At 45.9% G+C, this 241,391-nt stretch overlaps 3 protein-coding genes across 3 annotated transcripts; all 3 read right to left on the bottom strand.

Annotated features, from left to right (window-relative positions):
• Positions 1-11,056: 11,056 nt before the first annotated feature.
• On the bottom strand, positions 11,057-11,811 carry LOC139268049 (transmembrane protein 125-like). Its single transcript, XM_070886038.1, has one exon. The coding sequence runs from the start codon at positions 11,809-11,811 to the stop codon at positions 11,149-11,151; it is 663 nt and encodes a 220-aa protein (XP_070742139.1). The 3' UTR covers positions 11,057-11,148.
• Positions 11,812-51,069: 39,258 nt separating this feature from the next.
• LOC139268047 (transmembrane protein 125-like) lies at positions 51,070-51,811 on the bottom strand. Its single transcript, XM_070886036.1, has one exon. It carries the CDS (start codon positions 51,724-51,726, stop codon positions 51,070-51,072), a length of 657 nt encoding a protein of 218 aa, XP_070742137.1. The 5' UTR covers positions 51,727-51,811.
• A 13,703-nt stretch (positions 51,812-65,514) lies between these two features.
• On the bottom strand, positions 65,515-238,067 carry cfap57 (cilia and flagella associated protein 57). The gene is made up of 22 exons (XM_070886035.1): positions 237,237-238,067; positions 201,879-202,192; positions 195,017-195,258; positions 193,093-193,261; positions 187,898-188,050; positions 187,423-187,562; positions 177,004-177,169; positions 166,197-166,310; positions 160,905-161,117; positions 158,573-158,746; positions 155,292-155,453; positions 140,451-140,606; positions 139,880-139,973; positions 134,960-135,150; positions 134,613-134,786; positions 134,055-134,213; positions 114,493-114,636; positions 112,526-112,642; positions 110,389-110,523; positions 89,859-90,002; positions 86,514-86,649; positions 65,515-66,157 (listed from the first exon to the last, which is right to left on the bottom strand). Exons 1-22 carry the CDS (start codon positions 237,391-237,393, stop codon positions 65,988-65,990), a joined length of 3,624 nt encoding a protein of 1,207 aa, XP_070742136.1. The 5' UTR covers positions 237,394-238,067; the 3' UTR covers positions 65,515-65,987.
• Positions 238,068-241,391: the final 3,324 nt, after the last annotated feature.

Below are 241,391 nucleotides of genomic sequence, written 5' to 3'. Positions count from 1 at the left end.
TGGGCCATCTGATTTTGTGCTTCATTCATCATCTTGTGGGCTGATGAATTTAAGTGAGGCCATCATGACATTATGACATCCTGTATGCCGTTTCCCAGCAATTCCACCAATTTAACGCTGTATTTATTACTTATCTGGACATCCACGGTCGCTTGTCCCTGAGTTTTATATTAAAAAGTAAGCTTAAGGAGCCCAGTGAGAAGATTATCAGGTCACTTGCTCCCGGCCCATTCAGCGTGGGAGCTGGCTGATTTCCCACCCTTCCATAACCAGTAGGATGCCTGCTTGGCACCTAGAAATTACAGGAATATTGTGATGGCTTGGAAGCCCTTATCCATGCTTTCCTTAACACTTAGAAAACTGGAGGATGTTAGAACCCAGAGCCTGAATGACAGCAATCTGAGTTTCCATGAAGGCTGTCAAAGCAGTCACCAAAGGCTCCATAATCCAAAACATAATCGGGCTGGCTTTGTTCAGGAAAACTAAGTCTCCATGTGGCCTAATCAGCAATTCTTGAAGGGACAGCTGCAGGCCACCAACCAGTAAAGTTAAGTTTGTTAAAATGTACTTACTTGAATGTGCGTCCAGGAGGTGCAGGAATGCTCCTCCCGACCCCACGTTACAATCACCGCCCCCTGCTGGCCATTCTCTTGTTACGTGCCAGCTTACCCTGCAAGGAGAAATGGTGTGTGTTGGTGTATGGCTTACTGAAAGGCTATGAGGGTGTGCGTATGAGGGTAGAATAGTGTGGACAGTGCATGAAAGGTGTGGGAAGCATCAGGCTCAGAGTTTGCAAGTAGCAGCAGAAGGAGGTTGGGTGAAGTGTGCTGCTGTGATTGGAGGCGAGTGATGGGAAGCGGGGGAGGGAAGGCTTGTGAGGTATCAAGTGGTTTTGGGCTAAACGGAGAGGTCAAGAGATGCGAATAGGATTCTGATTAGCTCTGGTTAGACGATTGAATTTTTTCCCTACATTTCAGCCAGGTCCTGGGCGTTCTGCTCCTTGCATTCACCTGCTCAGCCACCTCAGACTATTGTTGCTGAGCTATTTGCCTTGGCAACCTTCTCCCATCATCCTTGGTTCACTCGGTTGATTCCTGAGATGAGGGGGTTGACTGATGAAGAAAGGTTGAGCACGTTGGGCCTATACTCATTGGAGTTTAGAAGACTGAGTGGTGATCTTATTGAAACGTATAAGATAATGGGCCCAAGTTTCCACACGATAAAAAACAGGCGCCCCTCCGAGCTGGGCGCCCGTTTTTCACGCCTAAAACGGCGCCTAAAAAAAAACTCGTGATTCTGGAGCGTTCTGCAGCTCCTTGTCTGCCTGGCGCGGCGCCCAGGGGGGCGGAGCCTACACTCGCACCGATTTTGTAAGTGGGAGGGGGCGGGTACTATTTAAATTAGTTTTTTTCCTGCCGGCAATGCTGCGCGTGCGCGTTGGAGCGTTCGCGCATGCTCAGTGTGAAGGAAACATTGGCACTCGGCCATTTTTGTAGTTCTTTGTAGCTGTTTCATTTTTGAACATTTTTTAATAAAAGCACATTGCCCTTCCATGATCAGCACTGAGGCTTCTTGCAGCACTGAGAAGGTGCAGGAAGCCACAGAAAGTTGAGGCAGCCGTTTCCCTCCCCACCCCCCGCGGGAACGAACGGAACGGCTCCCCCCCCTCCCCCCCCCCGCGGGAACGAACGGAACGGCTCCCCCCCCTCCCCCCCCCCGCGGGAACGAACGATGGCTGAAGCACTTTCACACAGGTAGGAAGATGGTTTATTTAATCTTTTCTTTGCTTATAAATGTTTATTCAGATTGGATTTATTTGTATAATATTTGTAGAAGTATAAATAAGGATTTATTGTAGAATTTAATTACTTCCCTTCCCCCCCCCCCCCCACACCCCGTTCTGGACGCCTAATTTGTAACCTGCGCCTGATTTTTTTAATGTGTAGAACAGGTTTTTTCAGTTCTACAAAAATCTTCACTTGCTCCATTCTAAGTTAGTTTGGAGTACGTTTTCACTGTGGAAACTTTCAAATCAGGCGTCAGTGGCCGGACACGCCCCCTTTTGAAGAAAAAATTCTGTTCCAAAGTGGAATTGTTCTACCTGCCTAGAACTGCAGAAAAAAAAATGTGGAGAATTGCGATTTCTAAGATAGTCCGTTCTCCACCAGTTGCTCCTAAAAATCAGGCGCAAATCATGTGGAAACTTGGGCCCAATGAGAGGGCTTGCCAGGATCGATGCAGAGAGGATGTTTCCCCTCGTGGGGGAATCTAGAACTAGGGGGCATAGTTTCAGAATAAGGGGTTGTCCCATTTAAAACGGAGATGAGGAGGAATTTCTTCTCTCAGAGGGTTGTAAATCTTTGGAATTCTCTACCTCAGAGAGCTATGGAGGCCGGGTCATTGAATGTACTTAAGGTGAAGATAGACAGATTTTTGAACGATAAGGGAGTCAAGGGGAGCGGACAGGGAAGTGGAACTGAGCCCATGATCAGATCGGTCATGATCTTATTAAATGGCTGAGCAGGCTTGAGCGGCCAAATGTCCTATTCTTGCTCCTATTTTTTTAATGTTCTGATGTATCCTCCAGCTGACGTCCTCCACGAGAACCGCCGCAGGGCTGTCTGAAGATCTTGGGCCTCTTGCAATCCTCTTTCTGACTGTATTCTCCAGTTTCAAGTACAGAAGCATGCAGTACAGGCAAAGTACACCTCCAAAAGTGCAAGCTGCCTTTAAATGGCATCACTGCCACCCAATTTCCTACCAGCCCCAGTGGGCAAGCTGCCACTAACCAGTGGGAGTAACGCCCACAACTCAACTCGCCCATTATAATGAAATGAGGCATGAATCCAAATTGTGCCTCTTGCCCACATCATTGGGTGGTTGCCCTGCCCACTTCACACCCGACAATTCCTTTGCCAGTAATACTTGTTTATTTTGTTATTTAATCTAGTCATTCTTCTCGTCCTTACCTCACCACCCCCTTGTGTACATTTTTTTGTGTTTTTTATTTCTGCATGCATACTTCTTTTGGGGAAAAATTAAAGCAATGGGCTGGATTTTGCTCTCGGCAGTGAACGAACGGGGCCCGCTGTTCATTACACTTGCACTTGCCCACAGACTTTCTATGGGATTGTGCACTGGAACCTGCTGTAAATTAGAAAGCCAATTTGGCACAGCGCCCTCTACAGGCGATCTGAGACCTGTGTGAACAGGACAAGTGTCTGTGTGTCTCCTTAAATAATCAGATTGACGGATCGGTAATGAGCAGCGCAGAGTTTGAACCGAAGTGTAAGTTAGAAGATTGAATTCAATGTCAAATCAGGTACAGAAAGCGAAATAAAGAGAGGGAAAGAAAGAAGGGTTTAAAAGAGAGAAAGAGAAATAAGAGTCAGAAAGAACTTTTTTAAAAAATAATTTATTTTTAATTTAGAAAACAATCTGAAGGAATGAGACTCCACACTTATAAAAGTTGACTTTTATTGCCAGGAAGTTTGATTGGCAATAATTAAGATTTATCACCAATGTTCCCATCATGTCACATTTGGAAAGAGGTGACATGATAGGTCCAAGTCAGCATGGATTTGTGAAAGGGAAATTATGCTTGACAAATCTTCTGGAATTTTTTGAGGATGTTTCCAGTAGAGTGGACAAGGGAGAACCAGTTGATGTGGTGTATTTGGACTTTCAGAAGGCTTTCGACAAGGTCCCACACAAGAGATTAATGTGCAAAGTTAAAGCACGTGGGATTGGGGGTAGTGTGCTGACGTGGATTGAGAACTGGTTGGCAGACAGGAAGCAAAGAGTCGGAGTAAATGGGTACTTTTCAGAATGGCGCAGTGACTAGTGGGGTACCGCAAGGTTCTGTGCTGGGGCCCCAGCTGTTTACATTGTACATTAATGATTTAGACGAGGGGATTAAATGTAGTATCTCCAAATTTGCGGATGACACTAAGTTGGGTGGCAGTGTGAGCTGCGAGGAGGATGCTATGAGGCTGTAGAGTGACTTGGATAGGTTAGGTGAGTGGGCAAATGCATGGCAGATGAAGTATAATGTGGATAAATGTGACGTTATCCACTTTGGTGGTAAAAACAGAGAGACAGACTATTATCTGAATGGTGACAGATTAGGAAAAGGGGAGGTGCAACGAGACCTGGGTGTCATGGTACATCAGTCATTGAAGGTTGGCATGCAGGTACAGCAGGCGGTTAAGAAAGCAAATGGCATGTTGGCCTTCATAGCGAGGGGATTTGAGTACAGGGGCAGGTAGGTGTTACTACAGTTGTACAGGGCCTTGGTGAGGCCACACCTGGAGTATTGTGTACAGTTTTGGTCTCCTAACTTGAGAAAGGACATTCTTGCTATTGAGGGAGTGCAGCAAGGTTCATCAGACTGATTCCCGGGATGGCAGGACTGACATATCAAGAAAGACTGGATCAACTGGGCTTGTATTCATTGGAGTTCAGAAGAATGAGAGGGGATCTCATAGAAACGTTTAAAATTCTGACGGGTTTTGACAGATTAGATGCAGGAAGAATGTTCCCAATGTTGGGGAAGTCCAGAACCAGGGGTCACAGTCCAAGGATAAGGGGTAAGCCATTTAGGACTGAGATTAGGAGAAACTTCTTCACCCAGAGAGTGGTGAACCTGTGGAATTCTCTACCACAGAAAGTTGTTGAGGCCAATTCACTAAATATATTCAAAAAGGAGTTAGATGTAGTCCTTACTACTAGGGGGATCAAGGAGTATGGCGAGAAAGCAGGAATGGGGTACTGAAGTTGCATGTTCAGCCATGAACTCATTGAATGGTGGTGCAGGCTCGAAGGCCGAATGGCCTACGCCTGCACCTATTTTCTATGTTTCTATGTTTCCCGCTAATTTCTTTTGGGTGCGCGATCCCCTTAATGAACTGTGTGGGCCAATAACATTTCCGCGCATGTGTGGTTTTTCCATTTAAAAGCCACTAAGCGGCTTGAGTTGGACCTCCAGACCGCTGCTCGAACGTGTGGCCACGCAGCTTACCGGGAACATTGCTTATTATGCCGTTAAAAATAAAAAATATTTTTCCTCTGAGTTTAGTGGGTATCTATCATGCACAGACAGCAATTTCACGCCTTCCATCTGTTTCAATACTGAGTCTCCCGTATAGCGAAGCTTCTGGAGGAGCGGGGCAACTAGGACAGCAACTTCCTGATTTTTATGTTTAACTGTGTATGTGCGGTCGCCAAAAGTTGCTGTCCAATTTACTCTTTGGTAACTGTGAGCGCTGTTAACCTCACTATTATTTCTGCAGCAAAATCCGTCCCCTATACATTCGGAATCTCCCCGCACAATGACGCTGATGCCATGAGTAATACCAAACCCCAGCATCTTGCTAAGGAGCCTGCAATAACCTGACCAATCAAGAGGGGGGAGGGGGTAGGTTGGCGGGCAAAGTGGGTTCTGCCGAATGTCAGCGGAAGATCAGCGAACATCCTGGGGAAATCCAGTTCATCAGAGCCATGTCATTATGGGAAGGAGACAGCGTAGTAATAGATGGGTACAGTATTGGCTAGGCTGCTACAGTGTTAAGAGTGTGATTCAAATAAGAATCCTTCCTGCATGTTTGATTCATTATGCGAAAAATCCAAGAGCAAGCTGTGAAGGTGATTTGTGGCAAAAAGGGGAAACACTTGTGGGGCAGGCTTACAGGAAGCTGTCACAACACTCTGGAGGGGGGTGCCAATGTCAATCGTGCTACAGTTGTACTTTGGAGTGATTTTCAATTGCTGCTTTCCCCCCCCACCACCACCCCCCACCCCCCATCCCCCTACTCCCTGTTTCCAAGGCGACCGGCAGGACATGGTGGGGAACCAAAGCTGCCCTTTGGACGCCAATGTTTGCCTGATGTGATTTCAAACCAGCCCTGTGAATGGCTGTCCAGCACTCCCACCCGAAACAGACGGGAGGCTGCTGGCAAATGCAAATCGGGTCATCTGCCAGCTGTAGGGCCCCATTTGTAGTTTTCTGCTGGGCGGCGAGCGGCCTAGCCAGTGGTCCTTAAAGTGTCCTCTTGAGAATGCTCAAAAAAAAACCTAGAACACTTTTGGGGGGGGATTCTTTATGGGGCCAGGAGGAGCAGGAATATTCCTCCTGCCCCCTGCAAAAACATTGCGGCACACTCCCAGCTGCTGAGTATGCCTCCCCCCTTTCAGGTACCAACTTCAGGCTCGGCTCGCTCGGGGAATGCCGGATTATTAGTTTGGTGAGCTGCCCTCCAGCAATCATTGAGCACTGGGGCAGCTCACAAACTGTATAGTAATGAGTCTGAACCCAAACATTGTGCGGGCATCCCGCTGAAGGGTTTGGGCAGGTGTGTGGATGCACTGTTGAGTTTCGGGCACACATTTAAAATGTCCCTCTTTGTGTCTATTTAACCAAGTCAGGAAAGGATTTGACTATGATTGCTACCTATTCGCTGAGAGCATCCAGTCAATGTGAGTCTTTTAGCAACAAAGCTAACGGATCTGATAACATAGTGGCTATGTTACTGGACTGGTAATCTAGAAGCCTGTAGAAATAATCCGGAGACGTGAGTTCAAATCCCACCATGGCAGCTGGGGAATTGAAATTCAGTTAATTAAAAAAAAAACTGGAATAAAAAAGCTCGTATCAGTAATGGTGACATTGAAACTATCGGATTGTCGTAAAAACCCTTCAGGTTCACTAATGTCCTTTAGGGAAGGAAATCTGCCATCCTTACCTGGTCTGGCCTATATGTGACTCCAGACCCACAGCAATGTGGTTGACTCTTAATCTGACCTCAGAAATGGCCTAGCAAGCTACTCAGTTGTAAAAAAAAACACCGCAACAAAGCCAGCACTGTGGGAGTACCTTCACCACACGGACTGCAGCGGTTCAAGAAGGCGGCTCACCACCAGCATCTCAAAGGCAATTAGGGATAGGCAATAAATGCTGGCCTTGCTAGAGATGCTCAAAACCAATTTTAAAAAAGTCAAGTATTAAGTCAGAACAAGTTGCTGTAATGCTACGTAACCCATGGCTAATCAGATAGTTAGAATAGTGTGCAGTTTTGATGACACCATCTTTAAAAGGATACTGAGGCACTAGAAGGGCTTCACAGAAGACTGACAATAATAATTCAGGGACTTGGGGGGTTTTAGGGTGTAAATAGAGATTGGCAGAATTTAATTTATTTCTATTGGGGAAAGGATTATGAGGGGGCTTGATCCTTGAGTTTGAGAGTCATGGATAATGTACATGCAAGCAGATTATTTAACTTGCAGATTTGTAAACGGAGGCTTTTGGTAAGAAATCAGAGATGGGAAAATTGTTTCGTAAAAGTGTCTTTGCCTAAATCCAGTCACTGGAGGCCATTTGTCTTAATAAGGTAATGGAGGCCTGAAAGGTGGAGTGCAGTCAGGGTTGTCAACCCTGGGTTGTCAGGATTGAGCTGTAGTCACCAGGATTTAAAGAGGAATCTCCTGCTGCGAACAACCCGGGAGAAAATTCACAGGGCCACATTACAAAAAAATGTTTAAAAAAAAAAACATTCTTTGAACACTTTTGTTTATTAGGTATAAAAAATATTGGAGATGGGGATAAAAGTCTGTTTGACTGGGCGGGGTGGATGAAGGCAGGCGGTCCTGTGATAAAGCTGCCAGGAACACGGCCAATGAGAGTTGGCGACCCTATGTCCAGTCTTCTACCGAGCTCTATGACCACTTTTCCAAAAAAGAGCCCTGACTATATTAGACAAATCACTGAAACTGACTATACCCTCAACCTGTAAAAGGGCTAAGAACACACAGAGATCATTCCAAAGACAAGGGTTGTAATTCCTCCTGAGGCCGAAAGCTGTGTTATTTGTGAACACTGCCCATGGCCCAAAAAGGAGCTGCAGTATTCACTAAACACAGCAGCCCAGCCATACTCTGGAAATATTCCCTTAACACTGTACACAGAACAAATTGCACCGGCAGCCAGTGGAAACTTTAAAATCTTTGAATGGAATCTTTTCAACCTTGGGAGGAAGCGTAGGTTCTTGCTGTGCTCTTATAACATTAGAAAAAACCCGAGGCCCCCTGGAGAGGGGAACTGTAGACATGCCTGAGCAGAGCTCAGTTATTGCTACACCTAGGTGTCGGTCAGGCTCAGGTCAGTGTGTACTACAAAAGCCTGGAGCTGTCAGATACTGATCTCAGGTCATTTGCTGAAGTATTACTGCAGTAGAGGATGTGGGATTCGCACAGGCCGCCTCGCACCTTAGCAGGAACATTGCCCTCACCCCTTATCATCAAACCCTATCGCATAACCTTCTATTCCTTTCCACCCTCATGTGTTCATCTTGCTTCCTCTTGGAATGGAATTCGACTCGACGAATCCTTGTGGTAACGAGTTCCACATTCTAACCACTCTCTGGGTAAAGACGTTTCTCCTGAATTCCCAATTGGATTTATTGGTGACTATCTTATATTTATGGCCCCTAGTTTTGGTCTCCTCCACAAGTGGAACCATATTCTCTACATCAATGCTGTCATACCCAATCTTAAAGACCTCTATCAGGTCACCTCTCAGTCTTCTTTTCCAGGGAAAGACGACCCAGCCTGTTCAGTCTTTCCTGATAGGTAGGTATAACTTCAACTTCACTATCTATCTGGTGTGGAATATAAAAAGAGTAAAATTTGTGAGTGTAAAAATCCACTGTTACTGACTTATTCTTATAAATATAAATCTTACAGATTCTATGTATGGAAGCAAATAAAATGTTTACTATTTTTCGGCTTGTGTGCGTTTGATTCAATCTTTCTACAAAATGAGGTACAAAGTATTTGATATGATGATGGAGGCCTCTTTGGGGCGGTCTCTGATCACATGGGGTGGGCTAGGTAGGGACCCTGGATCCTGGAGGTTAGTATAAAGGTACTAAGGCACTTACCTCCTGATTACAGCAGTCCTCGCCTTACTTTTCCTGGCGGCTTTCACGAGGCCTGCAAAACCCGACCAGCCACATGCCTACATTTAAAATGGAGGCTAAATCAGAGGCTTCCAGCCCATTATAATATTTAAATGGACTGCCTGCAACGCCCCCCCCCCCCCCCCATACCACCTCCATTAAAACTGGAAGTGGGCAGGTTGGAGGCAAGTTCTTGTTGGGATTCAGACTTTTAACACTTTAACTTCCCTCCTGACCCCAACTCACCCATTTCTTTTGGTTAAAATTCCCCCCAATGCATCAAATGGCTTACTTCTGTGTTGTAAACTTCCACGGTCAATGCATTATTCCACAAATCTATTAACAATTTGATCAATGAATCAAACGGGTGCAACGAGATCCAGTTTCACCCCACTGTTCTTCTGGGTGAAGGGAATTGGGTCCTTAATTGAATTTCGTCCTCCCTTTCAGATATACCTTGGAGGAGTACATTTTGAAAATAAATATTTTTATGTGATAATACAAGGCTTCCAGCAGCATTAACAAAAACATTCCCAGAATGTTAAGAAAAAAGTGAGCATTATAAAACTCTCAGCCACATAGCAATAAAATAGTGATATAACACCCACAGCATCACATCAGCAAACAGACTGAATACTATTAATAGAACACCTTCACACCACTAACAAAAACAGTCAGCAAGATAACACTTCACCAACACATTAATGAAAATACTGAAGGTGCAAGACCCTCAGCAAAGCATTAACTAAAAAAGTAAAGCAATATTACTCCCCAAGTAATATGTTAACAAAAAATTAGTATTATAACACCAAAGTAGCGCATAAGAACATAAGAACATAAGAATTAGGAACAGGAGTAGGCCATCTAGCCCCTCCAGCCTGCTCCGCCATTCAACAAGATCATGGCTGATCTGGCCATGGACTCAGCTCCACTTACCCGCCCGCTCCTTAATTCCCTTATTGGTTAAAAATCTATCTATCTGTGATTTGAATACATTCAATGAGCTAGCCTCAACTGCTTCCTTGGGCAGAGAATTCCACAGATTCACAACCCTCTGGGAGAAGAAATTCCTTCTCAACTCGGTTTTAAATTGGCTCCCCTGTATTTTGAGGCTGTGCCCCCTAGTTCTAGTCTCCTCGACCAGTGGAAACAACCTCTCTGCCTCTATCTTGTCTATCCCTTTCATTATTTTAAATGTTTCTATAAGATCACCCCTCATCCTTCTGAACTCCAACGAGTAAAGACCCAGTCTACTCAATCTATCATCATAAGGTAACCCCCTCATCTTTGGAATCAGCCTAGTGAATCGCCTCTGTACCCCCTCCAAAGCTAGTATATCCTTCCTTAAGTAAGGTGACCAAAACTGCACGCAGTACTCCAGGTGCGGCCTCACCAATACCCTGTACAGTTGCAGCAGAACCTCCCTGCTTTTCTACTTCATCCCTCTCGCACGTTAACAAAAATACTGAGCAATGTAACACTCCAGCAATCCACTTACCAGGTAAGCAAATAATAAGAAAGCAAAAACGCCCTCCTGCATCAAACCAGTGAATAGTATAACAGTTACAGAACCATTAATTGAGTGTGGTTACACCAGATCAGGCAGATTAGAAAACAGAGGTGCATAAGTTACTGGAAGAAGAGATAGACTGATTCCACTCTTAAATATTTAACAATTGCATTTATTATAAGCAGCTAAACAGTGGCTGATGTTACTGACTTAGTCATAGGAAAGTGCGCTTGTGTTTGCCATTATTTTGGTTTGGCCCTGTAAAGTCCTGGAACAAAAGTACTTTTTGAAATGTGAGAGTGCCAGTGGTGACAGCTACAATAGTGAGGTAACAGTAATTTGCAATCAGTTATTCATACTTCGATGGGTTAATATTTACATCAGCAGATATCAAAAGCTTTCACGTTTCTGCTCTCATTTAATGCAGAAACTTCTAATTTAATTTGTCCACCTAACGGTCATTGTTAACAGTTAAGATTTACAAAACTCAAAGTTACTAATGATCACAATTGATATCGACCTGCATTAATTGGTATTGTTAGGGACTATTTTGTGCAATTAACCTGTTTATTTCTCTGTCTCATTTTCCACATTTTAATGGTGAAAACAAACAAGCCCAGTCTGTGCAGTCATCTCAACTTCAGAGCAATTCGTGGCTCCTGGTGGAGTGACTCGGTGCTCGTTTTATACCAGGTTGGCTGTACTGGAGGAGATTTCCCTTTGCTCCCCCTCTGTATTGCCTCCTGATATGATATAAACACTTGGGACCCCTCTGCTCGGGGAGCTGGCTGCTATATGGGGACAGAACTTGAAGATTAAACTATAGACCACGAATGAGAGGAGAATAATGGAGCCAGCTAATGTAATAGCAACACCGGCAATTAATATGTCACTCCAGGATCTACCTGAGAGATGGGGGGAAGAATTTGCCAGGATTATTAGTACATAACCACAGGTTAGTATTATGAATCCAGCGACTGAAATAATCAGATAATCAATTAACCCTCCACTCCTTAACTTATCAATCTGGGCCCGGTTCCTCACACAGTTCATATCCTGGATAGCAGAGCTTAGCAGTTGTTTTAAGAGGATAACTAAAGCTAAAAGACACAGGACAGTCCCTACTCCCAGCCTCCATTCGCTCGATTTACTGGTAGCTGTAGATAATAAAACAATTCCCCCCAATCCACTTCCTAGGATGAGGATCACAGCCACGGAGTAACAGAGGATGGATCTTTTAAGATCTTGGAACCACCACAATTCCACCTGATCCTCCAGGATACTCTGCTGGATCCTGGAACGATTTGCTGGGAAACGGCCAGACATGATCTCGGAAAGCTCAGGCATCTGGAGAAATTGTCCACAAAGATCCAAAAGGGAAAATATTGGGCCAAGCCTCCACAATATAAAATATTAAATAAGCAATAAAATATTAAATCTCCAAGGGTCCTGGAAAATGATTCATTCTATGACAGAAATGTTCAATGCTGTCCAGATTCACAGAGCAACCGATCAGGAGACTTTTCAAACTACAGGTATGTATGTTTGGGATCCGGGTGAGCAGAGATTTCAGGAATTAGTAGGATCACTTCACGCTAAAGTAAGCTCTTCACTTCAATTTGCACTGGATATTGTAAATCCCAGTCATAACAATTTATGCTTTCAGTATAATCTTCTTCATTCAGCTTCTCCAGGAGTTGCTCAATATGGCAGGATAAAGCAGTCCTGGACACATGCCCAAATATCTCTTTTTTGTTTTGAGAGCCGAGGATGCTCCTCAGAAAATCTGCATGTTGAAAAGCAGCGGGAGTTCACTGTAGAGTCACATAAGACATGATTCCAGTGGTTCACAAGTCTGACACTATCCTGTAAGATCAGCTGGTGTCTTGGAGCACACGTCCTTATTTCTTTATCTCTGTCTTGCTTCTTTCAATAATGATGTTGTTTATTTCCCCATCTCTGAGACTGCAGTTCAGGAAATCTGTACGTTCTGTGATTTACTGATCCTGTACGTTTCCCAGAGAAACACTGGATAAAATAAAACTCACAGACTGTTGATTGTGGCTGCTCTTCTTAGTGCCTGCTGCAGTTCAGTGCTGCCCCTACGGGTTAAATCTCTTTTTCTCGCTCTCCCGAATATTTTGTCGCTCACAAATAACTTGCTCGAGGTGGCGTTTCACATGGAGTGCATTTCTTAGGAGAGGGTTAATATCTAATGTAGAATTAGCTATTAAACAGCTATTTTAGGTACACACGTGTTGTGAAGCGAGGGAACTCTCCAGCACAGGTATGTAATTGGCACAGATACAGCACAGGTAGATTTTAATGTACTCACTACAGATCCAAAGGGCATTTGTGGCTTACCAGTAAACAGTGCAAAGTCTCCAAGCTTTGTTCTTGTGGTTGAGATCCTTGTTCTGCTCCAATCATGTACAGTCTGGATTGGATGTACTTCCTATTATATTCCCCATATCTTTTCCAGCCTCTTACAGGTGAAGGTGTTCAATTTCCAGGTCTCTCAGATCAATTACACCTGTCTCGAAACCGGGAACTAATCCGTCTCGCCTTTATTGTGATGAACAGCTGCTTCCGACGAGCAAGATATCACCATCTAGGAGGGTCGAATAAAGCCATCGTCAATTCTCAGCTCGGAGTTTGGGGGATTTTCCAGAATCTTGTGGACAGTGCCTGTTCGTGCTGTTTTCTTGGTTCAGGTAAATCTCCTGTGATCGGGTTCTGACTCCGCCTACCTCTGCTCCCAAGAAGGTTTGGTTTCTGTTATTTTTAGACCGTGCCTCTGTCGGGCTCTGCTTTATGTTCCGATGATCCAGCTCGGCCTTTCAGACAGCTCTTTGGAAACAGAGCTTCTTGTACAGGTGATCACCACGGGACTACTTCGCCGAGCTGAAGCTTGCTTTGCGAGTTGTCGAGTTTCACTTCTCATAACTTATCCGACCTTTCACCTGTAATAGCCTGTCATTTCCACTTAAGGTGGAACTTCAAGAAGCACGTCGAAAGTTACAAAATATTTTTTTACAACACAGAACTACAGGAATATAAAATCAGATAGGCTGTTATTTTAAATATGAATATGTTGGATTCCATCAATAATTATTTATGTAAAATTGTTATTTAATCTCAGGTGGCGTGTTCCAGATTTCCTTAAGGAGTAAAAGAATATAACTGTTTAACATTAAAACAGATACAGAGTGCACAATGTACCACATAACAGTCTAATGTTTCTTCCTAAATCGAATAAAACATAAACAGTATTGGCCAGGCCCTCGAACAGATCACACACACACTTTCTTTGTTTCCTTACTGCCAGTAGCTTCACTTGGTTTACACATTATACTTTACTTCTGATCACTGGCGTGTGAATGTGATCTTTGTGCAGCGAACAGACCCTTTCTGTAGTAATTGTGCAGCTGGAGATGGTGGAAATGTTTCAACAAAAGGCTGTTCTATGGAATTGGATTGTCAGCTAGTACCAGCTCTCCACAGGTAACATGTTCTCTTGTATTATAAATAATGGAGTGCTTTGGGTATTACAGTTGTGCTAAACTGAATCACGTGTTGTGATGACTGGGCGATGTGATGTATGTAATGTAATATTGCTGCTATGTCAGTGATATTGTTGGAGATTTCCTGACCTGAGCATGGAAGACCAATAACTTATCCATTCACTGTTCCTAAAAGTCACCAAATTGCTGTTGGCAATATTAGTGGATTGAATCATAGAATCATACAGCATACAGCATACATCATACAGACCATTGGTCCCATCGTATCTGTGCTGGCTCTTTGAAAGAGCTATCCAATTTGTCCCACATCCCTGCTCGTTCCCCATTGATCTGCAAAATGTTTCTCCTTCAAGTATTTATCCAATTCCCTTTTGAAAGTTACTATTGACTCTGTTTCCGTCACCCTTTCAGGCAGTGCATTCTGGATTATAACAACTCGCTGCGTAACAAATTTCTCCTCATATCCCCTCTGGTACTTTTGCCAATTATCTTAAATATGTGTCATCTGGATACCGACTTTCCTGCCAGTGTAATCAGTTTCACCATATTTACTCGATCAAAACCCATCATGGTTTTGAACACCTCTATCATAACTCCTCTCTGCCTTCACTGCTGTAAGAAGAGTAATACTGTGTTCCAAGTTAGATTAGTAATTAAATGTGACTATATTACATTAATAATTGAGGGAGGCCGTGTTAGATTGATAATTAAATGCTAAGTGGAGTTTGAAGTAATAAATACAGGCAGTTGTATTTGCATACAACAAACATTGACTAAGCAGACAGCAGTGCCACAATTAGCAAAGCGAGACTACAATCCTACTCGCAGACTAAACAGTACAGCAACAGTGATGGACTTTTAACATGCCCTTGTCTCTCTACCTCTCTTTCCTCCTTTAAGACGCTCCTTCAAATCTACCTCATTAACCAAGCCTATAGTCACTGGTCCTAATATCTCCTTATGTGGCTTGGTGTCATATTTTGTTTGATACCGCTCTTGTGAAGCACCTTGGGATGTTTTACTATGTTACTTATAATTACCACAGCATGTACAGCACAGAAACAGGCCATGCGGCCCAACAATCAGTATTTATGCACCACACAAGCCTTTTCCCCAGCCCTCTTCACCCAATCCTATCAGCACAGCCTTCTATTCATCTCTTCCTCTGCCAGAAACCTACTCCTGTGATGGTGGTAGCTGGTTTTATTATCAGCATCACTGGACGAGCCCCAGACTGGGAGGGAGTCAGAGGTCAAACTGCAAACTTCTTGTCTAAGTATGAAGAAACACTCGATGTGGGGTCAGTTGTGGAAGGCTGGTCAGAGAGGTGACAGATCCTCCATATTTAAGATACAGCGAGTCAGATTCAGTGAAAACACTGACCAGAAAAAGTTGTGAATCGCTAACAGGGATAGTGCGACTAGCTTTGTTATTTTAAATGTTATGTGAAGTGTTATGTATTTAACCCCTTGTAATCTGTATAACACCTAACCACCAGTGGGCCCACCTGTGAGAGTCCCAAGGGATCCCAGCATCCCTTGGGAGCACAGTATATAAGCAGGCCACCCACGAGGTACCTGCACTCTGGAGTTTTATTAAAGGAGCTAAGGTCACAATTGCTCATTGTACACAGTACTCAGTTTCATCCTTGATTATGAGTGTACCAATTGGCGACGAGGTAACAAACAACTGCGCAAAAATGCAAAGAACAGTCGGTATCCTGGAGAAGTTCTCAGAAGGGGATGATTGGGAGGCCTTTTCGTGGAGAGACTCAACCAATACTTCGTGGTCAACAAGCTGGAAGGGGACGAGAACACTACCAAATGAAGGGCGATCCTCCTAACCATCTGTGGGGCAACAACCTATGGCCTCATGAAGAATCTCCTAGCTCCGGCAAAACCAACAGAGAAATCCTATGAGGAATACTGTACACTGGTCCGGGAGCACCTAAATCCTAAGGAAAGCATTTTCATGGCGAGATATCGATTCTACACGTGTCAACGATCGGAGGGCCAGGAAGTGGCGAGCTATGTCGCCGAACTACGGCGCCTCGCAGGACATTGTGAGTTTGAGGGATTTCTAGAACAAATGCTTAGAGACTTTTTGTTACTGGGCATTGGCCATGAGACAATCCTTCGCAAACTGTTGACTGTAGAAACTCCGAATCTAAGTAAACATAGAAACATAGAAAATAGTTGCAGGAGTAGGCCATTTGGCCCTTCGAGCCTGCACCACCATTCAATAAGATCATGGCTGATCATTCACCTCAGTACCCCTTTCCTGTTTTCTCTCCATACCCTTTGATCCCTTTAGCCGTAAGGGCCATATCTAACTCCCTCTTGAATATATCCAATGAACTGGCATCAACAACTTTCTGCGTTAGGGAATTCCACAGGTTAACAACTCTCTGAGTGAAGAAGTTTCCCCTCATCTCAGTCCTAAATGGCTTACCCCTTATCCTTAGACTGTGTCCCCTAGTTCTGGGCTTCCCCAACATCGGGAACATTCTTCCTGCATCTAACCTGTCTAGTCCCGTCAGAATTTTATGTTTCTATGAGATTCCCTAAAGCCATAACGATGGGCATTTATGTCCACCAGCGACAACACCAAACAGATTTTGCAGAGTAAAGAAGTTTCGGCCAGTACTGTGCATAAAGTAACGTCGGTTTCGAGCAAAATGTACATGGCAGAACGTATACGCCGGCTGCTGCTGCCCGACCTCAGATGACCCAGAGTCCGCCATCAATCGTTAATGCGAGGCAGTTAAGACCTTGTTGGCGTTGTGGAGGTGATCATCGGCCCCATCAATGCCGCTTCAAGCACTATGCATGCAACGGTTGCAGAACAATGGGACACCTCCAGCGAATGTGCAGACGAGCTGCAAACCCTGCAAACCACCACGTTGCAGAGGAAGATCGATCCACTGTGGATCAGGCTGAATTGGAGACTCGTACCGAGGAGGCAGGACTGTACAGTGTTGTATATGTGGACTTGTATTTACTCTGTACAGCTACCAGAGGGCTCATTCCCCGGAGTCCCAAGGGATCTCATAATCCCTTGGGAGCACAAGTATTTAAGAAGGCTTCACAGGTTGGAGGGGCACTCTGGAGACCTGCAATAAAAGACTAAGGTCACACTTCACTTTGAGCTCACAGTGTTCAGTCTGACTCTTTCTCCATTCACAACATACTGGGTACATACATTCACTACGAAATGTCCATCAATAATGTTGAAAGTTGAACTGAACGGTATTCTAGTATCTATGGAACTGGACACGGGTGCAGATCAGTCCATAATGAGTAAAAAGGTCTTTGACAGGCTGTGGGGCAAAAAGGCACACAGGCCCAAGCTCAGCCCCATTCACACCAAACTAAGGACTTACACCAAGGAACTAATCCCTGTAATTGGCATTGCAGAAGTCAAAGTCTCCTATGACGGAGCAGTACATGAACTCCCGCTATGGATTGTGCCAGGAGATGGCCCCACGTTGTTTTCCAGAAGCTGGCTGGGAAAAATCTGCAGGAACTGGGATGACATCCAAGCACTTTCATCCATCGACGACGCCTCATGTGCCCAGGTTCTGAGCAAGTTCCCATCATTGTTCGAGCCTGGCATTGGAAGCTTCTTGGGGACGAAAGTGCAGATCCATTTGGCTCCCGGTACGCGACCCATCCACCACAAGGCACGGGCGGTACCGTACATGATGTGTGAAAAAGTGGAAATTGAGCTGGACAGGCTGCAGCGAGAAGGCATCATCGCGCCGGTGGAATTCAATGAATGGGCTAGTCCGATTGTCCCGGTACTTAAAGAGGACGGCACGGTTAGAACTTGTGGGGACTATAAAGTAACGATTCACCGTTTTTCGCTGCAGGCCCAGTACCCGCTACCCAAGACAGATGACCTATTTGAGACCCTGGCTGGAGGGAAGACATTCACCAAGCTGGACATGACCTTGGCCTACATGACGCAGGAGCTGGAGGAGTCTTCAAAGGGCATCACCTGCATCAATACGCACAAAGGTCTGTTCATCTATAACCGGTGCCCGTTCGGGATTCGGTCGGCCGTGGCTATCTTCCAGCAGACCATGGAGAGTCTGCTAAAGTTGGTTCTTCTCAACGTGGTTTTCCAGGACGACATACTGGTTACAGGTCGGAACACCATTGAGCACTTGAAGAATCTGGAAGAAGTTCTTAGTCGGTTGGATCACGTGGGGCTCAGGTTGAAACGCTCGAAGTGTGTTTTCCTGGCGCAGGAGGTCGAGTTCTTGGGAAGAAGAATCGCGGCAGATGGCATCAGACCCACCGATGCCAAGACAGAGGCCATCAAGAACACGCCACCACCGCAGAACGTGATGGAGATGCGGTTGTTCCTGGGACTCCTTAACTATTTCGGTAACTTCCTACCTGGGTTAAGCACCCTGCTAGAACCCCTACATGCGCTACTGCGCAAGGGAATCGACTGGGTATGGGGGAATTCACAAGAGACTGCCTTTAAGAAAGCCAGAAATCTGTTGTGTTCAAACAAACTGCTTGTCCTGTATAACCCTTGTAAAAGATTAGTGCTAGCTTGCGATGCGTCGTCATACAGGGTCGGGTGTGTGTTACAACAGGCTAACGAATCGGGGATTTTGCAACCGGTCGCTTATGCATCCAGGATTGTGTCCAAGGCCGAAAGGGCCTACAGCATGATTGAAAAAGAGGCTCTGGCGTGCGTTTACGGGTGAAAAAAATCCATCAGTACTTATTTGGCCTCAAGTTTGAGCTTGAAGCTGACCACAAGCCGCTCATATCGCTGTTCTCTGAGAGCAAAGGGATTAATACCAATGCCTCTGCCTGCATCCAAAGATGGGCGCTCACGCTGTTGACATACAACTATGTAATCCGTCACAGACCGGGAACAAAGAACTGCACAAATGCTCTCAGTCGGCTGCCATAGCCCACCACCGGGGTGGAAATGGCACAACCAGCGGACTTGCTCATGGGTCATGGAGGCATTTGAGAACGAAAAGTCCCCCGTTACGGCCCGCCAGATCAGGACTTGGACCAGCCTGCATCCTTTACTGTCCTTGGTAAAAAAACTATGTCCTCCATGGGAGCTGGTCCGGTGTCCCAGCAGAGATGCAGAAGGCGATTAAGCTGTTCCACAGATGCAAAGGCGAGTTGTCCCTGCAGGCGGACTGTCTGTTGTGGGGCAATCGTGTGGTCTTGCCCAAGAAAGGCAGAAATATGTTCATATGTGAACTGCACAGCACCCACCCAGGCATTGTGATGATGAAAGCCATAGCTAGATCCCATGTGTGGTGGCCTGGCATCTACTCAGATTTAGAGTCATGCGTGCGCCAGTGCAACACTTGCTCTCAGCTGAGCAATGCACCCAGAGAGGCACCGCTAAGTTTGTGGTCGTGGCCCTCCAAACCAATTTTGAGGATCCATGTGGACTATGCGGGCCCATTTCTAGGCAAAATGTTTTTGGTTGTCGTGGACGCTTACTCAAAATGGATTGAATGTGCAATAATGTCTGTAAGCACGTCCACGGCCACTATTGAAAGCCTACGAGCCATGTTTGCCACGCACAGCTTGCCTGATGCCCGAGTCAGCAACAATGGGCCGTGTTTCACCCGTGCTGAATTCAAGGAATTCATGACCCGCAACGGAATCAAACACGTCACATCTGCCCCGTTCAAGCCTGCATCCAACGGCCAGGCAGAACGGGCAGTTCAGACCATCAAGCAAAGCTTGAAACGAGTGTCGGAAGTCTCCCTGCAGACCCGGCTGTCCCGAGTACTGCTCAGCTACCGCACCAGACCCCACTCACTCACCGGGGTTCCCTCAGCCGAGCTGCTCATGAAAAGGGCGCTAAAAACAAGGCTCTCTCTTGTTCACCCTGATCGCCATGATCACGTAGAGGGCAAGCAGCATCAACAAAGTGTGTACCATGACCGCGCAAATTTGTCAAGCGCTATTGAGATCAATGATCCTGTGTTTGTGCTCAATTATGGACATGGTCCCAAATAGCTCGCTGGCACGGTCACAGCCAAAGAGGGGAGTAGGGTGTTTCAGGTCAAATCGGCCAATGGACAAATGCACAGAAAACATTTGGACCAAATCAAATTGCAGTTCACCAGCAGCTATGGACAACTCAAAGAAGACACCACCAACTTTTACCCTCCAACACACACACACAAGTAGCAACTGGCATCATGGTTAACCATGAAGCCGAACTCACCATCCTCAGCAGTCCGGCAAGGCCGGCTGCTCAACAGCCCAGTGAAGAACTAACCAACCCACCCACACCTGCATTTGTACCGAGACGATTGACAAGGGAGCGAAAAGCCCCAGATCGTCTCACCTTGTAAATAAGTGTACTGTTGACTTCATGGGGGAGTGATGTTATGTATTTAACCCCTTGTAATCTGTATTGCACTACCATCAAAGGGCCACCTGTTGGAGTTCAAAGGGATCCCAGCATTCCTTGGGAGCACAGTATATAAGCAGGCCACCCACGAAGTACCTACACTCTGGAGTCTTATTAAAGAAGCTAAGGTCACACTTGCTCATTGTACACAGTACTCAGTTTCATCCTTTATTATGAGTGTACCAGGAAGCATTACAGAATAAGTTAAAATTCAAGATTTATTACTCTCTATGTGTGTGTAATCTTAAAAATAAATAAGTTTATTGATTTTTTTTTTCACGTCTCTAGAATTTTCATCAGTTCTGCCTCTCAGAAGATTGAAGGAATACACATAATTACATGGTACTTGTTTACGCTATCATATGACTAGATATTGAGCAGTCCAGGTAAACTCCAGATCGTAGGGGATGTGGAATCTAGTTCTGGGAGAGACCGGTGACACTGAACCCAGGAGAACATTTAGCAAGGACCTGAAATTTGCAATAATGGGAATAATGGCTCTGAGTGACACATGATCCCGTTCAGGTACAAGAACCACTCTAACTTTTATATAGGACGGCCCCGAGAGGCTAATATTTAATTAGAGTTAATTGGAATTGAGATGTAAGTAATTCATTGACAGTCACAATTATGGAGTGTATGTGCCATTCAACTATGCTCTCTATAGCAATCCTCCTACTTCTATTTTGCTTATTTTTTTCTCAACTATAGCTTGGCTATTCCCCAAACTTCATGGCCATTTGTTGCTGCCTGTGACTCTTGCTGTCTTTACTTCATTCTACGTTGCTTGTGGCCACTCCATGCTGTCTCTGCAGTCTAATTTCCACTTGGCTAAACCACTTGTGTATATCTTCTCTCAGTTCCCGCTTACCCATTCAAAATGGCCAACTTCTTGCTACTTTGATTATTCCTTCCCTCCCATAGTTTCATGCTTTTATCATCACACATGTCTATCATCCATGTTTTATATTAACAGTCGGTGTTTCAGATATGGGGCTGGAAATTCGGGGTTGCCCAATTTGATGTCCATTATTCCTGGCGTAAATATAGCTGCCCTCCAAAGGTTTGTACCTCCAACTGAAAAATGTTGTTGAATCGCACCAAGAGGGAAAGGGCATATTAAATCAGGCGTTCCACAACTCTCCTCGGGCGCTCCAACCAAAAATCTCTACACTAAAATGGAAGACGAAAAGCGCATGTTCAGAATGCCGCTATAGATCCCGGGCCCAACCGATTCTTAAAGGCGTGGCATGATAATTATGCGCATGCACAATTGCAACTTTGCACTCTGAGCAGAGTGGGAAAATGGAGGAGCAGGAAGGTCACCAATGTGCACACTGCTTCTCAGCCATGGCCGTTGACACCTTAATAGAGGCAATTGAAAGGAGGTGGAATGTGCTGCAGCCTCCAAGAGGAAGAAGGCCCATCACAAGAAGTTAAACAATCTCACTAGGGTTGTCAGGGTGAGTAGCCTTTCTCTTAACGTTGCAATGCCATAATGTGAACCTCACTGTCTCACACAATGTAAAGTCTTTGCAGTAACTGCCCCTTCTCTATGTGTTACAGCCCATGGTGTTGGTTGGTGAAGCTACCTGAAAAGTGGAGGTTCAGTTCACCAACCATGCCCTGCGCATGCAAGTGTCACGGACGCTTGTTCCCTAATCAGTCTCACCCCTCATCGCACTACCCTTTCACTCTTGATATGCGTTTGCAAAACGTCAGCCTGATCCCTAATCCCAGGTGGCTCTCACTTCATCCCACCATTCCCACATGCACTATACACAGCCACATAGATTCTAATGGATATCTGCACACTTCCAGACAGTAGGAGTTACTCTACTATGGAAGGCAAATGTGCCACACGATGAGCTCACACCTTCTTGTGTTTCTTATTGCAGACGAAAGTGGCTCACAATCGTAGAGTGCAGTAGTGCACCAGAGGTGGGGAGCCTGATATACTGGACCTCACTGAGGTCGAGGAGCGAGTGTCCACCCTCCTGGGCACCTCAGTTGGTCTACACCCGAGCCATCCGAGACTGCTGTCGCCAATGCTGAGGCGGTGGAGTCCGCAGCTAGGCCTTCTAGGTCCAGAGCTGGGACAGCGCATCCTGCTAGGCTATCTGTTCTGTCTCCCCACACACACAGCAGCCCTCAAGCAGCCTTGCTGCAGGCACTGAGGCAACATTAAGGAGGAGCACTAGGCATGGGAGAGGGATCAAGGTAAGAAACATAGGGCTAGAACCTCCACGTTTTTTGCATGCTTAACGTCCACTTAACGCCCATTTTACTGCTGAAATGACGTCTAACGCCAATAGATCGCCCATTTTGGCACAAAATGGAAACTGATGGGTATTTTTAGGAAACTTATCGCCAAGTGTTACTTTCCCCATGTGCTTAACGCCGGGCAAGAATATTACCGCCCGCCCATTTTTTGGGGGCAGAATCATCAGAATGGGCGAAATCAATGCCCATAATATCGCCCAGCATTATTTTCCACACGGAATTAACGCCGAGATTCAATAATACAATCCACCCACTTTTTTTTGTCGTGAAGAGCACATTTGGCGAAACTAACGCCCAGGGGATCGGCCACCATCACTGTTATCTATGCAACACCATGTAACTAGCATTCTACCACCACCAGAGGGTGCATCTTTTGGAGTCCCAAGAGATCCCAGCATCCCTTGGGAGCACTGTATATAAGCAAGCCTCCCATGCTGTGCTGGCACTCTGGAGTCAGAATAAAGAGACTAAGGTCACACTTACTCAAGTCTACAGTACTGTCATGTTGCTTTATTTGAGACATAACAACTGGCGACGAGTAATAGATAATGAACTATCACGCGAAAATGCAGAGAACAGTTGGTATCCTGCAGAAATTCTCAGAAGGTGATGATTGGAAAGCCTTCATGGAGCGACTTGACCAATACTTCATGGCCAATGAGCTGGAAGGGAATGAGAACGCTGCCAAACGAAGGGCGATCCTCCTCACCGTCTGCGGGGCAACAACCTATAGCCTCATGAAGAATCTTCTTGCTCCGGTAAAACCAACAACCAAATCATATGAAGAACTGTGTACGCTGCTCCAGGAGCACCTAAATCCAAAGGAGAGCATTCTGATGGCAAGGTATCGATTTTATACATGTCAACGGTCTGAAGGCCAGGAAGTGGTGAGCTACGTCGCCGAACTAAGGTACCTTGCAGGACATTGCGAATTCGATGGATTCCTGGAGCAAATGCGAAGAGACTTTTTTATGCTTGGCACTGGCCATGAAGTTATCCTTCGCAAACTTTTGACTGTTGAAACACCGAACATGAGCAAAGCCATAACGATAGCCCAAGTATTCATGACCACCAGCGATAACACCAAACAAATTTTGCAGCATAAAGATGCATCGGCAAGTACTGTACACAAAGTAACGTCGTTTTCAGGCACGAATGCATATGGCAGAATATACACTCCTGTAGTTGCACAACCTCAGATGACCCAGAGCCCGCCATCAAGTGTGAATGCGAGACAATTAATACCTTGTTGGCGCTGCGGAGGTGATCATCGAGCCCATCAATGCTGCTTCAAACACTATGCGTGCAAAGGCTGTGGAACAATGGGACACCTCCAGTAAATGTGCAGACGAGCTGCAAACCCTGCAAACCACCACATTGCAGAGGAAGACCGGTCCATGGTGGATCAAACTAAACTAGAGACTCAAACCAAGGAGGCAGAAGTGTACGGGGTACACACCTTCACCACAAAATGTCCACCGATCACGTTAAAAGTTGAAATGAACAGAATTTCAGTATCCATGGAATTGGTCACGGGTGCGAGTCAGTTCATCACGAGCAAAAAGGCTTTCGACAGGCTGTGGTGCAACAAGGCACAAAGGCCCAAGCTGAGCCCTATTCTTACCAAACTGAGAATTTACACTAAAGGGCTGATCCCTATAATTGGCACTGCAACAGTAAAAGTCTCCTATGATGGAGCAGCACACGAACTCCCACTATGGATTGTACAAGGAGATGGCCCCACACTGTTCGGCAGAAGCTGGCTGGGAAAAATCCGCTGGAACTAGGATGACATCCGAGCGCTTTTGTCCATCGACAACGTCTCATGTGCCCAAGTTCCCATCGTTATTTAAGCCAGGCATCGGACATTTCTCTGGGGTGAAGGTACAGATCCACTTGGTTCCCGGTACACGACCCATCCACCACAAGGCACGGGTGGTGCCATACATGATGCGAGAGAAAGCAGGCTGCAACGAGAGGGCATCATCACGCCGGTTAAGTTCAACGAGTGGGCCAGTCCGATTGTTCTGATTCTCAAGGGCGATGGCACGGTCAGAATTTGTGGGGACTATAAAGTAATGATTAACCGCTTTTCGCTGCAGGACCAGTACCCGCTACCCAAGGCAGATGACCTATTTGCGACGCTGGTAGGAGAGAAGACGTTCACCAAGTTGGACTTGACCTTGGCCTACATGACGCAGGAACTGGCGGACTCTTCAAAAGGCCTCACCTGCATCAACACGAGCAAATGTCTTTTCATCCACAATAGATGCCTGTTTGGGATTCGATTGGCCGCAGCTATTTTTCAAAGGAACATGGAGAGTCTGCTAAAGTCGGTTCTGCGCACCGTGGTTTTCCAGGACGACATATTGATCACAGATCAGGACACCATCGAACACTTGCAGAACCTGGAAGAGGTTCTAAGTGGCTAGATCGTGTGGGACTCAGGTTGAAACGCTCGAAGTGTGTTTTGCTGGCCAGAGGTCGAGTTCTTAGGGAGAAGAATCACGGCAGATGGCATCAGAACCACCAACTGAGAACATGATGGAGCTGTGGTCGTTCGTAGGACTCCTCAATTATTTTGGTAATTTCCTACCCGGGTTAAGCACCTTGCTAGAACCCCTACACATGTTGCTACGCAAGGGAAATGACTGGGTATGGGGGAAATCACAAGAGACTGCTTTTGAGAAAGCCACAAATCTGTTATGTTCCAACAAACTGCTTGTTCTGTATGACCCATGTAAACGTTTAGTGCTAGCTTGCGATGCGTCTTCGTACGGGGTCGGTTGTGTGTTACAACAAGCAAACGAATCGGGAACATTGCAACCGGTCGCTTATGCGTCCAGGAGCGTGTCCAAGGCCGAAAGGGCCTACAGCATGATTGAAAAAGAAGCTCTAGCATGCTTTTATGGGGTAATAAAAAATGCACCAGTATCTGGGCTAAGTTCGAGTTAGAAACTGACCATAAGCCGCTCATATCGCTATTCTCAGAGAGCAAAGGTGTCAATACCAATGCCTCTGCTCACATCCAAAGATGGGCGCTCATGCTGTCTGCATATAACTATGTAATTCGCCACAGGCCAGGCACAGAGAACTGCGCTGATGCTCTCAGTCGGCTACCATTGCCCACCACCGGGATGGAAATGGCACAGCCTGCAGACTTGCTCTTGGTGATGGATGCATTTGAAAACGAATGCCCGCCAGATCAGAACCTGGACCAGCCAGGATCCTTTACTTTCCCTTGTAAAAAAACTGTGTCCTCCATGGGAGCTGGTCCAGCGTCCCAGCAGAGATGCATGAAGAGATCAAAGATGAAATGTCCAAAAAGGCAGACTGTCTTTTGTGGGGTAATCGCGTGGTTTTACCTAAGAAAGGCAGGGAAATGTTCATATGCGACCTACACAGTACCCACATTGTAATGATGAAAGCTATAGCCAGATCCCATGTGTGGTGGCCCGGCATTGACTCAGATTTGGAATCTTGCATGCGCCAATGCAACACTTGCTCTCAACTGAGCAATGCACCCAGGGAGGCACTGCTAAGTTTGTGGTTATGGCCCTCCAAACTGTGGTCTAGGATCCACATAGACTTCGTTGGCCTGTTTCTAGGCAAAATGTTTCTGGTTGTTGTGGATGCTTATTCAAAATGGATTGAGTGTGTAATAATGTCTGTAAGCACGTCCACTACCATCATCGAAAGCCTACGAGCCATGTTTGCCACGCACGGCCTTCCTGATGTCCTTGTCAGTGACAATAGGCCGTGCTTCACCAGTGCTGAATTCAAGGAATTCATGACCCACAATGGGATCAAGCACATCACATCTGCCCCATTCAAGCCTGCATCTAACGGCCAGGCAGAACGGACACTCCAAACCATCAAGCAAAGCTTGAAATGCATGTCGGAAGGCTCCCTGCAGACCCACCTGTTCCGAGTCCTGCTTAGCTACCGCACAAGATCCCACTCACTCACCAGGGTTCCCCGTGCCAAACTACTCATGAAAAGGGCACTCAAAACAAGGCTCCCTCTCGTCCACCCTGATCTCCATGATCATGTCGAGGGCAGGTGGCATCAACAAAGCATGTACCATGATTGTGCAAATTTGTCACGCGATATTGAAGTCAATGACCCTGTATTTGTACTCAACTATGGACATTGTCCCAAATGGCTTGCTGGCACTGTCATAGCCAAAGAAGGGAGTAGGGTGGTTGAGGTCAAACTTGCAAATGGACTAACTTGCAGAAAGCATTTGGACCAAATCAAACTGCGAATCACAGACAGCCACGAGCAACCTGAAGAGGACACCACCAACTTCGACCCTTCGATACACACACAAGTGGCAACCGACATCACAGTTGACCATGAAGCTGAATTCATCATCCCCAGCAGTCCAGCAAGGCCAGCTATGCAGCAGCCCAGCGAAGGCCCAACCAACTCACCTACACCTGTGTTTGTACCGAGACGATCGACTAGGGAGTGGAAAGCCCCACATCGTCTCACCCTGTAAATAAGTGTACTAGTGATTTGGGGGGGGGGAGGGAGTGATGTTATGTATGCAACACCCTGTAACCAGCATTCTACCGCCACCAGAGGGCACATCTGTTGGAGTCCCAAGGGATCCCAGCATCCCTTGGGAGCACTGTATATAAGCAGGCCTCCCATGTTGTGCTAAGAGACTAAGGTCACACTTACTCAAGTCTACAGTACTCAGTCACATTGCTTTATTTGAGACATAACAGTCACTTTCACCACCTCACACACATATCGCCCACAATATTGCCGACGAGACCACCTCTGCTATCTCGGTCCATATCATCTGGTAGGCCTTTCGTGTGGGCTTCCCATGCCCTCCCTGTGTCAAATCACTCCAGCGAGACTTGACCTCCTGCAAGAGAGAGGCATTTGCCTCGTCCAAGAACCTCCTGGCTTTTTTGCGCCCTCCAATGTGCTCTTCTCCCACCTCACTGCTCTCTCCAGCGTCAGTCTTCACAGCATGCTGTGATGTCATCTCCTCTCTCTCCATTATAGGCCAAATTCTGGCAAATATGTGGCTGGTAACAGCTAATTTTTGTTTCCCTATTTGCTGTGAAGCTCTAAAATCTCCCTCCTTCCTCCCAAAGCAGCCACACCACACCCACACACACCTTCAGTCCCTCTGAGCTCCCTCTCTTCTTCTGCACATGTCATGATGACCCTTGACCTCCTGAATCGTGGAAATTCAGCGTTGCCATGCCGTTGCTAAGGATGGCCACACTTTATGGCAGAAGGTCAAAAATATTTAACGCTACCGCCCATTTGATATCGCTCACGGTAACGCTCATTTTCAACAATGGATACTACATAATTTGAGAATGGGCGAGAAGTCGGCGATCTGAAAACCCATTTTTACCGCCCATGCTGAAAATAATGCCCATTTTTGGGCGATAAGCGCAAAAGTGTAAAATCTAGCCTTTGGAAACATAGAAATTTACAGCACAGAAGGAGGCCATTTCGGCCCATCGTGTCCAAGCCAGCCGACAAAGAGTCACACGGCCCTTGGTCAGCAGCCTAAAGGTTACATATAAACCTATGAACAATGACAGAAAGGCCAAGAGCGCCCAGCCCAACCAGTCCGCCTCACACAACTGCGACACCCCTTATACTGAAACATTCTATGCTCCACCCCAACCGAAGCCATGTGATCTTGGGAGAGGCAAATAGCCATTTTAGGGAGAAATATTCTGGGAAAATTCCTCTCCGACCCATCCAAGCGATCAAAACCAGTTCAGGAGATCATACTGGCCTTATTCGATTCCCTACAATACTTATCTGCGTCGTCCAACAAAAAGTCATCCAGTCTAATCCCAATTACCAACACTAGGTCCGTAACCCTGCAGGTTACGGCACTTTAAGTGCCCAACCAACCATCTCCTAAAAGTGGTGAGGGTTTCTGCATCCACCACTCTTCCAGGCAGCGAGTTCCAGAATTACAGGGGAATCTCCCTGCTTTCAGCCACTGGGAAAGTTGTCGCTTGAGTTCTCCTCAATCGTCTTCTCCCTGTGGCCGAAAAGCTCCTCCCAGAATCACAATGCGGATTTCGTCTCCAACGGGGCACAACAGACATGATCTTTGCAGCGCGACAGTTGCAGGAAAAATGTAGGGAGTAGCGCCAGCCTTTATAAATGGCCTTTTTTGATCTTACAAAGGCCTTTGACACTGTCAACCGTGAGGGTCTATGGAGCGTCCTCCTCCATTTCGGATGCCCCGAAAAGTTTGTCAACATCCTTTGCCTGCTTCATGATGACATGCAGGCCGTGATCCTTACCAACAGATCCATTACAGACCCAATCCACGGCTGGACCGGGGTCACACAGGGCTGCATCATCGCCCCAACCCTCTTCTCAATCTTCCTCGCCGCCATGCTCCACCTCACAATCAACAAGCTCCCCACTGGAGTGGAACTAAACTACAGAACCAGTGGGAAGCTGTTTAACCTACGCCACCTCCAGGCCAGGTCCAAGATCACCCCAACCTCTGTCATTGAGCTGCATTATGCGGACAATGCCTGCGTCGTCCGCATACTCCAGGATGTAGTCAATATATTCACTGAGGCATATGAAAGCATGGGCCTTACGCTTAACATCCATAAGACAAAAGTCCTTCACTAGCCTGTCATCGCCGCACAGCACTGCCCTCCAATGATCAAGATCCACAGCGCAGCCCTGGACAACGTGGACCATTTCCCATATCTTGGGAGCCTCTTATCAACAAAGGCAGATATTGATGCGGAGATTCAGCATTGCCTCCAGTGCACCAGTGCAGCCTTCGGCCGTTTGCGGAAAAGAGTGTTTGAAGACCAGGCCCTCAAACCTACCACCAAACTCATGATCTACAGGGCTGTAGTAATACCCACCCTCCTGTATGTGTCTGAGGCATGGACGATGTACAGAAGGCACCTCAAGTCGCTGGAGATGTATCACCAACAATGTCTCCACAAGATCCTGCAAATCTCCTGGGAGGACAGGTGCACCAACATCAGTATCCTCGACCAGGCTAACATCCCCAGTATTGAAGCACTGACCACACTCGATCAGCTTCGCTGGGCAGGCCACATAGTACGCATGCCAGATACGAGACTCCCTAAGCAAATGCTTTATGCGGAGCTCCTTCATGGTAAATGAGCCAAAGGGGGACAGCGGAAATGTTATAAGGACACCCTCAAAGCCTCCATTGTAAAGTGCGACATCATCACTGACACCTGGGAGACCCTGGCCACAGACCACCCGAGGTGGAGAAAGTCCATCCGGGAGGGCGTTGAGCTCTTTGAGTCTCGACGCAAGGAGTATGAAGAGGCCAGGCGCAGGCAGCTGAAGGAGCACGTGGCAAACCAGTCCCACTGATCCCTCCCCCGACGAATGTCTGTCCCACCTGTGACAGGGTCTGTAGCTCCGGTATCGGACTGTTCAGCCATCAAAGAACTCACTTAGTGAGTGGAAGCAACTCCTCCTCGATTCCGAGGGATTGCCTATGATGATGATGAACCATCTCTTAAAAGTGGTGAGGGTTTCTGCATCCACCACTCTTCCAGGCAGTGAGTTCCAGATCCCCACAACCGTCTGTATAAAAAAGCCCCCCCCTCCCCTCAAATTCCCTCTAAACCTTCCTCCAACCAACTTAAAACTATGCCCCTCATAATAGACCCCTCCACTAATGGAAATAGGTCCTTATCATCCACTATGTCCAGACCCCTCAATATTTTGTACACCTCAATGAGGTCTCCTCTCAACCTCCTCTGTTCCAATAAGAACAAACCCAGCCTATCCAATCTGTCCGCATAACTAAGATTCTCCATTCCAGGCAGCATCCTAGTAAATCTCCTTTGCACCCTCTCTAGTGCAATCACGTCCTTCCTATGATACGGCGACCAGAACTGCACGCAGTACTCCAGCTGTGGCCTAACCAAATTATTATACAATTTAAGCATAATCTCCCTGCTCTTATATTCTATGCCTCGGCCAATAAAGGCAAGCATTCTGTATGCCTTCTTAACCACTTTATCCACCTGGTCTGCTACTTTCTGGGATTTGTGGACAAGCACTCCAAGGTCCCTTTGTTCATCTACATTATTAAGTGGCCTACCGCTTAATGTGTATACTCTTTCCTTATTAGCCCTCCCAAAGTGCATCACCTCACACTTCTCTGAATTAAATTCCATTTGCCACTGCTCTGCCCACCTGACCAGTAAATTGATATCCTCCTGCAGCCCATGACTTTCCTCTTCATTTTCAACCACACAGCCAATGTTAATGTCATCTGCAAACTTCTTAATCATACTCCCTATATTCAAATCTAAATCGTTGATATATACCACAAAAAGCAAGGGACCCAGTACTGAGTCTTGCAGAACCCCGCTGGAAACATCTTTCCAGTCACAAAAACATCCATCAATCATTACCCTTTGCTTCCTACCTCCAAGCCAATTTTGGATCCAACTTGCCACTTTGCCCTGGATCCCATGGGCTTTAACATTCATGATCAATCTACCATGTGGGACCTTATCAAAAGCTTTGCTAAAGTCCCTATATACTACATTGTATGCACTACCCTCATCGACCCTCTTGGTTACCTCCTCAAAAATTTATTCTGGTTAGTCAAACACATTCTTCCCTTAACAAATCTGTGCTGACTGTCCCTAATTAATCCTTGCCTTTCCAAATGTAGATTTATCCTGTCTTTCAGTAATTTTTCCAATAATTTTCCCACCACTGAGGTTAGGCTGAAATGCCTGTAATTACTCGGCCTATCCCTTTCTCCCTTCTTAAATATTAGCAGTCCTCCAATCCTCCGGCACCATGCCCAGATGTCCTCATTATGCAAATAATGGTTGTAAATATGTTGTTGCATTGCTTGATGCATCCTATTGTTGTAAGTGTGTGTGCCTAATATGTCACCTGGATGCTGCTGTGGGATGACTAATGGAAGGGGCCTTTGTCCAGACATTGTTTAAGTTGATTGTGTGTGATGGTGTTTCAACAGGACATTGTGAATAGTTTTGTTACTTGTTGGTGAGGTGTTTTATTGTGTTGTTGAGCCAACTATTTTGGTGTCATTAATAAAATGCTGCTTTGACCAGGAGGAGGAGCAACAGTTGTGGTGGAGGCAGCGTGGCAATGCTGCCGGTGCAGGAGCATTGGCGTCTTGTGTATGATTGTAGACTTTCACGGAGATGTGGCATTATCGTGGCACATTGCCTGGTCAGTATTAGCTGCATCCTTCAGCTTCCTCCATTCAAGAGAACTGATGCATTATGAGCTGCTACGTGTGGCTCTTGCACCGGTAGCATTGCCGGCTATCTCCACCATGGCTGCTCCTCCTCCTGGTGTGGCTAGCCATTCGGGGCCTCGCCAGGATCCTGTTCCTCTTCCTCCTCCTCTTGAGGTGGGCCTGCGATCCCCACTGGCAATGCCTGCCCCCTCATGATGGCCAAGTTGTGCAGCATGTAGCACACCACAATGAATTGCGAGACCTGTTGAGGGAATTATTAAAGACTCCAGATCGGTCCATGCATCGGAAACGCTGCTTGAGCACCCCCATTGTCTGTTCAATGATGTTACGGGTGGCCGCATGGTTCTCATTGTAGTGCTGCTCCGCATCTGTGGTGGAATTGTGGAGGTGTGTCATTAGCCAGGTGGATAGGCTGTATCTTTTGTCCCCGAGCAGCCAGCCGTTCCCGTGGTGGCTGAAACATTCGTGGCACTGTGCTCTCACTCTCTGAATACCTTGGCCTTCTCGAATGGTGCTCACAAGGCCAAGTGTGTGCAATCAATGGCTCCTTGAATCCTCTGGAAGCCTGCAATCCTGCCAACCCCACATGCCCACTCAGTCTGCTCTCGCTGCTCGTTGGAAACATTATAAAATATGTTCTACGGGCGTAGAGAGCCTTTGTGACGTGGGGAATGCAGCGATATGCAGCGTATTGAGAAATGCTGCAAATATCCCCTGATGCAGCCTGGAAGGAGCTGGAGGCATCGAAGGCCAGTGCCAGAGTGACCTTCACTGCGACGGGCAGCACAGTCCTGGTGCCAATGTGAGGTGCAGGTCTGCCTGTAGGAGATGGCATATCTCGGTCAGCATTTCCTTTCAGAAGCACTGCCTTCTCACACACTGCTCCTCAGAAAGCTGGAGGTACGAGCGTTGCTGCCTGTAAACCCGTGTGAGGTAAGGCCTCCTAACCAGACGTCTATGGCCACTCCGCATTTGTGGCCCGACATGCCGCCTAACAAGAGCATGCAGTAGGCAACGCTGGCGAACTAGTAATGCATCCATTAAATTATTTCACTCACGTTGTAAGGACCCTGTAATGGCAGATAAATCTGCTGCTTTAAAGTCAGAGGTTCACGTAACGTGCTCTGCATAAACGGTGCACTCAATGTGACCACCGATTAATGCTCCTCCTCCCTCCCTTTAGAGAGCACCAATGGAAGGTGGTACCTCCTGGTTTCTCTGATGTGATTAGGGGCGGATGCTAAATGCGGATGCATCTAATTTGGCGACCGGGGCACTGGCGGGTTATTGCATGACGACTGACGTCACGATCTGACTGAAAGTACACAATGAGGCGGTAGAATTTTGCGCCACCACAAACCCGCCACCAAATTTCCCGGTGGGGCGCTGCAAACTGCGCAGCCGGACAGTGAGCAATTCCAGATGCATTACCGCTCCTCCAGGGCATTAACAGAGGCACTACACAACCGAATTTCCAGCCCTTTGAGTCCACTTGAAAAGAACTATTTAAATGTAAGTTGTTGCTGTTGTGATTGGATGTCAGTATTACGCTTATGTGCTGTCTGGCAGCCTTCTTATGTTCAATGTAAGCAGATTAGTAATGGAGCCAGGTGCAGGTTTTAAATTCGGAAGTGTTAATTCCCAGAAACCTCAGATACCTACATCCTTGTTCTTTGCTTGTTTGTCTTTGGGAGGCTATTTCTTCATTCCAACTTCAGTGCAATTCTATAGTGCTTGGTGCAGCTGGAGTCAGGACTACCTGGCAGAAGGACACAAAGTTAACAGAATTGTCTTTGTGGCTTGTTTTTAGGCCAGCCAAATAGGTTATTTCCTGTTCTTTAATGGGAGGGGCCTGTCCCCAGCTACATTAGTGAAGTGGGGTGGAGGGTGAACAGGAGATTGTGCAGATACACTAGCTAATTGGTTACGGTTTCATTCATAGAGCTCTGCATTCCCCTCTCCTTGGACAGGCCTCATGATAGTTTTATTTTTAGGATAGAGAACGATGCCTTACATGCAAAAGCTCCCAAATCTGTCTCTCCCCCCCCCCATTGCCCCCCCAGCTATTTTGATGATTTTTATTTAGAGGTCAGCTTGTTGTACGTGGTCTCCTGCTGCTCCAAGGAATGTTATGTGAGGAACTTGCAAGCTGTGGAACTGGCCTAACACAGCTTAGAGGACTTCAAAATAGCAACCATCGTGAAGACGGATCATTTCAACCTTTCTTTTCAGCTGTTGTCTGCCAACGGGAGTGGATCTTCATTAGAAGGTATGTGTGCCACATTTTGGGATTCCCGGCTATTTGACCTAGGAAGGATTTTTGATTTAAACTATGTTTTTGATAAGAATTTGGCGGTAAATACACAAAGTGCCCGCACTTTTTTTGTACAGAGGGAGAGTTTGGAGCCCAGCGACCAACAGAGAGCCCGTTGTCTCAATGGCTTCTCTTGAATAGCATGGGCCAGCTATTGAACTTGTTACCTTCATCAGATTGATTCCACCATCCATTCACACCCAATATGTTGAAATAAACGCCCTGCCTCTGAGCTCAGTGGGGGTTACATAGAATGACATAGAATGTGTAGCACAAAACAGGCCAACAGGTCTATCTCAGTGTTGATGCTCCACATGAGCCTTCTCCAACCTCTCATCTAACCCTATCAGCATAAGCTTCTATTCCTTTCTCCTTCTGCCAGATACCGACTCCTGCGATGGTGGTGGCTGGTTTTATAATTAACATCGCCGGACGACCCCCAGACAGGAAGGGGGGTCAGAGGTCAAACTGCAAACCTCTTGTCCAGGTAAAGAGAGAACACATGTTGTGGGGTCAGTTGTGAAAAGCTGGTCAGAGAGGCGATGGGTTCCCCCATAATTAAGATACAGCGAGTCGGATTCAGTGAAAACACTGATCAGTAAATGTTGTGAATTGCTAACAGGGATAGTGCGACTTGCTTTGTTATTTTAAATGTTATGGGAAGCATTACAAAAGAAGTTAAAATTCAAGATTTATTACTCTCTGGGTGCCTCTAATCTGTAAAATAAATACGTTTATTGATTTTTTTTTCGAATTTGTTTCATGTCACCAGAATTTTCATCAGTTCTGCCTCTCAGAAGATTGGAGAAATGCACATAATTACACGAGCCTTTACTCTTACAGTATTTGTTTATACGATCATATGACTAGATATTGGGCAGTCCAGGTAAACTCCAGGTCATAGGGGATGTGGAATCTAGTTCTGGGAGAGGCCGGTGACACTGAACCCAGCAGAACATTCAGCAAAGACCAAAAATTTGCAATAAATGAATAATGGCTCTGAGAGACACATGGTCCCGGTCAGGTACAAGAACCACTCTAACTTTTATATAGGACGGCTCCAAGAGGCTTATTATATTTAATTAGAGTTAATTGAAATTGAGATGTAAACAATTCATTGACGGTCACAATTATGGAGTGTAATCATAGGCAGTCCCTCAAAATTGAGGAAGACTTGCTTCCACTCTAAAAGTGAGTTCTTAGGTGACTGAACAGTCCAATATGGGAATTACAGTCTCTGTCACAGGTGAGACAGACAGTCGTTGAAGGAAAGGGTGGGTGGGACTGGTTTGCCGCACGCTCCTTCCGCTGCCTGCGCTTGTTTTCTGCATGCTCTCTGCGACGAGACTCGAGGCACTCAGCGCCCTTCCGAATGCTCTTCCTCCACTTAGGGTGGTCTTTGGCCAGGGACTCCCAGGCGTCAGTGGGGATGTTGCATTTTATCAAGAAGGCTTTGAGGGTGTCCTTGAAATGTTTCCTCTGCCCATCTGGGGCTCGATTGCCATGTAGGAGTTCCGAGTAGAGCGCTTGCTTTGGGAGTATTGTGTCTGGCATGCGAACATTGTGGTCCACCCAATGGAGCTGGTTGAGTGTGGTCAGTGCTTCAATGCTGGGGATGTTGGCCTGATCAAGGACAATAACTGTAGTGTATGGAGAAAGAGTCAGACTGAAAACTGTGAGTTCAAAGTAAAGTGTGACCGTAGTCTTTTATTGCAGGTCTCCAGAGTGCCTCTCGAACATGTGAAGCCTCCTTAAATACCTGTGCGCCTAAGGGATTATGGGATCCCTTGGGACTCCAGGGGATGAGCCCGCTGGTGGCTGTACAGAGTAAATACAAATTTACATATAACAACACTCCACACCCCCCACCCCCCAAAGTCAATAGTGTAACTATTTACAATGTGAGTCGATCTGGGGCCCTTCTTGCCCTGGTTGATCGTCTCGGTGTGAAAGCTAGTGTTGTTGAATCATTTGTTGGGCCTTCGCTGGGATGCTGTGCAGCTGACCTTGCTGGGCTGCCTGGTGTGCAGGGCTGCTGTGGATGATGGGTTCTGCTTCGTGGTCAACCGTGGTACCGGTTGTCACTGGTGTGTATGTTGGGGGATCAAAAAAGGTAGGGTCCAAGGTGGGTTGCTCAGGATAGTCCGTGAATCTGAGTTTGATTTGGTCCAAGTGTTTCCAGTGAAAGAGTCCATTTGAAAGTTTGACCCGAAACACCCTGCTCCCCTCTTTGGCCACAACAGTGCTGGGAAGCCACTTGGGACCTTGTCCATAATTTAATACAAATACAGGATCATTGATTTCAATCTCGCGTGACACATTTGCGCTATCATGGTATGCACTTTGTTGAAGCCGCCTGCTCTCTATCTATTCATGTAGATCAGGGTGAACGAACGAGAGCCTTGTCTTAAGTGCTCTTTTCATGAGCAGTTCAGCAGATGGGATCCCAGTGAGTGAGTGGGGTCTCGTGCGGTAGCTAAGCAGGACTCGGGATAGGCGAGTCTGCAGTGAGCCTTTAGTTACCCTCTTCAAGCCTTGCTTGATGGTTTGCACTGCTCTCTCTGCCTGACCATTGGACGCTGGTTTAAACAGGGCAGATGTGACATGTTTGATCTCGTTACGGGTCATGAATTCTTTGAACTCAGCACTGGTAAAACATGGCCCGTTGTTGCTCACCAGGACATCGCGTAGGCCATTTTTACTCCACAGTAAAAAAAAATTAATAAACACACAACGAAATATTCAATCAGTAAGTATAATTTGATGAGAGAGAGCTTATTTACCTCATCAGAAATGATTATAAAGGACATAGTATGACTTTTACTTCGATTACAGAATAGACTACGCAATATAATACTGGCCCTTCCTCAGGCAACTTGTTTTATTGGCTCGGGCACTATTTTCAGTTTTGCTTTTTGTAAATGACTGATCAGCATTAGGACAATGAAATTTGGGTCAGTTTGTGAAACTTTACCTAATATTTCTGTATTAAATGGATACTGCTTCACTCTTTTCCCTGAAGCTACCGAAAAAGGCAACATGGTCCGCAGGCTTTCAGTAGTGGCAGCGGACGTGCTAGCCGACATTATCTCACATTCAATCCACTTGGAGTACGCGTCTACAACCACAAGGAACATTTTACCCAAGAACGGGCCTGCACAGTCGATGTGGACCACGGTTTGGAGGGCCAAGACCATAAACTTAGCAGCGCCTCCCTGGGTGCATTGCTTAACTGCGAACATGTATTACATTTGTGAACGCAGGACTCCAAGTCCACATCAATGCCAGGCCACCACACGTGGGATCTGGCTATAGCTTTCATCATTACAATGCCTGTGGAGGTCATTGATGAATGTGTCTCTGCCCTTCTTGGGGACCACTACTCGATTGCCCCACAGAAGGCAGTCTGCCTGTATAGACATTTCATCTTTGTGCCGCTGGAATGACTTTATCTCTTCCTGCATTTCCATTGGGATACTGGACCAGCTCCCGTGAAGTACACAGCTTTTGACTAGAGATAATCAGGGGTCCTGGCTTGTCCAGGTTTTGATCTGCCGGGCAGTGACGGGTGATTGCTCACTCTCAAATGCTTCCATAACCATGGCTAGATCTGCGGGCTGCACCATTTCCACCCCCATGGTGGGCAATGGTAGCCTACTGAGAGCATCAGTGCAGTTTTCTGTGCCTGGCCTGTGGCAGATGGCGTAGTTGTATGCGGACAACGTGAGCGCCCATCTCTGGATACGGGCCGATGCGTTCGTATTTATCCCTTTACTCTCGGAGAACAGGGATATAAGTGGCTTATGTTCAGTTTGCAATTCGAATTTTAGCCCAAACAAGTATTGATGCATTTTCTTTACCCCATAGACACACGCTAATACTTCTTTCTCAATCATGCTGTAGGCTCTCTCAGCCTTAGACAGACTCCTGGATGCATAAGCAACCGGTTGCAGTTTCCCGAAATCATTAGCTTGTTGCAATACACACCCGACGCCATATGATGACACATCACATGCTTGTACCAAACGCTTACATGGATCATACAATACAAGCAATTTGTTTGAGCATAACAATTTTCTCGCTTTTACAAAGGCATTTTCTTGTCTTTTGCCCCAAACCCATTCGCCCCCCTTTTCGTAGTAAGACATGCAGTGGTTCTAGCAGTGTGCTGAGACCCGGTAAGCAGTTACCAAAGTAGTTCAGGAGTCCCAGAAACGACCGCAGCTCCATCACGTTATGTGGCCTCGGTGTGTTCTCGATTGCCTCCGTCTTCGTGTTGGTGGACCTGATGCCGTCCGCCGCAATCCTCCTTCCCAGGAACTCCATTTCAGGTGGTAGGAAAACGCACTTCGAGCGTTTTTACCTGGGCCGCACGCGGTTGAGTCGACTAAGAACCTCCTCGAGGTTCTGCAGATGCTCGACTGTGTTCCGGCCTGTGACCAAGATGTCGTCCTGGACGACCATGGTGTGCAGGATCGACTTCAGTAAACTTTCCATGTTTCTCTGGAATATTGCCACCGCCGATCGGATTCCAAACGGGCATCTGTTATAAACAAAAAGACCTTTGTGCATGTTGATGCAGGTGAGGGCCTTTGATGATTCTTCCAGTTCCTGTGTCATGTAGGCTGAAGTCAGATCCAGCTTCGTGAACGTCTTTCCTCCCGCCAGCATTGCAAAGAGGTCATCTGCCTTTGGTAGTGGGTATTGGTCCTGCAGGGAGAAACAATTGATAGTTACTTTGTAATCGCCATAGATTCTGACAGTGCCATCTCCCTTGAGGACTGGGACGATAGGACTGGCCCAATCGTTGAACTTGATCGGGTTAATGATGCCCTCTCGTTGCAGCTGGTCTAGCTCTATCTCTATCCTTTTTCTCATCACGTACGGCACTGCTCTCGCCTTGTGATGGATGGGTCACGACCCCGGAATTAGGGGGATCTGTACTTTTGCTCCTTGGAATTTTCCAATGCCTGGTTCGAACAGTGAAGGAAATTTGTTTAAGACCTGGGCACACGAAGTGTCGTCAGCGGGCGATAACGCTTGGACGTTGTCCAGTTCCAGCGTATCTTTCCCAGCCAGCTCCTGCCAAGCAGCGTGCGACCATCGCCCGGTACCACCCAGAGTGGTAGCTAGTGCACCGCTCCATCGTAGGAGCCCAATACGGTAGCACTGCAAATCACAGGAATCAGTTCTTTTGTGTAAGTTCTTAGTTTTGTGCGAACTGGAGTTAAGACTTGCCTTGAGGCCTTATTGCACCACAACCATTTGAAAGTCTTTTTGCCCATGATGGACTGGCTCACGCCAGTGTCCAGCTCCATTGACACCGGAAGTCCATTTAGTTCAACATTCAGCGTTATCGGGGGACAATTCTGGTGAATTTGTGCACCCCATGTACCTCTGCCTCCTCGATCTGAGCTTCTGGTTCGTCGTGATCCTCCGTGGATCTTCCTCCTCTGCAACATGGTGGTTTGCAGGTTTAACAGGCTTTGCAGCTCGCCTGCACACTCATTGGAGGTGTCCCATTGTTCCACAGCCCTTGCAAACGTACTCTTTGAATCGGCATGAATGGAAACAATGATCACCCCCGCAGCGCCAATAAGGTGTTAATGGCCTTGCATTCATCACCCTTGATGGTGGACTCTGAGACATCTGTGGATGTGTAGCTGCAAGTATGTGTGACCTGCCCTGTACATTACGATTCGAAAACAACATCACTTTGTTCACAGTACTTGTAGCAGCACTTGTGTGCTGAGAGATTTGCTTCGTATTGTCACTGGTGGCAATGAATGCCTGGGCTGTCATTATGGCCTTACTTAAGGTTGGGGTCTCTACAGTCAAAAGTTTGTGAAGTATGGTTTTGTGGCCAATGCCAAGTACGAAAAAGATTCTGAGCATGTGCTCCAAATGTCCTTCAAATTCACAATGTGCTGCAAGGCGACATAACTCGCCACTTCCTGGCCTTCAGACCTTTTGTACGTGTAGAACCGGTACCTCGCCATCAGAACGCTTTCCTTCGGGTTCAAATGCTCTCAGACCAGTGTGCACAAATCGTTGTATGATTTCTCCATGGGTTTCGCTGGAGTGAGCAGATTCTTCATGAGGCCATATGTTGATGCCCCACAGATGGTGAGGAGGATCGGCCTTCATTTAGCAGCGCTCTCTTCCCCATCTAGCTCGTTGGCCACGAAGTATTGGTCGAGTCACTCCACAAAAGTTTCCTAATCAGCTCCCTCCGAGAATTTCTCCAGGATGCCCACTGTTCTCTGCATCTTTGGGTTCACTATCTGTATCTCCTCGCCAGTTGTAATATATGGAGAAAGAGTCAGACTGAACACTGTAAGCTCAAAATAAAGTGTGACCTTAGTCTTTTATTGCAGGTCTCCAGAGTGCCTCTCCAACCTGTGAAGCCTCCTTAAATACCTGTGCTCCCAAGGGATTATGGGATCCCTTGGGACTCCAGGGGATGAGCCCTCTGGTGGCTGTACAGAGTAAATACAAGTTTACATATATAACACTAACGTTGGTGCGTCTGTCCTCCCAGGGAATTTGCAGCATCTTGGAGACATAGTTGGTGGTATTTCTCCAGCAATTTGAGGTGTCTCCTATATATGGTTTCATTGAATTCATTGACGGTCACAATTATGGAGTGTATGTGCCATTCAACTACCAGTCCACTTTATGCTCTCTATAACAAAGCTCCTGCCTCCATTTTGCTTATAGATTGGCTATTCCCCAAATTTCATGGTTGTTTTTTGCTGCCAGTCACACTCTCTCTCATTCTACATTTCTTGTCGACACACTATGCTGTTTATATGGTCGAGGGACTGAAATTGCCCCTTCCCTTAAGGCCTCTTCGGTCACGCTGCGGCGTGGAATGGCCGCCGACTTTTCGTGGAATGGCCGCCATTTTGAAAATTCTGCTCCTGCGGTATCTCGGCAGTGACCCGCCCCCCCCCCACTACCGCTCCGCTGCTGCCGATCCGACCTAAGTGCGTCATCAAAGCGCGCACCGCCGATTGCCAAATTCTGCCGAGAAAATCTTGCTCCCGCCACTCGGTGCTACCGATAGCTTTTTCTGCCAGTGCACTGTGCTTGGAGTGTGCTTAAAATGGCGGTGTGGCTGCCATTAAAGGGGAGGACCTACTGCTGCAGCCGCCATTTTTTTATGCCCCCGGGTTCGGCCGGGCTGCCAACAGGCATAATGGCAGCGGCTCTCCCCTTTAAGCGAAGGGGTGAGACATGGTGCTGCGCCAGCGCGATGACGTCAACACTGCTACGCTGATGAGTGACAGCGGAGGACACTCCGCCTGCCCCCAACTTCCGCCCCTCTAGTGTGTGAACTTCCGCTCACCGCCGTGCTTCCGTCCCCATTATGGCTGACTTCCAGGCCGCTATAATAAAAAAGCCATAGAACAGAATTTTGCCCAAGAGGCCACTACATCAGCTGCGCTGGTAAAAACATCTGAAACAGGGAAGGTGCACCGCGGTTCCGGTGGTGGGCAATTTCGACCCCTAATTCTCTGACACACTGTGGGTGAGAATTCCTGATCTATGAACTAGAAGAAGTGAAAATCACCTTTGCACCTTAATGGTCACCATTACTGATACTAGCCTTTATTGCAGATTTATTCAATTAACTGAATTGAAATTCCCCAGTTGCCGTGGTGGGATTTGAATTCACGTCACTAATTGGATTATTAGTACAGGCCTCTGGATTACTAGTACAGTAACATAACCACTATGCTACCATTCCCTTAGATAAGGCAGGGTTTCAAACCAATAAACTAGGTTATTTTACATTAAATACATGAACAAAATAGTTTTCGAGTGAGATCAGTCAATTTCTTATTTTATGAATAACACAGATGCAGTCTTACCGAATTGCTAGGCAAAGGCCCATCTTTAAACTATTCCAAAGCGAGCTGGGGAAGACATTTAAGATGTGAGCAACATTTAATTGCTATCTGTTAACTTCTCTGTCACCTACCTTCAGTCTCTATGGTTAGAGGTTTGGCCTATTGAGCTGTTAGTCAGAGGCATCACATTGATTGAAATGTCTCTCCTTTGATGTGGGAACAAGAGGCACCTAAATGTCTGTCTTAACTGAGCCCCACTAAATGAATGGCAAAAGGTGGTACCCGCCCCTGTAAGTGTTGCAATTGTACAATTTCATCACAGTGTTGTAAAATGCTTGATATTGTGCATGATTTCCCTTTGTTTACTAATTAACATCCCAAATTACTATGATAATCATGCTGGTCTGATTTTTTGTTGTAACAAAATGCTAAGTTTAATGTTGCAAAATGATTATAAGTTCTTTTTAAAATTCCAGTTCAGGCGATACACATAAAGGCCAAATTTTTTCAGCCACATAGAGGAAGTCCTCTTAATTACGCACGTTGCTATAGTCATTTTGAAAGCAAAAGGCAAATCAGCTCTCTTAAAAACAGAATAAAAAGTCTGTTTGTTCCAACTGTAAACTCTGTAACCCAATGTCTCAGCTTATCCATGGTTGTGGAGATAGACAAAGGCAGTTTTAATAAAAGTCATAGGGCTAGACTTTCGCCTTCATTGTCAGCGATTTTTTTGGCGGTACAGCTGTTTTTCCGCCCAGCGAAAGTTTCCATTTAAGTTTTTCAATGTTATCGCCCACATCTGAAGACACCCGCCGGGACCAAATCGCCCACGTGTAACGCCAAAAATAACCGCCAGGGCGTAAGTTTGGCCTCAACCGCCGAGGTCCAGATCGCCGAGAGAACCGCCCTGAAAAAGCTGCTTAAACAGGGCGGTAAGGGGGTATATCCTGCAAAGAAAGGTAAGTTAAAGGTTCCTTATTTTTTTAAATTTTGAAATGGCGATTAGGTTTAAAACTGTCTTGGGAATGCTTTGTACTTTTTTTAATTGAAATTTAAAAAAAAAGTTTTCCCCCCTCCCTAGGCCCAACTGCAGCCTCGGACTAAATTTTAGTACTTACTGTTCATTCCGGTAATGACCTCCGATGTTACTAACTTTCCACTTAACCGCCGAGAAAACTGCCGACAATGAGTGTGCAACGCCCATTTTTCCGCTGGGTGATTAGTTTTAATTACTTTAAACATAAAAATGGAAATTCTCGCCAGCGTTATTCACCGAACGTTAGCAGTTCTTCTCAGGGGTTTGAACAAAAGTCTAGCCCATAAGATCCCGAGAGGCAGGAGTGCGTGGTGTTGGGAGGCCTATAAAGGCCCAGCATCGAGGAGAGGCGGCGGCAGTCCGAGAGGTGGGAGTGCGTGGTGTCAGGAGGCCTATAAAGGCCCAGCATCGAGGAGAGGCGGCGGCAGTCCGAGAGGCGGGAGTGCGTGGTGTCGGGAGGCGTGGTGTACAGCTTCAGCAGGGAGAGAAAGCAAAAAAGTAGAAAGAAATCAAAAGATGAAGACACAGCCAAGTGGGTAAGTGATTGGCTGGTGATTGGTAAGTAGTTTTTCTTTTTCTTTTTTATATCAGTAAGTGACCTTTATCATTGTTGTTGCCAAATTAAGTATATCGAAGTGTTAAGCCATGGCAGGAGAGCTCGGACACGTGATATGCTCCTCCTGTACTATGTGGGAACTCAGGGACACTTCCGGTGTCCCTGACGACTACGTGTGCGGGAAGTGTGTCTGCCTCCAGCTCCTGACGGACCGCGTTGCGGAATTGGAGCTGAGGGTGGATTCACTCTGGAGCATCCACGATGCTGAGAATGACGTGAATAGCACGTGTAGCAAGTTGGTCTTACCACAGGTAAAGGGTCCACAGCCAGATAGGGAATGGAAGACCAACAGGAAGAGCAGTGCAAGGAAGATAGTGCAGGGGTCCCCTGCGGGCATCCCCCTGCAAAACAGATACACCGCTTTGAGTACTGTTGAGGGGGATGACTCATCAGGGGAGAGCAGCAGCAGCCAAGTTCATGGCACCGTGGCTGGCTCTGCTGCACAGGAGGGCAGGAAAAAGAGTGGGAGAGCAATAGTGATAGGGGATTCAATTGTAAAGGGAAGAGATAGATGTTTCTGCGGCCGCAACCGAGACTCCAGGATGGTATGTTATCTCCCTGGTGCAAGGGTCAAGGATGTCTTGGAGCGGGTGCAGGACATTCTGAAAAGGGAGGGAGAACAGCCAGTTGTCGTGGTGCACATTGGTACCAACGATATAGGTAAAAAACGGGATGAGGTCCGACGAGACGAATTTAAGGAGCTAGGAGCTAAATTAAAAAGTAGGACCTCAAAAGTAGTAATCTCGTGATTGCTACCAGTGCCACGTGCTAGTCAGAATAGGAATCACAGGATAGCTCAGATGAATACGTGGCTTGAGCAGTGGTGCAGTAGGGAGGGATTCAAATTCCTGAGGCATTGGAACCGGTTCTGGGGAGGTGGGACCAGTACAAACCGGACGGTCTGCACCTGGGCAGAACTGGAACCAATGTCCAAGGGGGAGTGTTTGCTAGTGCCGTGGGAGAGGAGTTAAACTAATATGGCAGGGGGATGGGAACCTATGCAGGGGGACAGAGGGAAACAAAAGGGAGACAGAGGCAAAAGAGAGAAAGGAGAATAGTAAAAGTGGAGGACAGAGAATCCCAAGGCAAGAAACAAAAAGGGCCACATTACTGCAAAATTCTGAAGGGGCAAGGTATGTTAAAAAGACAAGCCTGAAGGCTCTGTGCCTCAATGCGAGGAGTATCCGTAATAAGGTGGATGAATTAACTGTGCAAATAGATGTTAACAGATATGATGTAATTGGGATTACAGATGTGGCTCCAGGATGATCAGGGCTGGGAACTCAACACCCAAGGTTATTCAACATTCAGGAAGGATAGAATAAAAGGAAAAGGAGGTCGGGTAGCATTGCTGGTTAAAGAGGAGATTGATGCAATAGTTAGGAAGGACATTAGCTTGGATGATGTGGAATCTATATGGGTAGAGCTGCAGAACACCAAAGGGCAAAAAACGTTAGTGGGAGTTGTGTACAGACCTCCAAACAGTAGTAGTGATGTTGGGGAGGGCATCAAACAGGAAATTAGGGGTGCATGCAATAAAGGTGCAGTAGTTATCATGAGTGACTTTAATATGCATATAGATTGGGCTAACCAAACTGGAAGCAATACGGTGGGGGAGGATTTCCTGGAGTGCATAAGGGATGGTTTTCTAGACTAATATGTTGAGGAACCAACTAGGGGAGAGGTCATCTTAGACTGGGTGTTGTGCAATGAGAGAGGATTAATTAGCAATCTCATTGTGCGAGGTCCCTTGGGGCAGAGTGATCATAATATGGTGGAATTCTACATTAGGATGGAAATTGAGACAGTTAATTCAGAGACCATGGTCCAGAACTTAAAGAAGGGTAACTTTGAAGGTATGAGGCGTGAATTAGCTAGGATAGATTGGCGAATGATACTTAAGGGGTTGACAGTGGATGGGCAATGGCAGACATTTAGAGACCGCATGGATGAACTACAACAATTGTACATCCCTGTCTGGCGTAAAAATAAAAAAGGGAAGGTGGCTCAACCGTGGCTATCAAGGGAAATCAGGGATAGTATTAAAGTCAAGGAAGTGGCATACAAATTGGCCAGAAATAGCAACGACCCCGGGGACTGGGAGAAATTTAGAACTCAGCAGAGGAGGACAAAGGGTTTGATTAGGGCAAGGAAAATAGAGTACGAGAAGAAACTTGCAGGGAACATTAAAACGGACTGCAAAAGCTTCGATAGATATGTAAAGAGAAAAAGGTTAGTAAAGACAAACGTAGGTCCCCTGCAGTCAGAATCAGGGGAAGTCATAACGGGGAACAAAGAAATGGCAGACCAATTGAACAAGTACTTTGGTTCGGTATTCACTAAGGAGGACACAAACAACCTTCCGGATATAAAAGGGGTCAGAAGGTCTAGTAAGAAGGAGGAACTGAGGGAAATCCTTATTAGTTGGGAAATTGTGTTGGGGAAATTGATAGAGTTGAAGGCCGATAAATCTCCAGGGCCTGATGGTCTGCATCCCAGAGTACTTAAGGAGGTGGCTTTGGAAATAGCGGTTGCATTGGCAGTCATTTTCCAACATTCCATAGACTTTGGATCAGTTCCTATGGAGTGGAGGGTAGCCAATGTAACCCCACTTTTTGAAAAAGGAGGGAGAGAGAAAACAGGGAATTATAGACCGGTCAGCCTGACATCGGTAGTGGGTAAAATGATGGAATTAATTATTAAGGATGTCATAGTAGCGCATTTTGAAAGAGGTGACATGATAGGTCCAAGTCAGCATGGATTTGTGAAAGGGAAATCATGCTTGACAAATCTTCTGGAATTTTTTGAGGATGTTTCCAGTAGAGTGGACAAGGGAGAACCAGTTGATGTGGTATATTTGGACTTCCAGAAGGCTTTCGACAAGGTCCCACACAAGAGATTAATGTGCAAAGTTAAAGCACATGGGATTGGGGGTAGTGTGCTGACGTGGATTGAGAACTGGTTGGCAGACAGGAAGCAAAGAGTAGGAGTAAATGGATACTTTTCAGAATGGCAGGCAGTGACTAGTAGGGTGCCGCAAGGTTCTATGCTGGGGCCCCAGCTGTTTACATTGCACATTAATGATTTAGACGAGGGGATTAAATGTAGTATCTCCAAATTTGCGGATGACACTAAGTTGGGTGGCAGTGTGAGCTGCGAGGAGAATGCTATGAGGCTGAAGAGTGAGTTGGATAGGTTAGGTGAGTGGGCAAATGCATAGCAGATGAAGTATAATGTGGATAAATGTGAGGTTATCCACTTTGGTGGTAAAAACAGAGAGACAGACTATTATCTGAATGGTGACAGATTTGGAAAAGGGGAGGTGCAACGAGACCTGGGTGTCATGGTACATCAGTCATTGAAGGTTGGCATGCAGGTACAGCAGGCGGTTAAGAAAGCAAATGGCATGTTGGCCTTCATAGCGAGGGGATTTGAGTACGGGGCAGGGAGGTGTTACTACAGTTGTACAGGGCCTTGGTGAGGCCACACCTGGAGAATTGTGTACAGTTTTGGTCTCCTAACTTGAGGAAGGACATTCTTGCTATTGAGGGAGTGCAGCGAAGGTTCACCAGACTGATTCCTGGGATGGCGGGACTGACATATCAAGAAAGACTGGATCAACTGGGCTTGTATTCACTGGAGTTCAGAAGAATGAGAGGGGATCTCATTGAAACATTTAAAATTCTGAGGTGTTTAGACAAGTTAGATGCAGGAAGAATGTTCCCAATGTTGGGGAAGTCCAGAACCAGGGGTTACAGTCTAAGGATAAGGGGTAAGCCATTTAGGACCGAGATGAGGAGAAACTTCTTCACCCAGAGAATGGTGAACCTGTAGAATTCTCTACCACAGAAAGTTGTTGATGCCAATTTACTAAATATATTCAAAAAGGATCTAGATGTAGTCCTTACTACTAGGGGGGTCAAGGTGTATGGCGAGAAAGCATGAATGGGGTACTGGAGTTGCATGTTCAGCCATGAACTCATTGAATGGCGGTGCAGGCTCAAAGGGCCGAATGGCCAACTCCTGCACCTATTTTCTATGCTTCTATGTTTCTATAACAGGAAGACTGAGAGTAGGGGACCCGAGCCTGTCAGTGACAGGACAATATGATGACCATTATTCACAGTCATCAGTACCTGCTTCAAGGCCCAGAGCTTAAAAAAAAATCAAAATATCCGGAATATTTAAATAACAATTATTGTATTGGGATTTTTCAACATATTTCAGTTTACAATCAAAATTATAATATCACAGCTGACATCTACTGCAATGAATTTATATTTGAGAGACTGCACACTGATGTTTGTACATGTATCTGACACCTCTTCCCTCCCTTCCACTGCCTCTGCACTATCAGACAGCTTGTCCAACATCAGTGTTTTTATGTTAAACACAGAAACATGACATATGTGAGTTGTGTTTGAAACACCTGGCATACTGCATAGATAGAAGACAAATAGTTATTAAAGATTAAAATAAATCATAACTTTGTGTAGTTGTGCAAAACTGCCACACACTGTAATCTTTAATATTATACAGATTGTCCATCAACATTTCCCAAATGCCAGTAAACTTACAAAATATGTTAACAAACCCACCAATATGCATAATATGGACCAAACACATGCTACATAAGGTTGCATTTACATTTTGGTGGGATTACTCATTTAAGAGAAATTACATAGGATTACATAGGAGAAACAGGCCATTCAGCCCAACCGGGGTCCATGCCGGTGTTTATGCTCCACTCGAGCCTCCTCCTGTCTTTCCTCGTCTAAATCTATCAGCATAAACCTCTATTCCCTTCTTCCTCATATGCTTGTCTAGCCTCCCCTTAAATACATCTATACTATTAGCTTCAACCTCTCCCTGTGGTAACAAGTTCCACATTCTCACCACTCTTTGGGTAAAGAAGTTTCTTCTGAATTCCCTATTGGATTTCTTGGTGACTATCGTATATTGATGGCCTCTAGTTATGCTCTTCCCCACATTTTCTCTGTATCCACTCTATTAATATTTTTCAAATTTTTAAAGACCTCTATTAGATCACCCCTCAGCCTTCTTTTTTCAAGAGAAAAGAGACCTAGCCTGATCATCCTTTGCTGATATGTATACCCTCATATCCTTGTAAATCTTCTCTGCAACCTCTCCAGTGCCTCAATATCCTTTTTATAATATGGTGACCAGAACTGTATGCAGTACTTGAAGTGTGGTCTAACCAAAGATTGATACAGGTTTAACATAACTTCCCTACTTTTCAATTCTATACCTCTAGAAATAAACCCTAGTGCTTAGTTTCCTTTTTTTTTGGCCTTGCTAACCTGTGTCACAACTTTTAGTGATTTGTAAATTTATCCATATGAAGTACATTTATCTGTATCGTGTAAGTGTATGCAAGGTGTTTTTTTTTACTGAAATTAGTGCATGTGGCTAAAATGGTGTCACCGTAATCATATGTGTAGCTAGTCAGCAAAGCGCTACATGTAATGTGATTCGTGATCGGTATTGAAATGTATCCTGGAATGTAATGTAAACCTGTTCTTATCTGCTCCATGTAATTCCCTTATTTCCACAGTACTACATGTAACATGATATACGGATTGTACTAAACTGTACCTTGAAATGAAATGCACGCTAGTGCATTGTATGGAACTGCTGTCAGCATCCAAACGAATTGTATGGAATTGCTGACTGCAAGGTACTGAACTATTTTCCAATGTATTGTGAAAATTTTATATGAATAAAGTATATTTTTGAAAAAAAGTCAGCAAATTCTACTTATCACTGCCTTATCAATAAACTACTCCCTATACAGCAGAACATTTGTCCAGTGACATTTTACTTCTTTGCAACAGCAAATTGCAAAATTAGAAAAGCACTGCATCTCTTGCAAGTATCGCATTAAACATCAAAACATTAGCTAGAAGGACACGTGCTCCTCCAAAACCCTTTGGATTTTTCACTGACTAAACCCCTGTTTCATAACTATGCAGCGTTTCACAAATAATGAAATACATCCAAATCTTGGAGTAGAGTTTCCGCTAGGTTGTTCAGCGCAATTTGCGGGCAATCAGCCAAACCACCATAAAAGATTGTGGAATTTCAAGTTCAAGTTATGCCCAAACTCTACAGGAGATTAAGCTGAAGTCCACAACTGTTCTGCATTACAATATAAAGTATTAAAAAGTTTATTTAGAAAAATGCACTCAATCCAGTGATGGAAGTACTCCTTTTGGAATCATTTAGTGCCCAAGAATTTTTAAAAGAACATATTAGTAAATGGAAAATGGAACTTATTGAAGACACTTGTATATCAACAGTTACTAAAAATTTGGAGGTCCACACTTTGATTCAGGTACATCATTGGTACACCCCTGGGAAAAATGATCTCTAAACACGGCATGATAACCTTGGACATCATGTACTACTGTAAGCAGGCTTCCGTAACCAAGCAATAGAGGTCAATCTATGCATAGTTTGGATTACTGTAAATACAAGGGAGTTAGCTCACTCTAAACACTTTATTGTGTTGATCTATCCACCCATGCAAAACAACCCAGCATGCATTTATCCATACACACATGGTCTGCTTGCATAAGTGCATACACACATCTCTTGTGTACACACGTCTTTAAATATTCAAATGTATATAAAGTAAAGCACTCGATTAAGTCTTGTTAAACTCAAAAGTACTATTTTTGTTTTAAACTTTCAGTATCGAAGATCTAACAGAGGTGCAAGCTCTTTACATTTCCCATTTGACTAGTTAGTCAAAGAGCTAAGAAAAGTTCAGAAAACTGATCTGCTTATGCACAGACCAAATCTCACTGGTGTTTAAAGATTTATTTTACTTTGTCTTCATAGAATTTTCTGTACACTTTTATTTTAAAATCAACGAAGTCACAAAAATGACAGCTACAGTAGTGAGTTAACAAGAATCTGCAATTAGCCATTTATGCTTCAATAGGTTGGTTTAGTATGAATGATAGAAAAACCTTCAGAGCTTTACTTTGTTCACAGTTTACTCACAAACTTATGTGTCCCCAATAGAAGGACATTGTTCAAAATTATTTCTAAAGTTCAGAGCTTATAGTTACCAACTAGACTCTAATTATTATAATTGATATATCCCGGCATTTGCTTGCAGTGTTAAAAACTATTTTCACATTTTTAATCAGATTTTTCTTTACATTTATTTCACCATTAAAATTAGGAAAATGAGACAAACAAGCCCAGTCTGTGCAGTCAACTCAACTTCAGAGCAATTCATGGTTCCTGGTGGAGTGACTCGGTGCTCATTTTATAACAGGTTGGCTGTACTGGAGGAGATTTCCCTTTGCCTCCCCTCTGTATTGCCTCCCGATATGGTATAAACACTTGGGACCCCTCTGTTCCTGGACCTGGCTGCTATATAGGGAATTAGTTTGAAGATTAAAACATAAATAAGGAGTGAGAAGAGAATAATGGAGCCAACCACTGTCAGAATCACTCCAGTGATTAACTTGTCATTCCAGGTTCTACCTGAAGGATAAGGATCAGAATTTACCAGGATTATCAGTACATAACCATAGGTTAGTATTGTGAATCCAGTGAATACAATAAGCAGATAATCAATTAACCCTCCACTCCTTAACTTGTCAATCTGGGCCCGGTTCCTTACACAGTTCATATCCTGGAGAGCAGAGGTCAGCAGTTGTTTAAAGAGGATAACCAAAGTTAATAGACACAGGAAAATCCCTACTCCCAGCCTCCATTCACCCGATTCACCTGTCGATATTAAAACAATTCCCCCCACTTCTGTTCCTAAAACCAGAACCAAAGCCACGGAGTAAAATAGGATGGATCTTTTAAGATCTTGGAACCACCACAATTCCACCTGATCCTCCAGGATACCCTGCTGGATCCTGAAACGATTTGCTGGGAAACGGCCAGACGTGATCTCGGAAAGCTCAGGCATCTGGAGAAATTGTCCACAAAGATCCAAAAGGGAAAAGATTGGGCCAAGCCTCCACAGTATAAAATGGTAAACAAGCAAACAATAAATCTCAAAGGGTCCTGGAAAGTGATAAACTATTGTGCAAATCTTCAACGCTGTCCAGATTCACAACGCAAAGACGTGTAAGTAACCGATCAGGAGACTTATAAAGCTACTGGTATGTCTGTTGGGATCTGGGAAAGCAGAGATTTCATGAATGAGATAGTAGGATCACTTCACGCTAAAGTAAGCTCTTCAATTTGCTGTAGATATTGTAAATCATAGTCTTAACATGACACAAACTTGTGTGCTTTCCCTAAAATCTGTTTAACTCAGTGTCACCAGGAATTCGTCAATATCACAGAATCACAGTTCCACACATTCCCAAATATTTTAGTTGGGATTCGAGGATGCTCCTCAGAAAATCTGCATCGCCAATAGCTGCAGGAGTTCATTGTAAATGATTCCAAAGTTTCACAAGCCTGAGACTATCCTGTATCTAGGAGCACACTTCCGTATTTCTTTAGCCTCGTCTTGCTACTTTCAATGATGGCATTTATTTCCCAGTTTAGGAAATCTGCAAATCCTCAGATTGTCCTTTTCATGCAGAGACCGAGAACCAGATGGCATGAATCTGTAAGTTGCCCACGGAGAGTCACCACGATATGGATTCGAACTACGAACACCGAAGCTACACTTTACTGTGTTTAGTCTTGCTGTAGTTTAGCGTTTCCCTCAGGGGTCACACAACATTTAATCACTTACTCATTGCATGTTTGAGGTCTTGTTGAAATGTTGAATATCTTCAGATGGATTTCGTGGGTCAGGATTAGTACCTAATTTTACATTCAAATCTTAAACAGTTCTGGTATGTACAAACTGGCTGTAGAAAAGAGTTACAGCTCCCCAGCTCAGCTTCATTTCCAACAGGTAGAACCAGTTATACAGGTGCGAGTTTTGTACATCTCGCTCAGAGTTTGACGTACCTCCAGAAGCTTTTGCCTCTTTCCATCAGTATCAGTAGAAAATACAAAATCTTCAAGCTTTGTTTTTCTGATTGAAATCACTCGGTTACAGCCTTCTCTGCATTGAGTCTATTTTCTGTTTTATTTCCTCGATCTGCTCCAATCTCTTGTATGTGGAGTTTTCATTTCCTGGTCCCACGCAAGTGAATTCTTTCAGTCTCAAATTATTTACTCAAGTGACTCTAATTTATTTAAGCAATAGCTGCTTCCAGTCAGTCTCAATCTCACCACGCAGGTGTATATGATCTTGATCCTCAGCCTGTGCTTTGGGATGTTTCCCAGTCCACTCCAGTCTCTTTGTGGCAGGCTTTCCGTTGCGGTAAATATCTTCGGATTACATTCTGACTCCACCTACTTCTGCTCCCGAGCAGGTTTACGGTGGATTGTACAAACAGGTGTTCAAAGGGAAGGGCTTCTTGCACAGGAGATCCGGAATTTCATTACAAATATGTGTGTTGCTTACTTGGGTATTCAGATTAAAGCGTTTTATCCTCTGCTGCGTTTTATTTTGTTCTGTACTCAGGTTTGCATTGTAGTCTTTTATATTACTATGAATACAGTGTAGATGGACTCAGGCTTAATGTTACAATTAGGTTGCTGATTTGTTACTATTTAAAGACCGTGAAGCCCATTGATATATATCAAATATAGTAAGTACTTTGAAATAAATGTTTTCAAAACAAGTTTCAGATGCAGAGATGGGGAGGAAAGGATGCTGGCGAGCTGTTCTAATATCAAAACATGCAGAGCCATATTGCAATAGCTCAGAAATAAAGTGGCTGCAACTGAGTCCATCAGACCAGGGAGATCTCAGCTTTGATCCTAGTCCTGAGCTAGCTCAGTTAATACAATAATTGAGCTACAATTGCTGAGGGCTACGGAGAGAAAAATCAACCAGGGTTCCTAGTTCAGATTGATATAAAGTGATCCATTTTGGAAGTGCGTATGTGTGGATGCTGGATGAACGAATGAATGGGCGTAGCTGTGATGTTTGCGTCAGATAAGCCCCCTGGCACACCCTGTTAAACCACATACACCAACAGTGTCCATTTGATCAAGCTACACAGCATCTAGCAATGGGGAGATTTTAACCCCAACCATCTAACAACAACACAACTTGTATTTATATAGCGCCTTTAACGTAGTGAAACGTCCCAAGGTGCTCCACAGGAGCATTATGAGATTAAAAAACTTGACACCTAGCTGCATAAGTAGAAATTAGCGCAGGTGACCAAAAGCTCGGACAAAGAGATATAGTTAATGTACATTCCCATGGGAGGGAAAGGTAGGGCAAACAAAGCCAGTGCTCGTTGACGAAAGAGATAGAGATTAAGATGAAGCAGAAAAAGGGAGCATATGACAGATGTCAGGTTGAGAATACAAGTAAGAATCAGGCTGAATATAGAAAGTTCAGAGTGTAAGAGAGAGTATGAGAATAGATTGGCAGCTAACCAAAAGGGAATCCAAAAGTCTTCTATAGGTATATAAATAGTAAACAGTAGTAAGGGGGGGGGGGGGTAATTAAGGACCACAATGGAGGTCTATGCATGGAGGCAAAGGGCATGGCTGAGTTATGAAATGAGTACTTTGCATCTGTCTTTACCAAGGAAGAAGACGCTGCCAAAGTCATAGTGAAAGAGGAGGTAGTTGAGATACTGGATGGGATAAAAATTGATAAAGGTGAAGTACTAGAAAGGCTGTCTGTACTTAAAGTATATGTCACCAGGATTGGATGGAATTCATCCTAGGATGCTAAGGTAAGTAAAGGCAGAAATTGCAGAGGTACTGACCATAATCTTCCAATCCTTCTTGGATACGGGGGCGGGGGGGGGGGGGAGTGGTGCCAGAGGACTGGAGAATTGCAAATTGTTCAAAAAAGGGTGTAAGGATAAACCCAACAACTACAGACCAGTCAGCTTAACCTCGGTAGTGGGGAAGCTTTTAGAAACGATATTCCGGGACAAAATTAATAGTCATTTGGACAAGTGTGGATTAATTGTGAAGGCAAATCGTGTTTAACTAACTGGATTGAGTTTTTTGATGAGGTAACAGAGAGGGTTGATGAGAGCAATGTGGTTGATGTTGTGTACATGGACTTCCAAAAGGCGTTCGACAAAGTGCCACATAATAGGCTTGCCAGCAAAGTTGAAGACCATGGCATAAAAGGAACAGTGACAGCATGGATCCGAAATTGGCTAAGTGATAGGAAACAGAGACTAGTGATGAACAGTTGTTTATCGGATTGGAGGATGGTACACAGTGGGGTTCCCCAGAGGTTGGTACTAGAGGTCAGTGTTTACTTTCTTGATATATATTAATGACTTAGACTTGGGTGTACAGAGCACAATTTAAACATTTTCAGATGACACAAAACTTGGAAGTATAGTGAACAGTGAGGATGATAACGATAGACTTCAAGAGGACATAAACAGGGTGATAGAATGGGTGGACACATGGCAGATGATATTTAACAGAGAAAAGTGCAAAGTGATACATTTTGGTCGGAAGAATGAAGAAAGGCAATATAAAGGGGGTGTATGAACAGAGAGACCTAGGGGTATATGTGCACAGATCATTGAAGGTGGCAGGGCAGGTTGAGAAAGTAGTTAAAAATGCAAACGGGATCCTGGGCTTTATAAATAGAGGCAGAGAGTACAAAAGCAAGGACGCTATGACGAACCTTTATAAAACACTGGTTCGGCCTCAACTGGAGTATTTTGTCCAATTCTGGGCATTGCCTTTCGGAAAGATGTGAAGACCTTAGAGAGGATGCAGAGAAGATTTACAAGAATGGTTCCAGGGATGAGGGACTTCAGATACCTAGAGAAGCTGGGGTTGTTCCTCTTAGAGCAGATAAGGTTGAGAAGAGATTTGATAGAGGTGTTCAAAAGCACAATGGGTCTAGACAGAGTTGATAGAGAAAAACCGTTCCCAAAGAACCAAAGGCAACATGAGGAGAACCTTTTAATGCAGCGAGTGGTTAGGATCTGGAATGCACAGCCTGAAAGGGTGGTGGAGGCAGACTCAATCATGGCTTTCAAAAGGGACTTGGATAAGTACCTGAAGGAAAAAAATTGCAGCGCTACGGGGAATGGGCGGGAGAGTGGGACTAGCTGAAGTGCTCTTGCAGAGAGCCGGCACAGGCTCGATGGGCCGAATGGCCTCCTACTGTGCTGTAACCATTCTCTGATTCTATAATAAAAATCTTGTGTGGGGCATTTACTTACTGTCCCCAAACTATACTTCCAGCTGTCGAGATTTTCTGTCAAGGTTTCCCAATTAATTCTTCTGTCAATTGTCACAATGTCATTGCAGGTCCTGGCCATTGGTGGATTGGTAAAATGTGTTTCTGAAAGCTTTTTCTAACTCTGTCATCAAAAAAACTAAGAAATATCAACCAAACCTGAGCAATGCCACAGGCACTTTACAAGAAAATAAAGGTTTACGATTGGAACTAAATTAGATTATGGCAAAATATTATATATAATTTCTTAATTCAATTTTTAAATGAATTCTATGATGTGCAGGCTTCAGGAATCAGTATATCCAAATAAACAGTGACCTCCTTGAAAATAGTGTTGAAAGATCCAATGTTCAAATCGATCATTAATCACATAGATATCCCCGTTATCCAGCTCTTGCATCTACTTCACACTTTAGGTGCAAACTGTTCCACAAGGACATACTTTGGTAATGATTCCACGAGGCAGGGTATGGTACTTAAACTGTGTAGACTGTAGTCCTTTATTTGCAGCTCCTCAAATGAGGACACCAAGCTGTGAGCTCCCTCTTATACTAGGTTACCCGCAGTGTGCAGGTAACCCCTAGGCCTCCAGTAGCAGCACCCTCTGGAGTAGAGTAAGGTGTATACAGTGTAAGGTACATTCAGTGTTACAGACATCATATAACAATACAAGCATGCATACATAACAGGGACAGTATAGTCAGAGGGATAGATACTGTTCTCTCCAGCCGTGACTGAAGGTGGTGTTGTCTGCCCGTTGCCAGGGTTAAAGAAATCTCTTCGCCGCTGGAGAAGAACTTGGAGTTGGAAGGGGAGGATCCAGTTGTCGTGGTTCACATAGGTAGAACTAGAAATGAAGTTCTGTTGAGAGTGTTTGAGGAGTTGGTGTCCAAATTAAAAAGCAGAACCTCAAAGGTAATGATCTCTGGATTGTTACCTGAGCCACGCGCTAATTGGCATAGGGATAAGGAGTTTAGAAGGTTAAATGTGTGGCTCAAAGAGTGGTGTGAGAGTCATCAAGATCCACATCACAGCCCTGGACAACGTGGACCACTTTCCATACCTCGGGAGCCTATTATCAGCAAGGGCAGACATTGACGACAAGGTTCAACACCGCCTCCAGTGCGCCAGCGCAGCCTTCGGCCGCCTGAGGAAGAGAGTGTTCGAAGATCAGACACTCAAATTTGCCACCAAGCTCATGGTCTACAGGGCTGTAGTGATACCCGCCCTCCTGGCTCAGAGACGTGGACCATATACAGTAGACACCTCAAATCATTGGAAAAATAGCACCAACGATGTCTCCGCAAGATCCTGCAAATCCCCTGGGAGGACAGATGCACCGACGTTAGTGTCTTCGATCAGGCCAACATCCCCAGCATAGAAGCACTGACCGCACTTGATCAGCTCCGCTGGGCAGGCCACATTGTTCGCATGCCTGACACAAGCCTCCTAAAGCAAACCCTCTACTCGGAACTCCTACATGGCAAGTGAGTCCCAAGTGGGCAGAAGGAATATTTCTAGGACACCCTCAAAGCCTCCTTGATAAAATGAAACATCCCCACCGACATCTGGGAGTCCTTGGCCAAAGACCACCCTAAGTGGAGGAAGAGCATCCGGGAGGGCACTGGGTACCTCGACTCTCGTCGCTGAGAGCATGCAGAAAGCAAGCGCAGGTAGCGGAAGGAATGTGCGGCAAACAGTGTGCGGCAAACCAGGCTCCCCACCCATCCCTTCCTTCACCGACTGTCTGTCGCACCTGTGACAGAGACTGTAATTCCTGTATTGGACTGTTCAGCCACCTAAGAACTCACTTCAGGAGTGGAAGCAAGTCTTCCTCGATTTCGAGGGACTGCCTATGATGATGATGATGTGAGAGGCAGGGGTTTTGCTTCATGGGGCACTGGCACCAGCACTGGGAAAAGAGGAAGCTGTTCCATTGGGACGGGCTCCACTTAAACCGGGCTGGAACCAGTGTCCTAGTGAATCAAATAACTAGGGCAGTAGACAGGACTTTAAACTAATGAAGCGGGGGGCAGGGTGGGGCGGGGGGGGAGGGGGAGGATTCAGGATAGAGTACATTTAAAAGTAGCAAGAGAAATGCCAAGGCACTAGAGCAGAGCAGAGTTTTGGGTTCAAATAAGCAGAGTGGGTTTGGAAAGGAGAGAGAGAGAGTAACAAAGGTAATAGGGCATCACTGACTAAGGTAACATCAGGGAAAAATAGAAAAAGTACTACTAGAGAAATCAATGGGACTGTAAGCTGATAAATCCCCTAGACCTGATGGCCTACAGCCTAGGATTTTGGAAGAGGGAGCAATAAAGATAGTGGATGCATTGTTTGTCATCTTCCAAAATTCCATAGATTCTAAAACAGTTCCCACAGATTGGAAGGTAGCAAATGTAATCCCACTATTTAAGAATTGAGTGAGAGAGAAAACGGGGAACTACAGACCAGTTAGCCTGTCATCAATAGTAGGGGAAATGCTAGAATTAAGGATGTGGTAACAGGGCATTTAGAAAATAATAATAGTATTGTGCAGAGTCAACACGGATTTATGAAAGGGAAATTATGTTTGACAAATCTGTTAGAGTGTTTTGAGGTTGTAACTAGCAGAATAGATAAGGGGGAACCAATGGATGTGGTGTATTTGGATTTTTAGAAGGCATTCGATAAGGTGCCACACAAGAGGTTACAAAACAAAATTAGGGCTCATGGGATAGAGGATCGGTTAACGGACAGCAAAAAGAGAGTAGGATAAATGGGTAATTTCCAGGTTGGCAGACTGTAACTAGTTGGGTACTGCAAGGATCAGAGCTTGGGCTTCAGCTATTCACAATCTATATCAATAATTTGGATGAGGGGACCAAATGTAATATATCCAAGTTTGCTGATGATACAAAGCTAGTTGGGAATGCAAGTTGTGAGGAGGATGCAAAGAGACTTCAAGGGGATATAGACAGGCTAAGTGAGTGGGCAGGAGCATGGTAAATGGAATATAATGTGGAGAAATGTAAAGTTATCCATTTTGGTAGGAAAATTGAAAAGCAGAGAATTTTTTTAAATGGTGAGAGATTGGGAAATGTTGGTGTTGGTGTTCAGTGGGTGTCCTTGTACACGAGACACTGAAAGTTAACACGCAGGTACAACAACCAATTAAGAAAGCAAATGGTATGATGCAGAGAGGATGATTCCCCTCGTGGGGGAATCTAGAACTAGGGGCCATAGTTTCAGAATAAGGGGTCACCCATTTAAAATGGAAATGAGGAGGAATTTCTTTTCTCAGAGGGTTGTGAATCTTCGGAATTCTCTACTCCAAAGAGCGGTGGAGGCTGGGTCATTGAATATATTTAAGGTAGAGATAGACAGATTTTTGAATGATAACAAAATGAAGGGTTATGGGGACCGGGCAGGGAAGTGGAGTTAAGGCCAAGATCAGATCTGCCATGAACTTATTGAATGGCGGAGCAGGCTCGAAGGGCCAATTGGCCTACTCCTGCTCCTATTTCTTATGTTATGTATGTTGCCTTTATTACAAGAGGATTTGAGTATAAGAGTAAAGACATGTTACTGCAATTATATAGGGCCCTGATGAGACCAGACCTAGAGTATTGTGTACAGTTTTGGTCTCCTTACCTAAGGAAAAAAACATGCCACAGAGGGAGTGCAACAAAGGTCCACCAGACTGATTCTTGTCCTATGAGGAGAGATTGAGTAGACTCGGCCTATATTCTCGAGAGTTTAGAATAATGAGAGGTGATCTCATTGAAACATACAACATTCTGACAGGTCTTGACAGGGTAGATGCAGGGAGAATATTTCCCCTGGCTCGGGAGTCTGGAACCACAAGTCACAGTCTCAGAATAAGGGGTCGCCCATTTAGGACTGGGATGAGGAGAAATTTCTTCACTCAGAGGGTGGTGAGTCATTGGAATTTTGTACACCAGACAGCTGTGGAGGCTGAGTTTTTGAGCATATTCAAGACAGGGCCGTACAGCGCTGCTGCATTCATAGGCATGTTCCCTCCCTCCAAATATACTACATCCACTAGTTCACCTTTATCTACCCTGATGGTTACATCCTGCTACAGATCCCTGGAAGGAGCCTGAGGCGAAGAAGTTGAGGGCAATAGTGACTTTTACAGCTACAGGTAAGGGGTATCCACCCATCCCCCTGGGCTGGAGGTCTTGCTCCAGCAATCTGCAAATGTCTGTAACGACCTGGAATAATAGCCTGCGCCTTCTTTTGCACTGGTGCTCAGTCATGCTGAGGAAGCTCATCCTCTGCCTGTATACCATGTTGGAGGTATGGGCTCCAGCACGGTCCAGCCCTGTGCAGCATCAGGTGATTGAGGTGAAGGTTGGTGGTCTTGTTGTTGGTGCTGCTGGTGTTGCGGCTGATCGTGGCCAGATTCTGAGGATCAAGGTGAGACAGCATGAACCGTACCCATGCTCCATGGAATAGATAATAGGTAAACTAGAGATGGCAGAAGCAATCTGGCAATGGTGAGAGAGCTTGTTCCAATGAGCTGACACTGGATGGAGAGTTTGCTCCAAACATTTGCAACCTGCATAAAGCTCAATCTGTCTTCCAAATGCCGTAAACAACAGCTTCTGAGCTTGGAAAGTGAACAGCTGTGAGATGGGAGCTTTTGTAGCACATTTAAGCTGTCAAGTATTGAGATGATTCCATGGTCATTCAACTCCCACCCTGCTTACCAGACATGATGCCCGAGCAGCGTGGACCCCTTGGGAGAGCTAGTAAATTTGAGCTTGCCTTTAAAATTTGTTCTTGATCTTCTGTTTACAAGGTCATAATAACCTGAATTGCCTCCCTGGCCGCTGCGTGTCGGGTCTGCTCAGTGCTGACAAACCTGACATTTGGTAAATTAAGTTTATCTAAGGGTTAAATCATGGCAGGCGAGCTCAGACACATGTTATGCTCCTCCTGTACTATGTGGGAAGTCAGAGATGCTTCCGGTGTCCCTGGCGACTACGTGTGCGGGAAGTGCATCCGTCTGCAGCTCCTGATGGACCGCATTGCGGCACTGGAGCTGTGGGTGGATTCACTCTGGAACATCCACGATGCTGAGAATGACGTGAATAGCACGTTTAGGTCCCCTGTGGTCATCCCCCTGCAAAACAGATACACCGCTTTGGGTACTATTGGGGTGGGATGACTCATCAGGAGAGGGCAGCAGCAGCCAAGTTCATGGCACCGTGGGTGGTTCTGCTGCACAGGAGGGCAGGAAAAAGAGTGGGAGAGTGATAGTGATAGGGGATTCAATTGTAAGGGGAATAGATAGATGTTTCTGCGGCCGCAATCGAGACTCCAGGATGGTATGTTGCCTCCCTGATGTCTCGGAGCGGGTGCAGGGCATTCTGAAAAAGGAGGGTGAACAGCCAGTTGTCGTGGTGCATATAGGTATCAACGATACAGGTAAAAAACGGGATGAGGTTCTACAAGGCGAATTTAGGGAGCTAGGAGCTCAATTAAAAAGTAGGACCTCAAAAATAATAATTTCAGGATTGCTACCAATGCCACGTGCTAGTCAGAGTAGGAAATCGCAGGATAGCTCAAATGAATACGTGGCTTGAGGAATGGTGCAGAAGGGAGGGATTCAAATTCCTGGGACATTGGAACCGGTTCTGGGGGAGGTGGGACCAGTACAAACCGGACAGTCTGCACGTGGGCAGGACCGGAACCAATGTCCTAGGGGGACTGTTTGCTAGTGCTGTTGGGGAGGAGTTAAACTGGCAGGGGGATGGGGGAACCTATGCAGGGAGACAGAGGGAAGTAGAATGGGGGCAGAAGCAAAAGATAGAAAGTAAAAGTGGAGGGCAGAGAAACCTAAGGCAAAAAGCAAAAAGGGCCACATTATAGCAAAATTCTAAAGGGGCAAAGTGTGTTAGAAAGACAAGCCTGAAGGCTCTGTGCCTCAATGCGAGGAATATTCGGAATAAGCAGTTAATAGCTATGATGTAATTGGCATCACGGAGAAATGGCTCCAGGGTGACCAAGGCTGGGAACTCAACATCCAGGGGTATTCAACATTTAGGAAGGATAGACAGAAAGGAAAAGGAGGCGGGTGGCATTGCTGGTTAAAGAGGAAATTAAGGCAATAGTAAGAAAGGACATGAGCTTGGATGATACAGAATCGGTATGGGTGGAGCTACGGAATACCAAGGGGCAGAAAACGCTAGTGGGAGTTGTGTACAGACCACCAAATGGTAGTAGTGAGGTTGGGGACAGCATCAAACAAGAAATTAGAGATGCATACAATAAAGATACAGCAGTTATCATGGGTGACTTTAATCCACATATTGATTGGGCTAACCAAACTGGTAGCAAAGGAGGATTTCCTGGAGTGTATTAGGGATGGTTTTCTAGACCAATATGTCGAGGAACCAACTAGGGAGCTGGCCATCCTAGACTGGGTGATGTGTAATGAGAAAGAACTAATTAGCAATCTTGTTGTGCAAGGCCCCTTGGGGCAGAGCGACCATAACATGGTAGAATTCTTTATTAAGATGGAGAGTGACACAGTTAATTCAGAAACTAGGGTCCTGAACTTAAGGAAAGGTAACTTCGATGGTTTGAGGCGTGAAGTGGCTAGAATAGACTGGGAAATGATACTTAAAGGTTTGACGGCGGATAGGCAATCCCTGTCTGGAGTAAAAATAAAACGGGGAAGGTGGCTCAACTGTGGCTAACAAGGGAAATTAAGGATAGTGTTAAATCCAAGGTGGAGGCGTATAAATTGGCCAGAAAAAGCAACAAACCTGAGGACTGGGAGTGTTGTTTTCCTAACACAGGTGAGACTGAACACAGGGAGGTTAAAGTAACAGTGACCTCAGTCTTTATTAAGACACTCCAGAGTGAGGAACAGGCCTTAGGGGCCGGCTTATATACAGTGCTCCCAAGATATGCTGGGATCCCTTGGGACTTCAGGGGATGCACTCCCTAGTGGCGTGCATGCTTTACAGATACACACAGAGGGAAATTTAGAATTCAGCAGAGGAGGACAAAGGGTTTAATTAAGAGGGGGGAAATAGAGTATGAGAGGAAGCTTGCCGGGAACATAAAAACTGACTGCAAAAGCTTCTATAGATATGTGAAGAGAAAAAGATTAGTGAAGACAAACGTAGGTTCCTTGCAGTCGGATTCAGGTGAATTTATAATGGGGAACAAAGAAATGGCAGACCAATTGAACAAATACTTTGGTTCTGTCTTCACGAAGGAAGATACAAATAACCTTCCGGAAGTACGAAGGGACCGAGGGTCTAGTAGAAGGAGGAATTGAAGGATATCCTTATTAGGCGGGAAATTGTGTTAGGGAAATTAATGGGATTGAAGGCTGATAAATCCCTGGGGCTTGATAGTCTGCATCCCAGAGTACTTAAGGAAGTGGCCCGAGAAATAGTGGATGCATTGGTGATCATTTTCCAACAGTCTATCGACTCTGGATCCGTTCCTATGGACTGGAGGGTAGCTAATGTAACACCATTGTTTAAAAAGGGAGGGAGAGAGAAAGCGGGTAATTATAGACCGATTAGCCTGACATCAGTAGTGGGGAAAATGTTGGAATCAGTTATTAAGGATGAAGTAGCAGCGCATTTGGAAAGCAGTGACAGGATCGGTCCAAGTCAGCATGGATTTATGAAGAGGAAATCATGCTTGACAAATCTTCTAGAATTTTTGAGGATGTAACTAGTAGAGTGTACAAGGGAGAACCAGTGGATGTGGTGTATTTGGACTTTCAAAGGACTTTTGACAAGGTCCCACACAGGAGATTGGTGTGCAAAATCAAAGCACATGGTGTTGGAGGTAATATACCGACGTGGATAGAAAACTGGTTGGCAGACAGGAAGCAGAGAGTCGGGATAAATGGGTCCTTTTCAGAATGGCAGGCAGTGACTAGTGGAGTGCCGCAGGGCTCAGTGCTGGGACCCCAGCTCTTTACAATATACATCAATGATTTAGATGAAGGAATTGTGTGTAATATCTCCAAATTTGCAGATGACACGAAATTGGGTGGAGGTATGAGCTGTGAGAGGGACGCTAAGAGGCTGCAGGGTGACTTGGACAGGTTAGGTGAGTGGGAAAATGCATGGCAGATGCAGTATGTGGATAAATGTGAGGTTATCCACTTTGGGGGCAAAAACACAAAGACAGAATATTATCTGAATGGTGGCAGATTAGGAAAAGGGGAGATGCAACGAGACCTGTGTGTCATGGTTCATCAGTCATTGAAAGTTGGTCTACAGGTACAGCAGGCGGTGAAGAAGACAAATGGTATGTTGGCCTTCATAGCTAGGGGATTTGAGTATAGGAGCAGGGAGGTCTTACTGCAGTTGTTGAGGCCTCACCTGGAATATTGTGTCCAGTTTTGGTCTCCTAATCTGAGGAAGGACGTTCTTGCTATTGATGGAGTGCAGCGAAGGTTCACCAGACTGATTCCAGGATGGCTGGACTGACATATGAGGAGATACTGGATCAACTGGGCCTTTATACATTGGAGTTTAGAAGGATGAGAGGGGATCTCAGAAATATATAAGATTCTGACGGGACGGGACAGGTTTGATGCGGGTAGAATGTTCCTGATGTTGGGGAAGTCCAGAACCAGGGGACACAGTCTTAGGATAAGGGGTAGGCCATTTAGGACTGAGATGAGGAGAAACTTCTTCACTCAGAGAATTGTTAACCTGTGGAATTCCCTGCCGCAGAGAGTTGTTGATGCCAGTTCATTGGATATATTCAAGAGGGAGTTAGATATGGCCCTTACGGCTAAGGGGATCAAGGGGTATGTGTCATGTATCTCACACTACTGTACATAACTGTATCTTACCATGCTATACATGACTGTAACCAGAGATGACCTGTAACCACAAGCTTACCTTACCACCAGGGGTGCACTTGCAGGAGACATTGGATACCTGTCCCAGACAGGTATATAAGGACAGGTCTCAGGCAATTGCGGCATTCGAGAGCCGTGTAATAAAGGTGCAGGTCCTAAGTGACCTTGACTTCACTATGTGCCTTGTGTGAATCTGTACTGAAGGGACAGACTTTACAGTATGGAGAGAAAGCAGGAAAGGGGTACTGAGGGAATGATCAGCCATGATCTTATTGAATGGTGCTGCAGGCTCGAGGCGTCCTAATTATTATGTTCTAAATCCAGGAGCAGGAAGTATATACAGCCATAATCCCAACAACAAGAACCAATTGCTGCAGATGTCAGTAGCAAGGTGTACCATTCTTCAAGCTGTGGGGCGCAGAAGGTTGCCAGCAACTAATACAAAAATATGGTTTCCTCGCAGTTAAAATTTAAAAAAATCATGAAGTACTTTCTCGCTTTTAGACAAAAAACAGTAAATGTGTATAGTTCCAACAGAAACACAATAACTTAATACATTAAAAACTAGAAAGAACGAATTAATGTATACAGATTCCACCAGAGGGAACTGGTGAACAGGTACAGACACCAACAGGCAGAACCAGTAATGCATGCAATCTCCAGTTGCTTTAATTTGTTGATAAATATTGACCCGAACTTTCACAGGTGTTTACTGTGCTGCATCTGGCTGTTGCTGCGATTGTTCCAAGTACATAGATCACATCAGATTTTTCTCCCTTCTAATCAAAAATAACATTCTCTTAATATAGGTCTAACTTGCTTAAAAGAACAGATTTCATTTGCTTAAAAGAACTATCTGATCTGAACGAATAAGTGAAGTATCCTACTGTTGGGGAAACAATTTTGCTGAATGAAACACATATAATAAAAAAGTTAAAGCACTGACTACTTCATTATTGTTGGGAAACAGATTGGAATTATTCAGCAGGCAAGCAGCAACTTTTGAAAGTGGGAATAAACCGACTGACTTGATATTAAGCACAATGGATCAGAAATTGTGCTGACAGTTTATCATGTGCACATGAGGAAAGAACTCCATGTTCTTGCATATTTGAAATGTTCATTGGATACCAATTGCAGGAAACGATCCAACAGGTTGGTGCTGGAACTCCTCCCGTGTCTGAATTTGTTCCCGAAGTTGTTTAATTTCCAGTCTCTGAATTTCAACGATCCGTTCTGTTTCGTGCTCAAAATTAAGACGCGAGACTGCACCACTCCGTGAGCAATTATCTGAGAAAAGAAAACAAAATTGATACATCTGTTTCTTTATCCAATATGCAAATATTAAACTGTTCCTCTTTACAGAGAAACAAATATATGTATTTGAACATAAGAAATAGGAGCAGGAGTAGACCATTTGGCCCTTCGAGCCTGCTCTGCCATTTAATAAGATCATGGCTGATTTGATCATGGACTCAGTTCCACTTCCCTGCCCGCTCTCTATAACCCTTCATTTCGTTATCATTCAAAAATCTGTTTATCTCCGCCTTAAATATATTCAATGACTCAGTCTCTGAGGCAGAGAATTTCACAGATTTACAACCCTGAGAGAAGAAATTCCTCCTCATCTCAGTTTCAAGTGGGTGGCCCCTTATTCTGAGACTATGTCCCCTAGTTTTAGTTTCCCACATGAGTAGAAATATCTTCTCTGCATCCACCTTGTCGAGCCCCCTCATTATCTTATAAATATTTCGATAAGATCACTTCTAATTCTTCTGAACTCCAATGAGTATAGGCCCAACCTACCTTCATAAGTGAGCCCCCTCATCTCTGGAATCAATCTAGTGAACCTTCTCTGAACAGCCTCCAATGCAAGTATATCCTTCCTTAAATACAGAGACCAAAACTGTGCGCAGTACTCTAGGTGTGGCCTCACCAATATCCTGTACAGTTGTAGCAGGACTTCTGCTTTTATACTCCATCCCCCTTGCAATAAAGGCCAACATTCCATTTGCCTTCCTGATTACTTGCTGTACCTGCATACTAACTTTGTGTTTCATGCACAAGGACCCCCAAGTCCCTCTGTACTGCAGCACTTTGCAATTTTTCTCCATTTAAATTATAATTTGCTTTTCTATTTTATCTGCCAAAGTCGATAACCTCACATTTGCCCACATTATACCCCATCTGCCAAATTTTTGCCAGTGGGCCTGTATCCCTTTGCAGATTTCTTGTGAACTCCTCACAATTCGCTCTCCCACCCATCTTTGTCTCATCAGCAAACTTGGCTACATTACACTCAGTCCCGTCATCCAAGTCATTAATATAGATTGTAAATAATTGAGGCCCCAGCACCGGTCCCTGCGGTTACTGTTTGCCAACCGGAAAATTACTCATTTATCCCGACTCTCAGTTTTCTGTTAGTTAGCCAATCCTCTATCAATGCTAATATGTTACCCCCAACCCCATGAACTTTTATCTTGTGCAGTAACCTTTTATGTAGCATCTTATTGAATGCCTTCTGGAAATCTAAATACACCAGAACCACTGGTTCCCCCTTATCCATCCTGCTCGTTACCTCCTCAAAGAACTCCAGAAAATTTATCAAATGTGATTTCCCTTTCAGAAAACCATGTTGACTCTGCTTGATTTGGAAAAGCAGGATTCAATGTCCTGCTACTGCTTTCTTAATAATCAACTCCAGCACTTTTCCAATGACAGATGTTAGACTAACTGGTCTATAGCTTCCTGCTTTTTGTCTGCCTCCTTTTTTAAATAGGGACGTTACATTTGCAGTTTTCCAATCCACTGGGACCTCACCAGAACCCAGGGAATTTTGGTAGATTACAATCAATGCATCCTCTGTCTCTGCAGCCACTTCTTTTAAGACCTGAGGATGGAAGCCATCAGGTCCAGGGGGTTTGTTTGCCTTTAGTCCCATTATTTTACCGAGTACTACTACTTTAGTGATAGTGATTGTATTAAGTTCCTCCCTCCCCTTGATTATCTACTATTGGGATGTTTTTAGTGTACTAGAAACATAGAAAATAGGTGCAGGAGCAGGCCATTCGGCTCTTCAAGCCTGCACCATCATTCAATATGATCATGGCTGATCATGCAACTTCAGTACCCCACTCCTGTCTTCTCTCCATACCCGCTGATCCGTTTAGCCGTAAGGGCCACATCTAACTCCCTTTTGGGCAGACAAAAGGCAGGTAACTATAAGCCGGTTAGTTTAACATCTGTAGTGGGGAAAATGCTTGAAACTATCATTAAGGAAGAAATAGCGGGACATCTAGATAGGAATAGTGCAATCAAGCAGACGCAACATGGATTCATGAAGGGGAAATCATGTTTAACTAATTTACTGGAATTCTTTGAGGATATAACAAGCATGGTGGATAGAGGTGTACCGATGGATGTGGTGTATTTGGATTTCCAAAAGGCATTCGATAAAGTGCCACACAAAAGGTTACTGCAGAAGATAAAGGTACGCGGAGTCAGAGGAAATGTATTAGCATGGATGAGAATTGGCTGGCAAACAGAAAGCAGAGAGTCGGGATAAATGGGTCCTTTTCGGGTTGGAAATCGGTGGTTAGTGGTATGCCACAGGGATCGGTGCTGGGACCACAACTGTTTACAATATACATAGATACATAGAAGAGGGGACAGAGTGTAGTGTAACAAAATTTGCAGATGACACAAAGATTAGTGGGAAAGCGGGTTGTGTAGAGGACACTGAAAGGCTGCAAAGAGATTTAGATAGGTTAAGCGAATGGGCTAAAGTTTGGCAGATGGAATACAATGTCGGAAAATGTGAGGTCATCCACCTTGGAAAAAAAAAACAGTAAAAGGGAATATTATTTGAATGGGGAGAAATTACAACATGCTGCGGTGCAGAGGGACCTGGGGGTTCTTGTGCATGAATCCCAAAAAGTTAGTTTGCAGGTGCAGCAGGTAATCAGGAAGGCGAATGGAATGTTGGCTTTCATTGTGAGAGGGAAGTAGTACAAAAGCAGGGAGGCCCTGCTGCAACTGTACAGGGTATTGGTGAGGCCACACCTGGAGTACTGCATGCAGTTTTGGTCACCTTACTTAAGGAAGGATATACTAGCTTTGGAGGGGGTACAGAGACGATTCACTAGGCTGATTCCGGAGATGAGAGGGTTACCTTATGATGATAGATTGAGTAGACTGGGTCTTTACTCGTTGGAGTTCAGAAGGATGAGGGGTGATCTTATAGAAACATTTAAAATAATGAAAGGGATAGACAAGATAGAGGCAGAGAGGTTGTTTCCACTGGTCGGGGAGACTAGAACTAGGGGGCACAGCCTCAAAATACGGGGGAGCCAATTTAAAACCGAGTTGAGAAGGAATTTCTTCTCCCAGAAGGTTGTGAATTTGTGAAATTCTCTGCCCAAGGAAGCAGTTGAGGCTATTCAAATCACAGATAGATAGATTTTTAACCAATAAGGGAATTAAGGGTTATGGGGAGCAGGCGGGTAAGTGGAGCTGAGTCCATGGCCAGATCAGCCATGATCTTGTTGAATGGTGGAGCAGGCTCGAGGGGCTAGATGGCCTACTCCGGTGTCTAATTCTTATGTTCTTATGTTCTTTTGAATATATCCAACAAATTGGCCTCAACAACTTTCTGTGGTAGAGAATTCCATAGGTTCACAATTCTCAGGGTGAAAAAGTTTCTCCTCATCTTGGTCCTATATGGCTTACCCCTTATCTTGAGAATGTGACCCCTGGTTCTGGACTTCCCCAACATCGGGAACATTCTTCCTGCATCTAACCTGTCCAATCCCATCAGAATTTTATATGCTTCTATGAGATCCCCTCTCATTCTTCTAAATTCCAGTGACTATAAGCCTAGTCAATCCAGTCTTTCTTCACACGTCCGTCCTGCGATCCCAGGCATCAGTCTGATGAAGCTTTGCTGCACTCCCTCAATAGCAAGAATGTCCTTCCTCAGATTAGGAGACCAAACCTGCACACAATACTCAAGGCGTGCTCTCACCAAGACCCTGTACAACTGCAGCAAGACTTCCCTGCTCCTATACTCAAATCCTCTCACTATGAAGGCCAACATGCCATTTGCTTTTTTTACTGCCTGCTGTACCTGCATTCCTACTTTCAATGACTGATGCACCATGACACCCAGGTCTCGTTGCACCTCCCCTTTTACTAATCTGTCACCGTTCAGATAATATTCTGCCTTTCTGTTTTTGCCACCAAAGTGGATAACCTCACACTTATCCACATTATACTGCATTTGCCATGCATTTTCCCACTCACCTCACCTTGCAGCCTCTTAACATTCTCCTCACAGCTCACACTACAACCCAGCTTAGTGTCATCTGCAAACTTGGAGATATTACATCCAATTCCTTCGTCTAAATCATTAATATATATTGTAAATAGCTGGGGTCCCAGTACTGAACCTTGCCTGCCATTCTGAAAAGGACCCATTTATTCCCACTCTTTGCTTTCTGTCTGCCAACTAGTTCTCTATCCACGTCAATACATTACCCCCAATCCCAAGTGCCTTAATTTTGCACACTAATCTCTTCTGTGGAACCTTGTCTACCGTGAAGACCCATACAAAATATTTGTTCATTCTCCATTATTAATTCTCCAGTCTCATCCTCTAAGAGACCAATATTTACTTTAGCCACTCTTTTCCTTTTTATATACCTGTAGAAACTCTTACTATCTGTTTTTATACTTTGTGCTGGTTTGCTTTCGTAATTTAGCTTCCATCTCTATCATTGTTTTTAGTCGTTCTTTGCTGGCTTTTAAAAGTTTCCCAATCCTCTAGCCTTCCACTAGTCTTGGCCACTTTATATACGCTTGTTTTCAATTTGATACCATCCTTTATTTCCTTAGTTAGCCACGGATGGTTATCCCTTCTCTCACAGTCTTTCCTTCTCATTGGAATATATTTTTATTGAGAGTTATGAAATATCTCCTTAAATGTCTGCCACTGCTCATCAACCATCCCACACTTTAATCTATTTTCCCAATCCACTTTAGCCAACTCTGCCCTCATACCTTTGCAGTCTCCTTTGTTTAAGCTTAGGACACTGTTTTGAGATCCAACTTTCTCACCCTCCAACTGAATTTGAAATTCAATTCTTAGAGGATCCTTTACAAGGAGATTGTTTATTTATCCTGTCTCATTACACAGTACCAGATCTAAGATAGCTTGTTCCCTGGCTGGTTCTGCAACGTACTGTTCAAGGAAACTATCCCGGATACACTATGAACTCTTCCTCAAGGCTACCCTGGCCAATTTGCTTTGGCTAATCAATATGAAGGTTAAAATCGCCCATGATTATTGCCGTTCCTTTTTTACAAGCCTCCATTATTTCTTGATTTATAGTCCGTCCCACAGTGTAGCTACTGTTAGGGGGCCTATAGACTACTCCCACCAGCAACTTTCCCCCCTTATTATTCCTTATCTCCACCCAAACTGATTCAACATCTTGATCTTCTGAGCCAATATCGTTTCTCACTATCGCACTGATCGCATCCTTTATTAACGGTGCTACCCCACCTCCTTTTCCTTTCTGTCTGTCCTTCCGAAATGTCAAATACCTCTGAATATTTAGTTCCCAGCCTTGATCACCTTACAACCACGTCTCTGTAATGGCTATCAGATCATACCCATTTGTATCTATTTGTGACATCAACTCATCTATTGTGTTTCGAATGCTGCGTGCATTCAGATAAAGAGCTTTTAAATTTGGATTTTTTTTTAACCATTTTTTTCTTGCTTTGACCCCATTTTCTGATACACTTTTATGTTTATACATTCTGTCCCTTCCTGTCACACTCTGGTTTTCAATTCCCCCAGTGCTACCCTGCTCTATTGCCTTCTCCTTATTCTTTGACTGTTTAAAATTCTGCTCACTTGAACCCTCCCCCCCCACTAATTAGTTTAAAGCCCTTTCTACAACCCTAGTTATTTGATTCGCCAGGACCCTAGTCCCAGCACGCTCTAAGTGCAGCCCTTTCCAATAGAACAGCTCCCTCTTACCCCAGTACTGGTGCCAGTGTCCCACAAACCAAAACCCATTTCTCCCACACCAGTCTTGAACCACATGTTTAATTCTCTGATCTTATTTACCCTATGCAAATCTGCTCGTGGCTCAGGTAGTAATCCAGAGATTATTACCTTTGTGGTTGTGCTTTTTAATTTGGCCCCTAGCTGCTCATAATCCCTCAGCAGAAACTCATTGTTTGTCCTACCTATATCGTTGGTACCCACGTGGACCACGACAATTGGATCTTCCCCTCCGCCCCCCGCCACCAATCACACACACACCACTCCAAGATCCTCTCCAGCCCAGAGGAGATGTCCTTAACCCTGACACTGAGTAGGCAACACAGCCTTTGGGACTCAAACTCTCGGCTGCAGAGAACAGTATCTATCCCACTAATGATACTGTTCCCTACCACTACGTTTCTTTTTACTCCCCCCCACTTGAATGGCACCCTGTACCACGGTGTTGTAGTCAGTTTGCTCATCCTCCCTGTAGTCCCTGCTCTTGTCCACACAGGTAGTAAGAGCCTCAAACCTGTTGGACAAGAGCAAGGGCTGAGGCTCCTCCATCACTCCATCCTGAGTACCCATACCTTCCTCACTCATAGTCACACCCTCCTGTCCCTGACCACAGATTGAATTTGAATTAATTAATCTAATTGGTGTGACTAGCTCCTGGATAGCAGTGTGCAGGTAACTCTCCCCCCTCCCTGATGTGTCGTAGTGTCTGCAGCTCGGATTCCAGCTCATCAACATGGAGCCGGGACTTCCTCAAGCTGCAGTCACCGTGGACCTCAATGGTGTCCCACATGCAACAGCAGAAACACATCACCTGCCCTGCCATCTGTAATGTATTCAATTAGTTAAGATTTGAAGTTTTGAACATTTAGTTAATAATCCTAACTCTTAATTTAAACCAATGACCAAGAAAAGAGAGAAAAACTAACCAAACTGACCAACCCAGCAGCTCGTGAAATATCACTTACCTATTTTTACTTAAAATAAAATTGATTTTAATATTCCACAAATTCCCACTCTTTCCAAATTCCCACTCTTTCCAAATTCCCAAATAAAGCATTCCGTTTAAGACCTCTATGTGCACTGAACAACAGTTGACTTTTTTACCCTTTGGAGCTACCCAATTTACAATTGTTGACTCAGCACAACTTTTGTCTGTCATTAACACCTATTCAAGACAAACAATTTCAGCTGACTGACAGTTAACTGCCACTGGCAGGCAACTTATGATACCTACAGTTTTAAAGTTCTAGGTTTAAATCAAAATGTTAAACTAGATTTCACGATATACAGCTTGTATTGAGCGACTGAATGATAAGACTTGCATTTATATAACGCATATGTCCCAAAGTACTTTACAGCCAATGAAATACTTTTTGAAGTGTCGTCACTGTTGTAATACAGGGCACGTAGAAGCCAATTTGCCCACAGCAGGCTCCAACAAACAGCAACGTGATAATGACCAGGTAATCTGTTCTTAGTGAAGTTAATTTAGGGATAAATATTGGCCAGGACACCAGGGATAACAGGGTATGATAGCAGGGTTATAACAGGGTTATGTTACTGAACTAGTAATGCAGAAATAGGAATTCAAATCCCACCACGGCAGCTGAGGAATTTAAATTCAATTCATTAAAGAAATCTGGAATAAAACGCTAATATCATTAATGTGACTGTGATACTACCAGATTGTTGTAAAAAAAAAAACATCTGGTTCACTAATGTCCTTTAGGGAAGGAAATCTGCCTTCCTTACCCTGTCCCAGCCAATGTCCCAGACTCCTCCATTATAGACCCACCAGAGCTGGAGACACAGTGGTATACAGTCGAGTGCCTTTGAGAGCAAGGTTCCCTCTAATTTTTTTTCATGTGTGCAGTCCCTTTAAATTTGGCATGTGTAATATCTTCCAATGGCCTGCCCGATTGAAGCGCAGCCGCAAGCCTGTGCACCCTTGCCTGGGAGACCTCAACATTGACTCCGGACCCCATGAAGTCTCATGGCATCAGGTCAAACATGGGCAAGGAAACCACATACTGCCTCCCTCAGCTGATAAATCAGTACTCCTTCATGTTGAACACAACATGGAAGAAGCAGAGTAACAAGGGCACAAAATGTACTCTGAGTGGGGGAATTCAATGTCCATCACTAAGAGTGGCTCGGTAGCACCAATATCGGCCAAGCTGGTCGAGTCTTGAAGGACATTGCTGCCAGACTGGGCCTACAGCACATGAGAGAACCAACACGAGCAAGAAAGCTACTTGACCTCGCCCTTATCAATCTACCTGTTGCAGATGCATCTGTCCATGACAGTACTGGTAGGAGTGGCCACGAGCATCCTCGAGGGGACGAAGTCCCATCTTCATAATGAGGAGACTCTCCATCGTGCTAAATGGGATAGATTCAGAATCAATCTAGCTGCTAAAAACTGGGCATCCATGAGACACTGTGGGCACCAGGCATACCTAAAAATGAGGTGCCAACCCAGTGAAGCTACAACACAGGACTACATGCATGCTTAACAGCTGAAGTAGTATGCTGTAGACAGAACTAAGCAATCCCATAACCAATGGATCAGATCAAAGCTCTGTAGTCTTACCACATCCAGCTGTGAATGGTGGTAGACAATTAAACAACTAATGGAAGAAGGAGGCTCCATGAACATCCTATCCTCAATGATGGCAAGTGAGTGCAACAGACAAGGCTGATGTGCTTGCAACTTTGTCAGAATTGCCGAGTGGATGATCCATCTTGACCTTCGACTGAGGTCCCCACCATCACAGAAGCCAGTTTTCAGCCAATTCAATTCACTTCACATGATATCAAGAAATGGTTGAGCGCACTGGATACAGCAAAGGCTATGGGCCCTGACAACATCCCGGCTGTAGTGCTGAAGTCTTGTGCTCCAGAACTAGCCGTGCCTCTAGGCAAACTGTTCCAGTACAGCTGCAACCTGGCATCAACCCGACAAAGTGTAAAATTGTCTAGGTATGTCCTGTCCACAAAAAGCAGGACAAATCGAATCTGGCCAATTACCAGCATCAGCAAAGTGATGGAAGATGCCGTCAATAATGCTATCAAGCGACATTTACTCACCAATAACCTGCTCATCGATGCTCAACTTGTGTTCCGTCAGGACCACTCAGCTCTGGATCTATTGCAACCTTGGTCCAAGGCAGCATTTGACCGTGTGTGGAATCAAAGAGCCCTAGTGAAATGGAGTCAATAGGAAACAGGGGGAAACCTCTCCACTGGCTAGTCATACCTAGCACAATGGAAGATGATTGTGGTTGTTGGAGGCCAATCATTTCAGCCCCAGGACATCACTGCAGGAGTTCCTTAGGGCAGTGTCCTAGGCCCAACCAACTTCAGCTGCTTCATCAATAACCTTCCCTCCATCATAAGGTCAGGAGTGGGGATGCTCGCTGATGATTTAGTTCCATTCGCAACTCCTCAGATAATGAAGCAGTCTATGTCCGCATGCAACAAGACCCGGACAAAATTCAGGCTTGGGCTGATAAGTGGCAAGTAACATTCACACCACACAAGTGCCAGCCAATGACTATCTCCAACAAGAGAAAGTCCAACCACTTCCCTTTGATATTCAATGCCATTACTATTACTGCATCCACCACCATCAACATTCTGAGGGTCACCATTGACCAGAAACTTAATTGGACCAGTCACATACTATGACTGCAAGAGCAGGTCAGAGGCTGGGTATTCTGCAGCAAGTGACCCATCTCTGGACTCCCTAAAGCCTTTCCACCATTTACAAAGCACACGTCAGGAGTGTGATGTAATACTCTGCACTTGCCTGGATGAGTGCAGCTCCAACAACACTCAATACGCTTGACACCATCCAGGACAAAGCAGTCCACTTGAATGGCACCCCTTCTATCACCTTAAACATTCACTCCCTCCGCCAGCAGCGTACCGTGTCTGCAGAGAGACAAAGATAGAGAGCAGTACAGGGAGCAGGACAGGGAGAAAGGCAGCAAAATGTGGCCAGTGGGAGAAGGTGCCACAGGGCTGGCAACAGGTGGCCTTACTCTCCCAGGGTATTCTGGCAGCAGTTCTCCTACATCAATTTCACTGAGGAACAGTGTGTACAAAGGCTGGGCTTCAGCAATGACGTGGTTACAGAACTCTGCCATCTGCTGCAACCAGGGTGAGGACATCTCTCTCAGTGGCAGTCAAGGTCACCATCTCGCTCAATTTCTACACCAATGGATCCTTCCAGGGAGCGACAGGACACATCTCCAACATCTCCCAGTTTGGCGTCCATTGCTTCATCCACGAGGTCACAGATGCTCTGTACAGAATGAGGAGGGACTATTTCTCCTTCTCCATGAGTAGAGAGAACCAGTACAAGCAGTACAGTGCATGTGGCTTTGCCAGAATAGTAGGCTTCCCCATGGTGCAGGGTGCCATTGACTGCATCCACGTTGCTTTGCGGGCACCGCATCACAAAGGCTTCTACTCACTGAATGTGCAGTTGGTGTGCGACCGCACATGCAGAATCCTCACTGTCAATGCCTGCTATTCTGGCAGCAGCCATGATGCCTTCATCCTGCGTGGGACCGGTGTGCCAGCTCTGTTCCAGCCACCAAATCAAGCTCGCGGCTGGCTGGTCGGAGACAAGGGCTATCCGCTATCCATCTAGTTTATGACTTCCCTCCGCAACCCCACCACTCCTGCCCAGAACTCATACAATGAGAGCTATGCCGCCACCAGGAACATCATTGAGCAGACCGTCTGAGTGTTGAAGTAACAGTTCCACTGCCTTGACTGCTCTGGAGGAGTCCTCCAGTACCCGCCTGAGTGCGTGTCCCCATTTATCGTTGTCTCGCCATCATGAGGGCACAGCCATTGTTATTAGGCATAGCCGCACCGCCTGAGGAGGAGGAGGAGGACGAGGAGCAGCAACAACATCAGCGACGGAGGAAGCAGCAAGGTAATCTCGATTGTGCAAGGGACGAGCGTGACCGTCTCATCAGAGTTCGGTTCCAGTGAATTACATCCCACTTCCCGGTTCCTCTGGATGTCCCCATGACCACATCCATTGGCCCTTCCATTCCAAAGCCCCAAAACTGAAATGAGAGACAACAGCAAAAATTAAACATTCAATCAAAATTTATATCAAGGCTTACATAATGTATTCACCCTTGTGCATTTCCTTATACTCCCTCTTTGGTCTTGTTGTAGAGAGTCGAAAGATATATATAGACTTAGGCATTAGGCACCTGCTGGATATTTAGAACTCACATAAGCTTAAATGGACACACACATAAAATGGCTGCCCAGGCATTATGGGAAATCAGGTAGTCAAACTGTGAACTGTTGAACGTTCACTGACCGAGCAATAACCCTGTGAGGCCCACTGTAGGAATGCCTGGGAAGGCAGAGATAAGAAGGAAGCCATCTCCTGTGAACAAGGCCATAAACCAATTAATTCCCCAGGAAGAAAGATAAGAGGGAAACCATTTGCTGTAAACAAGGCTACAAACCAATTATTTCTCCCAGATGAAAGAACTAGGGAGAGAACATATAAAGTCATCGATCAACCCAAATTGACAATGGTTCCCTGGTTACTAGGAGAATTCTATTGGATTAAAAAACCTATATGTAATCTATAATCGTTATGATTGGCTTGTGTCCAGCCGTGATGAGCTGTGTAACTGCAGTAAGCTGTTTTGTAACTGTTGTAAAACATATAAAGGTACATGTAACTCTTTGTTCTGTGAAGAGAAACCTGGATACGGTCCTGAGTTTTTCCTTCCCGCTGAGCGTAATAAAGCTGCTTCAGCATTGGAACCGACCCTGAGTGTTGAGTGATTCTTCAGAGAAAACACTAACGCTAACAATGGCGTAGTCGGCAGGATTTCCCGGAGTCGCTGGACGCCCTTGGAAAAAACCCGGGTGAGTATAAAAAACAATTTTTAAGTATAAAGGGTGCGGAAGGTGGAAGCTGGTTGATCGACATGAGGAGACGGTCTAATATCTCAAACGCCTAGCCTGAGCCTGAATTAAGAGGACTTTTGTCCCACGTGACGGCCAGGAACCAAGTAGGCGTAGGGAACACACTTAGACCGTGGGATCGTGATACCGAGAGACATCTTCCGGACCCAGTAGTGTAATTTGAAATACCCCGGGATAGAACCAAGCGGTGTACAGCGGCTAACGGAATCCAAACCTGTGAACAGGGTCGGACCAACGGGCTGAGCGGTGGTAGGTAGTCGTTAAGGATACGTAGAGCACTGCGGGAATTGCTTAAACGCGTTTTTAAGAATTGTATAAGTTTGTGTAACAGCAGAACTTGTGACCTGACAGTAGCCAAGAGACAGTTTACTACAAGTCGCGCTAGAAAGAAAGCGGACCGCTGAGAGTAGATTCCTAACGATACCAGTCCTACCCAGGAATGGCCATGAAAACAAGTAAACTCGAGTGGGGACCAGAAGGGTCGCTTACCCGCCACCTGGCGGAAAAACAAAAGAAGCTAATTGAAAAAATGATTAAAGCAGGGTGGAATCCTCAGGAATTAGTTATGTGAGGAATTATTTAGATAAAACTACGAATTCCCTGAAAGGTCATGGATCCAAAAATAGAGCCGGCCAAAACAAGAAGAGAGACTGTTGTAAATGTCTGATCGTTGAGTGAGAAGTGTCTGTGTGATTTTTGACTGCAGAATGAATTTTTGTTTTATGTTTTCATGTTCCGAAAGCCTGGTTGGAAGAGGAATGCAAGTGTCTGTTTATTTTAGAAACAGAGTGAAAGTCTTTTTTTTTTAAACCCTTTGTAATGTTGTCCTGTATGTGGGAAGTTTTAAGACATTTAAGTTAGAAACGCAGGTGTGGATTTATTCGGATGATAAGTTACGGAGCTAGGAGAATAAACAAATAAAGAATAGGTTTGTTGAGCAAAATATTTATTTGACATGCTCACTTACTTGCCGAAAGAAAACATGCAATGATTGATTGGGTTGAAAGACATAAATTTAGTCTCGGAATGAGATAAAGAATGCTTTAAAAAAAAAGAGCTTCTAAAAAAAAAAGTTTCAAATAAAGATTGAAATTACAAAGTTTGAATTGGGATTTTGAGATATTCAGAGAAGGCACAGGAAATACTGAGGTGGATTTAAAAAAAAAAGATTAAATTAAATCTGATCAGGTCAAACTCCTGGGCAAGTGGCGAGCTATCTGCGAAGGTGTAAAAGGAACTTTTGGAAAATGTTAAAAAACAGCAAGCTTTAGTAACGGCTTTGAAACTGGAGCATTTTGAGATAACGAAAGGCAGCACTCAAACTCTCAAAGCTGGTCTCCATTCCAGTTATGGAGAAAAAGAAAAAGATAAAGACGCCACTTTGAAAGTAAACAAATTAACAACTTTATGGAGTTACGAACCCTCCGTGTAAAATACAAAACCTAATTTGAAGAAAGAAAAAAAAAAAGATGTAACGGACTAAATGGAAAAAGACATAACTTACTAAATACTAGTTGATGTTTGCTGTGAAAAAGATATTGGTTTAATTAGAAGAGGAAAAAAAAAAATTGGAATAAGTAAAAAACACTCTACATGGATTCGAATTTTCAATTATGAAAAAGTTTCAATGCAGTTTGAAAAGATTTCCAAAATGTCCCGAACAGTCTAAACAAGCAGGAGGGTTTTGAAGATAACGAGGAGAAAGAGAGAAATAAAAAAAAAACAGAATTGAATTTCAGTAAACAAAATTGCTATTGTATGTGTGGTCTTGTTTTAAAACAATTTAAAAAAAAAAATTCTTTGGCAAGTACTTGAATTAGAAGTTAAGAAAACATTGGAGTTTACTCTAATGATTTATGCTGTTTAACGGATTCCTAATTTCGAAGCCAGTTTTGAAGGCACAAAGACTTTTTTTTCAGATGATTACGTGAAGTCACGTAATGACATCAGGTCTTCTTACAAACCTGGAAAGGAGTTAACCCTTTCCATTGACAGCCGTTTTATACTGAACATTATTAATTTGGATTTCTTAATAGGGAAAAAAAAAGACTCACCTAACAGAGGAAACAAAAATAAAAACAGAACTAGCTTATGTAATAATACTTGCCTGATACAATAAAGAAATAGATATTCAATAAAACAAATTGAAGAGTTAAAAGCTAAGATAAACAGGCTGGAAGAGATAACGGGACTAGACGGATAGTGCAGTGCGCAGCCATAGCACCATCACCTCTGGCAATAGAGCCAATGTACCCCACGGTGGGTAGGTGTAGTCCACAAACCCAACCTAACGGTAAAGCAGACAGCGATGTTTGGAGGAATAGCTTTGGCCTTGGTCATAATAGGAGTTTGGGTAATATTTAAGTGGGTAAAGACACGGGCGCACGCCCTACAGATTCAGCTCGAAATGGTTCGATTATAACCTTGTCCTTCTGATTTTGCAGGGTGACAGGGACACTCGTAGAGCAAAAAAACTTAACCCCTGGTGACGACCAGGCCGTCTGTTTAAAATTACAGATAATACTTACCGGAATGGGAATACGAAAGGCGCTACTCGTAATATGGATAGCCCTGCGACATGCACGTACCCTGGGCAACACCGACGGACAGCAGAGCACGCTGGAAATAAACAACTATATGAACTATGGAGTCTTGTTTAATTTAACGGACGGAATGTGCATCCCAGCAACCAAGGACTGGAGCAAGGACAGGACTTATTTTAATGCATGGTTACAAGTGAATCCTAATAAGAATCCTAATAAGAATAAGAGTATGTGTACAGTGCTCCACGGGTATAAGGAGCAGATGCATTAAACGGAGGGATGTCAAAGGGCCTGATGAATGTACTTTCGGCATAATTTGCGCGCCTCCGGGACAATCCCAGCAATCAGTCATCCGCAAGAAGGGAATGGGGCTGTGTGGGTATTACGAGGAGGCGGGGGCGGCTGCAATATAATTGTATGTATGTTTCTCACCCCCTCCGACACCGCGCCCCATAAGAATCACTACATTGCCCGAAGAACTGCCTTGTCCCATAACTACTAAGGGACCAGAAAATGGGATTGCAATGTACAACGAAGGGGAATTATTGTATGATAATGTTAAACATGAAATTGTGCCTGTTCTGATCAATATTTCAGGCATCCAGATGCCGGAATATTGTACCGAACAGTCAAGGAAGATGTACAATGTATTAAGTAAAGTCGTAATGCAGCAGGCTGCCGATGCCATGGGTGCCAGTAAGTTCCGGGGACAGGGGTTAGCACCCAGGGTGAAGAGGGAAATAGTAAATGATGTTGCTACCGTTTTCAATACAGGAACCTCCGTAGTGAACTCGATAGACATACAAGGGCTAAATGAGAGGGTAGAACAGCTTAAAGGGGTGATGAAGGGGTTATTGGAGAGGGTGGAGCAAAACCAGGAAGACCAGGCCAACCTAGGAAAGGAGGGGGCCGAAATCCAGTTGGATGGCATCTCAGTCCTGGAAGCTCACGCTAAAACCATCAATCACCTCATTGATAGAGAACAAGAAGATACAATAAAGCAAAGGCAGGGGCAACTCTGTCATGCTTATGGTCTGTGGATGGTGGGACAGATCCGCCACAACCTCAACCAGATCCAACGCGGGGAGGTACCCGATTGGATAGACAGTTCACATTTAGCTCAGTTGGCGAACCAAAGGGGGACACTGGATAATTGTACTCTGAAGGGACTGACCCGAGTATACCCCGCAATTCCAGATTGCCAGATGGGTAGGACTACCGGGATAGGGATAGTCCTGTTGATCCCCATAGCAACGCCGGACTCAGGGCCGTTCCCCTTATACCAACTAGAGAATATCGGAGTAATACGGGAAAATGTCTCCATACGCTACTACCTGACCACCACCTCTGCCGTTCGTCGAAACAACATACTTACCGGGATTTCCCTAGCAGATTGCAAGCAAAGAGGGGAAATCACAGTATGCCCTCACCCGGTGGGCCGAGGCGAACTAGACGAGTGCGGGTTTAACCGAACCAATGGGTGTGTACTAGAAATAGTGCCCGCACACATGCACTTCGCGAGGGCAGGCTACGGAGGGAGGAGAAGATACTGCGTCTCTACTACTGAGCGTTCATACCAGTATAATGACCTGCAGTGCCCTATACCGCAGCCAAACTTTTGCTTTACACCACTACGACCTGTCGCGATCGGGCAAGCGCATATCACCCAGGTTAGGCGCCGGAAGCCTGAAGTTATTGAAGTAACTGATCAGCTCCATGATCATTTGCAGGATTATGACGAGCCAGAGCAGGTCCCTATCCCACATCTAACCGAAGTATTACGGGAGTTGAGGCTCAGAGTGGGTCAATCTGTAAAACTCTATCACCAGCTACAAACTAAAATCAAAGAAGATACCGAGGTAGACTTACAAAGTCAGAGTTGGTGGAGAAAGGTCTGGGACTGGGGAATAAATGTGAACATCCACCCATGGATTCGAATTATTTCACACACACTGGTCGGAATACAATTAATCTTAGCAATAACATGGGGCGTGATGGCCTGCCAGGTATGCAGGCGCCACAAACGGCAGAAACGGACCAATCACCGTTCCCTGGATATTAAACAAGTCTGTTTGATAAGGGGACGGGAGGAGCTAGCCTTTGTTAATTTGATTTGAGCAACCGGAACTCCTGAAACCGCGTGACTGGCCAGCACGTTGAGGCAAGGAATACCGGGCCGTGCACAAATATCAGATAAAGGCAGTATTTCGGTTAAAAGGGGACTAGGGCTAGTCCCTTTACCGAAAGGGGGAATTGTTGTAGAGAGTCGAAAGATATATATAGACTTAGGCATTAGGCACCTGCTGGATATTTAGAACTCACATAAGCTTAAATGGACACACACATAAAATGGCTGCCCAGGCATTATGGGAAATCAGGTAGTCAAACTGTGAACTGTTGAACGTTCACTGACCGAGCAATAACCCTGTGAGGCCCACTGTAGGAATGCCTGGGAAGGCAGAGATAAGAAGGAAGCCATCTCCTGTGAACAAGGCCATAAACCAATTAATTCCCCAGGAAGAAAGATAAGAGGGAAACCATTTGCTGTAAACAAGGCTACAAACCAATTATTTCTCCCAGATGAAAGAACTAGGGAGAGAACATATAAAGTCATCGATCAACCCAAATTGACAATGGTTCCCTGGTTACTAGGAGAATTCTATTGGATTAAAAAACCTATATGTAATCTATAATCGTTATGATTGGCTTGTGTCCAGCCGTGATGAGCTGTGTAACTGCAGTAAGCTGTTTTGTAACTGTTGTAAAACATATAAAGGTACATGTAACTCTTTGTTCTGTGAAGAGAAACCTGGATACGGTCCTGAGTTTTTCCTTCCCGCTGAGCGTAATAAAGCTGCTTCAGCATTGGAACCGACCCTGAGTGTTGAGTGATTCTTCAGAGAAAACACTAACGCTAACAGTCTAACTAACCTAGTGCTCCTTCACAGTGTGTCCCCTGTGGCTGCAGCATGCCTGGTGGAAGGCCGCTTTGTGTCAGGGTCAGATACTAGAGATGGCCTTGCAGGATGCCCTCAACCAGCTCTGGACCTGGAAGGCCAGGCTGTAGGCTGCATCACTTCAGACTGGGCGGCGGCAGTCTGGGCTGGCTGAGTGACGGCCAGCATCAAGTGCAATGGCGGAGTGGCAGTGGTGGGCTCAGGAACCTGCTGTCATCCTGAGAGAGGACAGCAGGTTCCTGCTCCACTGACACAATGCCACTCCCCCGGGGCAGCACCTCAGCATCCCCACTGCTGGAGCACAGTTTGATGGGCTACTGTGACACCGTGAGATCCCCGGTGGACTGTGGTGGAGCAGTCTGAGACTGGATGCCGGCAGGCATTGACTGCATGACACCAGTCAGAGCACGCGTGGCTTCAAACTGAGACAGTGTGAGAGCAGTCGGAGACTCTATGCCAGCACTCACTGATTGCATGACAGCACCAAGGCATTACGTGGCATCAACCTGAGACTGCACGAGAGCAGCCTGAGCTTCAATACCATGAACCATTGTCTGCATTACAGCACTAAGACGTTGAGTTGCTTCCGCCTGTGCGTCATGAGGTCTGGATCTGCACAGTCTCTCTGGGAGTTCACCATCATCTGCAGACTGGCAATGATGGCCTCCAGGGTGTTCGCAGAGCTCTCTGCAATGCTGGAGGTGGACTCCTCCATGCTCCTTACCACTGCCAAGAGCCTCTCGGGCACCCTTGCCATTGGACCTATGATGTCAAGAGTGCACGGCCATTACCCTTTGTGTGAATGCCTCCCCATTGAAGTCCTCATTGGAGTCCTGTGGAGCAGAACTCGCACGCGAACTCACCCTCTGGGGAGATGGCTCCGCTAGGTCCCGGTGCATCACCCAATGCAGACTCCTCTACTAAGCTAACCTCTAACGAACGTGTAGTGCCAGTTTCTGAGCTGATGCCTGTGGGTGAGAGATGCAATGACGTAGTGCTTGTCTCCTCCTCCTCTTCATCTCCCTCCACAATGTGTTGGAGGACTCGGGTGCAGGATGGACAGCTTCTGCCTGCTTCTATGAAAGCATAAATGGCACAAATCTCGCATTAAGGTGAGGGCAGTAGGGCAGGAATGGAGCAAGGAATACAGACAGTATCAGGAGCTGGAAAGTGATAAAGCTGGTGTGGGGAAGGAAATGGCATGGGAGAAGGAGAGGGGATTGGAAAGTGCTGAAGCATGCTGGTGGGGTGGGGGGGGGGGGAGGGGAGGGGAGGTGCTATGAGAGAAGGAGATGTTATAAAGATACCATTGTTGCCCCCAGCAGGGTCGATGTCTCCGCCGGCCACGATGCCCACCACCTGTGGAACCATGAGCCGCAGCACTTGCTCCTCAGTGGGGTCATAGGTCAGGTTCCCCTCCTCCAGTCCTCTGCTGCCCCTGTCTGTTATGTGCCATCTTGGCCTGCAAAAGGAAGGAGCTTGTGTGAGTAAGAATCCAGCAATGCATGCGGAAGATATGCCTTCCGTGGTTGAATAGCTATGTATGTAGGCAAGGCGTGAGATGAGGCTGTGAGAGTGACTATCTGCAGATGCTTGGTGGTTGAATGGTGTGGAAGTGGTGGTTTGCACAGTGTGCGCGGACAGAGGTTGAGAGGCTGGTATGGCGGAGGTGTGGAAGCTTGTACTCACCTTCACCACCCGACGTAGGTCGCTGAATTTCTTGCGACCCTGTGTGAGGCTTCTCTGCACCTCAGTGCTAGCCAACACCTCCCGGGCCAGCTCTTGCCACGTGGCACGGAAAACCTGCGGTGCTGGCCGCCTTCCCGAGGCAGGGAACAGGGAAGGACTCTCGTGCTACCATCAATGCCTCCAGAGCCACACCGCTGAATCTCGTGGCCTTCTCCCTTGAAGTGGGATTTGCAGCAGCTACTTCAGTTCCTTCCTGAACTCCAGAGATGAATGAATGACTTCAGAAATGCTGAAAATGAGCATTAGCAGGTTCAAATGACCACCCAAGAGCCAGATGGAGCTGGAGTTAAGGATTGAAGGCTGATTGCTGAATGGAACCCAGCTGAAATTGAGTAAGTGGCTGTGAAACTCTTTTGGAGTTTACCTGAAAAAACATAAACATTAAACCGTGCCACCCGCCCTGGATGACACACCAGACATTTACAAGGCTTTTTTTTTGGTGTTTTTTTTTTGTGTTTTTCTTTTTTTTTTGGGTTTTTTTTGGGCACTAAAATCACAATTTTTCTTCCAGTGCCCCCTATAAAAGGGGAGGGGGACACTAAAAGTACCGGCAATTAAAACAAATTAAACTTTAAAACATAAAATCAAATTAAAATTTGGTTGCCGGGCGTGACGATGCACTCCAGTTCCTCCGGTGCCCACCTCTCGAGTGGCTGTGAAACTCTTTTGAGTTTACCTGCAAAACATAAAAACATTAAACGCTGCCACCCGACCTGGGTGACACTCCAGACATTTACAAGGCCCTTTTTTTTTTCCCCCCCTTTTTTTTGTTTTTTTTTGTGTTTTTCTTTTTTGTGTTTTTTTTTGGGCACTAAAATCACAATTTTCCCCAGTGCCCCCTATAAAAGGGAAGGGGGACACTAAAAGCACCGGCAATTAAAACAAATTAAACTTAAAAAACGTAAAATCAAATTAAAATTTGGTTGCCGGGCGTGACGATGCACTCCAGTTCCTCCGGTGCCCACCTCTCGAGTGGCTGTGAATAGCACCACTGCACAGCCCAGCTGAGGCTATTAACGCCACGTTTACTGCCTCTCCCCCTTCAATCCTGGGGTGAAAATGCTCAATTTGCCATCATTTGGCAACCCATCTCACCGGGTGCTAAAGTTTCCAGAGTAAAAAATTACCGCCCCAAACAGGGCGCTACTGAATTTCACCCCCAATGGGTTTGGTTTTGAAGTAAAATTTGTTCATTTGAAGCCACTTTTGTCAAAATGAGGGCTGGTCTGAATACTGGCATACATGCTTCTAATCCAAGCATAGAAATCTTACACATGGGATAAACTGCATATCCCAGTCTTACCTTTTCTGCTTCTCTGTGAATTACAGGTGAGATTAATTTATTTTACCTTTAAATTCAATGGCACATGGTTTCTTGTTCTTCCCAGAGTTTCCAAGAGCTACTTCCAGATCATGTACCTTGATTCGAGTAACTTTCAGCTCATGCCGCAGGTCATTAATCTCCTTAATTAGAGCAACATTTTCCTGAGAAAGGAAAAAAACTTGGTTTAGAAATTGGTTTAATGGGTTATTAACAAAAAGAAAACAGCAGAGTGTAGAGCACAAATGATTACAATATCCTGTGTCTCAAAAGAGAAGGAAGAATTAGAAAATTCACTGATGAAGGAACCCAATGGTGCAACAACAACCGCTTTGAAGGTTAAGACGTGAGCTTAACTTTCCAGTGATTCCTTATTCTTGGTCAAGTCATAAGGGGCCATATTAATGAGCAATAATGATAAACAGTCATGTCACTTAAAATGATCTTTCACCGTTTTAAAATTCTATGGTTTGCATTGAAATAAATTGATAATCTAATCTACTTTCAGACCCTCCTGTCAGCATCTCTTTTTAGTAGCCACCTTACACAACTTGCATTTACAGAGCACATTAAACATGCCAAGGTGCTTCTCAGAGGCATAATCAGACAAAAGGATGCAGAGATTCAGAGACGGAGTGATCAAAAGCTTGGTCAAAGAGGTGGGTTTTAAGAAGGGCCATAAAGGAGGAGTGAGACGTGGAGATGTAGATGGGTTTAGGAAAAGAATTCAGAGTGTGGAGCCAAGGTGGTTCATGGCATGTCCACCAATGACGGGGATTACACAAAAGGCTGTGTTAGAGGAAAAGAGTATTTGGAGGGGTTGTTGACCTGGAGGAATTTACATAGATAGGGATGGATAAGGAAATGAGAAGGTTTTAACACAAGGATGAGAATTTAAAATTTGAGACATTGGAAAGCCAATATAAGTCAGCAAGGACAGGGGTGATGAGTGAATGGGACGGTGCAGGATAGGATACAGACAGCAGAGTTTTAGATGAGCTGAACTTTATGGAGCGCAGAAAATTGAATGCCGGTCAGGAGAGCATAGGAATAGTTAAGTCTGGAGCGCAAAGGTATGGATGAGGGTTTCATCAGCAGATGGGCTGAGACAGAATGGGCGATATTACAGAGGTGGAAGTAGGCAGTTGCTGTGATGTAAATTATATGGGGTCAGAAGATGAGCTTGGGGTCAAACTGGATGGTGAGGTTGAAAGCAGGCTGGCTCAGCCTGAGACAATGGTTGAAGACCGAGTTTGTAGTGGGGGGGTTTGCTGAAGATGATGGCTTTGGTCTTTAACTGGATGAAATTGCCAAAGTTTAACTGGATGAAATTTCAGCTCATCGAGGACTGGATATTGGACAAGCAGTTTGACAACATAGAGGCAGTTCAGAGGAGGGGGTTCCGGGGGTTGGGGGGGCATTTTATGGCAGTCGTTTATGGATTTTAAAGGCTTCCAAATTTAATATGCTCGCTGCTGCAGAACATGTTCTACAAAATATTGTCTACTGCTCTGACATTTTCTCCACTCGCAATGCTTCAACCCCTCCCCTCTAAAAGGGTTTGCTGCAGGTCTTTCACATTCAGCCACCACACCCAATTTTCCGCCTCCTGATCGTCGAGGTGTCTATAGGGGAGCATGATTTACATTGGCAGCTCGCTGACCGCATTGTGATAAGGACCTCAAACCAAAATGGATAAGGACCGTCATAGACTCCTTCAACTAGTTGCTGCCCATCGCTCGCCTGATTTACGCACAACACTTAATTCACCGCTCATGGTCTTGGAGCCAGGTCTAGATTATTTTGCATCACCCTCTGCAGAGGGACTTCAACTGGGTGTATTCCAGTTAGAAGTGGCAGATTTTCTTCTTGTGTTCGAGTGTAAATAATCTCCTGGGCAGAGTACATTAAAAGAAAACTGTATGGGGAGGATCACAAGCCCATAATGGATCCTGCCCAATTTTTCATCTGTTAGTTTTAATGGCTGGTACATTGGATAGGCTCTTTAACGACTGTGCAATTCTCCCCATTACATTTTCCTTTGTATTTATCCAGGTAATTATTAAAGAGGAAAATCTGCCCATTGGTACATGCAATTCATGTATGGATTAAGGGTTAGATCTTGGGCTGCTGATTCAGTTGTGTTAATATCATATTGGATTATATAATGGGTACAGGTTGTACCTCTCCAGTCCGGGACTCTTTAGCCTGGAAACATCCCTGGTTTGGCATCAGTCCTGACGTGGACTGTCCCTTTAAGCGGTGTTGCAGTGCATAGGCTGGGCTGGGCTGGGGGGCTGTCAGTCAGTGAGTGTGTGCGGTGATTGGCTAGAGCGGCTGTCAGTCAGTGCAGGTGCTGTTGGTGCATGTTGTACAATGGTGCTTCCTGCAGCTCACTGTCTCTTTCTGTCTTTCTCAGAGGGTGTCTGTCCCTGTGCATTGTGCAAAGCGCTCCGACCTGCCTGGGGGTGGGCTGGGGGAGGGGGGGGGGGGTCGGTGAGGGAGGTAGGCTCTGATTCTCCATTTCAGGATCCATCGCACACTCCATGCTGCAAGAACCGCTGTGTGTTTATGTGTATTTATGTGTGTGGGTCGTTGCAGTCTCGGGGGGTTGTTGTGTGTGTGTGTGTGTGTGTGTGTGTGTCTCAGTGCGAGGAGGCTGTCGCTTCCACCAGTCAGGCTCTGCTCACGGCTTACACATGGACTGGCGCCGGGAATAGGATCATGGGTAAGGGCCGAAGTCTCTTCTTGACTTTATCCTCCACTTTATCTCCAATCTCTAGTTTTTTTTGTGTGTATGTTTGTCGTTTTTTGAGGTGTTGGTATTGATTGAGGTAAGCAGGCTGGACAAGGAAAGGGAAGGGAAGGGATGGGAAGGGCAGGCGGCTGACTGAGGCGCTGAAGCTGGGCCTGAGGATTTTAAAAACGGAATGATTCTGGACGACCAAATGCTGCGCAGTAGGCTTCTGTGTCCGGGTTGTTGTCAGCAGCATTGTCACTAGTTGACCTCCCGTGCTTCGGAAAATTCTCTGGTCCAGCACCGGTCAGGTCCCAAGGGTGCCGGACCAGAGAGGTCCAACCTGTACTTCAACATAATGATGTTGATGCTGAATTTTCCATTGGAAAATTGAGGAGAGAGTGAATTTGACTTTTACCTCACATGCTTTATATAGAAAAATGTAAAGCTTCAGGTATTCTGAACCCGAAGACCATTGCTGGAGTTCATGTGATGTAAAATGTATGACCTGACGAAAGCTACAGAGGAACCAGACATATCCAAAAGACATCTTTATATTATGCGATTGTAAAGTAAAAATAATAGCCAGTTCTACAAAGGTCCAATATTCAGATGCTGACAGTTCAAATCTCCTACCTGCATGATACGGACATTGTCAATACGGTGAATCTCCGTGTCCTTCAGAAGTTTTTTCTGTAGTGTTGCAATGCTTTTCTCCAGGTGGTTTCTTTGTCGTCCGAACTCTCGCTGAATGTCTGAATCAATAGTTGCAATTTCAAACTGGCAAAAAGAGAATAGTTAAATATAGATGAACAACTAATTCATTTGAACTGCTAAATAAATTGAATTTACCTCCTTGAATTCAAAATCAGATTTTCTCAGGTAATGAGCCAGAGTTAAAATCCTGGCAGGCAAGGACTGCAAACAGTAAACACATAATTGGGAACAGTGAGAATAGGAATAGTTACAAAATAATTCATCTTTCCTAAACTATTCTTACAATTTATGTGGGTGTATGTGATTATATTGGTTTACATAGGAGTTAATATAGAAATATTTTTCAGCCTATGTTAAGTTTTTAATAATGACTGACAAAACTTTAAAGATAGATTATGTACCCTCTAAGGTCATCTTCATTCTTTGAATGCAAGTATTTTCCGTGCACTTTATGGATTAGCCTGGTTGCCAAAGCGGAGAATCATACAGGCAACGTCCCTTTTAAATCATTCCTTAAATGTCCATGCTGTCATGATGCCACTGATGGGACTCTCCCCTCCCATACCACTTAAAGTGTATATTCTCCAGGTGTACTCATGTATTTATCTTTAACTGGTCCTCTGCTGCTTTCACGTCAATCAAGACTTTGCTTGCCCATTCGAAAAGTTTACAATTTTTTTGGTTTGAAGATGTATTGGGGGAGAAATTGGGTGCATTTGCGACTTCCCGGTAGTACCCCTAATGGGGCACAAATGACTTTGTGACTGGGAGCGGCACCGCTACCGACCCTGCTAAATTAGGCGGGAGTTTAGCGGCGGCACTACAGCGCTGTGCCCAATCTCCTGCGCCCGAAGATCGTGACGTCATCGCCCTGCGCGTTGGCCCATTAGCGCCCTGGCACCTAAATTGTGTATCGCCCCCTGAAGCTGTGCCGGGCGATGATAGTGACAGCTTCAGGGGGCACGTACCTGGTGGCCGGCTGCTACTGGGGCAAAATTTAAAGGGGAGGTGGCTGGCTGCTGGTGGAAAAAAACTCCCGTTTTGCTTCCCGTTCCAGTGGTGCTCTGGTCGCGGGGTCGGTGCTGCAATTGCTTAGCCCAGCACTCTGCTTGAGTGCTGGGCTGATCGCGTAGCACCACCACTCCCCGGTGGTCCAAGTAGGAGGGTTCCTTGTATGCAGAGTATGCAGCTTAGGCCCTTCCCTTTAATTCAGGGAAGAGCTCCTCGTACGCGGCAGTGCTACGCGGCACAGGGGTAACCCCAATTTATCGCGAGGGGCGATACTTCTGCGCCTGGCGAGATTGTTACCACCCCAACCCAATTTCTAGGCCATTATATTTTTAACGTTCAGATTTGGATTTAAACGCTGTTAATGTTAGTGAACATTTTCAGCATCAGTAAGGCAGTGATACTGGGGCTATTTCCACTGGAGGAGAGAAGACTGCGGCGATTTAATTGAGGTTTTTTAAATTATATGGGTGAATCGGGAAACATTTTTTTCCTTTGGTTGTGAATTCAGTGCCAAGGAGTCATCAATTGAAACGTTTCACTGGGAAAGAGGTAATGATATCAAGAGAGAGGAGAGACTAAATTTATTTACAGAGTGGAATGATTTGCCAGAGGGAGCAGCTGAAGCAGAGTTAAAGGAGGAATGGATAAAACGTTTGGGACTAAAAATTCGGTTAGACCCAAACGTTTTATCCATTCCTCCTTTAACTCTGCACGGGGATCACGATGCTCGATCGGCCTGCGCCTGTTGAAAGTAATATAGGCTGCACGTGGCATTCATGCTGCCTGCTAATTAACATGATTGTTACGTCAGCCCAGCACTGAAAGCGCTGCTGAGTGTCATGTATTCAACCAGCATTGTATCACGTTAGCCGCCTATGACCAAATAATTCGGCGCAGACCGGGCACCGAAAACTGCGCCGATGCACTCAGCAGGCTTCCACTAGCCACCACTGAAGGGGCTACCGAGCATGCTGGGATGGTCATGGCTGTTGAAGCTTTCGGAAGCGAAGGCTCACCCGTGACAGCCCGTCAGATTAAAGTCTGGACAAATAGAGACCTGCTATTGTCTCTAGTCAAGAATGGGGACTGGGCAGCCACGTACAGGGCATGCCCTGAGGAATTTAAACCATTTCACGGGTGCAGGGATGAACTCTCAATTCAGGCCGATTGCGTACTGTGGGGAAACCGCGTAGTCATGCCCCAGATGGGCAGAGAGGTGTTCATCAAAGAACTCCACAATGAGCACCCGGGCATTGTCATGATGAAGGCAATTGCCAGGTCATATGTTTGGTGGCCAGGGATAGACGCAGATCTGGAACTTTGTGTTCGTAGGTGCAACACGTGTGCCCAGCTGGGCAATGCACCCAGGGAAGCCCCCCTTAGCCCCTGGCCATGGCCCGCCAAGCCTTGGTCACGCATCCATGTGGACTACGCAGGTCCTTTCATGGGAAAAATGTTTTTGGTTGTAGTAGACGCCTACTCCAAATGGATCGAGTGTGACATTTTAAATTCAAGCACATCCTCTGCCACGGTTGAAAGTCTACGGACAATGCTCGCCACCCACGGTCTACCGGACGTCTTGGTCAGTGACAATGGCCCGTGCTTCACAAGCACTGAATTCCAGGACTTCATGGCAGGCAATGCAATTAACCATGTCAGAATGGCACCGTTCAAGCCGGCCTCAAACAGCCAGGCAGAACGAGCAGTGCAGATAATCAAACAGGGGATGCTCAGAATCCAAGGGGATTCCCAGAATCCAAGGGGATTCCCTACAAAGACGCTTATCACGCCTCCTGTTGGCCTATAGATCCCGACCACACTCGCTCACAGGGGTTCCACCCGCAGAGCTGCTAATGAAAAGGACGCTCAAAACCCGGTTATCCCTTATACACCCCACCATGAAAGAAATTGTCGAGAGCAGGCGCCAGCCACAATATGACTACCATGACAGGAATGCGAGGGCGCGATATATTGATGTAAATGATCCTGTTTTTGTCCTCAACTATGCTGCAGGGCCCAAATGGCTCGCAGGCACTGTGATTGCCAAAGAGGGAAATAGGATTCTGGTGGTTAAACTTACCAATGGACAAATCTGCCGCAAACATGTGGATCAAACAAAAAGGAGTTTCAGCAACCCCATAGAAGAAGCAGAGGAAGAACACGATATAGAGTTCACTCCACCACAGGTGACCGAACACCGGAACCAAAGGGAGGAGAGCCCAGTCACTGTGGGCAGTCTGGATAGGCCTGAGGCACCGCAAACAGCAGACACTCAGGCCAGCGCCCAACAACCGGAGCCCCAACTCTGGCGCTCTACAAGAGAGCGTAAACCACCAGAGAGACTCAACCTGTGATCCCAATAAGACATTGAGGGGGAGGTGATGTCATGTATTCATTGTAACCCATGTATAATCTGACCTAAGTTGTACACTGTGAGAACAATGACCACTAGGTGGGAGACACTCTTAACCTGGGCCTTCAGGTACTAAAGGGGAAGCTCCACCCACCTTGGAGTGCTAAGGAATAAAGGACAGGTCACAGACTGACCTTCTCTCAAGCATGGGCCACATGTGCATTTATACTGTATAGTAAGGACATATCACTGAGTGGCTGAGTGCTCAGCAGGGGGCCGAGTTTGTGTGAGCCTCCACTTTTAAAGGCAGTTTGCACCTCTCAAAGTTGAGGAGCATTCTGCAGCTGCTGGAAGTGCTCGCCAAGGCAACTGTCACTCAGTAATGGCTCAACAGGGTAGAGAAAGGGCAACAAGGTTCTCCAACACAGTACTAGAGGCCTTAGCGCAGGGGGTAGAATGGAGGAGGCAGGTCCTCTTCCCACAAGGGCCATGAGGCTCTCCAGATTCACAGTCAGAAGGCAGTGGGAGCAGATAGCCGAAGTGCTCACTGCCAGCAGTCTTATTCCGAGGACCTGGATCTAGTGTCGAAAGAAGTTGAATGACCTCATATGAGTGAAGATCGGTGAATGCATCTTCAAAAGCATTCTGCAACCAACTGCACCACCAGCCTCACACACTCCTCAATGCATCACACCCTCATCACTCACCTACCAATAATTTTAATCAATCACGACTCATGCCTCACATTCTTAACTTCACCTCACCCACTTACCATTGCTGCAAGCCTCACACTCACATCTCACACCTTGCCCACACTGCCAGCTAATCAACCATGACAGGCACATCGCCCAAACATATTGCACCACACTCACTGTCACACTTTCCTTTCTCTTGCAGGGCAAGGTGGCTCATAATTGCACGCAGTAGCAACTGACCGGCGGGGTACGGGCAAGCCTGGAGAAGATCATGCTCGACATAGAAACATAGAAAATAGGAGCAGTAGTAGGTCATTCGGCCCTTCAAGCCTGCACCGCCATTCGATATGATCATGACTGATCCTCTATCTCAATACCATATTCCCGCTTTTTCCCCATACCCCTTGATGCCTTTTGTTTCTAGAAATCTATCTATCTTCCTCTTAAATATATTCAGTGACTTGGCCTCCACAACCTTCTGTGGTAGAGAATTCCACAGGTTCACCACCCTCTGAGTGAAAAAATTTCTCATCTCGGACCTAAATTTCCTACCCCGTAACCTGAAACTGTGACCCCTTGTTCCAGACTTCCCAGCCAGGGGAAACATCCTCCCCGCATCCAGTCTATCCAACCCAGTCAGAATTTTATATGTTTCAATGAGATTCCCCTCTCATTCTTCTAAACTCTAGTGAATACAGGCCTAGTCGACCCAATCTCTCCTCATACGACAGTCCTGCCATCCTAGGAATCAGTCTGGTGAACCTTCGCTGCACTCCGGTGAACCTTCGCTGCACTCCCTCTATGGCAAGTATATCCTTTCTTCGATAAGGAGACCAAAACTGCACACAATACTTCAGGTGCGGTCTCACCAAGGCCCTGTATAACTGTAGTAAGACATTCTTGCTCCTGTACTCATATCCTCTTGCACTGAAGGCCAAAGGTTTAATTAGGAGGGGGAAAATAGAGTATGAGAGGCAGCTTGCTGGGATCATAAAAACTGACTGCAAAAGCTTCTATAACTATGTGAAGAGAAACAGATTAGTGAAGACAAACATAGGCAGTCAGATTCAGGAGAATTTATAATGGGGAACAAAGAAATTGCGGACCAGTTAAACAAATACTTTGGTTCTGTCTTCACGAAGGATGACACAAATAACCTTCCAGATATACTAGGGGACCGAGGGTCTAGTGAGAAGGGGGAACTGAAGGAAATCCTTATTAGGCAGGAAATTACAGAGTACTTAAGGAAGTAGCCCTAGAAATAGTGGATGCATTGGTGATCATTTTCCAACAGTCTGTGACTCTGGATCAGTTCCTATGGACTGGAGGGTAGCTAACGTAATACCACTTTTTAAGAAAGGAGGGAGAGAGAAAACAGGTAATTATAGACCGGTTAGCCTGAAATAGCAACGCATTTGGAAAGCAGTGACAGGATCGGTCCAAGTTAGCATGAATTTATGAAAGGGAAATCATGCTTGACAAATCTTCTAGAATTTTTTGAGGATGTAACTGGTAGAGTGGACAAGGGAGAACCAGTGGGTGTGGTGTATTTGGACTTTCAAAAGGCTTTTGACAAGGTCCCACACAAGAGATTGGTGTGCAAATTAAAGCACATGGTAACGTACTGACGTGGATAGAGAACTCGTTGGCAGACAGGAAGCAGAGAGTCAGGATAAACGGGTCCTTTTCAGAATGGTAGGCAGTGACTAGTGAGGTGCCGCAGGGCTCAGTGCTTGGACCCTAGCTATTTACAATGTACATTAATGATTTAGATGAAGGAATTGAATGTAATATCTCCAAGTTTGCAGATGACACTAAGCTGGGTGGCGGTGTGAGCGGTGAGGGGGACGCTAAGAGGCTGCAGGGTGAGTTGGACAGGTTAGGTGAGTGGGCAAACGCATGGCAGATGCAGTATAATGTAGATAAATGTGAGGTTATCCACTTTGGTGCCAAAAACACGAAGGCAGATTATCTGAATGGCGGCAGATTAGGAAAAGGGGAGGTGCAACGAGACCTGGGTGTCATGGTACATCAGTCATTGAAAGTTGGTATGCAGGTACAGCAGGCGGTGAAGAAGGCAAATGGTATGTTGGCCTTCATAGTTAGGGGATTTGAGTATAGGAGCAGGGAGGTCTTACTGCAGTTGTACAGCGTCTTAATGAGGCCTCACCTGGAATATTATGTTCAGTTTTGGTCTCCTAATCTGAGGAAGGACGTTCTTGCTATTGAGGGAGTGCAGTGAAGGTTCACCAGACTGATTCCCGGGATGGCAGGACTGACATATAAGGAGAGACTGGACTGACTGGGCCTATATTCACTGGACTTTAGAAGGATGAGAGGGGATTGCATAGAAACATATAAAATTCTGACGGGACTGGACAGGTTAGATGTGTGAATGTATGTGGAAGAATCATGAAAGGGTTAATAAAATGGTTCTAGGAATCAATAAGAAAATAAGAAAAGACAGACCTAGTTTCCCGTGAGAAAGTAGTGGGCAAAGTAGCTTGTGAGACCATCACTGATAAACAAGGATTTATGGCCATGGCCATGACCATGACATCTGCTTCGCGTGATTAAGCTAAGCTATCCTAGCACGTAGGAGGTTTTGGTGTCCCTGAGCAATTCTGCTTGTTACAATTCCGCTCGTAAAAGCATAAAATGTTCTAAAGATAAACAGGCTGTCAATTCATGAAGCCCTAGTAACACACTGTGATTGATGAAGCGGGCCATACTTCCTGCGGTTTGTAAGAATAAAAAGGATGCGTCTGTGAGGATAGGCAGACCTTTTGTCTGCTTGCCCCGGAATCTGTAGACTCTGTGCTGGCAGTTTGGTAACAGGTCCGAAGCTGCTTCAATAAGGGCGTAAAGATTGAAGGCGTCTGACTCGATTATTGTCGAATGCAGCTGACCACCCGAACTACGACTTAACAGATGCAGGAAGAATGTTCCTGATGTTGGGGAAGTCCAGAACCAGGGGACACAGTCTAAGGATAAGGGGTAAGACACTTAGGACTGAGATGAGGAGAAACTTCTTCACTCAGAGAGTTATTAACCTGTGGAATTCCCTATCGCAGAGAGTTGTTGATGCCAGTTCATTGGATATATTCAAGAGGGAGTTAGATATGGCCCTTACGGCTAAAGGGATGAAGGGGTATGGAGAGAAAGCAGGAAAGGGGTACTGAGGTGAATGATCAGCCATGATCTTATTGAATGGTGGTGCAGGCTCGAAGGACCGAATTGCCTAATCCTGCACCTATTTTCTATGTTTCTATGTAACATACCATTTGCCTTCCTAACTGCTTGCTGCACCTGCATGTTTGCTTTGAATGACTGGTGTACAAGGACACCTAGGTCCCTCTGTACATCGATACTTCTCAAGCCATCAACGTTTAAGTAATACTTTGTCCATATGTTTTTCTTACCAAAGTGGATAACTTCATATTTATCCACGTTATAGTGCATCTGCTATGTGTTTGCCCACTCACTCAACCTATCTAAATTGCTATGCAGTGTCTTTGCATCCTCCTCACAACTCACAATCCCACCTAGTTTTGTGTCATTACCAAACTTGGAAATATTACATTTGGTTCCCTCATCCAAATGATTTATATATGTTATGAATAGCTGGGGCCCAAGCATTGATCCCTGTGGTACCCCACTAGTCACTGCCCGCCACCCCGAAAAAGACCTGTTTATTCCTACACTCTGTTTCCTGTCAGTTAACCAATTTTCAGTCCATGCCAATACATTACCCCTGTCCTATGTTCTTTAATTTTGCACACTAACCTCTTATGTGGGACTTTATCAAAGGCCTTCTGAAAATCCAAATACACTATATCCACTGGACATTATTGGAGGGGACATCACTGAGGCCGTGGTGATCGGCGAGGCTGAAACCATTGAAAATGACCGTTTGCTCATATTTAATCCTCCTTCTCACATCCCAATTCCCCTTCATCCCACAATTTCTTCTCACTTACAAGCTGCTGATGGTGAAAGCATGTGCATCTTGACTTCCCCACCTCCCCATCAGCACAACCCTAACCTTCTGACTTTCTCCTTTCAGATACCAAAGATCTCTAACCTGGCTAGCCAGTGCAGAATGAGCAACAGGCTCGATCTCTCACTCGCAGGCACTAGCTCAGATACTGGCACTGCACATACTTTAGAGGGTAGTATAGAGGCAGGATCTGTACGTGGTGAATCACTGGGTATGTATGGCCTGCGGATATCGTAGGTGTCAGCTCCCCGGAGGGCGAGGTTGAACACGGGTTCTGCTGCAGAGGATACAGATGAGGACTTTGATGGGGCAGCCTACTGAAGAAGGGTGATAGGCATGCACACAAAAATGCTCGGTGCATTGGCAGGCCTCAGAGAGCGTGTTGTCTCTGTCAAGGAGCACGGAGGAGTCCGTCACCAACCTAGCACAGGGTTTTACGCAGAGCTTGGAGCCCATGATTTCCAGGAAGTGAATTAGGACACCCGATCTAGCGAGTACTGAAGGGCTCCTTCCAAGCAGTCAAGGCAGCAGAACCATTGCTTCAGCATCCCGATGGTCTGCTTGATAATGTTCCTCATGGCAGCATGGTCACACGAGTGCTGGTCACAAGTGATGGGGCTTAGGAGGGAGTCATGTAGAACGGATAGCCCTTGTCACCGAGCAACCACTCTCGGGTTCGACGATATGTCTGGAAGATTGCGTGCACAGCAGACTGGTGCAGGATGAAAGCGTCATGACTGCTGCCAGGATAGCGCGAATTCACTAGCATGATGTGCTGGGCGTAGTCACACACCAACTGCACATTAAGTGAATGGAACCCTTTGCGGTTACGGTACACCTCAGCATTGATTTGCAGCATTGACACGTGTGTGTGTGCAGTCGATGGCACCCTGCATGCCTGATATCCTGGCAAAGCCACGTGTGCGCTCCTCCTGCTTCTCTCTGTTCAGAGAGAAGACAATGAATGCCCCTCTCCTAGTGTACAGACCCACAGTGACCTCCCGGATGCAGTGATGGATGGCGAACTGCGAGATGTTTGATGTGTCATCTGTTCCAGCCTGGACGGATCCGCTGGCGAAAACATTGGGGGCCACAGTCACCTCGAGGGCCACTGCCAGTGCAATCATTGCCCTCCTTGGAGGGTGCAGGTGTGGTACCAAGAGGTTCTGTGACCACCTCCTTGATGAAGCTGAGCTGCGAACTGCTTGCTCCAGGCTTAGGTGCAGGTAGGAGAAATGCTCACTGAAGACCCGAAGTGAGTAAAGTCTCCTGCTGAGAGCCCTCTCCCCACTGCTCCCTCCAAGAGTAGCTTGTCTTCTTTGCTGCCTCTGCTCTATCTCCCTGTCGTGCTGCAGCGTGAGGGGGACTGCAAATCCTTGACTGGAAGGAAGTGGTGTACTCAGAAGCCTTCCAGTAGCAGCTAGCGTTTTCCCAACATTCAGCAGCATTCCCTTCACACTTTAAGAACTTTTAAAATTTCTTCCAGAAACCCAGCACTGTCGCAGCTCGTGGGTGAATAAGAGGTAGGTTTTCAAGAGCCTACCGTGCCATAGAGGGAGCAGCACGTGCTGCGATAGCAGCGAAGGGAAACGTCATCAAGATCCAGATCGGTGATTGGAGCATGGGCAGTTACAGCAGGAATGGCGAGGTCGGGGCGAAGGAGCGGAGATAGATTGTAGAGGGATGTGATCGGGGCCCAGGAGAGGCGTGAGTTCGGGGCCAGGTGCCCAGGGGCAGCACGGGCCAGCCCACACTGCGATATGTGTGCGCACTAGGTCAGTGCAGCAAAGCAGGTCTCCAGTCGTCTTGGGTAATCCTTGTCACTGGACCAAGACCTAGCTCTGTCAAGCCCGTGTGGTGGCTAGTGTGCAACGGCCATCACACGTTAAAAAAATCCACGCACTGGCATCTTCCACCCTTCAGGATGTAGTTCAGGACCTGGAATTTTAGGTCCTTAATTGAAACACCTGTGAACTTATCCTTTTTTGGTGTGGAAGCAAGTCATCCTCGTTTTGAGGGACCGCCTATGATGATGATGATGACTCCTACAAACTCTGTGAGCGTCAGTACAAAAGTAAAAGTATCTGCAGGTTGAATGTATCATTTTAAGTAATGCTGTTGGGAGGTCCCTCGTGCAACTGAATGTGTTTAGATTCAGTTGCGTGTATTGAGGAGAGGGCGTTGAATGCAGCGGCGACGTCTAAATTGGCAGGTCATGCGGCAAATACGCGTTATACGCAGACTGACGGCACGATCTGCCTACTCTATATACTGCCGGTGCACGCACATACTGCCCACGCGTATTGCCCTCATCAAGATGGCGGCGCCGGAAGTGAGCTGGGTGCCATGTTTAAAAAAAAGACAGCCAGAACTAACAGCACTACGGGGTTGAATTTCACGGCCTTGAAGTTGTTATAGAGCTATGGGGAGAGAGCAATAAAATTAGATTTGTTTTGGATTACTCTAGCAAAGAGCCAGCATAGACACAGTCCCACATAAGAGACTGTTAACTTAATTTGAAGTCCATGGAATTGAGGGTAAATTATTAACCTGACTAGGAAATTGGCTGAGCGGCAGGAGACAGAGTGTAGGGATAATGGACAGGATGTGACTACCAGTGTCCCGTAGGGATCTGTGTTGGGGACTCAACTATTCACTGTATTTATTAACAACTTAAATGATGGCACAGAAAGTCATATATCCAAATTTTTCAATGACACAAAGATAGGTGGCATTGTAGGCAGTGTAGATGAAAGCATAAAATACAAAGGGATATCGATAGATTAAGTGAATGGGCAAAACTGTGACAAATGGATTTCAATGTAAGCAAATGTGAGGTCATCCACTTTGGACCTAAAAAGGATAGAACAGGGTACTTTGTAAATGGTGAAAAGCTAAAAGCAGAGGATATCCAAAGAGACTGAGGGGTCATTAAAATGTTATGAAAGGTACATAAAATAATCAAAAGGGCTATTGGAATGCTGGCGTTTATATCTAGAGTTCTAGAATACAAGAGGGCAGAAGTTATGCTGCAGCTATATAAAACCCTGGTTAGACCACACCTGCAGTATTGTGAGCAGTTCTGGGCACCACACCTTAGGAAAGATAGACTGGCCTTGGAGGGACTGCAGCATAGGTTTACCAGATAGAGATAAAACAATTTCCACTGGTTGGGGAATCTAGGATTAGGGTCATAGTCTAAAAATTAGAGCCAGACCTTTCAGGAGTGAAATTAGGGAACACTTCTATACACAAAGGGGCCGAAATTGCCCACCGCTCGAAACGAGGTGCGCCTACTGCTTTTTTGCCATTCATTACCGCTGCAATGGATGCGGCGGCCATAAGATGGAAATTCAGCATTTTTGCTTGAAAAAAGGAGCGGAGTGGTATTGGTGGCGGGAATGGGCTGTTTGCAGCGGTTTGGGTGCAGAGTGGCCGATTGGGCTGCGAAATTCAGCTGGTGCCGATCTGCTAACCAGCCAGTTGCTCCTGGCCTTCTTAAAGGGCAGGGTTTGCAGTTAGGCCCTGAGCATGGAATCAGCTTCTTGGGAAGACATGGCGAATCCAGGAGGAGCCAGGTGGGCCAGCGAATTTCCTGATGCGGAAATTGAGACCCTGATCAAAGGTGTGGCGGGAAGGAGGTGCGTCCTTTACCCCGAAACAGGCAAACCGACTCGCGCTGTGTTTGTTAATGCCTGGAGAGAGAGAGAGATCGCTGTGGAAGTCTCGGGGACCTCCATTCATGACCACATTGCGACCCAGTGCCGCAAAATGCTCAACGATATAATTCGCCTAATGAAAGTAAGTACATGTTCCTCCAACTCCTCACCTTTCATCTGCGAGCCTCTCCTTCACCTTCCCTTATTTTCCAGCTTCACTATATAGTCACTGAAGCAGCATTTGATTGCTGTGGTCTGATATGCATTATCGCAATGGAGGCTCCCTTTCATGTCAGATTTACACCTGCATGTAATGGACCCACACTGCACTCATTGCTGAGGCCTCATGACACTGCTACTCAATAAGCCATATTTGATTTGCAGGCGAAGGGTTCTCACAACCGTTTAGAGCAACAAAGGACTGGTGGTGACAAGCCAGATATCCAGCAGCTCACTCATCTGGAAGAGAGGGTGTAGAGGCTAGTAGGCCCACATGTTGCCTTCCCTGTAGCCGCCAGTCATGTGGATCCCGCTGGGGGCAGCATTGTTAAGTGAAGGTCTTCCTTTAATGCCATCTCTCCCTGAAAGTGCCAGCGCCTACCACGCATTTGCTTATGATTGTGAGCAAGTTGCAGGCTGCATGGTGCAATGCCCTAGATCACCCTCATGGGAGTCCTTGTGCCATTTATGATTGCAGATGAGAGCCAGAGTGTGAGCCAAAGCCAGGACGACAACCTTGAGACTACTGCGAGCCAAAGCCAGAGCGCCTACCCTGAGGCCACTGGTAGCCAAAGCCAGGACAACACCCTAGAGGCCATTCCATCTATTGGCGGCATGTCCGATGAGGCCGAGGATGAGGGGGACACTGCTGGCAGCACCGCGTCACTGCTTCCTACACTCGCACATGTCAGCTCAGATACTGGGAGTATGCGGTCGGAAATGTTAGATTTAGCAGAGGGGTCTGCACTGAGTGAAGCACCGGGGCCTAATGGGCTGCAGCATGGCCAAGAGCAAAGGCAACCTTGGGTGCCATCTCTCCGGGGGATGGGGCGAGTTCGCACGCGAGTTCTGCTGAAGAGGACTCAGACGAGCCCATTGATGTTGGGGCCTATGAAAGGATGGAAGCCATGCATTCCCAGATGTTGAGGGCAATGACAAGGGTGTCCGAGAGCCTGTCGCAAGTGGTCAGGAGTGTGAAGGAGTCTGCCTCCCGCATTGTGGACAGCTCTGTGCACACCATAAAGCCCATCATTGCCAATGTGCAGACGATGGTGGACTGCCAGAGTGACCGTGCGGATCCAGCTGTGATGCCGCATCTCATTGGCGATGTGGCAGCTGCCATTACAGCACAGGCGCAAGTGAGTTTCCAGGGCAGCGGCCATCCTATCTAAAGCAGCACTCAGAATGAAAGTCTGAGTGCTGCTTTAGAAAGGATGTCCGCTGCCCTGGAAACTCAGAATGCTCTCAAGCACTTTGTGCAACAGGCCATGGAGCGTCTTACTGCTGTCATCTCTGGTGGCATCAAGAGTGTCTCTGCTTTCATGCAGTCTCAGCTGGATGCTACGCGAGATCTGAGTGTTGCCATCGCAGCTGGGTCCACAGAGGACCTTCCGGTGTCGTGCCACACCACCGACCTGTGCTCCAGCAGATTGATGGGGATGGTGAGGTGCTGCCCCGGGAGAGTGGCGCAGGCTCCTCGAACAAGGATCCTGATGTGCTCTCAGGATCACCGCAGCCCTGAGCCCAGACCTGTCACTCCGCCATTGCCGCCAAGCATGGAATCGCCCCAGCCAATCCTGACTGAACGCACCGAGCAGGGTGCTGGCCAGTCTGCAGCCAGCCCTTCCAGGGCCAGAGCTGGTTGAGGGTGGACACCTGTAGCTTCTACACCTGAAACACAACAGCCTTCCCAGACCCAAGATGCAGCGACAGGGGAAACACTGCGACGTAGTTCGAGAATAGGATTGCGTAAGAGGGGCTGTAAGGAAATGCACAAGGGTGATAAATGATTGTGTTTGTTTTTTTGCACCTTTCTTTCTTGTGTAATAAATCCTTATTTTGTGTTTCAATATCTGTGCAGTCTCTCATTTCACTGTGGCCAATGATGTGTGAAAGGACTCATTGGGTTGGCCACGGAGATGCAAAGATGAAGGGTGAAGTGGGCATGAATTTATCGGAAATGAACAGCAATGAGACGGTTCTGCACTTCCCGTGCAGGGTTTGGATGGCGACGCCACCTCCTGCATTGCCGGCGACCTGCATCCTGCTCCTCCTCCTGCGCCTCCTCCTCCTCGTGTACGTCCTGCTCCTGCGCCTCCTTCTCCTGGTCCTCCACCTCAGGTGGTACTGCTGGCTTGTCCTTCAATGGTTGTGCCCTCATGATTGCCACGTTCTGAGGCATGCAGCAGACAACCAGGGATAGTGAGACCCGCTCAGGCGAGTATTGCAACACTCCTCCCAAGCGATCCAGGCAACGGAACCTCTGCACAGTGGGTAGCCCTTGTCTCCAAGGAGCCAGCCGCAATCTTGGTTTGGGCCAGCAAACACGCCGGACACACCGGTCTGGTGCAGGATGAAAGCATCATGGCTGCTGCCAGGATACTGAACAGCAACTGCCATTATTTTGCGGTGGTGGTCGCACACCAGCTGAACCTTGAGGAAGTGGAATCCCTTGCAGTTTCTGAACATCTCGGGATTGTTCTGTGGTGCCCTCAATGTGATGTGAGTGCAGTCTATGGCACCCTGAACCCTGGCAAAGCCCACAATGCGCATAAATCTGATCTACCACTCCAACTGCTTCTCCCTACTCATCGGGAAGGATATGTAGTCCTTCCTTCTCTTATAGAGAGCTTCTGTCACTTGCTGTATGGAGCTATATACTGCAAAACTGTGAAATGTTGGATATGTCTGCTGTAGCAGCTTGGAAAGATCCATTACAAATTGAGTGCTATGGTCACTTTGAATGCGATGGTCAGAGCTCTGCTCAACCTTGTTTAGAGGCTGGAGGTCCGGCTGCAGGAGATTGCACAGTTCCCTCACGAAGTCTCCGGAGACATTGGTCATCCAATGACCATGTATGAAAACTGTTGTCTGTAGACCCTTGCACGATAGGGCCTTCTCCCCCTATGTCTATGCTCATGTCTTCCTATGGCAACTGCCTCATTTCCTCCTCCCTCATGCTCTTGCTGCTCCTCACCCTTTGCAGCTTGTTGCTGGCAAGCATCTTCCTCCTGTGCATCCTGCCTGCTCTGAATTTTGCCCACCATCTGGTGCGGGGGTCAGCATACCTGATCCTCCTCCTGACGGCAGGTCCTTCCTGGGCCACCTCTCTGGGGTGAGATCTGTCGTCATTTCCATGGCCTTCTGCATGTTCGGCAGGCACGTCTGCTGCGTCCCTTGCCCGCTGCCTCTGGAGCCACTGGAGACCGCTCCACCATCTCCTGCGGCCTTCCTGCCGCGCAAAATGTGCAGAAGGCGTCCCGCTGCCAGCATTGACCCCATTTACTTGGCCTCCACAAGCAGAGCCTCCAAAATGACGGTTCTTTGTTGTCGAGATTGAATACCCTAGCCCACTAACACTCAATTCTGCTTTGAACAAGGCAACTGGCAAAGTCTGAAAAAATCTCGGGAAACATAATGCTGCTACACGCAACACGCCTTTAAAGGCTGCTGGCGCTCTTGAGTTAGCACTGTGTACTGACCCAAGAAACTGTCGTTGGCACTGACAGGTGGCCAGAAGACTTTTTGAAGTGAATTTACCTTCCGTGGCGGAGCCGCTGCAGTGCGCGCTCTCATGATATCGTTAACGATGCATCTGCAGGAACGTGTCGGAAGTGGGGGGAGTAGGGTGGATCTTCAGACCGCAGCAAAAACTCCTGAAGGCAATGCCATGAACATAGGTTAGTCTACCGCGAGTCGGCGGCCATTCCATGCCACTCCATGGCCATCGCTTTCAGGCAGCTAGAGGCCTTATTGGAAGGGACAATTTTGGTCCCAAAGGGTGGTATAAGTTTGGAACTCTCTTCTGCAAATGGCCATTGGTGCTAGTTCAATTGTTAATTTAAATCTGGGATTGATAGCTTTTTGTTAACCAAAGTTATTAAAGGATATAGGCCAAAGGTGGGTATATGGAGTTAGGTCGTAGATCAGCCATGGGATCAGTCTCGGGAGGCTGAATCGCCTACTCCTGTTTGTGACCCAGGGTATTTTACCTAAATCTGTGGGCCAGGGCATTTTAACTCATGTACATACAAAAACGGGTGGAAAGTGGCAGCTGGCTGGAGGGCACAAGAGGAAGTTCAGTCATCTGAAGGCCACCAGCTAGCAGTAAGGGAAGGTTCTTCGGCAGACAGGGTAAATCGCAGGGAAGAGCTATTAGCAGGGTCTTTTGGGAGGGAAAGGTGGGAAGCTGGGGGGGAGGAGGGTGGAATCCAGAGCAGGCGATGCTGTGACTTTCTTTTTGGGGCTTGGAGCAGCAATCCTGCTCCACTTGAACCCACAAAGGAAAGTTTTACACTTATCTTGGAGAGCCTCTTCTGTCTGCAGACCAGTTTCAGACCTGCTTTAGTCTGGCTGTTTCCCAGCTCAGGCTCCAGTTAAAATGCAATTGGAGTCCTCTTGATACAATTGGACCTGGATTTGCATAAATTCATGAGGATTATGTCTGCTTTAGGCCGGCGCCTCATCCGCCTACAAATTAAAATGGGAAGTGGTGTGAAAGAGTCAAGTTTCGAGTGGGAAGTAACCTGCTCGCTTTTCACCAGGTGGGTAGGGCTAAAATTAATTCAAGGTGAAAAAATTGGAGGGATATAGGGAAAGAGCAGACTCAATGGCCGAATGGCCTCCTTCTGTGCTGTACTATTCTATGATTCTATGTCTGCCAGATGACCTCCATCTGCACTGTAAACCTCAATAATAACTAAATCCCGGGACTGCAAAAGGCAATTAGTAGAGTAGCCACTTGTCCACACAACATGTTGGACTCTGGAACAACCAGTTAACCAGTTATAGTCCTGTCAAGCCTAGTAGGCCCAGTTCTTGGATGATTGTGTCCCTTAGTTCTGGGATACATGAATATCTGCACAGCTCTGCATCGCAAGGCACTGGTCATCAATTTATTTTGGCATCAAAAACCTTAAAAGAGCTCGTGTTACTTGATGTTAAAAAATTATCTGAATGGTCATCCTTTGTGCTGCTGGCATGCACTAAGCAACCATTGTCATGCATGAGGAGTATATTATCAGTATCAACTAATGCTGATGGATTTCCATTGCCATCAATAAACCATCAAAACCGGCCCTCTTTACTGTTTTCCTGCTGAGGGGCATTGACTATCAGGGCTTGAACTGATATGACAATACATTATTAAGTGCACCCTGGGATTTTAATCACTGTACCACTGGCGGCTGTGACTTCAGCTGCCTCGGCACCAAGCTCTGGAATTCTGCCCCTCCTTTAAGACATTCCTTGAAACCTACCTCTTTACCCAAGCTTTTAATCATCTGTCCTAATATCTCATGTGGCTCAGTGTTAAATTTTGTTTCATAACGCTCATGTGAAGCGCCTTGGGATGTTTCACTACGTTAAAGGCGCTATATAAATACAAGTTGTTGCTATTGTCTTTGAATCATCTGGATCCCAGGAGCAGAGTCATTCAAAGTGTGATTGGAGTAGACACCAGTGGTGGTAGGCACCAGTGAAAGGCCGGTCACAAGACTGGGACCAGGTCACAAGCTTGAAACAAGGCACTATGCTCGTTTGAGATGGGAGGTGGATTGGCTCTTGGTGATCATGGTTTGATTATGGATTCTCTGTTTGCTAAGGGAGCTGGTGCTCGTACACAGAGAGTAGTCTTGATGTTCTCCAGAGTAGGGTAGAACCCTATCACCAAGGCCGCCTACTCCAACCTCTATAACATTGTCTGACTACGTCCCTGCCTCAGCTCATTTACTGCTGACATCCTCATCCATGCCTGTGTTACCTCTAGACTTGGCTATTCCAATGCTCTCCTGGCTGGCTTCCCATCTTCCACCCTACAAAAATTTGAGTTCATCCAAAACTCTGCTGCCCATATCCTAACTCGCACCAAGTCCCGTTCACCCATCACCTCTGTGCTCACTGACATACATTGACTCCCAATCCTGCAACGCCTTGATTTTAAAATTCTAATCCCTGTTTACAAATTCCTCCATGACCTCACCCCTCCATATCTCTGTAACCTCCTCCAGCCTTACAACCCTCCAATGCTGCCCCTTGCACATCCCGATTTTAATCACTCTACCACTGGCGGCTGTGACTTCAGCTGCCTCAGCCCCAAGCTCTGGAATTCTGCCCCTCCTTTAAGATGTTCCTTGAAACCTACCTCTTTGACCAAGCTTTTAATCATCTATTCTAATATTTCCTTATGTGGCTCAGTGTTAAATTTTGTTTCATAACGCTCATGTGAAGCACCTTGGGATGTTTCACTATGTTAAAGGCGCTATATAAATACAAGTTGTTGCTATTGTCATTGAATCATCTGGATCCCAGGAGCAGAGTCATTCAAGGTGTGATTGGAGTAGACACCAATGGTGGTCAACAGACATTCCATTGGTGAGCAAATTAGCAGCTCTGTTTGGAGCAATGTTGTGAAAGCTGTTGTCATGATTGTGGGAGGTACGTAGCATTATTAGTGCCACCTTGTTTGTGGGTGATGGTGGCGGGGGAAGAGGCTCTATTCAGAATCAATATGGGTATCCTTTGTGCCGTATCCAGTCAGCAACCTTAGTCTCCAGAGATGTAACTACTGACTTTTGGCACCTTGTGTCAAGTATTAAGGATGTCAAAATCAAATGCAGCACATGCAATATAAAGAAAGAGCTTGCACTTGTATAACGTCTTTCACAACCTCAGGACGTTCCAAAGCGCTTCACAGCTAATGCAGTACTTTTGAAGTGTAATCACTGACATAATAAGAACATAAGAAATAGGAACAGGAGTAGGCCATACGGCCCCTCGAGCCTGCTCCACCATTCAGTAAAACCAAGGCTTATTCAATAGGACACACGGCAGCCAATTTGTACACAGCAAGGTCCCACAAACAGCAATGCGATAATAACCAGATAATCTGTTTTACTGATGTTGGATAAATCTCTGGAGTGGAACTTGAATCCACAGCTTTCTGAATCAGAGGCGAGAGCCACAGCTGACTTCTATGCAGAGTAAAATTCTATCTACTGCTCTACCCTAGTTGTGTTGCTTAATTCTGATCTCAAATGAGCACTCTCTACTGCAGCAGTATGAAATTTATTAATTCACACATTAGCCACCCTTATAAGATCGCTGAATGAAATTGTGAATCTGTGCCAATTTGTAAGTAGTTTTACTTCCATGTACTAATACCCACTATGAACTGGGGTGAAACTGCCTGAACTAACTTTGCACATGATTCTTACAACTAGCAGAATGAGGAGTATTATATTCCATTGGTCTGAACTAGACTCAAACCCAAGGTGAAAAAGCAGTGTAATAATCTATAGAGATTGGGGGGAAAGAGAGATTTGGGAGGTGGGGGGGGGAAGAAAGGTTGGGGAGGGGAAGGAAAGAGAGAGAGAGAGAGAGAGAGAGGGAGAGAGAGTGGGGGAGAGAGAGAGAATGGTTGGGAGAGTAGCAGAGAGAGACTGGGAGGAGGCAGAGAGAGATAGGAAAATCAGAGAGGAGGTCAGGAATTCGGTTTGGGGGCAGTGGGGGTAAAGATCATGGACAGCACAGTGGGTACGGGGGAAGAACGTGATCCAGATCTAAAGGGGGAGGGGGGGTGGAGAGTGCTAAGTATTCCAGATGGTAAGACAGTCCACGTTCTGCCAAGCCAACCCCCTTTACACCCGCACCACATTCGCCCTCTCCTCCCCCTCCACCTGATTGGGCATGAAGTGAAATCAATAAATCTGTTAACAATCCATGACCCACATACAATGCCCCATCTATGGTGGTGGTGGTGGTGGGGGGGAGGGGGGTTGGATAAGGTCAGGAACCTTTTGGGGAGATGGTCATGAATCCGTGAGGATGGGGAACTTGGGCAGGGGGAGGTCAGAAACTTGGGCCGGAGGGGGAGGGGGCGGGCATGGGGGAAAGCTCAAGCATGGGCGGGGGGGGAGAACGTCAGCCCCCATCCCACATTTCTGACCTCCCCCCCCGCCCCCCGCACCGGGGTGGGGGAGTGGACAGGTCAGAAACGTGGGCTGGGGGCAGAAAGGTCAGGCACTTGGGCAGTGGAGGATGGGGGCAGGAACTTGTTTGAGGTGGGTGGGGGGTGGGAGAGGGTCTTAACCCGCGAGAGTGAGCACCGTCTGTTCCAAGTGAGCTCTGTTCTGTCTAGAGTCAGCAGTCAGAATGGCTCGAATTATACTTTGCGGACTGACTGATTACGTAGGCTGGGCGGTTCTAATTACACATTCTAGAGAAACTACTTGGTGTGTCTTATCCCGCAAGGGGCCAATCAGCAATCAGTCATGTGATCAAGGGGACCCAATCAAAGCTTTCGGTGTTAGAAATAAATGCATCCTTTTTGTAGCAGAAGAAATAGGTTTCACCACATTCGTCTACTGGACACATTTCTCGGTGATAAAGTGGTGCCTGTTTTCTACAGTTGCATTATTCAACTGCACAGTGGCGAGATGGTACAAATTTCTCTGTGACACACCAAATGGTTTTACAGTCAGGTAACTGTTACAATTATAGAAACAGGCCTGACCACATCCGACTGCGGCACGTATTTCTCATATAATTGCCGTATGCTTTCTTTCAGTTTCTTTGGCTCCTGAATAAATGCCACACAGTTGTACACATCAGTCTTAAACCGTTTGATGACAGATTCCACAGTTCGCACCTGAAAATGAGAGAATGGGGAACTATTAAAAATTAACAGGAGACACAAAAATAGAAAAGAGAGAGGAATTTTAAAAAATTCAAATCAAATCTATTTGGAACATTTAATTTTCTCGAGAATAATTGCAATTTTTGAGTGTGATGCCAGTCCCCATTCTCATTCTGTTTTATGTTTACATGTATCTTTGCTGTGTAGACATGTATCGAGTAGGACAGATCTTGGTCTGTGGCGTGGAATGACAGAGAGCAGTAGACTTATATCTATTAACCTCCCTCTCTGTACATATCTTCTCTTATTACTTGATATACCTTTACAAACCATTACACTCCTTGAAAAATAAGTGTATCAAAATATATATCCAAGCACTAGAAGGTTTAGTAGTCTAGTTTGTAAAGAATTTTGAAAACTGTTGAGGTTCTAATGATATTCTATAGAGCAAAAGTAACAAGTGGAAGGATATTTGGCAAAATAGAGCATAGGATACTTGCAACAGTTGTCTTTATTGAGTCTGAAATACCTGAATTTCTGAATCAATTATTTACTTTTAGGAAATCCTAAATTGCTTTACAGTCGATCAAGTAATTTTTGAAGTGCAGTTACTGTTATAATGTAGAAACACAGCAGCCAATTTGTGCACAGCAATTTTTTAGATGTTGGTTTAGGGGCTGAATGGCCTTTGCCTGTTCCTATGATGGTGATGCCATTAGTACTGAGTCTCCTTAGGTTATTTTTCCTTAGACCTATCGCTTGCTCAACCTCGAAGTAAATCAATGATTCAGACACTCAGGGGCCGAAATTAACTTCTGCAAGAAAGCTGGCGCACCTACCCGTTTTTGGAAGTATTTTCCCGCCGGGATTGTTAAGGTGGCCTCTCCGTTGATTTTCAGCACTTAGGTTTTTTTTGACGTTGGACCGGAAGTCGGTCATAGTGGGGGCGGCAGATCGACTGAAAGGCAGGCTGAGGGACTGAATTTGGGTCGGGATCGGGACTCCGCTGTTGTCAATCAGCAGTGGGGTAGTGGTGACATCACAGCGCGTGTGCATCACCATGCTCTCCCCCTCCGTTAAAGGGGAGAGATTCATTCAGTCATTTTAAATCTTCGGCCACTGGGCCACCAGGGAGAGTTTCAGTCGGGCCAGCAGCCTGGCACCCAAGAGCGGGCGCCAGGCTATCCGTTGGCGGCCCGGCCGAACCTGTGGGCACTATCTTGCCAGCTGATCAGGAAGTCGCCTGGCAAAAATAAATACATGCCAGCCACGGCAGTGGGCCCTATCCTTGAAAGGCCGCCGTGCTGCTGGGCCGCCAACACTCCAGATAAGGTGCACCGACAGAAAAAGCTGTCGGGGGCACCGCGCGGCGGGGCATCGATTTTTTGAGCTAAATTTCGCTCTGTGTTTTTTTTCAGGTGAGGGAAAGTGGCCGTGCGCATTCTGATATCGCACTTGTGGCGGACATCAGCATCGGGGCCGAATCGCGGGTCCAGTCTGAAAAATTCACGACCTGAATTTGAGTCGGGTCGGCCAGTTGACCACAAAGCGGCGGTCACGGGATTCCGACACAAGGCGGCCGCAAACGGACAGTAACAGGTCTTTCTGAGACCCTGAATTTCGGCCCCTCATACTTCAGGCTCAATAAAGATAGCTGGTACAAGCAATTAATGCTCCACTTTATCAAATATCCTTTTATTTGATATTCTGTAAAGTAAAAACCAGTCATAAAATCAGCAGCTTATTTTTCCTAATTTGAAACTATTGCAATGCCATTTGTAGCCTATGTAAATCTTGCATGCAATTGGAGAACAGAGTACCAAAATGCATTGTAATGCCTGTGGAAAATTCATTTTGATGTTATATTTAACAACAAAAATATGCAATGTTGATGCAATAAAAGCTTTTAGAATTTATTCCAGTTGACCTACAAAGAAGGAAGCAGAGAGTGCATGTGTCTTTTTGTGTCAGCATGGATATGAATACATGGTTAAATATATGCACATGTTCTAACCTTCTCCATCTCTTTACGCATCTCTGCTTCTGTTGACTTTAGTTTTTGTTTGAGCTCTCCAATATTAAGTTCCAACTGAGCATTATGTTTATGAAACAGTTCCAACTCATTTTCCATCTGTTGAGAGATTAGAGAGAAAAATATGTTTAGAAACCCTATACAACTATAAGTTTCAGTGGTCAATTTGATTCCGTAAATGTGCTATTTCTCACATTCCTGACAACAGAAGCCATTTTGTGATTTTTATCTACCTTGTATCCTTTCGTCTTAACAATTTTTATTATGTTCCACATGGTGGACTGATGATCACAGAGGTGTGATTTTTATTTATTTAGGAGGTGTTTGGAGTGTGGTACTTGGATTCTGTTGTATTCCCCTATGGAGCTACTTCTGGCTACTTTGGGAGTTGGGGATGTTTGTAAGTTTATCCTTATTAGGAATTTTTACAAATCAGACAAATCCTAATTGAGTGTACAGGATCAGAGCTTGCCTCTGAGACATGTTTCTGCTGAGGATGCTTTTGAAGCAGGAGTTCACAAAAGCAGCTTGGAGCGATTCAGAGTTTGATTTTCGCTCTATGGAGAGAATGGAGACACAATAGAGAGTGTCTGGACTCACAGAGAGTTGTCAACCTATGGAACAAGTGGTCTGCTTGTGCAGTGAATGCTGAAAAGGTTCAAAGCGAGTTGGACAAGTTCCTAACTGGCCAACATCACGGAGTATCAAAGGTAGGAGCTGTATTGGAGTGAATGTGTTTCCCATTCACTGTGATCTCCTGGAACTTGTTTGATTACCTATGGAGGTTGGAGAGGCATTTCCTTAAATTGGCTAAGGCTATGCCTTTGGGCAGTTGATAAGTTGCACAAACTTGGCTTTTTTCCTTTGAGTTTAGAAGGTTGAGGGGTGATATAATTGAGGTGTTTAAAAGGATAACAAGATTCAATCGGGTAGATACAGAGAAGCTATTTCTTTTGGCAAGGGGAGTCTAGAACAAGGGGGCACAATCTTAAAATGTTTAAAACTGAGATCGATAGATCTTTTATTAACAGTATCAAGGGATATGGACCAATGGCAGGTAAATGAAGATGAAATACACATCAGCCATGATCTAATTGAATAGCAGAATGGCCTACTCATGTTCCTATGTCTAGACTCCTTCAGAGGCAGCAGGTCTACCTTATCAAACTTACAGCAGCAGCCTTCATGTTTAATGAATTAAACAAGCCAACCTGATAAATAAACCTTGATGTCAAGTGTGCATACCATAATTAAATGCAGCAAAAACTATTTCTCCTCTGCAATGGACTGTGAAAGCATGCTTGCACAAGTTAGAATATACATATTAATACACAATGAGGTGCACTTTTATTGATGAACAATGGCGAAGTAAGAATGAGCTTATCAGGCATGGTCATTAAGCACATGGTTCATGCTTTTTTCCCCAGAATTAACTTTGTTAATCATATTCCAATGTTGGAAAGAAGCCACAAGAATAATTATAATTTGTTTACAGGCATCAACTTACCTCAATAGTACCATTCTTGCCTCTAGATCAGACGATTGTGGATTCAAGCCCCACTCCTAAACCTGAGCACATAACCTAAGCTGATACTTTAGTGCAATGCTGAAAGAGTGCTGCATCGTCCAAACTGCTGCCCGTTCGATGAAATAGTAAACTGAGATGCTGTCAGGTGAATGTTAAAAAAATCCTATGGTAGGATTAGAAGAGCAGGGAGTTCTCTCATTCCTCCCTCAATCAACACCACCAAAAACAGATTAGTTAATCATTATCTCTTGCCATTTTGGGACCTATACTTGTACAAGTTGGCTGCTGTCTTATGGCTACATCACACCAACAGTAATTAATTGACTGTGAAGTGCTTTGGAACATACTAAGGGCATGATAAGGAATAATATAAATGCAAGTTATTTCAATCCTTTTCCCCATTTGTTCCCTGAAGACTTACTTGCTGTATCTGCTCTTTCATTTCTTTTATATCATTTTCTCGTGGTTCAATCTGTTTTTTCAGTTCTTTAATTTTGTAATCCAGAACAAATTTAAACTTCTCTAGTTCTTGGTTCTTCTTCTTGAGATCATAGATGCGCTTTTCCTGTACATGATCAGAACGTTGGATTAATTTTACAATTGTAACAGATTATAGTGGTCATATCTTTATAACGTAGACGAGGATAACTACTTTCAAGTGTTTTCAAATAACTTCTGTCCTCTTATTAGTTTTGTCTTTCTATACTTCAATTATGCAGACAGTAACATACTTGAATAAAATTTGCATTAGACATGTGGTATGTACTATGTTTAGGATTATGCTGGTTTACTATAATTTGTGTGTCAGCTGTGTCTCAGTGGGTAGCACACTCGCCTCTGTGCCAGAAGGTTGTGGGTTCGAGTCCCACTGCAGGGACTTAAGTACATAAATCTAGGCTGACACTCCATTGCAGTGATGAGTGAGTGCTGCACTGTTGGAGATGCCATTTTTGGGAAGAGACATTAAACCGAGGCCCCGTTTGCTCTCTCAGGTGGATGTAAAATATCCTATGGCACTATTTTGAAGAAATGCAGGGGAGATATCCTCGGTGTCCTGACCAATATTCATCCCTCAATCAACATAACAAAAACAGTTTATATGGTCATTATCACATTGCTGTTTATGGGAGCTTGCTTTGCGTAAATTGGCTGCTGCGTTTCCCACATTACAACAGTGACTACACTCCAAAAGTACTTCACTGGCTGTAAAGCGATTTGAGACGTCCGGTCGTCGTGAAAGGCGCTATGTAAATGTAGATCTTTCTTTATTTTAATAGTCTGTTTGCTGTTTGCAGTGATATATGCTAATTATATCATAGAATCATAGAGATTTATGGTACAGAAGGAGGCCATTCGGCCCATCGTGTCTATGCCGGTCGAAAAAGGGCTATCTAGCCTAATCCCACTTTCCAGCTCTTAGTCCGTAGCCTTGTAGATTACGGCATTTCAACTACATATCCAAGCACTTTTTAAATGCGATCAGGGTTTCTGCCTCTACCACTCTTTCAAGCAGTGATTTCCAGATCCCCACCACCATTTGGGTGAAAATAGTTCTCCTCAACTCCCCTCTAATTCTTCTACCAATTACTTTAAAATTTTGTCCCCTGGTTATTCACCTTTTTGCTAAAGGAAATAGGTCCTCCTTATCTACTCTATCTTGGCCCCTCATAATTTTATAAAATTCAATTAAGTCTTCCCTCAGCCTTCTCTGTAAAGAAAACAACCCCAGCCTATCCAATCTTTCCTCAAAGCTAAAATTTTCCAGTCCTGGCAACTTCCTTGTAAATCTCGTACATCTTTCCTGTAATGTGGTGACCAGAACTGTACACAGTACTTTAGCTGTGGCCTAACTAGTGTTTTATACAGTTCAAGCATAATCTCCCTGCTATTATAGTCTATGCCTCGGCTAACAAAGGAAAGTATCCCGTATGCCTTCTTAACCACCTTATCTATCTGTCCTGCTGCCTTCAGGGATCTGTGTACGTGCACTACAAGGTCCCTCTGTTCCTCTAAACTTCTCAGTCTCCTACCATTTATTCTGTATTCCCTTGCCTTGTTAGCCCTCCCTCAGGCATGTCAGGCTAGCTGTGAGGCGCTGGCTGTATAGGGCTCTCTTAGCTGGGTCCTTAAGTGCTCTAGCATTGACTTTTTTGCGGCACTGCTTCTGCTGTCCCCTCCGCTTTGGGGCTATGTTGATGTCGATGATGGATCGGATTTCCTCAATCAAAGATCTCCTGATCAGAGACTCTGCCTTTGACTTGAGTGTTCTCGATTCCATCTCGCAGCATGCTACCCATCACCACCTCAGTAAGACCCCAACACTGCATGAGGTAGAAAAAGCCATGACAACTTAAAAACAACAAGGCTATGGGTGCGGATAGAATCCCTACTGAGGCATTGAGAGGCACTGCAGGCGCGAATATACGACCTCATCTCTCTCATCTGGAGGGAGGAGAGCATGCTGGGGGATCCCAGAGATGCAGTAATCGTGACCATCTTTAAAAAAGGGGACAAGTCCGACTGCGGCAACTACAGAGGAATCTCCCTGCTATCAGCCACTGGCTCCCTGCTATCAGCCACTGGGAAAGTTGTCGCTAGAGGCCTCCTCAACCGTCTTCTTCCCATGGCCGAGGAACTCCTCCAGGAGTCACAGTGCGGATTTCGTACCCTACGGGGCACAACGGACATGATTTTTGCAGCGCGACAGCTACAGGAAAAATGCAGGGAACAGCGCCAGCCCTTATACATGGCCTTCTTCGACCTTACAAAGGCCTTTAACACTGTCAACCGCGAGGGTTTATGGAGTGTCCTCCTCCGTTTCGGATGCCCCCAAAAGTTTGTCACCATCCTCCGCCTGCTCCACGATGACATGCAGGCCGTGATCCTTACCAATGGATCCATCACTGACCCAATCTACATCTGGACCGGGGTCAAACAGGGCTGCATCATCACCCCAACCCTCTTCACAATCTTTCTCGCTGCCATGCTCCCCCTCACAGTCAACAAATTCCCCGCTGGAGTGGAACTAAATTACAGAACCAGTTCAACCTGCGTCGTCGTCAGGCCAGGTGCAAGACCACCCCAACCTCTGTCATCGAGCTACAGTACGCGGATGACACCTGCATCTGCGCACATTCAGAGGCTGAACTCCAGGACATAGTCGACGTATTTACTGAGGCGTATGAAAGCATGGGCCTTACACTAAACATCCATAAGACAAAGATCCTCCACCTACCTGTCCTCGATGCACAGCACTGCCCCCCAGTCAACAAGATCCATGGCGCGGCCCTCAGCAATGTGAACCACTTCCTTATATATATCAGTAATTAACTTTTAGCATTGTTGTTGCCAATTTAAGTGTATCTAAGGGTTAAGTCATGGTAGGAGAGCTCGGACACGTGTTATGCTCCTCCTGTACTATGTGAGAAGTCAGGAACACTTCCGGTGTCCCTGGCGACTACGTGTGCAGGAAGTGAGTCCGCCTCCAGCTCCTGACGGACCGCGTTGTGGAGCTGGAGCTGCGGGTGGATTCACTCTGGAGCATTCACGATGCTGAGAATGACGCGAATAGCACGTTTAGTGAGTTGGTCTTACCACAGGTAAAGGGTCCACAGCCAGATAGGGAATGGAAGACCAACAGGAAGAGCAGAGCAGAGAATGTAGTGCAGGGGTCCCCTGCGATCATCCCCCTGCAAAACAGATACACCGCTTTAGGTACTGTTGAGGGGGATGATTCATCAGGGGAGAGCAGCAGCAGCCAAGCTCATGGCACCATGGCTGGCTCTGCTGCACAGGAGGGCAGGAACAAGAGTGGGAGAGCGATAATGATAGGGGATTCAATTGTAAGGGAAATAGATAGGCGTTTCTGCGGCCGCAACCGAGACTCCAGGAAGGTATGTTGCCTCCCTGGTGCAAGGGTCAAGGATGTCTTGGAGCGGGTGCAGGACATTCTGAAAAGGGAGGGTGAACAGCCAGTTGTCGTGATGCATATAGGTAAAAAATGGGATGAGGTCTTACGAGATGAATTTAAGGAGCTAGGAGTTAAATTAAAAAGTAGGACCTCAAAAGTAGTAATCTCAGGATTGCTACCAGTGCCACGTGCTAGTGAGAGTAGGAATCGCAGGATAGCTCAGATGAATACATGGCTTGAGAAATGGTGCAGAAGGGAGGGATTCAAATTCCTGAGACATTGGAACCGGTTCTGGGGGAGGTGGGACCAGTACAAACCGGACGGTCTGCACTTGGGCAGGATCGGAACCAATGTCCGAGGGGGAGTGTTTGCTAGTGCTGTTGGGGAGGAGTTAAACTAATATGGCAGGGGGATGGGAACCTATGCAGGGAGACAGCGGGAAATAGAAGGGGGGGCAGAAGCAAAAGATAGAAAGGAGAATAGTAAAAGTGGAGGGCAGAGAAACCCAAGGCAAAAAGCAAAAAGGGTTACATTACAGCAAGATTCAAAAGGGGCAAAGTGTGTTAAAAAGACAAGCCTTAAAGCTCTGTGCCTCAATGCGAGGAATATTCGGAATAAGGTGGATGAATTAACTGCGCAGGTAGCAGTTAACGGATACAATGTGATTGGCATCACGGAGACATGGCTCTAGGGTGACCAAGGCTTGGAACTCAACATCCAAGGGTATTCAGCATTTAGGAAGGATAGACAGAAAGGAAAAGGAGGCGGCATGGCGTTGCTGGTTCAAGAGGAAATCAATGCAATTTTAAGAAAGGACATCAGCCTGGATGATGTGGAATTGGTATGGGTGGAGCTGCGGAATTCCAAAGGGCAGAAAACGCTAGTGGGAGTTGTGTATAGACCACCAAATAGTAGTAGTGAGGTTGGGGACTGCATCAAACAAGAAATAAGGGATGTGTGCAATAAAGGTACAGCAGTAATCATGGGCGATTTTAATCTACAAATAGATTGGGCTAACCGAACTGGTTGCAATGTGGCGGAGGATGATTTCCTGGAGTGTATTAGGGATGGTTTTCTATGATTTCCTGGAGTGTATTAGGGATGGTTTTCTAGACCAATACGTCGAGGAACCAACCAGGGAGCTGGCCATCCTAGACTGGGTGATGTGTAATGAGAAGGGACTAATTAGCAATCTTGTTGTGCGAGGCCCTTTGGGGAAAAGAGTCCGTAATATGGGAGAATTCCTTATTAAGACGGAGAGTGACAAAGTTAATTCGGAAACTAGGGTCCTGAACTTAAGGAAAGGTAACTTGGACGGTATGAGGTGTGAATTGGCTAGAATAGACTGGCAAAGGATACATAAAGGGTTGACGGTTGATAAGCAACCAGCAGGAAGAGCAGTGCAAGGAAGGTAGTGCAGGGGTCCCCTGCGGTCATCCCCCTGCAAAACAGATACACCGCTTTGAGTACTGTTGAGGGGGATGACTCATCAGGGGAGGGCAGCAGCAGCCAAGTTCATGGCACCATGGCTGGCTCGGCTGCACAGGAGGGCAGGAAAAAGAGTGGGAGAGCGATAGTGATAGGGGATTCGATTATAAGGGGAATAGATAGGCGTTTCTGCGGCCGCAACCGAGACTCCAGGATGGTATGTTGCTTCCCTGGTGCAAGGGTCAAGGATGTCTCGGAGCGGGTGCAGGACATTCTGAAAAGGGAGGGTGAACAGCCAGTTGTCGTGGTGCACATTGATACCAACGATATAGGTAAAAAATGGGATGAGGTCTACGAGACGAATTTAAGGAGCTAGGATCTAAATTAAAACGTAGGACCTCAAAAGTAGTAATCTCAAGATTGCTACCAGTGCCACGTGCTAGTCAGAGTAGGAATCGCAGGATAGCTCAGATGAATACGTGGCTTGAGCAGTGGTGCAGCAGGGAGGGATTCAAATTCCTGGGGAATTGGAACCGGTTCTGGGGGAGGTGGGACCAGTACAAACCGGACGGTCTGCACCTGGGCAGGACCGGAACCAATGTCCGAGGGGGAGTGTTTGCTAGTGCTGTTGGGGAGGAGTTAACTAATATGGCAGGGGGATGGGAACCAATGCAGAGAGACAGAGGGAAACAAAAAGGAGACAAAAGCAAAAGACAGAAAGGAGATGAGTAAAAGTGGAGGGCAGAGAAACCCAAGGGAAAAAACAAAAAGGGCCACTGAATGTAAAGGGGCTGCAGGAAGGGTCAAAACTAAAAATCATGGTTTAAAAACTAGTATTAAAACACTCTACCGAAACGCACGCAGCATTCGAAATAAAGTAAATGAGTTGACGGCACAAATCATTAAAAATGGGTATGATTTGGTAGCCATTACAGAAACGTGGTTGCAGGGTGGCCAAGACTGGGAATTAAACATACAGGGATATCTGACGATTCGAAAAGATAGACAAGAAGGGAAAGGAGATGGGGTAGCTCTATTAATAAAGGATGATATCAGGGCAGTTGTGAGAGACGATATTGGCTCTAATGAACAAAATGTTGAATCATTGTGGGTGGAGATTAGAGATAGTAAGGGGAAAAAGTCACTAGTGGGCATAATTTATAGGCCCCCAAATAATAACTTCACGGTGGGGCGGGCAATAATCAAGGGAATAATGGAGGCATGTGAAAAAGGAACGGCTGTACTCATGGGGGATTCTAACCTACATATCGATTGGTCAAATCAAATCGCACGGGGTAGCCTGGAGGAGGAATTCATAGAATGCATACGGGATTGTTTCTTAGAACAGTATGTTACAGAACCTACAAGGGAGCAAGCTAGCTGAGATCTGGTCCTGTGTAATGAGACAGGAAAAATAAACGATCTCCTAGTAAAAGATCCTCTAGGAATGAGTGATCACAGTATTGTTGAATTTGTAATACAGATTGAGGGTGAGGAAGTAGTATCTCAAATGAGCGTACTATGCTTAAACAAAGGGGACTACAGTGGGATGAGGGCAGAGTTGGCTAAAGTAGACTGGAAACACAGACTAAACGGTGGCACAATTGAGGAACAGTGGAGGACTTTTAAGGAGCTCTTTCATAGTGCTCAACAAAAATATATTCCAATGAAAAAGAAGGGCGGTAAGAGACGGGATAACCAGCTGTGGATTACCAAGGAAATAAAGGAGAGTATCAAATTAAAAACCAATGCGCATTAGGTGGCCAAGGTTAATGGGAAAATAGAAGATTGGGAAAATTTTAAACGACAGCAAAGAATGACTAAAAAAGCAATAAAGAAAGGAAAGATAGATTACGAAGGTAAACTTGCGCAAAACATAAAAACGGATAGTAAAAGCTTTTATAGAAATATAAAATGGAAAAGAGTGACTAAAGTAAATGTTGGTCCCTTAGAAGATGAGAAGGGGGATTTAATAATGGGAAATGTGGAAATGGCTGAGACCTTAAACAATTATTTTGCTTCGGTCTTCACAGTGGAAGACACAGAAACCATGCCAAAAATTGCTGGTCACAGGAATGTGGGAAGGGAGGACCTTGAGACAATCACTATCACTAGGGGGGTAGTGCTGGACAGGCTAATGGGACTCAAGGTAGACAAGTCCCCTGGTCCTGATGAAATGCATCCCAGGGTATTAAAAGAGATGGTGGAAGTTATAGCAGATGCATTCGTTATAATCTACCAAAATTCTCTGGACTCTGGGGAGGTACCAGCGGATTGGAAAGCAGCTAATGTAACGCCTCTGTTTAAAAAAGGGGGCAGACAAAAGGCAGGTAACTATAGGCCAGTTAGTTTAACATCTGTAGTGGGGAAAATGATTGAAGTTATCATTAAGGAAGAAATAGCGGGACATCTAGATAGGAATAGTGCAATCAAGCAGACGCAGCATGGATTCATGAAGGGGAAATCATGTTTAACTAATTTACTGGAATTCTTTGAGGATATAACGAGCATGGTGGATAGAGGTGTACCGATGGATGTGGTGTATTTAGATTTTCAAAAGGCATTCAATAAGGTGCCACACAAAAGGTTACTGCAAAAGATAAAGGTACGCGGGGTCAGTGGAAATGTATTAGCATGGATAGAGAATTGGCTGGCTAACAGAAAGCAGAGAGTCAGGATAAATGGGTCCTTTTCGGGTTGGAAATCGGTGGTTAGTGGTGTGCCACAGAGATCGGTGCTGGGACCACAACTGTTTACAATGTACATAGATGACCTGGAAGAGGGGACAGAGTGTAGTGTAACAAAATTTTCAGATGACACAAAGATTAGTGGGAAAGCGGGTTGTTTAGAGGACACAGAGAGGCTGCAAAGAGATTTAGATAGGTTAAGCGAATGGGCTAAGGTTTGGCAGATGGAATACAATGTCGGAAAGTGTGAGGTCATCCACCTTGGGAAAAAAAACAGTAAAAGGGAATATTATTTGAATGGGGAGAAAGTACAACATGCTGCAGTGCAGAGGGACCTGGGGGTCCTTGTGCATGAATCTCAAAAAGTTAGTTTGCAGGTGCAGCAGGTAATCAGGAAGGCAAATGGAATGTTGGCCTGCATTGCGAGAGGGATGGAGTACAAAAGCAGGGAGGTCCTGCTGCAACTGTATTGGGTTTTGGTGAGGCCGCACCTGGAATACTGTGTGCAGTTTTGGTCACCTTACTTAAGGAAGGATATACTAGCTTTGGAGGGGGTACAGAGACGATTCACTAGGCTGATTCTGGAGATGAGGGGGTTACCTTATGATGATAGATTGAGTAGACTGGGTCTTTCCTCGTTGGAGTTCAGAAGGATGAGGGGTGATCTTATAGAAACATTTAAAATAATGAAAGGGATAGACAAGATAGAGGCAGAGAGGTTGTTTCCACTGGTCGGGGAGACTAGAACTAGGGGGCACAGCCTCAAAATATGGGGGAGCCAATTTAAAACCGAGTTGAGAAGGAATTTCTTCTCCCAGAGGGTTGTGAATCTGTGGAATTCTCTGCCCAAGGAAGCAGTTGAGGCTAGCTCATTGAATGTATTCAAGTCACAGATAGATAGATTTTTAACCAATAAGGGAATTAAGGGTTATGGGGAGTGAGCGGGTAAGTGGAGCTGAGTCCACGGCCAGATCAGCCATGATCTTGTTGAATGGCGGAGCAGGCTTGAGGGGCTAGATGGCCTACTCCTGTTCCTAATTCTTATATTCTTATGTTAACATTTAAAGATCACATGGATGAGCTTCAGCAATTGTACATCCCTGTCTGCAGTAAAAATAAAACTGGTAAAGTTGCCTCAACCATGGCTAACAAGGGAAATTAAGGATAGTGTTAAAACCAAGGAAGAGGTATATAAATTGGCTAGAAAAAGCAACAAACCTGAGGACTGGGGGAAATTTAGAATTCAACAGAGGAGGACTATGCGTTTAATTAAGAAGGGGAAAATAGAGTACGAAAGGAAGCTTGCAGGGAACATAAAAACTGACTGCAAAAGCTCCTATAAATATGTGAAGAGAAAAAGATTAGTAAAGACAAACGTAGGTCCCTTGCAGTCGGATTCAGGTGAATTTATACAAAGAAATGGTAGACCAATTGAACCAATACTTTGGTTCTGTCTTCACAAAGGAAGATATAAATAACCTTCCGAATGTACTAGGGGACAGTGGGTCTAGTGAGAATGAGGAACTGAAAGATATCCTTATTAGGCGGGAAATTGTGTTCGGGAAATTGATGGGATTAAAGGCCGATAAATCCCCGGGTCCTGATGGTCTGCATCCCAGAGTACTTAAGGAAGTAGCCCTAGAAATAGTGGATGCATTGGTGATCATTTTCCAACAATCTATCGACTCTGGATCAGTTCCTATGGACTGGAGGGTAGCTAATGTAATGCCACTTTTTAAAAAAGGAGGGAGAGAGAAAGCGGGTAATTATAGACCGGTTAGCCTGACATCATTAGTGGGGAAAATGTTGGAATCAATCATTAAGGATGAAATAGCAGCCCATTTGGAAAGCAGTGACAGGATTGGACCAAGTCAGCATGGATTTATGAAAGGGAAATCATGCTTGACGAATCTTCTGGAATTTTTTGAGGATGTAACTTGCAGAGTGGACAAGGGAGAACTAGTGGATGTGGTGTATTTGGACTTTGCACAAGAGAATGGTGTACAGAATCAAAGCGCATGGTATTGGGGGTAATGTACTGACATGGATAGAGAACTGGTTGGCAGACAGGAACAGAGAGTCGGGATAAACGGATCCTTTTCAGAATGGCAGGCAGTTACTAGTGGGGTGCCACAGGGCTCAGTGCTGGGACCCCAGCTCTTTACAATATACATTTACGATTTGGATGAAGGAATAGAGTGTACTAGCTCCAATTTAGCGGATGACACTAAACTGGGTGGCGGTGTGAGCTGTGAGGAGGAGGCTAAGAGGCTGCAGGGTGACTTGGGCAGATTAGGTGAGTGGGCAAATACATGGTAGATGCAGTATAATGTGGATAAATGTGAGGTTATCCATTTCTGGGGTAAAAACACGAAGGCAGAATATTATCTGAATGGCGGCAGACTAGAAAAAGGGGAGGTGCAACGGGACCTGGGTGTCATGGTTCATCAGTCACTGAAAGTGGGCACGCAGGTACAGCAGGCGGTAAAGAAGGCAAATGGTATGTTGGCCTTCATAGCTAGGGGATTTGAATATAGGAGCAGGGAGGTCTTGCTGCAGTTGTACAGGGCCTTCGTGAGGCCTCACCTGGAATATTGTGTTCAGTTTTGGTCTCCCAATCTGAGGAAGGACGTTCTTGCTATTGCGGGAGTGCAGCGAAGGTTCACCAGACTGATTCCAGGGATGGCTGGGCTGTCATATGAGGAGAGACTGGATCAACTGGGCCTTTATTCACTGGCGTTTAGATGGATGAGAGGGGATCTCATAGAAGCATATAAGAATCTGACAGGACTGGACAGGTTAGATGCGGGAAGAATGTTTCCGATGTTGGGGAAGTACAGAACCAGGGGACATAGTCTTAGGATAAGGGGTAGGCCATTTATGACTGAGATGAGGAGAAACTTCTTCACTCAGAGAGTTGTTGACCTGTGGAATTCCCTACCGTAGAGAGTTGTTGATGCCAGTTCATTGGATATATTCAAGAGGGAGTTAGATATGGCTCTTACGGTTAAGGGGATCAAGGGTATGGAGAGAAAGCAGGAAAGGGGTACTGAAGGAATAATCAGCCATAATCTTATTGAATGGCGGTGCAGGCACATCAGTGTCCTCATCTAGGCTAACATCCCCAGTATTGAAGCACTGGCCGCACTCGATCAGCTCCGCTGAGCAGGCCACATAGTTCGCATGCCAGACACGAGACTCCCAAAGCAAGTGCTCTACGCGGAGCTCCTTCACGGCAAATGAGTCAAAGGTGGGCAGTTGAAACTTTACAAGGACACCCTCAAAGCATCCTTGATAAAGTGCGACATCCCCACTTACACCTGCGAATCCCTGGCCAAAGACCGCCCTAAGTGGAGAAAGTGCATCCAGGAGAGCGCTGAGCACCTCGAGTCTCAACGCCGAGAGCATGCAGAAATCAAGCGCAGGCAGCAGAAAGAGCATGCAGAAAACCAGTCCCACCCACCCTTTCCCTCAACGACAATCTGTCCCACCTGTGACAGAGTTTGTGGCTCTTGTATTGGACTGTTCAGCCACCAAAGAACTCACTTCAGGAGTGGAAGCAAGTCTTCCTCGATTCCGAGGGACTGCCTATGATGATGATGAGCCCTCCATTAATATGGCTGCAGTGCTATTCAGTAAGGGTTTATAGCATTATTCAGTGATTTTGGCTTAAATTGGGGTACTGTCTAATTTGGAGTTCCTCAAATCCAGCACAATATACCATTTTATTTTCCTCTCTGTGCAATATTGTTATAACATTTACTGGTATATGAGTTTCGGATGAGCTGAAATTTATGGAAGGTGGAGGATGGGAGGATGGCTACAAGAATATTGGAATAGTTGAGTCTGGAAGTGACAACGGCATGGATGATGATTCCAGCAGCATCTAAGGTGAGACAGGGGCAGCGACAGATGATGTTACGGAGGTGGGAGTGAGTGGTCTTTGTGATGGAGGGGATATGGGATCGAAAGCTCAGCATTGGGTCAAGCAGGATTTGAGGTTGCAAAGAATCTGGTTGAACCCGAGACAATGGCGGGGGAGGGGATGGAATTAATGGCAAAGCTACGGTGTATATAGTCTGGGTGAAGACAATGGGCTAGAATCTCCACTTTTGTGTTTATCGACCAAAAATGGGCGTTAAAAAAGGGTTTTCAGATCGCCGGCTTCTCGGCCATTCTCAAAATACCTAGTTTCCATTTTTGAAAATAGGCGTTACTGCAAGTGATATCAAATGGGCGGTAGCATTACATTTTTTTGACCGTAAAGAATGGCCGTCCTTAGCAATGGCATGGCAACGCTCACTTCCCGCGATTCAGGAGGTCAAGGGTCAACATGACATGCGCAGAAGAGGAGACAGAGAGAGAGGGAGCTCAGAGGCACTGAAAGCGTGTGTGGCTGTGGTGTGTGCTTGTCTGGCTGTTGTGGGAGGAACGACGGAGATTCACCAGTAGTAAAAATCCTACTAAGCACCAAGAACATAGTATGCACCGAGTTTTTGTCCAATAAATAAGATATAATATGGAAGGGATGGAGGAGACCCTGGAGCTGGTAGCCAGGAACACTGGTGGCAGAGGGCTCCCAGTGGTCCCGGAGCACCGCACTGCACCCCAAGGTGCCGCACCCCCATTGCCAACCACACATCAGAGCCAGCAGCAACATCTTGCTTCTGGCTCGGAGCACGTTCCCACCTCGGGACCGTTCTCTCCTGTATCCGTCCAAGCAGCACTTCGGCCGTCAGCCCCCCCCCCCCCCCCCCCGCCGCCAATGAAGCATTGCCTGAGGATTTCCTCGGCCAGACGGCTTGGAGTCAGATGGGGAAGGGGAAGGGGTAGAGGTGGGGAGGAGAAGCGGGGAGGGGTGGGGGGAGGGGGGGCAGGGGGGGAAGGGTCGGTATGTACATAAATACTGATGATTTCAAACTAATGTTTGGTTTAAATGTTTTTTCTTTAACCAAACCTTGCAGCACATTGGCTCAGATAGCTGCACCATTACACGCTGGTGATTCCTTTATATCAAAGGGTATAATCACACTTAACTTCAAACAACTTAGACTTTAACTGTCACCAAGGTGATGCCCACCATTGATGTATAACCTACACACCCAGAAGTGTGTCAGCCTTGTAAATAACACCAACATTCTTTCAGGCAAAATGATCATTGATGAGTTCCGATGTAAGGCTCTTGCAGCTATCATGCCACCATGGGCCCATGGAGGCATGGCTTCAGCGTCAGCTTGATTATCTGAGCCGATGTCAGCGCCCGCTTCCTCGTCCTCCTCTTCCTCTCTCTGGTGAGGTGGACTGTCAGACTCATCAGGCAATTCTTGTCCCCTCCTGATAGCCAAGTTGTGCAGCATGGGGCACACCACCATAAATTTAGCTACCTGCTCAGGGTGGTATTGGAGCTCGCCTCCTGAATGGTCCAGGCATCTAAAGCGCTGCTTCAGCACTCCAATGGTTTTCTCCAACGATATTGCAAGTTGCTCTGTGGCTCTCGTTGCATCACTTCTCAGCTTCGGTGTGGGTGTCACGCAGGAGGGTCATCAGGCAGGTGGCGAGGCCATATCCTTTGTCACCAAGCATCCAGCATTGACCTTGTGGCTCATTGTTAAACAAGTCAGATACAGTGCTCTCACGCAGGATGTGAGCATCATGGATGCTGCCCGGAAATTTAACATTCACTGCCATTATAATTTGCTGGTGGTCGACAACCAGTTGGACATTCAGGGAGTGGAATCCCTTGCGGTTCCTGAAAACCTCAGTACCCTGAAAAGGTGCCCGTATCGCGATGTGCGTACAATCTATTGCTCCCTGCACTTTGGGAAAGTTTTCAATTCTGGAGAATCCTAGAACCCTCACACCCTGTGCCTCCCTGGTCATAGGGAAGCTGATCAAGTCCCTCCTGCATGCGTACAGGGTTTCAGTGACCTATCTAATGCAGTGATGTGTGGCATGCTCAGAAAGTCCGCAAATGTCTCCAGCTGTGGCTTGAAAAGAACCCGAGGCGTAGAACGACAGTGCCGCGGTGATTTTGACCTCGTTGGACAGTGCAATACTGGTAGTGCTAGCAGGCTGCAGTTCTGCCCTTATCAGCTGGCATACCTCAGTGATAACCTCTTTGTGGAAGTGCAGTCTCCGAAGGCAGGTGGTGTCGGGCAAGTCGAGTTAAGAATTCTTCTCCTTGTACTTGCGGGGAGGTCTAACGTCTGGTCCTCCTCATCTGTCTGTCACGTCTTACATTGGGCACATAATGCAGTGGAGTGTTCCTTCGGCGATGTCGAGTCTGCTGCATGTAATTGGTCACCAAGACAGGGTGAGAAACAACAGGCCCCATTGCAGTAGCTCTGTTTTCCACCGATTGGTCACAAACAAGGAATGTCCTGACGAAGACACCTCTTCAATTCCAATTGGTCACAGTATGGTCAAGATGTTTTTACAGATGTTCACATCAACTCCAACGACTTGCAGAGTGCATCCGAACTCCGCCGAGGTTGAAGTACAGCAGCCTTTTAAAGGACGCGACATGTGATCAAGAACATGGCGTCCATAACACTTGATTAGTTCCGGTTAGTTCCACTTTTTCTGGGCGGTTTTTTGGGCGAGTGATATTGTGGACGATATGTGTGCGAGGTGGTGAAATTGACGCAGGGCGATCTCATGGCTGCTAGTTTCGGTAAATATGCTCTTTATGACAAAAAAAAGAAAGTAACGGGCGACATTATGGGTGTTGAATTCGCCCATTCTGCTGATTCCGCCAAAAAAAAGTGCAGGCGGTAATATTTTTTCCTGGCGTTAAGCACATAGGGAAAGTAACGCTCGGCGATAAGTTTCTGAAAAATGCTTGCCAGTTTCCATTTTGTGCCAAAATGGACAATATATGGACGTTATACGTCATTTGAGCGGTAAAATGGGCGTTAAGTGGGCGTTAAGCATGCAAAAAAAGTGGAGGTTCTAGCCCAATGACTTTATTTAACTGAAGGAAATTGCGGCTCATCCAGGACTGGATGACACAAAGGCAGTGGAGCGATCGAGATAGATGTTGGGGAGATAGAGCTGGGTCTTTTCATCATACATGTAGAATCTGCCGCATGTCTTCGGATGTTGAAACCAAGGGGAACAAGATAACAAGTTGTTTTATGCTAGGTAACATAGAATATATTATCAGGGTCAATTATTCAGCGATTGAATTGTGTTTTTAAATACACAGCAGTGTAGGAGTGTTAATCATATTTACCTCTTGTGTTCTATTTTATGGCTCAGTTATGTGCATAGTTTTTTTTAAGTTGGAAAATTAATCACCAGTCTAATTTCTCCATTTTCTTTTGCATTAACATGATAATACATGATAATAACATGAGATTTAACTCCACAGCGTGCATCTTTCATCATTGACAGGTTCCCTCCCCAGAAGTCAGCTTGATTGACAGGCTTGGCTTCCAGTCGATTGGGAAACACTCTGGAGGAGGCCGCAGGACCAGGTAGGCCTGATGGTGGGTGAACTTGGGGGGGTCTGATCCCGAAGAGGGGGGAAGCATCTGATGTTGGGGGATCTTGGGGGGGTGGAACTCCTGTTCCTCCTGGCCCACAAGGAGTGCTCCTCGAGGCTGTCTTCACCTTGCTGCAGCTGCCGGGTTCCCCGAATCCTGGGAAATCCGGCCTGCAACAGTTAAACCTGCAAAGCAGGTTAAATCTGAGGCCTCTAGCCTCATTCACATATTTAAAATGCCAACCCGCTTCTTGGGAGCGGGTTGGCTGCCCGCCCCTTGTTCCTCCACAGTAAAGCCTGGAAGTTGACGGGTTACAGCCGGCTTCATAAACATAAGAGCATAAGAATTAGGGGCAGGAATAGGTCATTCGGCCCCTCGAGCCTGCTCTGCCATTCAATGAGATCATGGCTCATCTTCTACCTCAACTCCACTTTCCTGCACTATCCCCATATGCCTGGATTCCCTTAATATCCAAAAATGTATCGATCTCTGTCTTGAATATACTCAAAAACTGAACTTCCACAGTCCTCTGGGGTAAGAATTCCAGAGATTCACCACCCTCTGAGTGAAGAGGTTTCTCCTCATCTCAGTCTTAAATGGCCGACTCCTTACACTAACTCCCCAGCCAGGGGAAATATCCTCCCTGCATCTACCCTGTCAAGCCCTGTAAGAATTTTGTATGTTTCAATGAGATCACCTCTCAATCTTCTAAACTCTAGAGAATATAGGCTTAGTCTACTCAATCTCTCCTCATAGGAAAATCCGCGCCCCCCCCACCCCGCCCCAATTCCAGGAATCAGTCTGGTGAACCTTTGTTGCACTCCCTCAATGGCAAGTATATCCTTCCTTAAGTACCTCCCCGCCTCATTAACATATTTAAAATGCCAACCCGCTCCCAAGGGACTCGGGAAACCCAGCAGCTGCAGTGAGGCGAAGATAGCCTCGGGGACCACTCCTTGTGGGCCAGGAGGAGCAGGAGTTCTTCCTCCCACCCCACAGGTCTCCTTACTCCAGGTGTGGTCTCACCAGGGCCCTATATAATTGCAGTAAGACATCCTTACTCCTACTCAAATCCTCCTGTAATAAAGGCCAAATTACCATTTGCTTTTTTAATTGCTTGTTGTACCTGCATGTTAATGTTTAGTGATTCGTGTACAAGGACACCCAGGTCCCTCTGAACACCAACATTTCCCAATCTCTCACCATTTAAAAAAATACTCTCCTTTTCTATTTTTCCTCCAAAAGTGGATAACTTCACATTTCTCCACATTAGGGGCCCAAGTTTCCACATGATTTGCGCCTTGATTTTTAGGAGCAACTGGTGGAGAACGGACTATCTTAGAAATCGCAATTCTCCACATTTTTTTTTCTGCAGTTCTAGTCAGGTAGAACAGTTCTACTTTGGAACAGAATTTTTTCTTCAAAAGGGGGCGTGTCCGGCCACTGACGCCTGATTTCAAAGTTTCCACAGTGAAAACGTACTCCAAACTAAGTTACAATGGAGCAAGTGAAGATTTTTGTAGAACTGAAAAAACCTGTTCTACACATTAAAAAATCAGGCGCAGGTTACAAATTAGGCGTCCAGAACGAGGTGGGGGGGTGGGGGGGGGGGGGAAGGGAACTCATTAAATTCTACAATAAATCCTTATTTATACTTCTACAAATATTATACAAATAAATCCAACCTGAATAAACATTTATAAGCAAAGAAAAGATTAAATAAACCATCTTCTACCTGTGTGAAAGTGCTTCAGGCACGGAGAATGCTGCAGTCAGCCTGAGGCGCCCGTTCTTCCCGCGGGGGGGGGGGGGGGGGGGGGCGGGGAAGGCGCCCGTTCTGCCCGTGGGGGGGGGGGGGGAGGAGAGGAGGCGCCCGTTCTTTCCCGCGGGGGGGGGGGAGCGCCCGTTCTTCCCGCGGGGGGGGGGTAGGAGGCGCCCGTTCTTCCTGCGGTGGGGGGAGGGGAGGTGCCCGTTCTGCCCGCGGGGGGGGGGGGGGGGGAAGGGAGGGGAGAGGAGGCGCCCGTTCTTTCCCGCGGGGTGGGGGGGAGGCGCCCGTTCTTTCCCGCGGGGGGGGGGGCAGGCGCCCGTTCTTCCCGCGGGGGGGGGGAGAGGAGGCGCCCATTCTTTCCCGCGGGGGGGGGGGGAGGTGCCCGTTCTTCCCGCGGGGGGGGGTAGGAGGCGCCCGTTCTTCCCGCGAGGGGGGGGGAGGAGGCGCCCGTTCTTCCCGCAGTGGGGGGGGGGAAGGGGAGGCGCCCGTTCTTCCCGCGGTGGGGGGAGGAGGTGCCCGTTCTTCCCGCGGGGGAGGGGGGGAGGAGACAGTGAGAAGGCTGCAAGTGCTAATGTGCTGATGGCAATGTGCTTTTATTAAAAAATGTTCAAAAATTAAACAGCTACAAAGAACTACAAAAATGGCCGAGTGCCAATGTTTTTTTCACACTGAGCATGCGCGAACGCTCCAACGCGCACGCGCAGCGTTGCCGGCAGGAAAAAAACAAATTTAAATAGTACCCGTCCCCTCCCACTTACAAAATCGGCGCGAGTGTAGGCTCCGCCCCCCTGGGCGCCGCGCCAGGCAGACAAGGAGCTGCAGAACACTCCAGAATCGTGAGGCTTTTTTTAGGCGCCGTTTTAGGCGCGAAAAACGGGCGCCCAGCTCGGAGGGACGCCCGTTTTTAATCGTGTGGAAATTTGGGCCCTATATTCCATTTGCCATGTTCTTGCCCACTCACTTAGCTTGTTTATATCCCCTTCAAGTCTCTTTGTATCCTCTTCACAATTTACATTCCCACCTAGCTTTGTATCATCAGCAAACTTGGATATATTACATTTGGTCCTCTCATCCAAATCATTGATATAGATTGTGAATAGCTGAGGCCCAAGCACTGATCCTTGGCGGCACCCCACTAGTTATCGCCTGCCAACTTGAAAATGGCCCATTTATTCCTACTCTCTGTTTTCTGTCCATTAACCAATCCTCAATCCATACTAGTATATTACCCCCAATCCCATGAGTCCTAATTTTGTTCAATAACCTCGAGAGTGGCACCTTATCGAATGCCTTCTAAAAATCCAAATACACCAGATCCATTGGTTCCCCTCTTATCTATTCTACTAGTTACAACCTCAAAAAATTCTAACAGATTTGTCAAACATGATAAATCCATGTTGACTCTGCCTAAGCCTATTATTCTTTTCTAAGTGCCCTGTTACCATGTCCTTAATAATAGATTCTAGCATTTTCTCTACTACTGATGTCAGGCTATCTGGTCTGTCGTTCCCCATTTTCTCTCTCCCTCCTTTTTTAAAAAACGGGGTTACATTAGCTATCTTCCAATCTGCGGAAATCATTCTAGAATCTATGGAATTTTGGAATATGACAACCAATGCATCCACTATCTCTATAGCCACCTTTTCCAAAACCCTAGGATGTAGGCCAACAGGTCCAGGAGATTTATCAGCTTTCACAGTCCCATTGACTTCTCCAGTACTATTTTTTTATTAATACTAATTTCTTTCAGTTCCTCATTCTCGCTAGACCCCTGACACTCCACTATTTCTGGGAGGTTTTTCGTGTCTTCTTCCGTGAAGACAGACACAAAGGGGCCGAAATTCAGGGTCCCGATAAGACTCGTTACCGCCACGGCCCAAATTCACCTCAGGGATTTTTCAGCCTGTCCCCACTTCCACCCCGCTGCTGCTGCAAGCACGTCATCAAAACGCGCACTGCCGCTGTCCCACACCTACATCGCAATCCGCCCGAAATTTACCTCCAAAAATCAACGATCCGCTGTGCGGTGCCCCTGACAGCTTTTTCTGTCGGGGAACCTTATTTTTTGTGTGTACGACATGGCAACACGACGGTCCTTCAAGGGGACAGCGCACAACCGTGGCCGCCATGTGTGTTTTTGCCGGCCAACTTCCCGATCGGCTGGACAATTATTGCCCCGGGTTCGACCGGGCCGCCAACAGGCAGCCTGGTACCCCCTCTTGGCTGCTTCTTTCCCCTTGAAATGAGGGGAGAGACGTGGTGACGCACACGCGCAATTATGTCACCAGCGCTTCGCCGTGGAGAGAATCGATCGGAAGCCCGCCTCATCGCACCCGGTGGTAAAAACAGGTAAAAAATCGTAGGTGCGCCAGATTTCTGGTGGGCCTGAATTTTGGCCCCAAAGTATTTGTTTAATTTCTCTGCCATTTCCTTATTCCCCGTTATAGTTTCTCTTGTCTAAGTCTGTAAGGGACCCACATTTACTTTCGCTAATCTTTTCCTTTTTACATACCTATAAAAGCTTTCCCGACACATTTAGATTTTTTTACCCATTTAACCCCCCATCCGCACCCACTCAAGCCCACTCATCCATGTTAAAATTTCCCCCTATGTCTCTGAAATTACCACTGGCTTATCTCCCTCACCCCCACCCCCACCCATTAGTTTAATTTTCTCTTGCTCGCTGCCTCCTAGCTGCCTCACCTTGTCCTGGATAGTTTCATCTCGTTCTATGATTTCTTTCTTCAGTCCTTGAATGTCTTTCTCCAGAGATCTGATGACTCCATGTAACTTCTCGTGTTCTGCCTTCAGTTTCTCAATCGCCTGCTGTTTGTCTTCAATTTCTTTCTGCAAAGTGGTAAACTGAGAAGGAGAGAAATGAGGGAGAAAAAGATGAGAGGAGACACTAAATCTTTCTCAGACAGAAACAAACATAGATTGGAAGTTGTGAGAAGGGAGGAATGATTAAGGTAATATTTCAAAACAATTTTCAAAAAAGGCTTTGCATCTTTTTGGGGAAGAGTACTATCATTGTGCTAGATAAGGCAAAGAGGATCTACGGTATGTCAGGTGCGAACAGGATTAGGCTTGGGTTGATGCTCCCCATATTCAAAGAGCCTGCTGACACTCAGGCCTGGATTTTCAGCCTCCTACTTCATGAGGGTGAAGCTGAAATTCCGCCTACTAACCCATTTAATTTGAAGAATTAAAAAAATTGTTAAAAATAACAAGCCCACCAGTTATTTTCTGCCCTTTTTATACCTTTTTTCTCATGATTCCTGTTTCTCCCTTCAACCGGAGGTTTTCCTCTTTCTCATCTCTCAGATTCCGTTCATATTTGATTTTAATGTCCTGAATTTCACGGTCAGCATCCTCTTCTATTTGTTTCTTTGTTTCATCAGACTCTTTAATCTGTTGCCTGGACTCTTCCTGCAACTGAGGTATTAAAAGAAAATCATCAATACAATGAAGCGAACAAAGCAAAAGCACAAAACAGTATTAAACTCAGTAATCTTTGCGAGTAGTAAGTCACCTTTTGAGAGAGGATATTTAACCCATGGCAATAATTGTCCCATTAGTTCCTCATCCATGGGCTTCTTCTGCCTTACCTGTTCAATAAGTGTACCCTTCTCCTGGAGTTTGGTCTCATAGTACTCAGTCAGCTCCTCTAATGCCTGGCTCTTACTCTCATCCAGCTCATTCAGCTGTCTCTCATAATCTTCCTGCATTCGCTGGGATTTGAGCTGCAACTCCTGGTACTTATCATATTCCAACATCAGTTTCTGATTGTTCATGGTTTCTGAAAGTAGAAGTACATGTGGAAGTAAATTTAAAATATGTATATGTTATGTAGCACATAATGAGAAGTTAATTCCAACCCTTATAACAACAACAATAACTTGTATTTATATAGCACCTTTAATGTAGTAAAACATCCCAAGGCGCTTCACAGGAATATTATGAGACAATAAATTTGACACCAAGCCACATAGGGAGAAATTAGGGCAGGCGACCAAAAGCTTGATCAAAGTGGAGCGGTTTAGGCAGGGAATTCCAGAGCTTAGGACCTAAGCAACAGAAGGCACAGCCACCAATGGTTGAGCGATTATAATCAGGAATGCTCAAGAGGGCAGAATTACAGGAGCGCAGATACCTTGGGGGGTTGTGGGGCTGAAGGAGGTTACAGATATATGGAGGGGCGAGCCCATGGAGGAATTTGGAGACAAGGATGACAATTTTGAAATTGAGGCATTGCTTAACCGGGAGCCAACGGAGGTCAGCGAGCACAGAGATGATGGGTGAGCAGGACTTGGTGCAAGTTAGGATGCGGGCAGCGAGTTTTAGATCACCTCAAGTTGAAGTAGGGTAGAATATGGGAGGCCAGCCAGGAAAGCATTGGAATAGTAAAGTCTAGAGATAACAAAGGCATGGATGAGGGTTTCAGCAGTGGATGAGCTGAGGCAAGGGCAGAGTCGGGTGATGTTATGAAATAGGCGGTCTTAGTTATGCTGTGGATATCTGGTTGGAAGTTCATTTCAGGGTCAAATATGACACCAAGGTTGCGAACAGTGTGGTTAAGCCTCAAACAGATGTTGGGGAGAGGGATGGAGTCAGTGGCTCGGGAATGGAGTTTGTGGCGGGGACCGAAAACAATGGCTTCGGTCTTCCCGATATTTAATTGGAGAAAATTTCTGCTCATCCAGAACTGGATGTCGGACAAGCAGTCTGACAATTTAGAGATCATCGAGGGGTCGAGAGAAGCGGTGGTGAGGTTGAGGTGGGTGTCATCAGCGTACATGTGGAAACTGACGCTGTATTTTCGGATGATGCCGCCAAGGGGCAACATGTAGATGAGAAATAGGAGATGGCCAAGGATAGATCCTTGGGGGGACACCAGAGGTGACGTTGTGGGGGCGGGAAGAGAAGCCACTGCAGGTGATTCTCTGGCTATGATTAGATAGATAAGAATAGAACCAGGCGATTGCAGTCCAACCCAGCTGGACGATGGTGGAGAGGCGTTGGAGAAGGATGGAGTGGTCAACCGTGTCAAAGGCTGCAGACAAGTCAAGAAGGATGAGGAGGGATAGTTTACCTTTGTCACAGTCACAAAGGATGTAATTTGTGACTTTGACGAGAGCCGTTTCACTATTGTGGCAGGGACGCAAACCTGATTCGAGGGATTCAAACATGGAGTTGCGGGAAAGATGGGCATAGATTTGGGAGGCATGTTCAAGGACTTTGGAAAGGAAAGGGAGGTTGGAGATGGGGAAGTAGTTTGCAAAGAGGGAGGGGTCAAGGGTTGTTTTTTCTTCAAGAGGAGAGGGGTGATGACGGCAGATTTTAGGGAGATGGGGGCAGTACCTGAGGAGAGAGAACCATTAACAATGTCAGCTTGCATGGGAGCTGGAAATGGAAGTTGGGTGTCAGCAGTTTGGTGGGAATAGGATCAAGGGAACAGGAAGTGGGTCTCATGGACAAGATGAGCTTGGAAAGGTCATGAAGAGAGATCGGAGAGAAACTGGAGAAAGATGTGAGGTCAGGGCAAGGGCAGGGGGGATCCTTAGAGGAAGCTTGGCCCAGTGGGCTAGGGGAAGGAAGGGAACTGGCAGACGCAGCTGAACAGATGGTCTCAATCTTAGAGACAAAGAAGTCCATGAGCTTCTCACACATTGTTGGAGGTGAGAGTGGAGGCAGGGGAGAGGGGTTTAAGAAGACGGTTAGCAGTGGAGAATAGAAGCCGGGATTTATCTTTGCATACCAGAATGATTCGGGAATTGTGAGCAATTTTGCAGACGAGAGCAGGACCCAATGATGCTTTATGTGGTCCAGCCAGATGTGGCGGGGAATGGCTAAACCAGTTGTCGGCCATATCCATTCAAGTCTGCGTCCCTTGGACTTAAGGGAGTGAAGATGAGGGCTGTACCAGGGGGAACTACCAGGGTGAGCGAGAGTAATTGTTTTAATAGGGACTAGGGCATCAAAGGTGGTGGTGATGATGTGGTTAAGCAGATTGGTAGCTGCAGAAATATAATGGTGAATGGAGGGCCAAAGGCCGGACAGTTGGGAGTTCATAAGTGCAGTTATAAGAGGGTTGGGGAGAGTTTTTTCCAGGGGTGGACACAGGAGGTAGGGTTGGGGGGTGGAGGTGGAAGAGGGATATGGGTGGAGAGCGATACGAGGAAGTGATCAGAGATGGCCTTGTATGCGATTGACATGATGGGAGTAGCGAGGCCATGAGAGATGGCAAGGTCAAGGGGGTGGCCGTGAATATGGGTTGGGGAGTTTATATGGAGGGAAAGATTAAGGGAGGATAAGAGGTACTATACCACAAGTTAGATATGTACATTGCCATTAAGGACATGGCCATAGAAATATTGAATGCTTTGGTGATCATTTTCCAACAATCTATCGACTCTGGGTCAGTTCCTATGGACTGGAGGGTAGCTAATGAAACACCACTGTTTAAAAAAGGAGGGAGAGAGAAAACGGGTAATTATAGACCGGTTAGCCTGGCATCAATAGTGGGGAAAATGTTGGAATCAATTATTAAAAATGAAATAGCAGCGCATTTGGAAAGCAGTGACAGGATAGGTCCAAGTCAGCATGGATTTATGAAAGGGAAATCATGCTTGACAAATCTTCTGGAATTCTTTGAGGATGTAACTAGTAGGGTGGACAAGGGAGAGCCAGTGGATGTGGTGTATTTGGACTTTCAAAAGGCTTTTGACAAGGTCCCACACAAGTGATCGGTGTGTAAAATCAAAGCACATGGTATTGGGGGTAATATACTGACGTGGATAGAGAACTGGTTGGTAGACAGGAAGCAGAGAGTCGGGATAAACGGGTCCTTTTCAGAATAGCAGGCAGTGACTAGTGGAGTGCCGCAGGGCTCAGTACTGGGACCCCAGCTCTTTACAATATATATTAATGATTTAAATGAAGGAATTGAGTGTAATATCTCCAAGTTTGCACATGACACTAAACTGGGTGGCGGTGTGAGCTGTGAGGAGGACGCTAAAAGGCTGCAGGGTGACTTGAACACGTTAGGTGAGTGGGCCAATGCATGGCAGATGCAGTATAATGTGAGGTTATCCACTTTGGGGGCAAAAACATGAAGGCAGAATACTATCTGAATGGTGGCAGATTAGGAAAGGGGGAGGTGCAACGAGACCTGGGTGTCATGGTTCATCAGTCATTGAAAGTTGACATGCAGGTACAGCAGGCGGTGAAGGCGTAAATGGTATGTTGGCCTTCATAGCTAGGGGATTTGAGTATAGGAGCAGGGACATCTTACTGCAGTTGTACAGGGTCTTGGTGAGGCCACACCTGGAGTATTGTGTACAGTTCTGGTCTCCTAACTTGAGGAAGGACATTCTTGCTATTGAGGGAGTGCAGCGAAGGTTCACCAGACTGATTCCCGGGATGGCGGGACTGACCTATCAAGAAAGACTGGATCAACTTGTATTCACTGGAGTTCAGAAGAATGAGAGGGGATCTCACAGAAACGTTTAAAATTCTGATGGGTTTAGACAGGTTAGATGCAGGAAGAATGTTCCCAATGTTGGGGAAGTCCAGAACCAGGGGTCACAGTATAAGGATAAGGGGTAAGCCATTTAGGACTGAGATGAGGAGAAACTTCTTCACCCAGAGAGTGGTGAACCTGTGGAATTCTCTACCACAGAAAGTTGTTGAGGCCAATTTACTAAATATATTCAAAAAGGAGTTAGATGTAGTCCTTACTACTAGGGGGATTAAGGGGTATGGCGAGAAAGCAGGAATGGGGTACTGAAGTTGCATGTTAAGCCATGAACTCATTGAATGGCGGTGCAGGCTCGAAGGTCCGAATGGCCTACTTCTGCACCTATTTTCTATGTTTCTAGCTATGTTTCTATGACCAGTCTGGTGAAGGGCCTGACCAAGATATTAACGTATCATTTACCTTTACAGATGCTTCTGGGCCTGCTTCCTATTTTCAGCATTTTTAAAAATATATTTTCTTTTTACTTGTGAGCACATATATGCTGACAACCAAGAATGAAATGACTGCCTGTCAGCAGAGGGCGCTCACATCTTGAACACTCTCATGAGGGTCTGAACAACCTCTGATGGCAAGATACCCTGACTGGTGAGAGGAAGTCAGAGTACTGACTACCAGTAGAGGATGTCTGCAGACTGACCCGTGAAAGCAAGATGTCTGCCTGTCAGAAAAAGATGTTCCGCTGATTGGTGGAAATGAGAGGCTGTGAATGCCCTCTGCTGGCAAGATACTGTGGACTTTGTGCGTGAAGGATGATTAATGGTAGAAGAGGACACATAGGAATACTGCTACTACATTGCCAAGTTGCTTCACTGTTATTGAGTTTGGACTAGTTTCTTAGCAGTATATCAAATAATTAATTTAATCGACTTAGGGAGCCAATTTTTTATAACAATCTGAAGCATTTATCTGCCACTTTCTGTTGACTGAAGTAGCTGTCTGTTCTGAGTTACAGGCCACAAGACAAGAACCAACATGGCATGCAATTTACCTAAATCCTCGAATTCTTTGGAATGTTTATCCAGGATGATTGTTACATTCTCTTTATGTTTTAGCTCAACCTTGTCTTTGTCAGTCTTTAAAACCTATAGCAGAACACAATATTTGATTAGTTTGAGAGTTGGGTTCAATAAGCACCAGTAATGTATCTCAGATTTTACTTAATGCAAGGTGGCAGATTGCATTCTTTTTTGTATTGTGTTGGAATAGTGCGATGAACTGGAAAAGTATGACCCTTATCAACTGAATTTATCTTTGAATCAATATTATCTCATCCAAAGAAACCTTCTCCATTTTGTTTGTGTTAAAAAAGGTGGTTCCATCCTCCCATCCAAAGTAAAGGTAAAATAATTTAAGTCATCTATAACAGTCTCTTGTGATGCATAACTTTTTCCAATTTACTTTGTCGCGGCATTAATTTCTTCATATTCATATTTAGTATTAATCCCAACATGTTCCATGTATTCCCCCAAAGTCGACAAGATACAAGTTAAAAGGGAAATGTGTTTATGTTGTGCCCACATGCTCAGGGCAATATATTAGTGCCTGCTCTTGTTACCTACCTGGTTCTTAGTTTTCAGAGATTCCATTTCCTGAATAAATTTCTCAGTTAACTCTTTGATTTTGTCATTGTAATTCATGTCTTTCACTCTGAGTTGGTATTCATTCTCCATCTTCAGTTCCTCGACCCGAGTTTTTAACTCCAGCGCCAGTTGATTCTGTCGAAAGATGAAATCATTTTCTACCATCAATTTAACCTTAATCACGAATTGTAACATTAACACCATCCTTATTCAGTAATACAAACATTCTCCCAAATGTTCTCTTCTTGCACCTTGTCTCCTGAAAACAGAGACTTGGTATTGAACCTGGAGCTTTCCTGGTCTGTATGATAAATTTATAAACTGAATTATTTGTGCTATAGATGGTTTTTCAACAACACTTGCATGGATTTAGCATCTTCAAAGTAGAAAGAAAATCCCCAATTCGCAGCAAATTGCAGGGAGGGAGTGGTGGTGTTAGGGTGAGGTGAGAGAGACCATGTAGGGATTTAAACATGAGGATAAAAATTTTAAATCTAAGTTTTTTGGGTTCAGTCAGTGAGGTCAGAGGTGATGGTCAAATGATGGGGTAAAACTTATGCTACAGCTATACAAAATCCTAGTCAGACCACACCTCGAGTACTGTGTTCAGTTCTGGGCACCACATCTTAAGGCCTCAATTTTCCCCAGTATTTGCACAGTTTTTTTTGGAGCAGGCTGCTTTTTCTGACCTAACTTAAAAATCCCCAGTTTCCCCAATCAATTTGCACCAGCGTAACTCAGTTAGTTACGAATTTTTTAACTCAGTTTTTTTTTCAGCGAAAGGGGCGTAATCAGCCACCTATGCCATGTCTGGCCATTTAGGGAAGTTTGGCCAGCTGACAGTTACTCCAGTTCTGATTATGCCAGTGTATGTGGCCTGTCCTGAAAAACCTTCCCTAGAGTTAAGAAAAGCGGCGCAGCAGATGCCCGGACACACTGAAAGAATTGAAAAACATATAGCAGCAACTTACCTCCAACCCCACCTGAAGGCTGTCCGGTCCCATTCTCGGTCCCCGGTCCGGTTCACACACACAGTCTGGTCCCATTCTCGGTCCTCGGTTCACACACACAGTCCGGAGAGAGAGAGTGAGAGAGAAAGAGAGAGAGAGAGTGAGAGAGAGGGAGAGAGACAGAGAGAGAGACAGAGAGAGAGAAAGAGAGAGAGAAAGAGAGAGAGAAAGAGAACACCGGACAAGTTGGTGCTATTAATTTTTACAATTCTTTTAATGTGTTGGGAGGTGGCTGTATGCTTCACTTTGCAGCCTCAGCTCGAATTGTGTCCCTGGTTACCATGGCAGCCAGATCGTTTTGGCGCAGATCAAAGCTCCACCCCCAAAACTAGGCCATGCCAAAATGAAAAGATCCAATGGGGAATCTTACAACACTTTCTTTTTGGCGTATTTGGACCCCAAAAATCGGGTGTAATTCTTCAAATACGGCAAAAAAATGCTTTGGGAAAAATTGAGCCCTGAGGAGGGCCTTGGAGGGAACGGAGCGTAGATTTTCCAGAATTATACCTTAACTCCAAGAGTTAATTTACGAGGAGAGATTACACAAACTAGGGCTGTGTTCCCTGCAATTAAAAAGGTTTAAGGGTGATTTGATCAAAGTTTTCAAGATATTAAGGGGAACTGATAGAGTTGATAGAGATAAACTATTTCTGCTGGTTGGGGAGTCTAGGACTGGGGCACATAGCCTAAAAGTTAGAACCAGGCCTTTCAGGAGTGAATAAAGGATGATATCAGGGCAGTTGTGAGAGATGATATTGGCTCTAATGAACAAAATGTTGAATCATTGTGGGTGGAGATTAGAGATAGTAAGGGGAAAAAGTCACTGGTGGGCGTAGTTTATAGGCCCCCAAATAATAACTTCACGGTGGAGCGGGCAATAATCAAGGGAATAATGGAGGCATGTGAAAAAGGAACGGCAGTAGTCATGGGGGATTTTAACCTACATATTGATTGGTCAACTCAAATCGCACGGGGTAGCCTGGAGGAGGAATTCATAGAATGCATACGGGATTGTTTCTTAGAACAGTATGTAACAGAACCTACAAGGGAGCAAGCTATCTTAGATCTGGTCCTGTGTAATGAGACAGGAAAAATAAACGATCTCCGAGTAAAAGATCCTCTCGGAATGAGTGATCACAGTATGGTTGAATTTGTAATACAGATTGAGGGTGAGGAAGTTGTGTCAGAAACGAGCGTACTATGTTTAAACAAAGGGGACTACAGTGGCTTGAGGGCGGAGATAGCTAAAGTAGACTGGAAACACAGACTAAACGGTGGCACAATTGAGGAACAGTGGAGGACTTTTAAGGAGCTCTTTCATAGTGCGCAACAAAAATATATTCCAGTGAAAAAGAAGGGCGTTAAGAGAAGGGATAACCAGCCGTGGATAACCAAGGAAATAAAGGAGAGTATCAAATTAAAGACCAATAAGGTGGCCAAGGTTAGTGGGAAACTAGAAGATTGGGAACATTTTAAACAACAGCAAAGAATGACTAAAAAAGCAATAAAGAAAGGAAAGATAGATTACGAAGGTAAACTTGCGCAAAACATAAAAACAGATAGAAAAAGCTTTTACAGATATATAAAACGGAAAAGAGTGACTAAAGTAAATGTTGGTCCCTTAGAAGATGAGAAGGGGGATTTAATAATGGGAAATGTGGAAATGGCTGAGACCTTAAACAATTATTTTGCTTCGGTCTTCACAGTGGAAGACACAAAAACCATGCCAAAAATTACTGGTCACAGGAATGTGGGAAGGGAGGACCTTGAGACAATCACTATCACTAGGGGGGTAGTGCTGGACAGGCTAATGGGACTCAAGGTAGACAAGTCCCCTGGTCCTGATGAAATGCATCCCAGGGTATTAAAAGAGATGGCGGAAGTTATAGCAGATGCATTCGTTATAATCTACCAAAATTCTCTGGACTCTGGGGAGGTACCAGTGGATTGGAAAGCAGCTAATGTAACGCCTCTGTTTAAAAAAGGGGGCAGACAAAAGGCAGGTAACTATAGGCTGGTTAGTTTAACATCTGTAGTGGGGAAAATGCTTGAAATTATCATTAAGGAAGAAATAGCGGGACATCTAGATAGGAATAGTGCAATCAAGTAGACGCAGCATGGATTCATGAAGGAGAAATCATGTTTAACTAATTCACTGGAATTCTTTGCGGATATCACGAGCATGGTGGATAGAGGTGTACCGATGGATGTGGTGTATTTAGATTTCCAAAAGGCATTCGATAAGGTGCCACACAAAAGGTTACTGCAGAAGATAGAGGTACGCGGAGTCAGAGGAGATGTATTAGCATGGATCGAGAATTGGCTGGCTAACAGAAAGCAGAGAATCGGGATAAATAGGTCCTTTTCGGGTTGGAAATCGGTGGTTAGTGGTGTGCCACAGGGATCGGTGCTGGGACCACAACTGTTTACAATATACAAAGATGACCTGGAAGAGGGGACAGAGTGTAGTGCAACAAAATTTGCAGATGACACTAAGATTAGTGGGAAAGCGGGTTGTGTAGAGGACACAGAGAGGCTGCAAAGAGATTTGGATAGGTTAAGCGAATGGGCGAAGGTTTGGCAGATGGAATACAATGTCGGAAAGTGTGAGGTCATCCACCTTGGGGAAAAAAAACAGTAAAGGGAATATTATTTGAATGGGGAGAAATTACAACATGCTGAGGTGCAGAGGGACCTGGGGGTCCTTGTGCATGAATCCGAAAATGTTAGTTTGCAGGTGCAGCAGGTAATCAGGAAGGCGAATGAAATGTTGGCCTTCATTGCGAGAGGGATGGAGTACAAAAGCAGGGAGGTCCTGCTGCAACTGTATAGGGTATTGGTAAGGCCGCACCTGGAGTACTGCGTGCAGTTTTGATCACCTTACTTAAGGAAGGATATACTGGCTTTGGAGGGGGTACAGAGACGATTCACTAGGCTGATTCCGGAGATGAGGAGGTTACCTTATGATGATAGATTGAGTAGACTGGGTCTTTACTTGTTGGAGTTCAGAAGGATGAGGGGTGATCTTATAGAAACATTTAAAATCATGAAAGGGATAGACAAGATAGAGGCAGAGAGGTTGTTTCCACTGGTAGGGGAGACTAGAACTAGGGGGCACAGCCTCAAAATACGGGGGAGCCAATTTAAAACTGAGTTGAGAAGGAATTTCTTCTCCCAGAGGGTTGTGAATCTGTGGAATTCTCTGCCCAAGGAAGCAGTTGAGGCTAGCTCATTGAATGTATTCAAGTCACAGATAGATAGATTTTTAACCAATAAGGGAATTAAGGGTTACGGGGAGCGGGCGGGTAAGTGGAGCTGAGTCCAAGGCTAGATCAGCCATGATCTTATTGAATGGCGGAGCAGGCTCGAGGGGCTAGATGGCCCACTCCTGTTCCTAATTCTTATGTTCTTATGTTATGAAATTAGGGAACAATTCTACACGCAAAGGGTGGTAGAAATTTGGAACTCTCTTTCGCAAACGGCAATTGATGCGAGATCAATTGTTAATTTTAAATCTGAGACATAGATCTTTTTTAACCAAAAGGTATTAAGGGATGGGGGCAAAGACGGGTGTATGGAGTTAAGTCACAGATCAGCCAATAGGCTCGAGGGGCTAAATGGCCTAGTCCTGTTCCTATGTTCCTATATAGGACAGTGCAGCAAAGGATACGTGCAGCAGAATTTTGGATGCGCTGAAGTTTATAGAGGGTAAAAGATGGGAAGCCAGCCAGGAGAGTGTTGGTATTTTTCTCAGTAGGATGACAGAAGTCCCTCTTTGTGTATGAAGATTCAATTAGTACACATTTAATTAGTATGCTTTTGATCTCCCATGGTGATTACAGATCAATATTTAAAAATATAATAGAGTACATGAATAAAATGGGAGAGGCAGGACCCACACAATGACGCCAAGAATGCCAGCCTAGATGAGGAGACAGACTTATTGATATAGATAGTTCTTATTTTAAAATCTTTCCTTCTCTTTTTGACCATTATTTCTTTCCATCTATCTCCATTTTACCTTATTTCACTTCCTCTTTTCAGCCTCTTTTATGTTTTATTATCCCTTTTCCCTTCCCCCTTTATTCTCTCTCTCCTTTTAATTTACTTTTCACATTGCTTGCACTTCTTCTCTCTCGCTCTCTCACTCTCCTCTCTGTGCAGAATGGAGGATGAGCTGGAAATCAGCCCAATGCGGAAATCCTGAAGTTGTGGTCTGTCATTCACTACTCCTTCACAGGTTACACTGTGCCCTGCCTCCCAACATTATTCTACAGAGTTTTAGTTAGGTAAAGAGTCAGAGAACTATCGAAGACTGTATTGGGCCACTGAAGGGTGTTCAAGGACAGGTTACAAATGACTCACTGAGTATGGAGGAAATATTAAATGAGTACTTTGCATCAGTATTCACCCTTGAAGATGATGCTCAAATATTAGAATTTAATAATGCTAGTTTTATCAGTAACATCAACATAGATAAGTAAATTGTTTTAGAAAGAATTAAGAACTTAAAAATAGATAGAGCGACAGAGCCGAATGATATCCACCCGAGGGTCCTCCGGGAGATGAGACATGTGCGGTGCGAGCCCCTGGCCTGTATTTTTAATAGCTCATTGCACTCTAGAATGGTTCCGACAGATTGGAAGGAGGCTAATATAGTCCCCGTTTTAAAAAAAGGTGACAAGGCAGACCCAGGTAACTAGAGACCCATCAGTTTAACATCAGTAATAGGCAAGAGGCTTGAAAGAATCATAAAGGATGCAATATATGAATATTTGGATAGGCAGGGACATATTAGGGACACCCAACACGGCTTCATAAAAAAGAGGTCATGTCTCACAAATCTAATTGTATTTTTTTTTAAAGTTACAACGTTGGTAGATGAGGAAAGCCCAGTAGATATTGTTTATTTAGATTTCCAAAAAGTTTTTGACAAGGCACCGCATAAGAGGCTTCTCTATAAGATCGGAGCCACTGGTATTAGTGGAAATATATTGACCTGGATTCAGAACTGGTTGACAGGACACAGGCAAAGAGTAGTTATAGATGGATTTGGATCTGTTTGGAGACTGGTCACCAGTGGTGTCTGCAGGGATCAGTGTTGGGATCGTTGCGTTTTACTATTTTTATCAATGATCTGGATCCAGGGGTTGGCGGCACAATTTGAAAATTTGCAGATGATACCAAGATCTGTGCGAGTGCTCGAACTGTAGAAGAGTCTCGTATGATTCAGACAGATCTTAATGTGTTGGGAGACTGGACTCAAGACTGGAAAATGATGTAGAACTTAGATAAGTGCAGTGTTATGCATGTGGGCACGGCAAATGCTCAACATTCATACACCCTCCAGGAAAAGGCATTAAAGATGGTGGAGATAGAAAGAGATTTGGGCATTCCAGTGCATACATCCTTGAAGGTTCACGAGCAATGCCGTGCAGCGATAGCTAGAGCAAATGGGGTGTTGGGGTGTATCCACAGGACAATTGAGTATAAGACGATACGTACTGTTTTGTGCTTGTACAAGACCTTAGTCAGGTCGCACTTGGAATACTGTGTCCAGTTTTAGTCTCCTCACATGGTGGGTGATATTGAGGCTCTGGAAAGGGTGCAGAAGAGGGCCACTAGAGTAATTCCAAGTCTAAAGCATCTTAGTTATCAAGATAGGTTAAAAGAGTTGGGACTCTTTACCTTAGAACAGTGTAGACTTAGGGGCGAATCTGATTGAGGTTCATAAGATAATGAAGGGAATAGACAGTGTTGCAGCTGACAGTTTATTTCAATTAACTAGGTTAGGCAGGACCAGGGGGCACAAAGTTAAGTTGCATAAAGCTAGATCTAGGTTAGATGTCAGGAGGTTGTTCTTTTCACAGAGAATAGTAGATTTCTGGAACAAGCTGCCCTATCATGTGGTGGATGCAAACTCAGAGAATTCCTTCAAGAAAAAGCTAGAGTTTTTCTGGCTGCGGCGGAGATGACCTCTTACAGAAGGTCGGTACTGCAGGGAATTTAATGGCCAGAGTGATCTCCTGGACTAGTTTCGATCGCCTAGATGGGTCGGAGAGGAATTTCCCAGATTTTTTTCCCTCAAATTGGCCTGGGATTTTTAATCTGAATTTTTGCCTCTCCCAGAAGATCACATGGTTTTTTGTGGGGTGGAGTGTATATGTTGTGATATACAGGGTATCGCAATTATGTGGGAAAGGCTTGATGGACCAGATGGTCTTTAGCTGTCCGTCATTTTTCATATGTACGTGTGTTCGTAGAGCCAGTAATCAGTAAAATCTCTCAAATCAGGGAAACTGATAAAAACTTTGTGGCCGAAATTGCCCACCACGCAAATCGGGTCATATCTACCGTTTTCGAAGTGTTCCGTCCATCCCAATGCATGGGGCAGCCAAACCGGAGAAATTCAACGCCGTGCTTGTTTTTGGAGCGGGGTGGAAGTGGCCTCATCATCAGGGTGGAAGTGGGGGCGGGCGGAGTTGCCGTCATTAGCAGGATAGAGGTGGGGGTGGGTTGGAGTAGCCGACGCTTGAAGTCATCAGCGCAGTGCTGATGACATAATCGCGCTGGCGCATCACAACATCCCTCCTCATCAGTTAAAGGGGAGGGCCGCTGCGAACTCTGCAGCCACTTTAGTGGCAAACACTGGGCCACCAGGGAGGATTTCGGCTGGGCCAGCGGCCTGGCACCCAAGAGGGGATGCCAGGCTGCCTGTTGGGGGCCCAGCCAAACCCACGGCCATAATTGTCGGCCCGACCTGGTAGTCGGCCGACAAAAAAAAATAATATGGCGTCGTCAGCAGCACCACCTCCCCTTTAAGGGTAGCCACAGAAAGTGTAACGACAGCAAAAGCTGTCAGTGGTAGAGACTGGCGGTGGTGCTGCTCCGGCGGTGCAATTCCGGGAAAGGGGCAATTTCCCGCAGGGCAATTTCGGGAAGGGGTCGCTGCTGGTTGGTAAGGGGTCGGCGTGCGCACGCTGCCGCGGTGGGAAAATGGGTGGAGCGGTCCCCGACACTGCTCCAAACCTGAGGAAGGGCAATTTTTAAAATGGCGGCTCCTCGGTGGAGACTCAACGGCCATTCCGCACCGACCAGTGGCCACCGCTTTCAGGTGGCCACGGGCCTTATAATAAGGGGCAATTTTGGCCTCTTTGAATCGTCTGCAGTAATGACGTTGTTAAATTCTCCACTAAAAGACCCAAAGTGATTAGGTATAACTGGGGTTTTCACAGCGTGTTGACTGCTAAACAAAGTTTATGGCCCTGAGAAACTCATTTTAATTTTGTGCAGCGTCAAATTTATCCATTTTAATAAAAACTAAAATTAAAAACTTTTTGAAAAAAATGATCAATTTTTTTCATAAAGTTTGTTCATCTTTATTTCAGGTTTGCCTTTTTCTCATGTGAGAGCAACAATTTTTAATTTGTTCTCTCGAATATTTTTAAAAAGTTAGAATTTTAAGAGCTGACTCACTTCCTTGATTCCTGTCTGTGAGAATTCTGCATTTTGATTGGCTGCTTAGACAACCCGAACTTCGACACAGATCTTTGCTCATTTTGCGAAGATCTTTGTGCGAAGCTTACTTCGGGGCCAGCTGCTGACCGCAAATTCCGGCCCAATGTAATTTATCTTTTAAATGACCAATCAGAAATGACACAAAAAGTGATGGTTCTGGAATATAGTTGCAAAACCTAAACCAAAAAAAAAGTGATAATAAACTTAGCAGCTATTGTGTTCCTAACACAGATGAGATTGCACACAGGGAGGTTAAAGTAACATTGACCTCAGTCTTTATTACGGCACTCCAGAGTCAGGAACAGGCCTTAGGGGCTGGCTTATATACAGTGCTCCCAAGGGATGCTGGGATCCCTTTGGACTTCAGGTGATGCGCTCCCTGTTGGCGGAACATGGGAGTGCATGCTTTACAGATACACAACATCACTCCCCCCCAAAGTCAAAGTGAAAGCTATTTATAAAGGTGAGGCGGTCGGGAGCCTTTCTTTCCCTGGTGGACCGCCTCAGTACAAATGTCTGTTCTGGTGTGTTGGCTGTGCCCTCGCTGGGCTGGTGTGTTGTTGGCCCTTCAGGGCTGCTGGGTGAGCCTGGCCTTGCTGGGCTGTTAGGCGTGATGGGTTCAATTTGCTGGTCTGGGGTGATGTCGTTGATCCTTTGGGTGTGTGTTGTGGGCTCGAAATAGGTGGTGTCTGCTGTGGGTTGCTCAGGGCAGTCTGTGACCTGCAGCCTCATTTGGTCCAGGTGCTTTCTGCAAATTTGTCCATTGTCTAGTTTGACTACAAACACCCTACTCCCTACTTTAGCTATCACTGTGCCCGCGATCCACTTGGGACCATGTCCATAGTTTAGCACATACACAGGGTCATTCAGATGAATTTCCCGTGACACAGTGGCGCGACCATAGTTTACATTTTGTTGCTGCCGCCTGCTCTCTACCTGATCATGCAGGTTGGGGTGAACCAGCGAGAGTCTGGTTTGAAGTGTCCTTTTCATGAGTAGCTCAGCCGGGGGCACCCCTGTGAGCGAGTGGGGTCTCGTGCGGTAGCTGAGCAGTACTCGGGACAGGCGGGTTTGGAGTGAGCCTTCTGTGACTTGTTTAAGGCTTTGTTTGATCGTTTGTACTGCCCGCTCTGCCTGCCCATTGGAGGCAGGTTTAAACGGGACCGAGGTGACATGTTTGATCCCATTGTGGGTCATGAATTTTTTAAATTCGGCACTGGTGAAACATGGCCCGTTGTCACTGACCAATATGTCAGGCAGGCCGTGGGTGGCAAACATGTCCCTCAGGCTTTCAATGGTGGCTGTGGCGGTGCTTCCCGACATTATTTCACATTCAATCCATTTTGAAAAAGCATCCACCACCGCCAGGAACATTTTACCGAGAAACGGGCCCGCATACTCGACATGGATCCTTGACCATGGTCTGGAGGGCCAGGACCACAAACTTAGTGGTGCCTCTTTGGGCGTGTTGCTCAACTGAGCACACACGCTGCATTGCCGTACACAGGACTCTAAGTCAGAGTTGATACCGGGCCACCACACGTGGGATCTGGCTATCGCTTTCACCATTATTATACCCGGGTGGAGATCCGAGATGAACGTCTCCCTGCCCTTTTTGAGTAGCACTACGCGGTTACCCCACAACAAGCAGTCTGCCTGAATGGACAGCTCATCCTTTCGCCACTGGAGCGGCTTGATTAGCTCTTGAATTTCAATGGGGATGCTGGGCAGCTCCCATGCAGTACACAGTTTTTTTACTAGGGACAGCAGAGGATCTTGGCTGGTCCAAGTCCTAATCTGGCGGGCCGTGACAGGTGATTTATCATTTTCAAATGCTTCCATGACCACCAACAAGTCTGCGGGCTGCGCCACCATCAACAAGTTTGCAGACTGCGCCATTTCCACCCCCGTGGTGGGCAATGGTAGCCGACTGAGAGCATTTGCACAGTTTCGGTGCCTAGCCTGTGGCGGGTGGTATAGTTATACGCTAATAGCGTGAGTGCCTATCTTTGTGGGCTGAGGCATTAGTATTTATCCCCTTGTTTTCAGCGAACAGGGATATGAGGGGCTTGTGATAGGTTTCCAGCTCAAATTTGAGGCCAAACAGGTACTGATGCATTTTCTTTACCCCGAACACACACGCTAATGCCTCTTTATCAATCATGCTGTTGGCCCACTCAGCCTTAGACAAGCTCCTGGAGGCATAGGCGACAGGTTGCAACTTCCCCGCAATGTTAGCTTGTTGTAATACACACCCGACTCCGTACGACGACACATCACATGCTAGCACAAGTCTTTTACATGGGTCATACGATACAAGCAGCTTGTTGGAGCATAAAGTGTTTCTGGCTTTCTCAAAAGCAATTACTTGTTTTTTTCCCCATACCCAGTTCTCACCTTTATGCAATAACATATGTAGGGGCTCTAAGAGGGTGCTTAACCCCGGTAGGAAGTTACCAAAATAGTTGAGTAGTCCCAGGAACGACCGCAGCTCCGTGACGTTCTGTGGCCTGGGCGCGTTCTTGATAGCCTCTGTCTTGGTGTCTGTGGGCCGAATGCCGTCCGCTGCAATATTTCTCCCCAAAATCTCCACTTCTGTTGCCATGAAGACGCATTTCGACCTCTTCAGCCGCAGCCTTACGCGATCCAATTGCTGGAGGACCTCCTCCAGGTTTTGTAGGTGCTCGACAGTGTCCCGACCCGTGACCAATATGTTGTCCTGAAAAACCACCGTGTGTGGTACCGACTTGAGTAGGCTCTCCATGTTTCTCTGGAAGATCGTTGCAGCCGACCGAATTCCAAATGGGCATCTGTTGTAGATGAACAGTCCCTTGTGCGTGTTGATGCAGGTGAGGCCCTTCGAAGACTCCTCCAGCTCCTGTGTCATGTGGGCTGAAGTCAGTCAAACTTGAACGTCTTGCCTCCTGCCAGCGTCGCAAATAGGTCGTCTGCCTTAGGTAGCGGGTATTGATCCTGTAGCGAGAAACGATTAATAGTTACTTTATATTGCCGCAAATCCCGACCGTGCCATCACTTTTGAGTACTGGAACAATCGGGCTGGCCCACTCGCTGAATTCCACTGGGGAGATGATGCCCTCGCGTTGCAGCCTGTCAAGCTCGATTTTCACTCTCTCCCTCATCATGTGAGGCACCGTTCGCGCCTTGTGGTGAATGGGTCGGTGTCTCTGGGACTAAGTGGATCCGCACCTTCACCCCGGAAAATTTTCTAATGCCTGGCTCAAAAAGGGAAGGAAATTTGTTAAGAACCTGGGTACATGAGGCCTCATCAACATGTGATAGCGCTCGGATGTCATCTCAGTTCCAGCGGATTTTGCCCAGCCAGCTCCTTCCAAGCAGTGTGGGGCCATCGCCCGGGACAATCCAGAGTGGCAGTTCGTGCACCGTGCCCTCGTAGGTGAACTTGACCATGGTGCTGCCCAGGATAGTGATGAGCTTTTTGGTGTACGTTTTCAGTTTCGTGTGGATGGGGCTCAGGGCTGGTCTGAGTGCCTTGTTGCACCACAGTCTCTCAAACATCTTTTTACTCATGATGGATCAGCTAGTGCCAGTGTCCAGTTCCATGGCTACGGGTAAGCCATTCAATTTTACATTTAGCATTATAGGTGGACATTTCATCGAAAATGTGTGCACCCCGTGTACTTCAGCATCTGCCTCCTCTCTCTGAGGCTCGAAATTGCTTTGATCCACCATGGACCGATGTTCCTCTGCCACGTGGTGGTGAGCAGGTTTTGCAGAGCTTGCAGCTCGTCTGCAAGCTCGTTGGAGGTGCCCCATTGTTCCACAGCTCTTGCAAACATACCCTTTGAAGTGGCATGAATAGGCTGAATGGAAGCCTCCACAATGCCAACAAGATGTGAATTGCCTTGCATTCATCCTTTGTTGCGGACTCTGAGTCATCTGGGTCACCTGAGGCCTGCTGGCAGTTGCAGACTCGTGGTTTCTGCCCTGTCATTTCTGCTCGCAGACACAGTTCCAGTTAATTTATGAACATTGCTAGCACTTGTGTGCTGAGAGATTTGTTTGGTATTATCACTGGTGGACATAAAAGCGTGTGCTATCGCAATGGCCTTACTGAGGGTCTGTGTCTCTACAGTCAAAAATTTTCGTAGGATGGTCACGTGGCCAATGCCCAGTACAACAAGGTCTCTGAGCATCTGCTCAAGGTAGCCATCAAACTCACATTGTCTTGCAAGTCGCCTTAGCTCGATAACGTAGCTCGCCACTTCCTGACCTTCAGATCGCTAACACGTGTAGAACCGATAACGCGCCATCAGCACGCTCTCCCTCGGGTTAAGATGCTCCCGAACCAGTGTATACAGCTCCTCATACGATTTATCTGTGGGTTTCACTGGAGCCAGAAGATTCTTCATGAGGCTGTAGGTCGGTGCCCCGCAAACCGTGAGGAGAACCGCTCTCCTTTTTGCAGCGCTTCCTTCTCCGTCCAGCTCATTGGCTACAAAGTACTGGTCTAGCCGTTCGACATAGGCTTCCCAGTCCTCATCCTCTGAGAACTTCTCCAGGATGCCCACAGTTTTCTGCATCTTTGCGTTGGATTCGTATACTCGTCGCCAGTTATTGTATTCCTAACACAGATGAGATTGCACACAGGGAGGTTAAAGTAACAGTGACCTCAGTCTTTATTAAGACACTCCAGAGTCAGGAACAGGCCTCAGGGGCCGGCTTATATACAGTGCTCCCAAGGGATGCTGGGATCCCTTGGGACTTCAGGGGATGCACTACCTGATGGCGGAACATGGCAGTGCATGCTTTACAGATACACAACAGCAGCAAAGTCATAAACATTTCAAGACTGCTTTAAATATATCGACTAAAACTGATTTGCCTCAGGATAAACTAAAGTGAATAATGTTATATATTTCTAACTTCGTATAAACTGATGCCATTGCTTTGGCCACGCAAAACACTGAATCTGTCCATCACGGAAGAGACCCTGACCAGCGATTTATAGAGGATGGTGGCCTACATCCGCCAATAGCGACTCCGGTCAAATGAGCAAAAGACCGTCACCTTAACATTCCACCTCAACACCCATCAAGCAAACTCAGCTTTGAAAGTCTCTTTTTGTGACAGAGGTAAACCATGCCAATAGGTCCATAGGAGTCATGCTTGATCGCACCCTGACATATAGACATCTCCAGAACCTTGGGAAGAAACTAAATAGTAGGGTCAAGGTGATCCAGAAACTTGCCGGATCCACATGGGCAGCAGATACTCAAACCCTCCGTACAGCAGCACTCGCCCTGGTGTATGCTTCAGCGGAGTACTGCTCTCCGGCATGGCTATCAAGTCCACATGTCAAATCCATTGATATCCAGCTGAATTCTACTGTGAGAATTATCACCGGTACGCTTTTATCGACATCAACATCTTGGCTGCCAGTGCTTGCAAACATCACACCACCACACCTACGCTGCGAATATGCCATCTCCAGAGAATACAACCGCTACACCAGCAAAGACATGCCGATCCAGGCCGACTTGAACAACCACCAGCCCGCCTCAAATCTAGAAGGCAATTTTGGACCATCGCCGAAGCCCTTCAGCGATCTTCCCTCAGCCTTGATGACCGATGGTGAAATGCTTGGAGGAATTGCGACATATGGAATGGATTCCTTATAGAGGACCCCACAGTACAACCTGAAGGATTAAGCCTTCCTCGCAAACAGTAGACAACTATCAACTGCCTTCGAACTGATTATGGTAAATGCTGCCACCTTCTCCATAGGTGGAAGATTAAAGCATCCTGATCATGTGACTATGGAACTCCTAATCAGACCCTGGAGCACATCATTGAGCACTGCCCTCAGAGGAAATTTGCAGGCAGCCTACAAGATATCCACGCTGTAACACCGGAAGCTTTGGCCTGGATATACAACTTAAATATTGACATTTGATTTTCTTTGCTACTACCATACGAAAGAAGATGATGATTTCTAACTGAAAGCTGGGGTATCTTTTTCCTGCTGAATGCCTTTCAAAACTGTACGAAAAACTTTGTTTAAAATGGTATATGACCATTTTATTTTATTTTTGTTCTCCATTCTGCACAGAGGGAGAAGTGAGAGAGAGCGGGAGAGAAGATGTGCAGGCAACGTAAAGAGAGAGGAACAGGGGAATAAAGTAAATTGAAAGGAGAGAAAGAATAAAGAGGGAAGGGAAAAGTGATAATAAAGATTACATTTCTCTTGGAAAATTCTTTATTGCTAAGCGTGTGCAGTCCTCCTCAATGTTTATGATCAATAGCACTTTACCTTTTCTTGCAAATCTGATTTTGTGATCAGAATTTCTTCTGCATGGCCAACTTCTTTTTCTCGTTTCAGTACCCGGCCCTCTTTATCAATTATCTTCCAAATCATAAGACATGCATCCTCTGAAGCCGTCAGCAAGTACAGATCATCATAGGTAATAACCATCTGTACAGAGAAAGGAAAGAACTGGCCATTACAATGTACATGGAATTACACAGGATATACGGTACAGAAACAGGCCATTCAGCCCAACCAGTCCATGCCAGTTTATGCTTCACTCGAGCCTCCTCCCGTCTTTCCTCATCTAAATCTATCAGCATAACCCTTTATTCCCTTCTTCCTCAGATCTAGGCTCCCCTTATATATATCTATACATTCGCTTCAACCACTCGCTGTGGTAGCAAGTTCCACATTCTTGCCACTCTTTGGGTAAAGAAGTTTCTTCCGAATTCCCTATTGGATTTCTTTTTTCAAGAGAAAAGAGACCCAGCCTGTTCATCCTTTCCTGATACGTATTCCTTCACATTTCTGGTATAATCCTTGTAAATCTTCTCTGTACCCTCGCCAGTTCCAGATATTTTGAAAAATGTGCACTAATGGGTTTCTCACCGCTAATGGGTGTCCTAAGACTCCACCAGATATTCTTCTGCTTTGCCGAGAGAAACGGCTACCAGTTAAAAGATACAGAACTCATGGATTCCACTGTATTTCAGCCAGCAGCTGCAGTTAGCTATCTCAGACCACCTGGGAGTGAATGCTTTCAAACTATGCTGCTGGGAGATTACAAGCGAGATTAATATTGTTCAAAGGAATAAGGAAAAAGTTAAGTAGGAGAACAAAAGAATGGTAGATGGGGGGGCTTTGATGTGATTTGGAATAAGGTAGCAGACTTTGATACGGGGAATATATTACACAACAAATGCATACCTTTCAGCAAAGGTGGAAAAAGAAAGCATTTTGGGATATGATTATTGAAGGTTCGCTGAGAATTTCCAGTCAATTGAAAAGGCTAATCAAGTACAAGGACAATGTTATTTCATTATAAGTTGAAGCAGGTTATTTTAATCCAGTATAGCTCATCATTAATGCCATATTTAGATTATTGTGTAATTTTGGGAACCCTGCCCTTATAAAGACATTGATTTACTGAAAAAAGTTCAGGGCTTAAGGAGAATTTCAAAAGTCAGGACTGTAAGTTACGCTGGGTTTACTTTACATAGCCACTACTCTGTGGGAGTATGGAGGGCAGATGGGGGAGAAGTCTTCTAATCTCCAGACAGACTCACAGAATTGGACTAGATTAGAGTAAAACTCTTTCTAAAATGTCAAAACAATATGATTTAACCCCTAAGTTCAGAACTGAATCCGATACTGCAGCATTGCAAAATCTTCCTTGAAAGAATCTTACAATTTGGTACCAATTGGTGATGAGTTTTAGATCGTTTTGTGCTCCTTCTCTTCCAACGCCTCTCCACCATCTTCCAGCTGGGTGGATAGATAAGGTTCCATTCTTATCTATCTAAAAAATCTCCTGCAATGGCTTCTCTTCCCACTCCTGCATCGTTACCTCTGGTGTCCCCCAAGGATCTATCCTTGGTCCCCTCCTATTTCTCATCTATATGCTGCCCCTTGACGATATCATCTGAAAACACGGAGTCAGTTTCCACATGTACGCTGACGACACCCAGTTCTACCTCTCCACCACTTCTCTCTACCCCTCCATGGACTCTAAATTGTCAGACTGTTTATCCGACATCAGTACTGGATGAGCAGAGATTTTCTCCAATTAAATAAACTGCGTTCCCTAGCCACTGACTCCATCCCTCTCCCTAGCATCTATCTGAGGCTAAATCAGGCTGTTCGCAACCTAGGAGTCATATTTGACCCTGAAATGAGCTTCTGGCCATATATCCACGGCATAACTAAAATTGCCTATTTCCACCTTCGTAACATTGCCTGCTTCCGCCCCTGCAACCCTCATCCATGCCCTTGTCACCTCTAGATTTGACTACTCCAACACACTCCTGGCTGGGCTCCTACATTCTACACTATGTAAACTTGAGGTCATCCAAAACTCGGCAGCCCGTGAACTAACTTGCACCAAGTCACAATCACTCATCACCCCTGTGCTCGCTGACCTACACTGGCTCCCGGTTAAGCAATGCCTCGATTTCAAAATTCTCATCCTTGTTTACAAATCCCTCCATGGCCACGCCCCTCCCTGTCGCTGTAATCTCTTTCAGCCTCACAGCCCTACGAGATGTCTGCGCTCCTCAAATTCTGCCCCCTTGAGTATCCCTGATTATAACTGCTCAACCATCGGTGGCCGTGCCTTCAGCTGCCTGGACCCTAAACTCTGAAACTCCCTCCCTAAACCTCTCCGCCTCTTTACCTCTCTTTCCTCCTTTAAGACGCTCCTTAAAACCTACCTCTTTAACCAAGCTTTTGGTCATCTGCTTTAATTTCAATCTGTAATTTTTTCTTCTATGGCTCAGTGTCAAATGTATCTGTTTTGTCTTATATCACTACTGGGATGTTTTGCTACGTCAAAGGCACTATATAAACAAAGGTTGTTGTTGTTGTTGTTGCTGTGACCTCGTTTTCATTAGGAATTAAGAATAAAAGATTAATTAAGGTTCTCTTCGAAAGGTCGACCTGAAAATTGAATTAGGTGAACAAATGGATGTCCAAGGTCTCCACCAGATGTTCCTCTGCTGGTCATCCATTTTTCAGATGAGAAACGGACTCCTGACTGTTGAATGTCTTCCCCCCCCCACCAGCCCCCCATCCTCCAACCTACATTGATTTTAAACTTCAAAACTTGCAAGCTGTTTAGAAACATTCTTATCCCTTCAAACTTCTAGGGGATGTTAAATATTATTAATTTCACAGTTATAAAGACCACAGAAAAGATTTAGCAGATTTGTGCTTGGATTATCGAAAGAGTTCATTTTTTGCTTATATTGTTTTGTTGCATTAACATACTTGTAATGTGATCTGATTCTAAACAAGAACTAATCATGCAGGCTGTCAAATAAGAACTAATCATGCTGGCCTTCAAACAAGCGACTGTACTTCCCAGATAGGTTTCTTTTTCAGAAAAATGTGCGGGGCCATAAGGGTACATTATTAGCTATTGTTTTCAGGCCCATTCATTAAAATACTTTTTTCAGACTGGAAATAACACTATACCAATAAGACCAATGCATTGAACCAACTCTGTCTTCAATTCAACTAAGACCTGTTCTCTAAATATCAAAGGAACATTCTGATATCTAGTATACCTTAGTGATTGGTCCAGCATGTGCCTGATACTCATTCCATTCATGCTTTACAGGTAGTGGGATTTTCATACTTTGTACTGTCCCATTGGCAGTGCCTAGAAACAACATTCGTCCAGAATGTGACATAACAACGCAGGTATATGCAACATCATTTGATGTGACTTCCCGAATAATCTGTAGAGAGGAGCAAAAATAAACAAAGAGCAAAAATGATCCAGGGAGTTTCAGTCATGGAAACATTGTTAATCTGCAAAGAATGAGGTTTTAAGCTGAAAACAAAACTCTGCTTTTTGTAACTTACCAAGTTGTGAATAGTACATAATAGGGTCATTATAGAAGGTATATTTCATAAGTAGTAGTATATTACTGGGCTTACTTCACTGAAATGAAATACCCTGGAATTCACCAGTGCTTTGCATAGAAGAGTAAATTATGTGGTCTTGCTGACATGTGAAATAAATACATTGCAATTAATATTTTTCTTTCTTTGAACCTAATGTTTGAAAGCAAAACCAAAACAAAGTACTTATTTTCTCACAATCAAATCTTAAACTTAGTTTCCTGAATTTTTGTTGCTGACGGCAGGCTTGCAGAGTCATTAATGATGGAGCAGGAAAATCTGCTCGCCCATCAGTTCCCAGCGGTTATTATCACTTGAGTAATGCATGTCATTGCGATAGTTTCTTTATATTTTTAAACATGCCCAATGTCAAATCTTGCTTTGCCTTTGTGTAACAGTCCAATGATTTGCTAGCATGTTTCCAAAAATTCTATTGACAGAAAAAGATGTCATCAAGAATTTAGAATCAGTTCTAGTTTGGAAGTGCAATATGACATGGAGTTGCTGAAGGTCTCATGGATATCCCAAATGGCTCTATGTTATCATGGGAGTCCTCCCTTCATTTACATATTAATGTAGCATTTTGTCCATATCATATCATTGCAGCAATCATCATCATCATAGGCAGTCCCTCGAATCGAGGATGACTTGCTTTCACGTCAAAAAGTTCACAGGTGTTTCAATGATGGACCTAAAATTCCAGGTCCGAACTAAATCTTGAAAGGTGGAAGATGCCTGTGCTTGGATTTTTTTAACGTGTGGTGACCGTTGCACACCAGCCACCACACGTGCTTGACAGCTAGGTCAAAGGTTAACTAAGACGACTGGAGACCAGTTCTGCTGCATGGACCTAGTGCACACACATATCGCAGTGTGGGCTGGCCCGTGCTGCCCCTGGGTCCTCGCCTCTTCTGGGCCCCGAACTCACGCTTCTCCTGGGCTCCGATCACGGCCCTCGACAATCCCTCGCCGCTCCTTCAGTACCTGCCCATGCTCCAATCACCGACCTGGACCTTGATGATGCAGCAATGTACAACAATGTATTACTTTTATGAACATAACTTTTCACAAGCACATTTTCTAAATGCTAATTGCTCTTCCACTGTCTGTTGCTCAAGAATAAAAGGGAAAGAAATGCCTCTCTTTTTCTGTTACGGCATCTCTGCTTGTCTCCTACTCAATCTTTCTGCCTCCCTTTCTTTCCGTCTATCTCTTAGACTATAACCTTCGTTTCTCTCCAGGTCTTTTGTTCTGTCTCCTTCTTTCTCCAAACATGGTATTTTATATCAAAATATTTAAACTATTTCACATGATCACAAGCACTAATCCAAACCGCTCTCCTTTCTTTCAGTTTGTTACTATGTTTGGAATACCACATACCTGATGCAATATGGCTGTGTGTTGTCATAAAATAAGAGCAATATTGGACAGTGGGAGGAGTAATATCTGATAAACCATATCCTATCATAAAGCTTTTAGAGAAATATAAGCTGACTTGGAAAAACTGACACTTAATGGTGCTTTAATTAGCTTTATAAATATCTTTCCACAGTTTGATCATTGTTGATCTCAAACCTTGTGGACCAATCACACCTTCAAAAGTACCCAACTCACATTTATCTTTACTAATGTAGATATATTTTAATACCCAGTAATGGGGTGATATTATACTGATACGCTTTATATTAAAGTGCTCCAAAGTACAACAATGTATGCCAGTCATCGGTTTACTCACCACCCCTTTTATTTTTCTGCACAGAAAATTGAGTATTGAGAATTTAGTGACAACAGGATTATTCTGCCTTCTTGTGTTTTACCCAGCTACAATTGTTGAAATGAATAAGAGTTTTATTCATTTAACTATAAGGTAATGTCTCTGAAAAGTTGGGCCTTGAAACATGTCTTACTGTATTGCACTTGTGATCAGCAGTTTCTACATGCCAATTTGCCATAGGATAAAACAGCAACTCCCCTTCACCGCATTTTACACACCTGGGAATCAGTAATTTCTTTCACAGTTCGATCAGATCCCACTGCAAATATGCTTTTACTATCTGGTGAGATACAAAGGCCAGTGTAACTGCATGACTTCAGTACAGACTCAGATTCTCTCTTTCCAGTCAGTGTATTCCACTCATACACTGCACCATCCATACCACAGGAAATCAATTTACTGTCGTCCGAATTCCAGACAATAGCGCGAATCTGTATGAGGAAGAAATAGAAGAATATCTGTATAATCTCTCAAGTGCTCATTTTATCATTTACTTCGCAATGTTCCACTGTATTTTAATGCAACTCACATACAATATATATGCTTCAGCCTTTACTATGTGCAATGAACATATACGGACTTGCAACACACATGAGCCGCATTGTTTCAGATGTGAGTGAACTGTCACTGTATTTTGTAATTCCCTCCTGTAGTGAACCTAAATATAAGGAATCAAAGGATTTGTGCCAACCATGGCTTAGTATGCTTGCCTCTGAGTCAGGAGGTGGTGTGTTCAAGCCGTACTCCAGAGACCTGAGATACTACTGATATAGCCCATGGTTTTCCATATTAGCATTTTGATTACCACCGGTGGATACAGGAGCCAACCATCACGAAAACGAACTCTAATCTTTGGGTCTTTCCAATGTAATTAAAATATGGATTTTATCCTTCATGCTATATGTAACTTCATCGTTGAAAGTGAATTTTTTTACTGATTTTTTTTAATATACGGTGCTGAGCACCGGAAATATGTAACACTGTATCATCTGGATTTGCTGTACCTGCATACTATCCTTTTGTGTTTCATTCACAAGTACCCCCAGATCCCGCTGTATTGTGGCACTTTGCAATCCTTCTCCATTTAAATAATAACTTGCTCTTTGATTTTTTTTCTGCCAAAGTGTATCACCTCACACTTTCTAACATTCTACTTCATCTGCCAAATTTTTGCCCATTCACTTAGCCTGTCTATGTCCTTTTGCAGATTTTTTGTGTCCTCCTCCCACATTGCTTTTCCTCCCATCTTTGTATTGTCAGCAAACTTAGCTACATTACACTCAGTCCCTTCTTTCAAGTCGTTTATATAGATTGTAAATAGTTGGGGTCCCAGCACTGATCCCTGTGGCACCCCACTAGTTACTGGTTGCTAATTAGAGAATGAACCATTTATCCCGATTCTCTGTTCTCTGTTAGTCAGCCAATCCTCTATCCATAAGAACATAAGAACATAAGAATTAGGAACAGGCAGAGGCCATCTAGCCCCTCGAGCCTGCTCCGCCATTCAACAAGATCAAAGCTGTTCTGGCCGTGGACTCAGCTCCACTTACCCGCCCGCTCCCCGTAACCCTTAATTCCCTTATTGGTTAAAAATCTATCTATCTGTGATTTGAATACATTCAATGAGCTAGCCTCAACTGCTTCCTTGGGCAGAGAATTCCACAGATTCACAACCCTCTGGGAGAAGAAATTCCTTCTCAACTCGGTTTTAAATTGGCTCCTCCGTATTTTGAGGCTGTGCCCCCTAGTTCTAGTCTCCCCGACCAGTGGAAACAACCTCTCTGCCTCTATCTTGTCTATCCCTTTCATTATTTTAAATGTTTCTATAAGATCACCCCTCATCCTTCTGAACTCCAACGAGTAAAGACCCAGTCTACTCAATCTATCATCATAAGGTAACCCCCTCATCTCCGGAATCAGCCTTGTGAATCGTCTCTGTAGCCCCTCCAAAGCTAGTATATCCTTCCTTAAGTAAGGTGACCAAAACTGCACGCAGTACTCCAGGTGCGGCCTCACCAATACCGTATACAGTTGCAGCAGGACCTCCCTGCTTTTGTACTCCATCCCTCTCGCAATGCAGGCCAACATTCCATTTGCCTTCCTGATTACCTGCTGCACCTGCAAACTAACTTTTTGGGATTCATGCACAAGTAACCCCCAGGTCCCTCTGCACCGCAGCATGTTGTAATTTCTCCCCATTCAAATAATATTCCCTTTTACTGTTTTTTTTTCCAAGGTGGATGACCTCACATTTTCCGACATTGTATTCCATCTGCTTAACCTATCTAAATTTCTTTGTAGCCTCTCTGTGTCCTCTACACAACCCGCTTTCCCACTAATCTGCAAATTTTGTTACACTACACTCTGTCCCCTCTTCCAGGTCATCTATGTATATTGTAAATAGTTGTGGTCCCAGCACCGATCCCTGTGGCACACCACTAACCACCGATTTCCAACCTGAAAAGGACCCATTTATCCCAACTCTCTGCTTTCTGTTAGCCAGCCAATTCTCTATCCATACTAATACATTTCCTCTGACTCCACGTATCTTTATCTTCTGCAGTAACCTTTTGTGTGGTACCTTATCGAATGTCTTTTGGAAATCTAAATACACCAGATCCATCGGTACACCTCTATCCACCATGCTCGTTATATGCTCAAAGAATTCCAGTAAATTAGTTAAACATGATTTCCCCTTCATGAATCCATGTTGCGTCTGTTTGATTGCACTATTCCTATCTAGATGTCCCGCTATTTCTTCCTTAATGATAGCTTCAAGCATTTTCCCCACTACAGATGTTAAACGAACCGGCCTATCGTTACCTGCCTTTTGTCTGTCCCCTTTTTTTAAACAGAGGCGTTACATTAGCTGCTTTCCAATCCGCTGGTATCTCCCCAGAGTCCAGAGAATTTTGGTAGATTATAACGAATGCATCTGCTATAACTTCCACCATCTCTTTTAATACCCTGGGATGCATTTCATCCGGACCAGGGGACTTGTCTACCTTGAGTCCCATTAGCCTGTCCAGCACTACCCCCCCTAGTGATAGTGATTATCTCAAGGTCCTCCCTTCCCACATTCCCGTGACCAGCAATTTTTGTCATGGTTTTTGTGTCTTCCACTGTGAAGACTGAAGCAAAATAATTGTTTAAGGTCTCAGCCATTTCCACATTTCCCATTATTAAATCCCCCTTCTCATCTTCTAAGGGACCAACATTTACTTTAGTCACTCTTTTCCGTTTTATATATCGGTAAAAGCTTTTACTATCTGTTTTTATGTTTGCATATCTGTTTATATCTGTATATCTGTTTATATATCCATGCTAATACGTTACCCCCAATTACATGAACTTTTATCTTGTGCAGTAACCTTTTATGTGGCACCTTGGCAAAAGCCTTCTGGAAGTCCAATACACCACATCCACTGGTTCCCCTTTATCCACCCTGTTCGTTACATCGTCAAAGAACTCCAGCAAATTCATCAAACATGACTTCTTCTTCATAGAAACATAGAAAATAGGTGCAGGAGTAGGCCATTCAGCCCGTCGAGCCTGCACCATCATTCAATAAGATCATGGCTGATCATTCACCTCAGTACCCCTTTCCTGCTTTCTCTCCATACCCCTTGATCCCTTTAGCCACAAGGGCCATATCTAACTCCTCTTGAATATATCCAATCAATTGGCATCAACAACTCTCTGCGGTAGGGAATTCCACAGGTTAACAACTCTCTAAATGAAAAAGTTTCTCCTCATCTCAGTCCTAAATGGCCTACCCCTTATCCTAAGACTGTGTCCCCTGGTTCTGGACTTCCCCATCATCGGGAACATTCTTCCCGCATCTAACCTGTTCAGTCCTGTCAGAATCTTGTAAGTTTCTATGAGATCCCCTCTCATCCCTCTAAACTCCAGTGTATAAATGCCCAGTTGATCCAGTCTCTCCTCATATGTCAGTCTCGCCACCCCGGGAATCAGTCTGGTGAACCTTCGCTGCACTCCCTCAATAGCAAGAACGTCCTTCCTCAGATTAGGAGACCAAAATTGAACACAATATTCCAGGTGAGGCCTCACCAAGGCCCTGTACAACTGCAGTAAGACGTCCCTGCTCCTTTACTCAAATCCCCTAGCTATGAAGGCCAACATACCATTTGCCTCTTCACAGCCTGCTGTACCTGCATGCCAACTTTCAATGACTGATGAACCATGACACCCAGGTCTCGTTGCACCTCCCACTTTCCTAATCTGCCGCCATTCAGATAATATTCTGCCTTCATGTTTTTGCCCCCAAAGTGGATAACCTCACATTTATCCACATTATACTGCATCTGCCATGTATTTGCCCACTCACCTAACCTGTCCAAGTCACCCTGCAGCCTTTTAGTGTCCTCCTCACAGCTCACACTGCCACCCAGTTTAGTGTCATGTGCAAACTTGGAGATATTACACTCAATTCCTTCATTTAAATCATTAATGTATGTTGTAAAGAGCTGGGGTCCCAGCACTGAGCCCTGCGGTACTCCACTAGTCACTGTCTGCCATTCTGAAAAGGACCCGTTTATCCCGACTCTCTGCATCCTGTCTGTCAACCAGTTCTCTATCCACGTCAGTACATTATCCCCAATACCATGTGCTTTGATTTTGCACACCAATCTCTTCTGTGGGACCTTGTCAAAAACCTTTTGAAAGTCCAAATGCACCACATCCACTGGTTCTCCCTTATCCACTCTACTACTTACATCCTCAAAAAATTCTAGAAGATTTGTCAAGCATGATTTCTCTTTCATAAATTCATGCTAACTCTGCCTGACCGAATTTTGCTTTTCCAAATGTCCTGCTACTGCTTCTTTAATAATGGACTCCAACATTTTCCCAACCACAGATGCTAGGCTAACTGGTCTATAGTTTGCTGCTTTTTGTCTGCCTCCTTTTATAAATAGGGGCGTTACATTTGCAGTTTTCCAATCTGCTGGGACCTTCCCAGAATCCAGGGAATTTTGGTAAATTATGACCAATGCATCCACAATCCCTGCCGCTACTTCTCTTAAGACCCTAGGATGCAAGCCATCAGGTTTAGGGGATTTATCTGCCTTTAGTCCCATTATCTTACTGAGTACCAGTGATTGTGATTGTAATTGAGTTAAGTTCCTCCCCCCCCTTTAGCCCCTAGAATATCCACTGTTGGAATTGTAAATACCCATGTTTTTGAATATGGGCTTACCTTTACCCAATAGTCCATTGATATGGCATTAATCCTGGCCGGAGATGTAGAATTAGTCTTGGACATTTATCAATTGATCTGCTATTACCCATGTTCATATGTAATGATACTGGATTACCTTTACCATTTTCTATATGTTCACAGATATGATATTATTGATGTTTAGAAATATAACATTACTTATGTCCATAAGTCGCTAGATACCATGGCAGCAGCAGACTGATAAGACACAAGAAAATAATTGATAAACATAATTGCTGTAATATATAATAAAAATCGTCCTGAATCTCACCTTCCCATTGTGACCTTTAAGATTAACCTGATTATCAAATGTGGTTGTGGAATGAATATGAATGACGTTTCCATTCACAACTGCAAATAGATGTCCACCATTGCTGAAGGAACACTGAAAGAAGAGAAGATAATGTTAAAAGTTGTAACATTACAGGCGCTGGGTCTGTATAAATGACAGTCCAAGTACAGCACATTGCAAGTTATAAGGTGCTTTTGGGTCATTATTACAAGTGCATGGAAAATAAAAACTAAATTTAAATATAAAATGAGCTGGAAATTGAGCCAGAATTTATTGACCTCAATTGGACACACTTAAAATAGAAGTAAAAGAGGAAATGGCTGACAGAGAGAATCCTCAGAAAAGTAGTCATGGTGAGAGATGTAATGCATTAAGAGACCAATAGATTTTTAAAAAGCAATATGAACATACAAACAATGACGGACAGGAAAAGACCCTCTGGTCCATCCAACCTGTCCCACATGATTGTGATCCCTTCACAACAATGTTCCCCTTAATTTTTTGGGGGCTGTGCGAGCCCTTTAAGGGGTGGCATAGCCCATTCAAACTTCTGTGCATGCGCGAGTTTTTGCATTGGGAAGTTGGCTCACCAGCTACGTGGGACCTCGAGATGGCTGCACGGTTAGGCAGCTTAAATGGAACATTGCTTCATAGTATATAGGGCTCAATTTTCCACAAGCCGTTTTTTGGCGTAATGCAAGAGTTACGAATGTTTTTTGGCCCCGACTACTGCAAAAAAAATCATCATAGGCAGTCCCTCGAAATCGAGGAAGACTTGCTTCCACTCTTAAAATGAGTCCTTAGGTGGCTGAATAGTCCAATACGAGAGCCACAGTCCCTGTCACAGGTAGGGCAGATAGTCATTGAGGGAAAGGGTGGGTGGGACTGGCTTGCCGCATGATCCTTCCCCTGCCTGCGCTTGATTTCTGCATGCTCTCGGCAATGAGACTCGAGGTGCTCAGCGCACTCCTGGATGCACTTCCTCCACTTAGGGCGCTCTTTGGCTAGGGACTCCCAGGTGTCAGTGGGGATGTTGCACTTCTTCATGGAGGCTTTGAGGGTATCCTTGTAACGTTTCCGCTGCCCACCTTTGGCTCGTTTGCCGTGATGGAGTTCCGAGCTTGCTTTGGGAGTCTCGTGTCTGGCATGCGAACGATGTGGCCTGCCCAGCGGAGCTGATCAAGTGTGATCAGTGCTTAAATGCTGGGGATGTTGGCCTGGTCGAGGTCGCCAATGTTGGTGAGTCTATCCTCCCAGGGGATTTGTAGGATCTTCAGGAGGCATCATTGGTGGTATTTCTCCAGCGACTTGAGGTGTCTACTGTACATGGTCCATGTCTCTGAGCCATAGGGCAGGGCGGGTATTACTACAGCCCTGAGCTTGGTGGCAGTTTTGAGGGCCTGATCTTCAAACACACTTTTCCTCAGGTGGTCGAAAGCTGCACTGGCGCACTGGAGCCGGTGTTGAATCTCGTGGTCAATGTCTGTTCTTGTTGAAAAGAGGCTCTTGAGGTATGGGAAATGGTCCACGTTGTCCAGGGCCACGCTGTGGATCTTGATGACTGGGGGGGGCAATGCTGTGTGGCAAGGACAGGCTGGTGGAGGATCTTTGCCTTACGGATGTTTAGCGTAAGACCCATGCTTTCGTACACCTCAGTAAATGCGTTGGCTATGTCCTGGAGTTAAGCCTCTGTATGTGCGCAGACGCAGGCGTCGTCCGCGTACTGTAGCTCGACGACAGAGATTGGGGTAGTCTTGGACCTAGCCTGGAGACGGCGAAGATTGAACAGGCTCCCACTGGTTCTGTCGTTTAGTTCCATTCCAGCAGGAAGTTTGTTGACTGAGGTGGAGCATGGCAGCGAGGAAGATTGAGAAGAGGGTTGAGGTGATGATGCAGCCCTGTTTGACCCAGGTCCGGCCGTGGATTGGGTCTGTAGTGGATCCGTTGGTAAGGATCACGGCCTGCATGTCATCGTGGAGCAAGTGAAGGATGGTGATGAACTTTTGGGGGCATCCGAAACAGAGGAGGACGCTCCATGGACCCTTGCGGTTGACAGTGTAAAAGGCCTTTGTAAGATCGAAAAAGGCCATGTATAAGGGCTGGTGCTGTTCCCTGCATTTTTCCTGCAGCTGTCACGCTGGAAAAATCACACCCGTTATGCCCTATAGGGGACGAAATCCGCACTGTGACACCGGGAGGAGCTCCTCAGCAACAGGGAGAAGACGGTTGAGGAGGACACTAGCAACAACTTTCCCAGTGACTGATAGCAGGGAGATTCTCCTGTATTTGCCGTAGTCGGACTTGTACTCTTTTTTAAAGATGGTCACGATCATTGCATCTCTGAGATCTTCCTGCATGTTCTCCTCCCTCCAGATGAGAGAGATGAGGTCATGTATTCGCGCCAACAGCCCCTCTCCGCCAAAATTTAGTACCTCAGCAGGGATTCCATCCGTTCCCGTAGCCTTGTTGTTCTTAAGCTGTCTTGTGGCTTTTTGTACCTCGTGCAGTGTTGGGGTCTCACTGAGGTGGGGGTGGGTAGCATGCTGCGGGATGCAGTGGAGAATACTCGAGTCAAAGGCAGAGTCTCGATTGAGGAAATCTTCGAAGTGCTCCTTCCACCGGACCCTGACTGCCTCGGTGTCCTTGATAAGTGTTTCCCCGTTCTTGACCAGCAGTGGGGTGGGGCCTTGGATGTTTGGACCGTAGGTGGCCTTGACTGCGCTGAAGAATCCTCGCACATCATGGCTATCGGCCAGCTGCTGTATCTCCTATGCTTTCTCCATCCACCAACTGTTCTTTAGGTCCCGGGTTTTTTGTTGGACCTCAGCCTTGAGCCATCTGTAATGCTGCATTGCTGCTCCTCAGTTGGGTTGTTGTTTAAGGCTCAGAAATGCCCTGCACTTGCGATCTATTAGCTCTTGGATCTCTTGAAACTCCAAAAAAATGACTCGCAAGTTTCCCCGTTCTATTTTTTGAAATTGGTGCAGCGCAGCCTGTCATTCAGCTTCAGGGGGTGGAGCCTAATGTCTGTATCGAAAAAACTATGCCCCACCCTTCTGCACATGCGCGAAAAAAAGAGACATTTTTTATGTTACTGCTATGGGCATGCATGCTCAGTACAGCTCCCGGTCTGCATTCGGCCATTTTTAAAGAGCAATTTATGTGTGGGAACTTTAATTCTCAGTGGAAAAATCGGAGCTCTAATACAATATGCAACGTGGCTCAAGGACCAAAGATTTCTCATAGGAAGAAGTGGAGGAGTTACTGTGATTGAGGGCAGATGGCACGAGCTGGACACCAGCAGAGGTTACATAAAAGTTTCATCAACAGAAATGAAGAAACGTTGGAACCAACTTGCAGAAGATTACTATGCAATGGTGAGCACCCCAAGGTCTGGAGACCAGTGCAAAAACAAGTGGCAGGACCTTGGTCAAAAAGTTAGTGTAAGTAATATTTTCATTTATTCACTGGAATTGCAATTGTAAATGTGAGCATCTGTATATATCCCACCCAGCAGAAAGACACCCTCTCTAAAAAGTTATATTTTCATCTTTGCAGAGGAAGGTGAAACACAACAAAAGGAAAAGAATTCGAACAGGAGGAGGCCCGGCAAATCTGCACCCACTGACACCTTTGGAAGAGAGGGTCGCTGCTTTGATGGGTCCTGCCTGGAGAAAAGCAATCACCACTGCACTCGAGGGAGAAGGTAAGTCCTGTAAATTCCACAGTCTGGCTTTGCTAAATGTTAAGTACTGCGCAGACTAGCAAAGCTTCGATTCATGGGATGTCTCCCGCAGCTATGCTTCGGTTGATTCAATGTGCTATCATTCATCGTTGTCCTTCAAATCAGCTGCTGCCTGCGCTATGCGAGCCTACGCATGCCACTCACTCTGCCCCTTCCTCTGCTGTTAACCATTTGTCTGTTCTGTTATATTTTGCAGAACTTGAGGCCTACCCAGACAACGCTGAAGCCGATGCAGAAGATTAGGATGCGGACGAGCCTGAAGAGAACATCTTGCAATCCCACCTTCAAGAGCATGGGGGTTGGGTGAGGGAGTTGGACGGGGGAGGGGATGGATGAAGCCGCCACTCTTGTACTCACTCTGGAGGAGGTGCAGGTGCCGAACATTGAGGTGCCAGGCCCTTTCCTGAGTGGTATGAGTGTTGGGACATTCCATGGTTTCTCACTTAGAAACATAGAAAAGAGGTGGAGGAGTAGGCCATTAGGCCCTTTGAGCCTGCACCACAATTCAATATGATCGTGGCTGATCATGCACTTCAGTACCCCATTCCTGTTTTCTCTCCTTACCCCTTGATCCCTTTAGCCGTAAGGGCCACATCTAACTCCTTTTTGAATATATCTAACGAACTGGCCTCAACAACTTTCTGTGGTAGGGAATTCCACATGCTAACAACTCTGAGTGAAGAAGTTTCTCCTCATCTCGGTCCTAAATGGCTTACCCCTTATCCTTAGACTGTGACCCCTGGTTCTGAACTTCCCCAACATTGTGAACATTCTTCCTGCATCTAACCTGTCCAATCCCGTCAGAATTTTATATGTTTCTATGAGATCCCCTCTCATTCTTCTAAATTCCATTGAATATAAGCCTAATCAATCCTTCATATGTAAGTCTTGTCTTCCTGGGAATCAGTCTGGTGAACCTTCGCTGCACTCCCTCAGTTGCAAGAATATCCTTCCTCAGATTAGGAGACCAAAACTGCACACAATATTCAAGGTGTGGCCTCACCAAGGCCCTGTACCACTGTGGTAAGACCTTCCTGCTCCGATTCTCAAATCCTCTCGCTATGAAGGCCAACATGCCATTTGCCTTCTTCACCGCATGCTGTACCTGTATGCCAACTTTCAATGACTGATGTTCCATGACACCCAGGCCTCGTTGCACCTCCCCTTTTACTAATCTGTCACCATTCAGATAATAATTTGCCTTCTGTTTTTAACCACCAAAGTGGATAACCTCACATTTATCTGCATTATACTGCATCTGCCATGTACTTGCCCACTCACCTAATCTATCCAAGTCACCCTGCAGCCTCTTAGCATCCTCCTCACAGCTCACACTGCCACCCAGCTTAGTGTCCTTTGCAAACTTGGAGATATTACATTCAATTCCTTTGTCTAAATCATGAATGTATATTGTAAATAGCTGGGGTCCCAGCACTGAACCTTGCATACCCCACTAGTCAATGCCTGCCATTCTGAAAAGGACCCATTCCTACTCTTTGCTTCCTGTCTGCCAACCAGTTCTCCATCCACATCAGTACATTAGCCCCAATACCATGTGCTTTAATTTTGCACACTAATCTCTTGTGTTGGATCTTGTCAAAAGCCTTTTGAAAGTCTAAATACACCACATCCACTGGCTCCCCCTTGTCCATTCTAATAATTACATTCTCAAAAAATTCTAGAAGATTTGTCAAGCATAATTTCCTTTTCATAAATCCATGCTGACTTGGACCGATCCTGTCACTGCTTTCCAAATGCGCTGCTATTACAGCTTTAATAATTGATTCCAACATTTTCCCCACCATCGATGTCAGGCTGACCAGTCTGTAATTCCCTGTTTTTTCTCTCTTCCTTTTTTAAAAAGAGGGGTTCATTAGCTACCCTCCAGTCCATAGGAACTGATCCAGAGTCTATAGAATGTTGGAAAATGACCACCAATGCATCCACTATTTCTAGGGCCACTTCTTAAGTATTCTGGGATGCAGGCGATCAGGCCCTAGGGATTTATCGGCCTTCAATCCCATCTATTTTCCAAACACAATTTGCTGAATAATAAGGATTTCCTTTAGTTCCTCCTTCTCGCTAGACCCTCGGTCCTCTAGTATTTCCGGAAGGTTATTTGTGTCACAGTCCGTGACTGGGGACACAAATGTGGGGTGCAGCGAGGCACACCCAGGGCCCCACCGTCCAAGGCTGTGAGCCACACCCAGGGTGAGGAGGGGAAGGAGAGCTCAACAGCACCCTCCTAAGGTGCAGGATCTAACAGATGTGGATCATAATGATGGCAATGAGTGCAGAGAGCATTGACCTTACGCGATCGCTCCTGGACACCATCAGTGGGGTGGGTGATGGGGTATAGGGACTGCTGGGAGAAGTAACAACACTCTCACGAGAAATGGGAACACTGTCCGGGCACATGAGGGCGGGAATGTCGCAGGTAGTTGATACACTGTCGGTAAGCATGAGGGAGGAAATGTTGCAGGTAGTTGAGACACTGTCGGCGAACATGAGGAAGGGAATGTTGCAGGTAGTTGAGACACTGTCAGGGCACATGAGGGAGGGAATGTCGGAGTTAGCTGCTGCAATAAGGGAACATGCCCAGACCACGCAGCCAGTGACAGAATCAACTGCCACTCCCACTCCACTCTACAGATCAGCCTCTGAAGAGGCCCAAGCTGGGCCTTCCACATTACTGCCTGCCTACGCCCCCATCAAGAAGTGCGCATTATCCGAGATGCTCGAAAGAATAAACTTGATACCAACCCGAGAAACGCTGCGCCTCCGCCTGCGGGCAGGGGTGGAGTCAACAAGACCAAGCGCAGCGGGTGGTCTTAGAATAAGGTGAAGGCGAGATGGGTGCAGTTGTTGTTCTTGTTATTATTATTGTTGTTACTGTTGTAACTGTTCTCAAATTAAAAGTTTTTTGTAAGTTATGTAAATCTACAAGTTTAAAAGTTTGGAAGTGATCTTAACTGAAAACTTTAAAGTTTGATACAAGAATATTTTTGTTAAAGTTAAGTTAAGTACAAACAAGTGCTAAACTTTTGAATAAAATATATTTGAAATTATAACTGAATCATTTCCATTATTAGTTCCATTAACACAACACAATATTACAGAACAGGTCCAGACAGTAAACAAATTTGCATTAGTTGCTGCTGAGCCTTCAGACAGCAAAGCGTTAATGGATGAGCTGCTGGCGCAAGGCTCGAGGAATCGTTAAAGGGGCACGACAGCCCGCCCTTCTCCACTGTCATGCTCCGGGTTCAGGTAGTTGCATGGCTTCCTCGTTCTCTTCATCCTCCTCCTCGTCATCTGCATCGTCCTCCTCATCATCAGCCACTATCACCTCAGGTGAGTCTTCTACTACCAGCTGCTGCTGCCTCATGATGGCTAAGTTATGCAGCATGCAGCACACAACAGTGAACTGACCGACAATCTCAGGGGAGTATATCAAGTTGTCTCCAGAACGGTCCAGCATCGGAAACAACGTTTCAAGATGCCAATGGTCCTCACTATTATGTTGCACGTCGCAATGTGCGACATGTTGTATTCCTGGTCAGCTTCCGCCCGGGTTAAGCGTAGGGGCATCATAAGAACATAAGAAATAGGAGCAGGAGTAGACCATATGCCCCTTGAGCCTGCTGCGCCATTTAATACGATCATGGCTGATCCGATCATGGACTCAGGTCCACTTCCCCGCCCACTCCCCATAAACCATTATTCCCTTATCGGTTAAGAAACTGTCTATCTCTGTCTTAAATTTATTCAATGACCCAGCTTCCACAGCTCTCTGAGGCAGCGAATTCCACAGATTTACAGCCTTCAGAGAAGAAATTCCTCCTCATCTCAGTTTTAAATGGGCGGCCCCTTATTCTAAGATTATGCCGCCTAGTTCTAGTCTCCCCTATCAATGGAAACATCCTCTCTGCATCCACCATGAGCCAGGTGGCGAAGCCATACACTTTGTCTTCCAATCAGCCAGCTCTGCCCTTCTGGCTGTTGCTGAAACATGGCAGATATAGCGCTCTCGCGAAGGATGAACGCATCTTGACTGCTCCCATCAACTGACATGATGCGATGCATGTCGTCACATACGAGAGCTGCACATTTACAGAGTCGAAGCCTTTTCTGTTCTTGTACATCTCGGAATCCTCCAAAGGTGCTCTCAAGGTGATGTGGGTACAATCAATGCAGCATTATACCTTTGGGAAGCCAGCAATCCTGGAGAAGCCCACAGCCCTTTCACGCATTGCCTGGGCGGACATAGGGAACTTTATGTGATCATTCCTCTGGGCATATAGTGCAGCAGTCAACTGCCGAATGCAGATATGTGTTGCATGTTGAGAAATGGCGCACACATCCCCAGTTGTGGCCTGGAATGATCCAGATGCATAGAATGAAAGTGCAGCTGTAACCTTCACTTCAACTGACAAAGTAGTCCTCCTGACGCTTCTAGGTTGCAAGTCTGCTTTTACTAACTCACAGATCTCGTTTACAACTTCTTTGCAGAAACGCAGCCTTCTCACAAAGTCTGCATCACTCAGGTGCAGGTATGAATGCCTGTCTTGATATACCCGAGGTGGGTAAGGCCTCCTGCCCTCATCCACATGTGATGACGTCGAATCAATCATCTCCTCACAGCACCATCATGCAGAAGGCTTGCACGAGGTATGGCATTGTCAATATTGCCCTCATAATTAAATTGTACCTGTGCAAGAAGCTCAAAACAGCAGGATAAAGAGTTAAAGCTTCTCTCCTTTCTCTCTCTTCCTTAGGTCTACTATGGATCACACCCTGGTCTGCGCATGCGCAATAGGCTTGTTACGTGGCGCAGAAACTCTGGGGAAACTTGGATATTTTAATTTACGCCAAAAAAAGCAGCGCGCGCCAAATAAACGGTGCAGTTAACTGGGGAAAATTCACCCCATCCAAAAACCATGTGATCTCCTGGGTGAGGTAAAAAATCAGATTAAAACCCAGGGGAATTTGGGGAAAAACATCCTCTCCAACCACCAATCCCTTGCCCCCCCCCCACTAACCACAGGCAATCAAAACTAGTCCATGAGATCACTCTGGCCCTGAATTCCTTGCAGCAACTATCTTTTGTAAGAGGTGAGCTCATTAATAATTAAAGGACAACTTGATAAGGAACAATGATACCTGTTTTGTATAACTTAAAAAAAATCCTGAACACATATTTATCTATATATCCATATATATCAATAAAATGCGTTAAAATTGATACATATAATACGCACTGTCTGTAAGTGTCACACTTGCTTCTTCTGGAACGTATCCCATCACACTTGCTTGATAACACCGCTGTTGTACTAAAACAGCATATCCTCCAACTCACCATAAGCAATGTCATTGCTGTAACAGCAACAACAATGCCTGTTATTTTTACTTGCTTCAGAGAATTTGATGAGCATTAAGCACAAGGTGATTTTAAGATTTATCTAGCGAGATCTAAGTACTGGACTTGTACTGTAAGATATTATCTTAAGATACCCCTTTTTGTTAATGTGTATTTATTTAGTTTGGCTCAGTTGATAGTGCTGTTGTCACAGTGTCTGAAGGTTGAGAGTTCAAACACCATAGCAGGGCTTAAGCTGACATCTAGGCTCACACTTAAATGTAGTACTGGGGGAGTACATTTTGTCAATGGTCAATGGAATCTTGACCTTAATTACAAAGGGGATGGAGTATAAAAGCAGGGAAGTCTTGCTACAGCTATACAGGGTATTGGTGAGGCCACACCTGGAATACCGCGACAGTTTTGGTTTCCATCTTTAAAAAAAGATATACTTGCTTTGGAGGCAGTTCAGAGAAGGTTCACTAGGTTGATTCCGGAGATGAGGGGTTGACTTATGAGGAAAGGTTGAGTAGGTTGGGCTTCTACTCATTGGAGTTTAGAAGAATGAGAGGTGATCTTATCGGAACGTATAAGATTATGAGGGGGCTTGACAAGGTGGATGCAAAGAGGATGTTTCCACTGATGGGGGATACTAGAAGTAGGGGGCATAATCTTAGAATAAGGGGCCGCCCATTCAAAACTGAGATGAGGAGGAATTTCTTCTCTGAGGGTTGTAAATTTGTGGAATTTGCTGCCTCAGAGAGCTGTGGAAGCTGTGTCATTGAATAGATTTAAGACAGAGATTGACAGTTTCTTAACCGATAAGTAAATAAGGGTTTATGGGGAGCAGGCAGGGAAGTGGACCTGAGTCCATGGTCACATCAGCCATGGTCTTATTGAATGGCGGTGCAGGCTCGAGGGGCCGTATGGCTGACTCCTACTATTTCTTATGTTCTTATGTCACAGTTGCTGTCCGTTGAATGAGAAGTTAAACCAGGGCCCTGTCTACCTTGGCCTGGTAGTTCAGGTGGTGTAAAATATCCCATGGCATTATCAGAGGAAGAACAGAGAATTCTCATTGTGCCCTGGTCAACATTCCTTCCTCAATTAGCACAACCAAAAACGGAGTCATTCACCCAGCTGCTGATTCTGGGATCTATCTGTATGCAATTTGGTTGTCACATTTGCCTATATAACAATAGTCACTCCACTTCAAAGTAATTCACTGTCTGTAAAATACTTTGCAATGTTTCTCAGTGTGACATGGCATTACATAAATGCAAGTTTCAGGTGTTCTCGCTCTAGTTAAAGTTAACAAAATCATCCTGCCTGCTCAGTTGGCTGTTAAAGATCCACATCATTATTCAGAGATGAGCAGGGAGGCCGCAGGGAATCCGAGCCAACATACCTCCCTCAACCAATACCATCAAAAAACACATCATCTGGTCATGTATATCATTGTTGTTTATGGGGGATTGCTGTGAGCAAAAACATAGCAACAGTGACCACGCTTCAAAAGTACATAATTGACTGAAGCGCTTTGGGGCATCTGGAGTATGTGAAAGGTGTAGTACTCCATTTGATGCGTTCAACTGATCTTTAGAGAGAATCTGGAAACAGACAGTGTGTATAGAACTCCCCTTATGTGACACCTCTAGCAACATCATCTATAATGTACACACCTCTCGACAGCTTCGAACTGTGAATTCTTTGAAGGTTCGGATATCATCAATTAGAAGGTTCATAAGCCGTAGCTTGTCAGAGAATCCAACAAGAATATATAGGCCAGATGGGTGCAGAGCAACGCTGTATGCCTCCTCCTGAAACTCCTTATAAAGCTCCAAAACACTAGAAGGAAAGAGGAAATGTAAATGTAAATTTAAAAACAAATACTGGAAGGAAATTCACCAGAGCTAATTTCCAGTCAATAGATTTTAGTATTTAAATTCAGTGTTTACGGTATTTTAAATAAATGCATTTAAAAAAATTCAAATACTGTCTCCATTCAAGTGGTCAATTGCAATGACAGCTCGCACTTCTGTGAAATCTAGAAGGAGCTGTCAAGGTAATATACAGGATTTGCTCTGTACATTGTCAGCTTCACGGAATAGCAGCTGATTTTTTTTATTACTACATTTTTTTATGAAGTGTGGATGCAACTAAAATTACGGAAACTTTTTAAAGAGCAATGCTTCACTAACAAACTTAAAAATAAGGCAGAATGAAGGGAGAGGTAAAGAAGAAGGAAGATCCATCTTCATCATTGGAAACACAACGGGGCCGAAATTGAAGACTCTTATGTTCCAATTCTCAGAGAGACCCATTACTGTCCGTTTACGGCGGCCATGTGGCAGAATCCTTTGTCGTCAAACGGCCGACCCGACCCAAATTTAGGTCGCCGATTTTTCAGCCTAAGGGGAGGGCCCACTGCCGCGGCCACCATGTTTTTATTTTTGCCGGCCGACTTCCCGATCGGCCAGCAAAATATAGCCCCCGGGTTCGGCCGGGCCGCCAACGGGCAGCCTGGCACCCCCTCTTGGGTGCCAGGCTGCTGGCCCGGCCAAAACCCTCCCTGGTGGCCCAGTGGACGAAGATCTTGAATGACAGATTCTATCCCCTTTAACATAGGGGAGAGAGGGTGGTGATGCACACAAGCTGTGACGTCACCACTACTCCACTGCTGATTGACAGTGGCGGAGTCCCGGTCCGACCCATATTCAGCCACTCAACCTGCCTTTGAGTCTATGGCCAGCCCTCCATTATAACACATTTCCTCTGGGACTTTGAAAAAATGTCAAAGTCCTGAAAATCGCTCTTCCGAACGCATCATGGATCCGTGCGGCAAGTACAGAGAAAAAAAATCATTGGTGCGCCAGCTTTCTTGCACTACTGAATATCGGACCCAACATCTGACCACTTCCCAACAAGTGTATTTGGGAACAAAATTAGTCATTAACTACTCTTAGCGAGTCTTCAAAGCCATACTAGTACTTCCAAACTCTAGTCAGACTTTTCCTATACTAGAGATTCACCAGCAATCCTAGAGTAAAGGGTTCTGCTCTTCTCTCTCCTTCTTGGCTCACCCTTCTTTGCTTCTCTCAGAAAGACATATACAGATTTAATACCATTATCACAGAAGCTATTTAACAGAAGCATTGCAGCATATTGCCATGTCTATCCCTGAAGTGATTAACCTAGTTTACTTTCAATTTCTAATTACAACATGGTGCTTCCAACTAAAACAGTGAATACATAAACCAAAACAAAAAATGCTGGAAGCACACAGCAGGTCAGATAGAAGCTGTGGGGAAAACAGACATGCAGATGTTTTGGGTGCAGGTCCTTCTTCAGAATTGGAACATAAGAGGCTGACAGGCATACTAATACAATCAGAAAAAGGGAAAAATATATACTTAAAAAAATAGACAAAGCCAAAGGGGAATTATGAGTAGATTGATGCAGCACATCACCTCAGTCAATAATGGACCGGAACATTAACGGGGGGAAATTGCGAAGCGCCTTGTTTGGGGGCGCTAACAGCCGCGAGGCGGGTTTTCTTGCGCCAGCCGCAGAAGCCCCGCCCTGCGACCCAAGTTCGGGTTACCATTTCCAAGAGCAAGTGGAGTGCAGAATATCACACTCCGCTTGATCTGTGAAGCACGAGTGGGGCGAAAGGGTTCAGTGAGGGGCGCAGCGCTACGTGGTGGGACGCGTCGCGTGGCGCTGCCGCGTAGAAGGGCCCTCTCCTTCATTAATGCGGAGGGCCAAGCTGCTGACTCTGCGGAGGAGAAACGGGTCCCTACCTGGACCACTGGGAGCGGGATGCCATGTCATCAGGCCTGCATACATGCAGAGTGCCGGGCTGGAAGATCGCGGCACGGACCCCACAATTCAGCATCCAGCAGGCCATTTCTTTTTCAAATCGCCACCTCCCCTTTAAATTTCGTCCTGCGAGCGGCCTACAACCTGGTACGCACCCCCTGAAACTGTCGCTGGCATCACCTGGCGCAGTTTCAGGGGGCGTTACGGAATTTTTGCTCCGGGGTGAAAACGGATCACTGCGCACGTTATCATCGCCGGTGCAACAGAGCGGGGCGCGACCGGTTACCGCCACCACTAACCTCCCACGGAATTTTGCGGGAGTCGTTAGCGGTGCCATGCCCGGACGAAAAGTAATTTGCACCTCATTAGCGCCCTCCTGTGGCACGAACGAAAAGTGTAAACACCCTGAATTTCACCCCCTCCCCCACCACAGACTTTAAAGAAACAGAGGGGCTATTCAAGTTCTCAAAGAGACCTGTTTTAATGCCCGTTTGCGGCGGCCATTCCTAAAACTCGAATGTCCGCCGCTTTGGGGTCAACAAGCCGACCCGACCTAAATTCGAGTTGGGAATTTTTTGGCCTGGACCCCATCCCGTCTGAGTGGTTGCACCGCCAATGAAAATAATAAAAAAGCAATAAAAATACTTACCCATCGATTTTCACCTGCATCCGTTGATCCCCGGCTGCGCGGTGCCCCAGGCAGGTTTCTCTGCCGGTGTACCTTCTCCGTCCTTAAAGGCTCGGGCCCACTGCTGCGGTACCAATGGAAACATTTTTGCCGACCAACTTACCAATCGGCCGGTAAAGTACTGCACCCGGGTTCGGCCGGGCCGCCAATGGGCAGCCTAGCACCCCCTCTTGGGTGCCAGGCCGCTGGCCCAACCGAAACTGGCCTGATATCGGTAATGGGGAAAATGTTGGAATCAATTATTAAAGATGAAATAGCAGCGCATTTGGAAAGCAGTGACAGGATCGGTCCAAGTCAGCATGGATTTATGAAAGGGAAATCATGCTTGACAAATCTTCTAGAATTTTTTGAGGATGTAACTAGTAGAGTGGACAAGGGAGAACCAGTGGATGTGGTGTATTTGGACTTTCAAAAGGCTTTTAACAAGGTCCCACACAGGAGATTAGTGTGCAAAATTAAAGCCCATGGTATTGGGGGGTAATGTATTGATGTGGATAGAGAACTGGTTGGCAGACAGGAAGCAAAGAGTAGGAATAAACGGGTCCTTTTCAGATTGGCAGGCAGTGACTAGTGGGGTACCGCAAGGTTCAGTGCTGGGACCCCAGCTATTTACAACATACATTAATGATTTAGGTGAAGGAATTGAATGTAATATCTCCAAATTTGCAGATGACACTAAGCTGGGTGGCAGTGTGAGCTGTGAGGAGGATGCTAAGAGGCTGTAGGGTGACTTGGACAGGTTAGGTGAGTGGGCAAATGCATGGCAGATGCAGTATAATGTGGATAAATGTGAGGTTATCCACTTTCGTGGCAAAAACATGAAGGCAGAATATTATCTGAATGGCAGCAGATTAAGAAAAGGGGAGGTGCAACGAGACCTGGGTGTCATGGTACATCAGTCATTGAAAGTTGGCATGCAGGTACAGCAGGCGGTGAAGAAGGCAAATGGTATGCTGGCCTTCATAACTAGGGGTTTTGAGTATAGGAGCAGGGAGGTCTTACTGCAGTTGTACAGGGCCCTGGTGATGCCACACCTTGAATATAGTGTACAGTTTTGGTCTCCTAGTCTGAGGAAGGACATTCTTGCTATTGAGGGAGTGCAACGAAGGTTCACCAGACTGATTCCCGGGATGGCAGGACTGTTATATGAAGAAAGACTGGATCGACTAGGCTTATATTCACTGGAATTTAGAAGAATAAGAGGGGATCTCATAGAAATATATAAAATTCTGATGGGATTGGACAGGTTAGATGCAGGAAGAATATTCCCGATGTTGGGGAAGTCCAGAACCAGGGGTCACAGTCGAAGGATAAGGGGTAAGCCATTTAGGACCGAGATGTAGAGAAACTTCTTCATTCAGAAAATTGTGAACCTGTGGAATTATCTACCACAGAAAGTTGTTGAGGCCAGTTCATTAGAAGTGGCCCTTACAGCTAAAGGGATCAAGGTGTATGGAGAGAAAGCAGGAATGGGGTACTGAAGTTGCATGATCAGCCATGATCATATTGAATGGCGGTGCAGGCTCGAATGGCAGAATGGCCTACTCCTGCACCTATTTCCTATGTTTCTATGAAACCTTCCCTAGTGGCCCAGTGGCCAAAGATAAAAAATGATGGAATCTCTCCCCTTTAACGGAGGGGAGAGAGCATAGTGTCGCACACACGCTGTGACGTCACCATGACCCCACCGCTGAGGCCCCGACCGACCCATTTTCAACCAGTCAGCCTGGCTTTGAGTCTACGGCCCGCCCCCACTATGATCCATTTCCTGTAGGACTTTGAAAAAATTTCAACATCCTAAAAATGGATCTACTTACCCTACCAGGAGTTCCAGCGGTAAATGCCACTCCAAAAATCATAGGTGTGCCAGCTTTCTGGTGCACCTGAATTTCGACTCCAAAAGATATGTAAACACTATCTGCTGATGTACAGAGTGATCTTATCAGAGTGATTCAAAACAGCGTGTTCAAGTTGGGAATTTGGAGAGTGGGACGTCGGAGCAGAAAGGGAAAGAGGTGTTTTTTTTGCCTCCAATACTTGTTGTATTGTGTAATGGGTAAATGTTTAATTTAATCGACCAGGATCTAGTAATTAGATAAAAACCAAAACTGTAAGTAATTAAATACATAAGCTTTAATTAAATAAATAAAAACAAGGTGATATAGGAATGGCAGTGCAAGTGGTGTGCCACAACTGCAGCATGTGGAAGTTTGTGAACAGCATCACAATTCCAGACAACCACTTCTGCAGTAAATGTCTGCATCTCGAGGAACTTCAGCTCAGAGTTGTTGAGCTGGAGTCCGAGGCATCAGGGTGGGGGAGACTTATCTGGACACTTTGTTCCAGGAGGCAGTTACACCCCTTAGGTTAGGTAGTGGTACAGGTCTGATTAGTGGTCAGGGACAGGAGGGTGTGACTGCGACTCAGGCAGGTAAGGGGACCCCAGGAGCAGTGCTGGAGGGGTCTCGGAATTTTCCCTTATCCAACAGGTAGGTGGTTCTTGTTGTCTGCTTGGATGAACGCAGGGTCTGCAGAGTGGATGAACTAACGGACCAAGCTCCATGGTGCAGGAGGCCATTCAAGTGGAGGAAGTGAAAAGAAATGTTATAGTGATAGGGGATAGTCTAGTCAGGGGGATAGATACTATTTTCTGTAGCCACAACCGGGAGGTCCGAAGGCTAAGTTGCCTGCCTGGTGCCAGGGTTAAAGATATCTACTTGCAGCTGGAGAAGAATTTGGAGTGCCAGGGGGAAGATCCAGTTGTCATGATCCATGTCAGAACCAATAAAATAGGTAGAACTAGGAATGAAGTTCTGCTGAGAGAGTTGGAGCAGCTAGGGTCCAAATTAAAATGCAGAACCTCAAAGGTAATAATCTCTGGATTGTTATCTGAGCCACACTCAAATTGGCATAGGGACAAGCAGATCAGAGAGTTAAATGCGGACCCCAAAGAGTGGTGTGGGAGGAAGGGGTTTCAATTCATGGGGCACAGGCACCAATACAATCTTCATATTGACTGTGCAAATCAAATTGGCAAGGGTAGCCTGGAGGACGGGTTCATGGAATGCATGCGAGATAGTTTCCTGGAACAATATATTGTAGAACCAACTAGGAACAGGTTATTTTAGATCTTGTATTGTGTAAGGAGACAGTGTTAATTAGCAATCTCATAGTAAATGATCATCTGGGGAAGGGTGATCATAATACGACAGAATTTGAGATTGAGTTTGAGAGTGACATACTTAAATCTGAAACTAGAGTCTTAGCCTTAAATAAAGTCAATTACATAGGTATAAAGGGGCGAATTGGCTAAGGCAGATTGGGAAATTAGATTAAAAGGTATGACGGCAGATAAGCAGTGGCAAACATTTAAACAAATATTCCAAAATTCTCAACGAATATGCATTCCATTGAGAAATAAAAACTCCATGGGAAAAATGATCCATCCATGGCTAACTAAAGAAGTTAAAGATAGTATTAGATTAAAAGATGAGGTTTATAATGTTGTAAAGAATAGTAGTAAGCCTGAGGATTGGAAGAGCGTTAGAAACAGCAAAAGATGACCAAAAATTGATTAACATAGAAACATAGAAAATAGGGAGAAAATAGAATATGACAGTAAATTAGCAAGAAATATAAAAACAGATTGTAAGAACTTCTGCAAGTATGTAAAATGGAAGAGAGTAGCAAAAGTAAGTGTTGGTCCCTTAGAGGCTGAGACAGGAGAAATTTAAAGGGGAATAAGACTAGGCAAATATTTTGTATCTGTCTTCATAGGCGAAGACATAAAAAGCATAAAAAGTGGGGAACCAAGGGGCTAATGAGAGTGAGGAATTTAAAGTAATTAAGATCAGTAGAGAAATAGTACTTGAGAAACTAATTGGACTAAAAGCTGACAAATCCCCTGGACCTGATGCCCTACATCCTAGGGTTCTAAAAGAGGGGGCTGCAGAGATAGTGGATGCATTGGTTGTGATCTTCCAAAATTCTCCAGATTCTAGAATATTTCCAGCGGATTGGAAGGTAGCAAATGTAACCCTGCTCTTCAAGAAAGGAAGCAGAAAGAAAACAGGGAACTTCAGGCCATTTGGTCAAACAGGGCATTTAGAAATTCATAATATTAGTTCTATGAAAGTGAAATCAAATTTAACAAATTTATTAGAGTTTTTTGAGGATGTAACTATTAGGGTAGATAAAGGGAAACCAGTGAATGTAGTATATTTGGATTTACAAAAGGCATTCGATAAGGTGCCACATAAAAGAATGTTATGCAAGATAAGGGCTCATGGGATTGGGGGTATTATATTAGCATGGATAGAGGATTGGTTAACGGCCAGAAAACAGGGTAGGGATAAACGGGCCATTTTCTGGTTGGCAGCCTATAACTAGTGGAGTGCCGCAAGGATCAGTGCTTGGGCCTCAGCTATTTAAAATTTATATTAATGACTTAGATGAAGGGACCTAGTGTAATGTATCCAAGTTTGCTGATGATACAAAGCTAGGTGGGAAAGTAAGCTGTGAGGATGACACAAAGAGCCTGAGTAGAGATAATAGACAGGTTAATTGAGTGGGCAATATGGTGGCAGATGGAGTATAATGTGGGGAAATGTGAGGTTATTCACTTTGATGGAAGAATAGAAAAACAGAGTATTTTTTAAATGGCGAGAAACTATTTATAGTTGGTGTTGAGAGAGATTTAGGTGTCCTCGTACAGGAAACACAGTTAGCACACAGGTACAGCAAGCAATTAGGAAGACCTTTATTACAAGGGATTTGGAGTACAAGAGTAAGAAAATGTTGCTACAATTATACAGGGCTTTGGTGAGACTACAGCTGGAGTACTGTACACAGTTTTGGTCTCCTTATCTGAGGAAGGATGTATTTGCCTTAGAAGCAATGCAACAAAGGTTCACTAGATTGATTCCTGGGATGAGAGGGTTGTCCTATGAGGAGAGATTGAGTAGACCAGACCTATACTCTCTGGAATTTAGAAGAATGGGCTCAATTTTCCCCAGTTATCTGCGCCATTTTTTGGGGCCTAAATTAAAATATTCAAGTTTCCCCAAAGTTTCTGCGCTAGCGGAACTCAGTTAGTTCCGATTTTATTTAGGTTAGTATTTTTCTGCGTCAATGGGAGCATAACCTGCTACCCATGTCAATTCTGGCCATTAAGCAAGTTTGGCCAGCTCCGATTTACTCCAACTTTTCTTAGGACGGTGTATGTGACCACTCTGGAAAAACCTTCTGGGCAGTTAACAAAATCGGTGCAGGTATGAAAATCAGTGCAGCAGATGCAGTTCCACGGCCCGGACAACAGCAGCAGAGAGAGGGGGGGGGGGTAAGAGGAGAGGTGGGGGGGTGGGGGGGGGGCGTGCGGGGGGAAAGAGAGGAGAGAGTCAAGAGGGGAGAGGTGGGGGGGGGGGGGGGGTGGAGGCCTTTCGGCCAGAGTTAGGAGCGGCATCCAGCACCGGGAAGGGGTGTGTAGGCGAGGGGGTGATAGACTTTTGGCATAAACACCAATAATTTAATGCTGGAATGCTGCTGCAATGTGTAAGGGGCTTGTGCAGGTTGCTGTGAGCTGGCAAGAATGTGTTGTATGTTTCACTTTCCAGCCTCAGCCCGCAGTGTGTCCCTCATTACCATGGCAACCCAATCTTTTTGGCGCAGATCTTAGGCTCCAACCCCAAAGCTAAAGGACAGCAACACAGCGCCAAAATGAACAATTCAAACGAGGAAAGTGGGATGATTTTTTTTGGCGTACTTGGGGCCCCAAAAAAACGGGCGGAACTCTTCAAGTACGCCAAAAAACAGCTTGGGGGAAAATTGAGCCCAATGAGAGGTGATCTCAGTGAAACATAAAAGATTCTGAGGGGGATATACAGGGTTCATGCTGAGAAGTTGTTTCCCCTGCCTGGGGAATCTCGAACTAAGGGGCATAGTCTCAGGATCAGGGGTCGACCATTTAAGACTGTAAGGAGGAATTTCTTCACTCAGAGGGTTATGAATCTTTGGAATTCTCTACCTCAAAGGGCTGTCGATGAGTATATTCAAGGCTAAAATCTCTAGATTTTTGGACTCTAGATGAATCAAGGGATATGGAAATTGGGCAGGAAAGTGGAATTCAGGTTGAAGATCAGCCATGAAAATGAATGGCAGAGCAGGCTGGAGGGGCCGTATGGCCTACTCCTGCTCCTAGTTCTTATGTTCTAACAAAGGCTAATGCCAGGGGAAATGTGAGAAAATGTGAGATGGAAAGCATGGAAAACCTAGGGGCCAAGAATGAAATTGAAACAGATTTGAAAATGAAGATATAACCAAGGTCTGATGTCACTGAATCAATATTTAGACCAGAAGCTGCAGGGTGCTTCGGAGAAGGATATTGTTCTTAAAAATTGAATTGTGTTTCATAGGAACAGTATACAAGGCCAATGACAGAGAGGTCGGAGTAGGAATGGAAGGGGGAGTTGAAGTGGCAAGCCACAGATAGTTTGGGATCATATGTGCGGACAAAATTGAGTGGTATGGCAAAGCGGTTACCTCATCTATGTGTGGTTTCTTCAATGTAGAGGAGAGTGCACCAAGAGCTGTAAATAGAGTATACTAGATCAGGTCCCTCGTTGGTGGTGTGAGAAAAGGAAAATGGGCAGGTGTCCTGGATTTTAAAGGGAAGTTGCTAGGGAAAGGGCAGCTGGAAGTAGAGATGGCGGAAGAGTGAACCAGGGTGTCACAGTGTCACAGTTCCTCTAGAAATGGAGGAGAAGATATGCTTGGTAATAGGATCATGCTTAGCTGGTGAGCTAAAGGATTAATCCTGCAGCATTATTATTTACCATCTTAGGAAGCAAGCAAGCAACCTGTTCCCAGGATTTTGCCAATGCTCTTGTTGAGTCAGCTGTTAGAAGATGCACGAATGGCTTGCATTGGCTTACCCTCCAATTTCCTATTGTTTGAATGAATGCTTTGTTTTCATTCTCTTTCCAGGCTGATACTTATGAGAGCTTATGAAGAAGATCATGGGTCCCATTGGAGCATTCTTCTCACAATTAGATCTCAATCATTGGGTCTGACTTCTAATTACAGCAAAAAATTTGGCAAGGTAAACTTTTACTAGATTAATAGTACTATTTGAGAGCTTAATGTCTTTGTATGCAATAGATATCAGTTGTAATCTTGATTATTATGTCACCTATTTATTACAAAAAAAAACTCCAAATGCTATAAGCTGAAATAAAAATAGAAAATACTAGAAATACACAGCAGGTTAATCGGCTTCTGAAAAGAGAATAGATAAGTTAATGTTTCAAGTGTATACCACTCAGCAGAACTGAACACTTAATAAGGTTGAAAAAATAGAAAGCAAAAGGGGAGGGGAAGAGATAATAATTAATTAAGTCCCAGAGAAGGAGTTAAAGGGCTGAATGACCTGCGAACTGCTTATTAGAATACTGTTAATTAATTAGCCTAGAAAATGTCCTAAAATGGGATTGTCACCATATAGTTTACCAATATGCACTCTGTTCATAGAAAAAAAACTTCAGGTCACACAATATTACTTCTTATTATGCAGACTTAAAACTACTGCAATCCATACTTAGTCTCATAATTCCACAAGCGTAAAGATCGATCTACGGAGCTGGTGATAATGAGGGGTTTTCGAATGCACATATCCAGACCCGTGATTATATTGGAGTGGAAGGATTGGCAGAGAAGTTCAAACTGTGCCAGGTCACTCTGTTAAAAATGCCACAAAATAGATTTTAAAATATGCAGATCAATAGAATAAGCATACAGACAAACATCACTGCAGCTTTTAATAGGACAAGATGTGAATCATGTATCAGAATTATCATTGTTGGGTTAGAGTTTAAAATTATTAAATTAACACATTCCAGTTCTGAACCATGTTAAAACTATCAAGTCAATGAACGTTGGTGTTATTATACAATCTTGCAACTCATGATTTGTGTTAAATTTAGTCTTGACCTTGTGCTGAAGATTTCAGTTTGCTTAGTGCTCACTTTATGCCAACCTTGTAGTTATTCCTGAGCTGCTCACTCAGTGCTCACCTTACTCATTTCAGCAGAAGCTAATGTGATGCTATACAGTTGATTCTTATTCGTGCTAGCAATTAGGGTCTCCTCTGAGGGGCTGAGACATAGAGTTACAATCTCCTGCTGTTCTGCTTGGGTTGGATCTGTGCTGAATGGATCCTGCGGAATCTGAAGAGCAACATAGATGAGGGTTTCAGACAACAAAGTGGTATTGAAGAGCAGGGGACAAGGGACACCTTATGTAATTAAATCTTGTTTCAAAAATATAGAAAATGGCATTGATCAACAGTAAAGGAAAACATTACCTCTAGTGTCTCCTGTGGGCAGTTGGTGATGGAAGGCAGTAAACTATATATTTTTCGGGGTGGGGAGTTAAACCTGGGTGTGGTGATGGAAGTTCTGAGTTACCTTCTGTGGCAGTGTCATGCCTAAACCTAACTGATCCATGACACTGTTAAAGAATGTACATCTAGCGTAGCTCATTAATGGGGCCTGTAGTGGTAGAGCCATTAGCTCCAAATAACCATGAAAGCCAATGTCTTAATCAAAGGGTGGTTCTAGCTGATCAAACACCAGAAATTTACCAATGCTGTGTACTGATAAGCACTGTGCTTTTAACTGGTTAAACTCCAGCAATATACCTGCTGCCAAACTAAGCCTATGCTTGCTGGAACAAGGCAAGGTATGCCCCAATGGATAAAGAGTGCACCTTCCTTTTTGTGCAACTATAAACTCTAACTGTAGGAATTTCTCAGTAGCTAGATTTAAGACTCTTATGGGGCAAAATTCGGTAGTGCCCCGTTTGGCCAGAAGTCCCGTCCCAGCAGCGAAATTAGAGTTACCGCCCCCGAGAGGAAGTGGAGCGCAAAGTCGCGCGCTCCACTTCATCTCAGGGTAGGACTGGGGTGCTAACTGCAGGAATTTACCAACGCTATGCGGAGCGCCGCACAGCGCTGGTGGGAGCACAGGGCCCTGCCCGTCCATTAAAGGGGAGAGCACACTGTGAACTCTGCAATGGCGCGAGGGACCACCACTTCTGCACTGGGGAGCGGGTGCCGTGGCAACAGCCTAGTACATAAGCGGAGTGCCCCCGGACTGCAATATGGCGGCACAGACCCCGCGAAATTGGCAAAGCAAGTCGGCCATGGAAAAAAAATGGCACCATGTACCTCCCATTTAACTTTCACCCCACGAGTGTAGCCCAGTTCACAACCCGCGAGGCTGACGCGAACATCGCGGGAAAAAAAACGATTCGCTGCGCATGGCGAAGACGTCATCAACGTCAGCGCCGCAGCCCGGGGCGCAACCGGCAGGAGTGTGGCGCTGCCGGTTTGTGTCTCTGCTAACTCTCGTGAAATTTTGCGGGAGAAAGTAGTGGCCCTGCGCCCAAGCAAGAAATCATTTGCACCCCATTAGCGCTCCTCCCACTCCGGGGGTGATAACGGGAGGTGCAAACAATGTGAATTTCTCCCCCTTAATGTGTAGTTATACTGTAGCCTCTAACTGGTAGCTAATTTTTGGCAACTTCTGGTAATGCCATTTTTAGAAATAAAATATTTCACTTCTTTTAATGGTTAGAAATCTTTTAGTGATGTTACATAGAAACATAGAAACATAGAAAATAGGTGCAGGAGCAGGCCATTCAGCCCTTCTAGCCTGCTCCTGCACCTATTTTCTATGTTTCTATGTTTCTATGTAACATCACTAAAAGATTTCTAACCATTAAAAGAAGTGAAATATTTTATTTCTAAAAATGGCATTACCAGAAGTTGCCAAAAATTAGCTACCAGTTAGAGTTCATGGCTGAACATGAATCTTCAGTATCCCCTTCCTGCTTTCACGCCATACCCCTTGATCCCCCGAGTAGTAAGGACTTCATCTAACTCCCTTTTGAATATATTTAGTGAATTGGCCTCAACTACTTTCTGTGGTAGAGAATTCCACAGGTTCACCACTCTCTGGGTGAAGAAGTTTCTCCTCATCTCGGTCCTAAATGGCTTACCCCTTATCCTTAGACTGTGACCCCTGGTTCTGGACTTCCCCAACATTGGGAACATTCTTCCTGCATCCAACCTGTCCAAACCCGTCAGAATTTTAAACGTTTCTATGAGGTCCCCTCTCACTCTTCTGAACTCCAGTGAATACAAGCCCAGTTGATCCAGTCTTTCTTGATAGGTCAGTCCCACCATCCCGGGAATCAGTCTGGTGAATCTTGAAATTAAACCATAGGGCTAGACTTTCCCCAGGGCCCTCACCACCCGATTGTCGCCCAGAAAAGACCGCTAAGCTTCAGCAATTAACGCCAGTGAAAATTTCCATTAATGAGGTAAGTAATACCGCCCGGCGAGAAAATGGTTCTTACACCAAGATTCTCGGCGGTTTCTGGGCGGTTACAGCTGAAACCAGCGAGAACAGGCGGTTCTTCCCTGAATGGACGGTTAAGTTTTTAAAATTTAGTCCAAGGCTGCGGTTGGGCCTAGGGAGGGGGGAAAAACTTAAAAAATATTTTTTCACCTCAAAAAAATAAAAGTTAAGAAACATTCTCCAGATAGTTTTAATGGTAATCACCATTTTACAATTAAAAAAAATTAAATTAAAAACCTTTAACTTACCTTTCTTTGCAGCGTACTCACCTACCGCCCTGTTTCAGGTTGCTTCCCGTGGGCGGTTTCTTCGGCGATCTAGACGGGCTTCCGTTCAGGCCAAACTTCTGTCCTGGTGCTTTTCTCGACGGTGTACACCACAGAGGTGCCGTCGGCGGTTTGCTCCTCGGCGGTTATTTCGCGATGTGGGCGGTTCCATTTAAAAAGTAAGGGGGAAACTTTCGCCGGGCGGTTTCTCTTACAAAAACAGCTGTACCGCTGAGAAAACCGCTGAAAATGAAGGCGAAAGTCTCTGCCATATAGTTTAAAAGGAACACTTGATATTCTTACCTTTTTTTTCTAGTTTAGTATAATGTATACCTTGTATTGAATTTAGCTGTAATCTACTTTAAATTATTTTCCAATAAACTTGCAGTAATAATGTCATAAATGTGTGAAACAGTTTTCCATCAGCATCATTTGGGTATTGCATGGAGATGGTGGACCACAAAACAGCCAGATACCCTTCAGATCCTGTCTCAGACAGTATTTTTGGTCTTTTGCCGGAGCTGTTAGCACCCCGGAGGGGTAGCAATGACGGCAGTAAGCACTTCCGAGTGGGCGGCCAGCTTCTAGTGCCCCGCCGGGACTATCGGTGCCGGTTTAGACGGCGCGCGGAGCATTACCGCGCGGAAGAAGCAAGCCACTTGCAACGTCCCTGGTTGCGACACCAGCTTGATTTTTGGCTGTCGTCTGACCCTTAGTGCTCTGTAGAGCGCCTTGCTGGGACCGCCTGTGAAAGCTGGCGATCCGAGCTGTAACAGCTGCAGTGAGGTAAGTAAAGTCGACCTCAGGTAAGTGTGATTGTTTTTTTTTTGCGATTTAATGTTGTGGTGGCTGGAGTTATTTATTTGTAATGTTTTTAGTGCTTTTAATCAGGCTCCGCCCCCCACCTGACCCAGGCCTCTCTTAGGGTGCTCCGAGGCCGGCTGTTTAGTTCGGGATTTTCACTTGCTCAGCCGGCCAAGCGCCCTAAGAGAGGTGTGTAACGCCTCCCTTAGCACTCTGCCCCACACTCAGAGCCCAGCTGATGAATTTTGCTGAACTGAGGCGCAAACCTTACTGCCCCGCCGCCATTACCGCCCTGAAATGAACAGAACCGAAAATTCAGCCCTAAAACTGTTATCTTCAATTCTAAACACAACACATCTCATGTATAAAATAAGAGAGTAGAGAGAATAGGTTAATGGCTGTTGCCTAATTTCATAGCATAAAATGTTTAGTATTTCTCTGCTTATAACATTATTTGTACCTTTAGGTTACAATCTTGTCATTTACTTTCAGATACCTAGTATTCTATACAGATTGATACGATATAATCATTAACTAATCACAGCACAGAATTTTGATGGTCACATGAGAGTCAGGATAAATATTTGCAAATAGATGTCAGTTGAGCATCACTGAATAACCAGACTTTATAACATTATGAAATGCTTCAATTCAAACTGACACCATTTTTCAGACAGTAAGGCTGGAAATTTAATATGGGTTGGAGCTGGAGGCCTTGGAATTGGTTGGGAAACCCGGGAAAATGGATTTCCTGCAGGCTCTGCCAAATTTCGAAGATCAGTTTCCCACCTGCAGCCAGCCAGATTGAGAGTCTGGCTGTGAGTGGGTTGGCCTGCAGCACAAGGCCACAGAGAGGAGGGAGAAAGGGATTCGGTGGGGATGGTTGGGTGGTCGGGGGCCAAAGGAGTATGGGGGGGGCGGGGAGTGGAAGCATGGATCAGGGCCGGAGCATCAGTGCAGGCGGAAAGAGAGGATGGAGCCGCCGTGAGGATTGTTGGTGGGTGAGAGAGGAACGGGGCCGGCTTGAGGATTGTCGATGGGAGGGTGGAGGGAAGCATTGGGGCCGGCCTGAAGCGGGAGGTGGGGCATGGGTCTCCGATTGCGAGGGGTGGGTTAGGCGGAGAAGCTGGAACCGGGAGGCAAGTATAAAGGCACTTACCTCCTGGATCCAGCAATCCTTGCCTTACTTTAGCTAGCAGGTTCTTCGAGGCCGGAGAAACCTGACCAGCTAGTTAAATTTGAAATGGTGGTTAAATCTGAGCCACGCCAGCCTCATTATAATATTTAAGTGGGTAACCCACCTCCTGGGAGTGGGTTGACTGCCCGCACCTCCCCCTCCCCCACACCGTCCAGCCTCTGTTAAAACCGGAAGTGGGCGGTTTGGAGGTGGGTTGTGGTTGGGATCCAGTTTTGTAACACTAACCTCTCACCCGACAACAAGCTACCTGTTTTTTGGGGGTTAAAATTCCTGTCAGAGTTCAAATATTCACTAGAATGGATTTAAAAATCACTAATTTGTTGCTGTAAGATTTACATGACCATGGTAGTGGGTATAATTGTTGTCATTGTATATCCATACCTAATCATGGCTACTATGAACAGGCATCTTATATTTCCATTTCAAATTTACATTGCTAATTTCTAAAATTTCATCCCCACTGGAATAAGCAGCTCCAGGTGCCTCAGAATCTGCTCAGCACAGGAGCCAATTATTGCTTTAGACACTCTTGACAAGCATTATTTAACTGCTTCAGTCTCATTTAGTGTGGGACTCACCTTAATCACCTTGGTTTTCTTGAAGGTATCCTTCTCCTCTCCTTTTTCAAACATAAATACAACAGCAGGCCCAGCAGAGCACATAAATCCTTTGGAATAAATTGCTAGAGCTGTAATCTTGGGATAAGAAGTTGCAGGTACAGGCATGTGGCTTGCGGTGATAACGGTTCTGTTAGGTAGTAACACCAGTGATACTACTTAAATTTATTTATTCCATAATAATAATTCTAATACACTACTTAAATCAATAGAGAATCTATATGCAATAGGAGCACTGAATGGCTAATGATAAATGTGTTGTTTGATTCAATTTGCTTAAAATACTAGATACAAGAAACTATTAAATACACAAATTAATTCCAGAAGCTCAGCATGTCCTCCCAACTGAATTAACTTTAATTGCAAGCTCATCTATTAACATGTATTTACACTGAAATTTTAGCCATTTCTACTAGATATACACTGTGCCTTCAGTTACTTTGCTAGGGCAAAGTGCCATTTCACATCAATTAATGTTAATCCACTATTTACTTGACTTTCTCACATCAGCACTCTGCTAGCAAGCCAATGTATATCTGTAATAGACTGCCAAGAAGGAAATGTGTGCAGTAGCAAGACGATTTCCTCCCAAGGTTGAGTAAGCACAAGCTTCAAGTGGAGCTGCAAATGGAAAGAGGATGGAGGTAATAACAAAGTGCATGAATTATGTGTTATACAGAGAGGAAAGGGATGGAATTGAAGAGAGAGGTAAATGGATGTCAATAGAGGAAATGGGGAAATGGATGGAGGAGAATAAAAGGGGTAGAAGCTGGGACCAGCACTTTAGGGGAGGGGAGGGGGCGGGGAGAAAAAGAGGGAACTAGCTATTGTTGGTGTGTTGTGGTGGGAGAGGAATAAGAATGACAGCATTAACTGAAAGGGATTGCGGAGGGAGAGTGGCAGTAGGAATTTTTGAAGCGGAGGTGGGGCGGGGCGGGGATTATGGAGGAGGTGAAGTAGCAGCATGAACTCAGGAGGAAGGGGCGGGGGGCAGTGGAGAACCAGCTACCCCTACCCTTGTTTTTTTTGCCTCTCCCAGAAGATTACATATGGCGGGGAGTGGGGGGGGGGGGGGGGGAGAGAAAGATGAGTGAGGAGGGTGGGAGTGATGAAGTATTTAGTCACGATGCTCTGCCCATCATGGTGTGAGGCAGGCTTGATGGACCATAAGGTCTTTTCCTGTCCCTCAATTTTGTATGTTTGTATTGGTAATGATTTCCACTGGCCACAAAAAGAGCTATGTGCAAGAGTTGAAGATTCGTCTCAGTATCGCCATATTTAATGCTCAAAAAAAAAGTGATGGAAGATAGTAACTTAGATTACACAAGACCATCCATTTGTAATTAATGGCTTCGTTGGTTGTTACCTATTTGAGCTTACTCATTACCACCTGCTATTCAATAACAACACTAAATGCCAACTGGCAGTCAATCTATCAAAAATAAATTTTCTATAGTTAGTAGCGCCCAAATACAGTCCATGAACTCACTTAATTAACACACCCTTAAATGTGGTTTTGCCTGTAGAAAAGAACATGTTAGTACGATTTAAAGCCATCAATCTAAATCACAGAATTCCAAAAGAAAGTGCATGGACTTAGGAATGCCCAGAGTGAGGAACTCCAGGATCATCAAATTTCTGAATGTTTCTATATATGTTAACTTATTTCTGATGCTGTATACGAATAAAAACATTTCCTGCAATAACAGCACTGCTTTCTTCAGATAGCCAAAATATTTTCAGACCTTAGAACAGGAAGACTCTGGGATTGTGTCAATATTTACAGGGGATCGCCAACACAGAGCAGTTTGAGAACCACTGCAACAACTATTGAGAAAATAAAAAAAGCAAATTAGGGGCCATACAGTTGCCATTCTTACTGTACCTGTAGTCTGGTGCCATATTGTACTCCCAGCGCAGTTCAGCCAACTCAAACAGGTAAAGTTTTCCTACGTCAGTGCCAACAATAATACGATCCTCAGACATCCAAGCATGTGAGAGAAAGTTCTGTAACTCAAACTTTTGGAAGTTCGTTTGCTTCAGATTTCCGTCAGCAAATCGCAACAGTTTTAAAACACCAGCCCCAGCCACACAGATCTGTGCGTTATCTTGAGGGTTAAAGCTGACCTATCACAAAAAAGAAAATCACTAACTAGTGCATACAGTATATTACTGGATACATTTAACCGGCTGTACAGTACTTTGTGTTAATGGTGAGGGAGAACGCAGTAATTATTGGACCCACTTACAGAGCAGACTTCCATTATTGTGATGTTACATTCCTATTTTTATGCGAATACATTAATTCCTTGAAAAAAGAATCAGAAGAATATCTGCTCATGAAGGAGACTAATAAGTATAATGAAGGATGATCAGATACTCCATAAAATAAAATGCTTGCACCTCCACTTCCCCTGCGCTGCTCAATTTTCAGCAGATCTGAGCCAGGCAGCCAGGAAAAACAACTCAAGTACGTGCTGGGCTGCATCCTACCCGCTACATACTGCAGCCCAGCTGGCACACTACAAACTGCGCTCACCCATGTGTGTGTGCAGGAGCATGCTAACAAATGTAAATGAGGAAAACACACCCTCTGCAAGAATGCTGGACACAGTTAGGGCATTGCATCCACTATGCAGAAGTCCACCGAGGAGGCACCAGGGTTTAACTGGAAGAGCGGCCTGTGCAAATACTAGAGCACAGCTCTGTACACGGCCCACTAGGTGAGAGAAAGATTCTCTCATTTTTTCTAACATTAATGGCAGGCAGTATGCAGGCAAAAATCCCTTTTTGTTGCAGCAACAGACCTTCGGAGCTGCACATTTCTGTTCCCAGACTGGCGTGCCTCCCCTGTGGAGGCCAGGGAGCATGTAATTGTATGTTGACGACCACAGGGTCAGAAAACCAGCCTGGGCCAGAGATCTATCTGAGGAGCGATGAAAAGTGCTCACTCTCCTCACTTCTGCAACGGCCGAGCAGAAAGCCCAGTCCAATTCCTCTAGGTCTGATTAAATCAAAGAATGCAACCAGCTAGGGCTTATTAGTATTGCTTATTGCTATTCCAGAGGTTTAAACCTACTGGCCAATATTTATCCCTCAATCAACATCACTAAAACAGATTATCTGGTTATTATCACATTGCGGTTTGTGGGAGCTTGCTGTGCACAAATTGGCTGCTGCGCTTCCTACATTACAACAGCGACTACACTTCAAAAAAGTACTTCATTGGCTATAGAGCACTTTGGGACCTCTGGTGGTCGTGAAAGCACGATATAAATGCAAGTCCATCTGTGTCTTTCTCCTATGGTCAATGAGCGATTTCACCCTTTGGAGCTTTTATTTCTGGTTATTTCTCAGGATATCCAATTGTGGAGAATTGTGGTCTGTTGGAAGGAGCAAGTTTGATGGCCTTTTCTCTTTTAATTAAACCCACGTAATCATTAAAATTTGTATATATTTGTGATGCCTTGAAAATAATTGTTAAATTATTTTATTTTTGTAAGTGGACATTTTTATCAATTAAATATAATAGCCATGCAAGAAATTGCGCACATGTTGATGGAGGCGAAGATAGAATCAGGCTCAGCCACAGTTCTCCCTCACCCAGCCCCAGGGGAATCATACCTCACCAAAAAGTCAATACCCTCAGGTATTTTTAAGGGCAACAGCACAGAATATGGCACAAAAATTATTTTTCTTCCAAATGCCCTAATGTTTACTGCCATTTAGGTCTGTTTGAGGATTATTTGTTTATCAGCAGTGGGAAATAGTTACACACACTCTCACCTATTCTGCTCTTCCAGTTTGTTATTTTTATATCCAAATTTTTCAATAGAAGTGTTCAATCAACACATGAAATTCGTGACTCCTCAGATAATGAAGCAGTCCATGCCCGTATGAAGCAAGACCTGGATGACAGTCAGGCTTGGACTGATAAGTGGCAAGTAACATTCATGCCACACAAGTGCTAGGCAATGACTATCTCCAACAAGCAAGAGTCTAACTGCCGCCCCTTGACATTCAACGGAATTACCATCGCCGAATCCTCCACCATTAACATCCTAGGGGTCACCATTGACTAGAAACTTAACTGCACCAGCCACATAAATACTGTGGCAACAAGAGCAGGTCAGAGGCTGGGTATTCTGAGGTGAGTGTCTCACCTCCTGACTCCCCAAAGCTTTTCCAACATCTACAAGGCACAAGTCAGGAGTGTGATGGAATACTCTCCACTTGCCTGGATGAGTGCAGCTCCAACAACACTCAAGAAGTTCAACACCATCCGGGACAAAGCAGTCCGCTTGATTGGCACTCCCTCCACCACCAGCATACCGGGGCTACAGTGTGTACCATCTACAAGATGCACTGCAGCTACCACCAAGGCTTCTTCAGCTGCACTTCCCAAACCCGCGGCCTCTACCACCTAAAGGGACAAGAGCAGCAGGCGCATGGGAACACCACCACCTCCAAGTCACACACCATCCTGATTTGGAAGTATATCGCTGTTCCTTCATCATCGCTGGGTCAAAATCCTGGAACTCCTTCCCTAACAGCACTGTGAAAGCACCTTAACCGCACGGACTGCAGCGGTTCAAGTTGGCAGCTCAACACCACCTTCTCAAGGGCAATTTGGGAAGGGCAATAAATGCTGGCCCACAACAAAAACTTCAAATATAGATGATGCATGTGGTGCAGTTATAAAGATCTTTTTTTCTTTTCTCACAACAACTTATATTTATATAGTGTCTTTAACATAATAAAACGTCGCAAGGCGTTTCACAGGAGTGTTATTAAAAAAAAAAAGTCAAAAGTTGACACCGAGCCATATAAGCAGATGTTGGGGCTGAGGATGAAAAGCTTGGTCGAAGAGGTAGGAGCGTCTGAAAGGAGGAAAGAGAAATGGAGAGGCGGCGAGATTTAGGGAAGGAATTCCAGAGCATAGGACCAAGGCAGCTGAAGGCACGACCACCAATGGTGGAGCATTTAAAATCGGGGATGCTAAAAATGCCAGAATAGGCGGAGCGCAGAGGTCTAGGGGGATTATAGGACTGGAGGAGATTACAGCGATAAAAAGGGACGAAGCCATGGAGGGATTTGAAAACAAGGATTATAATTTTTAAATCGAGGTGTTGCTTACCTGGGAGCCAATGTAGATTTTTGGGGTCTAGGGGAATCAAGGGATATGGAGATCGGGCGGGAAAGTGGAGTTGAGGTCGACGATCAGCCATGATCTCATTAAATGGCGGAGCAGGCTCGAGGGGCCTTATAGCCTACTCCTGCTCCTATTTCTTATGTTCTTATATTCTTATGTAGGTCAGCAAGCACAGGGGAGATGGGTGAGCGAGATTTGGTGCGAATTAGCATGTGGGCGGCAGAGTTTTAGATTACCTTAAGTTTATGGAATGTAAAACTAGGGAGGCCAGCCAGGAGTGCATTAGAATAGTCAAGTCAATTGGTGATAAAGGCATGGATGAGGGTTTCAGCAGCAGGTAAGTTGAGGTAAGGGCGGAGGCGGACGATATTATGAAGGTGGAAATGGGCAGTCTTAGTGATAGAATGGATATGAGGTCGGAAGCTCAATTCATGATCAAATATTCTGCTAATTGTTAACATTCACTTTTGAACAGCAAAATTTAGAGTAGGCAGTAATTTCACTCACTAGCCCCAATTAATATATTCTGATATATGGCCATCAGTTTGGCTTCACAGTATAACATGGGCTTATTTGGCGGAGGTCAGATAAACCTACAACAGAATAAAGCAGTAAAACTACCAGTGAGTGGAAACCCCAGGCTATTGGCATTAAAACCAGTTACATTTTCCTGCAAAGCAGAAAAATTTATAATAGTAAAAAACCACATATTAAGCATATTAGTTGGTAATTCGGATTCACTCAATGAAGAATATATTTGATTTCACTATGTATAGTATATTAAAAATCCATGTGCACTTCCTGCCTACAAAACCTTCCTTCCTGTTGTTACACTTTGTTAACTTTTCCCCATCATATAAATTCCTTTGTTCACTTTATAATGGAAACTGCCTAGACGAACCGCTACAATCACATCCTACTGCCAGCGGTGTGGCTGCAACAGCTCAGTTTTGAATTTCCCAGCTCCTCAGCCTGTACTGTATTGAAAATCCCATGATGCAACTAGCTCTGCTTTCCAATTTGCTGTAATATTCGGACTTGAACATATGTCGCTGTTCCTTCATTGTAGCTGCATCAAAATCCTGGACCTCCCTAACAGCACTGAGGAAGTACCTTCAACAGATGGACTGCAGCAGTTCAAGGAGGCGGCTCACCACCACCTTTTCAAGGGCAAATAGGGAAGGGCAATAAATGCTAGCGACACCTATATGCTAAAAATGATTTTGTTTAAAGTTTTGATTTTTCACTAAATATACTATAAAAAGAATTATATAAAAATAAGAATATCATAGCTTTAAAAGGGGGACTGATTTACAATTATTCCCGAGCCTCTTGCTGTGATTCATATGATGCCTCGAAACTTTAAATCGGGACAAAAAATTGGGCGGACGGCAAACCATCTTGACTTCAGTAGCATGAGGCCTGGGCGATTTTATCTTCATGTCTTCATCTTCCAGTCAGCTACTGGAACTTAACATAATCGCAATCACTAAGGAGGTGGTACTCAGTAAGATAATGGGACTAAAGGCAGATAAATCCCCTGGACCTGATGGCTTGCATGCTAGGGTCTTAAGAGAAGTAGTGACAGGGATGCATTGGTTGTAATTTACCAAAATTCCCTGGATTTTGGGGAGGTTCCAGCAGATTAGAAAACTGCAAATGTAATGCCCCTATTTAAAAAAGGAGGCAGACAAAAAGCAAGAAACTATAGATCAGTTAGCCTAACATCTGTGCTTGGGAAAATGTTGGAATCCATTATTAAAGAAGCAGCAGCAGGACATTTGGAAAAGCAAAATTCGGTCAGGCAAAGTTAGCATGAAGGGGAAGTCATGTTTGACAAATTTGTTGGAGTTCTTTGAGGATGTAACGAACAGGGTGGATAAAGGGGAACCAGTGGATGTGGTGTATTTGGATTTCAAGAAGGCATTTGACAAGGGGCCACATAAAAGGTTACTGCACAAGATAAAAGTTCACGGGGTTGGGGGTAATATATTAGCATGGCTAGAGGAATGGCTAACTAACAGAAAACAAAGAGTTGGGATAAATGGTTCATTCTCTGGTTGGCAACCAGTAACTAGTGGGGTGCTGCAGGATCAGTGCTGGGACCTCAACTATTTACAACCTATATAAACGACTTGGAAGAAGGGACTGAGTGTAACGTAGCCAAGTTTGCTGACGATCCAAAGGTAGGAGGAAACGCATTGTGTGAGGAGGACACAAAAAATCTGCAAAAGGACATAGACAGGCTAAGTGAGTGGGCAAAAATTTGGCAGATGTAGTATAATTTTGGAAAGTGTTTGATTTATTTCTGCCAAAGTGCATAACCTAAGAGCAAATTATTATTTAAATGGAGAAAGATTGCAAAGTGCCGCAGTGCAGCAGGACCTGGGGGTACTTGTGCATGAAAAACAAAAGTTTAGTATGCAGATACAGCAAGTGATCAGGAAGTCCAATGGTATCTTGACCTTTATTGCAAAGGGGATGGAGTATAAAAGCAGGGAAGTCTTGCTACAGCTATATAAGGTATTGGTGAGGCCACACCTGGAATACTGCGTGCAGTTTTGGTTTCCATATTTACGAAAGGATATACTTGCTTTGGAGGGAGTTCAGAAAAGGTTCACTAGGCTGATTCCGGGGATGAGGGGGTTGACTTATGAGGAAAGGTTGAGTAGGTTGGGCCTCTACTCATTGGAATTCAGAAGAATGAGAGGTGATTTTATCGAAACATATAAGATTATGAGGAGGCTTGACAAGGTGGATGCAGAGAGGATGTTTCCACTGATGGGGGAGACTAGAACTAGAGGGCATGATCTTAGAATAAGGGGCCGCCCATTTAAAACAGAGATGAGGAGAAATTTCTTCTTTCAGAGGGTTGTAAATCTGTGGAATTCGCTGCCTCAGAGAACTGTGGAAGCTGGGACATTGAATAAGTTTAAGATAGAAATAGACAGTTTCTTAAACGATATGGGGATAAGGGGTTATGGGGAGAGGGCGGGGAAGTGGAGCTGAGTCTATGATCAGATCAGCCATGATCTTATTGAATGATGGAGCAGGCTCGGGGAGCCGTGATGCCTACTCCTGTTCCTATTTCTTATGTTCTTATGTTACCCGGCAGGAAGTGGCAGCTGGTCAGTGGCAGGAGTAGAATGTCAGGTAGAGAGGAGGAGAAGCACTGGGGTTAAGGAAGGAGCTCCACTCTCTCTCTCTCTTGAGTTGTACATGCGAAGAGGGGAAATAATGTCAACTAGCGTACTGATTATGTGAAGCTAATTTTAATTATTCTCTCGGTTAAATTCAAATGCGCTGTGGAGAATATTAAATACATGGTCAAAATTGCTAAAGTAACAGAAAGATTTTGCATTTCACTGAATCTTCCCTTCTACTTTGTAATTGTTTCAGCAGCTTTTCATGAAACCAATATAAAACTGCACGCAGAATTGAGCATTGACATGAATGCCTTCTGAAAAATCCTGATGGAAAGCTTTTTAAGTTGGAAACTTATTTCAGTTTGAATTAATAGTCAAATTTCTCAAGAAATTGTTTTGCCCACAAATATGGTGGCTGAAGTTACTGACATTGAATTACAAAAGATTACCTGGTAAATAGGGTTTGGGTTGCTGGTAGTTTTTATAACACCCATGATTTTCTGTTTCTTCCATAACCAGTAGATCAGTGTCCAATCAGGTTGTCCAGACTGCGCAATCAAGAATTTGGAGTCTGGCGAGAAGGCAATACTGACAAACTCCTGGGCCTGAAGGTCATTCACACTAAGTGACTTTCTCTTTCTATTTTGATCATGCTGTACATCATATATAGTCACTGTGGCTTTTTCACCCCTTTCAGAAATGGCCAGATATCGTCGATTGGGGCTTAAGGCAAGAGCTCGCATTCCTTGGCTTTTTTCGGAACCTGCATCAACAGCACAACACGATATAGGTTTTTAGTTAACGTTTTTAGAATCTGTAGAATCATGAAGGCAAATAGTATGGCTACATGAAAAGTAAAGTCCTGCATTATCTTTAAAAGAATAAGGAAAATTGGATGCGCTGATGTAGAAGAGTCTGGAAGCACAATGCATTAGTTGTATTAGTGCACTACAGAATGTACATTGTTGCACGAGATCCCACACATGGTAAATAGTACATTTGATTCCGAAGGTGAATTTGTAACAGAACTTCATAATGTTGCACTGGGTAAATAAACCTCTGCTTCCAGACTGCCTCTAACTAATAAAAATTGATGTATAAAAGATAATTTTATATATAACAAATACATAATACTAAATAATCTATAGGGAATCATGCTTATATATATATATGTCTCCCGATAGATTATTTATTATGAAACAATTCTTTATAATACAACCCTCAAACCGCTTATTAAGGATAAAAAAAGAGAAGCTCCAACAACTTTGATACATTCTTGAGTGAATATCACTTTCTTACAATAGGTATAGATTTACCATCAGTGCCACAATTACCAGACAATAAGTGAAAGTGAAGGGCCCATGCACAGGAACTGCAATATATGAGTTAAAAGACTAATGTAGTTTCAAGGTGCAGGCAACAACATAAACTCTAATGGCAAAGGGGCGTGACCTAATAAAGATCTTTTCAAATTATGAAAGATTTTCATAAAGTAGACACAGAGGGGGAGAAATTCAGATCATTTGCACCTCCAGTTAGGTGCTAATGGGGCGCAAACGACTTTGCAACCGAGTCGCTAACGACTCCCTCTAAATTCGCAGGAGTGTGCTGAGCCAGCGATGCTGATGTTATCACTGTATGCAGCGCCCCGTTAGCGACCCGGACCCTAAATTGGGTATCGCCCGCTGAAGCTGGGCCAGGCGATGACAGCAACAGCTTCAGGTGACATGTACCGAGCGGCCGGCGCTAGCAGGACAAAAGTTAAAGGGGAGGTGGGCTGCTGCTAGTAAAAAAAAAGGCCAGTTTTTGTGCATCCCATGGCCGTTTTGGACGCGGGGTCCGTGCCGCGATCGGTCAGCCCAGCACTCTGCTTGACTGGTGGTCCGGATAGGACCTTTTCATTAATGCAGAGTATGCAGCATGGGTTCTTCCCTTTAATTCAGGGAAGAGTCCCTCCAATGCAGCAGCACTACGCGGCCCAGTGCGTAAAGCTGCTGAGCCATGTGCCCCGCTCCCAAGGCATCCGCCCCGCTACTGCCCCAGAAAGAAAGTGGTGTGCTTGATTTAGCACTGCACTTCCTTTCGGGTGCAGTAACCCCAATTTCTTGCAAGAGGTGAGACTTCTGCACCTGGCACAAAGTCTCGCGCCTCGCAAGCGTTACTGCCTCCAAAAGGAGCGCACTCGAATTTTTAGCCCAGAGTGTTTCCACTTGTGGGGAAGAGCAAAACTAGAGGCCATAGGTATAAGATAGTCACCAAGAAATCCATTAGGGAATTCAAAAGAAACTTCTTTACCCAGAGAGTGGCGAGAATGTGGAACTTGCTACCACAGGGAGTGGTTGAAGCGAATAGTACAGGGGCATTTAATGGGAGGCTAGACAAGCATATGAGGGAGAAGGGACTAGAGGGTTATGCTAATAGAGTTAGATGAGGAAAGACGGGAGGGGGCTCGAGTGGAGCATAAACCCCAGCATGGACTATGTTGGCTGAATGGCCTGTTTCTATGCTGTATATCCTATGTAATCCTATATAAAAGACTGCAAGTTTATGTGTGCCAGAGGAACCCAAAGGTTAAGTTACTCTTTAAAATTATTCTCTAATACGTTTGTAAAAATAAATACTACTGTAAATAAAACTAAAATAAATAAAAGTAGCTGAAATGATTGTAATGCCTAAAAGCATTGGGATTCCCTCAATGGCTCAGCAGGTTAATTCAGAGAATCATCATCATTAGCATCAGAAAGTAGCAGAGAGTAACTGAGTAATGAAGACTGGTAAACATAGAAACATAGAAAATAGCTGCAGGAGTAGGCCATTCGGCCCTTCGAGCCTGCACCACCATTCAATATGATCATGGCCGATCATTCACCTTAGTACTCCTTTCCTGCTTTCTCTCCATGCCCTTGATCTCTTTAGCTGTAAGGGCCATATCTAACTCCCTCTTGAATATATCCAACGAACTGGCATCAACAACTCTCTGCGGTAGAGAATTCCACAGGTTAACAACTCTCTGAGTGAAGAAGTTTGTCCCCACGCTGGATTCCTTGTCTGTGCTGATACACTCAATCTCAACTGGGCCAGTAGTCAGGTTTTTACAAGTGGCCTCAGCACCCAGAGCTAAGGAAAAATCCAAGAATTTTCCTGCCCTTAATTTCTATCCAACAACCTCTGCCGGAAGTACACATGTGTGGACTCCTAGGGCCCAAGTTTCGGACGCCCGTTTTTCGCGCCACAAAGTGCGCCTAAAAAAAACTTACAGATTCTCCGGCTCCCTGCTGGTCCTCTGGAGTCGGGCGCGGCGCAGCACGAGCTGTGGGGGCGGAGCCAGGTCCCTGCGCTGAAAACAGTGCCGGGACCTCTGCACATGCGCGCTACAGTGGGCGCGCACGTGCAGTAGCTCCAGGCGCCCAAAACTGTGTGGGAGGGGCCCGAAGCACGCAGCCCCTAGCCCTGGCTGAATGGCCTCACGGGGGCTGCGTGCATAAGGCTGCCTCCCACGCCCAGTTCCTGCTTCCTCCCGACCCGACTTGACTCCCGCTTCCCCCCCACCCCCCCCCCCCCACCACCCCCGGACCGGACCGGTCCCGACCCGCGCTTCCCCCCCCTCCCCCACACGACCTGACCTCCCTCTCCCTCCCTCCCCCGTCCCCCGCCCCGTCCAACCCGCGCTCCCTCCCTACCCGAACCAACCCGACCTCCCTCCTCCTCCCCCCCGACCCGGCCCGCGCTCCCGACCCCGACCTGCGCTCCCCCCGACCCGACCCGCGCTCCCAACCCTGGACCCGACCCGACCCAACCCAATGCCACCTACCTGTAAATCTGGTGCTGGGGATGGGCCCTGCCCGAAGTCTTGGGCCCGGCCGGGCCCGGCCCGTTCAGCCTCCCTCTCCCTTCTCCTTCCCCCCCCCCCCGCGCCTTCTCCTTCACCCCTCTTTCTCCTTTCCCCCCTTCTCCTTTCCTTCCCCCCCCTTTCCCCTTCTCCTCTCCCCCCCTTTCCCCTTCTCCTCTCCCCCCTTTCCCCTCCCCCCCTTTCCCCCTTTCCCCTTCTCCTCTCCCCCCCTTTCCCCTTCTCCTCTCCCCCCCTTCCCCTGCTCCTCCTCCCCCCCTTCCCCTGATCCCCCCTTCCCCTTCTCCCCCCTTCCCCTTCTCCTCCCCTTCCCCTTCTCCTCTCCCCCCCTTTCCCCTTCTCCTCTTCCCCCTTTCCCCTTCTCCTCTCCCCCCCTTTCCCCTTCTCCTCCTACCCCTTCCCCTGCTCCCCCCCTTCCCCTCCTCCCCCTTCCCCTTCTCCTCCTCCCACCCTTCCCCTTCCCCTCCTCCCCCCTTCCCCTTCTCCTCCTCCCCACTTCCCCTTCACCTCCTCCCCCCCTCTCCCCCTTCCCCTTCTCCTCCTCCCCCCTTCCTTTCTCCTTCCCCCCTTCTCTCCCCACCCTCTTCTCCCCCATCCCTCCCCCTTCTCCCCCATCCCTCCCCTTCCCTCCCTCCCCCTCTGCCTCCCTCCCTCCCCTCCCCTCCTCTCTCCCTCTACCCCCCTCCCCTCGCTGTCAGAAACACAGACACTGACAGACAGAGAGTGAGAGACACACACAGACAGACAGACAGACAGAGAGATAGAGACACTGACAGAGACACACTGAGGGGGGCATCCCAGCACGCTGTTGGAGGGCTCCCGGTGCTGCAGTCGGTAAGTAGAAAATGTTTTATTTATTGATTTAAAAAAAAATATTTCTTATTAATTTTTTTGATTGATTTATTGGTTGATTTACTGATGTTTTTATCATTTATTATTGATGATGGCTCTTTATTTGTAAAACTGAAGTGTTTAATGTTTGGAAACTTCCCTTTAAACCATCCCCCCCCAATTCCCTACGCCTGATTTGTAACCTACACCTGAGTTTCTAAAGTGTAGACAAGGTTTTTTCGAGCGTACAAAAATCTTCACTTACTCCATTCTAAGTTAGTTTGGAGTAAGTTTTCATTGCCGAAACTTTGAAAACAGGCGTAAGTGGCCGGACACGCCCCCTTTTGAAAAAAAATTCTGTTCCAAAGTGAAACTGTTCTAACTGACTAGAACTGGAGCAAACTAAATGCCGAGAATTTGAATTTCTAAGATACTCCGTTCTACACCAGTTGCTCCAAAAAATCAGGAGCAACTGAGGCCGAAACTTGGACCCCTAGTGAGGAAAAGGATGGACTTACCTACATTGTCCGTTTGGGGGTTTGGCAAACACTGAGGAGGCCTGTAAAAGACTTCAGAACAATCCAGGTGGCAGATACAATTTAATGTAGATAATTGTGAGGTAATGTATTTAGGGAGGGGCAGAAAGAAGGAGTGGTGTAAAGTTGCTGACGGTTGTAGATGAACAAAGAAATCTAGATATTTAAATATATAATTCTCTGCAAGTGCACGTAGAAAAAGCCATAAAATGGCCAACTGCATTTTAGGTTTTATAAATAGTGGCATAGAATACAACAGTAAAGAAAATACTGATAAATTTGTGCAAAACATTGGTTAGGCTGCAGTTAGTGTCATGTACACTTTTGAACATCCCATTATCGAGGGAGCATTCCAGCCATAGACAGCATGTAGTTAAAATCACCAGAGTGGTGCTAGGGTGAGAAATTGTAGTTATGAGGAAAGACTTGAGATACTAGGACTGTATCCACCGGAGCAGAGGAAATTTAATAGAGTTGTTTAAATTGATGAATTGTTTTAATAAAGTGAACAGGGAAACTCTATTTCCACTGGTTGGAATATCAGTGTTATCTATGCAACACCTTGTAACCAGCATTCTACCGCTACCAGAGGGCGCATCTGTTGGAATCCCGAAGGATCCCAGCATCCTTTCCTTGGGAGAACTGCATATAAGCAGGCCTCCCATGCTGTGCCAGCACTCTGGAGTCAGAATATCATCATCATCATCATCATAGGCAATCCCTCGAATCGAGGATGACTTGCTTTCACATCAAAAAGTTCACAGGGATTTCAAGGAAGGACCTAAAATTCCAAGTCCCAAACTAAATCTTGAAGGGTGGAAGATGCCTGTGCGTGGATTTTTTTAACGTGTGGTGGCCGTTGCACACCAGCCACCACACGGGCTTGACAGAGCTAGGTCTTGGTCCAGTGGCAAGGATTAACCAAGACGACTGGAGACCAGCGCGCACACATATCGCAGTGTGGGCTGGCCTGTGCTGCCCCTAGGCCCACACCTCGTCTGGCCCCGAAATCACGCCTCTCCTGGGCCCCGATCACATCGCTCTGCAATCTCTCGCCGCTCCTTCGTCCTGACTTCGCCGCTCCTGCTGTATCTGCCCATGCTCCAATCACCGACATGAATCTTGGTGACGTCTCTCTTAGCTGCCATTGCTCTCCTGCTCCAGCACGTGCTGCTCCCTGGAGTGGTACGCCGCCACACTGCTCCTTCCGCTCCCTGGCCTGGAGATTAATATTATGTTAAATGATCCAGCAGGTTTTATGTTGGAATATGGAACTGTTAGCTAATAAAAGCACGAGTTAAGAGTGAACAATTTTACTAAATATCTTCGTATACTAATTCTCCAATTTTACATAGAAACATAGAAAATAGGTGCAGAAGTAGGCCATTCGGCCCTTCGAGCCTGCACCACCATTCAATAAGATCATGGCTAATCATCACCTCAGTACCCCTTTCCTGCTTTCTCTCCATACCCCTTCATCCTTAGCCGTAAGGGCCATATCTAACTCCCTCTTGAATATATCCAACGAACTGGATTCAACAACTCTCTGGGTAAAGAAGTTTCTCCTCATCTCGGTCCTAAATGGCTTACCCCTTATCCCTTAGACTGTGTCCTCTGGTTCTGGACTTCCCCAACATCGGGAACATTCTTCCTGCACCTAACCTGTCCAGTCCCGTCAGAATTTTATATGTTTCTATGAGATCCCCTCTCATTCTTCTAAACTCCAGTGAATACGGACCCAGTCGATCCAGTCTCTCCTCATATGTCAGTCCTGCCATCCCAGAATCAGTCTGGTGAACCTTTGCTGCACTCCCTCAATAGCAAGAACATCCTTCCTCAAATTAGGAGACCAAAACTGAGCACAATATTCCAGGTGAGGCCTCGTTAAGGTCCTGTACAACTGCATTAAGACCTCCCTCCTCCTATACTCAAAATCTCTAGCTATGAAGGCCAACATACCATTTGCCTTCTTCACCGCCTGCTGTACCTGCATGCCAACTTTCAATGACTGATGTACCATGATACCCAGGTCTTGTTGCACCTCCCTTTTTCCTAATCTGCCGCCATTCAGATATTATTTTTGATTTATTTTTTACATTTGTATCAAACAATTTGGATACCATCAGCTGGGAGCAATTATGCATTTTCTTGGGTTGAAAAAAAAAGACAATGGGCTCAATTTTCCCCAGTGATTTGTGCCATTTATTTTGGCGTGCACCACTTTTTTTTGCCTAAATTTAAAAATTCAAGTTTCCCGATTTTTTTAGGTTAGTTTTTTTTGCGTCATGGGGGCGTAACCTGATGTCTGCGCCAGTTTTTTACAATTATGTAAGTTTGGCCAACTTACATTTCTCCTAGGATGGCGTATGTGACCACTCCCGAAAAACCTTCTGGGCACTTAAGAAAAACCAGCGCACATCAAAAAATTAGCACAGAAAGACGCCATTGTTTTTAGGCAAAATTTTGTAGGGAGTCAAGAACACATAAATATGCATCACGAAGCTTAATTTTTTTCAAACTTAAAACGCAGAAAATGGAAGATTCATGGAATTCTTTAATTTTTAACGTGCCACGCCACCACCGAACAGCTCCAAACCGGGCTCCAGGGTCGGAGCATTGGCTGGCAGAATCGATCCCTCGTCTAGGCACAGGGGCCCGGCTTGAAAAGAAGCCCGGGGAGGGGGGGGATGAGGCGGTATGTGCAAGATGAACTGAAGGAATGAGAAGCCTTACACAATGCATCAAATGAAGCCGCGGGGAGGGGGTGGGGGGTCTTTCCCGATCATTGTGCATGCTCAGACCTGGGTGTGGTCCATACTAGGGCGTCGACCTTGGGGAGAGAGAGAAAACAAAGTATCTTGCCCTACCTGCCGTTTTGAGCTTCTTGCAAAGGTACAATTTAATCATGGGGCAATACTGACAATGCCATATCTCGTGCAAGCCTTCTGCATGATGGTGCTTTGGAGGAGACAATTGATTCAACATCATCACATGAGGAACCTCAGAGCACGTAGGATGATGGGCAGGAGGACTTACCCATGTCAGGTATATCGAGGCAGGTGTTCGTACCTGCATGTGAGTGATGCACACTGACAGAATGCTGTGTTTGCGCAAAGAAGTTGTAACTGAGATCTGAGAGTTAGGAAAAGCAGACCTGCAACCTAGAAGCGTCACGAGGACCGCTTCGTCAGTTAACATAAAAAATAGGAGCAGGATTAGGCAATTCGGCCGCTCGAGCCTGCTCCGCCATTTGATACAATCATGACTGATTCGATCATGGACTCAGGTCCACTTCCCTGCCGCTCCCCATAATACCTTATCGGTTAAGAAGCTGTCTAGCTCTGTCTTAAATGTATTCAATGTACCAGCTTCCACAGCTCTCTGAGGCAGAAAATTCCATAAATTTACAACCATCTGAGAGAAGAAATTCCTCCTCATCTCAGTTTTAAATGGGCAGCTCCTTATTCTAAGATTATTCCCCCCAGTTCTAATTTCCCTTATCAGTGGAAATATCCTCTCTGCATCCACCTTGTCAAGCCCCCTCATAATCTTATACGTTTCGATAAGATCACTTCTCATTCTTCTGAATTCCAATGAGTAGAGGCCCAACCTACTCAACCTTTCCTCATAAGTCAAACCCCTCATCCCCGGAATCAACCTAGTAAACCTTCTCTGAACTGCCTCCAAAGCAAGTATATCCTTTCGTAAATATGGAAAACAAAACTGCACGCAGTATTCCAGGTGTGGCCTCACCAATACCCTGTATAACTGTAGCAAGACTTCCTTGCTTTTATACTCCATCCCCTTTGGAATAAAGGCCAAGAAGTGAAGGTTACAGCTGCACTTGCATTCTAAACATCTGGATCGTTCCATGCCACAACTGGGGATGTGTGTACCATTTCTCAACATGCAACACGTATCTGCATTCGGCAGGTGACAGCTGCACTATATGCCCGGAGGAATGACTACATAAGACTAAGGTCACACTTACTCAAGTCTACAGAACTCAGTCACATTGTTTTATTTGAGACTTAACAACTGGCGATGAGTAATAGGTAACGAACCATCACGCAAAAGTGCAGAGAACTGTTGGCATCCTGGAGAAATTCTCAGAAGGTGATGATTGGGAAGCCTTCGTGGAGCAACTCGACCAATACTTCATGGCCAACGAGCTGGAAGGGAATGAGAACACTGCCAAACGAACGCCGATCCTCCTCACCGTCTGCGGGGCAATAACCTGTGACCTCACGAAGAATCTTCTTACTCCGGTGAAACCCACAACCAAATGGTATGAAGAACTGTGTACGCTGCTCCAGGAGCACCTAAATCCGAAGGAGAGCATTCTGATGGCAAGGTATCGATTTTATACATGTCAACGGTCTGAAGGCCAGGAAGTGGCGAGCTACGTCGCCGAACTAAGGCGCCGTGCAGGACGTTGCGAATTCGGTGGATTCCTGGAACAAATACTAAGAGACTTTTTTGTGCTTGGCATTGGCCATGAGGTTATCCTTCGCAAACTATTGACTGATGAAACACTGAACCTGAACAAAGCCATAACGATAGCCCAGGCATTTATGTCCACCAGCGATAACACCAAACAAATTTCGCAGCATAAAGATGCATCGGCAAGTACTGTACACAAAGTAACGTCGTTTTCAGGCAGGAGTGCATAGGGCAGAATGTACACGCCTGTAGCTGCACAACCTCAGATGACTCAGAGTCCGCCATCAAGTGTGAATGCGAGGCAGTTAACACCTTGTTGGCGCTGCGGAGCTGATCATTGAGCCCATCAAAGCCACTTCAAATACCATGCGTGCAAAGGCTGGGGAACAATGGAACACCTCCAGCGAATGTGCAGACGAGCTGCAAACCCTGCAAACCACCACGTTGCAGAGGAAGACCGATCCATGGCGGATCAAACTGAACAAGAGACTCGAACCGAGGAGGCAGAAGTGTACGGGGTACACACCTTCACCACGAAATGTCGACCGAGCATGTTAAAAGTTGAACTGAACGGAATTCCAGTTTCCATGGAATTGGACACGGGTGCGAGTCAGTTTATCATGAGCAAAAAGGCCTTTGAGAGGCTGTGGTGCAACAAGGCACAAAGGCCCCAGCTGAGCCCTATTCATACCAAGCTGAGAACTTACACTAAAGAGCTGATCCCTGTAACTGGCAGTGCAGCAGTAAAAGTCTCGATGATGGAGCGGTGCATGAACTACCACAATGGATTGTACCAGGAGATGGCCCCACACTGTTCGGCAGAAGGTGGCTGGGAAAAATTCGCTGGAACTGGGACGACAGCCGAGCGCTTTCATCCGTCGACGATGTCTCATGTGCCCAGGTTTTGAACAAGTTCCCGTCGTTGTTTGAGCCAGGCATCAGAAAGTTCTCTGGGGCGAAGGTGCAGATCCACTTGGTTCCCGGTACATGACCCATCCACCACAAGGTACGCGCGGTGCTATGCATGATGCAAGAGAAAGTGGAGATCGAGCTGGACAGGCTGCAACCAGAGGGCATCATTGCGCCGGTTGAGTTCAACAAGCGGGCCAGTCCGATTGTTCCGGTTCTCAAGGACGATGGCACGGTCAGAATTTGTGGGGACTATAAAGTAACGACTAACCGTTTTTTGCTGCGGGACCAGTACCAACTACCCAAGGCAGACAACCTATTTGCGATGCTGGCAAGAGGGAAGATGTTCACCAAATTGGATCTGACCTCGGCCTACATGACGCAGGAGCTGGTGGAATCTTCAAAAGGCCTCACCTGCATCAACATGCACAAAGGTCTGTTCATCTACAATAGATGCCCGTTTGGGATTCGATCGGCCGCGGCTATTTTTCAAAGGAACATGGAGAGTCTGCAAAGTCGGTTCTGCGCACCGTGTTTTTCCAGGATGACATATTGATCACAGGTCGGGACACCATCGAACACTTGCAGATCCTGGAAGAGGTTCTAAGTCGGCTAGATCATGTGGGACTCAGGTTGAAACGCTCGAAGTGTGTTTTCCTGGTGCCTGAGGTCGAGTTCTTAGGGAGAAGAATCGCGGCAGACGGCATCAGACCCACCAAAGCCAAGACGGAGGCCATCAAGAATGCGCCGAGACCACAGAACGTGACGGAGCTGCGGTCGTTCCTGGGACTCCTCAATTATTTTGGTAATTTCCTACTGAGTTAAGCACCTTGCTAGAACCTCTACATGTTTTGCTACGCAAGGGAGATGACTGGATATGGTGGAAATCACAAGAGACTGCTTTTGAGAAAGCCACAAATCTGTTATGTTCCAACAAACTGCTTGTTCTGTATGACCCATGTAAACGTTTAGTGCTAGCTTGCGATGCGACTTCGTACGGGGTCAGGTGTGTGTTACAACAAGCAAACGAATCGGGAACTTGCAACCGGTCGCTTATGCGTCCAGGAGTTTGTCCAAGGCCGAAAGGGCCTACAGCATGATTGAAAAAGAAGCTCTGGCATGCGTTTATGGGGTGAAAAAAATGCACCAGTATCAGTTTGGGCTTAAGTTTGAGTTAGAAACTGACCATGAGCCGCTCATATCGCTATTCTCAGAGATCAAAGGTATTAATACCAATGCCTCTGCTTGCACCCAAAGATGGGCGCTCACGTTGTCTGCATATAACTGTGTAATTCGCCACAGGCCAGGCACAGAGAACTGCGCTGATGCTCTCAGTCGGCTACCATTGTTCGTCACCGGGGTGGAAATGGCACTGCCTGCAGACTTGCTCTTGGTGATGGATGCATTTGAAAACGAAAAGTCACCAGTTATGGCCCGCCAGGATCCTTTACTGTCCCTTGTAAAAAAAAAACTGTATCCTCCATGGGAGCTGGTCCAGTGTCCCAGCAGAGAGATCAAGCCGTCTCAGCGGCGCAAAGACAAAATGTCCATAGAGGCGAACTGTCTTTTGTGGGGTAATCGCGTAGTTTTGCCACCCAGGCATAGTAATGAAGAAAGCTATAGCCAGATCCCATGTGTGGTGGCCCGGCATCAACTCAGATTTGGAGTCTTGCATGCGCCAATGCAACACTTGCTCTCAACTGAGCAATGCACCCAGGGAGGCACTGCTAAGTTTGTGGTTATGGCCCTCCAAACCGTGGTCTGGGATCCACATTGACTTCACTGGCTCGTTTCTAGGCAAAATGTTTTTGGTTGTTGTGGATGCTTATACAAAATGGATTGAGTGTGTAATAATGTCAGTAAGCACGTCCACTGCCACCATTGAAAGCCTATGAGCTATGTTTGCCACGCACGGCCTTCCTGATGTCCTTGTCAGCGACAATGGGCCGTGCTTCAACCAGCGCTGAATTCAAGGAATTCATGACCGCAATGGGATCAAGCTCACATCTAACGGCCAGGCAGAACGGATAGTCCAAACCATCAAGCAAAGCTTGAAATGCGTGCCGGAAGGCTCCCTGCAGACCCACCTGTCCAGAGTCCTGCTCAGTTACTGCACCAGACCCCACTCGCTCACCGGGGTTCCCTCTGCCGAACTGCTCATGAAAAGGGCACTCAAAACAAGGCTCTCTCTCGTCCACCCTGATCTCCATGATAATGTCGAGGACAGGCGGCATCAACAAAGCATGTACCATGATCACGCAAATTTGTCACATGATATTGAAGACAATGACCCTGTATTTGTACTCAACTATGGACATGGTCCCAAATGGCTTGCTGGCACTGTCGTAGCCAAAGAAGGGAGTAGGGTGTTTGAGGTCAAACTGGCAAATGGACTAACTTGCAGAAAACATTTGGACCAAACCAAACTGCGATTCACAGACAGCCACAAACAACCTGAAGAGGACACCACCAAATTTGACCCTCCAATACACACACAAGTGGCAACCGACATCACGGTTGACCACGAAGCTGAACACATCATCCCCAGCAGCCCAGCAAGGCCAGCTGTGCAGCAGCCCAGCAAAGGTCCAACCAACTCACCTGCACCTGTGTTTGTACCGAGACGATCGACTAGGGAGCGGAAAGCCCCAGATCGTCTCACTCTGTAAATAAGTGTACTATTGACTTTGTGTGGGGGGGGGGGGGGGGGGGGGGCGGGGGGGGAGTGATGTTATGTATGCAACATCTTGTAACCAGCATTCTACCGCCACCAGAGGGTGCATCTATTGGAGTCCCAAGGGATCCCAGCATCCCTTGGGAGCACTGCATATAAGCAATAAGCCGGCCTCCCATGCTGTGCCAGCACTCTGGAGTCAGAATAAAGAGACTAAGGTCACACTTACTCAAGTCTACAGTACCAGTCACATTGCTTTATTTGAAACTTAACAGTCAGTCACAAAGGATCACCAATTTAAATAAAAATAAATTACTGCAGATGCTGGAAATTGGAAAACATAATCAGAAAAAGCTGCAAATACTCAGCAGGTCAGGCAGCATCTGCGGAAAAACAGATGTCAGTCAACTTTTCAGGATTTAAGACCCTTCTTCAGGACTGGTGAACCCGTCAATGTCTTTACAGTAAGGGACTAGACTATTTCCACTCTTTGTTTCACCCCCTCCCCAAATGCATCACCTCACAATTATCTACAACAAATTCCACCCACACATTGTGCCCTCCTGAAGTCTTTTAAAGTCCTCCTCCTTGTTTGCCAAAGGCTTGGGTAGAAATTCAGGCCCGCCAGAAAGCTGGTGCATCTACCGTTTTTAAAGGTTTTTTCTCCGCTGCGCTGGATGAGATGGCCTCTTTCGCGAAATTTAGCTCTTTGTCATTTTTTTTCGGGCGAACCGGAAGTGGGTCATAATGGAGGCGGAAGTTGGCCGGTAAGCAGTAGATCGACCACGAGAGGGGCGGAAGTGGAGGTGATACGGAGTCACCGCCGCTGTCAATTATCAGCAGCGCGGTGATGGCATCATGACGCGTGTGCGTCACCACGGCTCTTCCCTTCACTTAAAGGGGTGTGCCTTTGCCATTTTAAAACTTCGGTTCAGTGGGCCACCAGGGAGGGTTTCGGCCGGGCCAGTGGCCTGGCACCCAAGAGGGGTTGCCAGGCTGCCTGTTGGTGCTCCAGACGAACCTGGGGGCATAATTGTCAGCCCAACCTGGCAGTAGGCCAACAAAAAAAAAAACATGGCAGTCACGGCAGTGGGCCCCCACCTTTAATAACCGCCGCGCAGCCATGTCCAACACACTGAAAGTAAGGTGACCAACAGAAAAAGCTGTCAGGGGCACCACGTGGCGGATCTACGATTTCTCAAGCTGAATTTCGATGGAGGTGCGAGAGATCGGCGGTGTGCGCTTTGATTACGCACTTAGGGTGGGTCGACAGTAGCGGGGCAGAAGTGGGGACCGCTGGAAAAACAATGAGGTGAATTTCGCTGGCGGCGGCCATTCAACTCCGCCGCTTGGCCACCGCTTTCCGACAGCAAGAGGTCTTTTCGGGAGGTTGAATTTCAGCCCCTCTATTTTTATGAAACGAGGGGGCCGAAATTGCCCCTTTCAAAAAGAGCCATGGCTGCCTGAAAGCGGCATTTCCCTCATTGATATTTCCGGCGGTGTAGGTAACCGCCCCGCTTCCCACACTTCCGCTCCGCTCCTCCGTATGCGTCGGTAACGACATAATCAAAGTGCGCACCGCCTTCGACCCGCATCGGAAGGAAAATTGCCCTTAATTCGGCTTCCGGCCGCTTGTCAGGGCCAACGACAGGTTTTTGGGTCGGTACACATGGCATGCTGAAGACCACCAGCGGCATTTAAAGGCGCAGTGCAGCTCCCACCATTCTTGTCGGACAGATTATTTTCGACAGCTGAAAGCATTGAGAGTTGCGTTGTTGACATCGGATTTGAAGAGTAGTGGGCCAGCCTCTTCATAGTCAGCAACAGAGAGCGTAGATTGAGGAGGCTGTGCTTGAAGAGGTTTAATAGTCAGTGCTGGCAGCGGAACGCCTCCTACACATTGTGCACGGCAGGGAGGCATGCTGGAGAAGCGGCGCTGGCTCCAACGTTTGGAGAGGCAGCGGGCAAGGGACGCAGCTCACATGGGTAAGGAACATGCAGAAGGCCATAGAGATGGCGACTGAGCACAACCCAGAGAGGTGCACCAGGAAGGTTCTCAGGAAGGGCCTGCCGTCAGGAGAAGGGTCAGGTATGCAGAGACCCAACACCACAGAGTGGGGCAGATGGAGAGGAGGCAGCATGAACAGGAGGCTGTGCTTGCCAGCAGCAGGCTGCAGAGGGTGAGGAGTAACAGCAGCAGGAGGGAGAAGGCAATCAGGCAGCTGTGAGAGGAAGGTACCTGCATAGATGTGGTGGCAGAAGGCCCTATCGTCAAAGGGTCTACAGACAGCAGTTCTCCTACATGGACCTCACTGATGACCAGTGTCTCTGGAGACTGCGATTCCACAAAGACGTCATCACGGAACTGTGCCATCTCCTGCAGCCAGACCTCCAGCCTCAAACAAGGTTGAGGACAGCTGTCAGTCGCATCAAAGGTCACCATCGCCCTGAATTTTACGACTGGATCTTTTCAAGCTGCAACAGCAGACATATCGAACATTTCACAATTTGCCGCGCATAGCTCTATCTGTTAGGTGAGAGCCCATTCCCACCACCAACACCGCACCGCTCTGTTTTTTTGCTCCAAGTGCTGAATTTCGCTCTAATGTCCGCCCCATCCATTGGGGCGGTAATGTACGCAAAAAAGCAATACATGCGCCCCGTTTCGGGCGGAAGGCAATTTCGTCCCCGAGATTTCTCCCCTTCTCTCCCAAAAGCTTAAACTCTTGTTAGAGTGTGGTTTTATCAGTCATCAATTTAAAATTGTCACTAAAAGAGAATGATGAGGTTAGGAGAAATGTCTTAAACAAAAGATTGTTGGAGCATGGATGCTTAGCCATAGGATGTGGTTGAGGTAGGGTCCATTTTATAATTTAAGGGAAAATTGGACAAATATTTGAATTACGGGAAGATGCATGGCTATGGTGAAAAAGCAGAGCAGTGGAATTTAGGATCAGTAATAGTATTTTCGTCCCCTCAAAGCCTGTTCTACCATTTAATTAGATCATGGTTGCTCTGTACCTCAACTCCATTTGCCCACCTTTGCTCCATATCTCTGGATACCCTTACATAACAAAAATCTTATCAATCTCAGTCTTGAAAATTTTCAAGTGACCCAGCACTCACAGCCTTTTGGGGGAAGAGAGTTCCAGATTTCTACTACCCTTGGTGTGATAAAGTGCTTCCTGATTTCACTCCTAACTGGTCTGGCTCTAATTTTAAGATTATGCCCCCCTTGTTCTGGATTTCCTTGCTGGAGGAAATCATTTCTTTGTATCTACCCTATTGAGCCTCTTTATCATTTCATACACCTCAATTAGATCACCCCTTCAACCTTCTAAACTCAAGGGACTAAAAACCAAGTTTATGCAACCTGTCCTCATAATTTAACCCTTTAAGCCCTGGCATAACTCTGGTGAAGTTGTGCTGTACCCCCTCGAAGGCTAGTATATCTTTCTGAATGCAGTGCTTCAGGTGGGGTCTACCAAAGCTCTGTACAACTGAAGTATTATTATCTCCTTACTTTTGTATTCCGACCCCCTTGGGGTCTTTTGATTACTTTTTGTACTGTGCACTAACTTTAAGTAATTTGTGTTTATGGGCACCTTTGCCGTTCCGCACAGCTCCCAGTCTCTCACCATTAAGAAAATATTGTGATTTGCCTTTCTCGAGTATAAAGAGGATAACCTCACACTTTCCACATTGAACTCCATCTGCCATAGTTTTGCCGACATAGTGGCCCTGAATTTTTGGTTGGTATGTCGGTGAACTGTCAGCCGTCATACCGCCTTTTAAACTGACCGCAAGTTTGGGATTCCACATACAGTTGCACATGCGCTAAATCCTGAACTTGCCATCTGTCAAGTTACAACTACACAGAGGCTTCACGAGGTTGATTCCGAAGATGAGGGGGTTGACTTAGAAAGATAGGTTGAGTAGGTTGGGCCGATACACATTGTGGAGTTCAGAAGAATGAGAGGTGATCTTATCAAAACATATACGATAATGAGGGGGCTCGACAAGGTGGATGCAGAGAGGCTATTTCCACTCATAGAGGAAACTAAAACTAGGGGACATAGAATAAGGAGCCGCCCATTTAAAACTGAGATGAGGAGGAATTTCTTCTCTCAGAGGGTTGTAAATCTATGGAATTCTCTGCCCCAGAGAGCTGTGGATACTGGGTCATTGATTATACTTAAGGCGGGTGTAAAGTCCTTACTCTACAGCATGAAACCACATGAGGCACATTCCAGGGACAAGGCCACTCCGTGACCTTAACTCTTTATTACAGCACTCCAGAAGTGATGACCCTGCGTGGGACCTCCCTTTATATACCTGAGTGATCAGGTAAGGAGTGTCTCCCACAAGTTCACCCCTTGTGGTCAACGTGTGCATCTAGGTTGAGTGTATACAGTGATACAGTGGTGTTACATTGTAGTTACAGACATGACATCACCTTCCCCCCCCCCCCGCCCCAAAGTCTTATTGGGATCATAGGTTTAGTCTTTCAGATGGTCTGCGCTCCCTCATGGAGTGCCGTAGTTGGAGCTCTGGTTGCTGGACACTGACTTGAGTGTCTGTCATCTGTGGTGATTCCGGTCTGTCCGGGCTGACCTCAGGAACTGTGCATTCCTCTGATTGCTTTTGTTGCACGTTCACTGGCGGTAGTGTGAGCTCCATCTCATGGTCTTCTTCGGGTTCCTCCGTGTCATTGCTGAACCTTTTTTTTACTTGCTCCAGATGCTTACGGCATATCTGGCCATTGTTGAGTTTTACCACAATGACCCTATTCCCTTCTTTGTCAATTACAGTACTCTCGAGCCATTTGGGCCCCATGGCGTGATTGAGGACGAATACAGGATCATTTATTTCTATACATCTCCCCCTCGCATTTCGGTCATGGTACTCGTTTTGTGACTTGCGCTTGCCCTCAACTATGTCGGTCAGGTGAATGAGGGACAACCGAGTTTTGAGTGTCCGTTTCATTAGTAGCTCTGCGGGCGGGACACCCATGAGCGAATGTGGGCGGGATCTATAGGCCAGCAGGAGGCGCGATAGGCGGCATTGTAGGGAGGGTCCTTGAATCCTGAGCATACCTTGCTTAATGATTTGGACTGCACGTTCCGCCTGGCCATTGGAGGTCGGCTTGAACGGCGCAGTCCTGACATGATTGATGCCATTGCCCGACATAAACTCCTGGAATTCATAGCTCGTGAAACACGGGCCATTATCACTAACCAGGATGTCCAGCAAGCCATGGGTTGCGAAGATCGCACGTAGGATTTCCACGATGGTGGATGACGTGCATGAATTCAGGGTGATGCACTCGATCCATTTCGAGTACGCATCTACAACGATAAGGAACATCTTCCCCATGAACGGGCCCACATAGTCTACATGAATACGTGACCATGGCTTGGTGGGCCAGGGCCATGGGCTGAGCGGGGCCTCCCTGGGGGCATTACCCAGCTGGGCACATGTTGTGCACCTGTGAACAGAGTGTTCCAGGTCTGAGTCAATTCCGGGCCACCAAACGTGTGACCGGGCAATGGCCTTCATCATCACAATGCCTGGGTGCTCGCTGTGGAGTTCCCTGATGAATGCCTCCCTGCCCTTCTGGGGCATGACTACCCAGCTGCCCCATAGTAGGCAGTCAGTTTGGATGGAGAGCTCATCCATCCGTCTGTGGAACGGTCTGACCTCCTCAGGGCATGCTCTGTGTGCGGGCGCCCAATCCTCGGTCAGGACACATTTCTTAATCAGGGATAGGAGGGGATCCCTGTTTGTCCAGATTTTGATCTGGCGGGCTGTGATGGGGGAGCCTGCACTGTCGAAGGCATTGACAGCCATGACCATCTCAGCGCTTTGCTCAGCTGCCCCCTCGGTCGTGGCCAATAGAAGCCTGCTGAGCGCGTCAGTGCAATTTTCGGTGCCGGGCTAGTGCCGGATGGAGTAGTGTTAAGCAGCAAGCATGAGAGCCCATCACTGTATGCGAGCTGATGCGTTGGCATTGACAGCCTTGCTGTTTGACAACAAGGATGTGAGTGGCTTATGGTCTGTCTCTAATTCAAACTTCCTACCAAAGAGGTACTGATGCATTATTTTTACACCATAGACACATGCAAGCGCTTCCTTCTCGACCATCCCATATCCCCGTTCTGCTTGAGAGCGCGACCTGGAGGCATAAGCCACAGGTTGTAGCTGACCCTCAGCATTACCCTGCTGCAACATGCACCCAACACCATGGGACAATGCATCACATGTCAGAACTAAACTTTTACAGGGGTCGTACAAGGTCAACAGCTTGTTTGAACACAGTAGGTTTTGCGCCCGATCAAAAGCCCGTTCCTGACGGTCCCCCAAAAACCAATCGCAACTCTTACACAGGAGCACGTGTAGCGGCTCCAACAACGTGCTCAAGTTCGGCATAAAGTTCCCGAAATAGTTCAACAGTCGCAGGAATGAACGCAGCTCCGATGTGTTGCAGGGCCTGGGTGCTCGTCGAATCGCCTCCGTTTTGGATTTAGTGGGCCGAATCCCACCTGCAGCAACTCTCCTGCCCAGAAACTCAACCTCGGGAGCTAAGAACATGCATTTGGACTTCTTGAGTCGCAGGCCTACCCGGTCCAGTCGGTGTAGCACCTCCTCCAGATTGTGGAGATGTTCCTCGGTGTCTCAACCAGTGATGAGGATGTCGTCCTGGAATACGATCATTCCAGGAATAGATTTAAGCAGGCTTTCCATGTTTCGTTGAAAAATTGCGGCCACTGATCAAATGCCAAACGGGCACTTGTTATACGCAAACAGTCCCTTGTGCGTGGTGATGGTGGTCAGCGGTTTAGATTCGTCGGCCAGTTCCTGGGTCATATAGGCTGAAGTGAGGTCCAACTTGGTGAACAGCTTGCCGCCTGTCAGCGTGGCGAAGAGGTCCTCCGCTCTTGGGAGCGGGTATTGGTCTTGTAGGGACACCTGATTGATGGTGGCCTTGTAGTCGCCACAGATCCTGACAGAGCCATCCGCTTTTAGGACGGGGACGATGGGGCTCGCCCAGTCACTGAATTCAACAGGCGAGATGATGCCTTCTCGCAATAGCCGGTCCAATTCGCTCTCGATTTTCTCATGCATCACATACGGCACCGCTCTGGCTTTGTGGTGTACCGGCCTGGCGTCTGGGGTGATATATATCACTACTTTAGTGCCTTTGAAAGTCCTGATGCCCGGTTGGAATAACGACTCGAATTGTTGTAGGACTTGTGAGCACGAACTTCGCTCCACCGAGGACACTGCGTGAACATCCCCCCATTTCCAATTCATCTCGGCTAACCAGCTCCCCCCAAACAGTGCGGGACCATTAGCCGGGACAATCCAGAGCGGCAGCCGGTTCACTGAGCCATTGTGTGTGACAGCCAATATTGCACTGCCTAGCACCGGAATGATTTCTTTGGTGTAAGTCCTTAATTGTGTCTCGATACGTTCTAATTTGGGTCTACTGACTTTGAGTGGCCATAGCTTTTCGAATTGCTGAAGGCCCATGAGTGACTGGCTGGCCCCAGTGTCCAGCTCCATGCGTACTGGGATACTGTTCAATAAAACCCTCATCATCATTGGTGGCGTTTTGGTGTATGAACTGTTCGTCGCATGGACCCGCTGAACCTCGACGTCCATCGATTTGCCCCAAAAGTCATCCTGCCTCACAGAATCCTCCTCTGTTCCATCTGCCTCATATATTAGTCTGGTTGCGGGCTTTCTGCACATAGGAGTTAAATGGCCACTGAGGTGTCAGTTTCTGCAGATAAACTGTTGGAAACTGCAAGATCTGGCTGAGTGTTTTCCCCCACACCTCCAGCACGAGTTAAAGTTTCATTGTTGGGGACAAAAGGGCTATGGCCAGGAATTCCGCGCTTACTGTCCCTTTGACTGTTCTTAAGTACCCTATTGGTGGGTGTCAATGGTCCCACCCCGGGCCACATTGTCCACTGTGATGGCGTGAACGTCTGTTCAGCCTGCCATTGTCTATGTTGAGGACCTACTCTGGGGTCTATTACTGCCTGATGAATGTCGGACTGCCCCTGCCTGCCTGCGGGCTCTGAGTAGCATTGAGGACGTTGACTCCCTGATCCATCGCCGCGTTGGAGGCAGAATTGCGCACGTAAATCATTTTTGTCTCTTCCTCCCCCGCCATGAAAGTCTGAGCCAACAATGCCGCCGCTTCCAAGGTCAAGTCCTTGGTTTCAATTAACTTGCGAAAAATTCCCGCATGACCGATACCCTCGATAAAGAAGTCCCTTCACATCTCCCCCCTGCAGGCGTCTGTGAACTTAGAGGCTGGCCAAACGCCGGAGGTCCTCTACAAAGTCCGATATGCTCTGTCCTTCACGACGTCGGTGGGTGTAAAATCTGTGTCGAGCCATGTGTATGCTGCACGCCGGCTTGAGATGCTCCCCAATCAACTTGCTAAGCTCTTCAAAGGTTCTGGCACACGGCTTTGTGGGTGCCAGTAAGTCCTTCATGAGCACATAAGTCTTTGGCCCGCAGCTGGTCAAAAGATGAGCCTGACGCTTGTCGGCCGCTGCATCCCCCAGCCAGTCTTTCGTGACAAAGCTCTGTTGAAGCCTCTCAACAAAATCGGCCCAGTCTTCCCCAACACAGTACCGTTCATCTGTGCTACCGGTGGCCATTCTCGTGGGTCGTGAATTCCTGTTTCTCGTCGCCAATGTAAAGTCCTTACTCTACAGCATGAAACCACACGAGGCACATTCCAGGGACAAAGTCACTCCGTGACCTGAACTCTTTATTACAGCACTCGAGAAGTGATGACCCTGCGTGGGACCTCCCTTTATATACCTGAGTGATCAGGCACAAGTTCACCCCCTGTGGTCAAAGTGTGCATCTACGTTGAGTGTTTACAGTGATACAGTGGTGTTACATTGTAGTTAAAAATATGACAGCGGGGATAGACAGATATTTGAGCGATAAGGGTTATGGGGAGCGGGCAGGGAAGTGGAGCTGAGTCCATGATCAGATCAGCCATGATCTTAGTGAATGGCGGAGCAGGCTCGAGGGGCCAGGTGGCCTACTCCTACTCCTATTTCTTGTGTTTGCCGTGTCTTTCACCTCCTGATAGAAAACAACGTGCTGGTGAAAAGTTGGGCTAATCGCCCATCCACTCCAAAGTAATTATGCTTTCAATTTTTAAGTCCTGTGCAAGCAGGCGCAGGAAACCTGTTGCACAGCACAAGTGGACTGGAGGAAAGGTTTTTATTGGGAATGAATTTCTAACACACAATTGAATATATTTTCGAAGGATCATTTATTAATTTAAACATTTCTTTAAGTATCATAAGGCCCAAAATTCCACATGGACTTTTTTTAGTGCAGTTGTAGAGGTACGTCCTATTTTTAATGGCCGACTGTGGAAAAAAAAAGTTCCAAGTTTCGCCGGAATAAACTTTGAATTTGGAGCAACGCAGATTGTCCTTAAACTCTGTGGGTTTAACTTAAGGTCTGTGCCAAAAACTGAGGTTGCCAAGGTAACGAGGGACACACTGAAGGGCCGAGGCTGGAAATTGAAACATACAAGATGCAGCAAGACATAAGCAATTGTAGAGCCCTGGTGCCACTGCTATCGCGGGTCAAATGGCCCCCTGCCCCCTGCCCCCTGCCGGTGCCGCTGCTATCCCGGACCGAATGGTCCCCTGGCTTCCCGTTGGTGCCACTGCTATCCCGGGCCGACTTCTTTCCACACCCCCACCCCCCTCCAGATTCAGTATGGAGGGGAGTACAAATAAAGAAAGTGAGTTTGAAGGAGGAAACAAGCAGGAAAAAAGGGTAAAAAAACAAATTTAAAGGCACTATGTCTAAATGCACGTAGCATTTGTAACAAAATAGATGAGTTGACGGCACAAATTGAGACAAATGGATATGATCTGATAGCCATTACAGAGACGTGGTTGAAAGATGACCAGGACTGGAATTAAATATTCAGGAGTATTTGACAATCCAGAAGGACAGAGAGAAAGGAAAAGGAGGTGGGGTAGCTCTATTGATAAAGGATGGAATCACTGCAATAGTGAGAAACAATATTGGCTCAAGCGATCAGGATGTTGAAACAGTTTGGGTGGAGATAAGGAATAATAATGGAAAAAAAATCACTGGTGGGCGTAATCTATAGGCCCCCTAACAGTAGCAACTCTGTTGATCGGATCATAAACCAGGAAATAGTGGGGGCTTGTAAAAGGGAACAGCAATAATCATGGGTGATTTTAACCTCCATATTGATTGGACAAATCAAATTGGTCAGGGTAGCCTTGAGGAAGAGTTCATAGAGTGCATAAGGGACGGGTTCCTTGAGCTGTATGTAACGGAACCAAACAGGGGGCAGGCTATCTTAGATCTGGTCCTGTGTAATGAGACAGGATTAATAAACAATCTCCTCGTAAAGGATCCCCTTGGAATGAGTGATCATAGCATGATTGAATTTCAAATTCAGATGGAGAGTGAGAAAGTTGGATCTCTAACCAGCATATAAAGCTTAAATAAAGGAAACTATGAAGGTATGAGGGCTGAGTTGGCTAAAGTGGACTGGGAAAATAGATTAAAGTGTAGGACGGTTGATGAACAGTGGTGTACATTTAAGGAGACTGGAAAACTGCAAATGTAACGCCCCTATTTAGAAAAGGAGGCAGACAAAAAGCAGAAAACTATAGACCAGTTAGCCTAACATCTGTGGTTGGGAAGATGTTGGGAGTCCATTATTAAAGAAGCAGTAGCAGGACATTTGGAAAAGCAACATTTGGTCAGGCACAGTCAGCATGGATTTATGAAGGGGAAGTCATGTTTGACAAATTTGATGAATTCTTTGAGGATATAACAAACAGTGTGGATAAAAGGGAACTAATGGATGTAGTTATTTGGACTTCTAGAAGGCATTTGACAAGGTGCCACATAAACAGTTACTGCATAAGATAAAAGATCACGAGGTTGGGGGTAATATATTAGCATGGACAGAGGATTGGCTAACGAACAGAAAACAGAGAGTAGGGATAAATGGTTCATTCTTGGGTTGGCAATCAGTAATCAGTGGGGTGCCGCAGGGATCAGTGCTGGGACTGCAACTATTTACAATCTATATTAACGACTTGGAAGAAGAGACTGAGTGTAACGTAGCCAAGTTTGCTGATGATACAAAAATGGGAAGAAAAGCAATGTGTGAGGAGGACACACAAAATCTGCAAAAGGACATTGACAGGCTAAGTGAGTGGGCAAAAATTTAGCAGATGGAGTATAATGTTGGAAAGTGTGAGATCATGCACTTTGGCAAAAAAAAAAAATCAAAGAAGCAAGTTATTATTTAAATGGAGAAAGATTGCAAAGTGCTGCAGTACAACGGGACCTGGGGGTACTTGTGCATGAAACACAAAAGGTTAGTATGCAGATACAGCAAGTGATCGGCAAGGCCAATGGTATCTTGGCTTTTATTGCAAAGGGGATTGTGTATAAAAGCAGGGAAGTCTTGCTACAGTTATACAGGGTATTGGTGAGGCCACACCTGGAATACTGCGTGCAGTTTTGGTTTCCATATTTACGAAAGGATATACTTGCTTTGGAGGCAGTTCAGAGAAGGTTCACTAGATTGATTCTGGGGATGAGGGGGTTGACTTATGAGGAAAGGTTGTGTAGGTTGGGCCTCTACTCATTGGAATTCAGAAGAATGAGAGGCGATCTTATCGAAACTATAAGATTATGAGGGGGCTTGACAAGGTGGATGCAGAGAGGATGTTTCCACTGATGGGGGAGACTAGAACTAGAGGGCATGATCTTAGAATAAGGGGCCACCCATTTACAACTGAGATGAGGAGAAACTTCTTCTCTCAGAGGGTTGTGGATCTGTGGAATTTGCTGCCTCAGAGAGCTGTGGAAGCTGGGACATTGAATAAATTTAAGACAGAAATCGACAGTTTCTTAAACGATAAGGGGATAAGGGGTTAGAGAGTGGGCAGGGAAGTGGACCTGAGTCCATGATCGGATCAGCCATGTTCTTATTAAATGGCTCAAGGGGCCGAATGGCCTTCTCCTGTTCCTATTTCTTATTTTCTTATGTTCTGATGATAGGCCTCCCCCGCCCCCTTGTCTCTCCTATCCCGGACCGAAAGGACCCCCCCCGCCGGGTGCCGGTGCTATTCCGGGCCGAAAAGCCACCCCGCCCCCGGCCACTCCTATCGCGGGCCGAATGAGACCAAAAAAAAAAATTCCCGCTTTCCACGTGAGGGATGTGCCTGCGCACTTTCGGAGCTTGTGAGTAGAAAAATCGGAGCTGCGATATGGATCATGGGACAAAGACTAGAAATTTTCTACCAATGAAACTGAGGCCCTGGTTTCTATCATTGAGAGCAGATGGCACGAGCTTCAGAGCAAAGGTCCAGTTAAACTAAAGCCAAAAGAAATGAACAAACGTTGGGACAAAGTTGGAGATGATTTCTCTGTAGTGGTGACCACCCCGAGGACCGGCAGGCAGTGCAAAAATTGGCAGGACATTGGCCAAATAGTTTGTATAAGTGATATTCTCATTTATGCACCAGAATTACAATTGCAAATGTGACTATCTGTGTGTGCCACCACAGCAGACCCCTTCTCTTAAAAGTTCTATTTTCATCTTTGCAGAGTAAGATGGCGCACAACAGAGTGAACATGAACTGGAGGAGGTTTGGCAAATGTGCACCCACTTACACCCCTGCACGCGAGGATTGTTGGTATGATTGGTGCTGGCTCTAGAAGGTCAACAACCGGTGCACAAGCTGGGCCCAGCTTACAGAGAGAGGCTAAGTCCTACAAATTCCACAGTCTGGCTTGGCTAAATGTTAAGTACTGCGTGGGCTAGCCATGCTTCGGTTTATGGGATGTACTCTCCATCAGCTACGTTTCGGTTTATGCAATGTGCTATCATTCATCATGGTCCTTCAAATGATCTGGTACTGTGTGAGTCTACTCATGCCCCCCTGTCCCCTCCCCTGCTGCTAACCGATCCTCTGCTCTGTTGTGCTCATCCCTGAGGAAGCTCAACCCCCTGCCACAGAAGAACAATCATTCGCAGAGGAGCCTGACCAGGATGAAGTCTTTAATGCAGAACTTCCACAGGGAGATCACGACGAGGATGAGCAGGAGGATCAGGGGGAGCGGGGAGGGCCCAATATTGAAACTGTGGCACTGCATCTGGGTGAGGTGGTGCCGCATAGGGATGTGCCAAGCCCTTTCCGGACTGCTACGACCGACGGGACATTTCATGGTGTCCCACAGTCCGAGGTTGCAAGTCCCAGTGGGTTGCAGCGAGCCACACCCAGGGTGAGGAGGGGAAAGAGAGCTTGAGAGCGCTCTGCTGAAATGCAGGATCCAACAAAAGTGGTTCAGCTCATGGCAATGAGTGGGGAGAGCATTGAGCTTACTCAATCACTCCTGGATACCATGGGCCCAAGTTTCCACAAGAAAATAAACGGGCGCCCCTCCGAGCTGAGCGCCCGTTTTTCGCGCCTAAAACGGCGCCTAAAATAATCCTCGGTATTCTCCACCTACTTACAGGTCCTCTGGCCCTCGGCGCAGCCAGCACAAGCTGTGGGGGGGGCGGAGCCAGGTTCCTGCGCTGAAAACAGTGCCGGGACCTCTGCACATGCGCACTACAGTCGGCACGCAAGTGCAGTAGCTCCAGGCGCCGAACTGTGTGGGAGGGGCCCGAAGCACGCAGCCCCTAGCCCTGGCTGAATGGCCTCACTGGGGCTGCGTGAATAAGGCTCCTCCCACGGCCAGCTCCTGCTCCCCGCCCCCGACAAGACCCGACACCCGCTCCCGCCCCCCCCGCCGACCAGACCCGACCCGACACCCACTCCCCCCCCCCCCCGCCGACCAGACCTGACCCGACACCCGCTCCCCCCCCCCGCCGACCAGACCCAACCCGACACCCGCTCCCCCCCACCCCCGCCGACCAGACCCGACCCGACACCCGCTCCCCCCCACCCCGCCAACCAGACCCGACACCCGCTCCCGCCCCCCCCGCCGACCAGACCCGACCCGACACCCACTCCCCCCCCCCCCCCCGCCGACCAGACCTGACCCGACACCCGCTCCCCCCCCCCGCCGACCAGACCCAACCCGACACCCGCTCCCCCCCACCCCCGCCGACCAGACCCGACCCGACACCCGCTCCCCCCCACCCCGCCAACCAGACCCGACACCCGCTCCCGCCCCCCCCGCCGACCAGACCCGACCCGACACCCACTCCCCCCCCCCCCCCCCGCCGACCAGACCTGACCCGACACCCGCTCCCCCCCCCCGCCGACCAGACCCAACCCGACACCCGCTCCCCCCCACCCCCGCCGACCAGACCCGACCCGACACCCGCTCCCCCCCACCCCGCCAACCAGACCCGACACCCGCTCCCCCCCACCCCGCCCCGACCCGAGACCCGTTCCCCCCCCCCCCCGACTGACCCGACCCAACCCGCGATCCTGTTCCCCGACCTGACCCGCCCCTCCCCCCCCACTGGACCCGACTCCCGGACTGGATCCGATCCGACCTGACCTCTCCCTTCCCCACCACCCCCCTCTCCCTCCCCCCCCCCGCTCTCTCTCTGCCTCCCTCCCCTCTCTCTCTCTCCCTCCCTCCCCCTCTCTCTCTCTCCCTCCCTCCCCTCTCTCTCTCTCTCTCCCTCCCTCCCCCCCTCTCTCTCTCTCTCTCCCTCCCTCCCCTCCCTCTCTCTCTCTCTCTCTCCCTCCCTCTCTCTCTCTCTCTCTCCCTCCCTCTCTCTCTCTCTCTCTCCCCCCCTCCCGCTCAGCGACACGAACGGCTGCAGAATTCTCCCTGGTTGAAGCACTTTCACACAGGTAGGAAGATGGTTTATTTAATCTTTTCTTGGCTTATAAATGTTTATTCAGGTTGGATTTATTTGTATAATATTTGTAGAAGTATAAATAAGGATTTATTGTCGAATTTAATGAGTTCCCTTCCCCCCCCTCCCCCCCACCTCGTTCTGGACGCCTAATTTGTAACCTGCGCCTGATTTTTTAATGTGTAGAACAGGTTTTTTCAGTTCTACAAAAATCTTCACTGGCTCCATTCTACTTTAGTTTGGAGTACGTTTTCACTGTGGAAACTTTCAAATCAGGTGTCAGTGGCCGGACACGCCCCCTTTTGAAGAAAAAATTCTGTTCTAAATTAGAACTGTTCTACCTGACTAGAACTGCAGAAAAAAAAATGTGGAGAATTGCGATTTCTAAAATAGTCCGTTCTCCACCAGTTGCTCCTAAAAATCAGGCGCGAATCATGTGGAAACTTGGGCCCCATGGGTGGGGTTGGTGATGGGACAGCAGGATTGCCGTCAGATGTAACAACACTCTCGGGAGAAATGGGAACACTGTCAGAGCAGATTATGGAGAGAATGTCAGAGGTAGCTGCTGCAATAAGGGAATACGCCCAGGCTGTCATTGCCCAGCAGCGAATGACGGAATCAACTGCTGCCACTCACACTCCAATCCCCAGACCAACCTCAAGTAGTGTGCCGATTCATCCACTGGCCGAGGAAGAGGCTGAAGAGGCGCAAGCCGGGCCTTCCACAATGCCGTCTCTTAAGTCTGCCCACACCCACCAACAAGAAATGCGCTGTCCCGAAATGCTCGAAAAATGCAGCTTGGTTCCAGCGGGAGAAGGCCTGTGCCACCGACAAGGGTAGAGGCAGCAAGGGGAAGGGCAGTCTTAGAATAAGGGGGAGGAGAAATGGCTGCAGCGAAAGTTTGCTTGCTACTGTTGTTGTTGTTGTTGTTACTGTTATTCTTATGTTATTGTTATTTAACTGATCTTAATTGAAAAGTTTAAAGTTTGTAAGTAATGTAACTTGAAAAGCTTAAAGTTTGTAAGTGATCTTAATGGAAAAGTTTAAAGTTTGTAATAAAAATATTTTTTATTAAAGTTAAGTTAAGCACAAGTGTAAAAATGTTTAATAAACATAATTCTTTTTTCAATTAAACCAGAATTGCGAACATTATTCTTTAAATGGTGAATGATGAAATGTGCCGCTCAGCCTTCATGCAGCAAACGTTCAAGTATTAGCCACTGATGCAAGGCTCTTGAAATGCCTATAGGTGCACGAGGGCCCCCCTCCCTCCGCTGTCGTCCTGCGGGTTGAGGTGGTGGCATGGCTTCCTCCTGCTGCTGCTCCTCCTCCTCCTGCTCGTCAGCCTTCTTGTCGTCCTCATCATCCTCTCTCACCTGACGTTGCTCTTCAACTTCCAGTGCCTGTTGCCCCATGATGGCTAAGTTGTGCAGCATGCAGCACACGACAGTGAACTGACCGACCATCTCAGGGGCGTATTGCTGGTAGTCTCCAGAGTGGTCCAGGCATCGTAAATGCTGCTTTAGTATTCCAATTGTCCTCTCAATGATGCTGCGTGTGGTTATGTGGAACATGTTGTACTGACACTCGGCTTCTGTCCGGGTATTGCATAGTGGGGTCATGAGCCAGGTGGCGAGCCTGTACCTTTGTACCCCAGCAGCCAGCTCTGCCCTTCTGGCTGCTGCTGAAAAATGGCACATCTAGCACTCTTGCGTAAGATGAAAGCATCATGGGTGCTCCCTGGATATCTGGCATCAACTGCCATGATCCGCTGCATATCGTTGTAGACCAGCGAGACCTTTAGCGAGTGGAACCCTTTCCTGTTCCTGTAAACCTCCGAATCATGCAAAAAGTGCTCGCAAGCTGATGTGCGTACAGTCAATGGCACCCTGTACCTTGGGGAAGCCAGCAATCCTCGAGAAGCCCACAGCCCTATCATACATTGCCCGAGCGGTCATGGGGAACTTGATGTAGTCGCCCCTGTGGACATACAGTGCATCATCATCATCATAGGCGGTCCCTCGAACGAGGATGATTTGCTTCCACAAGAGTTCACAGAAGTTTCAATGAAGGACCCGATGTTCCAGTCCTGAACTCCAGTTGAGGGGGTGGAAGATGCCTGTGCGTGAATTTTTTTTAAAGTGTGGTGACCATTGCACATCAGCCACCACATGGGCTTGACAGAACTAGGCCTTTATCCAGAGGCAAGGATTAACCAGGACGACTGGAGACCTGCTCGAGTGACAGTGCCCTAGTCACCTGGCGAATGCAGCTATGTGTTGCATGCTGCGAGATGCAGCATACATCGCCAGTTGATGCCTGAAAGGAGCCGGAGGCATAGAAGGCAAGTGCTGCAGTCACCTTGACCTCTATGGATAGTGCAGTCCTCCTCCCGCTTCTAGGCTGTAGGTCTGCCCTGATAAGTTGGCAGATCTCGGTGATCACCTCCTTCCAAAAGTGCAGCCTGTGAATGCAATCTGCCTCACACAGGTGCAGGTATGAGCGCCTCTCCCTGGACACCTGATCCGGGTAAGGCCTCCTCGCCATCATTCTGCAAGCTCCCTGTTCCTGACATATTGTTGTCTTATTAATCTTCTGCTTTGCATAGCCATGAGACAAAATACTCTTACTAAAGAAGGCATTGTTAGGATCGCCCCCATTGTTTTTTCTTAGTTACAAATGAAATGAAACTACTCACACAAAGTATTCACACCTTTTCCCTTTCCCTGCAAAAGGTTGACACCCTAGTCCATGGACCACACCCTGGTCTCCGCATGCCCCCGGTGCCGCTCCTATCCCGAGCCGAATGCCCTTCCCCCTCCCGGTGCCGCTACTATCCTGGGCTGAATGGGCCCCCCCCTCGCCCCGGTGCCACTGCTATCCCAAGTCATATAGCAACCCACCCCCCCAACTCCCGGTGCCACTGCTATCCCGGGCTGAATGGCCCACCCCCTTGACCCCGGTGCTGCTGCTATCCTGGGCTGAATGGCCCACCCCACCCCCCCTCGGTGCCACTCCTATCCCGGGCTGAATGGCCCCCCCGCCCCCGATGCCACTGCTATCCCGGGCCGAAAGGACCCCCACGCCATGTCTTCAGCTCCATTAAAATAATGGAGTCTTCTCTGCGCCGATTTTCTTAAGTGTAGGGAAGATTTTTCAAAACAGTGCACTGTGCCGTTTTTACAAAAGTCCTACTTGGCCAAACTCACTTAAATGGCCAGAAATGACGCAGCCAGCAGGTTCTGCCTCCATTGACGTCAAAAAATCAGGAACTAAAAAATCGGACGCAAGTACTTTAGAACGCCGCAGAAACTTTGGCGAAACTTGCAGATTTTAGTCTGCTCCATAAAACAGTGTAGGCCAAAATAACGGCGCAGAATGGTGTCGAAAATTCAGCCCTATCGAACTTTCTCAAAAACTGTCCAGATGTACAAACACTGCACAATGGAAAAAGCTGACATTTTCATTTAATTGTATATGTTACATTTGCAACTAATATACATGTAATTAAACTATTTTCCAATATCCCTTCTAGTAATCTCGCATGCATGTCGCCCGTACATAAAGTGTTGGCATGCCAGGCTTTAACATTTTGGCCAGTAATTTGCAGTCTTGTTGTGTCTAAAAGTCCCAGACCAGGGATTATGATAGGAAAACAAGACTGTGTCGATCAAATGAATGAGATGGTACTGGTTTATTTCTGCCATTAGAATCAGCGGCTAGCTAAAGCTAAGCACAGATGAACTTGTCTTAAAAAAAGTTTTTGAAGCGCTTTCTTTTTGATTCAATGTGAAAATGATCTTTAAATTGTTATTGCCATGGTCTTGTTGAATGACAGAGCAGGCTCAAAGGACCAAATGGTCGACTCCTGCTCCTGTTTCTTATGTTCTTATGGTCTTATGTATGTTGGAGGGAAAGAGAGAAAAATGTCAGGTGTTTTGAAACGGGATAATTTAGATAAAATTTGAGATTAACGATAGAATTTGTTTTGGAGTCATGTTGAATTAAATAGAAACTAAAATCTATATAATCTGTATAAAGGAGAAATAAAGAAAGTTCCCTGGTATTCCCATTGAGTTTACCCAGGATTTCACTTTGGGAGTATTGGCTTGGCAATAATATGGAACTTAGAAACAAGTTCCAATGAGGAAGCTGTACGAAATTAGAGTACGCAAATGTGGCCGGTAAAGCTTGTGAGACCTCAATGAATAGCACAGAGTAAAAGAACCACTGCTCCATCTGATCCCAGGTTTGCATATGCACAACGGTACACTCCTGGACTCCGTGGGGAGTACGCTGTACGGAACTCTGCAGCGCTTTGAAGGAGGTTCTCACGGGGAAATCACACGAGGTATGTATGGATTTACTTGCGATGTCGGCGGCGTACTCCTTAGCTTCGCCTCCATAGAAACATAGAAAATAGGTGCAGGAGTAGGTCATTCGGCCCTTCAACCTGCACCACCATTCAATAAGATCATGGCTGATCATTCACCTCAGTACCCCTTTCCTGCTTTCTCTCCATACCCCTTGATCGCTTTAGCCGTAAGGGCCATATCTAACTCCCTCTTGAATATATCCAACGAACTGGCATCAACAACTCTCTGCGGTAGGGAATTCCACAGGTTAACAACTCTCTGAGTGAAGAAGTTTCTCCTCATCTCAGTCCTAAATGGCTTACCCCTTATCCTTAGACTGTGTCCCCTGGTTCTGGACTTCCCCAACATTGGGAACATGCTTCCTGCATCTAACCTGTCCAGTCCCGTCAGAATTTTATATGTTTCTATGAGATCCCCTCTCATCCTTCTAAACTCCAGTGAATAAAGGCCCAGTCGATCCAGTCTCTCCTCATATGTCAGTCCTGCCATCCCAGGAGTCGGTCTAGTGAACCTTCGCTGCACTCCCTCAATAGCAAGAACGTCCTTCCTCAGATTACGAGACCAAAACTGAACACAATATTCCAGGTGAGGCCTCACCAAGGCCCTGTACAACTGCAGTAAGACCTCCCTGCTCCTATACTCAAATCCCCTAGCTATGAAGGCCAACATACCATTTGCCTTCTTCACTGCCTGCTGTACATGCATGCCAATTTTCAATGACTGATGTACCATGACACCCAGGTCTCATTGCACCTCCCCTTTTCCTAATCTGCCGCCATTCAGATAATATTCTGCCTTCGTGTTTATCCACATTATACTGCATCTGCCATGCATTTGCCCACTCACCTAACCTGTCCAAGTCACCCTTCAGCCTCTTAGCGTCCTCCTCACAGCTCACACCGCCACCCAGTTTAGTGTCATCTGCAAACTTGGAGATATGACACTCAATTCCTTCATCCAAATCATTAATGTATATTGTAAATAGCCGGGGTCCCAGCACTGAACCCTGCGGCACCCCACTAGTCACTGCCTGCCATTCTGAAAAGGACCCGTTTATCCCGACTCTCTGCTTCCTGTCTGCCAGCCAGTTCTCTATCCACGTCTGTACATTACCCCCAATACCATGTGCTTTAATTTTGCACACCAATCTCTTGTGTGGGACCTTGTATAAAGCCTTTTGAAAGTCCAAATACACCACATCCACTGATTCTCCCTTGTCCACTCTACTAGTTACATTCTCAAAAAATTCCATGATTTCTCCTTCATAAATCCATGCTGACTTGGACAGATTCTGTCACTGCTTTCCAACTGCGCTGTTATTTCATCTTTAATAATTGATTCCAACATTTTCCCCACTATTGATGTCAGGCTAACTGGTTTATAATTACCCGTTTTCTCTCTCCCTCCTTTTTTAAAAAGTGGTGTTACTTTAGCTACCCTCCAGTCCATAGGAACTGATCCAGAGTCTATAGAATGTTGGAAAATGATCACCAATGCATCCACTATTTCTAGGGCCACTTCCTTAAGTAATCTGGGATACAGACTATCAGGCCCCAGGAATTTATAGGTGTTCAATCCCATCAATTTCCCTAACACAATTTCCCACCTAATAAGGATATGCTTCAGTTCCTCTTTCTCACTAGCCCCTCGGTCCCCTAGTACTTCCGGAAGGTTATTTGTGTCTTCCTTCGTGAAACAAAGTATCTGTTCAACTGGTCTGCCATTTCTTTGTTCCCCATTATAAATTCACCTGAATCTGACTGCAAGGGACCTATGTTTGTCTTCACTAATCTTTTTCGCTTCACATATCTATAGAAGCTTTTGCATCCAGTTTTTATGTTCCCGGCAAGCTTCCTCTCATACTCTATTTCCCCCCTCTATTAAACCCTTTGTCCTCCTCTGCTGAATTCTACATTTCTCCCAGTCCTCAGGTTTGCTGCTTTTTCTGGCCAATTTATATGCCTCTTCCTTGATTTAACATTATCCTTAATTTCCCTTGTTAGCCACGGTTGAGCCACCTTCCCGATTTTATTTTTACTCCAGACTGGGATGTACAACCGCAAATTCAGGCCCAATCTGTTCTACGTTCGGTTTTAACTTCCTGCTCCCATCCACACACCTTATTATGCTTGCTAACTTATTGTGATCTGCAAACTTGGATATACAACTCTCTATTCCTTCATCCAAGGCATTAATATAAATGGTGAAAAGCTTAAGCCCCAGTACAGATGCCTAGGGAACACCACTTGTTACATGCTGGCAATCAGAAAATGGTCCCTTTATCCTTACTCTCGGTCTCCTACTTCCCAACCAATTACCAACCCGTGCAACAATGTTACCTCCAACTCAGTGCGCTTCATTTTGCAGAATCTTATCAAATGTCTTCTGAAAGTCCATATAAACACAACATCCAGACATTCCCCTATCCATCGTGCTAGTGGCTTACTCAAAAAGCTCAACTAGATTAGTCAGGCCTGATCCACTCTTCAGGAATCCATGTTGACTCTCCATGATCAGCTCATACTTGTCCACGTGCTCAGTCACTCTGTCCCCGATCATAGATTCCTGTTAGCTGGCAGGTCTACCTGGCTTCTCCCACCCTCCCTTCTTAAATAATGGAGCAACATTTACAATGCTCCAATCCATAGGAACAATTCCTCAATCTAGAGAGCTTTGGAAAATTATGACTAAAGCATCTGCAATTTCTTTTATGACCAAGGCATCTGCAGTGGAATTAGTTTTGGATGCTCCAGTGGCGTGGGCAAGTTTGTTTGGGATGGATATGAGCTTGCCAGACCAAAACAAAACTAATTCAAAAGATCTATTTTTTCAAGTAAGCTTCATGTAGAAACAAATATTGCTTCCATTAATCTAACAAATGAAAAGAAAAGAAAAACAGTTCTACTAAACAAAAAACTCTAAAGTACAAAATCCAAGCAGTGGTTATGTGTCAATACTTTGCTACTATTCACCGCAATGATCAAACGAACATTCCGACGTGCAAGTTGGTTGAACGGGCTAACTGACTAGCTCCGGAAGAACGTCCGTTGTTTCTGAGTTTTATTCAAGTGTTTTGAAAAGGAAAACAAAAAGCATAGACAGGAAGAGGCTTGAACAACCTAACCACCCTCTCCGCCCTAGCCTTTCCCCTCCTATGCCACTCGGATGCTCTAGCATAAAGTCAGTACAGATACGATGGGCTAAATAGCCTCAATAGCGTAAACTATATGAGAGCTTTTACTTTGCTTTATTTCTTGCTAAAACAATCACTGCTCATTATTAATGAGCCACTCGTGTACTGCAGAAAGCCTCTTACCTGGAATGAATTTCTGCCATTTCTGGTCGATGTTGTAACGCACACAGCTGCTGCCAGATGGGAATATTATGCTTTGATCATCGAAGTAAAAAACATTATTAACAACAGAGGCTTGTAGCCCAAAAATGTGATGGGCCTGAACCAGTGGAGAAGTCATGGTGGACTGTCAGGTCGATCTCTATTTTTTAATACTCTTTTCTCTATCTATACTTTTTGTATAAATCTTTCCAATAAACTACATCTCCATATCTCTAACACATTTTGTCTTTCCTATACCTGATGCACATTCTCTCTCTTCCTTATACCCTATCTTTCTCACACTCTGCCTTTAAACCCTTTATTCTACAAACTGTCACTCGCTTGTTGCATTCTCCAATATGTATCTTTTTGTCTCTCCCTAACATGCTCTGTCCATCTCTCTTTTTCATATATTCTCTGATATAATTTGTACCTGTCATAAACTCTCTAACATTATCTCTGCTTCTCTCACTCTTTAGTACACTGTCTGAATCTTACTCTAGGCTAAGTCACTCCAGCATTCCCTATCTCATTTTAGCACAAAGGCTCTCCCCCACTTTCCCTCTTGTGTGCTCCCTCCAACACTCTCTAGTACGCTCCCTCTCTCTCTCTCACCCTCCCCTCTTTCTCTCTCCCCTTTCTTTCTCACTCACTCTCTCTCCTCTTCCCTCGCTTTATCTCTATCTCTCACTCTGTCTCCAGTCAGAAAACACTTGTGCTGCTGTAAATAACACCGTTACCATGGCCACCGGGCGGAAATGAGGTGTCTCCCGATAGCAACCAACCGGAATCGCTGCCGCGCAGACTGGCATCGCCGCGAATTCAGAGAGTTGGAGTTTTGATGCCCGCCCGGGGATCAGGGGGCAACTAACAGCGTGCCCGGGGGTCAAGGGGCAACTCACTGCCCGACTGGAGTTCAAGGGGCAACTCACTGCACGCCCGGGGGTCAGGGGGCAACTTACTGCCCGCCTGGGGTCAGGAGGCAACTAATTACCCGCCCGGGGTCAGGAGGCAACTCACTGCCCGCCCGGGGTCAGGAGGCAACTAACAGCATGCCCGGGGGTCAAAGGGCAAATCACTTCCCGCCTGGGGGTCAGGGGGCAACTCACTGCCCGCCCGGGGTCAGGGAGCAACTGACTGCCCATCCGGGGGTCATCAGAAATAGGAGCAGGAGTAGGCATTTGGCCTGTCGATCATGCTCCGCCGTTCAAAAACATCATAGCTGATGTAATCCTGAACTCAGCTCCACTTCCCTGCCTGTACCCCACAACCCTTTACTCCCTTATCGCTCAAAAATCTGTCTATCTCCACCTTAAATATATTCAATGACCCAGCCTCCACGGTTCTCTGGGGAAGAGAATTCCACAGATTTACAACCTTCTGCGAGAAGAAATTCCTTCTCCTCTCAGTTTTAAATGGGCGGCCACTTATTCTGAGACTATGTTCCCTAGTTTTAGTTTCCCCTATGAGTGGAAATATGCTCACTGCATCCATTGTCGACCTCCTCATTATCGTATGTTTCAATAAGATCACCTCTCATTCTTCTGAACTCCAACCTACTCAACCTATCTTCATAAGTCATCCTCCTCATCACCGGAATCAACCTAGTGAACCTTATCTGAACTGCCTTCAATGCAAGCATATCCTTCCTTAAATACAGAGACCAAAACTGTACGCAGTATTCTAGGTGTGGCCTCATCAATACCCTGTACAGTTGTAGCAGGACTCTCTGCTTTTATACTCTATCCCCCTTGCAATAAAGGCCAACGCTCCATTTGCCTTCCTGATTACTTGCTGTACCTGTGTACTAACTTTTTGTGTTTCATTCACAAGGACCGCCAGGTCCCTCTGTACTGCAGCACTTTGCAATTTTTCTCCATTTAAATTATAATTTGCTTTTCTATTATTTCTGCCAAAGTAGATAACCTCACATTTTCCCACATTATAATCCATCTGACAAATTTTTGCCCACTCACTTCGCTTGTCTATATCCCTTTGCAGATTATTTGTGTCCTCCTCATAATTTGCTTTCCCACCCATCTTTATATCGTCAGCAAACTTGGCTACATTACACTCGGTCCCTTCATCCAAGTCATTAATATAGTTTGTAAATAGTTGAAGACCTAGCACCGATCCCTGCGGCACCCCACTAGTCACTGTTTGCCAACTGGAAAATGACCCATTTACCCCGACTCTCTGTTTTCTGTTAGTTAGCCAATCCTCTATCCATACTAATATATTACTCCCAACCCCGTGAGCTTTTATCTTGTGCAGTAATCTTTTATGTGGCACATTATCGAATGCCTTCTGGAAATCCAAATACACCACATCCACTGGTTCCCCCTTATCCACCCTACACGTTACATCCTCCAAGAGCTCCAGCAAATTTGTTAAACATAATTTCCCTTTCATACAACCATGCTGACTCTGATTGAATCATGCTTTTCCAAATGTCCCGCTACTGCTTCTTTAATTTAGCCCACAGCAGAACCATGATAAATATCAGAAATTACACATGAACCCTCCTTGCCCGTGAGCAATGACACATGAGATCTACGAATGTTTGCAATACCAAGAAGAAATATTTTACAATGATTTTACCCAACATCAAATATCTTAAGAAACACCAGAAAAGCTTGTGAAACTGTTTTAGAGAAGATGAACACTTGTCTTGCCACCTGATGGTTACTAACAGAGCGATCAGAGAGTACAAAGCAATGACTCAGTGGACTTTAAAAAAATACTCTGACTCAATGCATAGTAGTATGGAGGAGAAGGCCAAGGAGGAGCAGGGATTCAGTGACCCGCTGACCCCGGACAGTCAGTGACCCCCTGACCCCGGCAGTTAGGTGCCCTCAGACCCTGGCAGTTAGTTTCCCCTGACCCCCGGGCACTTAGCTGCCTCCTGACCCCCAGACAGTTAGTTGCCCCCTGACCCCCAGGCAGTTAGTTGGGGAACTCACTGCCCGCCCGGGAGTCAGGGGGCAACTCACTGCCCGCCAGGGGGTCAGGGAAACTCACTGCCCACCCGGGGGTCAGGGGGCAACTCACTGCCCGCCCGGGGGTCAGAGAAAGTCACTGCCCGCTCGGGGGTCAGCGAAACTCACTGCCCGCCCAGGGGTCAGGGAAACTCACTGCCCGCCCGAAGGTCAGGGAAACTCATTGCCCGCCCGGGGGTCAGGGGGCAACTCACTGCCCGCCCGGAAGTCAGAGAAACTCACTGCCCACCCGGGGGTCAGAGTGCAACTCTCTGCCCGACCGGGGGTCAGGGGGCAATTCACTGTCCACCCGGGGGTCAGGGGGCAACCAACAGTGTGCCTGTGGGTCAGGCAGCTACTAATTTCCCGCCCGGGTAAGGGGGCACTAATTACCCGTTCGGGGTCGGGGGCAACTAACTGCCCGCTCGGGGTCAGGGGGCAACCAACATGCTCGCCCAGGGTCAGGGGGCAACTAACTGCCCGCCCAGGGTCAGGGGGCAACTAATTACCTGCCCGGGGTCAGGGGGCAACTAACTGCTGGGGGTCAGGGGGCAACTCACTGTCCGCCCAGGGTCAGGGGGCAACTTGTATTTATGTAGAACCTTTAGAAACATAGAAAATTGGTGTAGGAGTAGGCCATACGGCTCTTTAACTTAGTGAAACATTCCAAGGGGCTTCACAAGAGTATTAAGAGACAAAAGATTTGACACCGAGCCAAATAAGGAGAAATTAGGGAAGGTGACAAAAAGCTTAGTCAACGAGGTAAGTTTCAGAGCCTGGAGCCTAGGCAACAGAAGGCATGGCCACCAATGGTTGAGCGATTATAATCAGGAATGCTCAAGAGGGCAGAATTAGAGGAGCATAGACATCTCAGGGAGTTCTGGGGCTGGAGGAGATTATAGAGATAGGGAAGGATGAGGCCACGAAGGGATTTGAAAATAAGGATGAGAATTTTGTGATCAAGATGTTGCTTAACCAGGAGCCAATGTAGGTCAGCGAGCACAGGGATGATGGGTGAACGGGACTTGGTGCAAGTTCGGACACGGGCAGCCAAATTTTGGATCACCTCAAGTTTACATAGGGTAGAATGTGGGAGGTCACCCAGGAGTGCATTGGAATAGTCAAGTCTAGAGGTAAGAAAGGCATGGATGAGGGCTTC

This window comes from Pristiophorus japonicus, chromosome 8 (genome assembly GCF_044704955.1).
Source record: "Pristiophorus japonicus isolate sPriJap1 chromosome 8, sPriJap1.hap1, whole genome shotgun sequence".
Lineage (NCBI taxonomy): Eukaryota > Metazoa > Chordata > Chondrichthyes > Pristiophoridae > Pristiophorus > Pristiophorus japonicus.
This window is presented reverse-complemented; position numbering and strand designations above follow the sequence as displayed.

Coding starts and splice junctions, on each gene's coding strand:
- LOC139268049 (XM_070886038.1), bottom strand. CDS start 11,811: ATGCCTGAGCTTTCCGAGATCATGTCTGGCCGTTTCCCAGCAAATCGT.
- LOC139268047 (XM_070886036.1), bottom strand. CDS start 51,726: ATGCCTGAGCTTTCCGAGATCACGTCTGGCCGTTTCCCAGCAAATCGT.
- cfap57 (XM_070886035.1), bottom strand. CDS start 237,393: ATGACTTCTCCACTGGTTCAGGCCCATCACATTTTTGGGCTACAAGCC. Junction 202,193..237,236: donor ATGGCAGAAATTCATTCCAG/GTAAGAGGCTTT, acceptor CTGTTGATGCAG/GTTCCGAAAAAAGCCAAGGA. Junction 177,170..187,422: donor TTGTGGAATTATGAGACTAA/GTATGGATTGCA, acceptor CTTTCCTTCTAG/TGTTTTGGAGCTTTATAAGG.